Consider the following 288,358-nt stretch of genomic DNA (forward strand, 5'->3'; position numbering starts at 1 on the left):
GAATTATGCACAAGATCACAGGGTTTGTAAGGCACTGAGCTGGGATTTCAGCAGAAACAATCTGGGTCCAGATTGCTGTCTTCTGGTGCAGACGGCACTACTACTAACTAGAGTGTGCAGCGTGGCGGAAGCTGCTGTTCAATTCTCTGTTTCCTCTGTAGTAACAGATCTCAAAGTTTACTGCTCACATTGCAGCTCAGTTTTAGACTACATCTCCCGGCCTGCTTTGCAGCTACGGGTGGACTTGTGATAAGGTGCTGATAAGTGGAATGCAAGAGGACATGTTTAGTGGAAGATAGGAAGATAGCTGATCCTATTGGGAGGTACTATTTCTTTGGCCTTTCCTCTTCCCCCTTCTTGTTGGAGCAAGCACGTGATGACATGACCTTGAGATTTAAACCCTGTGCTGGGATATTGGAGCAGAAAGGTAAAAGCACTCATAATAATCCTAGTCTACCTCCAGACTTTTTATTTAATGTCCATGAGAGGACTTTTATGACCTTTTGGGGGGAATGTCACTTGACCATTGATTCCTTAATGCTTTCCTTAATTCTGTGTATACCAACTTTCTCTCTTAGTCTCTCTTCTATTTAAGTAGTCTTCCATTTTCATTCTCCTACATCCTTTTCCTACTCTCTCTTCCTCTTTCATCGCTGTGGCTCTCTCTATTTTTTCTTCTCTTTATTATCCAATCCAGCTCTCTTTCATGCTTGGTCTATGCATTTCTTTCTTTTCAAAAAAGCAAATACAAGAGGACATGTGAAAGGTGGGCATTGTGGTGTAGTGAGGTAAGCTGCCACTGGAACAGCTGTGTCTCATACCAGACAGCAGTGCTTGTTGGAGTCCCAGGCGGCATCGAGTCCCAGCTGCTCTTCTTCTGATACAGCTCTTAGCTAATGTGTCTGGGAAGCAGCGGATGATGGCTCAAGTACTGGAGTCCCTACCACCCATGTGGGAGATGTGGATGGAATTTCTGACTCTTAGCTTCAGCATGGCTGAGCCCTGCTGTTGCAGCCATTTGGGAAGTAAACCAGTGATGGAAGATCCCCTTACCGTGTGTGTGTGTGTGTGCACACGTGTGTGCGTGTGTGCGTGTGTGTCTTTGACTTTCAAATACATACATTTCAAACAAAAAATGCATATGAAAGGCAATCTGTAATTTTGAATGTAAATATAGTAATTATATTTACAACGAAGAATTGTGGATGATGTCATGATTAGTCTATATTAATAATGCATTCTAATGTTATATTTGCTTTCAATAAAAGTAATTGTAGGTTTTACACTTATAATTCTCTCTAAAAATCAGCATTATCTATTTTGTGTTTATTCATAACACTCGTCATTGCTTTTAATGCCAGGGAGCTTTCCCTCACCATTGAAATGTTCAGAGGTACCACTGATGTGTGGCCTGGAAAAACAGACCTGTTTTAGTATCAGGGAAGGGTAAATATAATTAAAAAGTTAAATCTATTTTTTAATCATATAATACATTTTAATCCCCCAAAACAAGGATTTGGGATTGTCTTTTAGGTCTGTATTATCCATGCTGGTGAACTCCTCCAGAGGGAGTTGTGCTAATTGAAAATTAGCAATTGGCTCATGTAATCCTAGGAGTACATTTCCTAAAATCACTTTTGGTTATAAGAAAACAAAATATAGGCTGAGAATGGGAACATGATATGCAGTAGAAGTACCTGCTCTCCTCGTTGTTGATGCCTGGTGGTTTGTGCAGAGTGAAGAGCCTTTGATGAGCTGATTAAGGTTTCCTAAGGAACCTTCTTCATTTCCTCATTGGATGCTTCCTTTCTCAGAGTCTCAAAGATTAGGAAAAAGAGATCACTTTCAAATTCTCCTGTTCTTCGCAATTGTTGACCAAGGAAACTTTCTGATAAAATATAACTGGGCAACTTGAAATGATGTTTTCTTTTTAAATATTTATTTATATATTTTGAAAATCATAGTTACAAAAAGAAGGGAGAGACAGAGAGAGAGAGATCTTCTATCTGCTGGTTCACTCTCCAGATGGCCATCATGGCCAGTGCTGGGCACAACACTGGGCCAGGCCAAAGCCAGGAGCTCCATCCTGGTCTCCCACATGGGTGGCAGGGACTCAAGTACTTGGATCATCCTCCACTGCTTTTCCCAAGCCATTAGCAGGGAGCTGGGTCAGAAGTGGAGCAGCAGGACATGAACTGGCACCCATATGGGATGCTGGCATCGCTTGTGGTGGTTTTACTAGCTATGCTGGCGCCTGAAATGGTCTTTCACAATTGCATATTTTTATTTTTTAAGGCAGCATTTATTTTCAAATGTAGAAGATATAATTTTTCTTTTAATGGTAATATAAAGGTCCCAGTAGAGACTTCTACTGAGGCAACTTGGAAAAAGAGAGTCTTATTTAAATTTCTTTAAAGGGAAACATTCCTGGCAACCAAAATAAAATGTAAATGTAAATTCATTACTAAAACTTCTGAATTTTGGGCAAATAGTGCTCCATCCTTAATTTCCTGGAGAAATTTGCATAAATTCTAATAGTGCTGTGCATCTGTATGTATTAAATCACTGTGCAAACACAAGCCTGTTAATTTAACAGGGAAATAAAGCATTTTCATGGGCTTTTAGCTTTCTTCAAGCTTTTAATGCTACCTGTGCTTTCAAGAGTAGCTTGTCAGGTATTACCCCTTTATTATTTTTGAAGACTTCAACTGCTCTTTTTTTAAAAAAAAATATGTATGTTACTTATTTTGAAAGGCAGAGTTACAGAGAGAGGAAGAGGGAGAGAGAAGGAGAGAAAGATACAGAGGTCTTTCATCCACTGATTCACTCCCCAAATGGCTGCAACAGCTGGGGCGGGGCCAGGCAGAAGCCAGACACTTCTGGATCTCCCACATTGGTGGCAGGGACCTAAGCACTTGGGTTATCTTCCTCTGCTTTTCTAGGCACGTTAGCCTGGAGCAGCCAATATGGAATGCTGGCCTGCATCCCGCCAAGACACACAGCGCCTGTCCCCAGCTATTCTCTTTTAACCCTTTCATACCACCTGAGTTTTCTCAGAGCAGCATGCTTTTCAATTAATGGTAAGGTAGACAGTTTTGATCTGGGAGAAAGAATAGCCTATAGTTTAAAGTGATGATTAAATTACAATCTGTGAATTATAATTATGTTGTCTCTTTTAGGTAGTTCAAATTTTTGTTGTCTGCTTCTACAGTAAATCTCTCTTTTCTTCCTTTCTCTTTCCTTTTTTCTTATGTTATTAAAAGCCAGTTCAATGATTTCCTTATCTAAAGAGACCAGCTGTTTCTTAGAGGCTGGATCTAGTCTTTCCTTTCTAAATCAATGTCTGTCAGAGAGAGACAGAAATATGTGTATGACTTACAGGATTTGTCTTCATAATGATGAATGTTTAGTTGCAGCATTGATTATAAAAAATGGAATCCAGACTTTGAACAGCAATTTAAAGCTACGGTATCTGTCTGTTATGATCATTAAAAGCTAATGAGTATATTTCTTTGGTATACTTAATCTTTTCACAGTCTAACAACAATGTTAATGTCAAAAAGATTACATTTAGTATATTACAACATTTTGCTTATTAGTCTTCTACTATTTAGTTCATTATTTACATGAAGTAAATGGTAGAATCTGCTTCTTAACCAACAAGCTTGTGGAAAATTACTCAAGTTCAGGAAGAATTGAAAGAACATTACATGTTCTGTACTTGAAGATACATTAAGTGTGATTAAAGTTTTAAATTGTTATAAGAACAGTTGTTTTCCTAAGAGATCAGAGTTTGGCTCCATGCACACATCTAACTGCAGTTGGTTCATAATTATTTATCAAATGTCTGACAAGGCTAATGAGCTTTGTCTTTACTTTCCATCCCTCTTCCTAGAAATATAATTTGTTCTATCTATGTTTGAAGGCTACAAACATACATAAAATCACACAACGGGCAGAAATTTTCTCTAAATTGGGGGAGTTCGTCATAAAGCAAGTAGTGCCATAAAACACCTAAAGGCTTGTTTGAAATATCTAAAGTCACAAATCTCATGCAATTATGGCTTGAATTTTCAGAGAAGCATCAATTTCTGAACCTGAGAAGTAGTTATAGAGATTATCTCATCCAGTTCCTATTTATTTTGTCAAAAGAAAATATTGTAAAAATATCATTCAATGGGGAAGTTATTCTTAATAAAATATTTACTTATAAGTTTGAAGTACTAGTAGAGGAGAGTCTCTCAATATATATCCACATATCTGACTCTATACCATAATAACATTATATAAACTGGCTTCAACAACAAGAGCTGTTAGCTCTGTACTTAAAAAGTCTAAAAGCATGTTGGGGTTGAGGATTGGATTGATTCAGCTGTTCACCCATGTCATAAAGGTCCTTAGTTCTTTATCATCTTTTCATCTTGTAAGCTTTGTCCTGGGGCTGACTTCTCCTATGGTGGAAGTACACATTGACCATTTTAAGATTTAAATCTTGGCCAGCGCTGTGGCTCAATAGGCTAATCCTCTGCCTACAGCACCGGCACCCCAGGTTCTAGTCCCGGTCGGGGCGCCAGATTCTGTCCCTGTTGCTCCTATTCCAGTCCAGCTCTCTGCTGTGGCCCGGGAAGGCAGTGGAGGATGGCCCAAGTGCTTGGGCCCTGCACCTGCCTGGGAGACCAGGAGAAGCACCTGGCTCCTGGCTTCAGATCAGCGCGGTGCACCGGCCACAGAGTGCCAGCCTCAGCAGTCATTGAGGGGTGAACCAACGGAAAAGGACTACATTTCTCTCTGTCTCTCTCTCACTGTCCACTCTGCCTGTCAAAAAAAAAAAAAAAAAAAAAAAAAAAAAGATTTAAATCTTCATATCATACTGACCTGATCCAAAGAGAAAATACCTCCTTTTTCAGAAGGACACATCATCTTCTTCCTAGAAGGTCCAGGACACTGCAACTCATTTTCAGCTTGGACCAGTTTCTCTGGCCAGAATAATTCCATCAGTTGAATTCTTTAGACCTAGATTTATTTAACACGTAACCAGAGAGGTGGGTTAAAACAGATTTTAACTGTGAGTTCCAATCAACTTGGTTAAACTATCAGGGCTGGGGCCGGTGCTGTGGAACAGTGAGTTAAGCCGCGGTTTCCAGTGCTGGCATCCCATATGGGCACTAGTTCAAGTCTCAGCTGCTCCACTTCCAGTTCAGTTCTCTGCTAATTTGCCTGGGAAAGCTTGGGCCCCTGCACACATGTGGGAGACCCGGAAGAAGCTCCTGGCTTCAGCCTAGTCCAGTCCTGGCTGGTGTGGCCATTTGAAGAGTGAACCAGTGATTGGAAGATCTCTCTCTCTCTCCTCCTCCTCTCTTTGTAATTCTGACTTTAAAATAGAATAAATAAATCTTTAAAACAAACAAACAAACAAAAAACCCATTAGGGCCAATGCCTAGAGGTAGGGAAGGATCTGTGCCCTGTACCTTCCTATGGTTACAGCTATTTCATAGTTACCATAGGGCCAACCACCACAACTCAAATTCCTATCTTTACTATTACTTTTAGTGACCATGAAAGTAAATTATGTTCACTGTATTAAATTTGAAAAATACCTTCAAGTGTGATCAGTAAAATCATTTATAATCTCACTTTCTAGAGATCATTACTAGTGGAATATTAAGTAATCATGAATGTGTGATATATCTTCTTTTAGTCACTATATATATATCTGTCAGCCTATCTATTTATGATTGACAGTTTTATGTCTTATGTTCCATTTGAACCTACCACTGTTGGATACCTTTCTCCATAACATTTAGAACCTTGAGTGTGCAGAGAGTTGTGGAGTAGAATTACCAGAGAGACTATAAACAGTGATAAGCAATGCCTTGTTTCTTAGAATGCTTTCTAAATCTTTTCAGCTAGTCTTTTAGTCTTGTGGAATTGAAAAGGTCACTGAGACTTCAGCTCATTTCTAAATGGCTCTAAAAATTCCCCAGGGTTCCAAGCACTGCAAACAGCACTGCGGTCACTGCAATCAGCAGCTGCCAGATGCGGGAGGAGGGCTTCCTTGTATGAAGGCAGATAAATGCTAAACCCAGAGAGCGCTGAGAACCGACCGGGCCTGAAGACACTGAGTTTTAGTTTAGTCTCTACCACTATTCAGCATATGAGTTGAGAAACCACTGTGAACGCTCTCTGCCTCGTGTTTCTCTGTCCCTCAAGTGGGGCAAGAGCTGTTTTCCATCTTGTCAGAGTGAAATAATATCCAATGTAACTATGGCAGTCATAATTAAATGTTTTCCAAAGAGATGCCTCAATGTCAAGCTCATTATTTTATTATGATATTTAGCATGATTATATTCTCTTACGAAGGATTGGTATTGGCAGAATAGATATTATTAACCCCATGTGACAAATGAGGGAATTGTGTGTCAAAATGATATGATTAATATGGGAATTGTCCTGCTTCTCTGAGGTGTCACTGATGGTGAAAGCATTCGGTATGGGGGCAATGACAATGATGGTGTTCTTGATCATGATGGTAATAGCTAGCAGCCAGGAGAGGTGAAGTAATTAAGAATTAAGTCACCATGAATAAGATTTGTAACATCTATTTTCAGAATTGGGCTTGATCATTCAATTTTCTCTTATCCAGTTAAATTAGGAAAAATTGTTTAAAAATAAATTATTGCCTTTTTATTCTGATTTTTAAAAGTTACACTTATTCAGCAAAGACAATTTAGGAAACATAAGACAGCAAAAAGCAAAAGAGACACACCACTCTAATTTTGCCAGCTATAAGAAAGCAATGGTCGGGGCTGGCACTGTGGCACAGCAGGTTAAAGCTCCAGCCTGCAGCACCAGCATCCCATGTGGGCTCCAGTTCAAGTCCCGGCTGCTCCTCTTCTGATCCAGCTCTCTGCTATGGCCTGGGAAAGCAGTAGAAGATGGCCCAAATTGTTGGGCCCCTGCACCCGCGTGGGAGACCTGGAAGAAGCTCCTGGCTCCTGGCTTTGGATCAGCTCAGCTCTGGCCATTGTGGTCATTTGGGTAGTGAACCAGTAGAATGGAAAACCTCTCTTTCTCTGTCTCTGCCTCTCTCTGTAACTCTTTCAAATAAAATAAAATAATTCTTAAAAAAAAAAAAAAAAGGCAACAGTCACTGACACTTTAAGAGTTCTTGCCCTTGTATTCTTTTAACTTCATTCTCTGGCAGTATTTTTTTTTAAAGATTTATTTATTTGAGAGGCAGAGTTACAGACAGAGGGAGAGACAGAAAGGTCTTCCATGTGGTGATTCACTCCCCAGATGGCTGAAATGGCCAGAGCTGGGCAAGGCTGAAGTGAGGAGCCAGGAGCTTCCTCCAGGGCTTCTATGCAGGTGCAGGAGCCCAAGCACTTGGACCATCTTCTACTGCCTTCTCAGGCCATAGCAGAGAGCTGGATTGAAAGAGGAACAGCTATGACTAGATGCCAGCACGGCAGGCAGAGGCTTAGCCCACTATGCTACAACTCTGGTCCCTCTGGCAGTATCTTGTGGTGTTCATCCTGAAACCAAGCAATAAATCTTAGAGGGACCTAAAAGTAATTATAATACAATAACCAATAATATTTAATATGTGCTAATTCTGACAACATTGTCTTAAGTGCTTTAAAAACATTAAATAATATACTGGCAATAACTACTAACAATTTATGTAGTGAGTCCTAACATTATCCCCATTTTATACACGAGGAAATCATCACATAAAGATTAAGTCATTTGTCTGAAGTCCTATGTCTTTGAACTTAAGCTTCTGGCTCTAGAGCCTGTGCTTTAAGCTCTCTTCTGGCTGGCTACCAGCAGAGCATCAGGACTCCAGGATGCCTTGGAGTCTGAGGACTAGGGACACTGATCTGTATCCCAAAAGATGTCTTTGGGCCATTATTTAGGCTTCTTGTACTTCCTGGGAAACATGAAAAGAAGCTTGCAGCCTCCAAGGGGAGTAGCTGAAAATCCATTTTTACTAAAGAAAGAGATCCCAGAACCCTGGCTCATTAATTGCTGGGAGCTAACTGATTTGCATGTACAGCTGGCCTTCTAGTCTCTCCCCAGGGAACGGTAAAGATGGCAGAAGACAGGGATATGCTTTAGTGCCTTCTTTTTCTAGAATGTCCTAATCAGACTCTTTCATGAGGATGACATTGCTTCTAATTTGTTTGTTGGTTTGATTTTTTTTTTTTTGCTTCCCAAATGGATCCAATGACAACAGATATTTTTGTTGCAAATTCCTGTAAAAAAAAAAAAACTAAAAAGTGTTATATTTGATTCTTATTTCTATATATAACATTCTAAACACGAAGTCCATCTTATGTTTTTATAACCAGAAGACAACATCTAGGATTTTGTCCCTTTGAGGCGGTGTAACAGACCCCATGGAGTCGGACTCACTGTCATTATGCCCAGGCATCTTGTAGCCTTGGATATGTTTCTCAACATATCTGTGCTGTGGTCTCCAAATTTATAAAGTGGGGTGAGAACTTTACATACCTTTCAAGTGGGGACATGAAAATTCTGTGAATGACACAGGACACATTAATAATTATGTCATCATATAGTAAATGCTTAACATCAGTAAATTATCTACAAAACTATGCATAGTTATAGGTGAACAAAAATATCACCAGGATCATTGATTGCAATAATAAGAACTGGAAACAACCAAAACATCCATCTGTGGAGGCATGGTAAAATAAATATCAATACATGACACCATGTAATATTATTCACACATTAAAATTAATCAGCTGCATCTAACCTCTGCCATTTGATGGTAAGATGGATGAAGACAGAGAAACTAAGAGTAATTTTGTCCTGAGAGCAAAACATGTAAACAAAGTTTTCTATATTTAAAAATTAATTAGTTAAAGAATAAATCTTTGTCAATTAATGGTCACATATCTGATTTACTTGTATATTAAATGGAAGTAAAAAAACAAGTCACGGAATTCTCCTCCCCATTGTACACTTGCTTTTTCACATCCTTGAGGTTTTGGCTTCTCTGATCCCTTGAGCCAATATAGGACTTCTGGATTCCAACTCTGAGCTTGTTTTCATTCTTGGACTGTTCACAACCCATTCTGCTTTCCTATATTTCTTTCCTTCTCTAAGATAGAAGGAAACAGCAGCAAACAAGTCTGTTTTGTTCATTCTATGGCTCCAGCAACCAAACACATAGTAGGTACACTGCCAGCACCTACTGAATGAAGGAATATTAAATTGATAGGGCTATTGAAGTATTCATAGTATGCCATTAATAATAATTTCTTCCAGGGATGGTGCCGTGGCTCACTTGGCTAATCCTCTGCCTGCGGTGCCAGCACACCGGGTTCTAGTGCCGGTTGGGGCACCAGATTCTGTCCTGGTTGCTCCTCTTCCAGTCCAGGTCTCTGCTGTGGCCCGGGAGTGCAGTGGAGGATGGCCCAAGTGCTTGGGCCCTGCACCCACAAGGGAGAGCAGGAGAAGCACCTGGCTCCTGGCTTCGGATCAATGCAGCGCGCTGGCTGTAGCGGCCATTTCGGGGGTGAACCAACAGAAGGAAGACCTTTCTCTCTGTCTCTCTCTCTCACTGTCTAACTCTGCCTGTCAAAAATAAAATAAAATAAAATAAAATAAAATAAAATAAAATAAAATAAAATAATGATTTCTTCCAAAGAAGGAAGAAATTTAGGAAAGAGAACTTTTTAAAAAATATTTCAAAGCATAAAAATAAAGATTAAATATGAGTTACATTTCTTGCTAAAATATAGAACTATGCAAAACACTCATATTAACTAGGAAATAAAATATTCATTAATATATCTTGCAATAACCATTTCTATCGATTGAATCTCAGCAAAGGATAGCAACAGAGAGAAGTTTCCCTGCTCCGACCCCCAAATTCTGGAGAAAGGACCTTCTGGGTTTGTAAGACAAGGTCAAAGTTTGGCTACTGGAACCACTCTTCTCTTAAGGGTTTCTATCCTTTAACCATGCTATTAAATTCTATTCATTTTGCTAATGAGTTTATTTACAATGCATTTTCTAAGAGCCTCTCAAGATGTGTTGAAGTGTGGCCAAGGTGATTTGGAAGATTACTTACCCATTCATGTTGATAAGTAGAGATATAATGTAGGAGGGAGACTGGCAGGCTTAGGAAATTAGTACATGGTGATGTCAGCTTAAAGAGAGTAATTTTCATCCTTGTTAGATGAACAGGTGCTAAAATTGAGGATAGGACAAAACACATCCCAAAGACGTGACACTACTTCCAAAGTAATGGGAACAGGTTGCCCTCAACTGCAGCAACCAAGAAGCCCACCTGGAATTATTTTAATGAGTAAGATTTGAGGCTAATCTTGTATATGCTTCTGAAACTATCTTTTCTATATAAACATCTGGTTTTCCTTCTATGAGGTCAGTCTAAAATTGCCAATGGGGTGATGATGACTTGATTAGCAAAATGTTGACCTCAGTCATACTGATGAGTTCAGTCTCAGCAAGTTGCCTAGCAGATGCAAATCCCACATCTTCTACACACACACACACACACACACACACACACACACACACAATGACATTATATCACTGTGGCAACACAGCACAAAACAAATGAGGCACTCCCTTGGGAGCAGCATTTTCGTTTAACATCTGGGCCAGAAACACATGTTGTGGGAGGTTGTCCTGTGCATTTCAACTTTGCATAAGGAGTGTTGCCTCTTTAATTACTAATCTTTTTTAAAACTTTTTTTTAATTTGTGAAGCAAAGAGAAACAGAGTTTCTATGTGCTAGTTCACTATCCCAAATGTCTACAATGACAGGGGCTGAGCCAGACAGAAGCTGGAAATTGGGAACTCATTCCAGCTGTCCCAGGTGGGTTGTAGGAACCCAACTACTTAGGCTCTTAAGTACTGTCTCCCAGGGTGCACATTAGCAGAAAGTTAGAATCAGGAGCAGAGCCTGGAGTCAAACCCTGGCATTCTGCTTTGTGATCCCAAGTGGTGTCTTAAGTGCTGAGCCAAATGCCTACCCCTACTTTTTAGGCTTTTCTCCTGTGTGATGTTGTTGTCCGACAGTCTCTTCCTCTACCTCTCTCTCTCAGTGAGGCTTTGACATCAAGGGTTGTTGAAAGAATGATCATCAAAGAACCAGATAATCTCAAATTCACACCCTGAATTCAACAATTCTAGGACAACTTCTCACAATTGCAACCTTGGTCTCTATTCACTAGATGAGAATATCACTCTCCCCACCTCCAAGTATGACAACCAAAGATATCTTCAGGTATCACTAATGTCCCTTAGGAGGCAAAATCACCTGTAGTTGACAATCATTGCTCTAAACCATGTTTCTGTAATAATGAAAGCAATTATTAGTATTATACTTTTCTTTTGCTAGCACTTCGTAGTGTACAAATCCCTGAGAACATGTTTCAGAAACTGAGTTCTGTTGCTACCATGGAAAACAGTATGAGAAAGTAGATGACTGTGTCTTATAGTGATCTTCCACAGGCTCTTATCACAAGAAATTGTTGGCCAGCGGGAAGCTGATGAATGGAACTTTCCTCTTGGTTTGAGTTTCTTTTATGCTACCTGCAGTTTGGAATCCTGGGGCAAGTTTTTTGTTCACTTTTTTTTTTCTTTTTAGAAAATGTCAAAAGAAATACTGGCTATAAAGAATAAGTCATAACTTAAATTATTAACTATATTTCATTAGTTTATCTCTTATGTTCCTATTCTTCAGGGGCTTGGGGAAAAGCAAGAAGGAAACAGTCGATGAAATACCACCCTTTCCAAAGTACTCTTTGTTCACATCCTGTAAGAGAAAAGGTGGATTAAATACATTCAGCAGTTAGAGTGCTGCTGGGTACAGGAAATAACCTATAGTTTTTTAACACTGCATGACTATTCCATTTAATAGTTGTATCAGCTTCATTCAGGATTTTTCCCCCCTTTGGCTATTGATCTCTCATGTGTGAAGCTGTTGTCCAACAATATATACTGTCACTTTATGTCTCTGGCTCTCAGTAGTGTCCAAGAACTCAATGTCAAGTTATTATAGAAGGAATAAGGGTTTTTGATATAGAGTATAAAAATTCAAAGTTGAACACTGAGTAAGACTTTTGATTTCTCAATATTTTGATGTTCTAGAGTTGAGTGGGCAGGAGAACAATAGCTACTACATCTGTCAAGGCTCTTCAGTTACGGATAACATAATCCTACCCAAGTAGGCCTAGGGACAAAGAACTTGTTTAAATTGATAGGAGTTGAATAGTCTGTGAGTAGAGCTGTCTTCCTTCAGATATAGTTTGATCTAGGGCTCAAATGTTGTCACAAAGGATCCTTTCTCAGCTGTGCTTTCTCTCATGGAATATATTCTCAGGTCCAAATAGTGATGCCTTCGTCTCCTTTGGACTTAACATGCAACACTTGACCAGAATAAGAGAGTATCTGCTTCTTCAGCAGATGAACCAAAAGTTGTAGGTTTAAATCTTACTGTCATTGATTGGCCCCAGTGGGTTATGGGTCATTTGAGAGGGTTGCAATGCACTAATTGGCTTACTTTGCATCATGTTCTCCGTCACTCAGCCTGAAGCACATGGTGAAAATACTGCGAAGGGTGATTCCTCAAAATCAGAGCCAAGGTTATATGGCAAGAAGGGGACTGGATGCTGAGCAGAGAAAGAAATAAAAGAAAAACAATATGAAACAGTATTAAAAATATAAAAATATAGAACAATATTTAAAAAACTCATAGTCCGGCTAAAGCTTTCCTGAAGGATTGTCTCAAAGATTGAAAGCTTCCTAGTTCATTGAAGCTATCCTGAAATAGTAAAATATATTTTAAATTATATAAATTATATCATATGTAAATGTCTTCTGGAGTAATTTTCTCATATTTCAGACTCTGGAAAAGAAAGATGTTATTTAAGTTCTTTAAATATATTTTTAAATATATATTCAGTCCTTTCAATATATTTATTTAAGTGTATATATATAGATATGTTTTGTGTGAGGGTCTAATTGATAGTCAACCATTTCTCTAAAGCTTTTCAATTTAATTTATTTTTTTTTTCTAAAACAGATAAATATTAGGTACTTATATGCCAGACCACCAGAGAATGAAACAGAGAGCAAAGTTAACACACAAGGATTTGACCTTCTGGAACTGACATTCTAATAGAAGTAGACAACTTAAAAATTAATAATTAAGAAAATTATGTACAGTGATAGAAGGTGACCAGCACAGTGCAGGAAAGCAAAGGGTGTATGGTGTAAGAGTTCAAGTGCTAAACAAAAAAATCAGAAACGGTCTCATAAAAGCGTCATTCAAAAACAGAAGATTGGAAGCTAGTGAGGGAGTGAGCCATGGAGCAATGCAGTCCACCTGTTTCCCAGGCAGAATGAAGGACCTGAAGCAGAGGAGGACCTGGGATAGCCCCCAGCTCCCGGGAACCAGAGGCCAGTGTGGACAGAGCAGTCAGCACCAGGGAGGGTGGAGGACCTGTTCCCAGTCACGTGGGGACTGAGCAGGGGTGGCTTGCAGGCAGCAATTGTAGTGACTTGCTTTTTACTCTGCATGAGAGGAAGAAACAGCGCAGAATCCTGAGCTGGGGGATACTGTGATTTTCTTTCCATGTAAGCACTATCGCTGTGTCTGACAAGTAGAAAGCAGCCTATCAGGGGAGGGGTGCAAAGGTGAAAGGAAGGCTGTCATATTCAGATGTTTGTCCACATGTGTCTGTTTTATTAAGAACATCTCTCAGTGGGTGTTAAACTTTATCCTACACTTACTTTGGGATGTTTGTTAATGACAGCAGTTTCTCTCCTTAGATCTTCCTAATACAGTACTCCTTGATGAGGCTGTGTCCTGATACATCTATCATACATGGAAAACGTGTGTAGGTTCTTTTCCTTATTCTCAAGGGTCTGACTGGAAGTTGGGTTCACTGCCGCTACCCAGCATGGTGAGAGAGGATTGTACAACACAAAGCTAGCTCCGGGGAAGTTCACAATTCAAAATGCAAAAGACAGTCGCTGCTGAATGTGGATTGCTTTCACACTATCATGGAGTCAGAAACTTGTGAGTCAAAGCATTGTGAATTGTGGGACCATCAATATGGTAATTACAGCATAGATTCCCAGGTAAAGAGCCAATCTTGCATTCTTGAAATAAAACTCACTTGGCTCTTTTGTTTTATCATGAGCAAGCCAGATAAAGAATGGCAAATCAGGTTTTTTGATGGGTTTTGTCCCCACCTTGTAACTGAATGTCAATCAAAATTATACTTAAAAACCCCAGTGCCACCGGGTCCTTCGGGCTTTTCTTCTCTTAGAAGCCCCCTTCATGCCACTCTGGCTAGAGGTCTTTGACTCTAATAAATCTTTTTTTTTTTTTTTTTTTTTTTTTTTTAGATTTAAAAAGAGAGAGAGAGAGAGAAATAAAACCCACTTGGTTATGATCTGTTTTTTTTTTTTTTTTTAATATGCCTCCTGGGATCTTATAATAGAATTTCTTTTTTAAATTGCAGAGGCAGAGAGGGAGAGAGAGAGATCTTGATCAATCTCACGCTCTGGTTCACTCCTCAAAATGTCTGCAATGCTTAGAGTGAACCATGCTGAGCCAGGAGCCAGGAACTCAATCCAGGTGACCTGTGTGCATGTCAGGACCCGAGGTCCCATCGCCTGCAGGGTGCACATTAGCAGGAAGCTGAAATGGAGCCTGGGCCCAGGCCTGTGCCCCAGGCACTCTGATATGGGAGGCTGGCATCTTATCCACTAGCACTACATCTGATTAGTTTGCAGTTCTCATTCATTTTTTTGATTTCTGTATCGATGTTTTCATTACTGCATGATAAAGGGAAGTTTTCTTCCTTTCTGTGTTCTGGAATAATTTAAACTGGCATGAGAATTAGGTGGTCTCTAAAAGCTTGTTAAAACTCCTGCCATTTAATCTTCCGCCTGCGGCGCCGGCACACCGGGTTCTAGTCCCGGTCGGGACACTGGATTCTGTCCCGGTTGCCCCTCTTCCAGGCCAGGTCTCTGCTGTGGCCTGGGAGGGCAGTGGAGGATGGCCCAAGTGCTTGGGCCCTGCACCCACAAGGGAGACCAGGAGAAGCACCTGGCTCCTGGGTACAGATGAGCGCGGTGCGCCAGCCACAGCGCACAGGCCGCAGCGGCCATTGAGGGGTGAACCAACGGAAAAAGGAAGACCTTTCTCTCTCTCTCTCACTGTCCACTCTGCCTGTCAACAACAACAACAACAACAACAACAACAACAACAAACCCTGCCATTTAAAAAAAGACCTAAATGAAAGATCTCTATGAGTGAGATCCCAGCAGAAAGAACGGGCCATCAAAGGAGGAGGTACCTTTCTCTGAAGGGAGGAGAGAACTTCCACTTTGACTATGGCCTTGTCTAAATAATAAGGTTGGAGTTGGTGAATTCAAGAGGCTTCCATAGCCTTGGCAGCTCATGACAAGAGCCTAGGGTGATTACTGACGTCATAAATAAGAGTGTCATTTGTTAAATCAACAACGGGAGTCACTGTGCACCTACTCCCCATGTAGGATCTCTGTCCTAATATGTTGTACTATGCAAATTAATGGAAAAACTAGGACTCAAACAGTACTTTATACTTTGTGTATCTGTGGGTGCAAACTGTTGAAATCTTTACTTAGTATATACTAAATTGATTTTCTGAATATAAAGATAATTGAAAATGAATCTTTTTTTTTTTTTTTTTGACAGGCAGAGTGGACAGTGAGAGAGAGAGACAGAGAGAGAAAGGTCTTCCTTTGCCGTTGGTTCACCCTCCAATGGCCGCCGCTGCAGCCGGCGCACCGCGCTGATCCGATGGCAGGAGCCAGGATCCAGGTGCTTTTCCTGGTCTCCCATGGGGTGCAGGGCCCAAGCACCTGGGCCATCCTCCACTGCACTCCCTGGCCATAGCAGAGAGCTGGCCTGGAAGAGGGGCAACCGGGACAGAATCCGGCGCCCCGACCGGGACTAGAACCCGGTGTGCCGGCGCCGCAAGGTGGAGGATTAGCCTATTGAGCCACGGCGCCGGCCCTTGAAAATGAATCTTGATGTGAATGGGATGGGAGAGGGAGTGGGAGATGGGATGGTTGTGGGTGGGAGGGAAGTTATGGGGGGGAAAGTCTCTATAATCCAGAAGTTGTGCTTTTGAAATGTCTATTTATTAAATAAAAGTTAAAAAAAAAAACTCCTGCCATGAAACTTGGGCTTTTTTTTTTTTTCTTGCAAGAGGTAAAAAGATGAAGCTATTTAACAAATTTATTTCTTTTAGAGTAATTGGTCAGTTTAGATTTTTCTCCCTTCTGAAATAAGTGTTAATGAAGTTATCCTTTCCCAGAATATCACACATCTCAACTTGATTTTCTTTCTTTTTTTTTTTTTTAGATTGATTTATTTATTTGAAAGGCAGAGTTACAGAGAGGCAGAGGCAGAGAGAGAGGGAGATAGAGAGAGAAAGGAGGGGAGGTCTTCCATCTGCTGTTCACTCCCCAAGTGGCTGCAATAGCCAGAGCTGGCCTATCCAAAGCCAGGAGCCAGGAGCTTCTTCTGGGTCTCCCATGCAGGTGCAGGGGCCCAAGGACTTGGCCCATCTTCTACTGCTTTCCCAGGCCATAGCAGAGAGCTGGATCAGAAGTGGAGCAGCTGGGACTCGAACCAGTGCCCATATGGGATGGTGGCATTGTGAGTGTGGTTTTACCTGCTATGCCACAGTGCTGGCCCCTCAACTTGACTTTCAAATTCTTTTGCAAAGTTGTCCATCAAAGACATCTGATATGATTACTTAAATTCCTTCTATTCATGATGACTGATTTTTCTTTTGTGTCCCTCCTTTGTTAACTGTATGAAATATTTCACTTTATATGGATCCATCGTGTATTTTAAAAACTTTTATATTTGTTAGAGTTCTGCCTGTTCTATATTTTCATTTCATAGCCTTGCTTTAATATTTATACCTCTATATGTTTCCTTTTGTTTATATTGTTGATCTAATTCTAATCTCACTGGCTGGATATTCAACTGATTTATTCTAATTTCTTGTTTAGTAATATAAGTATGACTTTACTAATTATTGCTGCTTTATAAAATGAGTCACAAAAGTTTTTATGAGGTTTTTGTTGTCAGTTTATATATTGTGCAGTCTTGATTTTTGAATATCCCTGTTGTTTCACAAAGAACTTTTAAAATTTCTTGGTAGTGTGTGATTTTACTTTTCTTGTTTTGTTTTTCTGCATTGTGACCAATTAATGTTTTCAGGACAATTTTTACTGTTAGTTTTTTAATGTTTTCTTTGTATCTAAAATATGCCCTTTCTGGGTGGTGATTAATTGAATATTTAGAGACATCTAAGTTTTAGCAGGTAGGATTTGGCATGTACCCATCAAAATCACCTGTGGATTTTTTCTTTAAGATTGATTTATTTATTTGAAAGGCAGTGTTACAGAGTGTCAGAGGCAGAGAGAGAGAGAAAGAGAGAGAGAGAGAGAGAGAGAGAGAGAGAGAGGTCTTCCATCTTCTGGTTCCCTTCCAGATGGCTGCAACAGCTAGAGCTGTGCCAATCCAAAGTCAGGAGCTTCTTCCGGGTCTCGCACGTGGGTGCAGGGGCCATCTTCTCCTGCTTTCCCAGGCCATAGCAGAGAGCTGGATTGGAAGTGGAGCAGCCGGGACTTGAACCAGTGCCCATATGGGATGTCAGCACTGCAGGCGGCAGCTTTACCCGCTATGCCACAGCGCCAGCCCTTGTTCATTATTTTTTAGGCCATAATACATTTCTATATTATAGGTATTATAGACTACCACCATATATAGATAGATAGATCTATATCTGTATCTATGTCTGTATCTCCTGCTAATGTGACTGTACCTATTTCTGATTGTATTATTTGTAGTTCTGTCATCAGGAATATTGATATATTACTTGGTAAATAGACATAGAGAACTTCTTTTCAGATTATACCTTTTAGTCCTATAAAGCTGCATAGTAAGTAAATAAGTACCCTTATTTATGTCAATTAATAGTTTATGTGCTGAGCTAACCTTTGAGATTATCATCCCAATCTCTGATTTCCTTTTGTTTATGCTTGCTATATATTTGCCCATCATTTTACTGTTAGCCATTCTTAGTTTTTTTGCTTTACCTCTCTAATACATCACACAATGGAGTCTTCTCTATGATACTATCTACAAATATTTTTCTTTGAGTAGATGAGTTTACATAATTTGCATTTAATGATATGATAGTATGTTTGGTTTGTTACTTTGTTTGACTTTTTAAAAATATTACTTTGAAATACTTTTACCATGTAACTTGTCTTGCTTTATGTGTGTATATGTTTCTTCTGATAAGTTTGAAGACTTAGAAATTTTTTACTTGCTTATCCTTAGAACAACTTTTTTTAAGGATTTATTTATTTACTTCAAAGGCAGAATTACAGAGAGGCAGAGGCAGAGGCAGTGAGAGAGAGAGAGAGAGAGAGAGAGAGGTCTTCCATCCACTGGTTCACTTCCCAGATGGCTGCAATGGCCAGAGCTATGCCAATCTGAAGCTGGAACCAGGAGCCTCTTCTGGGTTTCCTACAAAGGTGCAGGGGCCCAAGGACTTGGGCTATCTTCTGCTACCCTCCCAGGCCATAGCAGAGAGCTGGATCGGAAGTGGAGCAGCTGGGACTCGAACTGGCGCTGATATGGGATGCTGGTGCCACAGGCGGCTGTGGCACCCTACAACAACTTTATATAACTTCTTAATGCTACATTCCTTTGGCATTGTCTGTTAAGTCCCTATCATGAGTAACAGCAAAATGTTTTAATATTTCTTCTCCCTCTTCTTTCAACTTTCTCTCTACTATCCGGTTTTAGATGAGCATCTTTTTTTGACTACCTTTATAACATTAAATAAACTATTCTTTTCCATGATGTGTCAGTTTTTAACTGATTTTCTTTAATCTCTGTTAAATAGGAGAAAAAATACATCTAAATGTCTCATTTTTGAGCCTACCTTTTCCACACTTTGGTTAGTTGTAACATTTCAAATTTTCCATGTTTATCTCATTATCTTCCTTTTTGTAACACAGTCCCCATACTTGTGAAATCTTAATCCTCCAGTTAAATACATTCAGTGGGTCTTTTGCCATAGTTTTTGCAGTTATTTTTTATTTGGCGTAGATATTTTCTAGTAGATTGAGCATGAAATATACATATAAAATAGTCTGAATTCTCCCATGTTTAAAACTACTGATTTTCTTTAAACCTAAGTGGCATTTTGGTTAGTTTTAGATTAGGAGAAGAGTGAGCCAACCTAATGTTTTTCATTTTCACGATCATAAATGACTTCAACAGTGTATTCAGGTAACTTCCATAGAATTAAGCAGTAATATCTGTTTTTCTTCTTTCTGGGAATGGTGCACTTTTCCCAGAGAGATTTAAATATTTTGTTATTTTGGGAGGTTTTTCTTGACATGTTTTACTATGTAATGTATTTCATTGATTTGAGAGTCCAATTATGTGTATGTTGGATTTCTCATGCTTTTCCATACCATGCTTAAGTTCTTTCTTTTCTATCCTTCCTCCTTGTTTTCCTTCCCTCCTCCTTCTCTCTCACTCTTCCTGTCTTCCTTCTTTCCCTCTCCCTTGACTTTATTCAGTTTTTTTTCCTGTTTTTTTTTTTTTTGTATCTCTTTCTGTGTTTTCAGCAGTGTCATTATGACTTAATGACTCATGCTCCTTCTAATTCACATTCCTTTCTTGGTTTTAAAATTCTTCACTCTTTTACAGACTTCCAGAATCTCGTGTTTCATCTACTCTTTCCTATCCATCTCCTCCAGGTGGCTCTATATTCTAGGTTGTGTTCTTTATAGAGGCAATGGTCATGTTATTATTATTACTTAATTCATATTTAAATGCATTTTCACCTCCTCCATTGAAACTTTATAAAAATTACGTGAGTGTTCTTCATCTATCATATTTGTGATTACTTTTTCTTTATTGTGGCATCTATCTCTATGGAGTATGCCTATGTGTTCCTTTAAGATAGCTCATCTTGAAGTGGAAAATTCTTTTTCTGAACCCAGTCATTGCAGGAGGGTTCTGAGTTAGCAAAAGACCCACAACTATGCTGTGGTTGAGTAGGCATTTACTTTTTGACCTAAGAGATTGTGCAAGACTTCACTTAGCCTTTAAATATCTCCCCAGCTAATAGAGAGAGCCATGGCGTGATTCTTAATATAAAATCTCTCCCTACTACAGGCTGCTTTTTGCAAAATTTGACTTTTCTTTATTATTATATTATTGTTCTTTGGCTAGACTTTTACTTTTCAAAACCAAATCAAATCCAGGGAATCTCTTGTTTCCAGCTGCTGTATCTCTCTCCTGTGGTAATAAACCAAGTATTTGGGATTCTAACTATTTAACAAAGAAAAAAGAAAAGAGGAGAGGAGATGAGAAGAGAGGAGAGAAGAGAGAAAAAGAAAAAGGAAACAATAGTTTCCAAGGTCTTGAGGATTAAATGCCTATTTTTTAAACTTTTATTTAATAAATATAAATTTCAAAAGTACAACTTTTGGATTATAGCAGCTCCCTCCCCCCCATAACTTCCCTCCCACCCACAACCATCCCATCTCCCACTCCCTCTCCCATCCCATTCACATCAAGATTCATTTTCAATTATCTTTATATTCAGAAAATCAATTTAGTATATACTAAGTAAAGATTTCAACAGTTTGCACCCACAGATACACAAAGTATAAAGTACTGTTTGAGTCCTAGTTTTTCCATTAATTTGCATAGTACAACATATTAAGGACAGAGATCCTACATGGGGAGTAGGTGCACAGTGACTCCCGTTGTTCATTTAACAATTTGACACTCTTATTTATGACGTCAGTAATCACCTCAGGCTCTTGTCATGAGCTGCCAAGGCTATGGAAACCTCTTGAATTCACCAACTCCAACCTTATTATTTAGACAAGGCCATAGTCAAAGTGGAAGTTCTCTCCTCCCTTCAGAGAAAGGTACCTCCTCCTTTGATGGCCTGTTCTTTCTGCTGGGATCTCACTCACAGAGATCTCTCATTTAGATTTATTTATTTATTTATTTATTTATTTATTTTGCCACAGTGTCTTGGCTTTCCATGCCTGAAATACTCTCATGGGCTTTTAGCCAGATCTGAATGCCTTAAGGGCTGATTCTGAGGCCAGAGTGCTGTTTAGGACATCTGCCATTCTATGAGTCTGCTGTGTATCCCGCTTCTCATGTTGTCTTGTTTATGTGATCTCTTCAAACTGAAACTGATCACTTTGACTATTGAGATGGCATTGGTACATGCCACCTTGATGGGGTTGAACTGGAATCCCCTGTAAATGCCTAATTTTTAATTGCTTTTTTCTTTGTAAAAATAATAAAATGACCAGAATTCTGTCTTACAGCTGTTGATGTTTTTAACCGTATGTAGTTTATGAATGTACTAGTTTAAAAGTGTTTCTGGCTGTATAAAATGAGCATATGGTTAGATCTGTCCCAGCAATGTATGAAATGCAACCCAAGCCCGCCATAATGCTTCATTTTACTTTGATAGCCATGTCTAATTAGAAAGGCTGCAATAGAAAAATCCACCCAAATTATATAGGTGAGAAACAAGGAGAGAAAACTTGAAAAGGATTCTCAGAAATAGGATCAACATTATAGTAATAAATTCAGAAAGGATAATCTGTCCCACTCGATCTTCCACACACCCCATTTCATAAAACCCTTAAATGATTTCCCATCCCATTACTTGTTATCTGAAAACCAAAGCTTTTAACATAGCCAACCAAGATTTCTGTGGTTTGGTCTTACCTGCCTCTTCACCTCCACTTCATATTTCACCCCTGTGTAGTTTTAGCTGGGGTAGAAAGCTTTCCTTACATCCTTCATGCCTGGCATTTTCTCTCCTGAGAGAAAATGTATACACTTCCTCTTCTGTCTGGAGAATCTTGCTCCTTCCTCTTTGTCTGCTTAAATAATATTCTTCCCTCCGACTTCAGCTATGTGTCTCCTCTTCAAAGTAGCCCTCCTTGATAGCTGCCCTATTGTATCTTCTGACAAAATTTTATACCTTTCTATTGTAATTGTTGTGTCTCCTCCCCCAGCTGTGTGCTCCAAGAACATGTCTGTTCTTACAAGCATTTTAATCCATAGGCTTATCAGAGCATCTGGCACATAGTAAGTATATTATTGATAGCTTTGAATGAATAAGTGAATGAAAGAAATAATGATACCATTTGCCATTGAATGCTAACATATGAGATATCTATCTTATTTCAACACAAAGGCAGATCTTCCTTTCAGAAAATATGAAGTAAAGCAATGAAAAAAGAAAAAAAAATGAGTCTAATTAAGTGTCCTTGAGGAAGAATTTTTGATCTTGTAAAGTTTTGCATATTTACTTCTTATGTTGGTTGAATATGAAAGGTACCCAGGAGTCTTGAATTTACATCAAAACTATCTAAACTCTTAAGCTTACAAAAATGAGCAAGTAGTTTAATGACAGGTTTTTAGAAGATCTATTTGGCATTTTCTGCTTATAATTGGATTAGCATTACAAGAAGCAGATCAAATTTTCTTATACATTTCTTATTTCTACCCTTGATCCTATACTAAATCAGAAAGCCTGTGTGAGCAAGGGGGAATATGTATATTTATTTTAATATATTGTAATCTAGGCCTTTGTCCTCTAAATTCACATAAAAAGGTTACTTCAGGTTTTGAGTTCTCATTTCTCATTTTTCCACATTGCAGAAGGAATTATTCTAAAAACTGCAGAATGTTAGAGATAGGAGGGGACTCAGAAGTCATCTATCAGGGCTTTCATTTTATGGATGAAGGAACTTGGTACACACAGAACCCAAGAGATAAGAATTCCAGTTTCCACACCTCCTTCTCCAGATCTTTTTCTAACCAACCCTGCTCATGGAGAAAGACAAGGGTTGGAGGGAATGTTACATGCTATTAGCATATCAAAGCTAGTTTTCTTCTCCACTAGACTTAAAGATAGAATAACAAAAAAGTTTATCTTGAGAATACATGGCTTTTATGTAAATACCATGTTAATGACATAAACACCTGTCAACTTTAAAGTTCATTTTTTCTTAAACTTGACCTTTCATGCCATCTAAAAGGTACCACTTTTGAACCATGTGGTAATTATGCACAGCAGAAAGATACACAGAACTTTAGCATAGACAGATGAACAAGTGTGCTTTCACAAGCTCATGGAAAATGGAATTAAGGGATAAATTTTGGTACAAAATTCTGAAACACAGGCATACTAGAGGTCTTTAGAACATTCATGGAAAATTTGTGTGTGTTTTTTAAAGTTAAAGGCAGAGTGACAGAAAGGCACGACAGACGGGGTGGAGGATTCTCCATCCCCTGGTTCTCTACCCAGATGGCTGCAACTGTTGGGGCTGGGCCAGTCTGAAGTAAGGAGGCAGGAAGTACATTTTGGTCTCCCACATGGGTGGCAGGGGCCATCTTCTGCTGCCTTCCTTGAATGTGAACTGGAACTCCCATATGTATGTCTACATTTTAAGAGATATTTTTGTACCATAAATAAATTTATCCTTTAATTCTATTTTTCCATAGACTCTTTGAACTAGCCTCATCTGTTGTATTCCAGACCCCTTTACTTATGAGCTGAAACCTTGGACAAATTACTTAGATTTTGAACCATGGTTTCTTCTATCTGTACAACTAGAACTTTAGAATCTGCTTCACAAACAGGCTGAATGGATTATTCTTGGTAAACCAATAGGCAGGTAAATATATAGTCAGTAAATCAAATGCTCCATAGATTTTTTTTTTTTTTTTTTTTTGGACAGGCAGGGTTAGAAAGGTTTTCCTTTTTCCGTTGGTTCACCACCCCTCTCCCAAATGGCCGTTACGGCCAGCGCACTGCGCCAATCCAAAGCCAGGAGTCAGGTGCTTCCTCCTGGTCTCCCATGCGGGTGCAGGGCCCAAGGTCTTGGGCCATCCTCCACTGCCCTCCCGGGCCACAGCAGAGAGCTAGACTGGAAGAGGAGCAACTGGGACTAGAACCCAGTGCCTCAACCGGGACTAGAACCCTGTATGCCAGTGCAGCAGGCGGAGGATTAGCCAAGTGAGCCGCAGCACAGGCCTGCTCCATAGATTGTTAAGAGGAGTGGGTGGTATGATAATTCCTGACACATAAATGCTGTGTAGCTAACTCACACTTTCGCTTCCTTTGATGGAGCTGCTTAGCTCACCTTGGGTGAAGTTTTCCATTTAAACCTAATGCTAATGCAAGTCTTTTTAGGAAAGGCACATTGGAAATATCTCATGTCAGAGTTGCCGAATATAAAACAAGTAGTGAGTATTTTGTTTTGTATTAAGCATTTAAGTGGTTTTTAAAATGACCTCATGATGGTTGCTGTTGTAAATGACAGGAACATGTGCATGCTCTTGTGATTGAAAATTGCTACTTACTAAAACTCCAAACTTTTTTAATGTATTGATGGAGAGTATTTGCATACTTGGTTTGAAGTCCTGTCCACTTAATAGACTTGACTATCAACCAGAAAATAACAGATATTTTAGTACAAACAAGCAACTCAAATTCAGTCTGCCTCATGAAGCAGATTAAATTGTTTAGAAGGAGGCAATGGCTTTATGACACTTAAGGAAAATACCACTTTAGGCTGAAATATTGTTTCAAACCTGCAGATTCTGGCTTTTTCCACTAAGAACTCTACAGCTTTGGGGAAAGATAGTCAAGTATAATGGGATAATTAGTGTTATCTTCCTCCACTTCCAAGTACCACAAGGAAGGAGCCAATTAGCTTCCAGGTGCTGTAGAGTTGTTGAAAAAACATTAAACTAGGAACTTGGAATCTTGGGTTTTCTCTTGGCACTATATGGCATTGGACAAAATCACCTTTCTCTTTCAGTTGCTAGTTTCCTTATTAATGAAGTTACAGGACTGGATGAGAGTCTAACTAAAAGACTAGACCTTGAATCTACCTCACTTACCAGAAAGACATTTTCCCACTAAAAAGACATTTTCCCACCAGAAATGGGGGTCTAATACCTGAGACCTCGTTCTCTTACATGATAATCTATTACATGCATTTATACCCCTTGTTCTTCCTGTGTATAACACATCTTCAGTTCTTTAAAGAAAGCAATTTGTTCCTTCTTTCCTACTATTTTTCCAAGCCAAATATCCTTATTACTCTACGTAATGAGATAGTTTCACGTTACCTGGTTTTGTGCCAGAGCAGAGGAGCCCTCACTGTTCACTGGCCCCTTTTAATTTCTTTCTAGGACCTTGCCAGTGTGGAGGAAGGAGACCAAGATTTCATAGCTTCATATCCATCCTGGGCTTCCCCAACATATCCACAAGAGGTCCTATGACAATGATCGGTTAGCCCGGAAAGCTCTCATCAAAGGAGGAAATAAAGTTAGGTCAGGATAACTCATTTGTTAAGAATCCAAGGAGTCTTCTAGTTATTTTCTGCTTTCTTTGCTAATTGCTCATAACTAGTCAATCATCTCTACTAGAATTTTCTCCAGAAACTGGAAATGTAAGATGCTTTGGCTTATAGACTCAGGAATCTGACTGTCCTGGTTTTTCTTGTTGTGGATACAATGTTGATCCAAGTGCCATACTCTGAATTTTCCCCCAATCATCTATTTACATAAAGAGGCCCTAGCAACTCATAATTTTCCATGAGACTGACTTTTTTCCTCCAAAGCCCCTACATACTTTTGTTTTGCTTCCCTTTTTTTTTTTAATCATATCACCTGCAAATACCTCTAAAACAAAGGATGCAAAGCTGGTGATTGCTTCAGGAAGTCTGAATGTAGGTGCCAATGGGAAGGATATACCCTCTCCTGTTCTTACAGGCCTCACTAAGCTTTCTATTTTCTTCACCCAGCATTCTCACACATTTTTACTACTGGACAGCTCCATGAAATGGTTTGAGTTTGTAACCCCTGTTGGTTCTGCCCCTTTCAATTTGAAGATTATTTTTCTTGGAAATGGAATCACCATAGGAGTTGCTGCCAAAGTTTTCCACATCTTTGCTCACTCAGGGCTCTCTGTCTAGGAGCCCTTTCTCCAGTTCTCCTTCTAATTGTTGAGGATCTTACTGACATTATCTCATATAACAGCAACAATAACAACAACAATTTGTTGTGCAGCTGCTATGACCTGGGCACTGTGCAGAGAAAGAGACCTGCTCCCAGGTGCAGCTCCTAGGTGAAGAACTTAAAATAGCTTGTACTGTGATGATCTTGTACTTGAAGGCAGGAGTCAAATCCTGGTTCTGCCACCTAGTGACTATTTAGCTTGCAGCAAGTTTTTAAACTGCTCATTGCCTCAGTTTCTTCATCTGTGAACGGAGGTGAATGCAGATACCCCTTCGTGATGCTGTTGTAAAGGTTAAGGATCATTTTTGAAAATACAGAGTGTGGAGAATGTCCTTGACACATATGAGCTCTCAGTGTTAGCTATCTTTGTTATTAGAGAATAAGTGGAATAAAAAATTTCCCTGACTCCCTTCTTTCCTGCCCCAACTTTACATGTATATTAGCACTATGATGTTATAATATAATGATCTCTCTCCAAGATACTGGTTCATAAAAGATTGTAATATTTCCTATTGTTGTTTTTAAAATTATTTATTTATTTGGAAGGTAGAGAGATTTAGTAATTTTACAGGCTGTTACCTTGGATTCAACTCCTGTTGAATCCATTTGCTATACTTTTCACATAGCTCAACTTATTCTGTTCTTTTTCTTCCTGAAAGTCATTGCTATCTTGTCCTTTCCATCTTTGGAGATGTACTTTTCTGTCTACATTTTTATATGCCTTTATTCAATCAAGCTCTTTGAAAGTGCACCTTATGAAACAATACTACTTTCTTCAAATCTGCCTTGATTTTTCTTCTTTGTCATTTCTATTTTTTCCCAGAATTGAGATCCTAATGTGTTCTTATCTCCCTGGGGACTTCTTCCCTCTTGGTGTTCCCCTTGAGCAAAGATTCCTATCTGTGTTTCCTTGGAGCTGTCTGAAATCTGCATGCATGGATGACACATTTCCTGTTTGTGGCTACTACAAACCACAGGAGGCATGTGTTCTGTTTTCACAGTCATCACCCTGGCCTTGATGGGAACTGTATTACTTCTGGTATCTCAGTTTCAATGATTTCATCTTCAGGGCTCCATGTCCATCCTTCCATCTTCATCATCCAGATATGTCATCTTCTATCTCGTCCAGACCTACAATCAATGGATCGCAGGCATTCTCATTCTTAAGGACAGATGACTTCTCCCCCTCTTCCCAAGACAGGACCCATAGCCCATTAATATAACCATGGCCCGGCAAACACTCCTAACTCATTTTAACTAATCCTTTCTCGTTCATCCTGACAAAGCTGCAGCCTGGCACCTTCTCCAATCAGCAGTTAAACTTTATTGGAAAAAAATCAAATATGCATGCAGAATTTTGTTGCACTTTAAGTTCAAGAGCTTAAACTTCAAATAGTCCCTCAAACCTTCCTGATTATTCTATATTTATCCAGTCAGCTCATAGTCTACCCATAAATGACTCAATGTCTCTCTTGACCATACTCTATGCAGGCTCCTCTGAGCCCTTTTGTGTCTAGACCCTGACCTTGAACTCTGTCCTTGGTCAGTTTAGTACAGTTTTAACAGGGATGATGTGGAGTCCATTGAGCAGAAATCCTCTGCCCTTCTCATTTGGTCACCCTCAATATCTGATCAAATTCCTTATCCCCTACCCTTAATGTCTTACTGTCCTTGGTATCTTAGTCTTGCCTGCCTTGAGCAAGAATGCTGTCAAGTCAGGTTAGGTTCTCTGATCTTTCCTCTTAGTCATTTTCCATCCACTGACCCCTACCCTGCTCTGTGGCTGTAAAGTCCCACTTCTCCCAATTGCATCCAGTTGAGCTGCTCTCCCCTACTTCAAAACCCCCATTTGCAGTAGTAGCTCTTGAAGAAAATCTTCCTTACTGTCTTTGACAAGTGTCACAAGTATGTTTTCTTTAGCACAAAGTATCATGCCTCATGCTTTTCCTTTTCAACTTCCTGTATTCCCTCTCCCCTTGCTCTTTAGCTGATCACCTTGGCTCATGCCTCATTTAGAAAATAGAAGCCCTTGGTCAGGCAAGAATTCACTCTCTTTCTTTACTTGTTATGTTGGGGAAATGCCCCTTCTCCTAGCAAATGGCAGTCCTTCAACTTGTGCTCCAAATCACATCCCTTCATCCATTGTCAAGGACTTCAGTTCTACCTTCATCCTCTCTCTTCAAATGCTAAATCTTTTCCTATGGATGAATTGATCCCACCATTGCTAACATACTGTGGAACTTTCCATATTAAAAAAAGGGATGGTGATTGTGGCATATTGGGTTAATCCACTGCTTGGGACTACCACATCCTGTTTTAGAGTATTAGTTTCAGGCCCTGCTACTGGGCTTCTGATGTAGCTTCCTACTAATGGATCTTAGGAAAGCAGATGATGATGGTTCAAGTGCTTGGGCCTCTGTCCACCCACCTCCAGGCTCCTGGCTTTGGGATGGCCAGACCTGCAGGCATTTGGGGAGTGAACCAGTGGATGGAAGACATCTCTCTCTCTGCTGCTGCTGCTGCTCTTCCTTCTAAGTTAATAAACAAATAAACATTTTTAAAACACAAGAAAGAGAGGGAAATTCCTTTAGCTGATTCCTTCCAACAGCTACTGGACTACTGGCTTCCTTCCATGACAAAACTTCTCCATGATTTGTCTAACATGAAATCTCCCATTTCTTTACTTACTAGTCACCCCTCAATCTTCTCTGATATATCTTCTACTTCTAGCATTCCATAGTGTGACCGCAGAGAACTCTGTGTAACTGAATCCCTCCTTGTCCTCCTTGACCTCTTAGTAATCTTGTGCACCAATGACCATTTCCTGCTTTTAGAAGTAGCCCCTCCTCTGAGATTCTGAGGCTCCCTAGGCTCTTTGGTTTCCCTCTTTCTGAGTATTTCTCAATTCTTCCTTTGATCATACCTATAAATGTTGACATTTCTTTCAACTCCAGCTTAGGGCTCATTTTCTTTTTTCTTAGAAGGTTTTTCCTAGGTGATTTATTTTTTTCTAGAAAGGAAGGATATGCTTTTAAGTACTATCTATATGCTCACACCTCAGAAATCTGTCTCCATCACAGACTGTTATCACTGAGGCATCCATAGATGTCTAAGCTCTAGTATGTAACATCTAGACAATTGTGCTTAACACCCTTTCAGTTATTTCCTTGCCCTGTACTGGCTAATCTATAGCTCCCGAAACCTATTCACACAACCTACGTGTTGTTGGCTTCTCCTTCTGACTCCCCACCCTCAGCCTCTCCATCTCCACCTGCTGACAGTTCCACTTACACTGTGTCTTCTAATCCATCCATCTTCCTCATCCCCTCTTGACAACATTCCCCTAGTCCAGGTTGCCAGCATCTCTTTACTGAGCCCCTTACAGTAATCTCCTAATTTATCTCTCTGTTTCTACATTTATCTCATCTCATTTATTGTACACACAGTATTCACGGTGATCTTTACAGTGAAAATTTGATCATGGTGCTCCTCTGCCTAACATCCTTCAATGGCTGAAGGGCAGCCACAGTTTATGCTCTCTCTAATCAAGCCTGCACCTGCAGTCATCCTTACTCACCTTGCTGCATCCCTGCAGACCTTCTTTCACCTCCTCAGACACAGAATGAACTTGCTGTACGTGGAACACTCATCCCGCACAGCCTGTGTGTGGCACGTTCTTCAGGTCTGATACCAAAGGCAGATCTCAGATACTTGCTGTTTTTCCGAATACAGCTGGGTCTTTTATTTCCTTAATACTCTTGTCTTTCCCCTGCCTCCTCCCCAGACTGTCATCTTCATGAAGGCACGGATGCCTTTTGTTTGCATACACAAATCCACCAAACATCTACATCTCTGGCAAGTGTTGTGTTGAAGCAGAAGTTGGAGCTGACACAATCCCTAATGCTTTGGGGACTCCTGAATTCATCTCTGTGAAGCTCAGAAGTGTGATTCTGTAGAATGGATGCAGATTTTCATATTAATTACGGCTCCATGTTTCCCTGTATTTAACTATGGTATTTGCCAAAGTGGGTCAAATAAATCCTTTGACCTTCTGAGAATTTAACTAAAATTGTGCCCTTTTATCATGTCTGCCTGTCCTACTACCTTGGGTTTCTCAGCACTTACACTGATTCATATCTCTTTTTTCAAAATCTACTTATATCTTATCTTTCTTGCTAAAAGTAGGATGAAAAGAAGAAGTAGATATCTTACCACGGTGCTTAATTTTGTTGATACAGTAAAAATTCAGAAACTAACTAGGCTACTTAGATTACATGTTCTTTGGAAATTAGAAAAAATGAGAATATGAGTTAGAATAAAGTGTAGGTGGTAATGTCCATAGGCAGAACCCATAGATCTCTGTATCTTTATAGAAATGGAAAGTTTTAATGTTAGACATATAAGAATGTATTATAATATCTTTATAACTTTCACAGAAATTTTTTTTTCAAGAATGACAATTATTTTCCATGTATTGCCTGTTCAATAGTTTAATATTTGAGAGAACTCCATAAAGGTCATGGAAAATGGAACTAAAAGATCAGTTTATTTGAGGGCAAAAAATTTTGGAAATCTGTGTACAGATTTTTCATACTATGTGTTTTCCATGAACTTTGTGAAGACTTCCCTCATCCCTAAATCAAACAGGAACTGTGGTAGTAATCAACAAAGGTGTTATTTTCCCTCACAGTCTTACAAAAAGCATATTCAGAGCTAAAGTTTATTTTTAATACATCTACATCATTGTGACAAGAATTCAATATATTTAATAAGTAGTTAGAGAGTAGATATTTCTCTTAGGATTAGTAACCTATGACTAGGATTATTCAGGTGCCAACATTATTAAATAATATGAGTTGAAATAAAAATCAGTATAACATTTAAAATTCATTTATATGCTCAATTTTAATGGGGGAGAGAACCACATAAAACAAGGAAGACCTAAATTAAGAACAGAGCCCTCACTTTATTAAGTGCTAGTGAGAAATGAGTATGTTTCTTCCACAGGTATTGATGGTTTTGCTCTGAGTATTCTGGGTTGATTCGAACATAGAGAGTGTTTTTCCTCAGCAGGAACAATAAATAAATAAAATGGAACAAGTTGAGAGATAGAGAGGAATAAGCTCTGGAAAAAAACAGTGCAACTGAAACTAAAGTAACTGAATGGAAGATGTTTTCATAATGAACTTTTATGTTTAACAAGCCCAGACACTTGGAACAGTGTAAGCTATATTAAAGCCTTTTATGAAAGGATTATGTTTTGTATGATGAGTGTTTTAATATAAGTATGGTACACAGCGTAAAATAGAACTACATTTAACTCAAAGTAATTATGAGAATTCAGGCAAAATTATTTTTCTCCTGTACTATCACATTGATACAGAAAAAAAAATTTACTGCTAGAACCTTTCACCAACATGTCTCTGTTTCAATTATTTTTGGCAGTATATATTGCGTCTCTGCCTCAGCTACCTCTTATATCGACAGTTGGTAGCACAAGCCTTTTAACGTACAAAGGGTAGCAGCTCTTCAGCCAATCTGTGATAAAAGGGAAAAAATGAAATCACTATGGAAACTGCAGGAAGGATCTAAAAGCTCTCTTTATAAAGTAAACGTCTGATGTTTGTGACTGCAGGGGTAAAAAATTCATAAATCTCTATGATGCTATCACTTCTGATTTGTTATCACTGCAAATGCCAACTCGATGCAGCCTGACCTCCGCTTCATTAAGTGTTGTCTGCTCAGAAATAGTTACCATTCACCAGGAGGAAGACCCTAGTCTGCACTCAGGGCTGGGGGTTAAGGGACTGGTGTGGAACTCAGAGCAGAAACTAATTTGGTTAGAATGTTTCCTTTCTCTTCTCATTTGATTGTTTTTTTCTTTTAATGCACAGTGACTTGATGGAGTCAGGCACACTGAATTGTTCTGTGTTGCTTCGTTTTTCATTCAGAAATGGAGCAAATCTCAGACACAACTCAACTCAGAAAACTGTTTTGTCCCATGATGCGTCCGACTTTGATCTTGGATTGAAAAACACTAACTCCCTCCTTCCAATCAAAAGGCAAATAAATACCAAGCAGAAGCAGTTTCCACTTCACCACCTTGGGCCCCAGGACGAAAAACTGAAGGAGACCGTGACTGCGTGAGCTCCGGTTCATCTGTTCTGGGGACAGCAGCAGACACCTGTGTCCAGGAAGGAGCTCCAGAATAGCAGGCAGTTCTCAGAAGTTAAGTGACTTTCATAAGAGCATTGTCTTGTTGTTTAAGTAGAGTTCTTTTTATTTGATAACAGTTCACTGTGGAAGATAGACTGTAGGGTCAAGAGGACACTGAGAAGTTCTGTGAAATTCTGCAAATTCGAGAACCGAATTCAGAGGGAGATGCATATTCAAGTAAGTAGACTGATTTCAGCATCGCCTATACCTCTATGCTTATTTCCCCAGTGTTTATAATCAAATATTAGTTCTTTAGTTAGACTTTCAGGCAATAGAAACTGTTGCTTTTTAAAAAAGTTTGTGGCAACTTGACTACAGTTGTAATGCCTTGAATTGTCACACTGATGTGCATGGTAATTGATTTCATATTGTCATGCTGTATTTAGACAATTATGAATACCACTAATCTAATGTTTCAAGGTCCTCATGAACAATTAGCAATTCTGTACTAACATTTCAGACACACTTTTGATGACAATAGTGTAAGTTAAGTTCTATAAATCCTAAAATGGATGTTAGTTAAACGATAATTAGAAAAAAATCAGAAAATAAAACAAGTGTACTCTAGTAGTGAACATAAAAATCTCAGCAAAATTAACAAAGAAAATACATTGCTTTATATAAGGTATTTGATTAAAATAAAAGTATATGACATCTGCAATACTGACTTTATTGAACTCTACGAATAATAACTAACTTGACTTTTTGTGTGTAGCTTTAACAATTGCTTTCTCTTACATTATAAGAATGTTAATGATTAGTTATGCAGAATCAAATAGAAATGTGTATGTGGGCACCCAAACATAAATACAGGCATACTTTCATTTGAAAATATTTAAATGGCTCATGATACTGACTACACTGATGCTTTTTTGTGCATATAATGAAAGCCAATTATCTGTGGAGAAAACTTGACTGGGTGGAAGGAAATTAAATTGGTTTTTAAAGAATTCTTTAAACAGCAGTAGCTAGGAAAATGTCCAATAGTATGTTAGTTCAGGCTTGTAGTGACTTTGCTCTATTGATAAGTCATGCTTTGTCCTGACTTTAATCAAAGGTTTGGATTGGGAAGACTGTGCAGGATAGAGGAAAGGGAAAAGAGCACTTAATATGAAAACATTCTACAAATGACTGGAAGCTCTAGAAATAACAGTTGGAGAAGTCAGGTCAGTCCTACTTCACTGAAACCACAGGATGCAAAATATTGGTCTCCTGGAAAAATTCCAAAATTGCAATTCTTAAAGGAAAATTCATATTCTAAAATATTCTGTGATTAAAAAAAATTATACTGAGTAATGTAGTAGAATAAAATCCTTACCAAGTTTTCCACCTGATTTCCTTGTGAGAGTTCCCCAACTTCTATGGAATGTTTTTGTGATGAATATTGTCTCGTCAATCAGCTACAAGTTTTGTTTTATTTATTTTTTTTAATATTGTGCTCTAAGTGCAGACAATGTGAGAGCCTTTATAGAAACTGGAAAACACATTGTTTCGTTTGCACACACAACAATGCAGACGTTCCCTGTGTTACCATTCAAAATCCTAACATTCTGTTTTCTGTGTGTATGTTCTCAAGAGTTGCCTTCCAGCCACTGTGGTAGAATAAGGCAGGCAAAATACGTACCATTAACTCAAATTGTCACTTGCTTACTAACTGATGAGTAAAACATTTCATTCAACTTTTCTGAAACCAAGTAGTTATCTAATTTAAACTGCGTATCAGGAAAGTTGATCAGGTATACTCTGTAAACATACATTGATGTGTTATAGTGGCAGGCTTATTAGAGAAAGAAATAATGTTCCTTCTGTTAGACCAATTGCAGGTGCTTGGATGATGTGAATACCTTCTCGTGTTTTTCACTAAGTTTTCCATGACTTTTCAGAGTAGCACTCTCAGAAGTAGCTTTTCAATTAGTTGTGGATTAAATGAAAACGTAAGTAATGTTACTCCATTCTAGATCTTAAGTATTGGAAAGCCTTAGTTTATAATTCATAATATGTTTTCTAAGCAGTCAAGCTGCATGATCAGATTTTTTGCAGATTACAATTAGGAATATATTTGTGATAATACTTTCCTTTTACACCCTGCAGAAATTTCTCCAGTCTATCTTTCCCCAACTTAGAGTAAGTTCTGTGAATTACTAAGTAGTAAGTTCTGTGACTCCCTAAATATTATAGCCTCCAAAGGAGTCTTGGAAGTTGTTCCTAGTTTTGCATTGTATTTCTTCTGTTAGAAATTCTTTGTAATTCTGTCATTAATTTCCAGCTGGCAATCGTCAGACATTGAGATTCCTCATGAGCTTTCAGTCCAGACCAGAATTTACTCTGCAATCTTGAATCAGCCAACTGAGATAAGACAAGGGCCTTTAATTAGAATTTTAATATGTAATCTAAGCCATTTGTAGATTATGCTCAGAGGTGAGCATCTACGTATTTAATAACTGCTTGGAGAACTTAGATAATGTTGAATTTGGTGGAGAGATTGTTTGCAACTTTGCTGGAGTTGGGTTACTTTCAATATTTCCCAGAGAGGCCCTCAGAAGTTAGACCAGTGTGCGGTTTATTGTGTGAATGAATAACTCAATATGCCTAGCCTGTCCTAGGGGGAAGTTACAAAAATCGGAATATTCTGTAATATGAAGAAGCTGTTCTGTTTTCCTTTCACATTTCTTCTGGGAAGCCTAATTTTAAGCCTCTCAGATCAAACTCCGTGGATGAAAAGGTTTAACTACTCAGTGGAACACCAGGGGAATTCGCTCACCCCCCCCCCCCCCCGCGCTCCTGTTAATGAATGGGACCCCTAAATCTCTAGTGCTGACTCCTTAATAACTCAGCATAGGAAACAGCTCTGGGGGTTGTGTTCTTGCTTGCTTTTATTTACCTGTGTGTATATTTATTTATTTTTGTTTACGTCTCAGGAGAGGGTTGAGACTTCATGTTGGACTCTCGCTTGATGTGAATCATTCGGCAAATCGGGGTTTAAGTGTGAATTATAAGCTTAGACTATGATGGACCTCAGAGTTATTCTGAGAGCAGAGACATCCTAGTAGGGACTTCATAAACAATCTGTTGAGCACAGAAAGGACTTTTTCCTACTCATGAAGCACACACAGATGTGTATCTTGCACACACACTGATACCACACTCTCCCTGATGTGTCTCTGTTTTATTTACACATGCACATGACTCTCATTAATGCTGATAACTCTCTGCACATGCCTGCAGAAAATAATGCACCCCGACTGAGAACTGTCTGTATCCAAACACCTTAAGAGCTGAATATTTAAAATCTGTGTGGCGCACCAAGCTTGTGTTGCTGAAGACAACAGAAGTGGGGCAGAAAGATCAAAAGAAAAAAAAAACATAAAAGGTAATAACATCTGGATGAGGTCTGAGTAATGCCCTAATTAAATGTACTTACACCTGAGTCTTATCACATGCTCCGCAGTGAGAGCCTCCATGCCCCTTTTAAACTGTGGCATCAGAGAAGTCACTGGAGCCGGGCTCCGAAGCTGTCACCTGCACTGTGGCCCAGCTCGGCTCCATACATGTTCCTATCCTCTTTCATTGAACAGGTTTCTGTTATGTGGCTGCTAACAGTTGCGATGAATAAAGTTGCCCCTTGAACTTACAAAGATATACATGTTCTTTAAAATGGGTTCGAAATAAAACCCAGTTTATCCCACTTACAAGAAACAAGCTAACAGGTTCTCTTGTGTCATTCCTAGCTTGTAGGTAAAGATGAACTTAGTAAGAAGCCCTGTATACTTTTCCCCTTGTTCAGGTAGACACTTCTGGCATTTTTTTTTTTTTTTTTTTTTTTTTTGCTTTTGAGCATAACAGAAGCTCTTCCTGAGTACAAACCACAAGGCAGCCTTCTCAAAAGGCACCAAGTCAAGCAATTTCAACTTCTGAAAGTGTTTCCAAAACCTTTATTAATTGCTCAGAGTCCCACTTAAATTAACATGACTGGAAATGGCTTCAAAATGCTGGCATTTAGGACAACAAACTGTATGAATGGAGCTAACTGTCTTTTCTAGGTTTCTTTTTAAATGGAATTTTGCAACATCATGGTGCAATCTCTTATTAGCTTCTTTTTTTTTTAAATGAATAAAGAAATCCTAGACACTTATAAGAAGCTGTTCTGCAGTGCACAGATATGTTTTACATGTCTCATTATCATTAGCAGCTATGCATGGTTAAACCTTCCCCTGTTGCGTTGAGTATTTACCCCCTGGCTTTGTAAAGTGATGCCCGGGTATAGAGTTTGCAAAGGAATTTCATAACCATGTTACACACTGTTGTATCACACCTACTATATCAGAATATGCACAGTGTTTCCAGGGTAAAGAGTAACAATGAATTAGAGTTGATGCTCATTCCAGAAAATAATTGAGAAAGCTTATATTTCGAGTCTTTTGGTGGAGCCTAAGGCTAGCTCCTGTTTTAACTTGTGAGAGACTTCTTTTCTTTTTGTTTTTCTATTCCCTATCTTCAATTGTGAAGCAATAAAATGCAAGGCTTTTTTCACTCCTTAAGAGAAAATGATTCAATTAATGCACAAAGATGACAGTTGGACTCCGGTTGTAGTCTGTTAAGGTTCAGGAATTGAGAAACTCAAGTGTCCCCTCTGTATTTTGGGGTCCATCAGGAAGGATGTAGAACAAGTTGTTTTCTCGGAGCTTCTTTAATTTTGTTTTACTGCCTTAGGCATGATTTAGACACTGGTGAGGCGCCTGGGGTGGGGGATGTTTTGGAGGGGCTTGGGAAAGCAGGGGAGAGGGGTCAGACAAAAGGGAACCAGAGAAGCTTCTAGCCCCTCTGGAAACAGGTCTATTGGGGGTGACTTTTTTGTGCTGAATATTTTCAGTGTGCCACACCCCTATGCAAAAGGGGGGGACTCTTTGGTTTAGGTAACCCCATTTATGTTGGAGTATATGTAAATATTTACACTCAGTGTATTTTAAATAGTCCCCATTTTTCTCTTCCTTTTAAAATTGCCGTTTATGTTGGATGTCAGGTTTTCTTTCATTCACTAAGTCTTCTTCAAGTAACCTAATGCTTCATTTATTCCCAGAATAAAATAGCATATTGGTATCACATTCAGCATTTCAGGCATAGTGGCAGAAAAGTCTCTCTTTGTAAAAGATACAGGATTCGTTCCTGCCTTGAGTTCATCTGCATCTCCTCCATTTATTTCTTGTGGGTAATGAGAAGACCTTTGCATCAGACCAAAAAGCACTAGTAAATAAGGAGTTAAAATGAAGGCAAGCTCACTGGTTTGCTGAGATCTGTCAGAGTCTGACTGGCTGGCTACATATCTGTCTCTGGAACAATAGGTACCTGTATTCTGCACGGGCTGCTGGGCAGCACTAGCACTCTGGAGAAGGGCTGCCTCTGTCTGCGCTTTCCTGGTGAGAATCCCCAATGACAGTCAGTCCCACTTTTCAGAGGAGGAGAAAAAAATATCTGTCTACTCTCCTGATGAAGGACAGAGCTTTGATCATTTTTGTTCAGGCTTGACTTGGCCAGAGGTTTTAGATTCTTAGTCTCAAGTCAGCAGTCTCTCTCTCTCTCTCTCTCTCTCTCTCTCTCTCTCTCTTTCAGTCTCTCTCTCTCTTTCTTTCTGCCTTACACACACATACACACACACATAGGCACATCCTGCTGCTCGCTCGCTCGCTCGCTCTCCCTCCCTCCCTCTCCTCCTCTCCCCCTCTCCCCCCTCTCCCTCTCGCTTTCTCATTTCCCCCTCATAGGTTCTGTGCAGGCAGATGAGTGTCACAGCTGTAGCTGAAGCACAGAGCAATAAACATAGTGGAGCCAATTTCTACGATGGCGAGAGGGAGCACCGGAGATGACAACAATGACAAGACCGCGACAAGTTCTAGGTAAGAAAATATTTGTGCCCCGGTTCCTGTATTTCTGCATCCCGGTGGCTGATACACGGAGATATAAAGCGAGTCTCAGTAGGGAAATCCGTTCGGGAGGGTATCATCTGTGCTGTCACTCGCCTGCAAACCTGTGCTCTCGGGCTTTGTGTTACTAGAATCGCCGGAGGTGAGGTGTGAGTGGGGCTGATGGAAGGGTGAGCTGCTTTTTGTGTCTGTCTGGTGACATTCATCATGCTGTTGAAAATTATATCTGGAAAAATTTCTGTTTGATGATAGTTAGCAATGTTTTGTGCAACATAGAGCATATGGCCGTGCAGAATTCAAGTGATGCTCTTTCATTCTTAATTTGTAATTATTTTTATACTCAACTGTACTGAGGTCAGAGAGTTTTAAAAATTAATGAGATTCCCTGTGGAGTTCAAATAGTAGTATCTATGGGAGCTGCCACAAAAAAGATAAGACTAAGCTGATATATTTTTAACATCAGAGTTGACTATCTTATTTTGAATATAGTCTGTTTGAAATATATAAACTATGTAATAGTTTATGAGAGTCTATGTATGTTTAGAGATTAGTTCTTAATTTTTTTTTGGATGCTGAGGAGGAATTGAGTCAAAATTAGTCTGCATAGAATGAGCATTTTATGTGGAAATATTACTAAAACTTAATATTGTTATATCAGTGGAGAACGTCTTGTACTTTCGAGGAAATGGCAAATAATGAATGAACCACATGCTAAACAAATATGGAAATGTGTTTTCATTTAAGTCATACATAAAATCGCATAAGCAATTTAGGATGAGAAATTGCTGGCGTGAACAAAGAAGCAAGTATACACAGAGATGAGAATTCTTTGTCACAAAAATGAGTGGAGGCAACGACTTTAGGAGGTGAAGTGATTTTTACATTCTCAATGCCCCACAAAAGGGAGTCTACTGGGATGATTCCAGACATTAAAAATGTCCCCAAAACTTTCATTTCCCACAATTTAAAACACTGTTTATGTCCCCGCTACAACACATTGTTTAAATGAGGGGGACTGGAAAGCAGTCTGAATATACAGTAATCTGGGCTAAAGATGTTTTTTATCCCCAGTTTCCCATTTACAAGACCCGTTCGGAGCTTCCTGTGATATATTGTTATGGAAATTTTGTGGAGCCAGGCAAAGCTGTGCTATGGAGATTCAATTTACTTTGAAAGTTGTTCATTATAGCAAGGATGAATGTTATTTATTTGATGTGATTCAAAGGCTAGAAATGACTTTTTCATTGTGGCACCTTTTGTAATGGGTGCAGGGTGATCTAATCTTTTTAATTTTGGCTTTCACACCAGTGGAGATGAAAAGAGATCCGAACTCATTTATCGGTTGCTAGGTCCGTCTAGAGACCCAAGTTCTGTTCCTGGTTGCTATGGCCAATCTGACCTCAATCTCTGTGGTTTGGGGGACTTAAGCAGGCGTTTTTTTTTTTTTTTTTTTATTGGAGAGCATGTACCTTGATTTATGTCCAAAATTGTGACCCAATGTCTTTGTCTGCCAGTGATAAATGGTGCCGAACAATTCATCAGTTCTTACAAGTAAACACTGCTGTCCCACTAAAAATATGTTTTGTTCTGAGTTAATGGTATGGAACAAGGCAACCTCCACAAACAGCTATCTTTTATTGTGGAGGGCCCCGTGGAAGTTGGAGCAAAGTGGAGGAAATTGGCGTTCATTTTCTTGTATATTAGCAATTGTGATGCGGCTCTGGGTGGATTGATGGTGAAAGGGTAACCTTCTATTTCCTTACCTTCTTTGGCTGCTGCTGCCCCTGAAGTGGGCCCTCTCCAGACCCAGGGATTCGCTTGTGGCAGATAGAAGTCAGGAGTAGTTTCTCCCTTGGTGTTGGCCTCCCGCTGCGCCAAGTGCGAAGGCACAAAACGGGGAGATGTGCTGTGGCTCTGCTACGGGCGACTCTGTCGCCCTGGCTCCCAAGCTGGGCTTTTGAAGCAAAGTTGTATCTGATGTTGGTGACTTGCAGGAATGCTCTGCTTTTGTGCCACTTCATGGTCCCTGCACTTCCTCGCTTTCTAGAACCTTGTTAGAAAGGAGCCACAGTGATTAAGAGGCTGTGGAGTACCTAGCCCTGCTTAGCAGATGAGCCCTGGAACATTTCCTGTTCCCCTAAAAATTGCTAATTGACGAAGGCTGCAGGGAAAGCACACTCTGCTAATAAGATGATGATGACAGAGTAGGTAGCAGGAAAGGCATTTAGTGCTTATGCGCACCATCAGCTTCCTTCCGAGAGAGAGACTGCGGCTTTGTAGTGTAGTTTTTAAAAAAAGTAACCTGCTAATGGTTTTCATTCTAAATCGGCCAGCGCTGAGTATCCTCGAGAAAATGGGTTCCATAAGAAGTGACATCCTCCTCGAAGAGCAAGGTAAAAATTCAACATTTTTTAAACTGCAATATTTAAACCATTTCATGTATTTCTTGTTAGTAGCATGAGAAAAGTGCTCTATAAACCTTTAAAATTTGAGGTTTTTTTTTTTTGAAAGAAGTATAAAAGGGTTAAAGAGAACAGCATAGAGAATTTTATTGTTAGTCATTTCCTAAAGATTGGCCAGCTTTTGTTAACAAAATACAACCCAATGCTCCCATTATGTTTGCTTTCAACCTTGAAAATAAGCAGGTTTTTTATTTTTTAAGAGAAAATTATCATCTGAGTGTGTTCAATAAAAAAAGATATTTATTTTATGCAGATTTTATTCCTAGAATCAGTAAAATTATAAACCAGGATTAGGTGATGTCAAAGGTCTCTTCCGGCTTGAAAATTCTTCACTCAGTACCAGTTTTCTGAAAGAACGCAAAAGGATGCCTTTATTATTGTAATTGCACTCATTCAACTGATGTTTAGCTCTCTTTAGCTGAGCAGCAGTCAAATGACCTATGCTCCCTTGTACAAGTAATAACTATGGCTAGAATTAATTTCCAATTAATTGATTTTTTGAAAGTAGTTTTAAAAAACTGACACTTTTGTGTTTTATTAACTCTGGGGTTTTATAGAGCTCAACTTCTAGCTCCTTTACTTGGGCATTTTACTTGAGATCTTCTTGAAGGTAATATTCTCCACGAGTGGTTAATTTCACAAGAATATTTAATTCTAGGCATCCGAAGACATATCCTCCCTGGTATGTATCTATATGAGTATGTTTTAATATATAAAATGAATTTCAGAGTGTGTTTTGCTTTGCTGTTATTTCAGAGGATTTAAGTGAATGTTGGGTAGTGTTCAATTTCCTGAAATGATTAAATTCATTCTGAAGAATCTGGGGAAAAGGCCTGTAATGACATTTTGATGACTTTCATTGTAAGGTGTAATAGAAATTGAGTAAAATATTTTAATAGCTATTCTCTAATATCTCATTCCAAATACGATGTTTTTATTGCTCATTCTAGCTTACAATTTTCGGGTGATAATAATGTTAGCTGGTAATTGTTTCTTATATAGAAATCATTTTATCCTTATGCAAAAGTTATTTCAGAAAAGTCTTCCTGCGTTTATCTCAGCTGAAGCAGTCACACTGAACTCTTAAGATAAAAGAGTGAGTATTTCCAGATCGCTCCTGCTTTAATTTGGCACTTCCTCAGGGGAATTAGGTGTCTTAAAGGGAAGAATATTCAATATGATAGTTTGTGGTTTAAAGAGGAGAAACAAAAAGTCACACAAGTCGGGAAAAGGGAATAAAACAGATGGAATAAATACTGTGTGCTATCACAAAGCTAATTTTGCTTTGCTTTCCAAATGCCATGTGTTTTTTAAAAATTTAAATTTGGGCTAAGAAAGAAAAACTATGTATGTTATTATGCAAATGTTCTATTTCTGCTTACTGAATAGGTCAGTGCAGATAGATAAACTTGGTAAGACTGAAGCTAGCGTTTTGTCAATTCTTTGCCCCTCAATTCTTTCTCTTTCTCAGAAGATGAGCGCACAAGTAAAGTTAATCACATAGCTTTTAAAGAATCAAATCCTTTGGGAACTGGGAGTTGTGACACATTAGATCAATTTTCATGCAAGTCAAAATGAAATCTTGCATCAATTTTTCTGCACAAGTTACACAAAGCCAATAGCTTCCAAGCTGTGTTGTTCTAAATGCTAATTAGAAAAATTTTAAATACAATTTAACTTGATTACAGTGAATATTAAAAGTCAGAATATAATAGTGCTAAATTAACATGCCATTAGTGCAATTTTTTATAAAGGTAAAATTAAGCTCTTGTATCTGATTAAATTATTCTCATCTCCTGATATGTTTACAAAATTTTCCCCAAGTTTGCTTCCTTTTTGTAATTAATATTCCTTCCCAAGTAACACTGTTACTGAGCAACTGGTTACTCACCTTTTTTTTTTTTTTTCCTGCCTGGTATAATTTTGATCTTTCTCTTTTTGATGTGTCATTCATTGTTCTTTTCTATCACCCAGAATGTTGTGTTGACTTCTAAGTTGAGGGTGAGAAAAACTCAAAACTTATTTCATTAGAAACTGTGTATGAGGTGCTGAAAGATTTGAGCTGGCCTTGGGATGTTGTTCAAGGGGGTTATTAGGAAATGGATTTTCCCACTTGTAACAAGTTCCTTGTGAAATTCAATAAAACCTTTCCTTTAGGTATTCAATTTATTTTCCGCAAAACAAAGCATCCTCCAGAAAATTTATTACAGAGGAGGGGCCTGTTAAATAGCCAGTGACCATACCACCCTACAAATATAGTTCTAGAATGTTGGCAAGTATACATGATACAGTTTTATTGTTGACTCTTTGTATTTACTCATTTTTGTGATCCCACAGCAAATTTTAATTTGTATGACCGTCAGTTGGATACCTTTTGGTTGAACGATGCCAGAAAATTTTAAGAAAATGATAAGAATGCTAAAAATCTTAATTACACACTCTAGCACTCACTAATAATTTGCTCAGATTTAATAATGAATGTGCAAATTATATTTAATTTATGTTTATAATATTTTTCCAGAGAAGGCCTATATAGATTTGTTATGACCCTGAGTTTTTATAAAGTTGCTAGACTTAATGATTGTATAACACTATAATATATACTTTACAGTATGCTTTTGTATCCTTATTATCTCTAAGCTATACATTTTTGTCCTTAATGTTGCTGGACTGTTTCTAAGCACAGTCTATTCAGGATTTATAAATCCTTAAATTTCATGTATTTTTCTGACAGCTGAGTTCATAGTTCAAATGCAAATACCGAAATATACCATTAGACTAGACGTTTCCTTACAGAAAGAAAGACAGGGTCATATACACTGGTCAGGAACATATGGTATATGGTTAATTATCACAATCTTAAGAATCTTAATATAGCTTACTGCAGACATCTTTAAAGATATTTCCAGGAAATATTTGCAGAATTCTATTTGCTAGAAATTTGAAGCATAGAAATCAAATATAATTAAAATCCCCTTCCTTATGGATTTAGAAAATATTCATTCATTCATTCATTCTACAAATTATTTAGCACCTGAGGTATCCCAGACACTATTCTTGTATCTGTTAATAGTCACCATTAGTTCAATATTTAATGTTACTTGCCTCATTTTGAAGATTATAGTAATTCCACTAGTCATTCATATATCAGCTAATCACATCACCTCCCATATCCCTTTGGAACTTGTATTTCTCTTGTCTATTTGTTAAATGGCCTCAAATATTTTATAGCAATACAGACCAATCTAAAAGAAGTCGAGGGCACTTGAAAAAAGTGTGTAACAATGAAATTATAAAATAAGTTTATTTTGGTGCAGATTTTTTTGAAATCCACACGTAGTTTTCCCATAATATGCATCTTTCCATTATCCTTTGAGGACTTCTTATATACTGATAAAACAAAAGGTGTCTCAAGAAGTTATCTTATTGATATAAATTTAGAAATGTTTTCTAGCTGCTTCCATTTGTTTCCTTACTATTCAGAACAGTGACACAATAGACACTAAGTGGTTTTATTGTTTTTATACTTCCGTTGCTTCTTGTACTATTTAAATGAATTTCTAGTTCTAATTTTTAATGTCTACATTTATTTCCTATTAGCAGACAGCATGCTCAGCCCTTTACTTTCACTAATTTAATCTCTCAGTTATGAGACAGGAGCACCACTATCCTTGTTTGTAGACAAGGAAACAGATTTTGAGAAATTCGCCAACTTCCTCAGGATCACAGGACTAGCAAGCAGCTGAGACGACTTAAAACCTCTGTCCTTCAGGTTCCATTCATTTTTCTAGTCATTCAACAAATATTATTGCAGCTCTATGATGTTCTGTGATTGTTGAAGGCGCTCAAGATAAAACAGACTGTATACTAGGCTTTGAAGCCCTTAAATTTCATTGCCTAAGCCTCTGCTCTTAAAATAAAGGTACCTGAAAGGTACCTGCTCTTAAAATAAAGGTACCTCAGTACCTACCTTGGTACTTTTGTTATTTAATTCACCTCGGCATCCACAGGTTCCTCAGTGAGCAGGTAGGATCTGATTAGAAACTGTGGAACCTAATTTAGATCTCTTAGCATTTGCTAGTTTTTCCTTCTAGCTGCATCATTGCTTATTTCTGAATGTGAATTTTCTGCACTAGAAAAATGATCTGCTCATAGCCCCCACGAAGTTTGTTGTGTTTTTTCTCTGATCATTCCTGCACCTGAAACAGTTTTGCCACCACTTTCTCCAAGCCTTCCATCCTTCAATGTCTGAGTCAAAGCCCATGGCTCCCAGGAAGGCTGTCTTAGACATGAAATCCTAAAATTCTTTAATCTGTGTTGATCATTTGACACATGACAGTTGCAACAGCTAAAGTGATTTGAGGCTAGGTCACACTTCACATGTTTCCTGTGGTTGTGTTTGTGGATGTGCCCAACTGACATGTTGGCAAAGAATTCAGGGAAACAGTGAAATGAGAAGAACGTTGAAAAAGAAAAAGATAGGACTGGAAAACTCAACAGAGCTCTGCTGTCTAGCACAGTTTGTGGCACAAGGTGTGCGGTTAATTAAAGGGTCCTTTAGTTCTTGGAGGAAAAGAATTAAAAAGTAAGTTTATGTTGATTAAAAGCAATTCAAAATCATGCACAGTTTTTTCATGGTACGTGTTTTCCAGAAATGTTTTGAAAACTCCCTTATTCACATTTGAAGCTATAAAGAAGAGAGAAGGGGAGAGAAGGAAGGGAAGATTGATGATTAGAGGAAAGCTAGCAGGAAAAGAGGAAATAATACTGCCAAGTTCATAATACAGGGCCTTTAAAGATTTTTAAATATTTCTATTAAGTGTCAGAAATACTAATAAGGAATGTATATGTACACACACAATAATCTATATTTTCAGACACATGTTTGCTGCTTCTTGGAAGAAGTTGTCATTTTTATCAATTTTACTACATTTGGTATAGAATAAACTTTCTCAGGTTTCTAAGAGAAAATGCAATTCTGTTACACTTGTGTGTATTTCCCATCTCTATTCAGGTCACAATGCAATTGGTTCTATGTTGGTTTTATTGTTTTATGCTGTACATGATTAGTTCTCTATTCCGTGGGATATATTTGAGTTATCATAGCAATTGCTAACCATCCTCTTCCCCAAAAAGAATCCTCTCCTTAACCATAATAAGATTTTATTATTTAATACTTGTTGGGTTTTTACTTTGAATGAAAGTCAAATTCACACTGAAACACCTAATAAAAATCTCCTCTGTCAACCAGAAACTCCTGCAATTAATTCTATTTATGTTTTTGCTCAATTGTAACAAAAAATGTAGCCTTGAAATACCAAGAGAAATATCTATGTCTGTATTTTTATGGGCTATTAAACCAAGTTATTAAGGTAGGAATTTTACTTAGCAGGAAAATCCAGGTGCCTATGAGTATTACTTAAAGCACTACCACACCTGTCTTCTGCTATGGCGCTTTTCTACTGGCTGTAACAGCCAGACTTCTATGTGTAGATATATATACAAGGAGATATAAATTACTATTGCAACTTGTATGTAGCATGTACTAATTTTCCAGGGTGAAACAAGTTAGAAAATTAGTTTCTTCATCCAGTGAACAAGATAGGCAGTGTGTACTCTCTAATTTATATGCTGAAACTTACCTATTCTTTGGGAAACCCTACTTGCTCATTGAGATAAGTGAGAGCAGATCTTGGGCCATGAGGCTTTGAGCTGTTCTGCTGTTAAGAAACAAGGACTATTTCTACAGTGTGTATTGTCATAGTGGCAGCTGAAGAGTCTCCCCCAGTGAATTGTGCTCTAAATGCTCATCACACACTATGTTGATGTCAGTAAAGTGCAAGAGATGAGCTTGGCTCCCTTGTAACCCTAACTTCCTATGGCCCTTTCATTTTCACAGGCATTTCAGGCATGAACCTTGGCTCTTAGTGACAGTGTGTGATTGTTGGTGTCTCACTGCCACCTGGGTGTACAGTCAAGAGTAGCAAATGGAGAACAATATTTAACCCCTACCATTTGCCATAAGAACACACCACATGCAGTTGGAAAGGCAAATATTTAATCAGCCAGTTTTTTCACTGTAGCCCCAATCAGTTGAGTTGGTGAAAGATTTTCCCCCCTCTGAAACTGTTTCCTTGCTTTGAAGATAAAGCCTTTGACTAGCTCTCAAATTTGAGGGCATTGTGTATTAATGTAAATGTTCAAATATTTTTGTATATGCTAAGTTAATCATTTTTGTCAAAAGATCACATGAAAAGTCCTCTGTGTTGTTGGCTGGCTGTGACTTTAATAAGTAAGAGGCTACCAGTGACGCACAAATTAATACCATTCCATTTTTAGGCATGTTGTATGATGAGGCTGTTGATCTTTAAAAGAAATTCCATTTGGTGACATTTACAAAAATAGTTTCACATTAGCAACTTTTAATTATAAAAAATATCAAGAATGGTAAAACTTTCAAGTGGCAAGGAAGTCACCTAGGAGGTGTGAGCTTCAGGAAGGAAACGCGACTCTCATCATACGTTAGCTTTGACAAGCTGGAAACCAGAATGATAGAATAGACTTCTCTGTATAAACAAGCACATTATCTGAAAGATGACATTTTTTTAAGTCTAGTGCTTTCACATAGTGCTGGATTTGAAATATTTGAATCCAGAGTTTAGTGGTCCTTTCCTCTAATCCTACTGATTCAGTGCAATGTAGTCTAATCCCCTTGAGTTCACCCAAAGACACATTGAGTTTTTATATTTATGAATACTTCAAACTCCTCCTATCGCTTTGATGTATTATTTTTATTTTTTGTTTGTTTAAACAGTAAGATTTATGGATATGTATGGCAAAAAATTTCTGGTTCTTTCCCATAAAACAAAAATATTTTAAAGAGTTCATTTCTGTGTAATTTGGGGAATTTTATTTTCCCATTGAGTGAAAATTGGTATAGTATATGATATTTGTAACTAAAATGGTATCTCTTTGGCCCAATAACCATGAATATTATCATAAATTTTGGGAGATTTCTCGTCATTCATTTGCACAATCATTCAATTGGCTTTTATTTTGCTTTAGATATCTCCTCTGACTAGTGTTGCTAAAGGCACTTGGGAAGATTTTATAAAAGAGAAAATATGATCTTCCCTTCATCAACTATAGCATAATTGGAGAGAGAGAAAGAACCTTAAGGAACTAATTGGATAATATAATGAAATTACTCTTAGCAATCATGCTTTGGTATTATGAAGGGAAAAGCTATTTCCTCACAGGTGGAAAGCAATATTAACAATAAAATATAGCTTTTAGCCTCAGAATATTGGTTTAAATTATTTGTTGTGAGAATGATAATGAGAGAATCAGAATAAAGGCTAGTTCTTGAAAAAGAATTTTAGTGTTTTTCAGTTGATATTGGCAAAATACAAGGTTTTCGTTTCATGAGAATTTTTTAAAAATAAATATTTCCTACTATTAATAATTATCCCATCCACAGATTAAAAATAGCTTACTTTATTGAAGGTTTATAGTTAATGTGTGTGCACCCATGTATATGTGTTTGTGTATGTGTGTGTGTGATGTATATTGGGAAAGATGGGGCTTATGGATTTACTGTTACCCTAAATGTACTTCGCGATATTCTTCTAAAATTTGGTCCTAAGTGTAAAATGAAGGGTTTTACAATAGTTTAAATCATTGGTGTGTATCTATCTTTTGAAATACTTCAACGTCCTTGCTATCTCAAGAAGACAGGCTAACATATTCTTTGCGATTGAAATCTTTTCAAAATTGTAAAGTTCCTGTATGTGTCAAAACCCTATCCATAGTTTGATTCTTTGGCAGAAATATTGTGCCATTTCCCCACATAGATTAAAAACAGTATCCCAAATAACATCTCACATTGAACAAAGAGCTGTGGGAAAGTTTTGATCCTTCTATTCCACCTCAAATATAAAATTTTAGAATAAGAAAAAATGACACGTTTGCATGAATGTTGGCTATTGTTTTCTAGGGAAGCCGCAGATTAGCCTGCCCAAAATAAATCCTTAATTTCACTTTAAAAGCTATGAAATGTTTGCCCTTAATTACTGTGTGTTGAAAAGCAAAAGCCCAGTAATAACTTAATTATTCTCTTCTCTTGTGTTGTGGAGCTTGTATTTGTAGGCAGAGAAGAGAGCCTTGGCTATTTCTGCCTTTTCTGCTCAGGGAAGGGAAGCATGGAGTAGAAAAGTGCAAACCAGTCCCTCCCAGACACCTCCTGTGGACAGTGTTTGATGTTCTCTGTGCAGGGGAAGACAGATGCCCTTTCATGGAGGGGAAGGGATAGGTGTCGCCAAGGCCAGACTCTCCCAAGTGTCCTATTTTATGAAGGAACTTGCACTTGACACATCGTGGGGAGATCAGACAGAAGGAGACATAATGAGACTTACTTGGAGAACAGTCAGCAGCATCTTCTCCAGGATGTGGCAACTCTGGGTAACAGAGTTCACCATCCACCTGTCTAAACAGGTAGTGACAGCAAAGACACAGCACAATTCTCCTGACTTGTGAGTGCCTCTGGTGCTTCCCTGTAAGCAACTCCTCTCACAGCTGTCTGCTCTGAGCTGTATTTTATTTTGATAGTCATTTGCAGAAGGTGTCTTTGAACCCCATGCAAAACAAAAGGTATGGTTGAAAAATTCCCCCAATGAGACTTCTTTCCCTTGACCCCCTACTCCCCACAGAGTGATTTGGGACGTAAAGATTAGAAGCCTAGAGACACTATTCATACCAACATTTAAAAATATACAGTTGTCATTTGAAGAAAAAGGACATAAAATTTTAAAATCTGAAAAGCCCAAAGTCTTATACATTAGATAAAATATGGTATATGATTACGTTTTTGATTCAAAAGAAAGAAAATATTTTGGGGAAAACTCAAGTTTATATATAATTACAGCTTACCTATTATTTGACTTTCAGTTGTTAGATCGTGATATCTAATGTCTTCTTCAGAATTAATTTTACTGCTGCTCCTCCAAGGTAAATGTGGTTTGCAGTAGGCACTGTTGCCTCGTTTGCTCCCAGGAGGTGTTGCCGCTCTCCCGTGCGTGCTCACTGTGCCCGCTCCTAACAAAGTCACTTTAGCAGAAGTTGCTCGTGGTCATCTAGGTCTTTGCCACGATAATGTTGTCAAATTATTTTGTAATGGTGCCTATGATGGCAAATATAACTTTTTAAATTTAAATTTATTTTCATTTATTTGAAAGGTAGACAAGAGAGGGAGAGAGGGAGGCAGGGAGGGGAGATCAAGATCTTCCATCCCTGGTTCACTCCCAAAGTGCACGCAACAGCGAGGGCTCTCAGCCAGGCCGAAGCCAGGAGCCTGAAACGCAATCTGGGTCCCCCAAGTGAGAGAAGTGACCCAAGCACTTGAGACATCATCACATCATCACATCACATCATCAGGGAGTCGGAACTGGAAGAAGAGCTGAGGATTGAACTGAATTACTCTGATATGAGATGTAGGCATCTCAAGCAGTGTCTTTACCACTTCACCAAATGCTTACCCCCAAAAGCATCTTCTTAGGCTTTGTCTTGAAATATTCACGTGCATCTACATTATATCTACAATATATAGATATATCCACTGCTGATGTCAATATCCGGAAGTAAAACCTAATTCTCTTGTACCTCGGGTTAATCTATATATTGTCAATAATCAGTGTTTCTGATTCTTATGTGCGTGTTTATTTTTCTAGGCTGCATTGGTCATGGCTTTCGCCATTTTTACATTGGCATCTAGTGCCCTGTGATTTGAAGGTTTTAAATTAGTTTTGAAAATCTAACAGTCTAGTATTCGCATGTTGAAAAGATAATTGTAAGGATTTAGGCATCTTGATGTGGTGATCTCAGGATTTTTTTAAGCTTTTGTCTCATTTTCTTATTTCAGAGCTGTAAGACAGCTTTGTTGCAGGAAGGGGATGGAATCCCTGACCTACTGTTACCTGGGGCCAGTTCCTTATAATCTTGAAATACAGCTTCTTCCCCTACACAATAAGGATTATAAAAACCAGCTTAATTACATTTCTTGGCCACTTCCAATGTGTCAGGCATCATTCCTCCATGGGCTATAACACGAATATTAGTATTATCCACTGTTTACAAATTACTACCTGGAGGTTTGGACAAATAAAGAAAACCCACACTAAAAACCATGTAGTTGTTAATTAATTGATTTCCTGTTGGTTCTTTTATTTCAGTAGTATTTGTTTTTAAGAAAAGACAGAGTCAAAAGATGTATATATTACACATGCAGTTAGTTGCCAAAATGCCAAAATGATTGAAACCCTTGGATATGAGATCAGCATAATACCATAGTATTAATACTACAGCACAAGTCTATGATTTTTATTTCCCCCATGTTGCTACATTATACAGTGACACTACTTTAGAGCTGGTTTGTAAGTGGCCTTGAAGGGCTGTATGCTATGAGAGCTGCTTTGTGCTGTTCTGTTTGAAGATGTCCATGGTGCTCTCATCGTGATGAGCCAACTCCTTCTCTGTAATGATTCGGGATAAATATCTGTTGCATAGAATTGAATGCTAGTCTATGAGGCAGTTTTTATACCTTAGATGAAGAACAGATGCCATTTACAGAAGAACTTGACATTCTTGGGGAGTAGTTTTGTAGCCTTAAAAATTTTCATATTTCTGTTTTGTCTGGCTCTTGATAAAAAAAAAATCTAAGAATGATTTACTTGAAATTTAAGACTTTAATTCTATAGCGGCTTTATCTGCTGCCTTTCTCAGGACACTGCTAACTTCAGCTTCCTCTCCTACTTCATCTGCAGGCTCTTGAAGTCTGCGGGATGCCCAAGTGGGTATAGAAACTCAGAAATAGTACAGTCCCTTTGGTTAAGAATAATGTGTCAGTTTTCTTTTCTTGCTTTTGTGCTCTCTGGAGCTCACCCATGCATGTTGTTCCAGTTGACTTCAAAGGCAAGTCTATGGTTGGATTAGCTCCACAGGACAGAGAGCAAGGTGAGAAACAGACTTAGTGCTTTCAAGACCTCCTGGGGAGCTGATCCAGCCAGACTATGTGGTTACCAAGATGATTTGTCCATTAATGTCCTCATAGAAGAACAAGTTAATTTGTATAACACTTTATTTTTTATTGCCACCATTAAATTTCTACATCTTTAAAATAATGGCTGGCCAGTACTCAAAAAGACTGATTTATAGGTATGTAATCTCTGCACTTGAGGAATTTAAAATTTCATAAAGGAGATTCAGACATAACAAATTAAATTTGTAGTGGAAAGTACTACTGAAGTAATCAAGACATGAAATATTCAAATCGTAGGGTAATTTTAGGTATGAATACAGGGATGGAGTAAAGAATGGTGCATGCTGGAGAAATTGCAGTAAGGGGTATTTGCTTTACAGATACTGCCAGCAAAGTCAGTTCTTGTAGAAGACTAGAGACACGCATTGCCGAGAGAAGAAAGGGAGAAGACTGGGGAGGTTGAAGACATAGTCACAAACTTAGGGCATAGTTTGGGAGATGGTTTAGAAGTGAAGGTGGGTTAGTTGTATGATGTGGGCTTGTGATAATTTGCCTGAGAAGAACATGGAAGCCTGGGCAGGGTGAAGAGACAAAGCAGATGGGACAGAGAGAGGCACTCACATGCATTGTGAGGTTAGGAAAGCCAACAGTGTAAAATGCTGGTGTGGAAATCCAGGAGGAAACAACCACAGTGGTTCTGCTGTGTATTGATTATAGGCTTATGTGAAAACGGGGAACCATAGAAATGTGAGAGGGCCAGATAAGAGGCAACAAATAATTCAGGTGAGAGATCTGCAATTCCTGCACTGAGACTGTAGTTACAATGTGGGAAAGAGCGTCAGGGTCATTTTGGTGATTATAAAAGAAATAATCATACAAGGCAGAATTGACAACATGATGGAAGGGGGGCATAGAAACAGTAAAGAATAGAAAGGGTTTCAAATCGATTCACAGGTTTTACTTCTTTAATGGAAAAGTTACACACAGGGCAAGATGGAGTGAAGATACTCAGTACTACTGTAAGTCCTAGCAAAGGGACTAAACATAGTTGCATGTTTTTTTTTCGTCTGTTTCTGGACTGAAGAAGAAAGGGAATAAGGTTATTTATTTGCAACTTGATTTATTCTGTTTCATCTCTATGATCACAAGTATGTGTTACTGAAATTTATATAAAGCTAAAAGCACTTTCTAATTCTTAGCCCCCACATTCGTGGGTTCTTTGAGGTCATTTTATTCAACATCGTCTAGGGAGACACTACAGAGAGAAGCTGCTGTCTGTGTGGTAACCAAGTGCATAGACTTTGTATTACTGAGCCTCAGATTGAATCTCGACTGTGGTTATGTTCTTCTAGTGAATAGAGCAGGAACAGAAATGATTCATTTGTCTCCAGAAATTGTCATTCTGACGTTGCTTTTGGAGACATTGGCATGTGTACTGAAGCTGGAACAATCCCACTTTGATTTGTCATCAAACACTTGGTATTGGACTTTGAAAGGAAAGAAAAATGTTGTGTATTTCAAATGAGCTTTTCGTTGGAGAAAGAAAAGGCTATGTGTATAGCTATCCTTTATAATTATCTTCAGGAGATATTTCTCCCCTGAAAAACATGCCATAATTTTATGACCGTGGAATGGCTCGATATTTGCTTCAGTGTCCACAAGACACAATTTGATGTAATTTCTTAAGTCTTAGAATGTACAGTACTGGATTCTCTGTTGTGGTTTTCTCTTTTCTGCAAATTCTGGAAGAGGAAACCACCAAGTAGAATCACATCATGTCATAGTCATAATGAAGACTGAACTTGGAGAAGGGACTTCTTTAAGGTCATATGGCTAGATAGGAACATGACCAAGAAAGACTCCAAATCTGCAAATACCCAAATGAGCCCCTTTTAACAATGATGCACTTTCCCTTACCAGTGTAGGGAATTCTAAACTGGATGACAACGCTCGTGAATATAGTTGCCACTCACTAATAAATCACATCTCATGTTGGGTGTCTTAGAATGTACCTGCATGTCTAACCACAAAAATATTATTCTAAAATAAAATACAAGCACTGTGGTGATGACTGAAAGGGCTTACAAAGGAATGGATACAGAGATTTTTTTTCCATAATTGAGATTTTATTGGTGTTAAGAACCAGTGTACATACATTTTAATTTGTACACAATTTTTAACATACATACCAAAAATTTTAAAAGCTCTGAATTGTCATTCTCTTTTTAAAGTTATTCCAGTGATGTTGCAGTTTCAAATTTGGAAGCAACTCTTCTTTAAGAGGCTATCAACTACCATATCTTCAAAGATTTCTGTTACATAAATCCCACTGATTTGTAACTGAATGTCATACACCCAACATACTCAAAGTTTCGATCTTTCGCAGCACATTAACAAAATTATTCGGAAAGCTGGACTACCACAACCAAAAATGTTACAGAGGGCACATGGTTCTGACAGAACAACAAGTAGTGACTTTCTGTAGGCAACAATTCTGTTAAACAACATGAGAGAAGTAATTGAAAATATTCAAGACAGATTAAGTGCATAATTCTGACTCCAAATTGCCATTTAGTATGCCTTCTATTTCAGGATATAAAAACCACCCCCACCTATGGAATGTTAAGCTGACATCCAAGGCAGTCAAAGCCTCCCATAATTCAATATGCCACTGTTTTATGGTTGTTCCAAAAAAACAACCAGAAAATGATTCACCCCTTACAAAATCATTTACATTTAAAAATGGTATGAGATAGGCTTCCTTCTTTCTTAAACATGTTTCTAGAGCTAATGAAAAACTCGCAATTACCAAATAGTTGAAACTCCTCTGGATTATTCAAGAAGGGAAACAGGGACCACTGATAACGCATGGTGTACAATACCATTCAGATTTGGCTTCTTTCTCTTCTGCTTCACCAAAGGCTGGACTCTCCTCATTTTTAGTTTCTCCATTTTCTGCAGGCAAATCTTCAGTTTCTTGGTGAGCCATCTTGGCCTGTTTAACCTCTACTCCTCTCTATCCCTTTGCTTGCACTCTTCTGTCCCACAGCTTGTCTTTCCCAGCTGCCTTCTAGGGCTTCGTTTCCACTTTTTGCAGGAGCAAACTTAGCCAACAACCTTGCCAGTCTCCCCTGAGGTCTTCCTCCACCACCCCTTCGGCGGAGCTGATCTTCCTCTTGGGCATCTGGCGGTGGGGAGGGTGTGTCCGTGGTGCCATGGCACACCGAGCCCTCGTAAAGCTGGACTTCCTGAAGAAATTTTTTTTTTTTAAGATGTCAGTGGTTTAAGAAAGAAATCACCTTTTTCTCTGATTGCCTTAGGAGATTTAATAAGGAAACCATGACTCTGACTCCATCTCACTCTATTTTCTGCTTAGTAAAGAACCTACCATCATAGGGAAAACTGCCCAGAATTTTTCTCTGATGGGAATGTAGTCAGGACAGATGGGGAGGAATTGGAGTGGAGCAGCCACTGATGGAGCTGTGATCTGGGCTGGTTCTTGGCATGTTTGGCCATTGTCCTAAGTGCGTCGCTGTGTTTCTCCTGTTCTAACCTCCCTCTCTCTCCTGCTTGTCCCTCTGGATCTTCATTCAGATCTCTCTCTTCCTCATCTCATTCAAACCTTTTGAAATTTGGTGTATATGTACTTTGGCATTTCTTTGTCTCCATTTTATGATTTCCAGCAGCTGGCACCTGCTCTCATTTCACCATTGAACTCATGCTTCTTGAATTGTTCAATTCAGTGAGTTTTGGTTCTTTCCTACTTTCTGTGCATTTGGCCTCATTGATTGCTCCCTCCTCATTCTAAAAGTTTCCCAGTCTCCTGGTTTCCATGGTGCCCTATCCTCCAGTTGTCCTCTGCTTGCTCCTTCTCTCTCCCTCAAAAGAATTCTCTCTTCTTCTTCATTCCCTAAATTTACTCTCAGCCCATTGTTCTACTTGCCCCTCACTATCTCCCTCTGATGCACTGCCCTGTTTGCAACTATTTATACATATTATTTGTACTCAAGTCCCTTTGCTGAAATATCCTAATATCCAGTGTCCATCTTCTTGCCCTGTCCAGCAGGTGCCCTCCAATCCAACATGTGCAAACTAACTTTATCATTGTCCCACCTCATCTAGTTTCTCATTCTATGCTCTTTTTCTCCTTTTGTGGCACTATAGTTCACCCACACAAGAAAATTTAGAGTCATATTTGGCTCCTTTCTACCCACTTTTGTTGTTTTCCCCATCAAGCCCATTACCAGGACCTGCTGATTTTCCCTAAGTCTTTCTTGAATCCATCTCTGATATTCATCGTCATTCCCGCTATTGTGGTTCAGAACTCCTGCCACTTTCAATGGTTCATCTTTTGCCTGGACATTTGTACCATTGAAATGGCCTTTCTTCTATCAGCTGTCACCATGAAATCCACCTAACATGCAAACCAAAGTACATTTACCCTCTGGCAGGCTTAAAATCCCCTCATGTTTCTATCCCTTGTAGAAAAGAAAAATCCAAAGTTGTTCTAACTGAAATACTACCCTTAAATCTACTAGTTCCTGCCTCTCTGTACTCTCATTTCTAACAATTTCCTATTTTAATCTTTGCACTCCAATAATATACAAACCATATCATTTCTTTGCATTTGTTGTGTGCTTGGTTTCTAAATCACTTTTCACTCCTTCCCAGGCCTACTCCTAGTCCTCCTATGGTCAACACAAGTGTCACCTCCTCTAAAACCTTTCCTTTTTGAATCTTGTCCCCATCCACATCCCAGCTTAGCCTTATCAATGCCCTCTGTGTAGTCCAGTCATTACATTAAGTACCTATAACATTTTCTAATTTATGTTTATGTTAGCCAGAGAGCCCACTGCTTGTAGACAGCAGCTTATTTCCATTAACTAAATTCAGACTTCTTTGAATAAGAATTTGGCATTGAACTAGAAAGATCTTTTGGATGTTCCACTGCTACTGATTGAGTCCGGAAGCTGTTATATAAGAATGCTTTTATATACCAGGAGTCTTCAAAAAGTTCATAGAAAATGTATATTATGAAAAAACTACGTGGATTTCAAGCATTTTTGTATCAAAATAAACTTCTTTTGATTCTATCTCTCCATGTACTTTTTGAAATACCCTCATAAGTATATAACGTTTAATTTTGCTTTTCATTATTTTTGAGGAATAGTAGCTGAGTTACAAGCAAATATCTTTATCTTTCCTTCTCTCCCAACATACACAATTTCCCTTCATTTTATCCCATAAGAAGCCAAAATTAAGAAAAGGCAGACTTGTCGGCTTGCACAGAGCATCGCAATTAGAGTAAAAGTGTCATAAGAATCCATTTTTCTGTTTCCAGGCCAGTCTTCTTAGTGATTTATGACATTGCTGCTCTATGATTTTTAAACATTTGCAGGTATATTTCATGTCACCTTTCAGTCACATACCTAAAACAAGGATTTCCCAGGGTAGCCAGTTACCATGCCAGAGAAAGGCTTTTTAAACCTTTATTTATCCACATTTCAGATATAAATTATTTTCATATCAAGAAGTAGCACACTGAGCTGTGCTGTCCCAAAAATACTACACATGCTATTTTCTCAGGAAAAGTGAGGTTTATTTTTTGTTAATGAAATGCCAAATAAGCCCAGCCAACTTGCCAGGCAGAATTAAATTGGAGCATCTTTGGCAGTAGATTGTGTTGCTCCATCCTTGCAAATGTTTTGCGAAAATTTAGCTTAAGCAATTTTAAAATTTCTGGGGCCAGATTCTTTTCAAGCTGAGACATTCAAGAATTGGGACAGGACTCACAACACCGTGAATGTTTCCAAGGACTGGTTAAATGAGATCCACTATGATCCTCCTCCTTCAGCTCAGCTCTTGTTCAGCGCCTATCAGAAACATTTCAGTCCTTGGCCAGAGTGGGTATAAATGAAGTGGCAGAGTTCAGATTTTGAAACACTGCTTATAAAGTCACTCTGTTTTCCTTCTGTATTAGCATATGGTTGATTCACTGTCTCCTTTTGTTCCTCCTGATGTCTGAGAGGAAACACATAGTCCTTAAAGAATTACCCTTAGCGGTGCCTCCTGAAACAGGTTCTCAAGAGGAATGCGCCAGAATGGAAGATAGATAAACAGGTACATTCCATTTTTTAAGTATACTGCCCAATTTTTATTAACATTAGGAGTCTGTCAACCTGTTCTGCGCCAAGCCAGTTAGTAAATAAGTTAGCTTTTGTAGGGTATATGATCTCTGTTGTGACGAGTCACTTCCTCTATTGTAGTCCTATAGCAGCCAGAGACAGTGCATGAACAAATCAGCATGACTGTGTTTCAGTAAAACTTTATAATATATATTATATATTATAAATATATAAATTTATAATATATTTTATATTATAATATTTTATAAATAGACAGTGGCCCATTAGTTTGCCAGCAACTCCCATTAGGAACTCTTTGGCTTTGATTTTGATTTTAAATTTTAGGTTATATCAAAGATGAACACAAGGGTTCTATATCAAAGATAAACACGTGAGTTCTTCAAAGGTCAAGAAAGATTGATAGCTTTTTAAGATCTTTTCTTTATTTGAAGTTGATGCCTGCAAAATTGTAAGTTTCTTGAAGGGGGCAAGTAGACAATAATTCATCTTAGGAGATGAATGACCAAGTACCTGGCTTGAGGTAGAGCCATATTTCCAATCAAATGAATGACAATGGCTCTGTATGTTATCTATAGTCAATTTGATCATATTGTAAAAAACATTCCAGACCCCAAACTTTAGTTTCTTGGTTCATTGTGCTCTCTTGTTTCAAAGGATCCCAGGTTAGGTGCACTGATGAAGGGATGGTGAGGAAAACAATACATACGTGCTTTCACTTGAGCCCAATTTTTGGTGCCTATGAGCCGTTGAATGATATGCATTGTGGAGCGGATTTTTAGTAAGTAGGATATGATTTCTTATCTACAGTTCTTTAAACATGTCCAGTTAAAAACAAGAAGGAAAACACTCTTTGCTGTGAATGTGGGCTGAGAGCAAGATGGATTTGCTAGTATTTTCTGTTCCTTAGATTTAAGATTAACATGGGCATAATGTTCTGGATGAAGCTTTGGAAGTACTTTTGAAGGGTGAGTGGCCATATGCCAGAAAGGGTTCTATTTTCAACAACTGAAAAAAAATACTTATTTTTTCAGAACTATGTGACCAACATAGATAGTAGTAGGCTTGATTACCAAAGACTTCTGTTACATCCAATGATCCTAAGGATAGGTGCCAAAACTTTTATCTCTCGTTTCTTTAAACATTGATTATGAAAATAGTGATAGTTCTACTGAAATGTGAAAAACAAAAAGGAATCCCCCTGTTGCCTCCTGCTGCTCCTTCCCCAGTTCTAATTACCTTCCAAGATACAGCTTATTAGCAGATTTGTCTTGCACTTTTTCTGCATGTATACTTGTCTCTGTGTGTGTGCATGTAAACCTCAGACTGTATTGTACTTAATGTTTTACAGGTTGCTCTCTCAAGTCATATATGTAATGTAATCATTCTGTGCTAGCAGATACAAGCCTCCTTTATCCTATTTATTAATGCATTGTCCTTTATATAACCATTTTATTCATTTGTCCCCTTTCCCCTTAAGCATTATGGACTGGGCTGTGGTTATTGCTATTGTATTCTAAAGATACTTGTATTTGTTAATTAAGGAGATAAAATCAGCCCTCCTTCCCACAGCAGGAAAATGAATTTGACTTTTATTAGTCTAGTTTTACTTTTAAGTGGTTCATGATTATTGATGGCTCTGTATAGTTTTACAGCACTCTGGCAAATGAGCCCTCACTTCTTACAGTGATATATTTTGGTATAACTGTGTGTTTATCATTATAAACCATAAAAGCCCATGTGTGCACATGCAGGCACATGTACATATGCAGATTTATTTAGTTCAAGGAGACAATTCAGATGGCTAAGCTCAGAAGTGGAAATTGTTCTGACGTGTGTCTGGCCTTTGTGACAATGGCATCATATCAGATATGGTGTGCAGATGTTGCGCTTTGAGAGTATTCTACCTTCCTGTAATAACCCCTACAAGCTTTCAGCCACATTAACAAGGAGCAGCTTTAGCTTCCTAGATACAGAAACCTTTACCTTACAATGCCAAGACAACTATTTTTAAAAGTTTGAAATTCGCTTGCAGCCTTATTCTCTGCAAGATCTTCCTATCTATTTCAACAGTGTCAAACTCTGACAAAAAAGAGAAGAAAACAAGGAGAGACTATACATGTCACTCACACCGGCTGAGAGAGAAGCTGACAGCAGAGCAAGAATTGGATGACGAAGGAGTAAATGTACCCTCACTTGAAAAAGAACTTTTCTCTTTCCAGCTATATATAACATATCCATTGTAAACTGGGCAAGACTATTAATAGTAATAATTATAATAGCACCTTGCACTTGTCTAGTGCCATCTAACATACAAAGTCTTCCTCATTCATTTCATCTCTTTGACAGTTTCATCAAGCCGTGAGCAAGGAGCTTGTTACTGCCTCGTTATATCCCATCCCTGCTGTTGCTTGCACTCTTTCCAAATCTGGTGCAAGTCAGAGATGTAGAAGGGCTCTCAACCTGTGCACCACCCACATGTTTGGGCCACATGCTTGCTGATTTGTTAGAATGTGGGGATATGGCCGGCGCCGCGGCTCACTAGGCTAATCCTCCACCTAGCGGTGCTGGCAAACCGGGTTCTAGTCCCGGTCGGGGCGCCAGATTCTGTCTCGGTTGCCCTTCTTCCATGCCAGCTCTCTGCTGTGGCCAGGGAGTGCAGTGGAAGATGGCCCAAGTGCTTGGGCCCTGCACCCCATGGGAGACCAGGAGAAGCACCTGGCTCCTGCCTTCGGATCAGCGCGGTGCGCCGGCCGCTGGAGGGTGAACCAATGGCAAAGGAATACCTTTCTCTCTGTCTCTCTCTCACTGTCCACTCTGCCTGTTAAAAAAAAAAATGTGGGGATGTATGGTGAGATTAAGCTCTTCTAACAATACAAATTACTAAAAAGCTTAGGTTAGATGACTTTGCATTATTGAGATCATACGACTTTTTTGAAAAAGACACATGAAATAGTATTAAAATGGATAATGTAGATGAATTTTAAAAATTATTCTCATTTATATTATAGAGGCATTTGAATTCCATCTATTTCTCTAGTAATTTAGCCACTAATAATCATAATTACAACCCTTAGTTGCCGTAAGACAATGAACTGCCTCCTGTAATATTAAGGGGTATTAATTTATGTCAACTCTGTATGTAGTTTCAAGAATTTTACTACATTGCTGATCCATGAAATTTTGTCACCTGTAGGTATGATATGTATATAAGACTAAATTTCATTTATGGCAATATTTCTTTAGGAGAAAGTCCTATTCCTAGTGTTGAATAAATATGCTTGTATTACATATGAATTTTCCCCAAGATTTCTGGTTAATGGCAGTGGTCTTCACTTACTTGCTCATTAGCCATAGGTGCTTATTTAAGAAAAATGATACTGAGCCCCCGTTTCATGCTTTATCCTGAACCGGTATCTTCACTGTTATGTACAATGTCTGATTTATTATCTAAGCCCCAGAAAGTATTACTTCCAGCATTTTGTGAAATAAGCCTCTGGGAGTATATGCACTTTGCTCGAAGCCACATATCGGATAAGTGGCAGAGAAGACACACAATTTCCTCTGCTCAAGTCGAGAACGTTTCCCATCAAAGTCACAGTCATCTCAGAAACTAGTCTCTCAGAATTTGTGTCAGGGAGTTTCATTCAGCCCGGGCCTCTTCACTCATAGGCTCATGGAGGAGAGTTTCTTTCCTGAAGCTTGTCAGAGGAGGTAATATCAACCAGTAAATCAGAGATTCAGGGAACTTGTTAAAATCTTGATTATCAACGAAAGGTGTAATGCGTCCTGTATTACAATGCTTTCCTTGCACCCGGGAGAGAGGCCCACAGAATACATCATTTTGTAGAAAGATAGCTTTATTTATTCTGTGGTACAACCAAGATCATGATAGTTAGGACCCTTTGTGATAGCTTTTTACCATATGTGAGAGTGGTAAGCTTTGAAAAGAAAAACAGGTCCAGGCATTCTCCATTTACCTTGGATACAAAATAGATTTCCTGCCTTTGTTTGATGAAAAGAACAGGCAGTGCCCATTCTAAGGAGTGAATATGAAAAATCACCTCCTGTGGATTTTTTCTCCCCATTATTATCAGAAAGCTGTTTTTAAATAAGCAGCTTTGATATTAGCAAGTGACACAGGAAAGTCACTGTCTTAAACATGCTTATATGAAAAATGGCACAAGAAGGTGAGGGACATTTCTGAGGCAGACAGACTTTTGCCATTAGTCATATTCTGTAAGGAACAAACAGTTCCTGGGAGGTAGAGCTGATCCAGAGACTTCTGTAACATTAGTGTAGACTTCTACCTTCTCATGAGATAATGCTGATGTTGAATGCAAATTCCCAACTAGAATGAAGCTAACAAAGCAATTCTCTGCTCATCCATTCTGGAACAATAAAGAGAAAGGTCCCCTGTATTTATTAAGCCATTTATAATTATTTCTGACATGTCGAGTGTACTGGGGATAGAGAGAATAGGAGAAGATTGGGGTAAAAGAATTTTTAATGGGATGTCAGTGCGAAGAATTGAATGAATGGCCCCAGAAATGAGCATTTTTAAAAATATGACACTGCCACTCAATAAACCAACAGAGAAAATATTGAAAGGAATTTCTGTCAACATGCTGGGACGAGTGTAATTTTGAACAATCAAATATAATGGTGAGATCAAGCTTGGTGTCAGGCTGTATGACTTGTCATTCTGTGAAATTACGAAACTTGTGAACAAAAGGAGATGAGCGATGTATAGCAGTGGTGTGGATGTAGGAAGATGGGAAGTTTGCCATTCCAGCCAGCTCTGTCTCCTCTGACCTGCCTGACATGCAGATGGTTTCATTCTGTACAAAACAGCAGAAGTGACATGATCAAGAGTCCCCAAGAAAAGAATTTCCAGTTTCACCACAGAAAAAGGTGTAAGTTTCATATCTGGAACATCTGACAGCATCTGGAGTGTTGTCTCATTAAAATATATGATCAGAATTAATTCACATCATTGCAAGAAGAGTCAAGTCACCTGAGCCGAATTTACGTGTGGCATCACAAAATAAGGTTGACAAAAATGGCAGTGGTTTACAGACTGGCCAGTGAGGGTGCCTGGGCAGACCTCCTCCTCCTCCTCCTTTTTCTCCTTCTCTTCTTCCTTCTCTTTCTCTTTTCCCTTCCCCTCCCTTTTTTTCTTCCTCTCCCTCCCTCCCCCTAGCCTCTTATCCTATCCTCTTACTCCTCCCACTCTTTTTTTTTTTTTTAACATGCCATTTGGTGTTTGGAGCTTACTTGTAGGAATTTGTATATGCTGTGACATAGATAGGCTCCTTTCCAAAGTACCTTGGTTTAAAGGATTTGGAATGGCTTTCAATGAGACACAAGCCTACAGCAATAAAATAATAAAACTGTCACAAGACGATAAGGATTTTGTATTTTGGTGAGGAAAATCTGAAAAACCACATTGAATGGGCCCTGGGGGAACCAGGAGGAGGCGAGGATTAGTAGCAGCTGCTACTGATGTTTGTTGAGGCAAATGGAGAGAAGGTTGTGCCTGGTGCTGTGTTCAAGTGACTTACAGGTGCTCTTGGAGAGGAGGCCGGAGCATCAGGTAGCTCTCCCACATAGTTCCCGAAGCAGTCCATTTCCTTTGCTGGGAATGCAGCCAAAAGCCGGGTTGCAGTGTTGCAATCGCCCGGTCTGTGCTCTCCACATCCTCTTGGTTGCAGAAGGCCCGGTACTACCGCTTCTCTACCTGCCTCAGCTGTCTGCATAAATTTTGCAGTTGAGGACACTGACATCTCTTTCAGTAGTTGTTTGTGTCCTCCCTGCCCTTTCCATTTTCCTACTAATGCAATGGCGCTTCTAACAGCTTGTGGAAAGTGAAATTAAAAGATTATTTTGGTGCCAGAATTTTTTTGAAATCCATGCATATAAGGGGATCCTCAAAAAATTTGTGAAAATTTATATTATGAAAAAGCTATGCATGAGTTTCCAACATTTTTAGCACCAACATAAACTCATCTTTTAATTCCATTTTTTTCCATAAACTTTTTGAAGTACCCTGGTAGTTGAATTGCTATTAGGGAATTTATTTCTTTCATTATTTAAAAAAGATTTATTTATTTATTTATTTGAGAAGTAGAGTTACAGACAGAGAGAGGGAGAGACAGAAAGATCTTTCATCCGCTGGTTCACTCCCAAATGTCTGCAATGGCTGGAGCTGGGTCAATCTGAAGCCAGGAGCTTCTTCTGAGTCTCCCATATGATGCAGGGGACTAAGCACTTGGGCCATCTTCTACTGCTTTCCAAGGCAATAGCAGAGAGCTGATCAGAAGAGGAACAGCTGGGACTTGAACTGCTGCCCATATGGGATGCAGGCAGCACAGGTGGTGGCTTTACCCGCCACCTCAGCATTGGCCTCAGGAATTTCTTTCTTTTCTAACTCTTCAGCTACCTCCTTCTGTCTCCATGGGTTCTAATCTGCCTTTCTCTGGATGGGACTCTGGGCAGATGGCTGTCTCTGGGTCATGCTGGGTCCTCATTTAGGAAATTGGAGGCTAAGATATCATTTCAGAAGGGAGTCTTTGTCTCATGAGTCTGACTCCCTAGCAGCCTGAGGAGATACCTGAAGATTGATAGTAATGAGCTTGTCCAACTGTACAATCAAAATTGAGACCTTCGGGCCAGTGCTGTGGTGAGCAGGTTAAAGCCCCAGCCCGCAGCGCCGGCATCCCCTCTGGGTGCCCATTCGAATCCCGGCTGCTCCACTTCCCATCCAGCTCTCTGCTATGGCCTGGGAAAGCAGCAGAGAATGGCCTAAGTCCCTGGGCCCCTGCACCCACATGGGAGAATGGGAAGAAGCTCCTGGCTCCTGGCTTCCATTTGGCTCAGTCCTGGCTATTATGGCCATTTGGGGAGTGAACCAGTGGATGGAAGACCTCTCTCTGTGTCTCTACCTCTTTCTAACTCTTTCAAATAAATAAAATTAATCTCTAAAAAAAGTTGAGAGCTTGTGTGCTTGTTCTCACTGTTCATTTTTGTCTGTTCTTTATCCCAGAGAAGACTGCCCACTGACTCCTTTATTCAAAACTTTAATTCTTGATGCTGCTGCTATTTTCTACATCAAGACTTCCTTCCCCTCTAAATTGTCAAAGATGTTTGGTCTCCGAGGTGCTGGCAAATGAGGCAAAGGTTCTCTATCATCCCTGCCAACCCCTTGGGGACCAGGGATGCTTCTCCAGTCCCTGGTGTCCAGACCGTAAAAAGGCAGGCAGTGCCCCCCAGGAGATTCTCCTAGAATAGCCTCTCTGTGGTTCTGCTCCTGGGCCTCTGGGCTTTTCAGCCTTTCTGGTAACGCTGTCCATTTTAGAACTGAGAGAAAAAAGGTTTCAATCCGTTCTATTTTCTTTGAATAGCACTTACGGCATAGCTCTGTGCAAGTGGGCATCCAGCGGGCCATTTTCTCCTAGTACTTGTATTGCTCTCTCCTTGGGATGAAAATTTCTATTTTAGGTTCCTAAGTAGCCATGTCTGAGTTGCGTGTGTGGCCTTGGAGAGTTTGGACTTAAGCATAAACGTAAGCATTTAGAATATTGGGAAGGGAAGGGAGCAAATAAAGAAACAGGCCAGCTGAATGCATGGACACTTTCACCACTGTTCATTCACACAGTTGCTAGAATTCTATCACTGCTATGCAGGTTAATTTGACTTCAGTGAGATTGTATAGAAATCTGAATTGTGATACACACAAAGAAATTAAGCCAACTATCCTTTTATGTTACTTATAACCTTCCCATAAAGAAAAGGCTACTTCTGGCTGGCTAGGTGAGTGTCTGATGCCATAGGCTCTGAGACTTTTTAGGTGCTTCTGTCATATTCTGTGCTTTGCTTCTGTTCTTGGAAAATGAAAGGAATGGAAGCATTTGTGATGATACCTCACAGCGAATTTTTAGAGCCAAATTGTCTCTGTGCCAGAAGGATTTCCTGTGATCAAAACCAGTTGTTCTAAAATCTGTATTAACCCTTTAACTAAAATAGCAACTTTTAATTGTTAATGCTTAGTTATAGCTAGAGGCTAGTTTTTACAAATTCAATGTAATAATAAGAATAATATATATTTCTTGACTCTTACCATATTTGAGTATTTTCTTTGTGTCATGCACCAGATTAAGCATTTTGTGTAGATTAATTTATTTGATCATCACAACCCTTGGCAGTAGTACTAGTTTTATTTCCATATTATAAATAAAGAAATTAAGTCATAGATTAAATAACTTGTTCAACTTGTAAAACCTAGCATCAGGATTTGCTGTAGGGAGGCCTGATTTCATAAGGCTACATTTAGGTACCATGCTCTATTCAGAGTCCCTACTCAGTCATTTTTATTCTTATTTGAATCTTGCTATATTGATGAACATCTCAACATTTAAATTTTAAAGGTGTAAGGGGTAGGGTATTCAGTCCCGTGGATTAAACTGCTGCTTGTGGCACTTGCTTCCCCAATCAGAGTGCCAGTTCTAGTCCATGCTGCTCCTCTTCAATCCAGCTTCCTACTAATGCCTCCTGGAAGGCAGCAGATGATGGCCTACTGATTTGGTTCTTGTCACCCTTGTGGGATACTTGGAGTTCTCCCACTCTCTCTGTCTGTCGTTCTCTCTCTCTCTCTCTCTCTCTCTCTCATTCTACCTTTCAGTTAGATGAAAATAAACAGTTTTTAAATAGGTTTAAGTGGTATCTGAAATGGTGATTAGGGTTGATATTTTTGCTTCTGAATGCATCTAACTTATTCTCTCTTGTGTGTGTGGTTTTTTTTTTTTTTTTTTTGGCCAGGCAGAGTTAGACAGTGAGAGAAAGAGAGAGAGAGAGAGACAGAGACAGTTATAGACAGTGAGAGAGAGACAGAGAAAGGTCTTCCTTCCGTTGGTTCACTCCTCTGATAGCCATTATGGCCAGCACTGCGCTGATCCAAAGCCAGGAGCCGGGTACTTCCTCCCGGTCTCCCATGCGGGTGCAGGGACACAAGCACTTGGGCCATCCTCTTCTGCCCTCCCGGGCCACAGCAGAGGGCTGGACTGGAAGAGGAACAACTGGGACTAGAACCCGGTGCCCCAACCGGGACTAGAACCCGGGGTGCCAGCGCCGCAGGCAGAGGATTAGCCAAGTGAGCCACAGTGCCAGCCACATCTAACTTATTCTAACAGGAGATACTGGTTCTATACAGAAGAAAACATCCATGACCAAGAAACAGAAAAATGAACCTGATGACAACATAGAGTAAAGCTTTGGATCTAGGCACATTAATTCCACTCGTGTAGGAAGGGAAGAGCCACTGTAAAGAAGGCATCTTTTCATTTACATCTCAACACATCATGATACATCAGTTTGGTGACCCGTTGTTTGGCAAAGCACATTACTGTGCAACGTTGGAGTGTGGACACTGTAGTCAGACTGCCTTACATTTGAATATAGCCCTACCACTTACTGTGTGATACAGGTCAACTTCCTCGCTATCTCTGTTTTTTTCTGTTTCCTCATCTTTAAAGTGCGGCAGATGGTACCTATCTTACCAGTTATGGTGGTATTAAATTAGCTCATATATATAAAGTATTTAGAAGAGTGCTTGTCATATAATTAAGTGTTATATTGCCATCAACATCATTATTGTTATCACAGGATGATTAAAGCATGTGTGGCAAAGAAATTGTCAATAGACTTACATTAGGACATTCTCCAGGCTTTCATATAGGAGAAGAAGATACAAGATTCAATGTATGGTATATGTACTTTGCTAAGAAAGGCAAACTTAGATAACTCAGAATTTTTTCATTTTGCAATTTGAGTGGTAATTTAGAGTCTAATCAGTTAATATGTTGCTATGACTCAATTTGCACTCAGAGAAAGAGAATTTAACATGTAATTTGCATGATTACCAAACTGAAACAGAGACTGGACACTTACCTTGAAAAACTGAAGATGCGAGTGGCAGAAAACATGAAGTTTTCCTACCTGTAAAGTTCAAGTGATTTAGAGAAACCAGGGTTTGTGTTCTGATGTAGCATATTTATTTTGGGATGATATTGGTAAAGGTAAGCGTATCTCATTGATCACCATTATAATAAATTCCCACACGTGCACAGTTTCACTCCTGCTCTCTTCAGTGAATCAGAATGGATGATCTCCGAAGTCCTTGGCAGGCATTCACATGGGAGAGGCGGGCTTTATTTCTTTAAGGCAATTGGGTCCAACTGCCTGCTCACCAACAGGAAAAGCTGGCGAAATTCCAAAGGTGATTAGTGCTGTATATGTTATGTCACACAGTGGAGTGTGTTTGGGTGGATGGAAGGGAAACCCTATAATTTTGTAGTTATTAGTAGAACATTCTGCTAAACCTCTTTTTATTCTAAAAATTGGTGGAAATAACTCTTACTGCTCAAGATGATTCGAGGGTACTGTGCTGCCATCAGAATCCACCCACAATGATTTCTAAACCTGGAAGTTGCAAGTTACCAGAATGCAAATATTTCCTCCAAAATATTGGGTTCCTTTGATCTTTTTTTTTTTTTTTTTTGGTTACTGAGTCAATCTTTTTAATTATTTGAATTCTGAGGATTTTTCTCCAAATAGAATTGTCAGCTTAACCTAGTCTAGTTTGAAAAAAGTATTGCATTGTAAAATGCTCTTTCCACTGTCCTGTTTAGGAAAAATGACTTGGGCTAAACCAAATATTGAGTTACCAACTATTTCAATTGCCATATTCATTATCTCCTATGAAGTATAAGCATTCTTCTTGTGTTTGTAGGACCTTGGAATTACATTCTAAATGACTACCATGGAAACATGTAGAACATCATGTCCTGTTTTTGTCTTTGTGGGTCATTTTCATCAAATGTTTAGTAATTTCATTGCCCTTGCATAATTAGGTGAAGAAGCTCCACCCGAGCGTCCATGGGTCAGCTATGTGGACTCTAGCTGCCAAAGGCGCTTCTCCTTCTGAACAGAGCGCTTTGCTCAGCCAGTGTAGACATGGCCTGATAAACAATGGAACTTCTCCCTTGAGAACTGGAGTTTGGATTGATCTAATTCTTTAACTCAGAAGTGTGCACAGGTTTGATAAGTGGTTAAAATGTGTGTATTTTAGTGAAATGGGAGCTTAAATTAACAGTCGTGTGAAGAATAACAATGTATAGCAAACGTAAAAGACAGTAGTACTCACTGTTGCAAAAACTAATCAAGGGACTATCAAATCCAATTTTAATGTGCATTTAAATATCTGTGCCAGGGAGGTTGTTCTTGCAGGTTTCTATCTGTCAAGCCTTAACACTAAACCTGTCAGAGTGCAACATGGGAGTGTCACTTTTAACCAGGATGTCACATACACTGTGAGAAACAACCTGCTTTGTGTTTTCTTTCTTACCAGGAAAAGCAAATGTAAAAAGGATTTTTCTTTTAACACTGCATTTTTCTTTTGCAGATTCTCGGGCTGATGCTGTTAAGTGATGGAGTGGGTTGCCAACTGTAGTTGCTGCACTCAGCGCCTAATGGCTCTGGGGAACATACTCAGACATGCCCAGAGAAGTCTGCCTGGGGTGAAACAAGTACCCTTGAGGTTTATATCAGGTGTGTGAAGAATGATGGAAACATGACTTCTTGGATTTTTTTGCATTTACATTTGTCAAGAAAGTGGGAAAGGTCATGATTCTTGCCTATTCTTCCAACTCTTATAATACTATGAAATACACCCCAAAATGTAACCCCCTACTTAGGATTTAATCTCTCCTATGCTACTCCCTTGAAAGTCCTCTATCTCATCAAAGCTTTAGATGTTAAAGGCATGATTGTGTGTTTTAATATCAAAAAGGGTTAACTTTTAGAGTTGTTTTAAAACTATAAATTGGATTTGGTAGGTTTTATGATTTGTCTATATTTTCATAGAGCAGTAAATGCAATTTGTTGTATACGAGTTAAGTGTAAGAAGCCTAAAAACCTATGTTCAAATTTTCTTTTAAAATAGATGTTTGCATTGCTTTACGCATTTGTTAAATGGTCCCCAAATCAGGCAAAGTTAATACTTTTACAAAATACATAAACCACATTTCCTTACAGGATGAAGTTGGGCTTAATAGCCTAGGCTTACTTCACTAAGAAACTACACAATTTCTGTTGCTATGTTTTGTTAGAAAGGAAGGAGAGGCTGTTTCTACAGGTGTCATAGAAAAATCAATACCAAGCTACGGATTATTGGATCCCATAGAACCATGGAGACTTGGCAGTGAAATTCTTCCAAAGGTGAGTAGGTGCATTGATTTTCCTTCTTGTGCCTGGAGAATTATGACACTAGGAACAGAAGCTAAATTTAGATTGGAAGCAAGTTTGATTTGAAATTGTATCTTTTGGACATTAATGATCAGTTTTTCAAACAAATTTAATTAGAATTTGAGCTTATAAATTGTTATGTACTTTTCTCAGATTCATTTCTTGATTACTTTTGGATACTTTTGAAGAAAATAAACAACTTGGCTCTTTGCTAACACTTTCATTTGTAATTCAGACCTAGTGATTTTCTTGTGAAATAATTGTAAAATACAATCTAAACTGTAACAATGCTATCACCAATAATATAATAACACTTCAGCTTCTAAGAAAAAGCATATTATTTTCACAACTACATTTAAAAACATGTACCCATCACTAATCTGCCTTCTTTAAACCTTCCTTATTTAAAGCGTGCTTGTCCAGCTAATTTGTGCTAACATTTTTAGACACAAATTTGCCTGTTTACTTATTATTCTTCTAGATTTCTCAGAGTTGAAAAACCATATATAACACATTGGTTGTTTTACTGCGTCGGTTAGCATTCCATCCGTGCAGGCAAATGGTGTTCCCAGGCTGGAAGTATCAATCCCAGGGGAAGTCAACTGAAGAACATTTTATGCATCACTCATCCTATTATGAGCCTTGTGCTACTCTCTCTCTACAAGGTAAGAGATTTATTGTGTCTTGGCTTCTAGCAGTAGAAAATGTTGTATGCTAATGTATCTTGCTTCAAAGTATATTTTTTGGAATCTATAATGGGCAATATAGAAATTGTTTTATAAGCAAAAGAATAATTGGAACAATTTGAGCTACTCACACACGCTATTGCATGCTCATCTGTCCCTAGGTAGCACTTGGCTGTTCTACCCTGGGACCTGCATTCTGTAGTACTGTCTTCCTCATGTGAAGTGAGGTGGTAAATTGGTCATTTTTATAATGAATTTGAGCAATGTAGATGATTAAGGAAGAAAATTCAAGCCTCAATGTAGAAAATTGCCAGATAGTATACTACCTTGTTTTGTCTGTAGAAAGATACAATTTGAGTTTTAGTAATTTGTGGGATCAAAAATTGATCATGAGAAAGTTGAGACATGGAAGTACTAGCAAATTCATGATAATGCATATAATGGCCTCAATGTAATATATTGATTTTTGTCTTTTTACTGGCCAGTGGAAAATTCTTACTGTTTTTTCCTTATCCTGAATTTTCAGACTGGCTGGAAGAACAACCGAAGTTTCTTTTATAATTTGTACTCCAATACTGAATCACCCTAGTTAATACTCTAACTGTGGTAATACCCAAATGAGAGTGTTCTATCAAAAAGATCATCTTTTAGAAGGATGCTACTGCATTATTAATAAACTAACAGAAGATGCATCACTTTCGATATCCCATCTGATGAGGTAAGATCTATCCTTTCCCAGGTTGCATTTGATTTTATTTATCATTATCCTAGCCCCAAGAAAGTTTATCAGTTTGATACAGAAATCTGCAATACGTTTGAGATAGTTAACATATTTGTTTATATATATATATCTCACATATTTTTTAGTATTTTTCCATTCTTTGCAACTTAGAAAATTAGCTAAAAATCTTATCACTCAGCATATCATGCAACATATTTAAATAAAATAGAAATTATGTACAATATTAAATGGGGGCATGCTATTTTCTAACCCTTGATGAAGTTTAATTTTTGTGTGTGAGTACTTAAATGTGAAAAAAATCAAAGGCAATGGCATACTTGGAAGTATTTCAAAATTAAAAGGGGTAAATAAAGCTTTTTTGGTAAGTTGTAGCTTTGCGTTTACTCTTATAATAATATAATGTCCGTGTGTAAAGAAAAAAAGAATGGTGAGATGATGGAGGAGCTGGATGTAAGTCAAGTCCCAGGTGCTGGGGGATACAAGGTGAGAATACAACAATCTCCAACTCTCTTCATTTGGTACGCTCTGCATTTGGTTATTACCTATTCCACCAAAATGGAGGTTCTCTCATTATGGTTCAAAATTACTTGTGTTTTGGATACCACTACTTTGTATTTTTGTGCCCAAGTCTCAGACTTCTGAACAATGTAGCCCCTTCTCCCTTTGGGTTAATCATTTCATATGATGTTTCTTACAATGTTGCAAAGATGAGTGTCTACCGGATAATTCATGATTTGTACAATATTGTGATATTCCCTCGGAAAGTGACAATGAGTTGAAACATAATTACTTAAATATGAAAATAGGATGCCAGCTTTTTTTTTTTTTTTTTTTTTGACAGGCAGAGTGGACAGTGAGAGAGAGAGAGACAGAGAGAAGGGTCTTCCTTTTTTTGCCGTTGGTTCACCCTCCAGTGGCCACTGCGGCCGGCGCGCTGCGGCCAGAGCACCGCGCTGATCCGATGGCAGGAGCCAGGTACTTCTCCTGGTCTCCCATGGGGTGCAGGGCCCAAGCACTTGGGCCATCCTCCACAGCACTCCCTGGCCACAGCAGAGAGCTGGCCTGGAAGAGGGGCAACTGGGACAGAATCCGACGCCCCGACCGGGACTAGAACCCGGTGTGCCAGTGCTGCAAGGTGGAGGATTAGCCTAGTGACCGCAGCGCCGGCCAGGATGCCAGCTTTGCTGAGTACAAAATCTTTGGCTCATTATCATTTATTTGCTTGCTTTGTTGTCATCCTTCTGGTTCTCTCTGGATCCATCTCTCTCTCTCTCTCTCTCTCTCTCTCTCTCTCTCTCTCTCTCTTTTTTCCCTTGACTCCTCTATTATATTCCAGTTGGCAGTTAAAGAACAGAAACAGAGCAATGAGACTGCCTGGCTACATTTTCCCAGTGCCACCAACTGGGAGTTAAGCAGACAAACATTTTGAAAGCCCAGCCCATTTTGTTCCCAGCAGGATGGCAGGTAAAAGCATTTCTGTAGGAAAATACACACGTAGTTTCTTTAGGTCCTTGGTTTCATTTCTCTTGTTTGTTGGTTGCTGGGGAGAAATGAAAGTAAGTTGGGGATTAAATCCTACGGTCCTTAATCAGATGCCCAGCAACTCCTCATTATAGGATGTAGAAATTTCACTTTTGAGGATTAACTGTGGTGGTTTTTGGCACTCAAATGGGTGTCTCCATCTATCCAGCATGTTGTTAGGCTTTCTACCACTGCCTAGTGGTGAAAGAATTCCAAATCGTTTTAATAATAATCCTGGTTTATTAGAAACTAACTATATGAGGTAAAAATTCTTGTCAAATAAACATACGTGGGAACAAGTTCTTCAGACAGTACATTTTATGTGAGAACTGATTTAATTGTGTGTAGTTTTGGTGACTGTTTCCTATGTGGTAAGTATAAGCCTTAAACTGTAATGAAGCTCCCTTAACCAAGTAGAGGAAAGCACTATATTAATGCTTGACCTTTTGACCTGTCAGTCTACCACGTGGGCTGCCTTTCCCTCACATTTATGCAAATGAGAGCTTAGGGAGCAGACCGGATGAGGAAAGGCATGGGCTGTTCTCCTAAACCAGCGCTGGGCTGTGGAACTGTCTCCTCAGACGATATTGCCCCTGCTGATGGTTGAATTGGGATGAGTAAGTTCAGTGTGTGTAACTACTGAATGCATTTGTACAGGAGCTTAGATCACCACGCAACATGCATTCAGGATGGATGGATGTGATCTACATTTCCAATGGGGAAACTTCAGGGACATGCCAGTTACCGTGACAATATCGTAACTCAGGATGTTCATCAGCTGGTGCCCACATGCATAATTATATATTAAAACAATTTTTACAAAGCATTTTCCTTCACTGGAGTTAGAGCCTTCATGTGCCCATGTTACCACGGTGTATAACCCTGGGTTGTTTTGTTTTACGTTCTGTGGTCATCCTATGGGCATTTCTTATCAGACTGCATGGAAAAGTTTGCAGTGGAAAATAAATTTTGCTTTGAAGTTAGCAAGAAAAATAGGAATGATTAAAGAACAATGGATGCCCATACCATAAGTAGATGAAGTCTTTTCAAGAGCATGAGGTTCCTTCTGTTTTAGCAGTTAGACAAATTCTTCAGCCAAGTTGGCCTCAAGCTGACCAAGATTTTCTATTTATAACTGTCCCTTGGGGTCCATGAGGCATCTTGGATACTCATTTGTTTTCTAAGGAAAGGTGCAGAATCAATAAGTTAAAAATATTCCCATCACCGCTTACTTCTCTAGTTGACTATGGCAACACGAGTGTGGATTTAACTCAGTTCATTCAGACGCAGGTCAATCTCCACCCTCCACTGCACTGTTGTAAACTACAGGGGCTCCTTGTTGCCTAGTGACACCTTTGTTTAGCTGGTGTCCTCTGGTTTTCAGAACCTTCACCAGGATAGCCACAGATGAGAGCAAGGATTGCAGGGTAGGATAAAAGGATGATATGATGATTTTTTGGTATTTATTTTTCTAATTTTTAAATGAAGCATTCTGCAGAATAAAATACTTCTCTTGATTTTGGAACAAATAATTGCATAAAATGTAAATTACAGTATATTTGTTTTGATGACGGGTCTGGGAAGGATGAGACAGTAACCCTTCAAAACCTGTGGTTCTTGGGGGCATATCTATTCCTAAGCTTTCCAAGGATGTGGCATTTCTTTATAGCATGGAATAAATATTAGTCCTCCTGAATAGATTCATTATTACATATTAAATGCTTGTGGTCCATGATCCAGGTCAAATATTTGTGCATTCTTTTTTTTTTAAAGATCTTTTTACTTTATTTTTTCAAAGTCAAAATGACTGAGAGAGGAAGACACAGAGGCAGAAACAAAGAGAGATCTTCCATCCATTGCTTTATTTCCCAAATGGCTGCAACATCTAGGAGTAGGCCAGGCACAAGCCAGGAGCCTGATACTCTGTTTAGATCTCTGAAGTGAGTGGCAGAGGCACAAACACTTGGATCATCTCCTGCTGTTTTCCCAGACACGTTAGCAGGGAGCTAGATCAGAAGTGGAGCAGCTGGGATTAGATGCTGGCATTTCAAACAGTGGCCTATCCCACTGCATAGTCATATGCACAAATTTGTGCAAATTTTTTAGCCAAGTAATAAAAATGGTTGAGGGGAGAGAACAAAGATTCCTAAGTACCTGAGTATGTTTTCCTAAGCATATATATATATGCTTATATATATATATATAAGCTTAACTATGCTATATATATATTATATATAAAATTATAAAGCAATCATTATATATAATGCTTTATAATTTGCTTTATAATTTTAAAAAAGGTTTGATTTGCCTACATTTGAGTGAAGCTGCTGTTTGAGATGAGTGTGCTATGTTTATTTTTTCAAGTCTCTTTGAGAGAACGTTTGTTCAGCTTCTACTGTGTTCCAGACACAAGTCCTCCTCCCCTGACTCTATCACATATCTCAGACACGCCTGTTCAAATTTTAAAAACATAGGGCTGGGGCCGTGGCTCACTTGGTTAATCCTCCGCCTGTGGTACTGGTATCCCATATAGACTCCTGGACTCCGGGTTCTAGTCCCAGTTGCTCCTCTTCCAGTCCAGCTCTCTGCTGTGGCCTAGGAGGGCAGTGGAGGATGGCCTAAGTGCTTGGGCTCTGCACCCACATGGGAGACCAGGAGGAAGCACCTGGCTCCTGGCTTTTGATCGGCGCAGTGCCAATGGTAGTGGCCATTTGGGGAGTGAACAAATGGAAGGAAGACCTCTCTCTTTCTCTCTCTCCCTCTCTCTCTCTCTCACTGTCTATAACTCTACCTGTCAAATAAATAAAAAAAAATTTTTAAAAACATAGAATCAAAAAACACAAGGTTATGAGACAGATGAATTGGCGGTAGGTGAATTATAAATGGCCATAATTTCTTGATTCTATGCTCATTCTTAACCTAGAGAGTTTAGATAACATTCAAATGTAAATGAAAGCTCTATTACAATTTGTAAATTTTTGTTGAACTTAAAGCTTAAGAAGTTGTTTTCATCATCTGTGTTTCAGATATATGGAAAGTTCTTGTTCTCCATTTGCAGCTTTGACAAATACACTACACTTTATGATTTTACTGTTTTCACTTTTTCCACCTTGTTTCCCATTGTTTTTGAACATGAGCTACTGAATTTTTTTTTCATTCTTATTCCGGTTTTTGTGTACTTCTTGTGTATTAAACCAAGAGATTAAAAACTCGCTGGAAAAGGGACTCCGGCTTCCTTGCGGTGAGATCTGGAGTGTGTGTGTGTGATGGGATGAAGGCAGTACAGCTTGGGTTTCATACGCACTTGTAGTGGTTTACCTGAAGTTGGATTCAGTGCTTTGAGTTCTGGCTTTATCACTTGCTGCCTATATAAACAGTATCTAAACCTGCTTCTTCATCTATAAAATAAGTAAAGTAATCATATCCACCCCTGTAGGGTGGCTGTGAAGATTTAACAGGATAATGAATTTAAAACACTCTGCTTGTCATTTGGTAAGAGGTCAATAACATTAGCAATAATCTTAGGACCGCCCTTATTTTGTGTCCGTGCACATATATGCATGTACTCCATATAGACCTTTTTCTGTAGGATGCATTACTCTGAAAATGTTTTCTAATCAGAGAAAATGATGAAAAGGCAATAAATATCTGCCTTCAGTATTGCCAACTTTTACTGAGAAAGCACATGTCCCCTCATTCCTTTTGAATGCCCTGCCTGGCTGCTTCCCTTTATTGGTGAACCCTCCTTTCAAATAAACACCTGAAATTCATCCACACAAAGGTCTAGATGGTAGAGAACATTGGAGAGGTTGCCCTTATAAAGGCCAGTGACCTCTTATCAAGGATCAAATACCAAGCTTATGAGATGGCAAGCACCTGGTCGCAGCCGGAGACATTTGTCTAACAGGGTGATCTACCCTTTGCCTCCCGGAGATCTCCCCAGAGTAGGACCGGTTAACTGGGCCAAGGGGGTAATGTTAGCTCTGCCTGCTGGAGCTCTCTGTGGGGTTTACTGACATCCTCAAAGGCTGCCTCTGTCTCTAAGCCTGGGGCCATTTAGGAATGTCTGTCAGCTTCTCCATTTTTTCCCCATTTGTGTCTCGTGGGTCTTGAATCTAGTTATGCCTTAGACACAAACTGTAATACTTTGAACATTTTCTGCCTAATATGCCTCTTTATTTTTGGATATACATCCATTTTTTTTTTCTACCAACATCCTATCCTGGGTTGTCCATTGTATTGCTTGCACAAAGATCTGTATTCATGATTTAAAGTTTTCAGACATCAAACTATGTTACGGCTGAAATAGTCTTCCTTTCTTATGTAACTTGTTTCACCTTTATCACAGATTTTAGAATTCGAAGGACTGCATTCACATTTAAGGTATGCCCTCTCTAATAAGATATGCTCTGTAATCGTTTACTTTTTCAGCCTTAGTTTATCGATGGCATGAGAATAGAAGGGTTGCCCATGGCTTGCAAGGCTCAAATCGGATTGAAATGTTTTGAAAACTTATAAGTGGTATAGAAGCTTTTTTGTCTTCCTTTTACTCATTATAACTCCCTCCTCAAGCAATTTTTTAAGATTTATTTTATTTATTTGAAACAGAATTACAGGGAGCGGGGGTGGGAGAGCAGGTCTTTTAACCACTGGTTCACTCCCCAGATGGCTGCAACGGGCATGGCTGGGCCAGATGAAAAAACAGGAGCCTGGAACTCCAGCCATGTCTTCCACATGAATGGCAGGGGCCCACCTTTTGCTGCTTTCCCAGCTACATTTGGGTGTTTGATCGAAAGTGGAGCAGCTGAGACTCAAAGTAGTGCTCATGCAACTCATTGCTGTTGTAGCTGGCAGCTTAACTCGCTGTGTCACATGGCCAGACCCAGCAACTTTTTACAGAGAGGGGCATGAAGAGGCACATTAGCCTTAATAACTTGTGAGATTTAGGATTATCTGTCTTTGCTGTTTTCCCTATTACATAAAGTAGCTTTTCTGTGTATTCCTAAGTCTGTCCATGGCCTTCTGTCAGCATTATCACTCATGCAGAAACAGCCCAAAGGAGAAAATTCTCAAATGAAAATATCAGAGGGAAACATGCACTGGGAACCCGAAGGGCCCACACTGATGGGCTGCATCCATGTGCCGGTTCTCCCGGGATCAGATCATTCGTCAGAGCCTGTTTATGTGGTGCTGTGGTCAGGCTGATATTCCCATGTCACTCAGAAGTTTGGACGCAGACCATGAACTGTGATATTTTCAGGGTGCTTTATACAGGGAGAAAAGATGACAGTCACAGTTTATTGAGTACCTACTGTGTATCAGGCACTTCCAATAGTAAGTACTCACTTTGTTTTTTGCTTGACACTATGTGGGCAATGAGCTACAGACTTTACCCAAGTTATCTAGTCCTTAAAGCACCCTGTGACACTAGGAAATTAGCTTACTGAAACAACCCACTACATATAATCTTGCAGAATATCTTACTTTCTAGACTTATCTGATAACCTTCCTTGTTTCTTTTTTTTTTAAGATTTATTTATTTGAAAGGCATAATTACAGAGAAAGGGAGAGAAAGACAGAGAGAGGGACAGAGAGAGAAAGGGAAAGATGGAGGGAGCGAGAGAGAGAGAGAATGAATCTTCCACCCCTGGTTCACTCATGGCATGTCCATTTTTGGGCTGAAGAAACTGAGGACTCTCTGAATCCAAAGCTAGTGCCTATTGGGTTTTTCCAAGGATCCCAAAAGGCATCTCTCATATGAGTGTACTGTAGCTGAAGTCACGGGGATACGGAGCATTGAAACAGCTTGTCTACGTAGCTCCATGTGCAAGAGCTGGGATCCTCTCCAGCTTGTCCTAGCACTGTACATTATACCTACACACTGCCTTTTCAAGGCACTTAATTCTTGGGAAAGGCTTTATTTCTTTATAATTTATAGTTTATTGTGGATTAATAGTTTTGTAAAAGAGAATGAAGTTGAATTATCAGAAAAACATAAAACACAGACATATACAACAGAAACTCATTTTTTTTTTTTTAAATTATTTATTTGCAAGGCAAAGAGTGAGTGAGTGCTCCCACCCATTAGTTTACCTTGCAAATGTCTGTAACAGCCAGGTCTGGGCCCAGAACCCGAGCTGGGTCTCCCATGTGGTACCCAGTACTTGAGCCATCACTTGCTACACTTCAGGGTGCACTTCAGCAGGAAGCGGAAATTGGAGCCAGGACTGAAACCTAGGCACTCTGTGACACACACTAACCTCTACAAACTCAGCTTTTTGTTTTTGGGTTTAACAAACATAAAATTACTATGTCATATAGTGTTTTTATCTTGTGATGGACTGCTACAATTGTTTGACCCAGAACCCACTTATGAACAAAGCATTGAGGAACTCTGCTCTAGGCCTTTGATTTACTTATTTATTTGAAAGAGTTATAGAGAAAGGAGAGAGAGGGAGTGAGGTCTTCCATCTACTGGTTCACTCTCCAAATGACTTCAGTGACCAGGGTTGGACCAGACCAAAGCCAGGATTTTTTTCCAGATCTCCTAAATGGGTGGCAGGGGTCCAGGGGCTTGGGCCATCTTCCACTACTTTACCAGGTGCATTAGCAGAGAGCTGGATAGGAAGTAGAACAGCTGGGACTTGAACCAGCAACCCTGTGGGATGTAGGCACTGCCGGTGGTGGCTTAACCTGCTGCACCACCTGGCAGTGGTGCTGGCCCTGCTCTAGACCTTTGGGAACTAACCTACTGGAGATAAGGCAGTTTCCTCACATATTAGCAGAGGTCTTGTCGCTATGGGTTTAATTTCAATATTTACCAGGGAAACCTTGGATAATACCCAGGTAGGAAATATATTAAAACACAGAGTTAAAAACTATTTCTCCTACTTTTTGTTTGTGTTTTTCATCTAATTAAAGGTAAATAGTAGGCATTAATGGTATACCACAGGAATGAAAAATTATATGGAATGCATCTATTATTTAAAGGCCTACTGTCTCATAACTTAGATGACCACTGTAAATTAGTGTATTTGATATAATAGAGATTACACTGTATTGCAGGTATATTACTTTCTCTCCAGAGGATGCACTTTTGGTTGTGTTGATTAATTAATATTCTTTTCCACTGTATCCAAGAAAATTAAAGAAATTGGAAGAAGTATGATAAAGCCAGCAAAGCAAATATTTCTCATTAGTTCCCACTGTGACTATAGAAATGCTTGTCACCTACTTCTTCTTGCTGGCTGAGCATGTTAACTTAGCACCAGTCCCTTTTTCAGCATTCCTTAAAAAATATTAAAATAGCATGGCCACGAGAAACAGCAAACACATGTTTCCCAGGGGAGAACAGGGACTTCACAGGTACCTATCGCCACATCCATCTACAGAAAAATCTGCTGAAAATAAATAAGAGAAAGGGCTTAATAAAAAATGTAAGTTAATATATATTTTTAAGATTTGTTTGTTTGAAAGGCAGAGCTACAGAGAGACAGGGAGAATAGAGACCATGAGATCTCTTTTCATCTGTTGGTTTAAACATCAAATGGCTGCAAAAGCCAGGTCAGGGCCTAACTGAGGCCCCGATCCAGGAACTCCATCCTGTTATCCCACATGGGTGGCAGAGGCCCAAGAACTTGAGGCGTCTTCCACTAGTTTCCTAGGAGCATTAGCAGGAAGCTCTGAATCAGCTGTGATTGACTGGCACTCTGGGATGCTGGTGTCACAAACAGTGGCTTAACCTACTGTACCACAACACTGGCCACATCCATCCTTATTCTTAAGTAGTGCTTTGTCTTGAGATGTAATGTGCTTTTCAAATTTAAGAGTAATCCATACATTGGTCCCTCACTGATGGAGTACCCACTATGCACCATGTCCTATAGATTTCTGGATTTTGGATATACAAATATGCGGTTCTACCCTCAAGGAGTTTCCTGATTGGTTGAGGAGGCCACAGATCCAGATAGATTCAAGACATCATAGCACTTGATACAATCTCAAAGGGACTGACCTTCCTGTGAATGTAGACGAAGTTACAAATTCAGGCTCTGGAGTCAGTAAGTGCTTTACAAAATACTTGACACTTAGCCTAGATTTGGAAAAATAACCATGGGCTCTTTTCATTCATGACCTATTTTACTGGGGACTCAGTCAGTCTCCCAGTTGAGTATTGTTTTTATGAAATCTTTCATGTTGTTTCTCTGCTTTACATCACATCCCTGTGCTAGACAATAGCAGAAAGTTAGAGTGGCTAAAAGTAAAATTTTATTTATACTTTCAATATCACTCTACTTCTGTCTTTGCCTTCTTGAATGCCAGCAGCTTTCTTCTCATTTCAGAAACTCATGATTTGCTATTTTTATTTCTTTCTTCCCCTTTGACAAAATTCATCAGTAGTTAATGAACTCCTAACTATTAAGTGGGACTTCAGCTTTGTCCTCAAAGGAGCTATAAGACAAGGCACACCTAGGATAACATTTAATTTAAAATAATCAGCTTATGCATATTCAATTTTAGCTATAGGAACCTTGATAAAATAGGGGCTTTTGTTTATAAAAAAATGAGAAATGAATAAGTAACCCATAGGGAGATTAGAGGATGTTTTAAAACATTCTCCCTCTTTTTAAAAGAATTCGAGGGAAGAAGAATGGTGCTTATAAAAATAAATAAAGACTGTAACCATTCATTGCTAACTGGCAAACTGTATTGACAAGGTTAACAAAGAAAAAATAGAATGCTTAACAATAGGGAAAAATGTCCAAGTGAGCCAAATAGGTCACTTCAAAGTGTTTGCCCACAAATTAGACACTGGACGATTCACACAGAATTTAAAAGTCCCTAATCAGTGCCCAAACTACAGTAGATGTTGGCAGAAGTGTGAAGGTGGCAAAACCTTATGTATGTTAATAAAATGGCAAGAGTAAATCTCACTTTCTTATTTTTGTACAGACACATACTCTGTCCCTACCTAGAATACTGCACTTCTGACTTGAATAAAGATTACTGATGGTTGGGGTTTGGTAAGTGTCAGTTGCTTTGCACTTAGTGAAAGAGACTGATACAGTGAAAACACTGTTTTTAAAAACAGAAACTTACCATGTGTCTATCCATGTGCCAGAAACAGTTCTCCTAGGCACTGAGGACACTGGAGCACATGAGAGACACTTGCTCCCGACCCTCTAGCATTGATGGCCCTGAACAGAAGACAGAGATTCATTATTAAGCATAGGACAAGGTAACTAGAAGAAACAATCTGTGAGTATTGGTGTTTGTGTCTGAGAACAGTTCCTCAGGAAGAGAGGTTTCAGGTGAGAGCTGAAAGACTGATAGGAGCTGGCCAGGTGTGAAGAGAGCACGAGCCCATGCAGAGTTTGGGGCCCAAGGATAGAATGGAGTTCAAGATAGAGAGGAGTGTGTGTGTGTGTGTGTGAGAGAGAGAGAGAGAGAGAGAGTGAGGGAGTGAGAGGGAGTGAGAGAGAGAGAGAGTCTTCTATCTGCTGATTCACTTGAGGTGAGGCTGAGCCAAAGCCAGGAGCCAGGAATATCTGAGTTCCTAATGTGGACAAGGCACACGTAGGCCCATCACTCTTGCTTGGCCCATCACTGCTGCCTCTCTGGCACATTAGCAGGAAACTGGATCTGAAGTGGAGTGGCCAGGACTGGAACCAGGCACTCAAAAATGGGATGGGAGAGTCCCAGCCAGTAGCTTTAGCTCCTGTACCACAACACCAGCCCCTGTCTTGGACTTTCACAGTTTCTTGTTGCATATCTGTACAATAGGGGAAATGATAGCTACCTTGCCCAATTTATAGGGTGACTGCAGATTGTATGAATATATAAAAGTACTTTGCAAGCAATAAAATGTTATGAACAGCTTTTTTTAGTACTGCTTTACATGACTAGACAAAACTATTTGGGGAAGGGGCTGGCATTGTGGCATACCAGGTTAAGTTCCACCTGTGATACCTGCATCCCATATGGACACTGGTTTGAGTCCCAGCTGCTCCACTTCTGATCCAGCTCCCTGCTAATGCACTTGGGAAAGCAGTGGAAGATGGCCCAGGTCCTTGGACCCCTGAACCCATGTAGGATACCGGGCTCCTGGCTTCAGCCTGGCCCAACCCTGGCCAGTATGGCCATTTGGGGAGTATACCAGTGGATTGAAGATCTCTCTCTTTCTACCTCTCCTCCTCTCTCTGCAACTCTGCCTTTCAAATGAATAAAAAGTAAATCTTAAAAAACTATTTGGTGAAAATTGTCTCAAAATAGAGATATTTCTGGAAAGAATAGATGAGAAATGGTGAGCTCAAATAAGTCAAGAGGGTGACATTAATATGCAGGGTGTTCCATCGGAACAGTGAATATGGGATAGTGGGGACTGTGGCAAACCAGAGAAACCTTGACCTGCCTGAAAAGTAAGACAATATGTTGTCATGGGGGAGTACAAATGTTAACAATACCACGCATAATTTAAATTCTATATTATTAAAGATCCTATCTGAAAGCTGGAAATAAAGATGTTTATGTGAACTTCGTTTGTGATTAGTTCAGATATTCAGCAACAATAGTGTGGGCCATGTGAAATAGGCCCATGGATACAAACACACACATACACACACACACCTGTGAATTTTGGCCTGTGGATTTGGTGTCAGATGCAAATGAATGAAAAAGAACAAGCAGAGCCTAATCATTTGAAAATCATGTTAGTGTCATATAAGTGGACCATGTTTTTTTGTGCAAAGACTGAACACTGGACTGGAATACGAGAGTGCAAATGGCAGGCTTTATGTTCTTTGTCAGCAGTCTGCAAAGACATTTTGCTTACTCTTTCATCTCTTTTCCCCTTCTATAAAACCTGATGCTACCCTCAGAGTCATATTTGTCAACTTCACTATTGAATGTGGTGCTCTCTTGTTCAGAGATCTAAGGTGGCTCCCATCACATACTGCATCAACTCAGAATCTGACCTCAGTCCCCCTTTCTCTTGCCTTGCCTTCCTCCTCATTCATTCCACTGAAACCATTCTTTCAATTTTACTATTTATTCTCCACATCTCACTCATTCAGTGTCATTCAGTGTGCATTTTCCCATGTCCATTGAAGTTACTAAAATTATTTTTGTTGGTTCTCAGCTCTGAGCTTTTTTAAAATCACAAATACACAATTGCAGCATTTATTGTTAATGTACTCCTAGAAATTTTCTTAAGATGAACAAGAAATTTGAACCTTGTTAATTGTTTATTATTATGGCTCTATCTTATTAAACTATATTAAATCTCAAGCCACCTAAAAGTAGAAGTAAATACTTGGGTAGGCATGCACAGACATATATAGTATAATGACTGGGTTAAATCTAAATTTTAAAGACTAACTTTCCTAGAATATGCTTTTATTTTGTTTTAGCCTTTTCATACTATTAAAGTGTCCCCAAAGTGTTGTTAGCCCAATAACTTTCATATGTATTTGCATGATGTCATGAAAACTTCCCTTTTATTTTTAGCTTTTTTTTCCCAATAATGAAAGATCTGAATATTATATTTCTTTTTGTGAATACAAAGAAAAAATTCTCAGGAAATTGGATTTGCTGAAAGGAGTCACATATTTATTTTTGTATTTGTTTTCCTTGTATCTTGGATATCCTAATATAATTATAGACTTCCAGTTTGTTTTATTCTCAGGATACGAGAAGAGGGGGGAATGAGTGATCTCTTTTCACTTTTTGTTATTCTGAGTTCTGCCCTTTGGATATATGGCAGATAACTCAGACTGATTAGAGAAAAGTCGGTAAAGGAAGTAATTTAAGGAGGATTACCTTCCTGGGAAACTTTGTGACCCCATTAGAGAATTTTTCATTTTAATCTTTATATTATGTTCAATTTTATTTCACTTTGCTAGTAATGGTTCATGAAATATTTTAACTGAAAAATATGGTAGTCTCCTCTTACATGTGGGGATACTGAATGCTGCACCTATATATTCTATATTTCCCTATATATATGTAGCATATATTGATGAAATTTAATTTATAAATTAGGCACAGTAAGAAATTAACAATTAAAAATATTAAAATCAAGCAGTTATATACTTAATAAAAATTATGTAAAACATATGATTTGTTCACTTCTGGAATTTTCCATTTAATATTTTCAGACTGTTTTTGACCATGGGTAGCTGAAATCAGATAAAGTGAAACACTGGATAAGGGGAAACTGCTGTACTTAGTTCCCATTTCTTCTCTCGGACTTATACTTTGAAATAAGTTAATAAAACTTAGTTATGTGTACAAGTTGTTTAGAGGTGGCTCAGGTAAAATCACTGGACTGGTTTTCCATAACACACTCACAAAGTAGTTAGAAAAATGTTAATACTTGACTCTTATGTTTACAGAGTCACAAATGAACGGCCCTGATTTATGCATAATAAGATAACTGTGGTGATTGAGTCTTCTTGAAAGAGTGGCTGCTTGCAATGAATTTGGGTTTTGACAGATGTTTAAGGAGAAACCCACAGCTGTATAGAGTGCTGTTTAGACTTCTTCTATAGGAGTACACAGGCAGATAATTGGTTCTGACAACAAAAACCGAGAAGTTTTGCAAGGAAAACTAAGAGTAGCAGGTCTTCTGTAATAGTGAGTACTTCTAGCTTATCACTGTGGTTACAAATGGTTTCCTTCATACAAACCATAAATATAAATGGTGACAATACTATTCCTTACTAACGTCTGTCATGTATACCTACTGACTAATAAAATGTGCATAGTTGCTGTTGCATATTGGAAGTGGGATGAATGAAATATAGGTACCTTCTTTTTTAGTAAGAAAACTTTAATTTTTATTCTTCTCGAGTTTCTAATAAAATCCAAAATAAAACTTTAGAACTGGATTTAAGTTTTGATATCATTGCTATGACAGAGTGTTTAAAATGAATTTAAGATAACATGCTTGTAAAGTTCTTACTGAACAAAGAGAAAACTTTATTTGTACATTTTCAAATAGGATAGAAAAAAATGGTCAAATCTCAGTATCTGAAAGGCAGTTTATATTTTTATAATTGACAAAAAGAATAAGTACATAATAAATTTAATACATACAGGTGTGAGCTATTCATAATATATGAAATCTGTATAGAAGAAGTCATTGTTTCAAAATGTGTTTTACTAGAAATACCATTATAACTATTAAGATGCATTTAATGGTTCATTATATCCTTAATTTATCCACCAGATATGCAGAATGAAAAATCTAAGTATACACAAATGCGACATTAGATTTTCTACTATAATTAAAACACATTTGTAAACTATCAAGCTATCTTGTTAACTGTCCAAATTTATACCATAAATACAACTTTGCATAAGTTGGCTTGAAAACCTATTTCCTTCATGATCAATTTATTTAATTCATAGAAGTAGTCTATTATAGATATATATAAAGGAAAATAATGTTAAATTTCTCACTAATGAATTTCTATCCTTAATTTTCAATAATTATTGTAAATATTTTTCATAAATATTTATCAATATGATGTTTACTGATTACATCCTATAATCCAAGCATGGTGCTAGGCTCTCAAGATTGAGAAATGAGTGAGCTAAATTCTCTGTCTTAAAGGACTACAGCATCAGTTGGGCAGACCAAGTACCACACCACTACCTAGAGAGAATTCAGTGTCAGTAAATCTGTACATGACATTGAAGTTAGTTGCTGAAGTAGGCAGAACGAGGATATAAGGGGGAATCATTGTAGGCAGAGAAGAACATCTGCAAAGGTACATTATATCTCTGTTTGGGATCTCAATATGGTGGATCTCAATATGGTGTTAATGTGTGGGGAGTGTCAATGAATTAGAAAGATGGGATGAGACCAAAGGATGATGATTTCTGAATACAAAGAAAAGGAATCTCAATTTTTACTCTTGTAGGAAACACCCATGCAAGGTACATTTAAAAAAACAACAACAACAACAACAACAGCCTTTTGATTTGAAATGCTGTGTTATGTCTTTGTTGTTACTGCTTTTCAAAGATGCCTCACTCCTCCAGTCATGAGAATATATACATAGCATTGGGAGACACAAGAAGGGGAAGATTAGGAAGGCTCCAACATTTTCAGGTCCCTGGTGATGGGAAATAGGGAGAGAGTCTGTATTCAGCACACATTTCTGAGTTAGCATCAGTACATGTTAGTGCTCAGTTGAATGTGGTGTGACCGAGAGGGGAAGGGATTTTGATGAAACTGAGCCTTCTTTATTTATTTATTTATTTTTTACAGGCAGAGTGGACAGTGAGAGAGAGAGAGACAGAGAGAAAGGTCTTCCTTTGCTGTTGGTTCACCCTCCAATGGCCGCCACGGCCGGTGCACTGCACTGATCCGATGGCAGGACCCAGGTGCTTCCTCCTGGTCTCCCATGCGGGTGCAGGGCCCAAGGACTTGGGCCATCCTCCACTGCCTTCCTGGCCACAGCAGAGAGCTGGCCTGGAAGAGGGGCAACCGGGACAGAATCTGGCGCCTCGACCGGGACTAGAACCCGGTGTGCCGGCGCCGCAAGGCAGAGGATTAGCCTAGTGAGCCGCAGCGCAGGCCGAAACTGAGCCTTCTTTAGATGAGTAGTGCTGGAATGTTCAGTACTGTAGGGAGGCAAACTTAATGGGGGTGCGAGGGGAGATGAATATTAAGTTTGAAATACCTGTAAGAAAGCTCTAAAAGTTAATTATATGGACTTGGAATTAAAAACATTGTGAGTGTTGCCTGGAAAATGTAGAACAAGTATTTACATGACGGTAGACATCTTTCCTCTCAACCCCTAGTCTAGAAGAGTGAATGAAAGGATGGAAGGGTGCCGCAAATGGACATTTGGCAAAGCAGCTCACATTTAAAGGATAAGTAGAGAGAAGAGTCTCTCAGGGATCCAAAAGAAGCAAGAGTGATACCATGGAAACCAAAGCAAAAATGGATTTTGAGCAGAAAGATGTCCCATGGGTGTCAGATTTCACTAAGCTGCCAAGAAATACGTAGACAGACTGTAGTAGCATGAACCTTTGATTGGAGATAAGGAAGGGTGGTCACCTCAGTGTAAGTTAGTGGGGATGGGATTTCATAATGTGTAAAGCAATGAAGTTAAGAGTAGGCAGTGGTAGGCAGCCTGCATTTTCTTCACATTTGTGTCTATAAGCAGTAGTAGATAAAAGGAAGTATTTTTAGAGAGTTGAGCACATTTGTAAGGGAAGATATTGTAATAAGGAAGAAAACCAGACAAGAAATCATTATCTTATGGAAGTGCAGTGCCCAGGAAGGGAGGCCTTGGAGAGAAAATGTATACATTCCAGCTGCCCCCTGCCCACCGCCTTGATGGGGCAAAGGGGTTGTCAACTGGTAAAAGGAAGAGTTTCTTCCTCTTTAGCTCCTTCGTTGTTCAGGAAGTAGGAAGCAAGTGATCAGCTGAGGGCTGGTAAGAGGAGAGTAGGAAAAATCTGTAACAGCTGCTTTGAGGATTAGGCCAGGGAGCTGGGTAGGTGCCAGAAGGACTTTGTGAGAAGCAGTGACGTGCCATCTGTTTGCAGGGGCGTGGGTCTGCCCAGTGACATAGTAACACTTTCCATCATCATTGCATGGCTAGGAATAGGAGAAGAAAAGATACACTGATTAATACACCAGAGGATAAGATCAATCCTTGGACAGGACAGAGGGGAGTAGGGTATACAGTGATGTCTGAATGTAGCAATGTGTGCTGGCAGAGACACAATAGTCAAGACTTACTGTACCACTTTTACTTTTTACTACAATATTTGAGGTGTAGGCAGAAAAGCTTAATTTATTCCAAGACAGCTTTACAAGAAGACAAATATTTAGACAGGAATCAGCTTCTCTTTAGTAGATTCGTCATTGTGTAAGGCAGTTTAAATGGAGAAAAGCTAGACTCATTGGCTTAATTTCCTTGAATTTTTGTAGTAAAATGAATTCTCAGAAGGCTCACCCTTTGAATAGGATTTTAACCAGGAGACTATCATTATTTTGTCCAACAACTCTCTCTGTAATGGCTTGAGTTCTCCCTTGCATTCTAGTTAGTACAGGGCAATAAAGATTAACCTTTGGGCTGGGATCATTATAAATTTATTTATAAAGATTCCATTGTAGGCATACAGCTGATACTCAAGTTCCTCTGTTCTGTTGGCATCTTAAGTCAAACCTTTAATTTACTGCCAGTGAAATGCTGAAGTCTGCCTTCAAGTATAAAAAGCTTTTTCATTAATTCGTCCTAGGGGGTGTGACATAGAGGACTGTATACTGAACTTGCAGGTCTGCTTCTGCCCTCAACCACTTAAATCCAAATATGTCACTTTGTATTTCAGGGTTTCAGTGTAATCAGCATAAAAATAACTGTGCTTTCCTCCAAGGTTCAGACTGAGAGCCTGCCAGGGAGGAGAGATCACCTTCCAATGAAACTCCCTGAAATGGACATGAGGGCTCTATTTTCTCTCCTTCCTCTCCTCCTCTTTCTCTTCCTCATCCTGCTTACCTTTATCCCCCTCCTTATCCTCTTCCTCTCCTTCCCTGTCTCACCCTCCCTCCTCTTCTCTCTATCTTTACTTTTCCCTCCTCTGTCTCTATCTCTGTCTTCTACCTTCTCTTTTCCTCACACCCCTTTCCCTTTCATACTGAATGAAGTAAAAATATTCTGGAGACAGTTATAGGTAAGGTAAACATCACCTCCTTATCCATTACTCCCGTCGCCAGCACAAGTGCGGTAACTTGTTCAGGATACCTCTCTTCAGTGTTCCTAGTGCAACTGTGATTCATTCAGTCATTCAACCATTGAGCCATCATTTATTGAGTGCCTACTGTATTACAGACCCATTTGTAGTGCTAGTGACATCTGTGATCTTAAATGGTTTTCTAATGCTGTTTTCAGCCCAATGTGTTGAGATATTAGGTTCGTGTTTTGATCTACCCACTAGACTGTAGCAACCCGAAGAAAAGGATCATGCCTCATTTCTTTAAAGCTTTACTATGTAGCAGAGTGTCTGACACATAGTAGGTGCTCAATAAAGAACATGTTGGAAAAGTTAATAGCCAATTGATTAGTTAATATCTGTGCGTTCATTTATATGCTGAGATCTAAACCATGGGAAACATATTTATTGGATAGATAGCACAACTATCTGGCCTGTTAAATACAAAGAAATATACTTAATTAAATTGATTTTTCTGTGATCCCAGAAATAAAAGCAACTGAAAGTTGCAGTAAAACTTTTAAAAAGAAGGATTTTTGGAGAATGACAACAATAAACTCAGGCATTTAAGAAACATCCTTTAAAAATCTGGGAGGGGGCTGGCGCCGCGGTTCACTAGGCTAATCCTCCGCCTGTGGCGACAGCACCCCGGGTTCTAGTCCCGGTCTGGGCGCCTGTTCTGTCCCAGTTGCTCCTTCCAGTCCAGCTCTCTGCTGTGGCCTGGGAAGGCAGTGGAGGATGGCCCAAGTGCTTGGGCCCTGCACCCGCATGGGAGACCAGGAGGAAGCACCTGGCTCCTGGCTTCGGAGCAGTGCAGCGCGCAGGCTGTAGCAGGTGAACCATTGGAAAAGGAAGACCTTTCTCTCTGTCTCTCTCTCTAACTCTGCCTGTCAAAAATAAAATAAAATAAAAATCCGAGAGGGACAGATTAAGCACGTAGAAAAAACAAGATCTTTAGTTTTCATCGTTGTCATCAAATAAATTATCTTCATGAGTTATTTCTTTAATTTGTAACTGAGCAAATCATAAAATGAAATGAATATCAACAGCTTTGTTAAAAATGAAGGCTGGCCAGCATATGCTGTTATTTAAGAGGAAAGTGAATTTTTAAGATACCTAAAAAGTTGGTGCATTGTGTGGGTAACATCGCATTATCCTAAGAAGTTTTTATCTAACTTCTCTCAGTAGAATATTTGACACAGATGTTTTTCATCTAACTTCTCTCAGTAGCCTATTTGACATAGATGTTTTTCAATAAATTGGTAGTTGCTTGAGTTTATTGGATAAAGTTGCCTTAGTATTTTATATCAAAGGAATTACTTTCTGAAACCTGGTAGGCAAAAAGAACATTTGTCATACAGGTTCACTCTGCAGGACACCTTCCAAAATGGTCAAAACTTTTTAAAAATTCAATTCTTTACCAGTCATCTTTGGCTCATTTCCCCCAGTGAAGGAAATGGGTTGATTTTTTTTATGCATAATGTTTCTAGGCTGGTTTTTGAGAAATTGTACTTTTCTTCATAAGGGCAGATATAAATTATTCCAAAAGGTAAATTTCCTTTTTTAAATCATTCTTTAATATTGTCTTTCCATTTTTTAAGAAAAAAGGAATGCATAGGAATAATGAAAAAAAGCATAGGATTTGGATTCTGAGGTACTTAAATTGTTTTCTTTTAAGATTTATCTTATCTGGGGCCGGTGCTGTGGCGTAGTAGGTAAAGCCACCGCCTGCAGTGCTGGCATCCCATATGGGCACTGGTTCGAGTCCCGGCTGCTCCACTTCCAATCCAGCTCTCTGCTGTGGCCTGGGAAAGCAGTAGAAGATGGACCAGGTCCTTAAGCCCCTGCACCCATGTGGGAGACCTGGAGAAGGCTCCTGGCTCCTGGCTTTGGATCAGCACAGCTCCAGCCGTTGTAGCCAACTGGGGAGTGAACCAGCGGATGGAAGACTTCTCTCTCTCTCTCTCTCTGCCTCTCCTCTTCTCTGTGTGTAACTCTGACTTTCAAGTAAATACATCTTTAAAAAAAAGATTTATCTTATCTGAAAGGCAGATGGGCAGAGACAGGGAGAGATCTTCCATCTATTGGATCACTCCCTAAATGCCTGCAATGGCCAATGCTGGGCCAAGCAAAAACAAGGAGCCTGGAACTCTGTGTAGGGCTGCCATGTGGGTTGCAGAGGTCCAAATGCTTGGGCCGTTTTTCATTGCTTTCCTAGGTGCATTATCGGGGAGCTGGATTGGAAATGGAGCAGCTAGGACTTGAACCACTGTCTCACATGGGATGCCAGTGTTGCAGGCTGTGGCCACAATTCTGGCTCCTTATTTTTGAACATGGACCTTAGAATTGACTTATAATGTGTTACAGGGCAAATTCTTAATCTTCCTGTGTTTCAGCTGCATCTTGTAGGAAATGTAAATACTATTTTGAAAAGTAAATGAAATAACCTATTACAACAAGATTAAAAGTGGAATGAATTCACCTATAGAGAGATGTTTGCTCTGTAGTTGAACACTGTGGTTGTACCTGTAGTTGAAACACCTATACAAAATACAAATATATACTATATATATAACAAAATATACAAAAATAATTGTAACTGAAACAAAATGATTGAGCCCATCTGGTCCCATAGATGTAACTGAAGTTATGACTTTATGGTCTCTGTCTTACGTGTACTTTCAGGTATATGCATTTGGGTTCAGTTTTAGCCACTAAAAACACTAAACCAACAAATCAATATTCAGCAGATAGAAATTCCATGTTTAGATTTAAAAAAAATCAATTTTAATGAGTTCAGAGTGCAAGGGACCTGATTGTTGAAAATACTAATAAGCAAAGATCCAGCAGCTTTAGTTTATCGATTCATTCCTACTTTCACCCATAAAATATTTATTGAATGTCTACTATGTGCTCAACGTTGAAGATGGAAAGTAGTCAAAACAAACAAGAATGCATTTGTAGATTTTCTGCGATCCCCACAAATTTGATGAAGTTGTTATGAAAGACAACAGGGTTGATTAATTACCATTTATATTAAACATGTGGATGCCGTTTCAAACTAGTGTCAGCCAGGGCTCTAATAATTTTATTCTTATTAAACATTCTTGTTGACTTATGTTTATTTTTTTGGTGTTGCAAATCAAAAGAGATATTGATAAACTGCAGAATCATTGGAAGACCATGCCACAAATTTTCTGAAAATCATCTGCTATGATTATAATAAATGGGTGGAAATGTTAGGTTATGTCCAGAAAACAATAAGATCAGGAAAAATGATGGGTGACCTTTAGCAATTGAGTGATTGGTTCAAAAGAAAAGCTACAGATCGAGTTTTTTATTGTTTAATGTAAGACAAGAACTAAAGAATGGTGGTTTTCAAAAGGTAAATGTTAGCTCAAGACAGAAAATCTTCTAACTCTAAGAGTTATTCTGTAAACAAAAGATTGTGCTGTCAAGATCCGGTAGGTCATCAGCTTCCTCTTTGCTGCTAGAAGGACAGGGCCCAGGGTGTGTCTGAGTAGGAAACTGGAAGAAGTGCTTTGGATTCTGTAGGTAACTATTAAAATAATTTATAACTCTAAAAGCTCAGAGCCCACATATTTCCAGAAGACAACGTCCCTGTAGGTTTACAGTCTTTAAGGTTTCTTACAATTTGCTACTCTAAAATTATCTCCCTACCTGTTCGATTTTATGGAAAAAGAGAATGAAGCTTTTCTTATTTGTCAGCCATGTTCAAGAATTGTTTTCTTGGTCGATAGATTTCATTTTTGTCTTTCAAAATGGTGACCCATGGGAGATTGCCCGTCTAAATCCATTTTCTTGTCAGGATTGGAAATGACAGGTTATTTTAATGCCCAGATATTAATTTCCATGGCATATCCATATATTTCATCAGCCTCCCTTCTATGAATTTTCTGTATTTCGATTAGTTTGTCCTAAACTCTTGGCAAGCTAAATTTCTCTAACAGTCGTCAATTCATTGCATTAAGTGCCTGTTCAGCCTTGGAAGATATATTGATTTTTTTTCCTCAGCAAAGTGACAAATAGCATTTTCATGACCATAATAGAGATTGATTACATTTTCCAGAATACACACACACACACACACACACACATTCAGAGAGAGCTAGCGAGCGAGCGTGAGTGCACTGATCTTAGTGACACAACTTTGGGGCTTACGAAAATGAAAAAAAAAAATCATTCAAATTAGTAATGAAGTTAATGAATTCATCTGTTGCTGAAGTATTCAAGTACTGAAGTAGAAGTATTTCAAGATGAAAAGTTCTGTAGCTATACAAATGCTGTCAAGAATTAACACAAATGTCAGTACTGTGGTGGTGCAGATTTTGGGAAATGCTTTAAAAAGTTAGTGGTTGCTGTATTCAACACTAAAGCCATGTCAGTGACCCTCAGCACACCACAGCAGGCTGCATGATAGCAATTCTGTTGAACGACATTTTTCAATTAAGTTAGGCCAAAAGTAAATCACAATCAATGGAGACTAAATTTAAAATATTAAGAACTCTATGGGGAGCAGTCTATGTTTAGCATTTTACTGGTTTCCTTTTCATTGTAAGTTTTTTTTTTTCCAGTTAGGCCTAAAGTAGACCAAACATTAATGTTTTTCTGATTCTGCCTTGCTGTCTGGTACCCTTCACCTTATAACCTAAAAGGAATTTGTAAAGACGCACATCTGTTGCAGGCTTGATGGGTATAGTGGGTACATCCTACGCTTTTGGAGAATGAAGAGAAATAAGAAACAAAGAGTCCATATTTCATATGTTTACATAATCCATGGCAGGTATAGAACATTGCCAGGGGATATTATAGAATTAACTTCTCTGAAAAACACCTTAAAACAAGAAAACCAGCTCTTGTCTGTTTAGAAGCCTTACCCATCATCCTCTATCCTCATCACCTAATGTTGTACCTAAGGAGTATGTAGCACATAATAGGAGCTCAAAAATATTCATTAAATAAATAAACATTTGTCCTAGTATGGGGAGAAATAAAACTCATCGGAGCAGCCAATGTTTGCTGAGCTGCTAGTTTATGCCCTGGCACTTCACATACTTGTATTTTACCTTTATATTTCTTCATGGCTACAGAGTAAATCCCAGGGGCAGGGTGAGAGGAAGAGCACAGAACATTGATGCAGCTGAAGAATGTTTAAACATTATCTGGGGCTGGCACTGTGGTGCGGCAAGTTAAGCTGCTGCTTGAGACACCGTCATAGCATCTTGGAGTCCTGGTGTGAGTCCTTGCTGCTCTGCTTCTGATTGTAGTCCTCCTGGGAAGGCAACAGAAGATGGCCCAGATGTTTGGGGCCCTGCCACCCGGTGGGAGACCCAGGAAGCAATTTCTGTCATTGGCTTTGACATGGCTCTGCAGACCTGGCCATTGCACTCTGCCTTTTGAATAAATAAATCTTAAAAAATAGAAACAGTGAAGAAAATGATGTGTATGTACTTGGTATAGTTATGAGGGAAAATGGCCATTCTTAAGTATTTGGGCAACATCATAGGAATTATGCTGAGTATTTTTGTGACGCGCCCTTCTATTCTATGATTGTACGGACTTAGGATACTCTATTTAAAAATATTTTCTAATTATTTTTCAGGTGAACATATTATCTCTTCTTTTTTTTTTTTTGGACAGGCAGAGTGGACAGTCAGAGAGAGACAGAGAGAAAGGTCTTCCTTTGCCGTTGGTTCACCCTCCAATGGCCGCCATGGCCAGTGTGCTGCGGCCGGCGCACCTCGCTGATCCGATGGCAGGAGCCAGGTGCTTCTCCTGGTCTCCCATGGGGTGCAGGGCCCAAGCACTTGGGCCATCCTCCACTGCACTCCCGGGCCACAGCAGAGAGCTGGCCTGGAAGAGGGGCAACCGGGACAGAATTCGGTGCCCCGACCAGGACTAGAACCTGCTGTGCCAGCACCGCAAGGTGGAGGATTAGGCTAGTGAGACGCGGCGCCGGCCCATATTATCTCTTCTATAACAAGAGATTTTTTCTCCTAGTATTACATTTTAGTCCATCTTAGATGTTTTCTGTATCAACCAAACTATAACTTTGGTTTCAAAGCCTTTCTCAGATTTCTAGGTGATGGAAGAACAGTTAGACTCTCCAGGATGTAGAGATTTATGGTGAAATGATGCAGATATGGTTTCAAGAACAGTAGATTCTTTTATATTGTTCTTCATTTTCTTGAACTTCCTAATTTTAAATTTATAAATATTTTTGCTCAGAACTTGATGTTTGCTCAAGTAGTCTCACAGTTTTTGAAAAACATGGCTTTCAAAGTAACTTAATGAAACAGGTAGAGAGGTTGCTAATTGTTAGCAAATTCTGTGGAGCCCTGCAGCCTATCTGAACAGGCTTGGCAAAGCGTTTATGCTCCTTGTAACCTATGTGCAGGCTTAAAAAAGTACGTAGAAAGGCAGAATTTAAAAGATAAGTTTATTTTGGTGCAAAAAAAATCTTAAAAGTCATGCACAGATTTTTCATAATATGTTTTTTATGAACAGTCTGAAGACACCTTGGACATAGCTAGCAAGGGATATGTGTGTGTCAGTAGAGCTCTTATGTATTTGAAAACTTGATTGAATTTACAACATAATTTTTCATGATGTATTAGGGAAGCTAATCTCAGTTTAAAACAAACTCCTGAGAAATTCAAAAGTGAGACATGGAAAATACGTAACTCTAATAATAAATGATTTCATGATAGTCTTTCGTTCTTTTTAATGCTTTAAAGTTCAAAGATATTTCCTGACTATTAAAAAGACATAAGCTGGGTTTCTGTTAATTATTTTAAAAATTACTATGTCAAGTATAGAAAAACAAAACAATTGACATAGAATGAAGTTATTGATTTAAATGGTATCTTTAGGGTGTCATTTTGAAAATGAATTGCTATTATGCTGTTTCCCGCTATATTATGTTACAATGTTCTTGAGAACTGAATACCTAATAGTGTTAAATCAAAGAATGGATGAAGTGGTCTTATGAAAAGTGTCTCATGAAAGATCAAGTAGTATAATTGCAAGATTTAATTTAATAAATTTGAGTATTATATATTTATTTCTGACTCTAGTCTTTCAAGATGTAAATATAAAGTCTCTTCTGTAAGACAGAAAGATTGACAGATTAATTAAAATGGAAAGCTTTTATAACGTGCGTCATTAACTTTTCCGAATGATTTTTAAAGGCTGCAATCTCATTAAATGTTGAGAATTAATCACAAGGAAAGGAAGCCAGCCTTTCTGCCATACCGTCCTCAAATGGCACTCTTTCCTGAAGCTCCTTGAAATCCTTGGCAAACATTTAATAGATTTTTCAAGTACTATGAAAAATTTTTAGGTGATACAAAATTAGTATTTTTTAATTACAGAAGCATTTTGCTCATTGGTGAAAAATTTAAGTAATACAGTCATGTGTAAATTAAAATAGGAAATTAAAATAGGAAATACTTCTTGTCCAATTCTGCAGACTTGTTGCTAATTGTAGTTTTCCTATAAAGAAACATAAATACACAAATGAACACATTGCTTTTTTCATTAGATTGGATTATCCTATAAATACTTTTATAAATTTGTTTTTCAAAGAAATTATTCCACAGTAACATTGACTTTTCAGAATTTGAGATTATGGTTGTATAGTTTTCCATAATATGTGTGTACCTAGATATAGCTATTCCCATACTGATGTTCTTATAAATTGTCTCCCACATTTTCCTATAAATTAATGATTATGTGAGCATTTGTGCATCTGCCTACCTACCTGCCTACCTGCTGTGTAGTTGTGCCTCTAGTTACTTTTCCAAAGTAGTCTACCTGGGGTCTTCAAGAGATTTGCAGAAAATGGAACTAAAAAGTAAGTTTATTTGGGTTTTAAAAAATATGCAATGCATTCTTACAAGAGATCTTCAAAAAGATCATAGAATACAAATATTATGGGAAAAACTGCATGTATTTCACATGTTTTGCACCAAAGCAAGTATCTTTTTTTAAAAAAAGATTTATTTATTTGAAAGGCAGAGTTATGCAGAGGCAAAGAGAGAGAGAGGTCTTCCATCTGCTGGTTCACTCCCCAGATGGCTGCAATGGCCGAGCTATGCCATCCAAATCCAGGAGCCAGGAGCTTCTTCCAGGTCTTCCACACAAGTGCAGGCCATAGCAGAGAGCTGGACCATCTTCTACTGCTTTCCCAGGCCATAGCAGAGAGCTGGATCAGAAGAAGAACAGCCAGGACTTGAACTGGCACCCATATGGGAGGCCAGCACTGCAGGCGGCAGCCTCACCAGCTATGCCACAGCGCTAGCCTCTAGCAAATATCTTTAAATTCCCGTTTCCACAGTCTCGTGGAAGCACCATCATATTACCACTATTTTAAAAATTAGAGTATGAGTATTAAATTTTTTCTTAGGTATTGCTACATATCCCTTGAAATGATGTGTCAGTTTAAACCCCCATGATAAGTCTCAATTGTGTTCTTCCTGGTACCTTCACTATCACCAAATATTACTTCTCTGAATTTTTGACCAATAGGGTCATCTTGTAGATGACTTCCTAATTTCTCTACAATTACCTGAATTAATTGTTATTTATCTGAATGGAGAGAATTGAGTGAGTCCTTCTGAAAAGTGTCGGTAGGAGTAGAGTTATCAGAACCAGAACCCTATGCCTTCATATGCTTTTTCTCAAGATTCTAAAACTGGCTGACTGAAACCAACTGAACTTCCGTCATTTTTTATTAACATTGTAAAGCATTTTTATTAATAGAGGACAGATTTGATGTCTTTCACAGGTGTAATTCTAAGAAGATAACCATTTATCCCTCCCTCTTCTTCTACCTCCCTCAATCCCCCTCCTTCCTTCCCTTCTTCTTTTTCTTTAATTGTTGCAAAGACATATTTTCAATCCACTCTATTATCACAGGCTTGATTTACCACTAACAATAATATTAAACAAGTAAAAAGTAGGAAGACCACAATTCCACAGGAATATAAGCCAGTTCCAAAAAAGACAAATGTCATAGGTTTTCTCAGATATGTGGCTGTTAATATAGATAACAAAAAAATGTATAGGAAAGAAAGAGACATCTTGTGATATGATGGAACTTCAGACAATCTTAAAAATAAACTGGAACACTGAAATATAAGACAATCTGATAAAATTTTGGATTAAGGGCTTCTGCTTTTGAGAGAACTGAAACTATTGATGTTTATTTGGGGCAAAGATGAGTATTATTACCACACACCTGTATTAAAATAAAGAATTCTAATGTGCATTTCTCATACAGTGTTTCTTCCTATTATCTCTGAAACTTCCTTTCCCAAAGTCTTTCTGAGATATCCTTTAGTTGAAATTTCCCAAAACACTTCAAAGTTTTCCTGCTGCCTCATAGAAATGAAAAATATCCTAACTCATGAGCTGTTCACTGTCTCATCCCTGAAGCTTCTGATCGTGATGCCTGTGGTGAGTCTAACAACCTGAATTTTCAATAAGGATGTCAGTTGATTTTCAACACCACATCTTCAGACAGACTGGGGAGAAAACATTTAATGTTTATGCAGTAGAAAGACTCCTAATAATGACCTTTGTTACCATGTTAACTCAGACACATCATCTCTTCCTGTTCCTCTCCCAAGTGGAATCATGTTTCTCTGTCTCTGTCTCTCTGTCACTGAATTCTAGGCTTTTCTGTTTCCGTTCTGTTCTCCCACCCCTGGAAAGCCAATCCCCTTCTCTCCACCCCTGTCTTTACCTCATCCAGTCCTAAGTCAAACCACACCTCTTGCTTGTAGACTTCTGTTTGGTACTCAAGATTTAGTGCTGTTACTCATGGTTCACGTGTGATTCTTCTTTACCTCATTGTGCCTTATGCGCAATCCACACTGTAAAAGTGTGTTGGTTGCGTGAGGAAGGGATAATGATATCATTAGACTACAAAGATGCAGGTCCAAGTCTGTACTTCAGCCCCATGAAGTCATCTGATATTCTGTGGCTTGTTCCACTCTAGGGAGATTTTGTTGCTCTCATTTCAAATTAAGTGTTGTAATTTTGATAGAAAAACAGGACAAAAGCTGGTTCTTATCACTTAGTTGAGTCTGTTAATTGCATATTTAGATCTGCCAACATCATCCCAATCACACTGCAGTGCTTGGAAAAATCAATCCATACCGAAGTTACAGTTTTAAAATTTTGTTTGTGAACTCACATTAGAATACCATACAACCCTTCTATGCAATAGGTCTACGTTATTAAAGGCCCTTCTTGCTTAACTTGTTTAAAGTAATTTAAATTTCTTAGAAAATTGTCGTTATGTTCAGAATAATGTATCAGTAGCTACAACATAATCTCATGGTGAGGTCATTGGAATACATTAACATTAATCACAGGCATAGCATCCTAAGTGCATTTGGTTCCTGTACCAAACTCTGAAAAATCTCTATAATTTGTAAGTGAAACTATGAGTATAAGCTGGCAACATGTGCAGAAAAATTGGGATATACTTCATGCTACTAAAGATGATACCATTGCTATTGAAGATGGCTTCAGGAAAAGTATATGCATTTGGAGGAAAGATGATCATGATGTAGGCGTCTTCCTGATAGCATTTCATGGCACAGGAAAGTTTTCCCTAATTTTTCTCTTACTCTGAAAGTCAAGCACTTGGAAGTCACCTTGGAAAAATGAAAGTGATCTATTAATTTGTCATTTGTCTCAACTGAAAAATGTCTTGACAAATAAAAGGTGTTCATCAGACATAGATTCGTATCTCTTAAAGCTGGCAATTTCGTGCATTAGCGACATGTCTTTGGCCATGTTGGTCTCCTGGAGTTTGACTGTGGAGGAGCAGGTGCGTGCTTCCAAAGTGTCTTTACAAGTGTCTCAGCGGGGTGTCCTTCCCATGCCTCCGCAGGAAACAGCTCATCTGTTTAATCCTTATGTTTTAGTCAACCTTTCTCGTTATGCAGACAGGGCTCTGAGGCTCAGTGGGATTTGGATGCTGGGAATGAATTGATGGGCCTCTTTGATCTTAACTGTGTATTGCATCTGTTTCATCTTTCTTCTTAACGCAGTCTTCCAAACTCCAATTCTAGCTGATGCTCCAAAGAAAAACTAATAATTATGCAAATTCATAAAAATAAAAATTATAATTTGAAAACTCAATCACAGGCCCCACTCTTTATTTTGAACTTCCCCCTTACTCTGTGGGGCATGGTAAACTTTTGGGAAATATCCCCAAAGCAGTTTAAGTATAAGGGACTACTGGACTTGAGAATATATAACTATGTGCCTATGATTGTGTGTTTTATAGGGTCAGATGTGCACACACACAGAAAGAATGCCCAATCTTTTTCACTTAATAGGTTGTATGATAGCATAATATCTTATTAATAGATCATACTGGAGCAAAACGTGTTCGTTCTGCTTAGAAAATATACCTACAAAAATCTAACAATCCTGCTGGGTGGTATTTCTCATGTGATGGGAGTGAAGAAGGCAGAGGAAAACAGAATCAAAGCAAACACATATGGAGAAATAAGTCCAGGTCATAGGATGCTAAAATATCATCTTTTAAAAAAGAATCTCTCGTGGCCTGAGCTCTGGCCCAGCAGGTTAAGCCGCTGTCTGCAATGCTGGCATCCTACATAGGCCTGATTCAAGTCCCAGCTGCTCCACTTCTGCTCTGGCTCCCTGCTTAATGACCTGGGAGAGCAGTGGGAGATGACCCAAATGCTTGGGACCCTGCAGTCACGTGGGAAACCCAGATGAAGCTCCTGGCTCCTGGCTTGAGCCTGGCCCAGCCACGGTCATTACGGCCATTTGAGGAGTAAACCAGCAGATGAATGATTTCTCTCTCTCTCTCTATCTCTAATTTTTTCAAATAAATTTTTTTTTAAAAAGAATCTCTTTTAAAGCAAAGGTTTAAAATGAAATCTGCAAATTCCTGGGTAGAAGTGGAAGGATATTGAAGAAACAGAGCATATTATTTGCTTACTCACCTTAAGGCATATGTAGAGTTATGATTAATTGAACTGGAAAACATCAATATTTTATCTGAACAAACTTTGCTAATCTAAACTTAGTATTTTATCATTTTGAAGATTTATATTAATTTTTTATTTTTAATTGTTGACCAATATTCCTTAATCTTTAAATATACCTTGATTTTGTGATGCTAATATAATTTTAGATGTCAGAATATTTTAGCTGAGCCAAAAAATAAAAAAAGATGCCTCACAAGACCTAGAAGCTCTTCAGAGACTATGCAAAAGTCTCGGTTTAGGAGGAAGGATATTGTGATATGACCTTCTATCTATTCAACATGTACTTTGTCCCAGCATCTATATATTAACCATACTCATTACTATTAGTGAATTGTCAGAATGTACATTTTACTTAGGCATACTTAGTGATAAAATAAACTGTATAGAGAATTTTCCTCCTAATCATAACTCTATAATATTTCTGGTTTTAAAATTATCCAGCTAACTTCCTTTCACTCAAAAGTATCTTGCAAGCCCCCACATGGTACCCAACTCTGAACTAGGGAGTTTTCATCACTATTTTTATGCTTTCCATATGGAATCTGAGAATAACTGTGCAGAAAGGAAATGCAAAAGGTTACCCAGTTCTTCTTCAGGCAGAAGAACTACTGTGAGAACCACTAAAGATAGTTTTACTTCCCTATATCTATTTTGTATATCTTGCTACCAACTGGGATATGGTTTTATTTATTTACTTACCTATTTTTCAGTTCATGCTTCAATTTGGAAGGAAGGATCTAGTAACTAGCCATGCAGAGTTACATGGTTTCCGGGTACTTCATTTAGTGATTATTTGCTTTAGTTTGTTGTAGCACACACCTTGTTACCGTGTTTCTTGTATGATAGTAAACCAGAAAGGCCTACACTCTCAATAGCGAATGGTTCTGTAGTGCTGAAACTTCTGAAAGCTATGATCTGGCCTTTCTCTCATGAAACTGATTAATGCAAGCCAGAATCTCTTATTTCATTTCCCTGCTTTCTTATGATTTACAACTTCTAGGTTCCAATTTCCTTAGATTAACATCCATTTTGTCCACTGATATAACTCCCTGGAAGATATAGTTTGCCCTTTTAGAACTGATTTAACAGATGCTAAATTACTTCCTGCATATCTCCTTGTGTTCAACAATTCTGATCCATATTTGTTCTTAGTTTGCTTTCTTATTATTTCCTAATGGTAATTGGGTTGTTAAAGTCATTTCCATTATTCTAGCTAGATGTGAATAGTAACTTTCTTACATTATTCTCCAGGGAAGATGGAAGAGAAAACATTTATATTGGGTGTATTGGGAGAGACTCAAATTCTAACCATAACTGCCGCTAAAATGCCCTCATTTGGGCTCTCTAGCCAGGACGTTTGGTCTCTGGCTTCACATTTTGGCCTCACTTCTTGAACATCTCTTGTACCCATGAACTTGTAGAGAATCACCCCTGGGTTCCACATGTTGCCTAAAGCCTTGTGATTTTCAAATCAGGTCAGAGTGACCCATTAGTGGGTCATCCAATCAACGTGGTAGATCTTAAGCTTTTTTAAAAAATCTGAGAAGGATTAGAAGAGTGCATTGTATGTAGTAAAGGTACGTATGAATACATTTCTTTCAAGTGTTATTTTGAGAATCATGTGATATGTTAATGTGGTATAAATATTTTCTGACCATGGATTTCAGTCAAAAAGGACTGGAAAACAAAACGAAAATAAAAGCACTGAACTAGAACATACAGCCCCTGGGAAGTTTGTGCCTAGATGCAAGACTTCAGAATTTAGAATATTATTTTAACATATTCAAAGTCTATTCTGTTTTTCACCAATTATCCCCCAGCAAATTGAGAGAATTAGCTTGTGGCAATAGAAAATAATAATGGAAGCTTAGCAAATGCTTCCAAAATTGTTTATGAGGTAGGCTGGATCAGCTTACTGAAGAAGATACAACGTTCTTACTGATTAAACCATTTAGCTTTAGGTAGTTATATAAGAAACAGACATGAATATTTAGTTGTACAAGGGAAGCATCTAGTTCAAAGAGAATGGATTTTCTTAATACCTTATTTTGTTGTTGGGCCAAATAGAATGAATGTAATCCATGATGATATCCTAATGTTATGACAAGACAGGAATTAATAGTTGCCACTCTAAAATATCTCAAGGTTAAAATCATTGCCTTTTCACTGAAAAATAAAGCTTTGTAAATGTGACCCTTCCTTTCATTAGGAAGAAAATATTTTTTTTCTCTTGCCTTTGTGTCCACTGAGAATTAACATAAAGAAGAAACTAATTGTACTTTTATTGCACACTTGCATTTTATCTCAGGACTAAAAAATGTAAGTGAAGTTCAGCAAGGTAAGCATGAGTTAGAAGATGAATTATAATTTGGCCATGCACGTAAGTATGTGGTTTAATATTCATCGTGTTCATTATCAAGCATGTCATTCTCATTCTCTTTAATGTGCATGGTGGAATATAACCTTGGTACTCCACAACCAGCAGCGACAGGAACAGCAGCACTTTGAGAGCTTGACAGAAATGTAGAATGTCAGGCTCCACCCCAGACCAACTGAATCAAAGTCTGCATTTTAACAAGCTCCCTGGGTGATTTACATGGTCATTAAAGTTTGAGAAGTGCTGTATATAGGGTAACTATTTCCAGTTGCTGGATGGATCTGTGTTCATTTCATGGCTAACATGAAATGGAAAAGAAAAATTAACAAGTGGAAAGAACTAGAAGATTTCATACCCTGGAGCTCTGATTGACTATCTAATGGTGTTTAAAATTAACAGTGATGACAAGGACACTACTGCTAATGACAGTACCTCTTATCAAGTGCTTCCATGCATGGCCATGTTGTCTAGGATCTTAACTAACCCATTGAACCAGCAGCTTTCCCCTGTGAGTTTTATGTTCTTTTACAGATGAGGCAATGGAAGCATTGAGTCACATGGAATCACCACCTGTTTGTAAATCCAAACCTTCCAATAGCTAGCATCAGACCTGCCCAGGGAAGAATCTGGGCCTGGTAGTTGCACCTTTAAAAATAAGAAATACTACTTTCCAAGAAAGACAATATGTGATACTTAAAAGAGTACTATGATGGTATCAATTGACATTTGTTTAGGGAATGTTGGTAATGAGCAACAAATTCTCAAATTTGTTATGAAAAGACAAAGGAAGTCACATCAAGTCTGCAGGTTACCAGTGGTGATTTACTATGTACTAGGAATGTGTAATATGGCATCTTGTGCCCCATTGGAATCCTTTAACCCTGAGTATTCTGCTGGCATCCAGAGGACTCACCCAGGAGAGTGAGCTGATTCTCTGAGGACAAGCATGTACATTTGTAATATAAGGAAAGAACTCCCTACATGAAATGACTCTAGAAATGCACAGAATGTAGGAATGTAGTTTGTTTCTCCAGGGCTAACTTAAATCCTCTTTCAAAGAAGACATCCCTAGAGAAAGGAGATGCTGTGTGGAATACCAACATTTTGACAAGTATTGGATGAGGAAATCAACTCATGCAACAAAGGGCATTAAAAGGAGCCCTGAAATGAGAGTTGGAAGCAGAAGGCGTCAAAGTCATGTTTTGGTGCAGAAAAGCAATGTGGTGTGCCCTGCTGATCAGTGAGACAGACCTGAGCCAACTAGCATGGGAAATGGAGCATTTCTTAGGTTGTAGAAATCAACTTTACTTGACTGCACATGCAAGTAGAGATAACGGAATTTTTAAAAAGTTTGTTAATGTTTTAAATTGAGAACCACATGTATAGCATACATTTCTACAATTCCCAAGGGTAGTCAGTAAAGAGTGCTTCTTTCTCCGCTCCTGTCCCCAGCCTCAAGTTTTCCTACAGAGGTGATGATCATGAGTAGTTCCTTATATGCATTTTTCAGAGATATTATTCTCTAAATAAACATATACTGAATCCTTAGTAAACAAAAGGATAATACATAATACACATTCTTCTGTATCATTCTTCGTTCCCTTACGACGTATCATTAAAATAATTTCCTATCGTCTACATGTACACCTACTTCATTCATTTTAATGTCTGGCATTCCACAATGTGGATGTTAAATGCCTTGCTACACAGTTACCTTTGTTTTCATAGGTAAGTCTCAGTCTTTTACTATTCTAAGAAGTATTAAGTAGGCTCTTTAACCTTATTTATCAAGCAGATCTTCACAGTATAATTTCTGATTTATTTTTACTCAGAAGAGTCAACAGGCAAGAAATAACCAATCATCATAGAAGGCAGGGTAATACTAATTGGAAACATTATTTACTGTGTAGGAAGTACTTTATAGGTAGCCATTCTTCTTATAAAGACATAATTTCTATTATTACTGTTGAGGTTTCTGTTATTTGAGAAAGCCAGGATTTGAAACTTGACATTGGAACCTTTACTTCTCTGTGATTACATTGATACTTTGGTGATGATACTGCATTTGTTGGATACCTGCTATGTGCTAAGCAGCTGACTGTGTATTATCCACCATGTTCATTACAGCATTTCAAGATGTTGTGGAGCAGTCTTTATGAGGTCTAATAACTTGCCCCAAATCTCAGAGCTAACAAGTGAGCTAGGAATGGAACCGAAGCAGAATGTTTGAGTCCCGAGACCATGGCAAAATAGAGAAGGGGATTTCAAGGGCTTGACTCTCTGGCTAGCAGGCTGAAAGGCAGAACTGAAATTAATATACATGTGAGATGTAATTAAACACATTCAAGTAAAGTCAGAGGGCTGGGAAGGATTGACACTTGGGCTGATGGCGGTCCGTTTGTTACACAGCAACAAAAGCTTTTGAGGTGGGGATTAGTGCTTAGTTGACTGTATAGATCCCAGATATTTCTCCTTGGGGAGTGTTTCCAAATCTAGATTTCTTTGTCCTCACTGAATGTTTCAACCTTTAAAAAATTCCACACCTGCGCATTGTATTTATATAATCAACAATCCATTGTGATGGGTGGCACTGGGATGCCCTGTAGAAAGAGTAGCCTTAGGTGACTCTGAGTTGGGTTTTGTGGCTACAGGGAACATAAATCTGCCAGTGTTCACAGTGGAAAATGAGAGTGCCAAGAAAAATAAGAGCACTGAGATTTCTCAAGGTGTTGTCAATTTCTGCTATTTTAATCTCAGTGTTTCCGGAAGTTTTGCACCTTTAGGCAGCAAGAGAGAAGTCAAAATTGGAGTCCTCTTTAGAAGACCAATAGTGCCTATGAAATTATAGAAGTTGTATAGGTCTTGTGCAGATTATCATCAAATCTCCTGTATCTGTTGATTATTATTATTGCTGCTATTATTTTTAAAATCAGGTTTTTTTTTGTTTTTTTTTTTTTTTGACAGGCAGTTAGAGAGAAAGAGAGACAGAGACAGAAAGAAAGGTCTTCCTTTTCATTGGTTCACCCCCAAAATGGCCGCAACGGCCGGCGCTGCGCTGATCCGAAGCCAGGAGCCAGGTGCTTCCTCCTGGTCTCCCATGCAGGTGCAGGGCCCAAGCACTTGGGCCATCCTCCACTGCCTTTCCGGGCCACAGCAGAGGGCTGGACTGGAAGGAGCAACCGGGACAGAATCCGGCGCCCCAACTGGGACTAGAACCCCAGCGTGCCGGCGCCGCAAGCAGAGGATTAGCCAAGTGAGCCGCAGCTCCGGCCTAAAATCAGTTTTACCATATCAGCTGTGTTTCTCCCCGTGAACTCCTGAATTTAAAATGTCAAATTTTCCTTTTACCAAAATACTTCATTTAATTCAGTGAATTTTTGGTCATGTTTCATGGGAAAAAAAGATGTAGCAGAAGCAGACATGTCAGGATTATTTGTGTGCTATATAATAAAAATAATAACTAAACTATATAATGAGTGTTTACCTGCAGGTCAGGAAATATACAAAGAATTTTATAAGCGTTATTTGGTTTAACCATCTCATGTCAGATGGGTCTTATTGTTTCCATTTTATAGTTGGAGTCTCTGAATCTACTTTTGAGATTAACAATTACAGTGCTGTTAAAGCAAGCTTTTGAACAAGAAAAAAGTTATCTAAACTCACATAATATACAGTCATTCCTCTGTCTTCAGCTTCCTCATCACTGTACACAACCCACAACGGATGAAAAATCTAGGAAAAATATTTGTTCTGAACACGTCTCGATTTATTTTTCTTGTTATTCTTCCATAAATGTCCAATATAGCATCTTTTGCATAGTACTTACCTTTTGTACATATTATAGGTAATCTAACAAAAATGTTTTAAAGTAGAGGATTTGCACATGTTATTTGAAAATACTACGTCATTTTACAGAAGGGACCTGAACATCTGTGGATTTTAGTATTCACGGAGAATCTTGAAACCCTGGATACCAAGAGACGACAATAGTTCCTATTTTGGCATTTTTCCTTCCAGACTTTGTCCAAATTTATTCAGAAATCAATATCTGGATAATTTTGTATTCTGATTTTTCATTCCAAGGAGTCATAAAAAGTTGGTTCCTCATTCTTCCACATTAACATATACTGACCAATAAAGGAGTCATTGCCAAATTTTCCTTATTAATTTGGTTCTTTGGAGACCTTGTTTCCATTTTCTCATAGATTCTACTGCAAAGAAATACTGTGTGTGTTGTATATTTAATTCTCTTTGAATTTCCTAAGAAAAAGTTCCTGTTTTAGTCAAAGAGTTAATACCTTTTAGACTCATTCTAACTGAGTTAGAATTACTTTCACAGGAGCAAATCATGAGCATTGTGTAAAACTGATAACCTTTAGAGAAATGTCTGTTAACTCTTTAGGAATGCTCTCTTGGCAGTATTGTAAAGGTATAATTTTGAATGAATATATGAGTAATTAATATGTGTTAATATGAGTAATTAATATGTGTGATAAGGCCTATCTAGAGAACATTTTTTCTTTGTTTAATTTTAAAAATAGGTGAATTAGACTTTGAGGAGGATGATGTGTGCACTGTCAGCGTTCATTCTTCAGCAATATTGTTTTTTGAGGAACTACTGTTTTAGGCCCATGGCAGTGGCCAAGGCTACAATATTGAGTGTGATAGAAACAGCTAATTTCTGAACAGAGCCTTAGGAAAAGTCATATCAAAAATCTTTGGTCCTTGACATTGTGCCACAATGCACTCCTGTCCTCTTGACATTTCCAACTTCTTTGTTCTCTTGCTTTTATGAAATCTGACTCATGTTTTATATCAGCCAAAGACACGAAGGATAAAGAGTAGCTTACGCTCAGAAAATTATCTAGATCAATATAGATACAGCCACAGATATATAATTTCTAAGAATTCCTGTAACCCTGTTTTTCCCCTCCCATCCCGCTTCTAGTAGGGTTTTACAAACCTTTTTATCTTCCCAGGAGGAAAGTGTCTTGCTGTGTGATTTTTAAGGATTCCTAAATCATCTTATCCCCATTGCACGTAGCTTAGGGGTCACCTTTAAACACATTTGTACATTTATCTTCTCAGCACTTTAACAAAATAAACTGAGTGCAGGGACTTTCGACCCTTTATTTCAGAAATGTCCTCATGTGAAAACAAAAATATGAATTTAGGGTATGTACCGTGATTTATTAATACAGTGTTCTAGAACTGCACATTTCATGGATAGAAATTAGTATTTTCATTCCTTTTGGGAGGCAAATATACAGAATCTTTATTGAAAATGAATTTCAGAATTGCGTTTTCACCTTTCACGGAATTTCTCTATTCCAGAAAGACCCACTAGTTTGTTGATGAATTTAACTTCATTATCATATTAGATGGTATTCCTTTTCAAATTCAGTAGTTGAACCTTTAGATTTTTCTGATGTTTAAACATTTCAATGAGGAAAGTAATCCTTTTGTAAACACTGCAATAAACCTACACAAAGATCAAATTCTTTGCTCATTGATTAAATGCTTTCCTTTCAAGAATATTATATCATTTCGTAAGACTGTTACTACACGTGTGTTACTGAGTTTACATTTAAATTTCAGCAAATTCATTATACACATACATGTGTATCTCTGTTAATCAGTTGATCAACAAGTAGATACACACATATATGACTTTGGTAGACTGATATTTTGAGAGGAAATTTTGGACTAGGACATACAGATGACTGTTCCCCAAACCAAAATTGCATAAATTATTTTTAGTCGATTAATCTAAATTCATTTATTTTTTTCTAAATCTTTTTGTTATACTATTCCATGCATATATGATTTGAACATTTTTGCAAAGTATGAGTTCCAGGAATTAGAGTTTATAGAGTACTCTTCAAGAAGGAGTAGGGATGGATGGAGAGAACTTTATATCAAAATGTGTTTCTACAAGTCGACTTAAGGCTACCTAGCTGAGAAGATGGCTCTGCCAGGTATCAGTCTGCTTGTAGACATTGCCAACATAGCCCAGTAGTGGAAAAGAAAACACCAGGATGCCTAAACAAGGAACACTGATAAATTCTTTTGAGCTCTCCTTACAATGTTAGTGGCCCATATCCTTAATTGAGGTTGCGGTCTTTCCTAGTGCAACTCTGGGCATATCCTACTGTCGGAACTCAAAACCTTGCAAACTCCATGTCTGAGATCTCAATGTATTCTTGGTCCCAAATCAATCTTGTCACTCCTCGGAAAGCACTGCAAGATAATAAGTAGTATTCACCCGATTGCCTTCCTGCTCCGAGACAGCTAGTGACGTGCGTCTTCCTGATAACCAGGAGTTTCAGATCTAAGGCAGGGATAAAGGGAAGCTGGGAGCTTGCAGAATCTAAATGTGACAGTCGATGGCTGAGGAGAGGGTCAGAAAGGATAGAATCGTGACATGTATGAGAAAGGAACAAAATTTATCTGTTCTGGCTGCAATGATTAGATGTCTCTTTGTCTGGCTTTCTTACAGTGGTGACTGATCATACCCGCCAGCTGGCTAATATCATAATTAACGAAGTTGGTGCGACGTCTGCAAAGTTTAATCGGAACATTTACCAGCGATGTGATGGCATCGTTACGAAGATCACAAGGGACCTGGCCGTGACTTTTGCCCAAGGAGGAATGGCAAAGCTGTGCAGGCGAAATGAGAAATTGCAAACTTGTTCAGCCAAAGGTATGTCTCTTTCATAATTCCACATCCTGGGTTTTCTTAATAAGATTTTTATTTGATGGTTGGTGGGTTCTTTTTCGTTTCACAACTGAAATGATCGTTAAAAACCTTTTGGAACATTTATAGAATGTTTTCTGAAGGCTTTTTTTTTGTTTGTTTTGTTTTTGTTTTTGTTTTTTTTTTTCAAAATCTGAAAATTCAGAAATGCAACTACATAGTTTTTGATGCTGAGAAGGGACTACGAAGCAGTATTTTGCTGTTATATCTAGCAATCTCTATCAGCTTTGTGAATAACTGGCCGGTAACAACTGTTAGTTGAACATTTACATTGGGTGGCTTTTGGTCAACAATGTAGAAACCATTGCTCGGCTTTATTCTTGCACCAACCTAGTTACAGAAGAAGAAAGAAGGCAAGTACAGTTTTGGATATGTAGACGCTGTATTTTAATTTCATGAAATGCTCAAATTAAGGTGACTGGGGGCTGAGATATTAAGTCCCAACATTTCTAAAGACCGATAATCATTGAAATTATATGATCTTCTCTAATGCTGGTCCAGCCATTGGCTGTTCCACCTGCATTTTCTGTTTACTCTGATTTACTTTGCTTGATTGAATATTTGAGCAGATTATTGCCTTTACATGTAGCTAATTAATAAGTGTGAATCTTGATGAAAAGAGGCATGTGGCTCTGTGTGTATCTGTCCACTATATCTGCACCGAAAAAAGAGGACAGGTCTCTGAAAATATGCAGGAAGCAAGTTTGAGTTATTTTGTGCTGTGTCATACCACTACTAGAATATACAGGCTGTCAATTTGCAATTATAATTGGGCATGTGCATTATGGTTCTTTCCCTCTGGGGTCACCTAGACCACTACATCCTGACAAAAAGCAGTAATTTATTTTTTGCCCGTTATTGTTTTCTTCTGTGTTATTAACAATTTTAAACCATCATGAAATAACATTTTGGGAACAAATTAATGCATGGCACATTAAATTAAGCTATTTAAATATTCTCATAGTTTTATTCTTAACTGTAGGTGACTAGATATTTTCAATACATTGCTTTTAAAATTTGACAATCAAGTTTCATATTATTAAATATGAAATGAATCATTTTATGGTATTATGAATTTGAAAGCATTTAAGGATCCAGATAATTTTAAGTACTGTTTACCAACATTTTGGTAAAAATTTGACTTAACGCATTTCCAATCTCACTATAGTTTAATGACATTGATGAGGAAAACTGGAAGTGATGATTTAAATCATTATTATATTCTGAGCATCATTTTTACAACAGAATCTTACTCATATAAAGACAGTTTTTTTCTTTGATTCCCCTGCTACACTCTATGTGGCGCATAATATGTATTTAATAAATGAATGAATGACTGAATTTAAGTATCTGCTCTTATTAAAAAAAATGTTTACCATTAGCTTTCTCCAAATCATAATGCTTGTTATACAGTAAACATAAACAGAACAAGAAGATAAATAGCATTATCACAGACAATAAGGAAGATTAGGTTCTGAAAATATATTCATGCTTTAACCTAAACCTTCATAATATTTTGTGTAATAGAGACTTGTACTGTAAGGACTTGCTGGCGTATCATGGGTCTGTGGGATTAGGAACAGCCAGGGAAGTGGTTCACAGCTGATGTCCCTTTTTTTCCTCTAAACAGGATTATCTCCTGAAATGTGTAGAAATGAACTCTGTCAGAGTTTCAAAGGAATTAATATTTTTGGTACAATGTGCTAATGTAAGGAGTTAGAAGATTAGTGATTCATAATGAAGAAAATGCATTCTTTCACGTGGTAATAGGAATTTAATAAATGTCCTGCAGGTGATGGGGGCTGTAGCAATTTTATTGAGAATTACAGTTTGATTGACCTTTGTTAGGGTGATTAACCCTTCTGAAATTAAAAGCCATAGCTGAATTATGCTGTCTCATTTAAATGCAAACATTGCACAAGTCTATGTCATTCAAATAATAATAATAATAAAATGCCCTCCCATTTTAATTTTCATTCTTGCATGTCTGAATGGTATGCTGCTCTGTCCCAGTGACAGAGAATATAGAATAATGTGTAGATGATTGGGAGCGTGTGGAAAGAGAATCTCAGGCAATAGCCGCCCCTCCCCCGCCATACAACACTTGCTGACCACCACTGCAATGAAAGCAGGGAGCGCAAAGTCAATCAATCTCTGCACGCTGAAAAAATACTGACCTCAGTAGGAAAACAACCTAGAAAGGTCCTGAAGAGTTTAGGAACAAATAGCAATGGCATCTTTATTCTAATCCAATGCTATCCACCTAAACTGCACACCATGTCTATGTCAAGTCCGCATGATAATTCCTGAAAATGTGCATGTTTTTCCTTACAGTTCTTACAGACCAGCTTTGAAAAGCTGATTGTTCATAGTATCTGGAATCTCATTCCCCATGATCTCTGATAGTCTCTGGATATATTCAGTATTTGCATTCAGTACCAAAACGTTACATGAGATGCAAACTCTATTTGTCATGCCACTTAATAGTTTAACTTTTCTTTGCTAAATGTTCTTGGAGGCTTAGTGAAAATTCACATATTCACCTTGCATCAAAAATCTTTCCATTTTTCATATCGTTTTAATTTTTTTACGACTAAGTCTGTGAATATTTTAGTTTTAGGTCCTACCACACAGTGAATGTGTCTTCCTTTTATGTGTCTGTGGACTATTAAAATGATAATAAAGGTTCTCTTCATTCCATACGTAATTTATTTTCTCCCTTTTCATCAAAGAATTCTCAGAATGCGTCAAGGTACAAAAGTCAAAGGCATTATAGTGCAAAAATTAAGAAGCCTGAGGTGCTATAGTTTATTTTTCACTCAAGCTTTTCATGTACTCTTTTAATACCCTTCTGAACAGTGGATTTTTTTACTCGAGGCTTATGAAGAAAAGCAAAGATAAAAAACTTGGGGTAGAGAGCCTGAGATTACTCACTTGGAAAGTGACTCTGGCATCCTCCAGAGAGCTGGATAATACCTTGAAGCATAGATTAATCATATGTTTAAATAAGATCTGTTTGCTCTAAGGATAACTTCCCAATTCTTAATTGTGCGACCAGTACTCAACCTTAAATTGTAAACACATACAGTGTTCTGTCCTTTGTCTGATAAAGCCTAGATTATCTTCTTTAGCTCTGGCACAGCAAATGGTCAAAGTTTTTAAAACTGCCCCATGCTAATACTTGTTCCCTTATTAAAGATAATTTTTTACCAAAAAATAAACATAACTGCTAAATTAAATCCCTAGAACGTGCCCATTTAATTCTTCAGAGATAATTCGTTAATCTTCTCTCATTTACATTAATCTAGTTTTACTTTTCACCAGAACTGATGAAAATAATTTTCAGGGTTAGCACTTGTTGTAAGTACAACAACAATTCTGAAGCTAAAAATCGAATGTGCCAAACTACTGACTGTATCTTTATCCATATTATTAATTATCAACATTCCTTTTCATAAAAGAAAATTGCAGTATGGCAAGATGAAATTCATAGTGCCTTCGTGTAGAAAAAAGTGTTGTTGAAAAAACAAAGGAAAAGAAGATCATATTTTACTAAATCCCAAATCCAATCATTTGTTTTGCTTTGCTGTGCTTCAGCACACACCAGAATGTTTATTTCTTTATGTGGCTTTTGTTTTCTAGCAATCCGTCTCCCTCTAACCCACCCCATCCCAGACATGACATTTTCCCTGTGAAATGACATTCTTTGTTGTGAAATAATATTCTTTGCCAAAAATAAGCCAAGATGAATTCATTTGATATTTTCGAGGACTACATGTTCTAGTTGGAGTCCTTGTGCTTAAAAAGCAGACAGTTTAAAAAGTGACCAGTGCTGTCATTTTATTCACTACATATTGTTTTTGGGTCAGCAGTTTGATATCATTTTACAAAGATTTAGAGTAGACCTACCCCAAGCAATTTTATTTTTCTGGACTAAAGATAAATGTGGCAAACTTTTTCAGAGTTTGTAAATATTATGTAGTAAAGAAGTAATCACATGTAAGGTTTTCAAGATGTAACCCTTTAACAGGCAAAGATTATAGAATTAAGTGATTTGATTCATCTTGGTCAGGTGAATTTTTTATATTCTGTTTAAAAACATAAAAATGCTGTAGAATTAATAAATAACCCAATGTTGACTTTCAGCTTAATTGGTAAAGTTAGTTTCCTATAACTACTTCTCAAATGAATTGGAAGAAATCTAATGTATTGTAGTAGTAACTGACCTATTGGATACATTCTTTGAGGTCTGTGTTAAAATGATCACACAAACTCTACATGTTACATTTCTTGGTTCCAGGACCTCTGTAGATACAAAATTTCCTACATAAAATGGCATAGCATTTGTATTTTAACCCACTTGTATCTTCTCACATACTTTATTTATTTACAAGTCGCTTGAGGTTTGTGGTATATGGTTTAACAGGTGATCACACAGAAGAAGGGGTAGGGGAAGAGTAGTGAGGGTATGTGAAGCAAAGCTGAGTGACGGAACTCATTCAGTCGGGCAGATGTTTGTACAGAGGGCATAATGGAACTGCAGGGAAAGCTCTGGATAGATTCCCCTGCACACATCTGGAGCACCAGACCCCTCCAGGGCAGATCCAAGAACAGGGGTCTAAGGAAGGAGCCCATTTCTGTCATTCCAGTTTTAGAAGCTCCACAAGACGAGAGTGGCAGGTGGTGGGATGATGCCCGGGGACCTGGTGGCACATAGCATAGTCTATGGGGAGATGATCAGTTTGGCTTTCTAGTCAACCCCCTTCTTCCCAGCCTGGATCACCTCCTGCTGGCTCACCATGAACTTCAGGGGCTTGTTTCTGTCCCAGGAGGAGTGGAATTTCTTTCCATCTTCAAGCGTCTCGGTGTGGCGCACCACGCAGGTCTGGCCACGCTTGGTAAAGGTGCGCCCGCTGCGGGAGAGGCGGTCTTCACCTACACTCCCGTAGCTGTAGCAGGCGCTAGGTGGGCAGCGAGACCGGCAGCGTGGACCGTGAGCAGGCCTGGCAGCGGCTCCGTAGTTCTGCCCTCTTGTATACTTACTTTGTCATCTCTCTATTGCTTATTATTCCTAATACAATATAAAGACTCTCCGAATACTTGTCACCCTGTGTTGTTTAGGGGATAATGACAAGAAAAAAAGTCTATGCATAGTCAGTATGGACATAGGGTTTTGGTTTTTGTTTCTTTCTTCGAATGTGCAATCCTCGGTTGGGTCCATGGATATGAAGCTCAGTGATTCAAAACCCAGAGATGGGAAGGGCTGACTGTACTTGGGAATCTGGAGAATTGCTGAAGAAAGGTACCTCAACCTCAGGGGTCTTCTGGAGCTCTCTGCTGAACACCTGCTCTGGCCAGGTGGTCCCCTCTGCCAGTGAGGTGGGTCTAGGAGTCATGTTTTATGAGTCAGAAACTGAACCTCAGGCTTGCAGGATGATGTCAGATGGGTAGGATGCGGTGACATCTTAAGCCCTCCCTTCGCTGAAACACTGCGTAGTCTGTAGCATTCCACTTTGCTAAAACATGGTGATAAGATTTGCAGGATATGGATTTAAGCCCTTTCCCTAAAAGGAATGTACTAAAATCGTACAGTGAACGAATTAGTCCTTTCCTGATTGACTCCAGGGAAAGTGAGAGGATAGATGTTTTTGGGTACTCTGGATTATTTACTGGTCCACTCTGGCAGTGAGCTTCACTTGTTTGATTCATTTCATGAAGAACAGGAATTCTCCTCCCCAAAGGTAATTCTTTCGTTCATTGAAAAGCAGTCATCAGGCTCTTTTAAAAGTTGTCTTGAAAATGTTTGTCTTACCTGTATGTCATTGTGTTTAGTAGATTCTTAAATTCAGAGGTGTCTTTATCCTACTTCCTACAGTTTTGGTAGAATGAGTAGTTTCGCAAGCATGATAAATGTGCCTGTGTATTTTATAATTCCTGCTCATGAAAATGGGTGTAAGTACAAGACAGACTCTGTTAGGTTCCTGTGCCATAGGAAATTGTCCATTTGTTTATGTCAAATGCATTTAAAGGAATATGTGGTGAGTTTTTTTTTTTTCTTTTTTGGAAAAGTACTGAAAAACAGACCTAGATGTTGCATGGAATTCGTTCTCAGTGAGAGAAAGACATCATGCTGCTGGGCAAGACAACTGCTGTTCTCATTTCCTGACTTATTGTGAGAACAAAATAATTACTGTGAGTTAGACAAAAAGTAAACCTCTGCAAAAAGTTCTGAAATTTCAAATCGACAGATAAGTTTCCACTGGGTGTCTTTCTCTACCTTTGAAAAGTTGATATTGTTGGTTCTGTAAAGGCTCTGAAATTGGCTTATTAGAATGTGATGAATCCAAATCCACCTTTGCCTCTACCCACAGGCCTGGGAAGGGTTCACATCACATAGTAGCCATTGAAGAAGTGTTTGTTAAATTGGGTTGGAGGTGAAATTACCATTAAAATAAAGCTGAGAACACTGAACCCAGTACTTTACTATGAAGGCCTGGTGTTAACAATAAGAACTGGTATCGGCTTCCAAGCCTGAGGAGGGAATGGAGCAGTTAACATTTATACATGTAAAAAGACTTCAAGAAGTTCATGGGAAATGCATGTTATAAAAAACGATGCAGTTAACTAGTTTTTCTGAACTGATTAGAATACTAAATCAAAATTATCAGTTTAATTTCTGTTTGTGGATAAAAGTAATTCAGTGTTTGTCTTGCAAATGAATGAAAAAGCAACTAAGGGGATTGTGTAGAATCAGGGATATCTGACAGTGTTTGTGGGGTAGTAAGAAATGACGATTGTGATTCTAACTGCGGAAGAATGTTCTTTGTACCAGAGAAAATGAAAGTGTGTAAATAAAACCAGGCACACTGAGAGAATCTTCCCTGGGAGGTGGGAGGCGGGACAGAAGAGCAAGTCTGACCAACTTCCCTTATAATTGTAGAAATACTTGTGAGTCATTAACCATTTGAATCCTGCTTGATGGTGATTAAACCCTTAAGCAGATGTGAATCAACTTTACTATATGGAAACATTGAGGAAAACATTTATGAAAAATATGATCCAATTTCTAAAATACATGCCAATTAAAGATTGAGATTTAATTTAGGAATTTTACTCTGTATGATATATATATTCGTGATGATTTCTCTCCCATCATTCTTCACATGCAAAAGGAGATTTTTTACTTATTGACATATTACTGAAGAATCTAGCTTTTCTCCAAAATTACACATTTTTTGCATAAATGTGCCTAATTACCTGAATTCAGTTTTGATTAGCAGTGTTAATTGATGCAGCTGTGGATGGTATCTGTTTACCTAAATTACCATGTGCAAACAGCAATATGTCTGGAAGTGAATATGCTAAACTGAAAATACTAATTAGCTAAGACAGATTGTTATTCAAGTCACATTGTGGAGCTTTCTAATGAAAGCCTGGATGTGTCAGGGTTTTATGATATTCAGACAGAAATGTCTATATTACATATGATTTCTAAATTTAATTCATAAGAACAGATGGGGCATCAGCCAGGGTTCTTCTGCTTTACTCCGTTATTAATGTGAATATTTTACTCAACTGGAGGTATATTCATATGTTTTTTTGGTAAGAAACCCCTTGTGTGTTTTGACAAGGTGCCAGCTCTGCACATCCACACTCATCTATTTCTTGACCAATATATTCATGGATTATATCCACCTCCTGTCCCAAAGATGAAGAGAAATCAACCATCTTGCAAATCTAATCACATCAGCTGGTTGATTGAATCAGATTGAATAACTGAAAGGTTAGTTAAACAGCTTACATTGAGTAGTATTTTATGGGTGTTTTCTACATCCCGAATAAATAAATTAATAATAATAAAGATGATCCAAGTAGTCTCAAGAATCAGTCTTAAGCAATGTGCAGGGCTGAAAGCTGAGTTCTCATTGCCCTCAGATTGTCTCGAATCTCTAATTATTTTTGAATGGATAGCAAGCCAGCGGTTGTTTTCAAGTGCCTGGTTTTAACATGTCACAGCCTTTTTTTTGTGTCTTTGCCTCCCATTCCCTTTGTCCTGAAGCATGACCTGCTTTGCTTAAGGTTTCTCTGCAAAGAAAGCATTAATCTTTTACCGTCTGCTGTGGTACTGACCACTTATTAATGCCACTGTGACTTGGAGGTTTCTGAAGATTAGAGTACAAATCCTACACTTCAGGTAGTGAGGAAATAATGGACCCATCTTCCATTTCCCAAGAGGCTGAACAACTGTGCTTAATGCGTAAGTCTCCTTGTCCCAAAGGCTGTGAAAATAAGGCCTCTTTACTCAATCTTAAGAGTTTAAGATCCCCTATTAGATGTTTTAAGATGCCATGAGCAAAATGGGGATAATTTTCATGATGCAAATTTGAACATAATTATAGTTTGGCATATTTAATTTAGGTTGAAGTGAGAATTATAATTACCAAAAATTGCATTATTTCAATTATGCTAATTTCTTTCCCCAAAGTTTTGTGTAATTTGGGTTCTCTAAGATAATTTGAGATCCGACAAAATTACAATGGAGTTTAATACTAAAACTAAGGAATTTGTGAAAATGACTCTATTCTTCTTACATTTTCACTACACAAATGTGAAAGTACTGTTAACTGGTCCAGGAAAACATGAAGCACTTGAAACAGCTTCAATCGTATGTCGAAAAAAATAGACATTCTGTGTTTTCCGGTTGAGCCATTTGTGTTCCGCTTTCTGTGTCAATTCTAATTGTAACATATTGCTGTTTGCTGTCTAATCAATAAAGGTAATCCAAGTATTTAAAAATTAAGTTGGTGTGCTTTGTAGTTCTGATTATTTAATAGTATACTTTCAGGAAACAAAACCACCAAAGTCGCCTTTAAAATCGTCTTGCTTTTGATTATTGTTTCAGCATTACTTATCTGAAAGGTGCTTCGTATAAACTTTCTTCTTTTTTTGGAGGTGAACACTTGAAAGATTTTATTTTCCAATGGCAGAAATAACTGTTCTGTGGGTGGCCTAAAGGAGGTCGATGTTAAAGAACCAAAGTGTGTACGTGTATGTTGTGTGTGAGCATGTGCACATATGTTCATAAAATCACATGAGCAGTGAGCTGGAGTTAGACACAAGAGTCAATCAACCAGTTTGTCCGGTGTGGTTACTTTCTGTATTGCTGGGTTCACCAGGGCAACTGCTGATTAAATCTAAGTCTGTTTTTAGAGCATAAACTAGACAAAGGGGAAAAAAATCTTTACTAGAAGAGCTATTTTATACAAAACACCCTTTGCTCATCTTCAAATCCTCTATTTTAGTAACAGTTGGTTTTGATTTGTTTTGTTTTGGTTTTTTGTCTCCATGTGTGAGCCTGTTCTGTGTTGGTAAGTTTAAAGTGAAAAGTCAGGTCAGGGATGTCAAATTAGAAATGGAGTGATGGAATTTTATCAGATTCCAATGAATTCTATTTAGGCAAATCAGTTAACCTTACTGTGCAAATTAGCCAATTTTAAGAATAAATATAGCTATCTTTCTGACTTATTAAGGATTTATCACTTGTGCCCAAGGTTCAATGGATCTCCAAATGAGGTGTATGAATCTTTTCTTTGAACTCTAATTGGCATGGGAGGGAGGCAGGTCTGGCTGAGTTAAAGGCAAAAGGACTAGTCCTTTGAAGAAATTTTGAGTTAGTTTTATTACTTCTAAGTATTGCTAATGTATTTTAAGGTTAATTTGACTCTGACTGTTTCACATATTCTGGTCTCCTTTGCAGGGGATAGATTGTAGGCTCCCTGAGGGAAATTTACTGCTTTGTAAAGTCCTCCCCACTCCTTTGACACAATGTTAACCTTGACTAGTGGTAGAGGCACACAGTAGGGCCACCCAGGATGTTCCTGGAGTGAACAGGTTACCAAAGAATAGAAAATATGGATGCTAATCCCACTGGTAACTGTTAGTAACCCATAAGTCCTCTGGAGCCATTTCTATTTTTTAAAGCTTTTAGTTGTTTGGAGAAAGCTATATGTTTTTTATATTCTGTCATAGGAACCCTAGTATTTCACAAATAATGGAACTCATTTGGACTTGTTCTCTGAAAGCTATAGTACATTCTGTACTTGGATCAATGTAAATTCTAAATGAATGGGATTTGTATTGGTAAGCAAAGCTTTGCAGAGAGGCAGACCTATGTTCAGATTTTCCTGTTGTTTGCCAGATATTATTAACCTTGAGATATTTTCTTAACTCTTTTGGGTCTTAGTTTCCCCAGCTGCAAAAGTGCTGTTATGATAAGTAAATTACATAATACCTTAACCCAACACCTAGTATCCAGTTGGTACTCAGTAAATTATAATTACTGTGCAAAATACAGGAGCTCTGTGTCAGAAACCAACATAGATAATTAGAAGAAATTTAAAATGCCATTCATTAATGTAAACTTTTATGTAGTAAAGTTTCATTCATATATATTATATATGTATACATATATATATGTATATATATGAGAATACATATATATATACACACACAAGTCCATTTTGTCCCAGGTATATATGTGTAAACGTGTATGTGTGTATACATATACATATATCACTTACATGCAAATAACGTTAAACACCACACTTCCTGAAAATATACCATACATGCAGTTCTGAGTTCCCCCTTTTCTAATTTTCTGACAACTGTATAACACTCATAGCCCCAAAATAATTCTGTGTACATTATATGTGATATTCACAGCAACACGACAGGACAAATGGCGTTATGTTCTTCATAATAGGGTACATGGAAATGTGAAGTGACTTCCCTAATGTCTCCTGCCACAGTGAGGAGCAGGAATCAAATGAAAGAAGGAGAATACACTAGGAGTCCTTTCTGGGCTGTTTGGAACCAGAAGCTAATAATGCTGTTTCTCCATGAAATATTGGCAAACAGAGTCACATCTCAAGTGAATAATGCTACGTTTTAGTGTGGGGAGCAGGACTGAGTATGTTATGGAATCCAAGATATTGTCCAAGTCTGGCGGGGTGATGGAATCACTTAATTCTCAATAAGCATGTGTTAAGATATTCCGACTCGTGCATTGCTTGCACAAGTGAAACATTATCGTTTCCACTGCTCTTACTAGGATTTGTGTGGGAAAGAGTGGGCCAGAGTTAGGAAAGTTGAGACTAGGAACTTAAGTCATCCTTAGGCCCGAAAAAGTCCAAGAGATCTAAATGTGGGCAAATGTTGAGGGATTTCTTAAGGAATTAGCACATGGAGCAAGATCCCAGAAAAAAAAAATGTCCATCTCTCTTTACATTTAATCCCTGGGGAGGGAAAATGTGTCAAGGAATCCTTTTTATATATTTATAATTTGCTGTGTTGAGTTAAAACATTTCATTGATTCAAAAAAAGTCTTACTAATATCTCCTGTTTGTGAGGTATTGAAATAGACTCTGCAGGGGCACAGAAAGTAGAAGGTACAATATATTCAAGGGTTCTAAATACCTATCCTATCATTACATATCAATACAGTTCAAGTGATTAAGGTATATTAATTTTAATTTAATGTATATTAAGAAATGCATGCAAATGTTCATTCATTCAACGAGTGTTTCTATCTCCTGATACTTGATAGTAAAATATGAATGTGGGCTTGAATTCAGGGAGCCTGGGTTTAGATCCTTGGTTCTGCGCTAATTAGTGCCTCTTCTGCTTCCATTTCTATAAAATTGAGTTGATTTTAATAAGATTGGTATGGGTTTTTTTTGTTGTTGTTGAGTATTTTCCACAGTGCCTGACACACACAAGTGCTATCATTGTTTTGTGAACATGAATGCTTCTCCTCTCAAGGAGTGTAAAAGTAGTTGCAGAGAGGAAATACATGTACCTAGAGTATTTTCCAGAGCAACTGGAGAATTTTAATATGATGTGTACATGAAAGTGATCGAACATGGTCTAGATTCCATAAGTGCGGGCTGAATTTAGAGAAAGAGGATAGAGCCTTTAGAGAAAGGGAAAAAAAATTGCAAAACTATTTCCTGTACAATGTGGTGTCTAGATCTAGCTAACCTTTGTTCAGTATATGCAGTCTAATGCACATTTCCTTGGAAACCACTGTTCATTTGTGAACCTACAACATCTGTGCAGTTTAAATAGGACCAAACCTAAAACACACAGAACATGATTTCCTATTCAGATAGTTGAATAGGACTACATCATTCTTGGGCTTTGATACGTGAACTCCGCGGGCCTAATTGACACTGGGTCATTGCTTTTTCAGATAGCACGCATGGTAGAGTTTTGGTATATTTGGACATGTTCAGGGTTCTTATGTCCAGAAAGTCCAAATGAGATTTTTGTCATTAACTTGTCAAGCTTGTCTTAAGCCCACTTAATGAGGTCTGCGGTGGAATGCCTTTTATGTTCTGTGGCCTTTATGCATTGCCTGAGCTACGCTCAACTGTGGCTGAGAAGTTAATGAAGTTAACCACAGTGCTTACTTGAGGTCTGCTGCTTTTGAAAACATACCTCGTGTGTGTTTGGGTATTTAGATTCTGTTTTCTAGCTTTTAGGGTTTATATCCTCGTGGTGCATTCAAGTGCTATGGAAATAAGACCAGATGGATGTGACAACCAGCCATTCGGGAAATTCCATACACATTACATTTGAGCAAACCAGGGTACATATGTCTGTCTGGATGTGTTCATATGTTGGATTATTTTTGTTGCATCCAAATGGTTGGGGTTTCAGTGAAGCAGTTACCTAGAATGTCAGCAAGAGAATTCCTTTCAGTGGAAAAGCAGGGGCTGTACCAAACCATTTTGCCTAACTTGGCCAAATGTGGGGATAGAAGAAAGATCACTCTGCACGACTTTGCCCTCCTTCGGTTTTCTCTCCACAGTACTCACCACTTACACAACATTGCACTGCAAATCTGTTTATTGTCTACTGTTCTCCTAGAATGTAAACTCTATTAGGACAGGACATTTTTCTGGTTAATGCTGTTGTGTTTGTTTGGCATATAGTGAGCATTCTGTATGTGATAATGAATAAATTTACTATCACTGAGATAATGAAATAGCATTTAATTCCCTCTTGTGCTGAAATCTTTTGTCTCTTAGATGATGAACATTGATTGCAATAATGATGATGATGCCTAACATTTATATAATGTCTATTATGTGCCAGGCACTATTCTGAGTACTTTGCATTTAATCCCAATAAAAACCCTGTGCTATGAAGGGTATTATTCTCCTTATTTTGTGAATGGGGAAACTGAAATGCAAATGCTACGTGACAGCAAGGGTTCAAGCCAGCCAGCTTGTTTTGTTTTTAAAGATTTATTTGAAAGACGAGTCAGAGAGAGACAGAGGGAAAGAAAGCGCACAAGATCTTCCATCCACTGGTTCACATCTCAAATAGCTACAATGGCCAGTGCTGGGGCAATCTGAGGCCAGGAGCCAGGACTTCTTTTGGGTCTCTCTTGTTAGGTCAGGGGCCCAAGCACTTGAGGCAGCTTCATTGCTTTCCCAGGTGCATTAGCAGGGAGATAGATTAAAAGTGGAGCATCTGGGACTCAAACAAGTACCCATATGGAATGCTGACCTTGCAGGCAGTGGCTTTACCTGTTATGCCACAGCTCTGGCCCCCAGCCTGGTATTTTACACTTCATACTGTTAAATCGTAGCTTTGGATTTGGAAATAAGTCATCTCAGAAATTTATCCACCCGTTCTTTTTTCATGTCATACGTTTAGTCACTTACAAATATATCTAGTGCTCTAAAAGTTCAAGAGTTTGATCCATTTTTCAGATTGTACCTCTTGAAATGCTCTTGGTTACCTGTTAAATAGATAAACACATCCTTATTCCTTAAGCAGTTGCTGTTGCACTATGAAGAAAGGTGAAGCAAACCCAGACCCGAAACTCAAAGTCACCGTCATTAGTAACGGCCACTTGTTTTCCACTGAAAATGGCGAATTCTTCCCTGGGCCCCCCTCACAGTAGCTCCTAAGGACCATGAAAGTCATGAACCTTTAGATGCTGTGTCCCAGCACAGCACTGTTGGAAGCTCTGTGAGAGACACAGAGAATGACATGGTGGCACCACACTAAGTCCCTCCTCTTTTCTCAATTTTGTGCCCCTATGGCAAAGCTTGATATCCATCCTTCCAATTAGCAAGATAACCACATAGCCATGATCTGTTTAGTTCTGGGCTGTTCTTAGATTAGGCTCGTAAATTCAGCCCAGTGGTGTGAGAAGGAGAGCCTCCATTTTACTCTAAGTAGGCATCTGTAGAGGCAACCAGTTTTCCTCTTCTATATGTTTCTCTTCATCCATTTGACTATCTACTTGCCCTTCCATGGCAAAGGGAAAAGAAAAAGAGACTAGATGATCAGTTCTATAAATAAATGCTCTGGATTTCTGTGCTACTTAAAGTATTTTGTTAGTAAGCTCAAAGCATGTTGTCAAGCTAAATGGAAAAATTGATTTTAGGAATTTTATCTTGGCTCATTCGAGTTCATTCTTACTGACACAAATTGTAATAGAGTAATGAGATTTAGATTTGAAATTAAAACCCATGACTGTGTCTGCCCAGTTGGATTTGGCAAAGCAAATAGTAAAGACCAGTTTGTATACCTCAGCACAGAGATCGCTTGATGGTATAGGCTCTGTTCTGGGTGAGTGCCTGAAGAAACAGCTGAAACATATTGTAAATCCCCTAATAAAGAGGTGAAAATAACATCCGGATACATAGAATGGACAGTGTGTAGAATGAATGGATGAGAAATCTTCAGAACAGTTGGGTTTTCAGGGGCACCTTTGTGTAGCGGAGGAGCAGGCTTCCATAGCCAGAGCCACCACATCTTATAGAATTGTGCAGCATGCTCATAAGCTGTACATTTCCTTGAAATTTTTGCAGTCACCCACCCAAACAGCAGTATTATTTTACCAGTTTATTTCCCTGCCACCTCCTCTGATTAGTCCAGATAGCTAAATCAATTTTCTTACAATCCTTCCTCACCTGAAGAAATCAGTTCTATGAAATCCCACTGAAAAATGAAATAGTTTTATTTTAGGTTTACATAATCCTATTGGTTACTTTTATGTAATGTGCATTTATATGTTACACAATTTCAATACTCTCTCATATAGCGGGCTATCAATTCTTCTATCTTAATGAAATAATTCTTACAAAATGCTTATTAATACTAAATACATGATAGCAAGTCCCAATAAGTGACTTCCATTATTGGGCATCCATTATCTATAAAGAATTCCAAATACATTGGAAAATAATCAAGAAATCCATTTTACAATAAGACTATGATTTTACCATTCCGGATTAGCTCAACAAAATCATGATTGTATTAAGTGACACTTGTGGACTCTATCACCATATTCTGTCTAATCTATGTGTTTATACCTTTCCCTTCATATATTATGAAACCAACGGATCCTCATCTAACAGTCATCATCATCACCATAATAACTGCATCTCCAAAAACACTACCAGTGTTTACAGAGTGGCTTACAATTTGGAGAGCTTTCTAAGACATTGGGTCCCAGCTTCCCTCGAGCTCTTTGAGCAGGCAGAAAGGGAGGTGAGTACTCAGAGTCTAGAAAAGGAATATTTGCTCTTTCATCAGGGTTTTAACATAACAAGAGCAGAAATATGGTAGGTCAGAGATTTGATGAGAAAAAAAACCTTGCGGGTAGGAAAGTTCTACTCATGGTGTTTCAAATACTGCACATTACCCATGAGCTCCCATAAATATGTCAAACAGCTTTAGAATGGAAGAAGAGATGGATATGTGGGGAGCAACTCGGACTAGACTAAGTTACTGGAATTAAGACTTATTCTATGCATCTGCTCTCCCACAATATGGCGCTGGGAGAGGAGTAAACAGCTTCTACACAGCTACCTCTCACCAACTTGACAAGCTGCAGGAGCTGCTCCTGATTGGAGGAGAGCAGCGTGCTCAGCGTGTGGGTAGCAGAGTTGGGATTGGTGGAAGAGGACTATAAAGGAGGAGAGAGACAACATGTACCAGGAACACCTGAGGAACATCTGAGCAGCCCCTGAGAGAGCCGGCTGGCGGTGTGCCGCTCCCCCGCGGAAGTGGGGAAAGTGGCAGGGGGCCCGCCCCTCCACGGAGGTGGAGGGACAGCAGCCAACCCGGGAAGAACCAGCAGCAAACCCGGGGAGGGCCGAGCAGACAAAAGAACAGCGCAGGGTCCTGTGTCGTTCCTCCGTGAAGAGGGGGAGCGATAGGATAGACCATGCTTTTTAAAAATTACTTATGTCATTAGGTAGGATGAGAAAGGGGAATATGCCAGTATCTTATTTAAACAATAGCTCACCAAGTGACATAACATTCCAGCTAACAGGTAGGATTTATCTGTCAGTATAATTTTGAGTGCTTATTCACGAGAGGTGCAAGAGCAAAGTAAGAACCCTAAGAGGATGATTTAAATAGAATTGAAGGAGATGTGCCCCAATCATGGTCTTCAACCAACTGTTGCTATTGTCCCCATCATGTTCCCCCATTCAGATCTGACCTTCAGCCTTACAGGTTTATATCTGAGGATGATGAACATTACAATTTCATTGGCTTTTTATTTTCCCAGTTATTGAGACTAATTGGTGAAGAGATTTAATCTTTCACACCTTTGATTAAAAGAAGTGTTAATGCCAATATAAGTTTTTGTGGTTTTGATAATTTTGTAATGGAGGAAGGAAAGAAAAAAATATTTTGCTTGAGATAAAAACTATATATCTTTATGACATGATGAGGGCATGATTTACAACATGATGTTTTAGAAAATATATGCATCATGAAATGACTCAAACTAATTCACATATGCATTATTTTTTTTAAAGATTTTATTTATTTATTTATTTGAGAGGTAGAGTTATAGACAGAGAGACAGACAGAAAGGTCTTCCTTCTGTTGGTTCACTCCCCAAATGGCCACAACAGCTGGAGCTGCGCCTATCCGAAGCCAGGAGCCAGGTGCTTCTTCCTGGTCTCCCATGCAGGTGCAGGGGCTCGAGCACTTGGCCATTTTCCACTGCTTTCCCAGGCCACAGCAGAGAGCTGGATTGGAAGAGGAGAAGCTGGGACTAGAACCGGAGCCCATATTGGATGCCAGCACCACAGGTGGAGGATTAACCTACTGCGCCATGGCGCTGACCCCCTCACATATGCATTATTAAACATAGATATGTTTTATTTTTTGTGGTAAGAATATATTAATTCTTCTTTCCCAGCAGTTTTCAAGAATATAATGCATTTGTTATTAATACAACAGTCACCATGTTATACAATAAATCTCTTGGACTTAATATTCCTATCAAATTTTGCATCCTGTGAACAATATCTCTCCAATTTCCTATCCCACCCACCCCAACTCATGGTAATCATTATTTTATTCTTTTGAGTGAAGTGGTTTTAGATTCCATATATAATAAAGAAGATCTTTCTGTGCCTAACTTCCTTCACTTAATATAATGTCCTCAGAGTTCATCCATATTGTTGTAAATGATGAATTTCTTTCTTCTTAAAGGGTAGAGAGTATTCCATTGTGCATATATGGTGTACTATATTTCTTTATCCATCCATCTGCCAGTAGAAACTTAGGTTGATTTCATATCCTGGTCATTGTGAATAATGCTTCAATAAACATGAGTGTGCAAATACCTCTTCTACACACTGGTTTCATTTCCCTTTATTATATATCAAGTAGTGGAATAATTAGATTATGTTATTCTATTTAAAAATTTTGAGGAATCTCCATACTGTTTTTCATGATGATTATTCTAATTTACATTCCCACTAGCATTGTTCAGGGTTCTCTTTTCTTCACATCTTTGCCTGTGTTTTATCTTTCATCTTTTTGATAATATCCATTCCGATAGGTGTGATAAATCATGTGGTTTTAATTTGCATGTCTCTGGTAATTACTGATTTTGAGAATTTTTTCATATACCTGCTGACCATTTTAATGGCTTTTTTTTTTTGAGAGAAATCTAATCAGATTATTTTCTCATTTGTTAATGAGGCTATTTATTTTCTTGCTGTTGAGTTGTTTGAGTTTTTATATATTTTTGATATTAACCACTGATCCAATGTATGCTTTGTAAGCACTCTGTGCCATTTTGTAGGTTGTCTCTTCACTGTTGATGGTTTCCATTGCTGTGCAGAAGTTTTCTAGTTTGATGTAGTGCTACTTGTTCTTTTTTTGCTTTTGTTGCCTGTGCTTTTGGGGACATGCAGAAAAAAGTCATTGCCCAGACCAATGTCATGAAACTTTCCCCCTATGCTTCTAGTCATTTTACAGTTTCAAGTTTTACAGTTATATCTTTAGTTCATTTTGAGTTTATTTTTGTATATGGTGTAGATAGCAGTTTTGTTTCATTCTCTGCATATGCATGTTCAGCTTTCCTAACTCCATTTATTAACAGTGCTGACCTTTCCTCTTTGTGTTTTCCTGGCATCTTTGTTGAAATAACTGACTGTATCTAGGTGGGTTTTGCTTCTAGGTTATTTATTCTGCTACAGTAACCTCTGAGACTATTTTTGTGCCAGTACTATGCTGTTTTGATTACTATAGTTTTGTAGTATATTTTGAAGTCAGATAATGTGATCCCTTTACCTTTGTTCTTTTTAGTAAATACTTCTTTGGTTATTTGTGATTCTCTGTGGCTATATATGAATTCTAGGATTGCTCTTATCTTTTTGGTATAAAAGTCAGTTAATTTTTTTTTGCTTTCAAACTTTTATTTAATGAATATAAATTTCCAAAGTACAGCTTATGGATTACAATGGCTTCCCCCCCATAACGTCCCTCCCACCCGCAACCCTCCCCTTATCTACTCCCTCTCCCCTTCCATTCACATCAAGATTCATTTTCGTTTCTCTTTATATACAGAAGATCAGTTTAGCACACATTAAGTAAAGATTTTTTATAGGGATGATTGTTGAATATTTTGGGTGTGTGAACATTTTAAAAATATTAATTCTTCAAATCCATAAACAAAGTATACCTTTCCATTCATTTGTATCTTCTTCAGTTTCTTTATCAATGTTTTATAGTTTTGTTGTATACACCTTTCACAACCTTGGTTAAATTTAATCCTAAATATTCTTTTCATCTATTATAAATTAGAATATTTTCTTGATTTCTTTTTCAGATGATTTGCTGATACTATTTAAAATAATATTGATTTTCACATGATGATTTAGTATCCTGCAGCTTTACTGAATGCATTTATTAGTTGTAAAAGATTTTTTTGGTGGAAACTTCAGGGACTTCTATATAAAAGATTATATTGTCTACAATTGGGGATAATTTAACTTCTTTAATATAAAAAATACGTATTTGACCACATTTTAAAAACAGATAAAAGTCTACCAATGGAATATTAAAAATAAGTGGTGGTGATTGACTTTAAATATTTACTTTTATTTTATTATTTGTATTATTTAGATATTTTGTTAAGCACTAACATATTCTAAGTTTTGACAGGAGAAATTCTTGCAAGAATGATTTGGAAACATCAACTAAACAAAACACAAGAAGATTTTAACATTAGTAAGAAGACAGGGTTGCCCATTTCCAACTACTGTCTTTGGATGATTGTAAAGTAAACTCTGAAGATGACTATAAAATACATGTACACTTTCTTAGCACTAAAACAACCTTCTGTCAGAAGTTGAAATATCCTTAAGGGAACAAATTTGTGAGGCTCAAACCCTTTTGGATTGCAGAACAGAGCATGTTTTACCTTACCTTATGAGTGGCAGAGCATTGAGAGTCTCTCCAGTATACATATGTATTTATTGGATTGGTGTAACAAGCCATTTCCCTTTCATAAGCCAGAGGAGCCATTCTCAGAAGGCATGCAGGCAATCAAAATATTTGTAAATCCTGGAAACCAAAGAAACACTAGCTTTTGGTTTATTTACTCGGAGTGCCTTTCTAAATATTTTCTTGTTAAAACTAGCCACAAAGGGCAATAAACTGGGCCTCTATCAGGTCCAAATAGATAAAGATGAGGACTAAATGGCTTCCAGCAGGAATGCCCTGCACATACATCTCAAGATGTAGGCTCAACTAGTCAAATTTAAATCCAAAAAGGTAAATGTAGAACAAGCACTGTGTGTTCATGTGGAGCTGTCAAAATATTCTCAGCCATGTGCTTATCACAGTCTACTTGGCAGCACATTTTTCAAAACAAAAACTCAACAGCAACAACCAAACCTACACACCTATGAAGATTTTTCTTTCTTAACATTTTCCATATCCATGTCTGATTACCACGTGTCATCCAAGTGCAAAGTATTGATTAGAAAATATAAACATTAAAGGATATGTTAAGTAGATTCTGAAGGAAATGGGATTGTTGACATGCAAGTATAAAAAGGTGGTAGGTAATGAAAGATAGTTTCAAAACCTCTACTCGCAGAAAGAGGACAAAGTGACCTAAACCAAGATTGACTTTTAAATATTATAGATTTCAGTATTTCATAATGAATCTCTCCTTGTTCATTTTATATATGAAGAGACTAAAACATACATTTGTTAAGTAATTAGCATCAATCAAAAGTTCAAGTTTGAAAACAAATTGAGAAAATCAGATTGTACTATTGGGAAGTATCCATTTTTAATTCCAATTGCTATATTGACAGCCATTAAAATATCTATTAAAAGGACTGAAATCATGTGTATGGGATCTAGCTTTGGGGATGTTTTATTCTGAAAGTCCAACATGAGGATCACTCAAGAAGTTCACATGCATCTGATAATTTGAATTGTGATGAGCATACCCTACTTCTTTTGAGTCACATAAAATATTTGTGGTTTCCTATCAGTTGTTGCAAAGTTATCCAGAAAACTTCACTCTTGGCTCAATGAGATGAAGACCACAAGGGGTCTTCAAAAAGTTCATGATTAATGAATGCATTATTATGAGAAAACAATGCATGGATTTTAATGTTTCTTGCACCATAATAAGCTTATCATTTAGTTACACCTTTTCCCATGAATTTTGTGAAGTTTTCTCTGTAGGATCTTTACTTTCTTGACCTTATTATTTCTAGAAAAATTTTTACTATCCCTCCGGGATCCCATGCCATCAGGAACCCACATCAAAGTATATTAAGATTACTCAGGTTAGATTTTTAAATGAGAGCTAACTCCAACGACCACATTTTTCCTATCACCCAATATCTCACTATCTTGAGAGACTGTATCCATGATTTTTAAAACATAAAGACATGAAGTGGGCCTTTAACCCAGTAGTTAAGATGCCTGCATGTGAAATTGGAGTAGGCTGCCTGGGTTTGATACCCAGCTCTGCCTCCTCACTCCAGCTTCCTGCTAATGCAGACCCTGGGAGGCAGCAGCTAATGGCTCAAGTAACTCATTTCCTACTACACACAAGGGAGATCTGGGTTGTGTTACCAGCTCCTGGATTTGGCCCAGGCTGCTGTGGGCATTTAGGGAGTAAACCAGTGAAGCTCTCTCAGTGTGTCCATCTGATTCTCAAATAAATGTTTTTAAAAATGATATATAACAGAAATCAGTGACATTCATGGTCCATTGTTAAATCCACTAAGTCCTGTCTCACTTTTCAAGTGAGGCTCCTCAGTGGTCTTGGCAACTGAATCACCAAGGGTGGCATTTCCTATCCCATTTAGAGAAAGAGAGAGAAAAACAAACAAACAAAAAACAAGAAAATGAGAATATTGCATCTAACGGGTGTTGGCTTTTAAAGACAGTAAAACAAAGATATTTGTTTTCCTGCCCATAATTTTTTCTGCTTAAGAGGAATGGGGTGGCATGGGTGGCATGGGACAAAGGACACATAGAGAATATTCATGTGACCATAAAAAGCAAAGCAGAGCGAAGTCGCGTGGGTTGGGGAATTGGGAATTGTTTCTCTATCTCTGTGGTCATTGCACCCTTCACAGAATGAGAATATTCTGTTTGGCTTTCAAGCTAGGGTTGTCATGCGAGAAGTGTTTGTTAATTTCATATATTCTCATAACTTTCTTTTGGGGATAAGCATTTTGGTTCTCTGCTGTTTATTATTTCAGAGGCATCTATATGCTAATGTGTTTTATGCTAATTATTTTCCTGTTGTCCCCTTAGGTTATGCTTCATATCACCCACCAGGGAGGATCATCTCTCATGAAAACTTTCAAATTTGATTTGGAAAATTATTCAGAAAAATGTAAGCCATCCGATCTCCCCACGCAGACAAGAGGAAGCTCTGGAGAATCCTATGATACACAGGAAATGGACTGAGCTGACACTCTGGTTCTCATGCTGCCAACATCCTCTTGAGAAGGACAGCCAGGTACACAAAGCGTTTAACACTGTGACATTGAAATGTTGGAAGAACGATGAAGATAAAAATCTAATAATAGGCTTTCAGAAATTGCCAAATTACTATGTTTGATCCAGGGAGGAGGACGAAAAGGTTGCTTTTCATTTTCCCCAGTATTTGAGATGTGTTAACTCCTTCTGTTGCTATAAATACCTCATTTTAATTGTGTGTCATCATCCCTTAGCATCATTTCTTGAAATTTATTTCTAATGATATTAATGCCTGGAGCTGAGTGTGTGCTTACAGGAAGACCAAGGTGAAATAAAATCTCATAAAGTGTTTTACCTTGATGTTTTCAGTTTTATTACAGAGATTTCTTAATGACATTGTAATTTGTTTTAAGAGCAGATTTTTATTAAAAATAGTTCTAGCCAATTAACCTGTCTGAAAAATATTTTTCCAGCATCTTCTTTTGAAGGTAACCAAGGTTTAACAACTAATTCATTACCATGAGATATGAGAAACATGGGTGCTATTTGATTACTTTGAAGGGTATTTTATATTCTCCCTTGGTTGGGAATAGGACTCCCTTTGTTCCCAAGCTCTTCAGTGGTGCCACAAAAAGACCCCAGATCACACCCTCTGGTATTGTTTTTCCCCTGTACTGTGTTTAAGAAAAGAGCGAAGAGCCAGAAACACAGGGGGCTTCCTACTCCAGGCTGACATTCATTTTCTGTCCTGAACTCCTCTTTACCTCTTCCGCTCCCCATCTTTCAGGAGCTGTACCCCATTTCCTTTCTGTGTTTTAAAATGCTTTCACTTTTAGACTTCAGCTGTGACTTCATTCTGCAAGTAGTGCAGCCCAGCTGCTGGCTTTTCTCCCTCCTCTGCACTCATGTTAACTAACGCCTCTTGAGCTCTAAGCCAGCCCTGACAGTAGAAGAGTTTTCCTTCAGGGCTGGTGGTAAGGTCTCCTTCTGCTAGAGGGGCTAGCGAATACACTAGGCTGTCCTCCAGACAGCTGATGAGGAAGGGGAGCCAACGAAAGACAGGTGAAGACAGGTACCTGGACAGCATGTGCTAAAACTGCCAACCAGCACTTCCGTACAGCACAGTCCTCATCTCTCTATAAATAGGAAGAACCATTGCTGGGCACATGTTTGGGGAATTGTTTAGAATAAATAGTAAAATGCCATCATGTTAAAACCTGGCTATGTTTTGTACATGCTGTTACAGTGAAAGACCTGCAATAGTCTATGTGATAAACTCTTGTAACCCATCATTGTTTTATTTTTATTCTACTTCTTTGGCTGTGATAATATCAAAAACTGCTACACATTTTCCCTTTTAATGTTGTGTTTGGAAGATTCCTTGAACTAACACCATTTTGCCTTAATGTAATCCCAGCTAAGAAGAAACCGTCTTTTCTTGCTCATCTTTGAGAATAACCCAAAGATAATTCAAATAGAACATGAATTTTTGTAGAATTAGGCTGCAGAATGTATTAGGTGCCATTAAATCATGCACCCCAGTTAGGCAGCTGCTACAGGTATATTTTTCTCTTCATGAACTAAGTTCCATAGAGAGGGGAAAGATGCCTGTCAACGTCTGTTACCTGGTGGCTCTAGGTGGTGATGGTCTGTGGACTTTCATCAGACAGCTGATGGGCATGGCTCAGTTCTTACGAGCAGTGAAATTCGTCCCAAGACAGCTCCTGAAATGAAATACTGCGTGATCTGGGAGGATTGGCACTCTGGTTCTGTGATGTCCATGGAGCAAGATTAAAAGCTGATTCTAGTATCTGAAATAACAGTTACTAGAATTAGCTAAGCCTGGATTTTAGTCCCAGCATGACTTCACCTGCTACTGTTCTGACCTACATGAGTCTCTTGGCCTCCCTGAGCTTTGCTCTCCTTGTGGATAATATTGCGAAGAGAACATCGTATTCATTTTACTTAAATCAGCTGTGAAGATGAAATGGAATGATGGGTTTGTAGGGCGCCCACACACAGTAAACGCTCAACTAATGTCCAATACTTGTATTAACATTGTTATTTTTAAAGGAGGTGATGCTTTTAGAATTGTTATAATTAGTATTGGTATTTGTGCAAAAAGTTCAGCAATTTTCCTCATGGATAGCTTTGGTAGTGGAAATCAAGAGATATACACATTAAATGCTTTTATAGTATTTTGTAAGTATATTATAGTATAGTATTTTTTTCTTTTTTTAAAGATTTTTATTTATTTATTTGACAGGTAGAGTTACAGACAGTGAGAGGGAAAGACAGAGAGAAAGGTCTTCCTTCCATTGGTTCACTCCCCAAATGGCCGCAATGGCCAGAGCTGCGCCGATCCGAAGCCAGGAGCCAGGAGCCTCTTCCCAGTCTCCCATGCTGGTGTAGGAGCCCAAGGACTTGGGCCATCCTCCACTGCTATCCCAAGCCACAGCAGAGAGCTGGACTGGAAGAGGAGCAACCAGGACTAGAACTGGTGCCCACATGTGATGCTGGCGCCACAGGCGGAGGATTAACCTAGTGCGCCACGGCACCGGCCCCTTATAGTATAGTTTTATATAGGTCTGCTAAAACAGGACCTACAAAGATAAAGATGTGGAATACCTCAGATTTTAAATAGGATTTGCATGAGGCCTATACATCATAACAAAGTTACCAAACACCTTTCCTTTTTTTAAAAAAAGAAAAGTGTTAAGATTCTGTACTAGGTAACAATTTTAAAAAGTCACCAAATTTTGTTCCTTGTACCTAACCAATGCCATATATTCAGCTGAGATAGGAAGACAAACAGCAGTTAGAAGCTGCATATTTCTGTTCACGCTACTAAGAAGCCAGATGTCTAGCCAATAAGCTTGCTTTGTCACTTTTCTTTGGGTACCCAATGCTATGAAAGCCATTTCATAATAGACTTCTTGTGTTGCTAGTCATGGTGGCCTTGTTGACTACAGGGTACAGTTTGAAATCTCTGAGTATTACGAGGTGTGGAATTGATCAGAATGCAGGCTGTTTGTAGAAAAAGACATCCTGCACATGGAAAACCTCTGGTGAGCTGCCAGCACATCTGCATGGGGCAAGAACATCATATGAAATCATGCAACCAAGTTGCAAGTCCGTGGAACAGTTTTAGCCTTGCTAAGAAGCAATTGAAGAGCAAATTGGCGTGTGCTTGCCTCTCAAACGCATGATTCCTCACAGAAAGAGAAGTCACATGTTAATTGACCCTATGCAGGATTGGAATGGCTTGTACCATCCTATATAAAAAAGTCAGCTTTGCCTTCTAATTGCATTCCAGAGAGAGAGAGAGAGAGAGAGACAGAGAGAGAGAGAGAAAGTGTTTGCTATCAAAGCTCTTATTGCATCCAAATATCATTTTAAGTGAAAAGAGAAACTTCTTTGTATTTGCGAGGACTTTAATGACAATAGAACCTAGTACACATTTATGTGTTTCTTTGACTTTTCATCCTTTCCTGTCAATTTCCCTTTTTCACAGAGCCATGTCTCAAAGAAAATGCTGACAGTAAATCAATGTCCGTGCATTTGATGGTGTATTTTACGGTGTTTCATTAAACACTCACACTTGGATTAAAGTGCAACATCATTCACCTTTCACAGTGCTTAGCATAGAGTAAATAACAATAAAATCCATAAAAATAAAATCAATAGCAATTAAAAGAAAATAACCTCCGTTACATTTTAGTGATACTTTCCTAGATTTCATTTCCATTCTGTCTTGGTGACGTTGGTGTAATTTCTCCTCAAATGGGCAAGATTCAGAACAGAACTGTTCCCAGTCATAAGCGTGAGAACAAAACAAGCGAGCTTTTCATGTATAAGATTGCCTTTCTATCTTTTGGTCTTGCCTCCCAGACTGTCTGTCTGTCTCTGGAAAGCAAAGTCAATAAAAATGATTAGAGTTGGCATCTCACAAATGTACACCCTTAAACCATGAAGCAGTAATGCTGTGCAGGAAATATTTTTCTGACCTTTTCAAATTGCATCCAACTGTCTCGGGAATTTCTCAGTGACTAGAGGTAATAAGGTTCAATCCGTTTTACCGTCTGGCTTCAAATTTAGTTCCTCCGAAGCTCTAACTTATCTGTTCTTTGCATCTTCGCTCTGGCATCCATTCAGCACAGAAATCCATGCATCTCATCTCTTTTCACTATTTCAGGTTTTTGCTAAAGAATCACACTGTGGGATCTACAGCCATGACAACCATTCACATGTTGCCCCTTTTAAAACAAAGTATTAGCGCAAGAAGATTGTGGGCATGTTGTCTTATGAGAAGCTCTGGTTGAATTTAATTAGCTTTTAGGTTTCACCCCCATCTGACATCTGAGTTGTTAACCTACATGACTTAGGCCGCAGTAATCTTCCTTATAGAAAACGTTCTCAACTTATGCCACCCATACTTTCTAGGAAATGAAAGAGGCATAAATATGCAAATTCTTTTGTGTTAAATTGATTTTAGTTTTTCTTCTGAGTCCCAATGCAATGGACTACCAGAAGGCAGTCATCCAAGTGTGACAAGCTAACAGGCAGCTGGGTGGCCCCATTCATCACTGTGTTCCCTGAAGGGGAACGGAAGACAGAGGCTGGGGATATCTCTTGACCTCATGAAAGTGTTGAATGTCAGAAAACCGTAACAAGGAGTTAAAACACTTGTCTTCCTTTTCCTGTTCTGAGCATCTCCATGCTGAAAGTGATTCTGGGAAGATATCTGTGGTTCATCATTTGTAGGACTCTCCAGATTCAATGGCATATTCTGTTCTGTGGCTCCCATCCATGCCTCTGTACAGCCTTCTGCAGAAGAGATTAGAATCTTGGCTGGAATTTGCTGTGGTCAGTGGAGCTTGGAGGTTCTTTCTGGCTCAGAGGGTGTGTTCGTGGGCAAACAGCTGCTGGGAGGAGAAGGTCTTTTTGAAGTTGCTCTTCTAAGAGTCTGTATTTTTTTATACACTAATTGTTTGGTCATCATATGATATTTTGCTTTATAAAAATGAGATCATTTCAGACGATGAATTAGTAAACAGACTTGAAGGAAAGGAGGTGAAGACCAAACTTCCTTTTTAGTTCACACTTACGTATTTTTTTCTTTCTTAAAAACTTAGAGACACAGAGAGAGGGAGGGAGGGAAGGAGGGAGATCCCATCCATTGGTTTACTTACTGAGTACGTGCAATGGCTGGGGTTAGGCTGAGGCAAAACCCAAATCCAGGACTCTGGAATCCGATCCAGGTCTCCCACATGGCGGCAGAGGCCTTAATTACTTGAGATGTCCTCACTGCCTCCCAGGGTCCATATGAGCACCAAACCAGAGTCAGAAGCTAGAGCCAGGAATTGAACCTAAGTACTCTGATGAGGGACATGGGTGCCTTAACTTTTAGCCAAAGCACCCACCCCTATATTTTTTTAAATGAAATTGGATATATTCATGACAAAATTCACTTTTGTAGATATTTATATTGTCCATTAAATTTTTAAAATTTTTTGATTCAAGTTTACATGAAATGCGCAAAGTGTGCTTAAGAATGAATCATTGTTTTTGTCTGAAATTTAATCTGTCCTGTCGTTTCTTGGCCTTTTGGCAAAGATCAAGTGAAATTTAATCTGCCCAGACAGTAGAGGCACAGTCCTAATGTCCTTTTATAACTTGAGTATTGTTATCTGACATTTTGTTTAATAGAGATGAGATGTTTTGGCAGATTTGCAAAAATCAGACTTACCCAATATTTGCAATGCAGCCTAGTGATTTTTATCACCAGCTGGGGAAGAATGAGGATTTTCAGGTGCAGTAATTAAAGCTGTCTGTTTCTTGGGTGGAGCTGCAGTACCGAGAGGCTGCAGATGCAGGTGTGTGTGTTTGTCTGCATGTGAGTGTGCAGCCATGTGTGAGATGTGCATGCTAACTTGAATTTGGGTTTGGAAGGCAATCACGCTAAAACCAAATGGATTCTAGTTTCTCCCTGTGGATTTCATCTCTTAGTAAATTGGAAACTTGGCCATACCTATTAATCCTTTTCAGAACAGACACTGGCTCTAACAATTGCACCTCTACTGTCCCCTCTTTCTCCTTTCTATCATCTTCCCTAACTTCGGGAGGTAAAACAGAATCAGTATTCAGACTTTGCTTTGCAAATGTAAAAGGATTTGAATCTGATGGAAGAAAGGAATGAGGAGTTCCCAGGATCTGTTTGTATTGGGTCATTTTGCTTTGCTGAAGGTTCTTCGAGTATAGGGGATGGCTTGGGAATTAATCAGGAATTTTCAAGTAGAGAGGCACAAGGGGAATAAAAGCCTAATGAACAATGCAAGAATAATAATAGCTGCTTCTTATTGGATAATGACTGTTTACAGGGTGTATCACACATAATTCATGTAACCATACTGAATCTTCATAGGAGCCCATTAAGACAGGCACAACGGTTCTGTACTTACATGGGCAGAAGGTGAGGCTTACAGAGGTTAAAAGCTGCATTTGCTTTGAAGTGGCAGAGGTATTGTGTGATGAGAATTATTTTTCCATGCAAAGGAAGAAAATAATCCATTTGTTGTACTCAAAAGGGCTTTTGACTTTTCCTCATCCTCCTTCTTGCTTTGCTTCTCCTGCATTTTCTTTTCTCAAAGAGAGAATGAGGCCAGCCCATTAAAGCACTGTCCCATGGGGTGTTCTTGGTAGGAAAGCCATTCTTTCTCTTTGTCCTAAAGTTGCTTTCAGTAGACTTACTTACTTCCTTCTTTTGAAAGTGTAATAAGAGTCCTGGCTGGTGGCTTATATTATCACATTTATTTTATTACTTTAAGTTAGTAGTATAGATGGCAGAATATGACGGTTGTATGCTGTACTCACAAGTTCACATTCAACCTTGCCTGATTTCTCTTTTGTCTGTTATTGATTATCCAGGGTTCAAAGGGGGAAGGTATTGATGGAGGAGAGTGGATGCTCAAAATAATTTTTGTGGATAGCCCAAGAAAACCTGTTTCTATAAAAATGATGTGTTTCTCTATCAGGATTCTTAGAAAATTAAATTCCTTCAAATATTCAACTTTGAATCTCTTTTTCTTCTCCTAGTGGCCTTAGATATAAATATTACAAGAAGAAGCAATCCTGATTGCCAAGGCAGGCTTGTTATTGTGCTGTTAGCTCAATGGAGATAAAGATGCACAAGATTCAATTTCACTCTTACAGGGATGCCTAGCATACTTCAATTTGTTTCTCAGTGAAGGGGCTTGGTTATTTATCTGGGGAAAGCTGAGCTCCTTGAGTTGCCACAGCACCGCTTAGGCTTCCGTTGCCGAAGCCAGCGACCTTAGGAGGCTTCTTTTATTCCCAGACAAATCAAAAGACAGGAAATTGATTCACATCGAAGCAGAGTAGTAGAAACTCAAAAACTTTGTCACCATCATTCATTGTAAATATATTCTAATTAGGGTGGGCATCCTGAAAATTAGGTCCTCATCTTACTTGTGAGAAACATCATCCTTTGGAGAATTTCAAATTGAAATGCACGGGAAAGGTAGTATGGTGGTGTATGAAATGATGATATCAAGATTTCTCTGGCTCCCCGCCCCCCTCTCCCAGATATACTTTGGGTTTAGGGTGTACAGAATGTGCTTATGATCTGAGAGCAGGGATCACATTGTGTTTTTACACAAGGCTCGCTTGATTTTCACTATCACCCTTATTGGAAATAAACTTGAAATAATATAAGCAAATAAGAATAAATCATTCTGAAACTATCTGCCACACACAGTTCATTTCAACATTTGGTTGAAGGAAGGGAAGTGACAGCATCAGCTTTCAATCTGTAAATTTAGGAGTGGGGCACCTGCCTGCGCTTCTGTGTTATATGGGTAATCTCCACTTACTGTCAGGGCTTGAACAGTATTTATTTTTCCTTAATTGGAGCCCCACAGATACCCTGTGAGATTCTTCCCCCAGCAAGGCCATATATCCATATAGATCTAGAGTGTAGCCACGTGAGCTACTGTAATATGATAGTCAGAAATATCAACACTGGGATCAAAGTTAAACCAGCACCTAGACTAATGGAGAACAGAGTGTCTTTTGATATTATTAGGAATTCATGTTTTTTCTTAATGTTTGTATTGAGTTAAAGCAATGTCAATAGCAGATTAGCTTGAATACACTTTTGTTTCCATCCTTCATTTCAATGGTTTGAAGAATATGGAGATGACTGATAAAATTACCAACTACTATCTATAATATATAAATAAACAACAAAGATAAGACATTCGGGTGCCCTATATAGAAATGTTACCTATGTGTATGTATGTATATATATGTTAGATTTATTCATATAAATATTACATATATATACACACATGTAGTTTTATATATTTGTGTGATTGTGTGGTTACAATAATCTTCCCTCTTTTTCAGTGAAAAAAATTAGTAAGATGGGTTTAAAAGCCTTAGTTCATTAAAATTAAGTTAATTAAAATTAACAAGTAAGTCTCCTGTATCTAAATTTTGGGTATCAACACAAGATTCATTATTTTGGACATCAGAGGGCCACTTCATTGTCTATTTAAAATTTGCATTTGCATGTGCTTTTCCCTTGTGCTATTTTTATTTTTGTCATTGAAGTTCATGAAGACTTAATCATTAGTCCTATAATTTTCCAGGAAAAAAATGTTGATTTATTGAACTGGCTGCAGAAAAAGAAGAAGAAGAAGATCAATCTGACATTGTAGGTTAATAGTAGGGAACAAAACACATTCATAATTAGAAGAGAAAAGGACTTTCCTTGTTCATTCCAGTTTATAATAAAAAGCCCCTCACCAAAGTGTCTAAGAAAATAATGCATTCAGACTGAGTCGAATTACCGCCTAGCAGATTCTATTTATCTGTAGCTTAAAAAGCAGCTGCGTTTTTGTAAAAAGCAATGAATGTGGCAGTCCTACTTAAAGGTAGAAGAAAAAGAACACCCCTTGTTTTGTAATAAGGGGATTTTCAATTTAAAAGAGAGAGCGAGACTGTTGTGTGAAGTAGGGTTATTACATTCACTGTATTCTATCTCACCCACCAGGAGGCTAATAATGGAGGGGCCGGCAAAGGAGGCCAGTGCCACGAGGGTTATCTCACAACCTCAGATGCTGGATAAGTTGAAGGATGCAGAATCGCTTCTGGATGACATTCAGAAAGGCCGGAGTGCTAATTTGGAAGAGAAAAGCCTGCCTGTTCTTTCCAAGGTAAATAGTTCATTTCATCTGACAGTGGTATGTTTGGCATGTATAAAAAAGATGCTTATATAAAGATATCTATAAAGTTTGCCTTTAAAAAAATCATTTTAGGTACATGACTATTGCCTTGACCTGCCCGTCCAATGGTTCAATGATGAATTATTAGAAACCTGCCTTAGACAAAGGATGTACTCGGCGCCCCCACCACACCTAAAGCCATGCTTTGAAGGATCTGCCAAGCTCACTTTTAATCATGAGAAAGAAATTACCCACATGGAGTCAGCAGAAAATGAGAAAGTAGAGCTCGTGCTGCGAATAATTCCAGCAAGTGCCAAGGGGCTAGTTGAGGAATGGCTTCATGAGGTGAATATCTTTAGCTTGTACTTAGGGTTTGGTTAGCGTATAATCATTTTCTCTTTTAGGAGCAATGACTATCATAAATGTATTTCCTAACCAAAGAGTGCTCGGAGCATTTGACAGGATGTTGAAAGATTTAATATCAGTCTTGCCCTTGTTGTTATTTACTATGACTAATTCTACAGTTGCAAATACACAACCATCAATTTGGTTGAAAGGCTCTCTGAGCCAGTGCCTGTCCCTTGCTGTTGCATGTGTGTGTATTGCAGTGAGTGTATGTCTGGTACTTTATGTCTCTGTGTGTGTGTGTGTGTGTGTGTGCACGTGCGCATGCCCTTGTTCATGTCTTCTCTCTGTCATGATAGTGGATTGGGAGATTTAGACAACCAGTGGGTTCTCAGATGTGGTCCGAAGCTTTCATTTGGTTTTTGGAACAGAAAGAAAAGAAAGTGTCACATCATGATTAATGGTCAATCTGAATTTTCAATTCCTATGAAAGGAGGAAGGGGAAGGGATATGACTCAAGTGACAAGACTAACCTTTTCCCTTTGGGAAGAGCAGGATTCAAATTAAACATCACTTTCAGTGTGAAATTAGTTTGAAGGCCCTTTTTTGGGGGGGGGGAGGGGTGGCCTGGTTTAACTCCTTAATGGCCGTTCTTTCAGAGAGAATCCCTTCATCTGAGCCCCATGGTGAGACTATTCCCAAGAGCCTCCTCGTCCTTTGTTTTATTTTTCTAAAGATCAGGTCCATGGAAAGAATATTTTCCTATTTCAAAAGCTTCAGTCCTCACGAGATCAGATTTTTATGAAAACATGGTGTTTCTTTGTGTCTCAAGTGAATGTCCCAATAAATTAATAAGCAAGTAAATAACATTCTTCTTCTTTTAAGAATAATTTTGTCAAGGAGGAGGGAGAGGGAAAGCAAGGGGTCTTTGTGCCAGTTGCTGCTGGCTGAGTGAGCCACAGAAGAGCAGAAACAAAAACTAATAGTCTCTCCTGAGTCCCTAGTTTCCCACATAATGGAGTCACAGAATTGCCATGCCAACCTTGAGCAATTTTGGCTTCAAGCAAGCATGTGCCCGGGTACTTAGAAACTACCCTTCAATCCTGGTCCAAGGGACTCAGGCCCAAACTTTTAGAAAGAACCCACTGTCTGAGAAAATGCTAGGCTGCTTTCCCATTTGTACACATTGCTAATGCCACGGTTACACATCCTCAAGTTTTGATAGATGGTTGAATCTCTTACTGGAGTTTGGTGAAGTGGGAGGCAGGGGGTGGGTTGGTGGGGGGAAGTACTGAGTTGTCTTAGAAGCAGGGTATTCTTCCAATGTATTTTTCAAAAGAAAACTCTTAGGGCTCTTTGATACTTTCACTAAAGGAAGGAGAGGTGTGGTAGGGGAAGGGGCTTGACAGGGGGTGGCTTGTGGTGGGGGCGGTGAGCCAGCTGAGGGTGGATTGATGTGGGGGATGTAAAAGGTGGGAGCAGATGAGCAGCTGTGTTTATTTTAATACATATCATTTAACCCTCACCTAAAAACAAATTGGAGAGGTTTGGGAGTGCATTAATCTGGACCCAATTAGCATGCCTTTCTCCTTCAAAAGTGCAACCTGAGATTAATGAATATAAACTAGAGTTTCAGATGCAGTGCTTAAATCATTTGCATGTTTCATGCATGATAATTGAATTTATGTATGCACTTCCTTTCATTTAACTATTTCCAGTCCCCTTCTTGTGACTCTTAAACCAAGATTTCATGATAATAACCTCTAGGTAGAAATAGCTTGCCTAGACTTTACTTCTAATGAGAAATCAAGTTCTTGTTTCTTTTATTTGAATTTAAATAAGACAATATTTTTAAAAAAACGGAAGGCAGTGCTCAATAGTCAGGAGTGCTGTTTCTGGAGTTGGTAAATAGACACCTCAAGTTTATTTTCAAAAGAATAGAAAAAACATGGTAAGTTATGGTAGTGAGTTTCAGTGGTCCAGGAGAACTGGGTTTCAGTGCAGCCTCTTCTAAGTGTATTAATAATAGAACAATGTCACTTTAAGTCAGCATTGAGAATGTTCTTGGACTTTGGACCTGAGTTATTTACATCACTGAGTTTCCATGCACATATTGTTTCTGGTATTGTTAGGTATTTGCTCCCACAGATGGGGTGGGGATGGTGTTAACCTCTGTGAAAGGCTAGAGATGAACAGTTAGCACTTGTAGTCCCCTGGTATGCTATAGGTTTGATCCCCTTCTCTTTCCTTTTTGTTATTTGGGTGAAGATGCCTTAATGCTTATATAGTACAAGCAGGTGCTAAGGTTTTCTCCTTCTCACCTTCCCCCAAACAACAACTCTAAAAGCCAGCAGTAGGTATATAAGAAAGCTTCCTGGAGAGGAAGTGCAACAGAGCTTCCTGGGAAAGACAGTGAAGCAAGGGGCTTAAAATAATTCCCCTGTTTCAGTTTGTATTAGTGACTTGTCTGTCCTCTGTCCTTCCTTGTGTGTTTCCAAGTTCAATGTCAAAGTGATGAGCTTTTCTCCAGGAATTCTCCCCAGTGTCCTTTGTTTTTGGTGGAATCAATGGCTGAATGTTGCTGAGTGTCTCCTAGTCTTGTTTCCTGGTCCTTGTAGCTGAGAATGTCATTGAAGGATAAAATCTTGTTAATTTGTGATGTCACAATTTAAGTGTACTTCCTGTCACTTATGTGTGGTTTAAAATGTTCCCTAATGTAGCATGAAATGATTGGTTAGCTTTGAAATAGTTGTGAAGTCATGTGAAGAAAATAAGTTTTGCATCCGACCAAGATAAATTCACTCTAGTGCTTTATGGCTTTTTATTCCTATGTGATAGTAATAAAGTCTCATGTAGGGATGGAAGCCATGAAATACATTGTGAAAAATCATCAACTGAGAAGGGGCCATCAGTATAGAGAACGTTAGCCTGTGGAGCTGTGAACGTGCTGGAGAAATGACTTAGTGCATAGCTCTGCTACGTGTGTGGTGTTCCTGTGAGTTTCTTTATCTTTGGATTTTTGACAGCTAAGGAATCTAGGTTACAAGAGTTGGTTCATCTTCGTAATCATTGATTAACATGCACGTCTGAGTTTGCACATTTCTGTTTATCATACATTTTTCTCCGTTTTCTATTAATGAACATGCTCTGGGGGAACTGTTGATAGCCCACCAGTCTGGTAGGCAGCACTTAATCCTTCTATGCCTTCTTCCGCCAACTGTTGAGGTCTTTCTTCTGAAACGAAGAAATAGACAATCAGACTTGTCCTCTTGGAAATGTGGTCCAGATTTCTCTACTCCCAAGCTCCAAAAAAGGTATACATTGCATGGGCTAGATCAACATCTCCTGAGATCCATAAAACCAAGAGTTGTTTTCCACTGAAGGGTGTGGCATAGTGGAGAAACATCGGACATAGAGGGAAAAAGGGGGTCTTTGGAGTACAGTTGGGTTCCAATTTCTCTGCCACTTCAACTGTGTGACCTGGGGCAAGGGACTTAAACTTTGTGGGCCTCTTTCCTTATCTTTGGAGTGGGGATCCATGCCTGTCCTGCAGGGCTGCTGTGAATATTAAATGAAGTGATGCATACAATGCCTAACAAACCATTTAACATTATATATTTTTAAAAAGCTCATGAAATATCAGTTTTTCTTCTTTCCCTTTTCTCTGCTCTTTCCTCCTCTTTCTTTCTCTCTCCCTCCCATACCCTCCTCTTTCTTCAGATACTAGTCTAAAACAGCACCTATGGATCTAAGCAGCTCCTTTGAGAAAGAAAAGACATCTTCAAGAATGTCTAATTGCACATCCTTTCCATATGTGGATTGGATCAAGAGTTTATGTATATTTTTCTTCAACTGTTTAATTTTGATACTGACCTATATTCATTTTGACTGTTTTCTGTGTATTTATGTGTGCTTGAACTGTTTTAACATTGACTATTGACCTATATTCATCTTTGCTGGTTTTCTGTATTTTTTAAAATGAGACTTCTAATAAAAATATTTTTCTTATCTTTTGCTTCTTCATTTCCTACACACAATGGGTCCCTCGCCTGTGCTCTGAAAATATCTAGGATGCCCCCAAAGGGCAAATGATGCCTTTTCCTTAGAAAGCACCAGTGTCTTCCTCCCACCTTCCACCCCACTTTTTATTTACACGTCAATGTATTTCAGAAACTTTGTGATATAATTCTTAGGTTTAATACTCATTTATCTTTTAAATCTATAAAAATTAGCACCTGACATTATCACAAAGTCTGTAGAATAATTGTGGAGCAAAAGGACTGTCCAGGTGCAGAAATACTGAAACTTTTAATAATTACAGAAATATCTAAGTATATTGCCAGAGAAGTAGAATATATTGAAAATCAGTGATACCACACTGATATACAGAGTTCTTTTACCATAATTGAATTTGTTTCTTAGACTCCAAATTCCTGTATCTCCAGCTCCTAGGAATGTTCTTGATAGTTGGTAGTTATTAAAATATTTATAAATGAGTAAGAAAGGAAGACAAGAGGAGGATGGTGTAGGGAGAAAGGAAGGGAGAAAAATGAGGGGAATAAAGAAATAAAAGGCTGTATCACCATGGGAAATTTGTGTTTTATTTAGGGAAGCAGAGCGCGCACATGTGTGCGCACACACACACACATGCACACACTTACACAAAGGCCTAATACAAGTATGAGGAGAGTTAAGATATACAATAGTATATTTAATAATAAGCCAAGATAAAATGTAATGAGTGGCATAGAATCAAGGAAAGGTTCATGTCAGGATATAGGAACTCAGTCAGATTTCCATAGATAAGAGTCAAGGATGAGAGAACTAATTTGTCAAATTCATGAAAAGCTTGAGTGGTTCTTGGATATTTTTCCAACACACAGAGTATTCTATGCTGGAGAACATGTTTACTTCTATATATCTTCACAAGCACCATTAGGAGCAGAAAGAGGGTTTTAATGGACACACATGGATTAATTAATTACTGCTGAGTCTCAGTGGGCTGTAATTAGCTATTACTCATCTGAGATAAGACACATCTAAGTTGCCAGCATGACCACACTTCAAAGATGGCCATGCTTTTGCACAGTGTCCCCTGCCTTCACTCTTGAATGGTTGTATTTAAATTCCAATACCTGTTATAAGTCTGAGGCAACTTGTGGAAAAACAGTTGTCTTCAAAAAGGGTTCTACATCTCACAACAGCCCTGAATATTAAATTTGTTGCCAAACTTTGGCATTTTCAGCATTACTGGTTGGCAATAAATCCACAGGGCTTTCCTGTATAAAGTTGGCCAGTGGAGCAGAATGCACAATGAGAAAATGATCTCATGCATTAGGTGAGTGGGTAAATTTCCCAGTCCTGCCAGTGGTCTTGGCACAAGTAGGAGGGTCAAGCATTGGAGAAAGTGAGAAGAGTGTAAAAATGGGACAGAACCACTCTTTTCACTTTGTTTTGCTCCACACCACAACAGAAGTTTCTCTTCATCAGATGTTTCACCAACAACATATTTGCCAATGGAAAATAGTGCTAGCATCCATGGGACCTGGATTTGGGCAGCTTAAAAAGCACCTGCACACTGACCTACACATTCAATTCCTGTAATGGGAGTTTTGAGGCCAGCTAAGGGGTGAAATTATGAATCGATGATTCTAATAGGAAAACCTAACATTTTTAAGTCAAAATTTACATCTACTAAGTTGTTATGTACTCTGTACTTCTTTTGTGCAAGAGGGATAGGCTCATACTGGCCCATATACTCTTGCCTACTTTTATCACCAAAGTTACCTACATCAGCCTGGGAGACATGACTGAAGAGAAGATTCATCCGGCATCTCTGGATCAGAGTGGGGTCCGCACAAGAAAGCAGAGTCCAGAACCTCAGTGAGCACCAAGTAATGTGACCCTTTCAGTCATGAGCTTTAGGTTTCCCATTTCTAAACTAGTTCTTCAAATCAGATCTCCCAAGAGTAGCTACTCCCAAAAGGTCTGTCCCAGACCCAGTTCTAATAGGTTAGACAGTCCTTGGACCTTAAACACTGATGATCAAAGGATGAAATGGGATGACTTGGGGGAAGCCTCCCAGGATTCTACTGGATGGCTTTTCTATTCACAGTCTTCCATAAAAGAGACTTTTAGACTTAGGACAACCTGGAAATGGGGGTTAGCAATGTCAAACCTTGCTATGTTTCTCTTTCCATCAATCCTTATCACTATAAAAGCAAAATACATGTGTTTAATAATATTTTCCCCATGGTTTACTGTTGTATTCTGTTGGTATTTCCTCTTTTATATAGTTAATTGGGTATCAACAAGAACCAAAAACCTGTTCTAGCCAAGAGATAAAAATATTCTCAGAAGATGATTTTAAAAAAATCTACTTATTTATTTGAACAGCACAGTGACACTGAGAAAGGATGAAACAGAGAGAGATCATCCATCCTCCAGTTCACTCTCCAAATGCCCACAACAGTCAGGGTTGGGCCAGGCTAAAGTCAGGAGCCAGGAATTTTATCCAGGTCTCCCATACAAGTGTCAGGGACCCTAACAGTTGAGCCATCATCTGCCATCTGCCAAGTGCATTAGTAGGAAGCTGGATTAGAATCAGTGTAGCAAAGACTCGGGCACTCTGATACGGGGATGTGGGCATCCAAGTGACAGTTTAACTCACTGCACCTGATGTCCTCCCCCAGGAGTGTATTTTAGCAGAAAATATGTAAGCAACCTTTTGGAAGTCCACAATTAGGTTATACTACTGGGGCTCAGTAATTCTGATGCCTTCATTGCTTGCTTAGTTAAGTTCGAAGTCCTTACCATGACACAAAAGGTACATCTGGTCTGTCCTCACCCATGGTTCAGACCTAATTTCTTGCCACTTTGCATTGCTGGCTTTGGCTATTCAATGAAAATACCAATTGTACTTCTGGTTCTAGCATTTGAATTTGCTATTCCGTCTACCTAGAATTCTTGGTCGATATCTACCTGTCTTATTCTCATTGCCTGGGGTCTCAGCTTACAAACCTATTGTCAATAACACCCACCCTGACCATCCTTAGTGTCATGATAAGTCTCCTCCTCTGACAGACTCTACCTTTGGGCCCTGATTAGTTTTTCCCTATGGAGCACACTTTTTATCATCTGATAGACTACAGCTTTATCTGTTGGTTTATTGATTGTCTTACTTCCCTAGAACATAAACTCCAGGAGACTGGGGGATGAACCTGTCTCTTGTGGACTATATGATCCCTGAGCCTAGAATCCTGTATGCAAGTAGTAGACACTCAAGTCTTGTTAAATGAAGTAATATATATCTGGCACTGCTTACCATTCGTGTGTCAAGATACTGATATTATATATCATACGAACAATGAATCACATATAGTTTTCAGCATTTAAACTAATCATGTGTTAACCATTATCTTCTTTTAAGACACATAGCTTTGATTTTTCTACTTTTCCTTCTAAATAATGCCATGCTACATTTTACCCCTTAACTTTTGTCCCTAATCCACCTTAAAATAATTCTTCATGAAGTCAATGTGCATTTCTGCAGCTCTTCACACATAATACAAAATTACATTTTTCCAGGCATGGTGTCCAAATCCACATTTTTAACAGAAGCCAAGTGTCCACATACTTTTGTTTGTGTGGTTGTATGTGTGTGTGTGTGTCCGTGTGTACATGTTGGCACATCTATTTCAGGGATGAAAATTCATTTTAAAAGCAGAGTCATGTTCTTTTATACAAAGAAAAGAAGATTCTCTTGTCATCTCTGTCTTTTCCTTTATTCCTGAAGAGTGTCAGATTTTACCATTTCAATTATGGTTCTGGATTTTCAGAATGAGAGATTATTTTAGGAATTGAAGAAAGCCATACGTTAAAATCTCCAATTCTCCTGTTCTACAAATGAAGAAATGTAGTATGTAACCATACTGTACAACACTAGCAAGGTTAGAAATGAAGGATTCAAAATGTCTAACTCATCAGGAACTGAAAATGTATGAAAACCATGACTCACCTAATCAAAGCCAAAGGACACCATGCTATCTCTTGAATCGTAGTATCTGCTTGTTCCTTATTAATATAAATGTCAGGATATCTGCAGAATGTCTCCTGTTGTTGAGATTATATATACTGATGAAATGTAGAATGTAGCTTTCAAGTTGTAGTACCTGTTCTACCTTCTATGCTAGTTCATTCTAGAATCCTTTGCTTATCTTGCCCAATCTGGCTTCTTCACATTTGTGTTCTTTCTAAATGTCATAAAATTGTAAGGCAATCAGGAAACTAATAGTTTTTGTTGAATTTCTTTAATACAGGCAAACAACTAGAGAGTTAGTCTTCTTACTAAAACAGAAAATCATGTGCTTCTATGAAGCTGACACAAAATTTTCAGTTGGAGACTTTTGTGGGAATGATAATTCAAAGAAGCATGTACATTTATATACACCTTTGAAGACATATCAACATCTGTCTTCACTGATAAACACATATAAGCTCCCAGTTTGTGTTGAGAAATATACACTAATGAAATATTAGAAATCATATTTTGTCTTTTCTTTGAAATATTAAGACTGGCCCCACTTTTTTTGCCTTCTTAATGTTTCATTTCTGATAAGATGTTCTTACCCTACTCATGAATTGAATTGTTATAAGCATAACATAACTGAAGTTCAAGTGTTGGCTAACATCCTTGGTAAACCAATACAATTAAGTGAGCTCTATTTATTTCCAGAAGTTTTGAGGATGAATCCATTGACAGTTAAATAGGACACTGCATCCTGACAAAAGCCATTAGTATATGCATATGTGTCTGGGAACCCACTTTAAATACAGGAAGTCTGAAATCCCAAGCAAGTTATGGAAAATAAAATATTATTTACTGATTGACATTAATCCCACTGGAGAAAATATGAGGTGTAAAATAAACAAATGGCCTACGTTGAGAGGAGACCTCCAAAAAGAATGAATTCCAGTTCACATGGTTGTGTGTTTGGATGTGTACACGTGAGTGTATCTGTTTCAGGGACAGAAAGTTACTTTAAATTCAAAGACAGAAAGCATGAGGCTCACCTAAAAGAAACCAGGCTTTGCACCAACCCTGTGCATGAGTTAGCACATTTTATATTCCTGGTCATGGCCCATTCTTATTCACATCATAGAAAGTGATTTTTGTAATTTTTCCCTTCAGTTTTATCAACCAAAATCGTCAATGTCACGTGAGCCTCCAATATCTGTCAGCAGTTATAGCCTCTCAAGCCTAGAAAATAACTTTCCCTGAAGATGTTTATGATCGCAAGCCCTCTCTCTTCAGCTGCATACCATCTACCCCACCAAGGTGCATAAAAATGAAGAAAACAATAATGAGCCAACAGCCTGTTAGAAGCCATGTATTTTATAGACAGTATATTGATTAATCCTCTCAATAGGAATTCCATGTCCTCATTTCTGTTTTCCAGTCTTGGAAACTGAGATGGAGAGATTTTCATTGACAAGGCTGCTTTTTACAGTGTTTTTATCAGATCCCTAATGCTAGTCCTTAAACCCAAGGCATGATTGGTCCTAGGTGTACCAGTTATTATATTGTCTCATCTACATTTTGTACATGGTGTTCAAATAGGATCTCTTATCTCCTGCTTCTCAGAGGTGTGAGATCAAAGAGTAAGTGAACCCCACTACCCCTTCCCATACAAGTTCCTGTCCTCCTTTCTTCTAATGGTTGATCCTGTCCAGGCATGGGAAGCCCAGTAACCTCTCAGAAACCCCATGCTTCTTTCTGTCTGTGCAGCCAAGCTTTTCTCCTGATTCTTGCTAAAGATCCAAAGGATGCTAGAAAAGGTAGGGATGGATCTATTGGGGACAAAATGTCCTGTGGGTCATGGAGCAGTTGTTACCTGCCTCCCAGGAGAGGAGCACAGTGTCAAGGGTCACTCCATCCTGGTGGGGAGCATTTTCAAACTTTCCCACCTGCTTGTGTGGACAGTTCAGTTTAGGAAGGCTTCTTTCTTCATTCTACAGGGGTATATAACAATAAAAATAAAGGGGAATGAAAAAGTCGAATTTCAGAGACTCTGCATCTTTTGCAATCCATAGAACCTTTCAATAATAGAACACATTACATTGTGCAGTGGCACCTGGACAAGACAATGAAATTTCGGTGACAGTCCAACTCTTGCCCCCTGGCTAAAAGGCCATTTACTCCCAGGACATTTACGTTCTTCATCTACAATCTGAGGATAATTCCTATCTGTCTTAGGCTGTTTTGCATTGCTATCACAAAATACCTGACACTGGGTAATATTATAAAGCAAAGAGGTTATGTAGTTCACAGTTTGGGAAGTTCAAGAATTTGGTGCTGGCATCTCCTTGGTTTTTATGAGGGCCTCCTGATGGTAGATAACATCATGGTGAAAATACAAGTGAGAACCATGCAGAGCCAGGAAGCAAGAGAATGAGGAAGAGCAGGCTTACTCTTTTCACAACAAACCCCTCTCATACATTCTTTTTATAACAGACCTCTCTCATAGGAACTAATCTACTCCTAGTAGACTTCACTCACTCCTCTGAGACAGCATTAATCCATTCATGAGGATGGAGGCTTCATTAACTAGTTACTGCCTCCTAGAGAGCCCCCATTAAAGGTTAGACCACATCAACACCCACACTGGAGACTAAGCCTGGAGCATGTGAATCTCTGGGGAACAAATAACAATTGAGTCATTGCACGGTCCAGCTCTGCCCCTCTAAATGTGAGACCATGAGAAAAACTACTTCCTTGAAGCCCAAGTTCCTCATTTGTTATAAAGGGATAATTTCCATCCTTCCTACTTCAGGTTTTGAGACTCAACTCAAGTGTTTCATAATCAGAAATGCTTTGGTAGACTTGAACAGCACTATGGAGCTGTAAAATCTACAGGCTTAGAGCTTGAAAGTTGACATCAAAGGGCAAAAATGGTATACATGTGAAACTTAGTGTGGACGTTTTAAGTTTATTCACTTATTCATGTTCTGAGGCCTGATCCAGGGCCTGGGAATGTAGTCAAAACAAGAAAGTGCAGTCCCTAGTGGGGAACAAATGGCTGGGTCAGGGGGACCCACAATGAACACAGGTAAAGTGGAGTGAGTGTTGGGAACAGGGATGATGCCCAGGGTTCAATGGATGTAGTATAAAGGGGTTCCTTTGGGACATCAGGGAAGTCCTCATGGAGAATTGACATTTAACCCTAATGGCAAAGGTTCGAGGTCACAACTTCCTACCATAAAACTAGCGTCCAAAAAGCTGAAATTCTTCCTGTCTCCATATCCACCCCTTAGATTCAGATAAGAATTCAAAGGGGTATCTTTTAATGTTGTATAGATATAAAAATAAAAAAATTCTTATATTGAGGGTTATAACTTTTACAGGAAGCATGTTCCATTCTGAATCCTTTGGCTAGCTGAACAGAGCTCAGTCTCACCCAAGCCATGATTGAGGACAACCCCATTTCTCCCATATTTCCATTTCTTCAAGAGGATAAAAACATATTTCCTATCCCTATGTAAGCCAAAGGCTTCCCTCTAGAGGTTAACTACAAGTCAGTCCCACAACATTCTGGCTCCTTTCTTCAGCGTCCAGCTACTTGCCTAATTATATCACTCCTCCTCTTCATGTACAAGATTTCTTCAGAGAATTGTTATTGTGTGTGACCTTGGACAAGTTATTAAATCCTTCAATGGAAGAATAGTAAAAGGATAGGGTAATTCTTGCAGGATTATTATAAGGATTAGATGAGATGCAATTTAGAATGGTAAATATATACCAGTATAACTAATATTCTTAAAATGAAAACTATCATCTCCGTTTTCTTATCACCTATGTGCTCTCTGTTCACTCCAATTTCTCTCCTAACGCCCATGACTCATGTCCGTAAATAGCTCTTGCTAAGGTCACCAATGATCTTGATGTAACTAAATTTAATTAACTATTAAAGATTTCATTTTGCTTAATGCTTCTCCTAGCAATATATCTTGTTAATTAGAGACTTTTAAAAAATATATATCTATATACCCATAGATATTTATTTTCTTCTGTGTTATTCTGGTTTCTCTGCCTCAGAAATTTCTTGTTTTATCTTTATCTCTCTGGATACAGCTCCATTTCAAAATAAATGCAAAGGCAGGCTTTTTGATCTTTGCCCAAACATTTAATCTGAAGTTACTCAACATTTTAGGTCTTTTCCTCTTGTCTTCCTAGGAAATCCCCTCGAGTCCTTAATAACTTCTTACCTGTCGTCTTCTCTGAATTGCAAATCCATGTACCAACTGCTTTTTGGACCCCGCCACTAGGATGTTTTAAAGGTATGTCCCTTGCAAGACATTCAATATGAATTTAGTATCTTCTGCCCTAAACCTGGATCACTTGCCTGGTTTCCTATCCCAATAGACAACACCATTTGAATTTAGTAGAAATCTAAGAATAACCATTGATACAGTGGGACCCATTTTTAATCTACTTGTCAAATTACATCGATTTCTGTCTCATGTATCTCTTAAATTTATCTACATCTCTTTTTTACCACTGCTGGTACTACCCAAGGTCAACATGGCAGAACAGCCTACAGTCTCAACCTGGTTTATATCCTGTCTGGGCTTCCAGTCTCACATTGCAGCCAAATATAGCTCTTCAAATTCAAATTTGTCATACCAAATTCCTCTCTTTCCTACCTTCTAGTAGTAGGAAATGACATCTAAGGAATTGTGTGATCTGGAGCTTGTCTACTTCTCTAGCCTTAACCACACTCTTCTGGATACTCTGTTTGCCCTAATAACCTCCACTATGTCAAACGTGCACGTTCTTTCCCACCTCTTTACACTCAAGGCTGCCTGTATCTGGAAGCCTCTCCAAGCTCCCCACACCACCTCCCTCTGTCTAATTAACATTTATCCAAACTTCAGAAATCTCCTCCTCCCATTTGCTACCTCCATAGCTTTTCTGGCCCAGATCAGGTTCTCTGCTACATATTCCCACCAAGATGTTCTTTCTCTGGGGGCAATGGACTTGGTTTTCAACATTATTCATTTGTGTGAATAATTCATGTTTTCTTGCCAATTATAATTTATACTTCATGAAAGCAAGGGCTTCTGGTTCTGTACCTATTTTCCTCTTGCACTTGCCAGAGGGCCTGGTACATAGAAGGAATTTAACATTTGTTGAATGATTGAATGAGTGCTTCATCCTTGGCTAAATTATCAGAATATTTTTTTTTTCAAAAACCTCATATCACCTCTAAATCTTGATCTCAACACATAATTGCTTCAAGGAGTATATTTGAATATTATAATTTAACTTTCAGCTAGAACAGAGCAAGACTTCCTTTTTGTAGATATGGTCTCCCTATAAGAGTAAGATACATTAAAATAGAAGTTGAAAGAATTTGTGACAGCATCCACAAATAAAGTACACAATAGTCAAATGAGAGTGCAGGTGCAATTAATTTGAAACCTAAATTGTATTTTTCATCAAAATTATAGAAAAATTAGTCATTAAATAATTGATATTGTGACATACTTTTGTGCAATAATTGAAGTGCTTTGCACAGCTGTAATCTCAACCTACCTTGAGGATTGCCACATTCTTTAATTTTCTGATTGATTAAGTGGATTATTTGACATTTTGGCAGATAATAGAAATCACTGAACAACAAAGACTCCTTTCATTTCTCATTATTTGCTCTCTCTGAGCTCATTGTAAATTTTCTAGAAACAAAGGTGTGATAATTCCTTTTCTATAATTTTATTTCAATGTTGCATTTTTACTGATAGTGGTAGCAGTTTTTACATGAAAATTCACATCACTGACATCCATATCAGTCTCTCTAATTAAAATGTAATGCATAATAAGATATGAATTTCATATCACATTCAGACCTCTATATTCTTGTCATTTGTACAAGTATTACATACTTTTATATTCTTGCATTGAAACAGAGATTGGTTTTGCTTCAGTTTTGGCTGCCAATATATCCTTTGGGATACCCAGTATTTCCAGGTGGCCAGTTAAATGATAATTTGGACAGTTTATGCTGACTAGAGTGGCCAAGGAAGAGTCTTTTGGTTCCAAACTCATTTTCTCTGGTCTATTCAGTTAACACAGATTGTATAAATATTGCACACTTGTCTTTCATTCATTAAGATACCCACAGAGCTCTCTTGACAACATCCATCCAACCTTTAACTTCCAAATGGTTCGGTAGAGATAACCTCTATGACCAGGTTCTCACGCCTTCTCCAAGGAGAACAGTTATTCCAGGGCTGATCAGCAGGAAGGGCTCCCCCACATTCCAGCTACATGATAGGGTCTGTGCCAGGCATTAGAAATAGCCAGAGATACTCAGACTAAAGTGGGGAAAAGAACTGTGACGGGATATAACTGCTCTATTCACTTTAACCATTTCTTACCCACGCTTGACAAGAAGGGGAAAGTTTGTCAAGGACATCACAACTCAGCTGAGATTTGAAGGGGAAGTAGGAGGAAACCAGCATAGACGTGTGAGGGACAATGCAGAGCATTCAGCATGAAGCAGCAGCGTCTGCTCACTTAGACGCATCATCCACCAGGACAAGATTCAGGATACATGATCTGTCCTGAGCGTAGGCTAGCTAAGAGGAGGTTCAAGTAGAGACCTGAAGGCATTGTCAATGAGAAGCTGTATTTACCAGCATGCACTGGAGAGACACTTCAGAGTCAGAGGCAGGGAGCTCTGTGATCTGCTTTGCTACTCGGGGAGATCTCTTTGACTGTAGGGTGGAAGGAAAAGATAACATGGAAGCAGAAAGGCCCCTGAGGAGGCCTGTGGAGTAATCCAGGACAGAATTTATCAGGGCCCAAACTACAGTAATAGCAACGGAGATGGAGACAACAAGGGACAGATTAGGAAGCTCAGAGAAATAATTAGGCAGGAATTTGCAACCGATTGAACATAGGCAGGGAAGGAGGAGGTGGCATTGAGGGCAATGCTTAAGCTTCTGTGGGCTCCTGTGTGGATGGTATTACATTACTTGAGATAACACATGCTTCCTATTGGCAGTGCTAATTAAAAATATCTGGCACCCTGCTTGCTCCTGGATATTTTAAGTGGAAGACATCCATAGCATTCCATGGTTGGAAACTTTCCTCTCCATGCAAGAGATTCGAGATTGTGGCCTTTTCCTCCCAGGGTGTCTTCAGTTAGGTGGTCCTTAACGTTCTTATGCCCACCATCCCCTCTGGGTTTAGCTGTTTTATAACACAGAACAGACTAGGCTATAATTGTCTGTTTCCCTACCAGATTCTTGGCACTTTTAAAGAAGGAACTGTGTCTTGTGAATCATTACTTAGGCATTGATGAACTCAACGATATACTCAACACTCAGGGTATCTGCTATGGGTCAGTTAATTCATTCCATGTTCAGGATCTTACATGGTGCCTGGCACATAGGAGAAGCTCAACAAATGTTTGATGAATTAAATTCAGTGAGCTGAATTCAGCATGCAGTTTTGATGGTCACTATTCAAAGATTTTCACTATAATGAGAAAACCTCAGAGGTTTTTGCAAGCATATTGTCTGGACCAGGCTCTTGATGTGATCGGAGCACTCATATAACATTAGCATCAGTTGGAAGCTTCTTAGTAATTCAGAATCCCAAGTCCTATCTCCGCCTACTGAACCAGAATTTGTGTTGTAGTAAGGGCTCATGGAATTTTGTGTGCATGGTAAGATTTGAGAAGCCCAGCTCTGGAGAGTCAATTGGAATTGCTTTAGCCAACAGGTATGTAGTTTATAAAGGTATATATTCTTGATTAGACCTCAGTGGCCCCTATATCCAGTTCAAGCCAAACTTTCTTCCTTACTGTGGTCAATGCTAGTAATGGAGGGACAAGTTTTCCCCTGCTTTGTTTTATCAATCTCTTACCATTCTGATAAGGTAATGGTCAACCTGTGTTGAATCCTGATGCTGTCACTGACTATTAGGAAGTCACATCCACATTATTTCATTTTCAGAGCACCCATTTTCTCATCATCGCAAAATGGGTGTCATAAGAGAACCCATATCACAGAGTAGTAAGGAATAAATGAATTCTTAAGAGCCTAACTCAGCATTGACACACAGAACTCATTAGATTTATCTAGTGATTGCATTCTGGCTTTCTAGCTTTTTAGCAGGTATGTAATAACACTTATGAAGTAAAGGGTATTTATGATCTATGAAGACTTGCTGTATGGAGGATGTAAAGATGCATACATTACATCTAGAACATGCATACCTTAAGTCTAGTAATGGCAATAAAACAGCAAATAGACAAACTGCCATGTTAAGAGGGAGCTTTTCCAAAGTGCCCAAAGTATGGTCTATTGCTGTTTCTTACTGTGGCTTTTGTAAAATATTGATGCTGAACATTACTCCCAGAAATTTTCATCAATTCGCCTGAGAATGTTTTAGGTATACTCTGAATGGTTCTGTATAGAGCAGGTTTCAGAACCATAAATAAGAAGAAATCCAATCAGGAAGAAATTATTTCTGGCTGAGATTCCTGAAGGAAGCTTCATATACAAAGAGTTATTTTAAGGGAGGGGTCTAAGTTTTTAAACTTAATTAAGCATAATGCTTTTTATTATCAATGCTTAAAATAATAAAGACTATTTTGAAAAATAAACATAAAATCCATCCCATCATTCTTTTAAAACACTGTCTTTATTTCTAGATAATTTTATCCATTTTTTAAAATTTTTTATTTAATGAATATAAATTTCCAAAGTACAGCTTATGGATTACAATGGCTTTCCCCCCGATAACTTCCCTCCCACCCGCAACCCTCCCCTTTCCCGCTCCCTCTCCCCTTCCATTCACATCAAGATTCATTTTCAATTCTCTTTATATACAGAAGATCAGTTTAGCATATATTAAGTAAAGGTTTCAACAGTTTGCACCCACATAGAAACACAAAGTGTAACATACTGTTTCAGTACTAGTTATATCATTACTTCACATTGGACAACACACTAAGGACAGATCCCACATGAGAAGTAAATGCACAGTGACTCCTGTTGTTGACTTAACAATTTGACATTCTTGTTTATGGCATCAGTAATCTCCCTAGGCTCTAGTCATGACTTGCCAAGGCTATGGAAGCCTTTTAAGTTCGCCAACTTTGATCTTATTCCGACAGGGTCATAGTCAAAGTGGAAGTTCTCTCCTCCCTTCAGAGAAAGGTACCTTCTTCTTTGATGGCCCCGTTCTTTCCACTGGGATCTCACTCACAGAGATCTTTCATTTAGGTCTTCTTTTTTATTTTTCCCAGAGTGTCTTGGCTTTCCATGCCTAAAATACTCTCATGGGCTTTTCAGCCAGATCCGAATGTCTTCAGGGCTGATTCTGAGGCCAGAGTGCTGTTTAGGACATCTGCCATTCTATGCGTCTGCTGTGTATCCCACTTCCCATGTTGGATCGTTCTCTCCCTTTTTGATTCTATCAGTTAGTATTAGCAGACACTAGTCTTGTTTGTGTGATCCCTTTGACTCTTAGACCTATCAGTGTGATCTATTGTGACCTGAAATTGATCACTTGGACTAGTGAGATGGCATTGGTACATGCCACCTTGATGGGATTATATTGGGATCCCCTGGCACGATTCTAACTCCACCATTTGGGGCATGTCTGATTGGGCATGTCCCAAATTGTACATCTCCTCCCTCTTTTATTCCCACTGTTATATTTAACAGGGATCGCTTTTCAGTTAAAATTTAAACACCTAAGAATAATTGTGTGTTAATTACAGAGTTTTTATCCATTTTTTAAAACAGAGATACTTATTTGCCATACTAAGGCAGAACTATTCAATAGAAATATCTGAGCCACAAATGCAAGCCACCCAATTAATTTTATATTTCCCAAGATCCACATTACAAAATTTTTAAAGACACAGGTAAAAGTAATTCTAATGTTTTATTTAACCTGATGAGTAGGAACTTCAAAAATTCAAGGAAAAATGGAATTAGAAGGTAATTTATTTAGGTGCAAAAAAATTGAAATCCTTGTGTAGTTTTTGTCATAATATGTATCTTCTATGAACATTTTGAAGTGCCCTCATATATCCAAATATTATTTTAGTGTGTAATGAATATAAAACTAGTGAGATACAATACATTAGTTTTTCATTCGAAGTCTTCAAAATCCAACAGGTATTTTACATTTACCAAACAACTCATCCCACCTCATTTCAAGACTTCAGTAGTCACATGTGTCTGGTGGCTACTCTGTTGGACAACATAATTTTAGAAGTCATGATATATACAGAACATCGTAGGGATTCAGAAGTAGTCAGTACCTTCGAATTATTACTGTTATTCTTGTCTGATGCAGAGATCTGGCACAGGACAAATCCCACAGAGTGAGACCACAGCATGGATTAACATGAAAATGGGGTTGAGGAGTTTGGATCTTATTTAATGGCCATGAGAAAGCAGTGACTATTTTGAGTTAGAATGTTGATTTAGCTGGGATATGTTAATTAAATCGGAAGAAAGGACAGTTGGAGGTGAGAAGACCAATTAGAAGTCCAAGGGAGAGGTAATTACAGCATGGATACCAGCCAAGGCAGGGGAAATGGAAGGAAGAAATAAATGGGATGAGATTCACAGAGACAGGGTGACTTATTTGAGATTGTAGTAGAGAAACAAAAGAGTCAGTGTTGACTCCTTGACAGTTTGTGAAAATCAGGGGTATGGGAGTGATTCTGTTTAGTTTTAGTCTCACTGAGTTTGAGTTTTAAGCAAGATGGCTTCCTAATCAAAATCTCTAGCCAAGAATTGGAATGTGAGACTGGAGTTAACCCACAGAGAGAGCTGAAACCAGAGAGTAGAGAATCTAACAGAGAAAATCTGCAGGGAAATATGAGATACATTGATTGCCATCCATATTTAGAATAGGTGGCCTCAAAAGACAAAGTTGCCTGGACTTGTCTAGAGCAAACATTTAGAAACAGCAATACATGTAAAATTCAGATCAGACAACTTTCTTCCTTTTAGAACTGGACTTTGCATCATTTTTTGAGAGCTTATTTAGAGCCTAATTTTTTTAATAAAGATTTGTTTATTTATTTTGAAAGTCAGAGTTACACAGAGAGAGAAGGAGAGGCACAGAGAGAGAGAGAGAGAGAGAGAGACATCCTCCCATCTGCTGGTTCACTCCTGGAAAGGCCGACGCAAAGCCAGGAGCCAAGAGCCTCTTCCAGGTCTCCCACATGGTGCAGGGGCCCAAGGACTTGGGCCATCTACTATTGCTTCCCAGGCTACAGCAGAGAGCTGGATTGGAAGTGGAGCAGCTGGGAATCAAACCGGTGCCTACATGGGATGCTGGCATTGCAGGCAGCGGCTTTACCCACTATGCCACAGCACTGGCCCTGAGTCTAATATTAAAAATATAACCAGAGTATAGGCTGTTAATGTTTTTTTTTTTCTTTCTTTATTTTTTTTTTGACAGGCAGAGTTAGTGAGAGAGAGACAGAGAGAAAGGTCTTCCTTCAGTTGGTTCACTCCCCTAATGGCCCCTACGGCCAGTGTACTGTGCCGATTCAAAGCCAGGAGCCAGGTGCTTCCTCCTGGTCTCCCACGTGGGTGCAGGGCCCAAGGACTTGGGCCATCCTCCACTGCACTCCCAGGCCACAGCAGAGAGCTGGACTGCAAGAGGAGCAACTAGGACAGAACCGGCACCCCAACCGGGACTAGAACCTTGGGTGCCGGCGCCACAGGCGGAGGATTAGCCAAGTGAGCTGTGATGCCGGCCAGGCTGTTAATGTTTTTTTAAGTTCATTTATTCATAATTTCAATTTAAAGAAATCTTTTAAATTTCTTTATCAATAATGGGCATGGATTTCATACTCAGTTTAACTATTGGTAGGTATGTTCCATTGACTTCTCGGATGAATCCCCTCTTTGCTTGCTCTGAGTGAGTCTGAGACAAATGTCTGCTCATCCATGGCTCCTGTAGAGGTTCTCTAACCAGAGCGCCACATTCCTTTGGCTTTCTTCTCTCTTGCCATGGGAATTATTAAGAAGGTGTATGTGTGTTTATGGCTTCTGAGGAGAGTTCAGAACTCCCTTTACACCTTCTCTCTCTCTCTCTTTGGATTGTATCACAATAGGGAAAAGGATACTCAATTACAGGGTTACGTTTTGGCATGGTCTATGTATGCTGTGAACAAAATAAAGTCTGAACCTGCATGAGGCTACGCACCCCCTTACTCCTTCCTTTCAATCATCCCCGCTCTCTTTTACCCACTCCCTCCATCCTTCCTGCCTTTCCTTAATCCTCTTCTCTTGGATCTTTTTTTTTTTTTTATTTTTGCTTGACATTGGAAGCACTAATGGCAAGAAAGATGCCTCATCTTGTTCCCAATAGGGAGAAAGAGTCTTTCTTTTCACCCTCAGTTTTTCAGAAAACAAGTAGGATTTGGGGAGGGTTTAAGGCATGCCAGATGACAGAATGTTTTCTTTTTTGGCTTAGGTCCAACTTCTGTAGTTTTGTGGGTCCGTGTGGCTGAGGTTAATAATTAAATCCTCTTTCTCTAGCAGAGAGTACAATGAAGTAGGAGGTAAGAGCACAGACTCTGGAGTCAAGCTCCCAGGCTCACTGGTAGCTCTTCCACTCACTGGCTGTGTCCTCAATAAAACTGCTGAAGCTCTTCAATTCTTCCATTCGTAACCTGTAAAATGGGGATGGTACATTTTTTTCTTCATTGTGTGGCTGATACTAAGGAAACAGATCATGTTTCTGCTCTTATAGACCTTATAGTCCAGCAAAGAAGGTCAAATAAATACATAATTTGTTGAGTAGTGAGAGAACACTGAAAAAAAAAAAAAAAAAGGATAGAGAGTGATTTTAAAAAAAGTACAGACTTTTGTGGAATAATTGGGTAAAAGCTTTTGTGAGATGTGATATTTCAGCAAAGAAATATATATATATTATATATGTCATATATATAATATACATATATATATAAATCAGATCTGTAAGACTTATTTGAGCTGAAGGAGTTGGTATCATATGATCCTGATGAGGGAAGCTGCTTTGTTCAGGAAGCAACAAGAAGACCAGCATGAGTGGAGTACAGTGAGAAGACAAGGGTGTGGGAAATGAAGTCAGAAAGGAGAAGGAAAAGAGATTATTTATGGACTGGAGTTTATGGCATAAAGGTTGGATTGTGTTCTGAACAAAATAGAAAGTCATTGGAGAGGAGTCAGTTGTGGCTACAAACTATTTTGCTTGGGCATTTGGAATTCTATATGAAGTTGTCATTTATGGAAGTAATAGAATATTGAAGGAAAAGCAGAAAGATAGATCAAGAATTTATAAACAGATGCATTAAATTTGACATGCCAACTAAATTTTTAATTGGAAAAATCAGGTCGGGAGTTGAATACATACACTGGCGTTCCAATGCTGCTGTGAGTTCATATTCGATGAGAACTGATCATTGAATGTAATAACAGAGGTCATTAGTGACCTTGACTAGAATAGGTCACTATTCCACATTTTCATGGGAGGCTGAAAACCTGATAGCAGAAAGCTATAGAGAGAACGATAAGACTGCTCTAGCTAAGATGGTTTCATTTGTACCAAACCAACCCCTCTCTGAAGTAACTAAAAAAGCAGGGTTTTACAAAATCTGTTTGAAGATATCTGAGAGATGCTAAGACTGACAGCACTAATTGGTCAAGACCTACAGAGAAAAGAAATACATTGCGGTAAGCTCAACATTTGTTGCTCTTTTTTGTTTTTAATTTAAGACATTTACTTATGCACAAGAGGCACCTGGAGAAGAGACTGAGAGGATAAGCAGAAAGTAAACGTCAAGGAATTAAGAAACTGATGAGACCTTTGGGCAGTCTAACAGAGCTACAGAGACAAAATTTTATAGGGCAGGGAACTGGCAAATAATATGATTTCACATGGGAACCCTGAAAAAGAAAAAAGAAATAGACGAATCTTTACAATGAATAAGACTCAGCTTCTGCTTACCTCGATAACAGACTAAGTAATCATTTTTTTAAAGCAAAAAAATCTGGAATAAAGCTGTTGAAGAGAACTTTCTACAGTGATGAAAACATCTTGGATATGTACTGTTTAATGAGGTCGTCACTAACCACATGTGGCTAATGAGCTCTTGAATGTGATGTGTAGGACCAAGAAATAACTTTTTATTTTATTTAACTTTAATTAAGTTAAATAGTCACACATGCCTGATGGCTATTATATTGAATAATGTAGAAATCATGATCCAGAGCCTTAAATCCACTGTATGCTTTTTCATACAGCATGTCTGCTTTCATTAAAAAGTTACCAGGATTGTCGGAATGCAGTAGTGAAAAGTAGGCAAAAAGGTAAAAGTTATTAAGAAATAGAATGAGAGAGAGAGAATGCTGTTTAATATATTCAAAAAATGTAATGAAATGTTGGAGAATTTCAGCAGAAAACTGGTACTAGGAAAATAGGAATAGTGGAAATTCTAGAAAAGAAAGTTTAGAAACCCTACAGATGAGCTTCATCATAGATTAGAAATAACTGATGAGAGGATTGGTGCACTGGAAGACAGGCCAAAAGAAAATGTCTAGACTGAAGTTACAAAGAAATAAATGAAAATAATAGGAATCTATAAGATATATGAAGCACAATGAAAAGTGTGCAGTTAAAGTTCCAGAAAGAGAGGAGGGACAATAGAGTAGAACAAGACATAGAAGTTTCCAGAACTGATGAAAGTCGTCAAACCAGATTCAAGAAAACTCAAAACATACCAAGGAGGATAAATACAAGAAAACAACATTTGCACACATTACAGAGACTACTTAAAGTAAAAAACAGAAATATTTTAAAATAACAAGAGCATGGAAAAATGCATTATCTTCAAAGGTACGAGTAAGACATCTTCTGACTTCTAAATGAAAAGGATGGAAGTACACAGACAAAGGAGCATCTTTAAAGGATGAAACCAAAGAACTGGCACCTGGAATTCTATACCCAAGTGAAGATATCCATTAAAATAAGGCAAAAGAAGACTGTTGCCCAAAGATAGAACTGCCTTACAAACATATAAATACTAAAGGGAGCATTTTAAGCAGAAAGACTTTTACAGAAGGATTTAGGCTGATCATTTTGATCCCAGATAAAAGTAAAAATGAGACAGAGGAAAATCACTACAAAAAGTAAAATATGGACAAACTACATAAAACAATTCAATGTCTCAATGACAAGGAAGGATGGGCTATGATGATGGCACACATTTCAGGGTTCTGGATTCAATCAACTCTTATAATTGCCTTTTATATATCTAATATTAGTTTCTAGTTTAATTGAATTATAGCACTATACCTCTTACCACCCCAATAAGAAGCGAGGAGAAATCTACACACAGTGCTGGATTTGTTATCAGGTGACCACTATAAATCTAAGTAACCGACCTTCTTACAGCAACCACAGTTAGAAAAATTATATACAACCGCATGATGCATTGATGAAAACATAAGTGAAAGCAAACAATTATTTTGTGTTGAACATCTGACTCTGTTCCTTCTTCATCATACTAGAAACTGCTACATGTAGTAAAATAAAATAATATTTTATTCCCCACCATTTTGTTTGAACACAAAAGACTGGATTATATACTTAAGAGAAATCTGGATCCATGAATTGTATCCAGGTTCTCTTTTCCACATTAATCCAAAGCACTAACTTACTGAAACTTATTTGAGGGGAAACTTGCAAGGAATAAAAATATGGGTTTTTAAAAAAGATTTTTATTCATTTATTTGACAGGCAGAGTCACAGTGTGTGAGAGAGAGACAGAGAGAAAAATCTTCCTTCCGTTGGTTCACTCCCCAAGTGGCCACAATGGCCGGAGCTGGGCCGATACGAAGCCAGGAACCAGGTGCTTACTCCTGGTCTCCCATGTGGGTGCAGAGGCCCAAGTGCCTGGGCCATCCTCCAGTGCCCTCCTGGACCACAGCAGAGAGCTGGCCTGGAAGAGGAGCAACCGGGACTAGAACCAGTGCCCATATGGGATGCCAGCTCTGCAGGTGGAGGATTAACCTAGTGTGCCACGGTGCCAGTCCCAGAATAAAAATATGTTAATGAACTTTAAATGGAAACCTTAGTTACAAATAAAATAATAAAATTAGAAGGACCTGTGATTTAGTCCAGGGAGTTCTAGAGGCTTCCAGAGGAGTGAGTCTGGGTAGGGGTGGGCCTTCTGATTTCCTCCTTTAGACAGAGCTGTCTTGGTTTTTCCATTATGATTGTATTAGCATGAATGATGCCCCTTATTACATGGAGGAAAATGTAATGTTTTGCAAATTAAATAGCAGCCACTGGTTTAATCCAGTGAGGAGACTAGTACAGGGTAGAGGGGATAACCAGCGAAGCTTTATAATACAATCTTGTGCAACTTTAAAGCAGTTTAATTTTCCTTTCTTTTTTCTTTCTCCCCAGCTGCATCTGCACCCCCACCCCCAACCACCACCACTTTTCTTTCTGCTGCCAAGAAAGCCTAAGCTTTATCCAGTGGAAGTGCTCATGTGTGAAACCCTACATTAGTCAGGTTGAGAAAATTACCTGGATAATTTCACTGGCAAATAAATCAGTAATCTGAAATGATTTAGCACGGGACTAATGACACTTTATATCATTTTAAGTACGGTTAAACTTCTTAATTACAGACACTCTAGAGACTTAGAAAAATTGCTATAATAATGGCATGTCATTAATTTTAAGGAAACACAGCTTCCTGGGTGACACCTGCTAGGTACATACTGTTGCCAGGTTAATATGGAATCTTAGAAATTAATAGTTTCCTTGCTGTTAAGCTACAGTGAGCTCCTAAAATTTCTATCCAGCTACCCTGGAATCCACAGTGGTTCATTTCAGTGTTTTATATTTATATGCTTATATTTTGTAACTTTAAGATATTGAGAAATTTCAGTACAAATACCACATGTTGGTCTCTGAACTGACGAAAGTTGACTTCAGAACTGCACATTCTAAAAACGAATCTTTTAAAAGAACTGACATGTGCCCAGTGCAAGATCATAAAATAAGAAATAAAAGAAGGCACTCCCCATAAAAGTTTTTCACTAAGTACAAAAGTTGGGTAAGAAATAACAATCTTTATCACTTCATATATGTCTGAGGGGCTAAGAACACTTTATCATCATTTTATTCAATTTTGATCAAATTATCCCTCAACTTTAACGAGGAAAACTCTCAGATCTTCTGGCTTTTAGAAATCACCCAGAATTTTGCCTTCATAAGTCACAAGTGCCACGTGACAGTAAGCAGATAATTGCAGCCATAAAATGCCTTTTTGTTCCTTAAGACCAATGTGGTGATAAGAACAGTTAAAAGTAATTAATTCTCAACTGCATGCCTGGTCATATACTTTACATGCATTAGTCTAATATCATCCAACCAACAACCCTACACATACTGTAGCTGTTCATGTTTTATTGATTCAGAAACAGGTGTAGGGAAAAGAATTGCCAATTTTAAATTCATAGGGACTATGCAAGGCCTGGATCCCTGCTTCTTACTCCAAATTTGTGCTTGGGAGACTATGATACTTAAATCTGCTTGCAATATGGTAGTCAGGAAAATACCATCTCACAGCTGAATAATGATGCTGTCTAGTTTACAAAAGTCCTTCGTATCATTTTGTCACATGGATCCATAAAACTTTCTAGTGATGTAGGAAGGTGAGGGACCTAAGACATAAAGAGGTGGTAACATAACTGTTATGATTTGGATATGATGTGTGTGTGGCCCAGAGGTTCATGTGTTGGAAGTTTGGTCCCTGTATGTGCAATGTGGAGTGATGGTGGAACCTTTAAGAGGTAGAGCCTAGTGGAAGTGCCCTCAAAAGACATTACATAGTTATTATGGGACTCCAGTTAGTTCCCATGAGAATGAGTTCATATGAAAGACAGAGCTTGATCCCTCTGCATTCTCTGGCTTCCTGTCTTACCATGTGACCTCTCCCCCTCTCACCAGCTCCCATCATGACACCATCCACTATGCTGTCATGCAGTTGAGTCAGTATCATGTTTGGACTTTCACTGTCCAAAAGTGTTAATTAAATAAACCTCTTTCGGAGTGGCCCTTGGTGCAGCAGTTAAGATGCCACTTGGAACACCTACCTCTCATATCAGGATGCATGGATGTCCTAGTTGGTTTCTGATTCCAGGCTCCTGGTAATGAGCACCCTGGGAGGCAGCAAGTGTTGGCTCGAGTACTTAGGTCCCTTTAAGCACACAGAGACCTTGGTTGACTTCTGGGCTTCTGGCTTCAGTCTGGCTCAGTCTCGGCTATAGTAGACATTTGGAGAGTGAACCAGCATATGGTTTCTTTATAAGTTGTTTAACCTCAAGTGTTTTGGTATAGCAGTGAAGAATGGACTAATATGGTGCTCATTTGCATGCATATATATTTTCTCCAAAGATCAAATTCTTTCCATTAAGCAACACTTCTCCTGCAAGCAGTACCATAATTATAATGAAATAATATACACAGATGTTGAGTGCCAACTATGTGCCAAGATGCTTCTCTCCTCTCTGCCATTATTCTATGCTTGAAAATCTTAATATTTCCTTAGCATACTTACGTGTACATTAGTGTTAGTGGCCCCACAATTGTCTCAGCTCTCAATTTGGAGTTATCTTTGCTACTTTCTATCCTGTACTCCTGAAAACATTCATTCAGAAGTCCTGCAGGTCACCGTTTACCTTTTCTTGTCCTTCCAAGTATTACTAACCTAGTTCAAGATCTCTTCATGACACATCTGAATTGCTACAGCTTCCTGACTGCTTACTTCTATACAATACTCTCCTTCAACTGTACTTGAGCAAATTAACTTAGCTCAGAAATTCTGTTTTATTCCCTGGAATGAAACCATATGTTCTGGGGGAAAAAAAAAACAACTAAAGTTTCTTTTTCTTAAAATTCTGTTATTTTCTGATTCCTAAAGCCTTCTTTTTACTAGGTCACCTCCCTTTTTAGCATTGCATGCCTGACTCCTTATTGTCTATAGTACACATTCTAATATTTTCAAACTTAAGGAAGTGTTCTTCAGTTGTGTCCCAACTTACCATTCCAGTCTTTCATCCCTTTTTTAAAATATGATTTATTCCATAACTGGTCAGTTGGTGCCAGACTGCATGCCAAATTCTTGCCACTGCCATAATTTTTCCTATTAAGCTTTGTAACCTTCACTACCCTCCCTCTACAGAGGCTCCAGGAGACCACTGCAAACAGAACAGTACAATCTGAGACAATAAAATATGCATATTTAAAATATTTGAAAGGATAAAAGAGAAACAAATGCAAAATAACAAAATGCAAAATGCAAAAAAAAAAAAATGCAAAAATAAGACCCTATTGTCGCTCCCCATCTTCATGGAGGAACGACACAGGACCCTGCGTTGTTCTTTTGTCTGCTCGGCCCTCCCAGGTTTGCTGCTGGTCCTTCCCGGGGTTGGCTGCCGATCCTTCCACCTCCGTGGAGGGGCGGGCCCCCCTGCCACTTTCCCCACTTCCGCGGGGGAGCGGCACACCGCCAGCCGGCTCTCTCGGGGGCTGCTCAGATGTTCCTTCAGATAGATGTTCCTGGTGCATATTGTCCCTCTCCTCCTTTATAGTCCTCTTCCACCAATCCCAACTCTGCTACCCACACGCCGAGTACGCTGCTCTCCTCCAATCAGGAGCAGGATCAGCTCCTGCAGGTCATCACTCAAGTTGGCTAGAGGCAGCTGCGTAGAAGTTGTTTACTCCCTTCTCAGCGCCATATTGTGGGAGAGCAGATGCATAGAATAAGTCTTAATTCCAGTAACTTAGTCTAGTCCGAGTTGCTCCCCACACCCTATGAAACATAATATGAAAGATTGGAAAAAGAATCAAATAACATTTCTAAATTGAAAAGTTAAATGGACAGATTAAAGCATGCTCTAAATATGGCTGATAAGAGAATCCATAAATTGGAAGGATGATTTGGGGAATATTGCATAGAAGGAAAAATAGAGAGTTGAAAAGGCAAGAAATTTGAAACAGCATTTTAAAATGTGAAAGCCACAACAGGAAATTTCATTAATACTTCTAATCACAGTTGTAAGGAGGGAAGGAGATGAGGAGTTGATTTCAAAGAAATAATGACTAGAAGATTTTCTTAAACAATACATAGGCCCGCAGACTGAACAAGTGCTGGTTAGAGAAAATAAAAATAAATCTACTCTTACATAGATCTCAGTTAAATTGCAGAATTGGAACAAGATAAAAAGATAGATTTCTCTCACAAGAAAGAAATAGAGTGACAACAGGCTGGTTTATAACAACAGATGTTGTCATACAAAGGAATAAGATCTTCAAAGTTCTATACTTTACTAAATTCTCCTGTACAAATAAGAGTGAAATAAATACATGTTTAGGAAATCAGAAAATTTTATGAAATTATGGTTGTCTCTCCAAAAGAAAAAAAAAATCTATAAATGTATTTCATACCTTTAAGGAATTTATGCATTGCCAGAGATGATACGTTAATTTTCTTATTATTTATTTTAAAAAATGTATTATCTCACTCTATGGCTACCTATTTCCTCCACAGTTCTATCCAAATGATTATTTTTTCACATTGTTTACTAATTATACTTTATAAAAAAACCTCAATCATACTACTTCTTACTCAATATTTTTCAAAGGTTGTTTGACTAATAGTATCAAAATCAGTAGCCAGCAAGCTTTCTCTCTAAATATCTTAAATATTTTTGCAAACATTTTAAGCTTTGCAGGTCCTCTATGGTCTGCTGCATATTCCTTATTATTTTCTACATGCCTCCAAAAATGTCAAAACCATCACGTTCAGCTCATGCACTATACAAATACAGGTCACAGGCAGGATCATTTGCTTACTGCTAATCTAAACCCTCAGCTTGTCCTTCTGTGTCCTCTGCCCTCTTTGCAGACACTTCTCTAAACACTGTACTATGGAGACACACTCTTCTGATGCAGTGAACAGAATGAAATATGTTCAGCATGAACAATGGCAGAGGAATATATACAGTCTTTCTGTACTGTCCTGAATGCTATAGGTTGACTGGGGCACAGGCCAGAGGGATTCAGAGACATCTCCTCTTTAACTGTACTGTGATTTAAAAATAAAGCAGTCAAATGAGGCTTTGTCAGTTCATATTTATCCTTTGAATTACACTCATATATATGGACCACCAAAATCAATAGGCTTTCTCTCCTAAAGGTGAACAATTTAGTTTAACATTCACATTGTATGAATACTCCGAGCAGATCAAACATTGATTTAATTACTGGGGTTGCAAAGATGAATAAAACTCTTGCTTCCTTGGAGGACCTTGGAATCAACAAAGACAGAATTTAGAGGAATTAGTCAATTAATAACATTGTAAGTCCATGATCATCATCTGCAAAGCATTGTCTATGAAGAGAAGATAACAGGCAAAGTCAGAAATTAATCCTGAACACTCACCATAAGCCACTTAAATCAAGACATTTCTGCCATGTATAAAAATACTTGGTTATTTAATCGTTTGGTTTTCTTTTGACTACAATTTATGAGTTACACAAAAAATTAAAACGTATCTATTGGGATGGGCACTGTGGCTCAGTGGGTTGATGAGCTGCTTGGGTTACCCATATACTGTATCAGAGTGCTAGTTTGAGTTCCAAGCTCTTCTGCTTCCAGTCCAGCTTCCTGCTAATGTGCCTTAGAGATAGTGGATGATGGCCCAAGTGCTTGGGTTCCCAGCTCCCCTGTGGGAAACCCTAGAGTTCCTGGCTCCTCGCTTTGGCTTGGCTCCAGGCCTGTTGCAAGCATCTGGGGAGTAAATCAGCAGATGGGAAATCTGTCTTTCCCTCTCTGTCACTCTGCCAATCAAAGAAATAATATTTTAGAAAAATAAAATATATCTGTAATTTCCTCCCATTTTAGTTTGTTCAGATACATCCTGTCCCCATCCATCAATCACTGTGTTTAGGGAGAATTATAATAAAGACTGTTCTAAGCCATCTCTCCTTTCTACAGAGTGGCTGGCGGTAGTTTGGGATGTGTGTGAATATGTTTGTGTGTGATGTGTGTGTGGAGGGGGTGAGGGTGCATATTGGTGTTGGTGGAGAATGAAAAAATCTTCTGTAATAAACAAGGAAACCACTTGGCTTTTTTGATCCTTTAAACAACCAAGAAAGCCCTGTGAATTCTGTTCCGCTCCCAATCATCAATTACATCACTCAATCAAAACCCAATGCAGTCACCTTCCAGCTCCCCACATAGCCAATGCTGCACAACATAACTCCAGCCATCTCAGCACTGAAGCCGTGGCATTAACAGAATGTATCGAATTGCTTGTGATGCTTCATTCACCGTAATCAGAAAAAGAAGTCAAGTGGGCACATTTATCATGGTGACCGCAGAGTTTGTAGGTGAGATGCACCGAAGGGAGAAGATCCCTTTGATTAAGTTAAGACAAACTATAATGGATGAGAGTTCTACTCAGGTCCAATAAATCACCAAAGCCTTTCTAGGCTAGCAGAAATGGGAATCATTGGTAAATTAAAACTTGCTGCAATGGCTATGCCGATGCCTGTAATGTGGATTCACTTCTGCAGAGGAAAACTGGAGAAGGAAGTCTAAATAGTCTTAAGAGGATATTCGTGATTGACGACTACAAAATTTATTGCCTGTTGGACTTGTTCAGGGCTATGCTTTAATAAACCGAAGCCCCTTTTAACTGTGGCATCTGGGGCAAGGTGTTGAGCTCAATGTTAACTGTCAGACTGGCCAACTGACACAGCAATGGTGTGAGACCATTGTGTATGTGCACTGGCATCTCCTTAAAGGACTAGGAGTCAGAAGGTATACTTTGAAAATGGAAACACTTTTTCTTTTGGTTTCTTCATGCCTATAATTTTTTGGGGATTTTTTCCCTGGGATTCTGAAGCCATGAATAAAATATGAGTATGTTCTATTTCTTTCCCCTTAATGAGAGATTGCCCTGGATGGTAGGACATTCCCTGCACAAAGAAAGCCACACACTGGATTTATTAACTCTTAGCAAATGTTTGTTGGATGCTGAGTAATGAGGAGGTTTGCCGGTGCGGCAAGATAAAAGGCTCCCCCTCTTTGTGTTTATCCTTTGGGTAATGAAAAAACAAATTGGCGATTTTGTATTTTTCCTGTTGGAAATTCATAAGGTCACCTGGGGAAAACAGAGAAGGTTAACTGGCATGAACACTTGCCTGTAAGCAGGGTGTCAGGACAGAAAGGTCACAAGTGGATGAAATTTCCCAAACCATAACCAGTGCCCCTGTAAACGCAAGGCCCAAGGAAAATAAATTGCATTTAATGAAAGCAGAGCCTTGGGGATTGCACTGACTGGCGTGCAACGAATCCTGTGTTTTCCACACACGTTTGTTGAGAATCTTTGTGGAAAGCTGGTGGAATCGTATCTCCTTTGTGGGAGCCCTTTCCTCTTGCCACTGCCAACTTTCTCCCACTCTTGCATTTTTCCCTTTTGCTTCTTGCATCCCGTTCCTCCATCGTTTTCCCCTTTCATCTCTAACTGCGTGGAAAAGCTACTTATCAAGAGCCAAGGGGTAGCAGTAGGAGAGGGCAGGGGCACCTGAAGCTGTAGCCTTCCAGTGATTGACAGTCCACGCTGAGTTCAGAGAATCCAGACCTGCCTCCAGCTCTGGTTACTCACTTTTCTCAACATGGAGCAAGACTGTTCCTTTCTATCTTTTGTTGGACACTGACTCACCAGGAACCAGGGAAACAGGATTTACTGCATGTTTGTAGAGGACGTCAGTTGAATATTTTGCTGCAGAATTATGCTGGACGTTCCCTCTGAAAGAATAAAACGCTTTGATTAAGGATTCTGTTAACTTAGAGGGCAAAGGACAGGATTGTTTCCCACCAACAGTCTTATTCTCTGCACTGGGAAAAATTGTCTTTCTCTATCCCTTTAGGCATTCCCCTTCTGCTCGCCATCACCTAGGTTGGTTTAATCTTTAAAGAAAACTTTTCTATTGACAGATGATGTTTGTCATCAAAATAGGAAAATGGAAAGAACAGTGAGAGAAACAAAGTAAGAAAGGGGGAGGAGAAATGGAAAGAAGGTGGCGGCAGTAAAAGACCACTCTGTGAGAAGGTGGGAAACTGTAGAAAAGAGGAAGAGGCAGGGAGAAATCAGGCTGGAAAGCAAACTTCATTCAAGATGGAGAGATGAGGGTTGCTGGAACTAAGTTCAATCAGAAGAGGAAAATGTCAGATATCAATTATTTCACTGGTTTTGATGTCCTTCGCAAGTGGAAAATTGCACTGTTCTGACAGGGAAAATACAGCCTCTTCTTTCTGAATCTGGAAGAAGAGAAGGTCAGAAAATGCTCAGAGGAAAAGGCCTTGTGTCCACGCTACCCTCCATTTTGGAGCTTTGAAGAACCCTACAGGTCATGGAGATCTCCGTGGCTCCCTCCATTGGTGGGAGGGAACCAGTGAGAGCTATCTAATTACCTTGCACGCTTCGCAGATGAGCAAATCATGACCGTTGGAAGGGCTTATCCAACGATCAAGACAGCTTGTGGTGGCAATGCCACTGGGAGTTGAACCCAAATTATCCGCCTCTTTGTCATGTGATTTCTACAGCTGCTGCTGGAGCTGACCATTTATTTCTCATTGCAGGTGCCTGTTTCTTGACAGAGCACTGGGCTTCTGCCAGCCACTCACTGCTCACAGCTCTGACACCAGAAGCAACAGGGGCCACAAAAGGTTTCCAGGCAGGGGAGTGATGTAACAAAACCGGTTGGCAAAGAAGCCTTCTAGCAGCTGAGTGTGGTGAGCAGGTGGAATATAAAGAAACCACAACACCATAAAGCCCTGATAAAGTACCTGTGTGACCTTGAGCAACCCTGTTAATCCCTGAACCCAATTCTCTCATATATAAATGATGGCACTGGGTGTTCCCGCATACCTCTAATGTTTTATGATTCTGAACCTCCCCGTTCTGCAGTCGTGGCCGTTAACATTACTTAATTGCAGCAGCTGACAAGCTATGCCGTGCCTGTCTGATTTTTTCTTTCTTTTTTTTTTTTTTCACTCAGTGTTTGCCACAGAGGCCCAGAGGTAAATTGGCCACTCCACAAACAAATCCCTGAAAAATGGCAACCGTAGCAGTTTGCCAGGGCCTGGACCGTGAGATACACACGGGGAAAAGACAGAGAAGCATGCAAATGTCTGCTTAACTCTGCTGTCTTTGATTAATGAATATTATTCAAGGTAACAGCCATAAAACAGAAAGAATTTACGCAGTTGGAGACAACACAGTTTCCAGAGCCCAAGCTAATGGGAATAGGATCCCAGGGATTCTGGCTAAAGTAGTTCAGTATCTAATTGAAGGCAAAGAAATTACAGCCAGTGAATTCTGTCAGTGATGCCATTGTCATTAGAAAGAAAATCTTAACTCCTTAATTGTTTCAAATCAGTTGCTCTCTTGCTTTATGTTTTAAAAGGTGTCATTTCAAAGAAAAGGCCAGCTCTTGGCAGAATTTACCCTTTAAAATCAGGTTGATAATAACCCATTACATGGAGAAAGGGGTCAATAATGACTATTGGGAAAATAGTTAACTTTTGTCATATAGGAAGAGAGGAGTCCTCCGAAAGAGAAAAATGTTATCTAGAGAACATCGTTCTAATATTTTCAGAAATATTATGCTGGCTCATGTTCATAAAGCAGTCTCAGGTCTGAGAAAAAATGGCAAAGCTAAATTAAGAAAATTAACAAAAACTTTGTGATATTGATGAAACCAAACCAAGATTTATTGTTGATAAACAAACATTGTAACCATAACTGATGGAAGGAGGAACAGAAAAGATACCAAGGGAAACTGATGTGGAATGAATAACAAGGCAAGTACTGACCATGTATCCACGCAGAAGCACAATAGTGTGTGTCTTTGACTAACTGACCAATGCAGAATGGCAGGATTAGAGCCACCATCTTTTCTTCACCTCATTTTTTTTCTTAAGAGGAATTCACAAGTGAAACCAGGGAATTAGCCATTTTGCAAATAGGCCTCTAATTGTTCGGGAAACCATATGCGATTTCCATATAGCTTGAGGTTACTTCTATTTGATTTTGGGATAAGAGTTTTGGCTTAGGTGCTATGTCTAAAAATTTAAACACTGATAGTGTGAGTTGCAACTCTGTAAAAAAAAAAAAAAAAAAAAGCAATCTAAGATAGGAAACAAAAGAACAAAAAGAGAGGCCAGCACTTTGACATAAAGGGTAAAGCCACCATCTGCAGTGCCGGCCCCCAAATGGGTACTGGTTTGAGTCCCTGCTGCTCCATTTCTGATCCAGCTCTCTGCTATGGCCTGGGAAGCAGTAGAAGATGGCCCAAGTCCTTAGCCCCCTGTACCCATGTGGGAGACCCAGAAGAAGCTCCAGGCTCCTGGCTTCTAGTTTCATATCAGCCTAGCTCTGGCTTTTGTGTCCATTTGGGAAGTGAACCAGCAGATGGAAGACCTCTCTCTCTCTGTCTCTGCCTCTGTGTCACTGTAACTCTGCCTTTCAAATAAATAAATAAATAAATCGTTCAAAAAACAGAACAAAAAGAAGTATTAGCTCTCTCAACAAACGTTTAATTGGGACTTCTATATCCTAGGCACTATGTTATAAACATACAGATTACGGTTTGATATTTCCTTTGAATGTTGTGGTGAATAATGTTATCTAACAAATATTTTATTCATAACTTATTGGCAAGTGGATATTTGATTAGCAGAGAGAAAAGTTATATGCTTTGTCTCTCTCTTCTTTTTTTTTTTATTTGACAGAGTTAGACAGTGAGAGAGAGAGAGACAGAGAGAAAGGTCTTCCTTCCGTTGGTTCACCCCCAAATGGCCGCTTATGGCCGGCGCGCTGAGTCAATCCGAAGCCAGGAGCCAGGTGCTTCCTCCTGGTCTCCCATGCAGGTGCAGGGCCCAAGCACTGGGGCCATCCTCCACTGCCTTCCCAGGCCACAGCAGGGAGCTGGACTGGAAGAGGAGCAGCTGGGACTAGAACCCAGTGCCCATATCGGGTGCCAGTGCTGCAGGCGGAGGACTAGCCAAGTGAGCCACAGCACCAGCCCCCACTTTGTCTCTTTTCCATTTTCTGATAGTTTTATCACCATAGATGAATTTATATATCTATTCTTGGCACATTTTTTTTAAGAATTGAGTGGCTAATTTTTTTTCAGATGCAAGATATGAAAGTACTTTCACTTTCATGTTGATATTGTCAAGGTTGATAGCTTTACATGTTGTTCCCTAACTATAATAAAGTCTTTGCAAGTTTGCCTACATGTGGAAAGCATCTGAAAGCATGCACTTTATTCTGACTATGTAAATGTTTTACTACAGAGCCCACATTGTGCTCTGGCTCCTCTTTATGTTCTGAGCCACTCCAAACTGGAATGCTTTTAGGGCCAAGGTCAAAGGATATTTTATTCTAACACTTCACCAAAATCTAGTTGTTCTGTTTGGGACGCAATATTCTTATTTTCGTTCTGGAGTTTTTAGTTGTCATTTGCCTTCAGAGAGGGAAAGTAGGACTGATACTCTCTAGCCGTCAGTCTCTCTAACTGTCTTTGGGATCTATTGCCTTCTCCTCATCAACTTCTGTTTAGCCAATTATTTTCTTTTGTTTGTTTTTTTTTTACCTGTTCTGCACGTTCATCCTGTGCACTCCTTTTATTGGGCTCTTGGTTTGTTATATGTTCATCTCCTACATTTAAAAAAATGCTAACCTCTGTTTTGCTGGAGATATCTTCAAATAACCAATTTGAAATAAGGAGACAAACTTTCAGAGTGCTCACAATTGAAAAAGACACGACTCTACTCATATCCGCCTACTAGTTTGATTACCTATAGAATTCTAATGTCAGAAAATTTTACCAAAATTTTAAAAGCTGTTTTATTGCTTTCTAGGATGAATAATTAGTGTTCAGATTTGATAATGATCTACTGTTATTCTGTAGATTACTTTTTCCCTGCTCTTGAGTAACTTTTGAGATCTCTCTACCTTTTGTGTTATAAAACTTAAGAAATTATAGAATGATATTTCTTGTTGGAGATAACTTGTTTTTAAGATTTATTAATTTATTTGTTATTCCAAGTTATAGAAAGAGAAGAGAGAGAAAGGAGAGGGAGAGGGAGAGGGAGAGAGAGAGAGAGAGAGAATATCTTCCATCTGCTGGTTCAGTCCCCAAATGGCCAGAACTGGAATGGGCTGAAGCCAAGAGTCAAGGGCTTCTTCCAGGTCTCCCACATAGGTGCAGGAGTCCAAGCACTTGGGCCATCCTCCACTGTTTCCCCGAAGCAATTAGCAAGGAGTTGAATTGGGAGTGGAGCAGCTGGAACTCAAACCTCTGCCCATATGGAATGCTGGTGTTGCAGGCTACACTGCAACGCGGGCCCCACAGAACACTTTTTAATACCAGATAAGCCTTATCAAAGTGAAGATTCATCTCTCTTCATTTATGGAAATTTTGTTCATATTTCTTCATTTTGTTGTTTTTAAAAATTTTATTTACATATAAGCTATTTAGAAAGAAAGACTTAAGTCATAAGAGTTGTTTAATATTATTTTTCACAGGCCGGCGCCATGGCTCACTTGGCTAATCCTCCGCCTGTGGCGCTGGCACCCCGGGTTCTAGTTCCAGTTGGGGCACAGATTGTGTCCTGGTTGCTCCTCTTCCAGTCCAGCTCTCTGCTGTGGCCTGTTAAGGCAGTGGAGGATGGCCCAAGTCCTTGGGCCCTGCACCCACGTGGGAGACCGGGGAGACGCACCTGACTCATGGCTTCGGATCAGCACAGCGCTGGCCATAGCAGCCATCTGGGGAGTGAACCAATGGAAGGAAGACCTTTCTCTCTGTCTATCTCTCACTGTCTATAACTCTCTATCTCTGTCTGTCTCTCTCACTGTCTAACTCTGCCTGGAAAAAAAATTAATATTATTTTTTACAAGCTGCAAAAATCCTTATAACCAGCACTATAGATAAAAAACAGAATGATACAGGACCTGAAAACCTTCTTCATCCTCTCTTCTAATCACCCTGCCAAGGTAACCATTAACCTAGTGTCTAACAAGAAAGTTTATTTTTTTAAAATTTTTGCCTTAGACTCATAGAATGGCGGATGTCCTAAACAGCACTCTGGCCTCAAAATCAGCCCTTAGGGCATTCGGATCTGGCTGAAGAGCCATGAGAGTATTTTAGGCATGGAAAGCCAAGACACTCTGGCCAAAAAAAAAAAAAAAAAAAAAAAAAAAAAAAAAACCAACCTAAATGAAAGATCTCCGCGAGTGAGATCCCAGTGGAAAGAACGGGGCCATCAAAGAAGGAGGTACCTTTCTCTGAAGGGAGGAGGGAACTTCCACTTTGACTATGACCTTGTCTAAATATGATCAGAGTCAGTGAACTCAAAAGGCTTCCATAGCCTTAGCAACTCATGACAAGATCCTATGGTGATTACTGACGCCATAAACAAAAGTGTCAATTTTTTAAGTCAACAACAGGAGTCACTGTGCACTTACTCCTCATGTAGGATCTCTGTCCTTAATGTGTTGTACATTGTGATTTAATGCTATAACTAGTACTCAAACAGTATTTTTCACTTTGTGGTTCTATGTGGGTGCAAACTGTTGAAATTTTTACTTAATGTGTGCTAAACTGATCTTCTGTATATAAAGAGAATTGAAAATGAATCTTGATGTGAATGGAAGGGGAGAGGGAGTGGGAAAGGGGAGGGTTGCAGGTGGGAGGGAAGTTATGGGGGGGAAGCCATTGTAATCCATATTCTGTACTTTGGAAATTTATATTCATTAAATAAAAGTTAAAAAAAATTTTTGCCTTACACACAGCTAGAATCAGATAGTATTTCACTATTCACTTTCTCTTACTCACATTTTTTTTAATTCTTTCTCCTGACCTCCCAGTATTCAGATGTTAGACCTTCTGGACTGATACTTTATTATCTACTCTTTTTTTTTCTTCTATCACTTTTAGAGGTGTGTGTACTGAGACATACCTTCAGTTTATGCTTCCTTAGATTGGGGGTGTCATTTTCTTTTTAAGTTTCTGTGTACTTGTTCTTTGTTACTTTCTCATATCATTTATGTTACCTTCTGGGTGTGGTCGCCATAGGTCTGAAAACAGCATGATTTAAACAATAGAAAACATCATTTCACACTCGTTAACTAGCATGCACTGAATGATGACAGTGCTACTTGAAGCCACTAAGAAACTCAGGTTCCCACCCTCTTGCCTCTGTGCTACCCCTTAAAGTGCTGTTCTCTTTGCTGGGTCACAGCCACACGCACGTGTTTCCTTGACATGAAAGACAGCAGGACTTCTTCACCAGGCATGACTAGCTGTGAAGGAACAGGCACACTGCTTAGCTGGGTGCCATCCAGAACAGTACAGTAGATTGTGTGAGATAAACCAGGGGTTGGTCACACCACCTTGTGTTTGCATTAGTGACAAAATATCTTCTCAAGTTTCTTGGGGAATAAAAATATCTTTTATTTTATCTTTCAGTTTTTTTCTTCCTTTCTTCCTTCCTTCCTTTCCATCTTTGATTATTTTCAGAATTCTTTGTCTCCTTTGAAATCATCCTTTTTGGATGATGTGATGCGCCCACTTCGGACTGCAGCTTTCCCTAAAGGTATGGTCATACGCGCTTCTTTGTTCACAGCATTAGGAATGAAGGAAGATGAATTTTGGTGTGCCGCCCTGTGTATGCCCCTGGAATATGGGTAGGAAGGCTTTCCCTCAGCGAGTGCACAAGCACCGGCAACACTGTGGGGGCCTGGCTCCCCACATTCAAAAATTATGTGAATGGAGAGGGTCTCCACTCTGGAGCAGCAGCATCCAAAGAGCCATTTCATTCTGTCCAGTTTGTTCTTTAAGCAATCTTAGGGATGTGTGTGTGTGTGTGTGTACAAATAAAGCTCCAAACCCCCAAACTAGCAATAACAAGCTCTATCATATCTACGGTACATCAAATCTGTTTTGTTCCATGTCATTTTTTTACTTGAGAAGGAAGCTCTCATCACCTATTACCTAAGTTTATATGGCCTGCTTTAGAAAAAAAAAATATTATCAACCAGAAACTTGGCTAAAAGACTAATTTCTCTCTCTCTGTCTCGCTCATCCACTCACTAATATTCCAAGTGTATATACAGCTTGTGGCAAAGGGAACGGGGATGTGGTGAACCACGAGCTCCTATGTGGAAGTGAAGCTCATCACCTCTACTAACATTTGTTGGGAAAGAAAACAAATGACCTTGAGCAGGTTTAACAGGGCACAGTTGTACTCATCTAATTCTTGAGTAGGCGCAATCTGAAGATAGAGAAAGAAACCTGACCCTAACTCAGACTCGCCTGCTGTAGTCTCACAGAACAGATCATATCTGAGATTAGATGTGTGTGTTTTCAACACACACCAGGCACACACTCATTCACCTGGGTGTCTTCTAATCCAATTCCATTTGGCCATATCTTTTTATTTTTTTATTTTTTTGACAGGCAGAGTGGACAGTGAGAGAGAGAGAGAGAGAGAAAGGTCTTCCTTTGCCATTGGTTCACCCTCCAATGGCTGCCGCAGCCGGTGCACCACACTGATCCGAAGTCAGGAGCCAGGTGCTTCTCCTTATCTCCCATGTGGGTGCAGGGCCCAAGGACCTGGGCCATCCTCCACGGCACTCCCTGGCCACAGCAGAGAGCTGGCCTAGAAGAGGGGCAACCGGGACAGAATCTGGCACCCCGACCGGGACTAGAATCTGGTGTGCCGGCGCTGCAAGGCGGAGGATTAGCCTAGTGAGCTGCGGTGCCGGCCCTAAAATATACCTTTTCCATAACATTAACATCTGAAATATTTAGAGAAACATTTAAAGAAGAGGTACAAGACTTAGGCAATGTAAACTACAATGTTCCTGAGAGAAATTAAAGAAAACCTACAAAATTGAGAAATGCATTGTAATTCATGAGTTAGAAAATTCAATATTGTTAATATGTCAATTCTTTCCAAATTGTTTTATAAATTCAATATAATTCTAATAAAAATCCCAGAAGCCTTTTAAAAAAGATTCATTTCTTTTTTAAAAAATTATTTATTTATTTGAGAGGCAGAGAGAGAGAGAGAGAGAGAGAGAGGTCTTGCATCTGCTGGTTCATTCCCCAAATGGCTTCAACAGCCGGAGCTGTGCTCATCTGAAACCAGAAGTGAGGACCTTCTTCCAGGTCTCCTACATGAGTGCAGGGGCCCAAGCACTTGAGCCATCTTCTATAGTTTTCCCAGGCCATAGCAGAGAACTGGACCAGAAGAGGAGCAGCTGGGAATAGAACCACTGCCCATATGGGATGCTGGAGCCCCAGGCAGAGAATTAACCTACTGTGCCACAGATTTATTTCTATATTTGAAAGACAGATTTGCACAAGAATATGCATGTGCGCACGCACACACACACACACACACACACACACAGGGTGGGAGATCTTCCATTTTCTGGTTTGCTCCTCAAATGACTGACAAAGACAGGAGCTATGAATTCCCTGCAGGTCTCTCATGTGTGTGGCAGGAACTGAAGTATTTGAGCCATAATCTGGTGTTCCCCAAGTGCATCAGCAAGGACCTAGATTGGAAACCAAGTAGCTGGGACTTGAAACAGCCCTCTGATATTGAATATGGGCATCCCAAGTGGCAGCTTAGCCCACTGTGCCCTAACACCTGACCCCTGACCCCCGCAGGTTTTTTTTTTTAAATAAAACTTGGTAAATTGTATCATATTCATTTTAAAATATTAATGGTCCAAGGAGTCAAAAAAAAGCTTTGAAAAAGAAAAATAAATGTATAGGATTTGTACTACCTGATTTCAAGCTTATTGTAAACTATAGAAATCAAGACAGTGATATTGGCATAAATATAGACAAATAGATCAATGGAACTTACATAAAAGAATTCAGAAACGGACCCAATTATATGGTTAATTGCTCTTGGACGAAAGGTTAAAGACAACTTAGTAGACAGAAAAGTCTTTTCAACGAATGGTGTTGGAAATTGGATGTGCAGATGTGAAAAGTGAACCTGAATCCATTCCTTGCATCAAATGTAAGAACAAATTATAAAGCTAAATTGAAAAGCTAAAATCATAAAACTCCTAGAAAAAGACATAGGAACAAATCATTGTGACCTTGGTTAGGTAGAGATTTCTCAGCTGTAACACCAAAAGCATGATCCCAAAAAGAGAAAAATTCATATAAGACATCATCAAAATTAAGCACCTCATTTTGCATGGCCCTAATAAGAAAATGAAAAGATAAGCCACTGACTGGGAAAGAATACTTGCAAGTCACATATTTGATAGGAGAGTTGTATCCAGAATGTATTAAAAATGCTCAGAACTCAATAATAAGAGTGAACTACCCAATTTAAAGTGGTCAAGATTTTAATAGACACTTCACCTAGAAATATAAATGCATGAAAAATACATGAAAGATGCTCAACATAAATTGTCATTAGGGAAATACAAGTTAAAACTGTAGTTGATACCACTGCATACCCACAAAATAGCTAAACTTTAAAACCCTACCCTTGGGGCCAGCACTGTGGTACAGTGTGTTAAAGCCCCAGCCTGCAGCACAGGCATCCCATATGGGAGCAAGTTCGAGTCTCGGCTGCTCCACTTCTGATCCAGCTCTCTGCTATTGCCAGGGAAAACAGTAGAAGACGGCCCAACTCCTTGGGCCCCTGTACCCACGTGGGAGACCCACAAGAAGCTCCTGGCTCCTGGTTTCAGTTAAGCTCACTTCTGGCCATTATGGTCATTTGGGGAGTGAACCAGCGGAATGGAAGTCCTCTCTCTCTCTGGCTCTACCTCTCTCTATAACTCTTTCAAATAAATAAAATAATTCTTCAGAAAAAAACCCTACCCTCACCATATGTTGGAAAGGATATGAATCAACTGGATTTCTTATAAACTGCTGATGGAAATGAAAAATTATACAAACTTTTGGGAAAAAGGCTTGGTAGTTTCATAAAAAGTTAAGCATACACCTGCTATTTGACCCAGTCATTCTACTCCTATGTTGGTACCCAAGAAACACATAAGTATGTGTAGATGCACACAGACTTATACGGGAATATATATAACAGGGTTTGGAAAATAATAAGATTTGGAAAGCAATCAAATGTTTATTACTAGGTGAATGAATCAACCAATTAGAGTATTTACAAACCATATAAAAAAAGAATAAACTATATACACAATTTATTGGGTGACTGTCAAGGCAATTGTGCTAAGTAAAAGAAGTGAGACTAAAAATGAGTACATACTGTAAAATTCCACTCAAACTCTAGAATTCTAGAACTTGCAAAGTCATCTACAGTGATAGAAGCAAGTCAGTTGTTGCCCAGTAATGGGAGGTGGGAAGGGATGGGAAGAAAGCACTACAGAGGAGCGCATGGAAACTTGATCTGAGGCTGTGTTCAAGGTCCTGATCCTTGTAGTGTTTTCCAGGTTTATCCAGATGAGCGTGCTTCAGAAAATCTGTGGAAAATGGAATTAAATGATAAGGTTTTTTGTATGTAAAAAATTAAAAACCAATGAATATAAAAAGTCTTCAAGAAATTCATATAAAATATATACAATGAAAAAACTATGCATGAGTTTCTGAATTTCACATGTTAGAACTCACTAAATTAGATATTGAACTGTCTTTCCCTCAGAATTCTGTTAATCTCTTATATTTCCTTTAATCATTCAGGTCTTTAGAAAACTGTTATTTTAGGAAAATCTTTCTTCTACAAGAGGCCTGAGAGTTTTATTTTTTGCTGTTGATTCCTTCCATATATATATTTAATATTCTAAAATATTTAACAAATGTTATTTATGGGTTTTTGAAGCCATGTTCATTTTTTTCTCTCAAATATGATTTTTTCATTATTTTTGTGCTTTTGTTGGAATGTATTGATTTAATGAGATTCACGAGAGAAAGTAAAGTAAAATGATCATACATCCAGCACCTTAAAGCTTTTTTTCTCGAAGATATATGTGTAGGACAGATTTGTGCCTGAAGGAATGATGTGATTCATACTGGGTTAGAATTACCAAGGTCAAATAACCTAGATCTGTCGAACAGCATAACCAGAATACTGTAGACAAGCTGAGGCAAATCTCTATATTTCACATCTATTTGCAAAAGAAAGAAAAAAGCTCACCATCCACGCCCGTATGTTTTTAATAATTTCAATTAGTTATTTATTCACCTCACAGACAAAACATCTGTCTGGTTAGCCACAAGTTTGTCAAGAGTTGCGACTAGCCATAGCCTTGATGTGAATCAGCAATGTTATGCTATTGTGAAAAAGCTACCATTATTCTGAGTCATATTAAATAAATGTAAGGTGGAAAAAAATCAGAATTGATACTGTATTTCTTCTAGCAGTTTCTGTCAGCTTCGACTAAAATAAAGCATTTCATTTCATTCATAAAAAACTTACTGTGCATCTGTGCTGGGTGCTGATGATACATAATAGAGAATAATTGTATGCTTCCACCCTCACACTTCAAAGTGCCAAGTCCCTCCTGTAAGCTGTGCTGTGTGAGTCCCATCGTTAGAAATACCTTCCTCAAATCTGCATTCCCATTTCTCTGCTGCAGGGGGTGCTGTCCAAACTAGTACTGGGGTCATAATATGACACAAGGAATTCTGGGACTCATACTTAAGAAGCTGTCTCAGCCCCCCAGGAGACAGGACTGACAAGCAAACCTGACTGCTGGTTAGTCTGATATTCCTTTCTGTGATCATGCACATTGCCAAGATGGTGCTGACTCCTATTGGTTGTGTATACAGAGATCCTCTGGAATTTGCCTGAGGTTCTGCCTGTCTCAGAAGCAAACCTCAGGTAAGGAAATACTTTCTCCTAGTGGAAGGGTATACAACAGAGGCCCCAGGGCAGTAGAGCACAATGGGACCAGGCAAGTCATCCAGATGCTAAAGAATGAGGTGCTCTGATCCTGTGTGTTATGGCTTGAATATGATCTGTTCCCTCTGAAACTCTTATTGAAAATTGTTTGCCATTGTGGTGATATTGGGAAGTAGGCCTTGTAAGAAGTCCTTATGAGGAATTAATGCCTTTTTGTAGTACTGTACTAGTTTCTGCGAGAGCCAGTTGTGATAAAGCAAGGCTGCCCTTCCTATTTTGTCTCTTCCACACGCACTCTTTCATCCTCCTCTTTCCACCATGATTTGCAACAGTACCAGGCTCTCATCTAAAGTTAAACATATGCTGGCACTATACTCTTGGACTTCCCAGTCTACAGAATCGTGGACCAAAATATACATTATTATATATATTATTAATATATTATGTTATTATTATACATTACCAACTATCAGGTATTTTGTTGTATTTCCATGGTCTTAGATTCCATGGAAGAAGGTGGACTTTGTATTTAGCTCAATGTAGAATCAATGAAGAAATTTAAGTGGGGAAGCTATCTGATCAGATTAGTGTCACCCCACTTTATTTTGTTTTCAAATTTTACAAAAAAATAATTTATCATTTTATTTGAAAGGCAGAGAGAGAGATGATGGAGAAAGAGAGAGATGGACAGAGATCTTTCATCTGCTAGTTCACTCTCCAAACAGTAGCCAAAGATGGGCTGGACTGAAGCCAGGAGCCCAGAACTCAATCCGGTCTCCTATGGGTAGCAGGTACCCAAGTACTTGAGTCCTTCATCTGCTACCTTCCAGGGTGTGCATCAGTAGGAGATCGAAATCAGGAGCACAATTAGGGATATGGGAAGAAGACATCCCAAGCAGCATTGTGACTGATTCACCAAACATCTGCCCTGTATTTTTCCAAGTTATTAGAAAAATTCATTGATTTTGTTTATCTGAGAGGCGGAGAGAGAGAAAACTCCCAACCATGCACTGGTTCACTCCTCAAATGCCTGCAATGGCTGAACTTTGGCCAAGCCCTAACAAGGAGCCAGGAACTTAATTTGGACCTTCCACATGACTGACAGGGACCCAAGAACTTGAGTCATCACTTGCTGACTCCCATGGTGCACATTATCAGGAAACTGGATTTGGAGTGGAGTTGGCGGTGGGACCCAGGCACTCCAAAGTGGGATGTGGGCAACCCATGTGTCTTCTTAACTGCTAGGTCAAATGTCTATCCCAACTTTTAAAAGTAACGAGGACAATAGGTAAAAGAGTAGAAAAAAAAACCTGCAAAGATAACCAAAGAATAGAAGTCAATCTTAAAGGAAAGATTGAAAGGATAACTTGAATTTTATCTTCCCCCATATGTAGATAGATTTTTGAGAAGGAAGACATGGAATTAATCTATGATTCTTTGAGAGGACATGAGCTTAATTTATATTAGGAGAAAACTTGTTTGACTATTTTTTTTTTTTTTTTTTGGACAGGCAGAGTGGACAGTGTGAGAAAGAGACAGAGAGAAAGGTCTTCCTTTTGCTGTTGGTTCACCCTCCAATGGCCGGCGCGGCCGGCGCGCTGTGCCTGGCGCACCGCGCTGATCCGATGGCAGGAGCCAGGTGCTTCCCCTGGTCTCTCATGGGGTGCAGGGTCCAAGCACTTGGGCCATCCTCCACTGCACTCCCTGGCCACAGCAGAGAGCTGGCCTGGAAGAGGGGCAACCGGGACACAATCCGGCGCCCCGACTGGGACTAGAACCCAGTGTGCCAGCGCCGCAAGGCGGAGGATTAGCCTAGTGAGCCGTGGCGCCGGCCCAACTTGTTTGACTATGAAGGCATTCATCCCTATAATGAGGAAGTAAATACATGATTGACCTAATTTGTTGCCAGTCTCTATCTCTGCAGACTTATTAGATAATGTATCTCCTCTAGTGGCTTCCATCTAGTAGGCAATCTTAGGAATTAATGAGGGCATTTTCTGTTTCAAGTAACAAGATGATTTTCAAACTACTTTAAGTAAAAGTGGGGACTTGCTGGTTTGCATAATAGAAACGTCAAGGAATAGTGTTGGCTTTAGGCATGGCTGGATCCAGGGATTCAAATATGACATCTGGAATCATCATCCCTTCACCATCTTCCTCTGCTTATACTTTTTGTTGATAACATTGCTTCAAGCAGCAGTTCTAACTTAGAGTCTTCTTCCTTAGCAAACCCAGTGAAATGCTAATATCCTTCTCCCAAGAGTATGAGCAAGACCCTAGATATGACTCTGACTTTGTTTGTGTCAAGGGCTCACTTAGGAAATAATGAGTGGCTGAGACTAGGTCCTTTGAATAGTCTAATTGGTTATTCTTGAGTCATATGCCTAACTTAGGGCTTGGGGAATTGAGTCAGCCTCACCTAGATTAAGAATCTCCCTGTGATGAAGATTTGGTAATGGATCATTCACAACGTACTTTGGGAGTGTTCTTAGAAATGAAGGAAGATATGGTAACAAAGCAAAACAACCAAAAAAAAAAAAAAACCAAAAAAACACACCACCACTACCAACACACACACACACACACACACACACACGGAGAGAGAGAGAGCAAGAGAGAGAGATGAATACTCTACCTTTTAGATTCTTTCAAGTCTATATTTACAGACCTTTAGATCTCAGAATGAGGAACCCAGCCAAGAGCATGCCTAGATTTACTGAAAAATTTTACTCTGTGATTATATCTGTTATCCTCCACACACTTGTATTAAGTCTCCAGTCTACACATTTAACAGTGAAATGCCAAGGCATGAAGAAAGCAACCACTTGGCTGTGGGGCACTCGACGAAATGTGTTCCTGTATATGAACTGGCCTGGAAACTCCCTCTTGGCAACAAAATAGTGGAGATAACTGCCTTCATCGTAAGGAAGAAGAGCCATGTGTAGCTTATGTCTGAAATAAAAAACCCAGTGGACAACTTTCAAACAACAGATTGTCCCCAGCACGGGTGAGCCATCAGCAGTGATAAATGAAGACTTCTCTGGCTGGCCTTGTACCTTAGTTGTGTTCTGAACCGAGCAGAGCTGCAGCTGAGAATCGCTGAGGCACAGTGCCCAGTTAATCCGTGGTGCTTGTGTCCAGACTGTCCACAAAGGTTCCCATTGTCATGGCGCAGTGGGACTACGGGTACCAGTAAGCTAGGAACTGGATAGAGACGACCAGCTCACTGACCGACATGTTTCCTCCCACCCCCTCCCACATACAGAAATCAATGTACAGCATTTAGCATTCATGAGCAGTCCAACAATACCAATCTCAATGTGCACATGTTTGTGGGGAAAAAGAAATGGATAAGCTAAGCAGACTTCACTTAAAAACCTCAGAGAGGTTGCAAATATCACTGAGAAAAATCAATTTAGCAAAATGATGCCTGGTCCTGACTACCCTTTTAATTGCATCCTGAGTGTGGTGATGATGTGTCTGATTTTCCTCATATATTAAAAAAGTAAAAGAAGTAGAAAGAAAAAGGATGGGAATCAAGAGTCCCTGAAATTCCCTTTTAAATTTTTAGCCTCAGCAGTACTGGGCTGGCTCTTTCTCTTTATTCTTTGCTAAATGATCTCACTTTCAGTGTTGCAGGTTATTCTCTTGAACCGTTTCAGACAGTTTTCTGTTATTACTTTAATTCTCGGTAAGATGTTGGCAATTGCTATCAAATTACTTCACGGATCATGGCCGGCGCCGTGGCTCAATAGGCTAATCCTCCACCTTGCGGCGCCGGCACACCGGGTTCTAGTCCCGGTTGGGGCGCCGGATTCTGTCCCGGTTGCCCCTCTTCCAGGCCAGCTCTCTGCTATGGCCAGGGAGTGCAGTGGAGGATGGCCCAGGTGCTTGGGCCCTGCACCCCATGGGAGACCAGGAAAAGCACCTGGCTCCTGGCTCCTGCCAGGATCAGCGCGGTGCGCCGGCTGCAGCGGCGGCCATTGGAGGGTGAACCAGCGGCAAAGGAAGACCTTTCTCTCTCTCACTGTCCACTCTGCCTGTCAAAAAAAAAAAAAAAAAAAAAAAAAAAAAATTATAAAAAAAAAAAAAAATTACTTCACGGATCAATTCTTCTCTCATAGCCCATTAAATTTTGCTTTTTTGTCCTGAGTAAGAAGTCACAAACACATTTGGTTACATTTGGCCAGTGGGCCATAAGCCCTTTACTTCTCTGCAGCTTACTGCAGTCGGCTCATGTGAGGTTGTCTGAAGCCCCCGCGTTGGTGGCACGTTCCTATATTCAGCACATCCGCCATTATAGAAAGGTCTGTTGGGATTCATTCTTGTTATTTCATTGAATTTGTATGTGTAACAACATTTGTTTCATCATAATAGTCTTTTTGTACTGAAAAAAAAAACAGTCATATATTAATTCTCTTTTCTGGATAAATTTGCTTGACTTTATCCAGGTGGCTTTACAATGTGATTTTGCAGTCTCTCTTGCCAAAAGTTGGTCTCTTTCTCCATCCCTTAAATGAAGGCCGATACTGTTACTTGCTCTGATTAGCACCGAAAGACAGGCATGTGTGCTAGGGCCAACCTGAACTTCAAGCAGCCACTTTGTACACTGCCAGGCACTCTTACTCTCTGAGAACACTGCCCTCCCCCTGCCCCAGGCTGAGCAAGTCCAGCCTAGCCTGGGTGCCCTGACCTGCAGTGAACACTACTGATAGGGTAGCTGCTTTCAGACACCACCCAACCCCTTCGAGCTAAGTAAATGGTATTGCAAGCCATTGTTTTGGGATAGTCTGTGGTACTACAAATATGAGTAGATAGAATCTTTACCTTACTGGTTCTAATGGTCTTTGCCATTCTTGCCCTATCAATATAGTCTGCTAGTTTCTATTCTAAACTTAAAAATCCTTGTTGTATGCTGAGTTAGAAAATTCATGAAAATAAAAATTTATTATTATAGCATTTATGTCTGTGGTGGTGTCCACCTTTAAAAGGGCTACAGACGGCTCCCCATTGCTCTCCAAGTAGTGCTCAAACTTATTCACATCCATTTAAGGCCCTCCACACTTTGATTTTAGTCTACTCTTTCAACCTTGTGTTTATTTCCTTCTACCCCAAACTCTTACTGTTGGAGTATCTGAACTATTCTACAAATTGTGATCTTTTTCCATCTTCTTACCTTTACTCACATGGTTTCCAATGTCTAGAACGACCTTTGCCTCATTGAAAACTCCTGTACAACTGTGGAAGTTCTTTTCAAATGCTGCTGGTTACTAAATTACGCTCCTCTGAAGGGATGACTTCTTCTTCCTTTGGAGTGCTGAAGGCTTTGGCATCTAGCCTGTGGGGTTCACCAGGGCGTTCCTCTTGGATCCTCCTTTCTTTATCTCCTGTGATGTTCTGGTGTAGGGCATCACTTCTACAGTCCTATCATAGAACTTCTGAGTGCTCACCATGGGCCAGACCCTTTGCCAGGCATTTAGTTGCATTGACTCCTGCGGTCCTCTCTATGACCCCTCTTATTATCTTAATTACTTTCATTTTAAAACTGATAAAAGCACAACTCAAAACCCTAAAAAATTGCTCAAAGTCCCTCAAATCCTGGATGGCAGACATTGTATTGAACGTGAGCCATTTTGGTTTGTGTTGTGCAAGGACAAACAGCAGTTGGCTGAAGGTATCATCAGAACTTTGACCTCATGCAGTGGCTCGAAGGGGAGTCCTGACCTAGGAAAGTCAGTTGAAGGGAAGGTAAATGAGAGTCGATGGGAGAGGACCCCTTGGGGTAGATGGGTAATAACACTAGGGCTAGACTGGGACTTGTTTCTTTAATTCCCTTTGCCTAATCAAGAATATTCTGAAATAGTTTATGAATTATTATTGCCAGACAGTGACTCACCACAACAGACAGCTTCCTGCCAGTTTGCTGATAATTGTCTGGAAACTAATAACTTCCCCCTTTCTAGTCATAATGAATTCCTATTGGCTTAGTCTAGCTTGTCCATAAGATTGATTATGCAACATCCAGGCAGTTGGTACTAATACATCAGATTTCAGTATGGCCACTGTCACTGGGCCCAGGTGCTGCTGAGCAGGTCAGCAGCAGAGGTCCTCAGGTGAGAGGGGAAAAGTGTGTCTTCAGCTCAGGAGGTACAGACAAGCCTCTCTCCTTTGCCAAAAGGATACCTGGGGCCTAGTTTGTTTGTTCTGAAAGTCATGGATTGTTTTCTCATGAAAACCAGGAATGGGAGAAAATTTCTCTATATTTGTGAATGATTTCCATCTTAAAATAGTGAAAAAAAGACATCACGATTTGGTGTGATAGAAAGATGCCCTTCTAGACAGAAATATGTGGATCTAGTCTGGACTGATAGGAACAATAATGCTGATGGCATGGTCCCCTGGCCTGCTGGGCCCTCGTCTCAGGCACAGTGAGCCTGCCGTCAGTCATTCCAGGTGAGGTGGCGTCAGCAGGACAGGCAGTGTTCCCCTCTGGGAGCTTGTGTTGGGAGGAGGCGGTGAGTGGTTTGTCCTGAAACTCAGGCTCTTTTGGATGCAGCCTTCCTGACCAAACACATTTGTTTCCTGGGTCTCTATCTCTAATGGAGGTTCCATCTTGCCAGGAACATGGATGGGACTGTCTCAGCACATGGCATGTTTGTCTTGAGGACTGCCAACAGGCCCCATTTCACCTAAAGGAATAGCTGTCTTCTGAAGAGGGCTCTGCGCTGTAGACTTTTTTTGCAATCAAAGCAAGAAGCTAAATTGGAACGTGATGACAAGTACCACGTTTCTGTCCTGTTTGTGGAATGAGTTGACCCCGGAAGACTTGCAGCATGCTGATGGCAAACATGTTCGATTTGATGTAGGAAATCTTGGGGGCTCCCTGGAGGCCTGGCAGTGCATTTGGCCCAGAGGAGAACTGAACCTGATTTCTAGTCTCCAAACTCGCTTCGAGGAGTTGATACAAATGCACGACAGTGGAGAGAAAAAGACAGCGCAAGTTCGTGGTGCAAACTGCTGCTGTCTCGTTTCCATGCTGTCACTCGTTCCAGTTTCATTCGTTTCCTCCTTCCTCACTTCACTTTCCAATTTTTAGTTCTGGAAACAGCAAAGACAAGAGTTGACTCCTGTTTCTTTAGCATCTTCTTGCCAATTTCTGAGCTTCACATTGACCGAATAAGCTGTCTTCCGAAAAAACATTGTCCTTGAGGGTTCATGGTTTACCTCTTGCAGTGCTTTTCACTTGCTAGTAGCACAGTAAATACTTACTGAGTGAAAAAAAATAGGTAAAATAGTATAGTTCATGTATGTTAACCTACAGAATAATATATTAGTTATATTCTGTAGGTTCACATATACTAATTCTATGTAGAGAAGAACTGTAGCAGAAAGTTACAGTTTAGAAGCTATGTGCTATGACAGGCCATAGGCATATTTGGAAAGTCAAAACAAGACAAGGGTTTTAAAGGTAAAGTTAGGAAGGTTACATAAGTTATTTTTGAATAATTATCCTTGGCTCCAAAGATCAAAAACAACAGTGGTAGCATTCCAAGACTGAATAGCAATTGGTGGGCTAATGTCCTCACAGAAGTATCTTTTGTGTAAGATTATAGTAACATTTATGCAAGGTTTTGGCTTTTGCAATAATGTGGATCACAGGCATGTGTGCATGAGAACCCCTTCTCTTGACTGCATTTTCTCAGGGTTGGCTTAGGTGACTCTATTTTATTTCTGACAGTTTTCACTGGCACGTGTTCTTTAACACCAGGACACCTGAGTTTGAAGCCAGGCTTTGCCACTTACTTGCTGTGATATTTTGAGCATTGCCTTTACCTCTCAATGTCCCAGTGTCCTCATTTGTCAAATTGGATACTAATAATAATTATAGTACTTAATCTGAGGATTGTTATGGGATTAAGCAGGAGTCACAGTATGTAGGACATAATAAACACTTAATAAATATTATTATCATCACTACGATTGTTATTGCCAAGTGTTATACAAAGTAATTTATCTTCATTTTTGCAATTAATTTTCACAATACAATTTGAAGCATACATCTATTATTCTACAATGGGAAATCAAAACTCAAAGAGATAATGAAATTGTTCAAAGTCACAGAAAGCATTGAATTGGAAGCATTGAAGATGGAGGGATGAGAAGGGAAAGGATTTTTTTTCCAACTTAATCAAAAAACATACACTATAAAGCTTACAGGAAGCTGATTGTTCCAGAACTGGCAAGGGCTATTCTGCACAGCTCAGGTGGTCGATGTGACAGGTGTTTGGATGTGACCGCAGCGGAATAATTCAGTTTGGAGCTGAGTTCTCTCTGGAATGTTCTAGAATACCAGTGTTGCTGCCCATCAAATATGATGCAAGTTATCTTGTTTCCGTTGTTAATGAAACTCTCCCTTTAAAAATTTTTATTTACAGAAGGTGAACAAATTTCATGTATTTCATATATACAAATTTAGGAGCACGGTGTTAACTTCCCACTCTACCCTCCCTTCTCCTTCCTTTCTTCTTCTTTAGTTTTTACAGTGAGCTACTTTCAGTTTATTTTATAATCATAAGTGTAATGCTCTACTAAGTAAAGAACCCTCCCTTTCTTCAGTCATTCAGCATCCCAGGAACCTGGAGCCAGGGTATAATTTAGGATCTCTTTAGCAGTCTTAGGCTCTTCAGCACCATCAGGTCTCCCAGTGGAATCAGGACCATGGACACTAAAATACTTCCTCTTTCTGATCAGCTGTCTACCAACCCACAACTCAGAGCTACTCTCTCTCTCTCTCTCTCTCTCTCTCTCTCTCTCACACACACACACACACACACACACTCACCCCAGCAAGAGTGTCTTTGGGAGAATGGAGTGGGCGGAGCTTCTGAGAAATTGTATTTCCTATGGCACTTGGGAATTGGTCACCGCTGTTCTCAATGGCCTTGGGCTTTTCTGCAATTGCTTCTCGTACAGAGTTTCCAAAGAAGCCCCACTCTGGGTACATCTCCCAGCAGTGTCTATAGCTGCTTCCAACAGCCGGGGCTCTCCAGAGCTACTCCGTGTGCACGGACCTACTGTGTGCAGGGTGTTTCAGGCACTAATACTACATCTGTCCTTTGGGAGCCCCGTCTAGTGTAGGATTCTTCTTGGTAGCATCCTTCAGTGACAGTGGCTTCTGGTTCCTTCCGGTAGTGGCAGTGGACCACTCCCCACTCAACTGCATTAACCTCCAAACTTCTTTAATGGGCTGAGCTCTTCTAAGTAGCATCAGTGAGACATTCAGTCTCTTCAGGAACTCCACTGTGACTTTCATGAGCACTCAGAGAGGGGTGACTACTAGCAAAAGTAGTGATAAGAAGTTAGTTTTTTTAAATTTACCATTTTTACATGCCTCCCATATAAAAGTATTTTACAATTTTTTATCTTCATTGAAATTATGTAAGTATCTGAATACCCATTTAAGACACAAGGAAATTGTGGGCCAGAGAGGCTGAATGATTTGCATAAGGGTACTGTTTGGAAGGCATTTGGGCTAAAGAAAATTTGCCTGCTAAAAAGCCCTTATGGAGTTGGGTGGTGTGGTGCATCACGTTTAGCTGGTACTTGGGATGCCTGCATCCCGTATCAGAGTGGTTGTTCAAGTTCTAGCTCCTCTGCTTCTGATCCAGCTTCCTGCTAATTCATCTGGGAAGGAAGCAGATGACGGCCCAAGTAATTGGGTCCCTGCCACTCACGTGAGAGACCCAGATGGAGCTCTGGGTTCCTAGATTTGGTCTGGTTCAGACCCAGCTGTTATGAGCATTTGGGGGAGTGAACCAGCAGACGGAAGGTCTCCTTTTTCTGTCTGTCTGTCTGTCTCTCTCTTTCTTTCTGTAGCTACATCACCCCACCTTTCAAATAAATGAATAAATCTTTTTGTAAAAAAAATCTTTGCTGTTATCTTCAAACTGGTATTAATTGAATGATAGTTGCTATGCTGAGAGTCTGTATACATTATTTGTATTTTTTTAAGATTTATTCATGATTTATTTGAAAGGCAAAGTTACAGGGTTTGGGCTAGGGAGAGGTCATCCATCCACTGGCTTGCTCTCCAAATGACTTCCAACAGCTGGGACTAAGCCAGGCTGAAGTCAAGAGCCAGGACTTCCATCCAGGTCTCTCATGTGGATACAAAGTCTTAAGGACGTGGGTCATCTTCTGTTGCTTTCCTGGGCACATTAACAGGGAGCTGGATCAGAAACGGAGCTGCCAGGACTTGAACTAGTTGCCCATATGGGCTGCTGGCATTGCAAGTAGTGGCTTTACTACTGTGCCACAATGCTGGCCCTATACATTGTCTTACTTAAAGAAAGAACAGATCATGGAGAAGAGCCAGGCTGAGGTATCCCCTGACCCTGTATGAACTCGGGCTTTTTGGAAAGCATCCCTGCTTCCTGGAAGTACCTGGCAGGACACTGGCAAGAGCTAAAATTGCACATCACATTCCTAGCCCCTTTTCTGCTTCCTCCCCTCCCCTCTACCTCAACAAAGCAAATCCAAATCTTGGTTGACCTAAATTCCCTGAAAATTGGTGATGATGAATATGTTTACACTAAACAAACTGATTTGTGGGTCTCTCAGAGAGCAAGCTGAAGTCCAATCTAATAACTGGCATAAAATCCCAACTTTGTTTATCTGTGAGTAGAGTGTTCATGGCAAATGTCTTACATGAGGGAACATATGCAAAGGAGCTTTGAAAAGTAGAAAATATTCCACACATACCAAGTACAATTATTCTTGTCAATGCCATACTTTCCCTCCCAGCAGATACGTGCTCAGGGAATACTAATAACTTCAGCCCCAGTCTCAGCCAAACATGGTGGGGAACATAAATTGTGTGATGGTGAGGCAGTGATGTCAGGGTAAAGACTCTCAAACAACAGTTAGGAAACATGAGTCTAAGCCCCAACCTTGCTATTCACAACCTTGGGAGTTTTAGGCAGGCCACTGGCCACCTCTGATCTTTAATTCAAAACATGTTTTTTTCAGTAATGATAATTGATTATAAAATGCAACAATACAATGTCACCTGCTATATTGTATACTAAACGCCATATGCTTTTCTAGGAACTTTATATGTTGCATCTCATTTAATTCTCACACCAGTCCTCATTATCATCCCCATTTTACAGGTGCATAAGAAAGGATCCAGAGAAGTTAGATGCCTTGGCCCTAGCCTCACAGCAAGTCTTTGGATCTAGGGCAAATTCTATTTTTCTATTCATCTCAAAATCAGTTGGAAATGATTTGGGGCTTATTTATTTCCAGTTTCCATTTCACTTACAGGAGAGTTCATTATCGTTAGTTTTAGAATTCCCAGCGAAGGAGGAAGAATCTTGTTGGAATCCCAGAGAGAACAAACAGACTCCTAATGAGTGTCATAGGCACATGATTGATTGTGATGTTTTCCTGATACATGAGCAGTGCTTGCCTTCTTTTTAGAAAATGCTTTTCAGACAGGGGGCATTGCTATCAGGAAAGGCCACCTTTGGAGAAAATGGAATATTGCACTCAGCTCCTTGTGTTGCAGCTATTGATTGGGACTTCTTTCTCTCTCCTTCTAGGTTGGAAATTCTTTAAGAAAAGTGCAGGGTCTCATCTATATCCCCAGAACCCATGACAGTGCTTGACACACAGTAGATCCATGTCTACTGGAAGAATTAATGAACATGTTTGTGGAATGAATGAATGAATGAATGCATAAATGAATGAATGCCCAACTCCTTGGCATTGCAACTTGTCATTTCTTTCCAGTAAAGCTATGTGACTCAGCTTGTCCATTGTCACTTGGAGTTTAAGTAACCAGTTTAGCAGCACAGGTGTGGAGGTCAACCTTCCATTCACGTTTCTCAGCTGTTGCGAGTCTCTGTCTTACTTCTGTTAAGGGCTGGCAGACAGGAATATCCGGCATCCACTATACTGTCTTTCAGAGCGTCTGTTCCTTTCTGTCAGTTCATGTGGTTCTAATAAGGCTGACACTCTGTTCTTTCCCAGCTCTGCGATCCCCAGGATCCAAATGTGAACATCAATATACTCCCTCCCCTGTCCGGAGTGATTGCTTAGTTCACGGAATAACACATCGCTCACACGGTCCTAGTCAGTCATAGGACTTTTGTTGAACCAATAAAGGAAAAGAAGCATTTTTTCCACTAGGCATATTATTTTAGTTCAATGTAAGCCTGTAGCTACCAGTCCATAGTCTTTGTACTCCAAGTGTGATCCTGTTCCATCACCGGGTCCTGGAGTTGCTGCTTTGACACATCTTATTGAAGACAATTGGTGGTTTTCACAGAAACATACGTTAAGTATGACAATATGTAAGAGCTTTTGGAATCAGAGCAGGGTTCAAATCCCATTTTCACTATTCAGAAGATACAAAATTTAAGGCAAATTGCCTTATCTCCATAAAACTCATCTCTCTTGGATAAAAATGTTCACATTACAAGGTTCTTACAGGAATTAGATGAGATAAATATGTAAAGTAGGTAAAACTTTGTAATACAAGGCAAATGTTCCATTTGATTACATTTTCTGTTTTAATGGCAATCTTCTCACAAAATATGGATTCTCCTCAATTTACAATGGGGTTATATTCTGATAAACACATCGTAAGTTGACAATTCCCTTAGTACACTTAATCTACCCAGCATCACAGCTTAGTGACACAGCACAGCACACTTAAGAAGCCTGGTTGCTTCCTGTCGTGATCTTCTGGCTGACTGGGGGCTGTGGTTCACAGCCACTGCCTAGTATCACGAGAGAGAAACAAGCTCCCTATCACCAATACAGGAAATGATCAAAATTCAAAAAAGTACAATTTCTACTCAATGCACATCAAATTTGCACTATCATGAAGTAAAAAAAAAAAAAGTAAGTCAAGTCATTTTAAGTTAGGAACTGTCTGAATATACTCAAATACTTATGTATATTTCCTCTCTAGTCTACGTCAAAGCACTATACCAATTCTTGTTCAAAAAACAGATACCAAGTACACTTTTAAGAGCACGATTGTAAAGAATGACCCTTATGACACATTGTGTGATTGCTAACAGCTTCAGAAATTGGATAAGCTCAGGCACATGTTGTTGTAGGATGTTGACTTCAGAAAGAAAACATAGTACTCTGAGATTTTTTTCTTCTTTTTTAATTGAGAGCATTTGGGCAGAACAGTAAAGATCTTTTTGTAAGCATCAAATAATTTACATGAGTACAAAGAAATAAGAGAAACCACTTTAGATTTCATTAAAAAGGATTAGAGAATATGAATAAGATTTCTTGACAGGAAACCAACAAAATAGAATATCACAAGTAAACAAATGTTTGTTTTTATTACAATAATTTATTTATACATAGCCATATAGTACTGTGCATGTTTTTAGAGGCAAGCATATAGTGTTAAAGGAATTAAAAATAGTCTGTGGTACATCTTTGGAATGTAAAAAGTAAAAATAGAGAGTTGATGAGGAGCAGGGATTTGGCCTAGAGGTTAACATGCCAGTGTCCTAAACTGGAGTGCCCAGGTTCAAGTCCTGGCTCTGACTCCTGACTCCAGCTTCCAGCTAATGCACGCTCTAGAAGGCAGCAGGTAGTGTCTCAAGTAGTTAGGTCCCTGCTACCCCTGTGGGAGACCTGGATTGAGTTCCTGGCTCCCAGGTATTTGGAGAGTGATTTTTATTTAGATATTCATTTTTATTTGAAAGCCAGAGAGACACACAGAGAAACACAGAGACATACAGAGAGAGCTCTTCCATGTACTCGTTCACTCCCCAAATGTCCCTAACAGCTGAATCTGGGCCAGGCTAAAACCAGGAGCCTAGAACAAAATCCAAGTCTGTCCCATGGGTGCCAGGGACCCAAGTACTTGAACTGTCACATGACAACCTTCCCAGGGTGTACATTCGTTGGAAGATGGAATTGCAAATGGAGTGAGGACTCAAACCAGGCACCTCAGTATAGGATGCAGGTATCCCAAGTGACATCTTAACTGCTATACTAAACTGCTCCTCTCTGTCCATATATTTCTGGTAAACACCTTATTTATTAAATTAGGGCTTTATCATCTAATGCTACTGACAGAAATCTTTCTTCTAGTGTCTCAGACTTAGATTTTTCCTAGGTTTTTTGATCACCTTCAGCGGAAAAAAGAAATAAAAAGTGGGCACCTTTTTAGGATCCTCACTGATTAAGAGCCGAAGAATTTGCAATGGAAACCAGTCTTCTTTTTTCAATGAAGCTGGAATCCATCTCCACTGCCTTTGGCCTTCTCCATCTTGCTGTTAAATGTCACATCTGCCTGCATCACTCAATATGTTTTGCATAGGTCACAACGTGTCCCCAGTTAAGCTGAGGAGAGATGAAGTCTTGGGCGTTAAGGATTCATCAACTTTATAGATATTGAATGCTGGAAAGAAAAGCCACCAAGAAAAGTCTTTAGAGAAGGGTTATGAGAAATGATTTAATCTCAGATGTTTTGTCCTAAGAAATATTTTGAATGTTATCCTAGGTGTCCTTTGATGGCATCAGAAAAGGGTGACTTTTAACTGGTTTGTAAAAATTGCTTGTTAACAGTTGTGTGGCTGCTGTGTAACGTTCATGAGGTGTGCGTCACTTGTGCCAATGCTGATCGGAGATGAATCTAGAATATTGGGTGAGAGCTTGAGGAGCAAGCCTTCTGTTCAGCCATCAGATGTGTATTGCCGAATTCAAATAATACTTCATGTCTGGTGCACATTTCAGTGGGAAAGTTATCCTTGGGTCCTTTCCCACCCCTCTTGAAAACTTGTAATTGGTGTGTTGTGTTTAAGGCATAGTCTAAGTTTTGTTTGTGCAGTTAACTCTCCTAGGATATCTATTTTGAACAGAAATAGCAAGAATAGGAGGCGGATGTTTTGCCTAGAGAATTAATCTAAGAACCCAAACAGAATCCTTTCCAGAGGCAAGAAAATTGACAGAAAATGATGGGTGAGACACAGCTGCTGTCAGAGTAATCATCTTTAGTTGTGGGAAGGGGGAGTAGAGGGTGAGAATGATCACCATTAAATGAAACAGGTATCATGGTGAACACATTTCTGGGAGCACATTTTGATGGAGATGCCTCATCAACCGCCAAATCTCTCAGCAGCTTTGCAGGGATCATTCTGAAAATGGCCATTGCGATCTGGATTTCATCATTTCACATTTGCACCTTGCAGCTTTTAAGGGCCATTAGAACCTAAATGCTGCCCCATCAAAGCTCAACCTAAAAGGGGTGATTCCCAGCAGCCAGATAACTCATGAAAATCTCAGCCTTCGACGGTTCCTAATAGGTAAATACTATTGCTTATGCGAGAAAATGATGATCTGGGAATGCTGATGCGCTAAAACTCTGACTGCGGCCCCGAGCACTTGGAGATTTGACATTGACTCCTTTAACAGTCCTATGATAGCACAGCTGCCCTGAGGGGTGGTCTTGAGTATCAGAGACCTTGTCTTTTGAAAATTTTGCATAATGTGAGACATTAAAATTAAGGCTGGTGTTTACTGTTCAGTTTTTACAGATATTCCCAGATTCAGAGCGAGATATTATTTTCCTCGGAAATGCTTTCTGTCTCTGACAGTTAGTGAATGCAATCAGATAGCTTTGTGTGGGCTGGCATACCAATTAGAGGTCTTGTCTGGGTTACGTGTGATGTATTCTCCCCTAAACTCAATGGCTTGTCTACAGATAAACACATACAGAGAGAAGAAAGCCCAGTTCCCGTAAAAACCTTGAGATGATTTTTTTTCTTAAAAATCAAATATATACACTCAAAGCAGAAAGCAAAATAACCATAAAGCACAGCAAATAAAAGAAGATTAATGAGGAAAAGAATCTGACAAAAATATTTAATTAGAATGCAATGGCCTGGCCCTATTATCTTGTATTATTATACATCTTGTCATTAACCAAATCTGTAGCTAAACTGTGGGCATTTGTCTTCATTATGTACTAAAATGGTATAATGAGCAGTTTCCAAACAATAAAACGATCACAAACCTGGAGAATGGGAAGCATTTCCATTTTGGTTCAATGAGGTCTGGTAGCCAGAGCTTAACCTTTGAAAGGTGAAGCAGGAGAATTCTGTGTTTAATATTGTGAATAGATACATAAAATCAAGGTGCCTTAGTGACATTCCATGAATGTGGCACCCACGGAGCTAGTGTCAGCTGTGAAATCCCTGTGAGATCTTTTTGGACTGTAGTTTCCTCATCTGTCAGACATGATGAATCTCTGTTATCTCAAAGGTCCCTTCTGGTGCTAATATTTTGTGTTCAAGAAAATGATCTGAATTGTTCATTCCTGTTTGAGGTTTAGATTAACTGAAGTATAGGAACCAATTATTCATTCATTCATTCACTTGAATATTGGTAAGCATTTATTGAGTGTCAACATAATGCAAGTGTTAACAGTGCAGAGATTAAAATTCTGTCTTTTGGCTGTGCTGCGGCTCACTAGGCTAATCCTCCACCTGCAGCGCTGGCACCCCGGGTTCTAGTCCTGGTTGGGGCACCGGTTCTGTCCCAGTTGCTCCTCTTCTAGTCTAGGTCTCTGCTGTGGCCCGGGAAGGCAGTGGAGGATGGCCCAGGTGCTTGGGCCCTGCACCCGCAAGGGAGACCAGGAGGAAGCACCTGGTTCCTGGCTTAAGATCGGCGCAGCGTGCTAGCCGTGGCAGCCATTTGGGGGGTGAACCAACAGAGGAAGACCTTTCTCTCTGTCTCTCTCTCTCACTGTCTAACTCTGCCTGTCAAAAAAAAAAAAAAAAAAAATTGTCTTTAATTTAATTTACTGCTCTGGCTCTTCCTCCTAGCTATGCATAAGACCATCTATCATTCATTTTTTCTTTATTTTTATTTTAAGATTTATTTATTTGGAAGGCAGTGTGCCAGAGACAGAAGGAGAGACAGACAGAAGAATCAGTCTTGCAGAATTAACTGGAAGCTGGATCAGAAGCAGAGTAGCTGGTACTTGAACAGGAGCTCTAATTTGGGATGCCAGTGTTACAAGTGACAACGTAACTTGCTGAACCACAATGCGATCCCCCATGGAATATTTTTAAAACTCTGATGCTTGGGCCCTGGCCCTCGAGGCTTTTGGTTTGCAAAAGGGCTCCATTCTATAGAGCGACCTGGCCTGGGAAATTTCTGATCTAGTGGCTGTTGGAAAACATCATACCATTGTGTTACGTGCGCTTTCTCTTAGAGGAACACCTTGCACTCAATGAGAGAACAACAGGGTACGCGAGAAGCTCTTCCGCAGGAAGTATCCTGTGAGATCAATCTTAGTGGATGTGCAAGAGTTACATTGGCTGAGAGGGAGAACAAAGGTGTTCCAGGAAGGTTGGGTAGCACACACAAAATGCACAGATGTGAGAAAGCATGGAATGGTCCAGAATCTCAAGAGTTCCACTATGGTCAGAGCACAGAGAAAAAGGTTCCCGAGATCAAGGTTAGGAATGAAACAAACTGCTTGCTGATTGTCCCCCATTATCCCTGAGCTTCAGAAAAGAGAACATCCACCCAGCCAGCAACCGCCCCCAACTCCCTAGCTTCTAGGTATTTCAAATGGCTCAGTCATGGCCTAAAGGGATGTGAGTAGAAATGACGTGAACACTTTCTAGAACTTACCCCGAGAGAACACTTCTTGCCTCCCTCCTCCTTCTCCCCTCCTGTGACCTAAAGCACCACAACGATGCTGGTGCCTCAACTACAGCTACACTGGTGAACGATGCCAGAGGAAGTAAGATAACAGAGCAGGAGCCATTTCTTTTCAGAATGATAACGGGATCCTCCCCTAGCATGGACGTCAACAACTGTGCGTTACTGCCTGTCTTAGCAGTGTGGGCTGCTTCCTAACTGAAAACACCACTAGGTTTCCTACATGGGGAAAAAAAATCTCTGCATTTGGAGGGGTGGCTTTTAAGAATATGCTGTTTTAGCTGGTGCCACAGCTCACTTGGCTTATCCTCCACCTGCGGCGCCAGCACCCTGGGTTCTAGTCCTGGTCGGGGCACCGGATTCTGTCCCGGTTGCCCCTCTTCCAGGCCAGCTCTCTGCTGTGGCCCAGGAGTGCAGTGGCTCTGCACCTGCATGGGAGACCAGGAGAAGCACCTGGCTTCTGGCTTCGGATTAGCACGGTGTGCTGGCCACAGCGCACCAGCCACAGTGGCCACTGGAGGGTGAACCAACGGCAAAGGAAGACCTTTCTCTCTGTCTCTCTCTCACTGTCCACTCTTCCTGTCAAAAAAAAAAAAAAAAAGAATATGCTGCTTTGGGGGCTGGCACTGTGGCATAGTGGGTGAAGCTACTAGCTCCTAGCTTCAGATCGGCTCAGCTCTGGCCGTCTGGGGAATGAACTAGCAGATGGAAGACCTCTCTCTCTCTCTCTCTCCCTCTCTCTCTTTCTCAACCTTGCCTTTCAAATAAATAAATAAAAATCTTTGGGAAAAAAAAGGAATATGTTGTTTTGTAAAGATCAGTTGTAGAACATTTAACATGGGATATTGTAGAAAAGGAATAAATCCTCTGAATGATATTTTCTCACAAACAACTGCTTGCACTCAATAAAGTTTTAGTGTAGCCAACATGTGCTAGAATTTCCAAAGGTCTCAATATTATTGATACATATTCTCAAATAAAAAAATCTGCCTTTACCCAGCTATAATTCCAAAGATCTATATTGTTGGAAGGGAACTGGAATTGATCTTTTGTTTAATATGCTAGGATACGATTTTAGTGTGCAATTCCCAGCCTCCAGGGTAGTACAAATTCTTAGACATTTTATTGGGTTTTGATTGAGAATATTTGCAGGAGCAATTTCCAAGGGGAACATTTAGGTGATATGCCTCAGGAGGCCACAGAGCTAGCAGCAATCTCGGGTCCTGAGGGGATAGAAATCGCTAGTGGAAACAGAACTATTACTGGGGAAATAGATCTTCCTGACAGGACATAAATCAGAAGCTCTGACCAGATGTGGCAGTGAAAATACCCTTGGTTGTCCTAGGAGATCAGAGGTGTTAACCCTAACATTGTCAGGGCAAGGTAGCAAAGAAAACTGGTTTGTGTGCCAGAAAGCTCTCTCTTGCCTCACTCTGTGTTGTACATAGCCCCACTTGCAAATACTGGGGGATCAGAGAAGTCAGTCAAGTGTGTTATGGGGCCTGCATTCCCAAATGAAGGTTTCTACCTTCACTTCTCTGAGACAGTGACCTCATTCAGTCTTGCTCCTAAGACTTGGTCTCAGCTGGAAACTCCTCTCTGTAATCTCTGAGGCTCCTATTCTCCAAGGCTCCCTTGTTCTTGCCTTGGTTCAAGTTCCCCACCATATTTTACCTGGGCTGCTACAGCAGCTGACTGCTACCTGGTCTTCCATCTTCTCTTGGTTCTCTCCACTCTGATCTCAAATTTGATCATTCTCCTTCCCTGTTCCAGCCCAATCTTTCTTCCCTTTGCCTGCAGGATTCTTACTGGACCAGATCTGCTGAATTCTTTATCGTGCCTTTGGCTTCACTTATTCTTCTTCCCTTAGCTTGGCAGATGCATTGCTTCCCACTGGCTTTGGGAGTGGGTGGTACCAGTTTCATTGGTAGTGATGGAGGAGACATCTAGCCCCTGCGCAGAACTCCTCTACCTGGTTTTCTTACCCTTCTTCCATTTTCCCCACATCCTGGGGAGCAGTAGTGCCCCGTGGTGGATGTGCCCAGTCTATTCACTATTGGTATCCTTGTAACTGCTTTCTCACCATTCGAGGTGCTTCTGCTCTGAGGATGAGAGATCAGATTGCATGTGGATGGTTGTTAGAACATATCCTATATTTAACAATGGCAGTGGGTGTTACTTTCATAATTCATAAAATTCTAAGAAGCATTAAGTCCCCCTCCAATCCAACACACACTCATTCTCTCTCTCTCATTCTCTCTCTTGCACACACACACACATCTTTCATTTCTAAGAATAAAACTATTATATGAAACACCAAAAAAAGCTGTAGAGAATGAAAGAGCATTAGGTGGGGAGGCACAGAGGAAAAACAGAAAGATGACAATGATTCTGAAAGATAATAGAAGTGGCCAAGAGAAACTTTGAAACTTCAAATAGTTCTCAGTTTTGTCAAGAGTTGGCCTGAACCCAAACGTCTGTGGCAGAGGTGGCTGGGTTTTTGTGCCCTGTGGATTGATGACTTCCAAGGCTCCTAACATTTGGTAGTAATAGTCCATGTGAAAATTCTATGATGAGATGCTTGGTTGCTAGTCTTTTTCCTCTGACTCCCTTCAGGACTGGAGAAGAAGGGTAATGAATGCAAAAAGCATTGCACTGATGATAAAAAAAAAAAAAAAAAAAAAAAAACTGGCTTTCAATCCCAGCTTTCCTATTTACTTCCTTGGTGCCCCTGGATAAGTCATTTACTACACTTTACTTAGCAACAAACAAGCCTCTTTGTATTAGGAATCTCAGTTAGATAAGGATGTTTACTTACCAGCACTAAACCAGCAAGTCTAAGTGATCACCAGATACTTTCTCTTCTCTCTCCTGAACATTAATCTTATTTATAGCAAACAGTTGAAGGACCATTTGCTTTGTCTCTCACTGGGCTGTTAGAATCTATCATAAACTAGTATGCATTGACATATCATTGTACGACATAAAGCACTGTGTAATGCTAAATGTAAGCAAGATAATTTTGTTGTTGCTCTTGCTTTGTTCATTATTGTTATGAATGTTGTAATGATGATTGATGAGACCCGAAACTTAACACTCTACTTCTAAATGGTAATGATCCCTACTTTAAGAAATGGAGATACCAGGTTCATGGTCAATTCATGTCACTCCTGGGGGCTGGCCTGCCCACTTGGGAAAGAGGGAGAAAGGCCAGAGAGAAGCTTAGCAGTACCTTGGAGAAGAGAGTTAATGAATAGTAATCAGGTCAGAACTTGGTCTTTGCTCTATAATCTCTGGTTCTCTGGGTGATGCCAGAAAGCTCAGAACGCTTTGTTGGAGCACAGTGATAGTGAAAGAAAAATATGGAGTCCATATCTTAATGATGGCTGTCACTACCTAACATATTCCTGCCCCTACCTCAACACTGAACTCAAGCATTGCCTATTCTTTTTAAAAAGGTTTATTTTATTCATTTGAAAGAGTTACAGAGAGAGGTACACACACACACACTCACGCACACACACACACATCCAGAGAGAGAGAGAGAGAGAGAGAGAGAGAGAAAGTCTTCCATCTGCTAGTTCACTCCCTAAATGGCCGAAATAGCGGGAGCTGAACAGATCAGAAGCCAGGATCCAGGAGCTTCTTCCCAGTCTCCCACGTGGGTGCAGAGGCCCAAGGACTCGGGCCATCCTCTGCTGCTTTTCCAGGTGCATCAGCAGGAAGCTGGATCAGAAGTGGAGCAGATGGGACTCAAATTTGCACCCATATGTGATGCTGATGCTGCAGACTGGGGCCTTAAGCTGCTGTGCCATAGCGCCGGCCCCAAACATCGCCTGTTTTACATGGGTTTGATTTCTTCCCCATGCTCCCACAGAATCCCTTCCTTACCTCTACTAATGTAGCTCTCATATGGTATTCATCCGTCTGTCCATCTGCTCTTCAGTAAATATCTACTGAATGTCTCTCACAGGACCAACAGTGTCCTAAATGCTGAAGGTATAGCAGCTGTTTCATTCACCTATTCCTTACACTAGTCCTGTGATCATTTTTTTTATTCATGCCTACATCCTTGGGGCTTAGCCTGGGGCCTGGTACATAATGGACACTCAGGAGACAGTATAGCATGGTGATTAAGAGCATATCAAGTTCTGCACAGCTGCTGAAGCCCTAAACAAAAGTTTCCTCAATTGTTGTAACAGTACCTACCTCCTACTGTTTACTTGTAAGGATAGAAATGCGATACTCTCATAAAGCACTTAGCAAGGTACCTGAAATCTAGTAAGTACTATGTAAATGGTAGCAATAATCATAATGAATAAATTACTCAGGCTTCACCCCTAGGCACAGGAGACTGGCATGTCACAATGGAGGGAGGGAGCTCATTTTCCCTTTCCCTCCTTTTTTTTTTTATTTTATTTTTTGACAGGCAGAGTGGACAGTGAGAAAGAGAAACAGAGAGAAAGGTCTTCCTTTTCCGTTGGTTTGCCCCACAATGGCCGCTGTGGCCGGCATACTGCAGGCGGCACACCGCGCTGATCCGAAGCCAGGAGCCAGGTACTTCTCCTGGTCTCCCATGGGGTGCAGGGCCCAAGCACTTGGGCCATCCTCCACTGCACTCCCGGGCCACAGCAGAGAGCTGGCCTGGAAGAGGGGCAACCGGGACAGAATCCGGCGCCCCAACCAGGACTAGAACCCGGTGTGCTGGTGCTGCAGGCGGAGGATTAGCCTATTGAGCTGCGGCGCCAGCCACTTTTTCTCCTTTTGTACCTGTACAACCACATGCATGGACTGCAGTCTCTTGCATGACTTCTTGTCCTGGAGCTTAGCTGGGGTGCAGAATTTACTGCTACCTCTGGCAGGGCTTCCCTGTACCAGGTGTCACATGTCCAGTTCTGAGCAACTTCATCTTCCTTTCTGTTCCCACATCAAGGAGTTAGTGTCCCTAGGGGCAAAATTCATACCCAAGCACAAAACATTCCACTTTAGAAGCAATACTGAAACTGTCTGGCCACGAACAATGTCCTTTCCCCAGGATTAATGTTTCCTTTTCATAACTGCTGATCAAATTAAGACTACAATGTGAGAAAGCCAAGGATGGCAGAAACGAGTCCACAGAATGCAGAGAATTCTCTTTCACTCTCCACAGAGCCAACCCCATAGGGCTAGAAGCTGAAGCAAAATTAAAAGGAAAGAGAAAAAGGGAGAGACCAAATGGATTAGGTGCTGCTGTATGGTTTAGAAAATCAGTTTAACTAAAAATTTTTTTTTCCAAATTCTGTAGTTTCTGTTATAGAATTTAAAAATGCATCTCCTCAGATAAAATCCACTTTGCCCTCTCTTGCTGCCAACTCATGCTGATGCTGGATCGGTGGCAGTGTGTCTCCCGCCTCCATGAACAGAGCCCTTGTGCTGCTCAGCAGGTGACGGCCACAATTCCAGGGAGACCAGGAAGAATCCTAACCAAAGATGTGGGCTTGGGACCAGTTAAATCTGAGTCCCATTCCACATCCATGCCTTTTAAGTAACGTGGCTTTGGACGAGTTGTTGAAATTCTCTGAGCATGCCCCGACCCTCTGTAGCATGGGCATAACAGTGCCTTACAGTATAACTATGTGGATTACATAAGACAGGTGTTTTAATCCATTTTGTGTTGCCATGACAAAGTACCTGAGACAGAGAAATTATAAGGAAAGGAGATTTAATGTAGCCCATGATTTAGAGGTTGGTAAGTCCACAATTGAGCAGCTGTGTTGGGTCAGCTTCTGGTGAGGGTCCCATGCTACATCATAAGATGGAGAAGAAGTGGAAAGGGGAAGTGAGTGTGTGTGAAGAAGGAGCATGCATGCCAGAGTGAGGGGGAGGTGCCAGCCACTGCATGATGACACATTCTCATAGTAACTAAGCCATTCTCCTAAGAATAACCCAGTCTCATGAGAAAGACATCATCCATTCCTGAAAGTGGAACCCCTATGCCCTAATCACCCCCCCTTTTTTTTTTTTTTTGACAGGCAGAGTGGACAGTGAGAGAGAGAGAGAGAGAGAGAGAAAGGTCTTCCTTTTCCATTGGTTCACCTCCCAATGGCTGCCACGGCTGGCACGCTGTGGCCAGTGCACCTCACTGATCTGAAGCCAGGAGCCAGGTGCCTCTCCCGATCTCCCATGGGGTGCAGGACCCAAGGACTTGGGCCATCCTCCACTGCACTCCCGGGCCACAGCAGAGAGCTGGACTGGAAGAGGAACAACCGGGACTAGAACCCAGTGTGCTGGCGCCGCAGGTGGAGGATTAGCCTATTGAGCCGCAGGGCCAGCCCCTAATCACCTTTTAAAGGCCTTCACCACATAGCTCCTTTATACTGGCAATCAAACTTAAACGTGATGACAAACCAACCCGAACCACAGCAGTGCGTCAATTGTCCAGCATATAGTATATGCCCTACAATAATTGTTTTATCTTTGATACCTGAAGCCTCTTCCTTTTGGTTTTGTTTTGATCTCCCTGAAAATGCAAATACCCATGAAACGGGTAACTCTTTAAGCTAGTATAAATTATTTACTCTTGAATGGGTCTCAGATTCTTTTTTTCTGAAGAAATACAATTTGTTATAGAGAAGGTGGAGAGGCAAATGCAATCTGATGGTTACGCAGTGGTCAGAGGATCCTTGGGAGAAGGTATCCACAGAATGTGGAAGAATTACAGAATCAGGTGACCAGGAGTCTGATGACCTAGCACCTCCTTTCTGTCTTTATTTTTTTTTAAAGATTTATCCATTTATTTGCAAGTCAGAGTTACACAGAGAGAGGAGAGGCAGAGAGAGAGAGAGAGAGAGAGAGAGAGAGAGAGAAAGTCTTCTATCTGATGGTTCACTCCCCAACCAGCTGCAAACAGCCGGAGCTATGCCGATCTGAAGCCAGGAGCCAAGAGCTTTTTTCCAGGTCTTCCACACGGGTGCAAGGACCTGGGCCATTCTCCACTGCTTTCCCAGGCCACAGCAGAGAGCCTGATCAGAAGTGGAGCACCTGGGTCGAACCGGCACCCATATTGGATGCCAGCGCTCCAGGCCAGGGTGTAAACCTGCTGTGCCACAGCACCGGCCCCGTAGCGCCTCATTTCTAAGCCTAGCACTAGCTAATCCCTTCCTCCCATCTTTCTTCCCTCCCTCTCTCCCTCCCTTCTTTTTTCCTTTCCTTCCTCCCTCTTTTCATTCCTTCTTTCCTTCCTCCCTTCTTCCCCCTGTTTTAAATTTTGATATTTCAAAATGATAGAGATCATAGTGTCAAAAGAAATAATTGAAAAACCCAAAGAAGTGATCTACTACTCAAACGCAGAATTAAAAGTGTCTTGGGGTGACTGGGTATAGGAGCCTTAGGAAGAGACATGGCTTTCAGCCTTGGCTGTTTTTCTGCTTCTTGACTCTTTGGGCAACTTTTAAGTGCTAAAGGAAGAAACACACACACATGTGCGCGCACGCATACACCGCAATGTATACTCCATTACAGATGGCCCTTGGTTTAATGGTTGAATGTGTGATTTTCCCACTTCATGATGTTGTAAAAGCAGGGCACATTCGGCAGAAGCTGTATTTAACGTTTTGAATTTTGATCTTTTCCTGGACTAGTGATATGCTGTATGAGGTTCTTCTCTACAACTGTATGCTTTGTCAGGGGAAAGTGTGTGCCTTCAAAGACAATTAAGTTGTTTCCAAAACAGTGAAAATGGACACCCAAATGGGTGAGAACAAGAAATATCTCCTACAGCACTCTCAGAGATGGGTATCATTGTCCTTGTCACACAGATGAACAAATTTAGGGTCAAAGGGGTTACGTGACCTGCACACAGAGCTATTGAAGACAGAGTCAGGACTTGGGCTGACATTTGCTGATTTCAGAGCATCCGTTTTTATCTAGTGCTATGCCGCTTAAACTAGAATTTAAAGTGAACACCTGGTTAACTTTGACATGTTTTCTAGATTGAGGTAATTATAAAGGCCATACAGGATAAAAGTTCCCCTCCCCTCATTTCTTAGATCCAGCTTTCTCTTCCTTCTGAATAGAGAATGGCTCTTCCTAAAGCATGTTTGTAAATTAGTTCTTATTTAGTAAATTCCAGGCAATAATGTTTAACTGCTTGCAGCTTTTTGAAGACAAAACAGAAAATGAAGCAAGAATTTCTTCTCCGCAATGTCAGCCTTGTCAAACTGAAAAGTATAGAAATCTAAGTGTGGCAGCCACGGTCCATGGTGGAAATAGATTTTTTTTATTTATTTCTACATTTGTGTTAAGGTCAGTGTATTCATTTCACAGTAGGGAAGGATGAATTTTGACATTTTTATAAGGGTGATTGATTGGTTTGTGTCCATTTGTGAGACTCTACATGGCAAGAGGCCACGGCTAATGGAAAGGGGAGGAAAAAAATGACTATTTTTGTTGGAAGCCTGCCTATCACCATGTTGGAATGGACCCAGAAATATTGGCTATGGGCACAGATCTGAGCAGAAGATAGAAAAGTGTTTGACACACATTAATTAAAGTGCAAATAGGGAGGTTATTGACAGGAATCACATTTGAATTATGTGTTCCAGAAAGAGTTATGCATACCCCTTATGTTCCCTACCCCTGGCTCATGAACCTTCTGTATTACTGGTTAGAACAATTCACTAAGGAACAAAACCTCACAAAAGGAAACAGGCTGCACCTTTGCATGGAACTCGCTCATCCCTACTTCATAGTCTCCATTCAAAGCTCAAGTGAAATGAGCTTCAATCTTCAACCCCTCATTGAGGAGTCAGAGCCTGAGTGAGCCACGCAACAGCAATTTCTGGCCTGATCCTTTGACCTCCACATGATGATAATCAGCACACTTTTAATTGCTTACTTTACAACTTCTCTGTTAGACTCTAAGTTTGCGGAGGCTAATGAGCATTTGCATCTGCTCATTACTATATATCATGTGTTGAGCATAGGGCATAATGATAGTAGGCACTATCAAATGCTTGTTACATGACTGAATGAATGGCTTTTTATTCATTTCACTGTCTGCCTTTTGAATTATGGAATAAACACTGACACCTTTTCTTCATTCCAAAGATGAGAGCAAACTTCATTTAAATTGCTATGCTTATAGATTATTGATTAAGAAACCACAAACATTTATCTGGGAAGCAATTTCTCCTAAACACAGAATGCTATCAGTGATTTTCCATCTTTTTCCCTGATGACATGGACTTCTGTGAATTCGTGTGTGTTAGGCTTTGCTTAAGAGCATTTGAAGTCAGAAGACTTCTGTGTGAACACTGGTGCTTATCACCCCACCTCATCAAGCTACCCATTGTGAAGGCAGTAATCCCAGGTTTGAGCATTTCATGAATGCACTGGTCTTGCGGAAGGCCCTGGAATCAGAAATCACATGGTTTGGGTTAAGGAAGAATGAGTGTGTTGTGTAGCGAGTGCATGCTTCCTTTTGTACACACCTGTCAACTTTCCACAGTGTCCCCAAGAAGTGGGCATCCCCACAGCTTGTTTGAGGGCCCTTCTTAAAGCTCTTCTTTGTATCCCATCACTCTCCTTTCCAAGTTCTTTCTTCCAGCTTCTCACATTTGAACCAGCGTTGGAATTCACCTCTAGACTAAGACGACTATGGGATCTCCATCGACAGTGTGCATCTGCACCTGGTGAGCGTCATCACTGACTTCAAGTTCAGTCTTATCCATGGAGTCTGACAGTTGCTGCTAGCCAAGGGATCTGCAACTGACTCAGGTTCTCACTCTTAAAAGAGGGCTTCAAAGGAATCTCAGGGGTTTGTTTCAATAACCTTTTACAATGCTGCCATGTCTAATGTAAGTCTTAACTTCTCTGTGTTTTACTACTGTACCCTAAATCATTACAGCACAAAATCTGTTCTCAGTCCAGTGCACAACATACCTTGTGCCCTCTTCAAAATTCAGGGGATCATTAATGGCTTATGTATTTCTCAAATGCCTAACTCCACTCCTGTGTTTTTGTTAGTGACTCAATTTTATTTATTTATTCATTCAAGTTTACAAATAAAAATTGTGTGTATGTGTGGTATACAAAAATGTTTGGATATATGTGAACTTTGCAAAAGGGCTACATCAAGCTAACATTGGGTTACCTCATATATCTTTTTTTCTAACTGAGAACACTAAAATAATTTTTAGTCATTTCCAAGGCTATTGTACATTAACTATAGACACAATGTTGTACAAGAGATCTCTTGAATTTAGTCCTCTCTCCTAACTGAAATTTTGTGTTCTTTGATCAACATCTCCCAAAGCCCCCTAGCTCTCTGGTCTGTGGTAACCACTATTCTACTCTCTCTTCCTTCGCATTCAACTTTTTGTAATATTCCACACATAAGAGATATCACGCAGTATTTGTCTCTCTTTATTTGGCTTATTTCTCTTTACATAATGTCCTCCAGATTCCTCCATGTTGCTGCAAATGACAAGATTTCCTTTTGAAGAGCTGAGTAATATTCCCTTGTATATAGATGCTGCATTTTCTTAATCCTTTTATCTACTGATGAACACTTAGGTTGATTCCATATCTTGGCTATTGTGACAAAGCTGCAGTGAACATGGGATTCCCACTCCTGACTTCATCAAAGGCATAGTTCTTCTTCCTTCCCCAAATCTGCTTATTTCTTCCTTCCTTTTACACCTATAAGCATGAACTCTACCCTTCCTTCTCCTTCCTAAAGGCCCTGCCTTTGGCAATGGGAAAGAGAAAACTGGCAAAGCAGCTTCTTTTTCCAAAGTTCAGCAATAAACACAGTATTTGACCTTCTGCAGGAGCCCAGTAAATATTTACTGAATGAATGGTCTGCTTCAAATAGTCCGGGGACCCTATTCTCACGGTGTCAGGTGGAATGAAGAACTAAGTTATCAAGTTAACTCACATACAGATTTCTCAGCCATATTACGTAAATAGGGATTTAATTATTCGACATATGAATTCTGCCAGGGCTTAAGAGCAGGATCTGGGACCCTGGAATCACGTTTCTGTCTTTTTCAGATGAACGAAGTGTGGCATTCAGCCTCGCAGTTAGGACACAGTTAAGCTGCTCTCAGTCCCACGTCAGGGTACCTGGGTTTCATGCCTGGCTCTGGCTCCTGACTCCAGCTTGCTGCTTGCAGACCCTGTAAGACAGCAGAGATGACTCTGGTAACTTGCCTCTTGCCACCAAAATGGAGAACCTGGGACATGGGTTAAGTTCCTTAGGCCTGGCCTAATGCTGGCCAGTTTGATCATTTGGTGAGTGAACCATTAGATGACAGTTTCTCTCTCTCTCTCTCTCTCTCCCCCCCATCCCTCCCTCCCCTCTCCCTCCCTTACCCTTTAATAACTATTTTTGAAAAGAACTTGGGTTTGGATGAGGCGAAGGCTTATGCTTAAATCCTGACTCAATCACATTTTTACTTATGTGACTTTAGGGAAATAGTTAACCTCATTGACCCTTAGCTCCACCATCTGACAAATGAGGATAACAGCGCCTTCACAGAGTTATGAGAATGAAATGAGATAAGAAAGAATAGGATGTGGCACATGGTGAATATTTAATAAATGGTCACTGCTGGTTGATTCCATGAAGATTTTACCCTAGGACATTAGAAGTTTTAAGTAAAGTCACCATGGATTCTTTATAAAGAAAATATAATTTTTTTAAAAAAACTTGTTATCACAAGAATTTTCCTTCAGCCTCCTCTGTAACTCATCTATTTTGTATTGAAATAGTCTCGCTGTTGGACAATTCGGGTTAACCTTAACTAGGCAGGGGCTAATTTTCTCTGTGGAAAATAACTTCTCATAATCCTCTGCATAATAACTCCTCATATGCTTAGAGGCCACTAGTCTACATGAAATTCCACAAAGTGAAATTTTCATTTCATTTAACGTGCTTGTTGTTTTCCTAGGCATAATGGAAATAGGTTTATGGTCACAAGTCCTAACATCCTGAGCCATTGCCCATAGAGCAAAACCATCGCTAATTAGCACCTTTGTGTGGGCCTGTGGAAGGGCTGCTGTGGTTTTTGTTTTGTTTTGTTGCTGCTTTCATCCCTTTGGCAAACATCCCTGGAAGGCTAGTCGTAAATGCTAATGAAATTGCAATTTCTGCTGGAAGATGTGTTCCCAGAATATTTGAAAGCCCAAAAAACCTCTTGCTCTGTGGTACGTTGCCGTGGATAGTAATACTCTTTTGCAACCTACTTTGTTATATAAGTTGATATCAGTGCAAATAAGACAAAGTCTGACTTTCCTCACTTTTTTCATCGTCAGCTGGGGCAACCCATCTGGCTCGCTTGGTGTGGGTATAGTGTACGTTATCTGTATCCTTTGACTCTCAATGTACTCCATAAATTGTTGGATAGATGTGAACTGTCAATCTCTCAAGAAAGATATAAATATGATTACCTAAAAGGATACGATAAAATGATTACACTTGGACTGCTTTCTTAGAACTATGGTTTTGGGTCCGGTGTTGTGGTGTAGTGGGGAAAGCCGCTGCTTGTGACTCATCCCATATGGGCACTGATTTGAGTCCTGGCTGCTCCGTTTCCAATCTAGCTCTCTGCTAATGTGCTGGGAAAGTAGCAGAGGATGGCTCAAGTCCTTGGGCCCCTGCACCCTTGTGGGAGACCCAGAAGAAGCTCCTGGCTCCTGGCTTTGGAATGGCCCAGCTCTGGCCATTGCGGCCATTTGGGAAGTGAACAAGTGGAATGGAAGATCTTGGCACTCTCTCTCTCTCTGTGTCTCTCCCTCTTACTCTCTGTCTCTGTAACTCTGCCTTTCAAATAGATAAAGAAATCTTAAAAAAAAAAATCATGGCTTTGTTAGGATGTGGGGTCCACTAAAATCAGAAAACCAAACCCCAGAAACAAGCAATACCAGAACTCCAACGTTGCATACTAATCTTCCGAATTGGTAAGCCAATCTACTTTCTGAACCCTAGCAAAAATGCCAAGGGTCTCAGCAGCCTGATTTACGTGCTTATTCTAAGGCCCATTCAAGGACGTATGGAGGGGAAGAAATATATACCAGAGTCAGTAAGTAAGAATATTGGCTGTGCACTTTCTGAAGAGTGAATTGATCTTGGATGTGTCTTCCTTGTAATAATTCCAGTTCACCCATCTATTTTAATTTTTTTGTTGCTGTTTCTTGCCCACAGCCCTATTTCCTCCCCTTATCTGTGACTGCACACTGGTGTCTGATGCTTCACTATAGAGTTTCAGGTCTTGACAGTGTTTCCCATCACACTGTGAAAATTTTCTATTTTCCCGGGCCCTTGAGATCAGCTCGGTCTTTTGTGAGAAGGAGGCTTTTAAAAGACAGCTGAAGTGGATAAGAGTGGCGGCTGAGCTCGCCAAGGAGGAGGCCGCGCATGAGCTGCCAACCGCGGCATTAGCCTTCCTCCGGCTCAGCTCTGGAATAGCTTGTTTGGAGGGGTTTGGCTTAAGCCTATGGAAATACAGAGACTTTTCAATTCTACCTGTCCCTGGGATGGGCCAGAGTTATCATTCAGAGAGCATAGGGGGCTCCAGCCAAGAGCAAAACCAACAAGACTCATTTTAATTTCAGCAGCAGAGTCCCAGAGCACAACAATTTTAACAAGGTCAGACAAATGCAGCCCTTCCTTTCCTGGCCCTCTGCTATGTTCTTGGTTTATTTATATATCCAATAACACCACCAACAGCAAGCAATTTGAACTCTTCTCTCCTTGAGACATCGATGCCATGGTAGACTTCTGAACAAGAGTTTCTACGTGTCAGTCAGCCAGATTGGTGTCCAGGTTAAGTAAGGAGAATGTTGTCATGTGTGTAATACAAGAAAAATCCATTATGCAAAATCAATATCTCCTTAAACACAAATTACTCTAATTAGGTTGGGAGAGTAGTAACTGATCTGTGAAGAAGTGAACTAACTTATTGAAATATTTATTTTTAAAAATAATCTTTCATGAGACAGGTCAAGATTTTTTCGAAAATTCTTCCTTGTAGCCTGGAGCTGATTCCCTTTTATTCCTCTGGTTTTTGGGGGCTGAAGCATAAGGACTAATGTATCATAAGGAGATATTAGTGGTGGACTATGAATTGGAGGCTGGCATTAATAGGAGCTCAGACTGGCCCTTAAAGTCTGCTATGAGATAGCAGGGAGGATGTGCAAACTGGGGGCTTTAATTGCATAGTTTTGTGGGAAGCGGTGCATGGAAGGAACATTGGTATTATTTTTGGCTTAGGCTGCAGAAAAATTAATCTTCATTTCATCCTGCTGAAGACAGCAAGCAAACACAAATGCTTCTACCAGAAGCATTGCTTTCTACATGCTATCTCTTTTGAATAAAATCTTTGTTGTGATGCAGACGTATTTCTACACAGATAGATATTTGGGTTTTTGCTATGGGTAAGAACTAATCCAATATATGCAACACAAAATACAAAAGATGCACATAAGGAATCCTATTACCTCCTAATATTACTCACAAAGAAAAATCTAATGAAAGTGATAGAAGCTTTAAAGCATGTGTTTTAGCAGTGTTTGTAGCTCTGTTCCATGAATATGCTTTGAGTTGGGGTTACAGCTTACTTAAATATATCAAGTTGTCTCAAATTCAAAGGGAAATAATGCACGATAGCTCCTTGGCACGATGGTTCAGTTGATGGAGTGAAATGCTAGCCTAACTGTAACCTATAAAAGTAGAAAAGGTTTTAGTGTGGATGTTAGAAGTGCCAGGAATTTGATCTTGGCTCTGAATAGTGTAGGAAGAGCAAGCAAGAATTAGGGGACTGGAGGAAGGCTAAGGCTAGGCACACATATTCATGAAAGATGACTGTGGCAGGCAGCTTCTGAAAGGCCCCTGACTACCCCTGCCTCCTTGTTTTCTCACCCTTGTGTAATCTCCTGTCTTTGAGTACAGTGACTCAATTTTAATGAACAGAATGTGGAATAAAGGACAGGGTGTTACTTCCAAGATTAGTCCATGAAGAGGTGGTGACTTCTGTTCTGTGGCACCATCTCTGGTATTTCCTGCTTGCTTGCTTGCTTTGATGAAGTCAGCTGCCCTACTGGAAGCTGGAGTCCGTGAAGAGCCTCAAGTGGCAAAGAGCTGAGGGTGGCCTGCAGCCAAGAGCCAAGGAGGAACTGAATCCTGCCAACAGCCATGCGAGTGAGCTTGGAAGTGGCTCTACCCCCAGTAGAGAGGCTCGAGATGCCTACAGCTCAGACCTAGGCTTTGATTGCTGCCTGGGAGTGATCCTGAGCCAGGTGACCCAGCTAAGCTGCACCTGGAGTCCTGACTCAGACACTGTGAAATAATACATGTTGTTATTCAAAGCCAATGAGTTTTGGCATATTTTTTCACACAGCTATAGATAATGAATATAGTGGAGAACTGAAAGTTCTATCAAATCATGTATCACCTCTGGAATGCTCAAGCTGCATTTTAACAGATAAAATCAACCACAAAAATCTTATCTATGGCTGAACACATAAATGAGACAAGAGCAAGAGTTTCTGCACATCACTCAACCAGAGTGTTGTCCAGTTAGGTATGGAGAATGTTGTCATAAGTGAGAAAGTAGGAGTAAAGTGGGAAGTGGGGAAAAACCAAAATTTGCAGGAAAAATTTAGGCTGGAGGAACACAGAGGAAGCAATAGCCGAGATGCCCCTCCTCTTGGAATCATAATCTTGAAAGAAAAGCCAGCATAGATGTTAATAACCAGCCTGTGTTCTTGGGTAATCAGTAATGACATAAGTAGGAGTTGTCATCTCAGGAAAGGGTATAGGCCAGCAGATACGGAGGGCATTGGCTAGATGCCTAGGACAGAGCAAGTAGCAATAAAAGCCAAATACTACACCTGAGGCTTCTTTTAGTCTAGAGCAGTGTTCAGCAGGTTTTCTTTAGTGGACCAGATATTAAATATTTTTATTTTTACAAGACATATGGTCCCTGCAGTGCAAACACACATAGTCATTATACAAATGAATGAACAAGTTACATACCAAGGGGACTTCATTTACAAAAACAGATTAGACGCTAGTTTTTGTCCAGTGGTTAGTCAACCCCTGGTATAGGACAAAGTATCCTGATGGCAAAATACTTCAAAAAAAAAAAAAAAAAAAAGGAAAGGAAAGGAAGGAAGGAAGAGAGAGAAAGGGAAAGAAAAGAAACCAAGGGCCAGCTTGACTTATCCAGGCCAACACATAGGTATAGCTCAGATGAAGAATGCAAAATCAGGATCAGGTAGGATGACTCAGCAACTACTTTGTCTGACATTTGTTAGAATTCTCTTGCCATAGTTCAGGTTGGCCAAGGAAAGGTGGGTGAGGCTGTAGGATAAGGATGACCTTAAGATGAACATGTGAACAAAGACTAGGAAGGAGAAAGAACTAACTTGGTTCAAAGGGAAAATAGCATATGACCAAGGACACTATATTGGGTTAGTGTTAAATATTCTTCTTTATGGAGAGAGAGGAACTGGATACTGGCTAGCTGCCTCAAAGCAAAATGACGTTCACATAGGAATGTGTGTGTTGCCCATTCTACGTCATATCACATAGTTTAGTATTATGTCTCCAACCACCCCAATCCTGGAATTCAGTCCTCTCACCAGAAGTATATTTATTGACATTCCACATGGTTGATTTGTTTATAACTTTATTCACAGAATTCAAAAGAGCAGTTTGATTTTGGACATTCTTTTGTATAGTCTTATTCAGAGAATAAGACTAATTCATCTTTTATGCCTTTCTCCTTGCATGACAAATGAAACTCAATTGTCATTCTTTGTTCAGAACCAAACACCATCTTGAAATTGTTTATTCTTATTGTTTAAAATAATTCTGATTCTAGAAGGCTCTTCTATCTTTGGAAGACAATACACATTTAAGAAATTAAAAGTGATAATATTTTCCCCTTGAAATAATTTTCTTTTAAACAGAACATCATTTTGTCGAAAGTTAGGATGTCTCAATAATTTCTGTATATATTTTTTGGATAATGCCAGATGGAATATTAGGTAATTGTTCAAAATCAGGGTCCTAGTTCCAAGTTGGGTACTTATTAATCTGTTTAATCATGAGAAATTATCCAATTTCATTTTGCTTTATTTTATTTTATTGCTTCTCTCTCACCTTCAGGGAAAAATGAGATATTAATTCCTTCTCTGGCTCTCTAATAAGATTTTGTAAAAATATGATGAGTTACTGTGTGCAAATAGTGGCACTGAATTTAAAACTCTCTAAGTAGTAGATATTATTTCTCATCAAGCAGTTATTTTGTTCTATTTTATAATAGGTACTATTAAATGAATGAGGACACAAAAATGAATAAAATAAATTTCTTCTCTCTGCTTTAGTCCAATTTCCATCACTATAGCAAAATGCCTGAAGCTGAGCATTTTATAAAGAAAAGAGGTTCATTTAGCTCACAGTTCTGGAGGTTCAAGAACATGGTTCTGCTCTCTGCTCAGCTCTGATGAGGGTCCCATGGCAGACGGCATCACAGTGGTGGGAGCATGTGCAGGAATGGCAAGCCATACGGCAGAAGAAGGATTCAGGAAAGGTACCAGGTACCTTAGCATGACCACTCTCCCAGGAACTAATCCAGTTCCTGAGATCAGTATTAATGCCAGTAAAGACTGAGCCCCCCATAAACCAATTACCTTCCACCAGTCCCTTCCTCTTAAAATTCCATCACCTCAACATTGCCACATTGTAGACCAAACTTCCAGTACATAGACCTCTAATGAAAACACACAAACCACATTCAAGAGCTATAGCATCTCCCAAAGTTCGTTATAGCAGATAATTATAAGTAACACGTTTATAGCACTCACGATGTTCCTAGTCCTCTAAATTTCATTTGATCTTAACAGTATAAATTCAATGCAACCATTATTCACATTTCAGATGAGAATATTAACACAAAGATGGGTTAAATACCAAAGTCAAATGGCTAGAAGGTTAATGAGCCAAGATTCCAACCCAGGTGTTTGATTCCACCATCCATCTACTTCACCATTATGCTGTATTGAATGTTTAGGGTACAAATGCCTAAAGGGGTTGGGTAAGAAAGTCATTATTGATTTTAGAGAGCAAATAATCAGGGATAAATAAAAGCTGAGATGTCCAGGGGGGCGGCCCCATAGCGCAGTAGGTTGATCCTCCACCTAAGGTGCTGGCATCCCATATGGGCCCCGGTTCTAGTCCAGGCTGCTATTCTTCCAATCCAGCTTTCTGCTATGGCCTGGGAAAGCAGTAGAAGATGGCCCAAGTGCTTGGGCCCCTGCACCCATGTGGGAGACTGGGAAGAAGCATCTGGCTCCTGGCTTCGGATCCGTGCAGCTCGGGCCATTGCGGCCATCTGGGGAGTGAACCAACGGAAGGAAGGCCTTTCTTTCTGTTTCTCCTTCTCAATGTCTATAACTTTACCTCTCAAAAACATAAAATAAAAATCTAAAAAAAAAAAAAAAAAGCTGAGATGTCCAGAAGAAACAAATATTTCCTTTAGTGTAGTCCATGGAAATGAGCTCCATAGTTGCTCATTGAATAAAGATTCATGTGGTCAAATTCTTGTGAAATATTCTGACTCACCTGGTTAGCTTCATCAGGCTTACCAATGTACGTTAGCCTGGCAAAGACCTGTCTAGAGATTCTGCAAAAAAGAAATTGCTCTCCCTTTGTTTGACCCAATGTTGCCCAAAAGTATTGTCTTCGGTATCTTTTTTTTTTTCACCAACACAGTTAGCTGAGGTCCGTTGAACATAACGACTCCCTAAAATACTGGTATAGAACTTATTTTTAAAGAAACTTGCCATGAAGGAGAAGGATAGTGACTTGACATAGTTAAAGAAAAAATATAAAGGGATGTGGGCAGGGCCAAGGCAAGGAATTGCTGAAGATCTGTGACTGCTGCTGGCTTTGTAAACCATCTATCCACTGATGATCAGGATTATGGGGTTATCTGTAACTGATCTCAATAGTTATAGAGAAAGTAGAAGTTTTGATTGAGCTAGGACTGGGGATCAGCAAAGCAGAAGCAATAGACAATGAGAAAGGAGAAGGTTAATGTACTATAAATGTTTAAGAAATAAAAGACAAAGTAATTTTTTTCTTTCACATTCTATATTCTTTAATATATCAAATAACATGTATTGGATTCAGGCATGTCATTGTGTAAGTAACTTGAAAAGAATGTAGAGAAACTTGTGTTCTCAATTTTGAGGAAAAGGTGGCTTTCCCTAAGCTAATTAGGTGCCCCTTGTAAATTCCATTTAGGGACATGGCCCAGACTTCCAAAGCACCAGTGTGCGGACACTCTGCCCTGGTTCCCAGTACTTACAGTGAATTCAGAAGTCCCCTCTATGTGCTTATTCTGATGCAGGTTGCTTGTTGTTATCTCAGCTTCTGCTGAGTAATGCGCAGAAGCTAAGACAACACAAAGTGACTGTGCAGTGCAAAGTATGGATTTTTTGAAAAAAAAAAAAAAAAGAGGAAGAGATAGGGCTCAGGAAGTAATGCTGGGGACTGCATTCTCCCATTTGCTATTCCAAATGCACAACATCCTTTATAGCAGGTGCTGGTGCAGTTAGTGAGCACACCACTTCTTGGGGCAGAAGTCCTTAAACTTTGTAGTCCCAGGATTCCTTTACAATCTTAAAAAGTATTAAGGTACCCATGAGCTTTAGCTTTTGTTTTGTTTATAATTCAGTATTTATCATATTTTACACGAGAAAAATTTTAAGTAGTTGTCAAGTTACTTAAAATTAGAAGAAACCCATTCCATGTTAACATAAATAATGTGTTTCTGAAAATATGTACGTTTTCCAAAGTAAAATAAAACTCAGTGAAAAAAAAAAAATCCTGTTTTCCCATTTTTGCAAGACTTTTCATCCATTGACTTGAAAAGAGTTGGATTCTCATATCTGTTCCTGTGTTCATTTTTTTCATGACATGTTATAATCATTAGGTAATTGTGGGCATTCTTTGATACTATACCAAAACTCAGCAAGTGGTAGCTCCCTAATGGTTAGTTGCAATGTATAAATTGAGACCATGTCAATAAGCTCTTTGTGCTGTTTCATTCAAATTCATTGGTCCATCTTATATTTTAAACCAATCTTTTATCGAAGTAAACATTCTTTTTTAAATATTTGTTGATTTATTTGAAAGGCAGAGTTACAGAGAGGCGGAGGCAGAAAGAGACAGGTCTTCCATCTGCTGGTTCACTCCCCCAGATGGCCACAACAGTCAGAGATGCACTGATCCGAAGCCAGGAGCCAGGAGCTTCTTCCTGGTCTCCCACATGAGTGCAGGGGCCCAAGAACTCGGGCCATCTTCCCCTGCTTTCCCATAGCAGAGAGCTGGATCGGAAGTGAGGCAGCCGGCATTTGAACTGGCACCCATAAGGGATGACAGCACTACAGGTGGTGGCTTTATCCACTATGTCACAGTGCCAGCCCCTCAAGTAAACCTTCTAGCATCACACAATGGGCAGGTGGAGAGGTTCCTTGAAATGTGCAGGCTTTCCAGATCTGGCTATATTTCATTATGTGATATAAAACACACTACTTATGACTAACTTTATCTTGTCAAAAAAGTCTTTTAGGTTTAGGAAGCTATCAATCTCATGATGGCCAATACAAGCATTCCAAAATTTCAAGTTCTTCTTGCTGGAAACCTCAAATATTGTCAGTCACAACAGATACTGCCAGCTTTTCCTTGCAGTGATTGGTAGGGTGACCAGTCTTCTCTATTTGCCCAAGAATGAGGGGAAATTCGTAGAGTTTCAGTGCAACACCAAGGAAATCCTTAGAATCATCCATTTCTGAGAAATTATTCATCAAATACCCAATTTAGAATAATCAGTTTGTCAATTATCCCTTTAAGTAAAAAGGGTGTTTCACAACACAAGTAACTAGCTCCATTGGCAGCTCAGATAATCACAGGAGTGCTATAACTCAGATAACCCTGATTTGTGGTTGGCAGCAGTCCTGTGTGTGGATATTTTCCACTTAATCTGACAGAATATTAAAGAGATTTCTCATCAAGGATCAATGTTTATTTATTTATTTTTGAAGATTTATTTAATTGAAAAGCAGAATTAGAGAGAGGAGATTTTCCATCTGTTGATTCACTCCCCAGATTTCTGCAGCAGCTGGGCCTGGGCCAGGCCGAAGCTAGGAGCCCAGAGCCCCATCTTGGTTTCCCATGTGGATGACAGGGTCACCAGCACTTGGGCCATCTCCTGCTGCTTTCCTAGGCACATTAGAAGGGAACTGGATCTGAAGTGGAGTAGCTGAGACTCCATATTGCTCATGGGGAATGCTGGCATTACAGGCGGCAGCTTAACCCACTGCAGCACAACAGCGTTAAGGGTCAGTGTCTACTAAAAATACTAATTTTTGCTTTTTCATTAAAAAATCTCAAACCAGCTTTAAATAAAGATAGATGATAGATAGAGAGATGATAGATAATGTATGACTTTAAAGAATAGTATCACTATCAATAGTTTGGTGTCACTCTGCTGATTCATGCCATGTTTTACCCACGAATACTTTTGCGCTATTGGAGCAAACGTCAACACAGTAAAATAAAAAGTATGAATAATGCCTCCCTATATTATGAAGATGGTTTTGCCCTCATGCACCTACTACCCCTAAGGGTCCATAAGTCGTACTTGAAGAAGCCCTGTTCTGGGATATAAGTCTTCCCTGAGGATCTCTCTGCATCAGAATTGATTCTGACATCTGTGCCTTTGTGAACCCAGAATTACTATACTCTCTTCCTCCTCTCCAAAGATCACTCTAGAATTTAGGAAGTTTTTTTGTTTTATATTCTCAAAGCACAAAGCTTTGAATAAATTCTTTTTGGCAACGATCAATGGCCCTGTGCTACGCAACTAAGTCAAGTTACTTTCAATGATCTGAGAGCTCTTGATCCTTTAAGATTATGCACCCTCTATGATTACAAATGGTGTTCTGACGCATTCTTTTTAAAGGAGAGTGAACATATAATTCAGATTAGATCTCTGTTGGGTCATAATCCTGCTCCATATATTAATACACTTTAAATTCCCAATAGTTCTAATCAAGGTAGAAAACTGGCATTGATTAAAAGAGGAATGATGGATTTATAAATCAATGGAAGTACTTATTTTCATTATTGTACTACAGATATTAACAGATTTAATGTTTTTTGGCAGAAGTTGTATTGAGATTGATATAGCCAGTAAGAACTTCAGTTGGAGTTATAAAAACAAAGATAGGTCTTGTAACCTGGAGGACTCTGAATGAAAATAAGGCTGTGTAATAGAAAGTAGGCTCTGGAGTTTTCCTCAAGTCTTGGAACTTAAAGTCTTAGAGATTAGGCTTCTCTGTATCTGCCAGAACATCTTCCGTAGACTGATGAAGAATGAAATAAATGTAGTACACTCATGACATTTTGCTACATTTAGGGTTTGAAGTAGCTTTATTTTTTTTTAACTACAAGAAAGAATAGATGAAAAGAAGTCCGAGATGAGATTGACAGGCAGACATATTCCCTGGAGACATACATTGCTGTTCTTTGGAGTCAGAAACATAAGCCAGAATTAATTTGCCAGCAGAGTTGTGTTTTCCATTTATGTGGCATTTTATAGTTTATTAAACATTTAACATGCATCATCTTACTCTCTTCATGGTATTCATAAAGTAGATTTCTGGGGTTCTGCGTCCATTCCTTTCCTTTCCCTCCACCCTTCCCTCCTCACCCCCCTCCCTCCCTCCTCCCCCTTCCCTCCCTCCCTTCCTCTCTCCTGCCTCCTACCTCCCACCTCCCTTCTTCTCTCCCTCCCCCTTCCCCTTTCCTTTCCTTTTTTCCTTCTCCTTTCCTCTCCATTTGATCAAGGGAGGCCAAAGCCAAATTATTTGCCCAAGGCCACATTACAGCAAATATCCAGCTCACATCTGTGGACCCAGAACAGAAAGTTCCATCTGGTGGGCAACAGTAGCTTCACTTCAACCTTGATGGTACAGAGGAAAAAGTTGGAGTTGAAAAGTTCAATATGGCAGACTGAAATCTCTTGTTCATTTCTACTTGCTCCGTGTGCTAAACAGCTGGCAATGTAGCACCAATCACCTTCTGTGGCCATACCCTGCACCCCAACCACTGCAAACCTGGGAACCCATTTCCCAGAATAACTTGCCAGGATGTTGCTTGGTTAGGCAGAAGGTGGAAGAGAAGCAGGCATGATTTTATTGTTCCTCTGCCATGATGTGCAGAGGGGTCACCTCAGTGGGTCTGTCCCCATGTAGTCCGAAGTTTTGTGCCTGGCTAATTGTCCTCAGAATTACTGACCATTGCTAGGAGTTTCATGTGATTTCTGCAATTTTCTTTTTTGTGTGTTTTATTTGATTTTATTCATTTGAAGGACAGAATTGCAGAGCAAGGAGTGGGGGGAGTTTTCCATCCACTGGTTCACTCCCCAAATGACTACAATATCCAGGGCAAGGCCAGGCCAAAATCAGGAGTCAAGAACTTCATCTGGGTCTCCCACGTGGGTATAGGAGCCCAAGGTCTTGAGCCATCTTCCGCTGCTTTCCCAGGCATGTTAGCAGGGAGCTGGATCAGAAGTGGAGCATCTGGGACTCAAATGGGCATTTATATGGGATGCTAGCATTGCAGATGGCGGCTCAACCCATTATGCCACAAGGCCAATCCCGATTTCTGCAACCTTCTCATTCTCTGAGAGCTAATGGTAAACCCACAAGCAAGTTCTTTGAGATTCCAGCTCTTACTACGGAGTCTCAAACATCTATATTCCCTAAATTCTTTCCTGCTTGAAATACCTTGAATGGCTTGTCATTTCCTGAAAAGAACTAATCAATTTCCCCACCACACTAAAATGACGCTAACGTAAGAAAAGAAGCATAAATCTTCAAGGGCAAGAATGTGAGTTAGAACTACAGCAGAGAGAACATTTTTGGGGGGAGATACCATTCAGATGAGTAAGTGATAACTGACAGAAAACTGAAACTCACCTTCATGTAGAGGGAAACGTTGATAAGAAGTGAATTGATTTGTGCTGTCCCACAGATCCCTAGAAGGTTTCAGGAATACAAAGTGCCAGGAAATTTTGAAGGTGGTAGTGTGGAATGGGTTACAAAAGGGTGAAATGATTGAAAGCATGTAAGCATAGTTTAAGGGCTGACACACTGTCACTGTAAAGGTCGTGTCCTAGTCTGTTCAGACTGTGATAACAAAATACCACTGCCTGGGAGACTCAGAAACCACAGAAAGCTGTTTCCTACAGCTCCAGAGCCTGCAAGTCCACAGTTAAGGCAGTGGCAGACTTGGTGTCTGCTGAGGGCTATCGACTCAGTATTGGCTTTTTTTTTTTTTTTCCTAACAGGCAGAGTTAGAGTTAGACAGAGAGAGAGAGAGAGATACAGAGAGAAAGGTCTTCCTTTTTTCTGTTGGTTCACCCCCCAAATGGCCGCCACAGCCAGCGTGCTGTGCCAATCCGAAGCCAGGAGCCAGGTACTTCTCCTGGTCTCCCATGCGGGTGCAGAGCCCAAGGACTTGGGCCATCCTCCACTGCACTCCCTGGCCACAGCAGAGAGCTGGACTGGAAGAGGGGCAATCGGGACAGAATCCAGCGCCCTGACTGGGACTAGAACCTAGGGTACCAGCGCCGCAGGTGGAGGATTAGCCTAGTGAGCCACGGCGCCAGCCCAGTATTGGCTTTTTTAAAAATGATTTTTATTAACATAAAGAGAAAATATTTCATATATACAATTCTAAAAAGATAATGATACCACCCCCCCATCCCCTCCTTTCTTCCCTTCTTATTTTCTCAGTGTAAACTTAAGTGGAGGAAAAGAGGTGGGGCCCCTTTAATAAGGGTGCTAATCCCAGTCATGAAGGTTTTGCCTTCCAGATGGACTCACCTTCAAAGGCCTTGCCTCCTTAAATCAATACATTGGTGATTCGGTTTTCAATCTTTGAGATTTGGGGAGACACAAACATTTAAACCGTGGCTTTATGCGTTATACATTCTCTGTCACAACTATTCAAATCTGCTGTTGCAGTGTGAAAGCAGCCAAGAACAGTATATACTTAAATGCATATCGTGGTGCAGTAAAAAATCTTTTTTTTTTTTTTTTTGGTTTGACAGGCAGAGTTAGACAGTGAGAGAGAGAGAGAGAGAGAAAGACAGACAGAAAGGTCTTCCTTCCGTTGGTTCACCCTCCAAATGGCCGCTACGGCCGGCGCGCTGCGCTGATCCAAAGCCAGGAGCCAGGCACTTCCTCCTGGTCTCCCATGCGGGTGCAGGGCCCAAGGTCTCGGGCCATCCTCCACTGCCCTCCTGGGCCACAGCAGAGAGCTGGACTGGAAGAGGAGCAACTGGGACAGAATCCGGCACCCCGACCGGGACTAGAACCACGGGGTATCAGCACTGCAGGCGGAGGATTAGCCTAGTGAGCCGCGGCGCTGGCCGCTCAAAATCTTTATCTACAAAGTAAGCAGCAGCTCAGTTTTGGACTAAAGATCATAGTTTACTGACTCCTGTTTGGATCATTAAAATCTTTCATCATGAGCATATAGGTTGGGGCTGGTGCTGTGGCATAGCAGGTTTAACTGCTGCCTGCAGCACCGGTATCCCATATGGGCTCAGGTTCAAGTACCAGCTGCTCCACTTACCACCCAACTCCCTGCTAATGTGCCTGGAAAACCAGCAGAGTATGGCCCAAGTCCTTGGCCACTGTAACCCACATAGAAGACCTGCATGAAGCTCCTGGCTCATGGCTTTGGCCTGGCACAGCTCTGGCTGGTGCAGTCCCTTGGGGAGTGAACCAGTAGAAGAAAGCTCTCTCTGTCTCCATCTCTCCCCCTCTCTCTGTAACTCTACCTTTCGAACAAAGTAAATAAATCTTAATAAAAAGCACAAACTCTTAAAAAAAGAGTATGTAGGTCTTTCCATAGAGGATAAGATAAGATGCTTACTATCTGGAAAGGAATAAAAAGAGATTCTTTTTTTTTTAACTTTTATTTAATGAATATAAATTTCCAAAGTACAGCTTATAGATTACAATGGCTTTAACTCCCATAACTTCCCTCACACCCGCAACCCTCCCCTCTCCTGCTCTCTCGCCCCTTCCATTCACATCAAGATTCATTTTCAATTCTCTTTATATACAGAAGATCAGTTTAGCATATATTAAGTAAATATTTCAGCAGTTTGCACCCACACAGAAACACAAAGTGAAAAATACTGTTTGAGTACTAGTTATAGCATTAAATCTCAATGTACAGCACACTAAGGACAGAGATCCTACATGAGGAGTAAGTGCACAGTGACTCCTGTTGTTGACTTAACAAATTGCCACTCTTGTTTATGGCCTCAGTAATCACCCTAGGCTCTAGTCATGAGCTGCCAAGGCTATGGAAGCCTTTTGAGTTCATCAAATCTGATCATATTTAGACAAGGCCATGGTCAAAGTGGAAGTTCTCTCCTCCCTTCAGAGAAAGGTACCTCCTTCTTTGATGACCTGTTCTTTTCACTGGAATCTCACTCGCGGAGATCTTTCATGCCAAAACACTCTGGCAAAAAAAAAAAAAAAAAAAAAAAAAAAGAGAGCTTCTATAGTTGAGGATGCTGAACGTATTGGGGAATAGACATGGCATGAAAAATCCTTCAACATGTAGAGGAACTCTGTGCAAGCCTAAAACTGAGCTATGGCTTGCATAGAAATGACTCCTAAAAAGGATACTTTCGAGAACTATGAAGGTAAGTACAAGAAATACTAGATGATAATTGAAAGCAATTGCTTAAGAGAAATGACCACCACGAGTGCAATGTTCTTTCGCGGTATAGGTATTATAGCACTTATTTGACCTTTAAAAATATTACATGCGTTACTTGGATGAAATTAAAATTAAAAATAAAAAATAATAGGGAAGAAATTCAAGGTATTACATTCTGGTTTTCTGAACCCATGGAGTCGGCAAGGCAGGTGTTACCAACCTGCTTTTCCAGATGAAGAGACAGAAGGAGTAAACTCTGAAACCAAATAATATTGAGGAAAAGCTACAGCTTTAGAGAAGGGAAATATATTGAGTTTAGTTGGTAAAAGTAGAAGGAGTTGTCAATAAATTAGTGGGAGGTACTGGTAGAAAACCGTAAACACAGAAAGTGCTCTGGAGTGTTTAAACTTTTATGACCACAAATGTGAGCCAAGAACATTGCTGGGGACCCACAGCCCCAGCTGAGTTGAAGATCTGAGCAATAGGGCCTGGCACTGTGGCGCAGTAGGTTAATCCTCTGCCTGTGGTGTCGGCATCCTATATGAGCACGGGTTCTAGGCCCGGCTGCTCCTCTTCCGATCCAGCTCTCTACTGAGGCCTGGGAAAGCAGTAGAAGATGGCCCAAGTGCTTGGGCCCCTGCACCCATGTGGGAGACCCAGAAGAAGCTCCTGGCTCCTGGCTTCAGATCAGCCCAACTCTGGCCATTGCAGCCATCTAGGAAGCAAACCAGCAAATGGAAGACCTTTCTCTCTGTCTCTCCCTCTCTCTGTAACTCTACCTATCAAATAAATAAATAAAATCTTAAAAAAAAATCTGAGCCATGCTGGCATCACTGCTATGTGGCGCCTCCTTGTATCAATGAGATAATGGAGGAAATGCAAAGAAGTAAAAAGTCAGCAGAGTTGCATGTTGCCTGATCAAGTCCACCTTAGAGAAGTAGTGAGAAGGAATTTGTAGAGTTAAGGTGAATGTGCCATAGACAAAGGATGAGATCATGGAGGAGTCTGAACTATAAGTAAGTGTGAACTGGAGACTCTTGGTCAGTGCAGACCTGTTCCATCTCTTTCTGCTATCATTTCGATAGATACACCTTGGTGATTCTTTAACGCCTCACCTGTTCTTCTGGGAAGGAAACTGAAAGGCAGGTAGGTGATAATGCTCATAATTCACATCATATAGCTTTGGGAATTTACTTGAATTAATAGGAATGATCGCAGCTGCCTTCCCCAATTACCCTCTCCATTTTTCATCACTATCAAAAGGGATAAAACCTACTCACACATAAATACAGAGGAGGAAGGAGGAGCTAACAAGAAACTAGGCTTTTGCAATGTAAAATCAATTTTTAGATATCACATCTGCTTCTCATCAACTGATGACATTGGACAATTTCCTTAGAGTCTTTACTTCCTCTTTTGTTAAAAGATATTTGAAAGACTATGATGGCTAATTTAACGTGTCAATTTGATTGTGGTATGGGTACCTTGGTATTTGGCCAAACATTATTCTGGTTTTTTATTTGAGGGTATTTATAAATGAGATTAATATTCAAATTAGCAAAAAGTGAAGTAGATTCCCCTCATCAGTGTGGGTGGGCTTCATCAAATTGATTGAGGGCTTAGATAGAACAAAAAGGCTGAATCAGGGAGAATTCATTATCTCTTGCCTGATTGTATTCATGCTGGGACATTGATCTCCTCCTGCTTTGCTTTTGGTTTTACTTGAACTTACAACATCAGCTTCCCTGGGTCTCCAGCTTCCAGCTACAAATCTTGGGACTTCACTTCCAAAATTAGGGGTACGAACTTACTATAATAAGTATCTATATCTATGTATTTCTTATTGGTTCTGTTTCTCTGGAGGACCTTGACCAACACAGGATAATACTGTCCTCATTTGGGTTTCTGAGATAAGACCTTATTTAGTTCAGTACCAATTGTAAGCAAATGCACAAACAAAAAAGATAGATTTTATTATTATAATCATCTGCTTAAAAAAAGCCGCAGGAGTGTAAATATTGATTTTCCTTTGGGGAGAAGCAGTAAAGGGTAGTAGATTAAGATATGAACTTTGAGATTGCATAGAAATTCTACTTCTCACATATTAGATGAAGGATTTGGCTCAATTATATAACCTCAGATCATCTCACTTTTGTCTTCTGTAGAATGGAGTCAATAACATCTTTTTCATATGCCTAGTTCAAGGTCAAAATATGATAACATGGATAATCCCTTACTTAGCAAACGGTAGTGTTATTATTAGGGACCAGTAGATTACCAAATTCCATTTAGTGATCAGTGGGGATAGGGTCTCCAAATCAAATCCCCAGGCAGCTCATCCTAGAATCTCCTATTTTATCAGCACCTTGTGTTTAAAGAATCATCCTCTGATTTCAGTGGGTAAGAGTGGATTTGTGTGGTAATGATTGAAAGTGTATGCCTACTTTTCTACATGATGTTGCTTACCCACACACTTTTACTGAGGGAGAGGAAACATCATTTGGTGTGAACAGTTCCTTTCTTTGTTCTGCTAACTGATGAAATAAAGCCCTCCCATAAATGACAGCCTGAAAGTTTGTGTACTGGGCTCCTTTTTAAATAAAACTGATGACCAGTCAGGGGTGAGGGTGGGAGAGAGGCATAGTACTTGGATGTCTCTATGCAAGAAGATGCCAGTGACTATAGAGACCATCAGATGTCAGCCATCCAAGATCAGTATTCATACTCACTCAAAATGATTTCTCAGACAGGTGCATATGCGTTGGGCACACACTCAATGTCCTCATTTTCCTCACCTGTTTAAGGCAATCATGGGGTATTTTTTTAAAAATAGCAAATACCTTCCAGTGCTTTATTACCCAAGAAATTTGAACTTCCACATATCAGTGACAAAAATAATTTGTTTCTTGATAAAACCCCACATCTGTCACTTTGTCCAGAGGATTCCACATTTTCTGGGCCGTAAGCACAGCTTATTATTATTCTGTGCAGTTATCTGGAGTACAGATTCGGATTCCTATATAGGGAAGGGTGGTTCAGGTCACTCTTCCTCTGCCGTTTCCATAAGTCTTCTTTGCTTCACCTATGGGCACATAAGCACTTTGAAGATGGTGGAAGCATTTTAAAACAGTTCTTGTATTTTTTATGTCTTCATATTTACTTCATAAAAAATCAATTCACCTTTCATATTATAATAAAATTAAGCATCTAGATCTGTGATTTTGAACATCTTTAGGCACTTAGTGGAGGCAGGGCTCATGAATTCCACTGGACCTTCTCGTCAATTGGTAAACATAGACACACACGCATGCACACACACATGCACACACACATACGAAAACATTCACATGTGCACACATTCACATCATTTTGCATTAGATTTTATGTTTTGTAGCTAATGACCATTGATTTTGGTGAAGAGATGGAAATAGAATAAGGAGAAAGATGTTTGAAATAACAGAGGATTCCTGGGAGTATGAACAAATTGTGGTTTGCATTTCATGACTGGGTCATTCAAGAGTCCATTAGTGGTTTTGGATTTAGGTCACAAAAGAAGAGAAAGAAGGAAGAAAGGAAGATCAAGTGGAAAGAAGAGAGGGAGGGAAGGGAGGGAGGGAGGGCAAAGGAGGCAGGTAGATAGAAAGAATCAGAGAAGTTCAGTAATTTTGTGTTGGTTTTCTCCTCTACACCAGACAGAATGCTAGGAACAGGGAGGGCATACAGGCAGAGGGAAAGATTGTTTTGGTCCTGGAGGGGCTCACAGAATAGAAAGTGTGCCAATATGCAATCATTTAGCTCTGTAGAAGGGTGCTCAGATGGCTCCGAAGGGACGGTGGACCACTCAGGAAAGCTTCAAAGCAAGGATCTTTGGGTCGAGGCTTAAAATAGAACAATGATTACAGCAAGCCAAGGGGGCTTCCATAACTTCAGACTTTTTGAATGCTGATGGATTTGTGTTGGCAGCATGATTAATTCATTGTTTGGAACTCCTTTTTTTCAATTCTTGAATTTTTTGGACAGACACATATTGAGCATCTCCTTGAGGGGAGAATTGAGAGAGAAAAAGAAGGAACACAAACATGGCCTTGCAGGACGCAGAATGTAAGGTGCAGGGCAAGGGAACACCACTGCTGATCACACACCAGAGAGGCGGGGAGGTGAGAAGCAGGAGGCTGGATTAGGAAGGCCACTTCGGTTCAGATAGCACCAAGAGCAGGAACTGGCGGCTGAACCTAATAAAGTGGGTACACCTGGCTCAACATCTGTGTAGCTGGGCTTACCTAACAAAAAGAACCTCCAGAAAATAAGAGGGGAAGGGTTTCCTTTTTGATCTGTTCTTCTCATTTACTCAGTGATACCATTCTGTGTGTAAAAAAATGTATTTTAGGAGCCAGCGCTGTGGTGCAGCGGGTTAAAGCCCTGGCCTGAAGCGCCTGCATCCCATATGGATGTTGGTTCGAGACCCGGCTGCTCCACTTCTGATCCAGCTCTCTGCTATGGCCTGGGAAAGCAATAGAAGATGGCCCAAGTCCTTGGGCCCCTGCACCCGCGTGGGAGACCTGGAAGAAGCTCCTGGCTCCTGGCTTCAGATCGGTGCAGCTCTGGCCCTTGCAGCCAACTGGGGAGTGAACCATCAGATGGAAGACCTTTCTCTCTATCTCTCTGCCTCTCCTCTCTCTGTGTAACTCTGACTTTCAAATAAATAAATAAATCTTTAAAAAAAAAACTGTTCTTTTTGTTTTTGCTTAGTTCCTGGGAATAATGCAGACATGGTCACAGGAGACTGTAAGAGGCCAGTCTGCTTCTTGTTAGGGTTCACAGAGGACACACAAATATTTAAAGATACAACAATGGCATTTTTGTATCTTAAAGTCTGCTTCAGTTGCTCTCCCATTGTCTGATGTGTTTTATTTTAAGCATGTTCTCACTTTGTGACTTTCCTTACTCTACCAGTCTTCGATTTGCTTCTTCATAAGACAAGGGAAAGAACCCTTGTCTCTAGAAGCACAGTTAAGAAAGAAGGGATAAGAAATACTTGTCTTGGGGTCAGCGCTGTGGCACAGCAGGATAAAGCCACAGCCTGTAGCACCAGCATCCCATATGTCTTGGCTGCTCCGCTTCCAATTAGCTCCCTGCTAATGCGTCTGGAAAACCAGCAGAAGATGGCCCAAGTACTCGGACCCCTGCACCCATGTGAGAGACCCAGAAGAAGCTCCTGGCTCCTGGCTTTGGCCTGGCCCAGCCCCAGCTGTTACAGCCATTTGGGATGTAAACCAGCAGATGGAAGATTCTCTCTCTCTCTGTCTCTCCTTCTCTCTCTTGGTGACTGTGCCTTTCAAATAAATAAATATTTTTTTTTTTTTTAAAAAAGAAATACTTGTTCTGAGAACAGTGTTGTGCCACAGTGGGTTAAGCTGTGGCCTGCTCTGCTCTCATCCCCTGTGTGTTCAGATTTGAGTCCCAGCAGCTCCACTTCTGATCGAGCTCCCTGCTAACGCACCTGGGAAAGCAGTGGAAGCTGCTCAGGTCCGTGGGCCCTTGTATTCTGTGTGAGAGACTGGGACGGTGTTCAGGCTTCTGGCTTTAGCATGGCCCAGCCACAGATGTTGTGTCCATTTGGGGAGTGAACTAGCAGATAGAAGATCTCTCTCTCTCTCTTCCCCCCTCTCTCTCTGTAACTCTGCCTTTCAAATAAATAAGCAAATCTTTTAAAAGAAAATACTCATCTCACTCAAGGACTATCTGGTGCTCTAACGATGTAGTCATTGATATGTCATTCCACTTACTGAGACACATTTCCAGGCACTGGGGATAGAACAGAAGGGGGAACATCCAGGTTAACACGACTCTCTTCCTTCAGCCTACATTCTGTATGGCAAGGCTACACCAGAAAGCAGATCCCTGATTAAAGCAGTGCATGACAACGTTTCCGTCACCAGTGCACCACATACCACCAGTATGATGGTGTTCTCATGAGATCACCTAGTGATGTCATAGCCATATTTGATTAAAATAGTCTTTGGTGAGTCTACAAAGCCCTATCCTAGGTTTTTCATGTCAGTGGGATCATATAATCCTCATAGCTGTTACTTTGTGTTCTATCTGTATTCTAGCATGTGTCAATACATCATCTTTTTTAATGATTAATGTAGAAGTGGAAAAGAGTGTGATCCCTTTCCCATTATAAAGGATTATGGCTGATACCGCTGAAATAAAAGACAGGTTGAAAAGAGAAAAAAAAATCATAACTAATTCATTTGATTGTAGTTTTATGTTCCACAGGAGACTTAAGACCAAAGGCTCAAAAACCTCTAGTGTGGCCAGCGCCGCGGTTCACTTGGCTAATCCTCCACCTGCGGTACCGGCACCCAGGGTTCTAGTCCCTGTTGGGGCACCGGGTTCTAGTCTCAGTTGCTCCTCTTCCAGGCCAGTTCTCTGCTGTGGCCAGGGAGTGCAGTGGAGGATGGCCCAAGTGCTTGGGCCCTGCACCCCATGGGAGACCAGGATAAGTACCTGGCTCCTGGCTTCGGATTGGCACAGCACACCCTTCACAGCGCTCTGGCTGTGGCGGCCATTTGGAGGGTGAACCAATGGAAAAGGAAGGCCTTTCTCTCTCTCTCTCTCACTGTCCACTCTGCCTGTCAAAAAAAACAAAACAAAACAAAAAACCCTCTAGTGTACTATCTATTTCTATGCTTAGGTTCAACAAAGTATAGATAGTTGTGTAGAAATATTATTGGGCAATAAGGGCATGATATAGTATTGAGGGGGAAACCCAGTAAGACTTGTCTAATTCAGATTCTTCCTGCTGTTTCTGTGTAGCATTCCTTCCCTCTGGCTTTGGGACAAGACCCCCCTGGAATGGGGATCTCATGTCCTACTGTCAAGCAAGGTAGGGCACAAAATTTCTTGATGGCCAACCTTACCCCAAAAGACAGGGAAAGGGTAGAGGAATATTTTTAGGCTTCATGGCAGCATCTGGGGAAAAGGCACTGTTGTTTCCCTGACCTGCTTTGGGAAGGGGAATTCTCTGGCTTGCCTCAGAGGAGACTGAGGGATGAAACACAGGCGTGCAGGAAAAGTCAGAGAGGAACTTTTCTCCTGAGCCCTTCATTTGAAAGGTACTGTTTTCTGAAATCCAACTTATACATACCTTTTGTTTATATGTTCACCTGTTATTGGGCAGTGTAGTTTTCCTACCCTTTAACCACTGTGAATAATGTTGAAATGAACATTTTGTATAAGTAACTCTCTCTCCGAGTTGGTTTTCAATGCTTTTGGTGTATACCTGGGAGTGGTATTTTCGGATCGTGTGATAATTTGATCGTCAGCTTTTAAGGGCTCGCCAACTGTTTTTTGTTTTTTGTTTTTTGTTTTTTTTTTTACTTTTTTTTTTATCTAAAAGTACCCTGATCTTTGAATTCAGATCTTACTTCTGTAACTTATTAGTGGTACAGCATTTTTTTTTTATGATATATTTATTTATTGAAAGGAAGAGTTGCAGACAGACAGAGGGAGAGACAGAGCGAGAGAGATCCTCCATCTGCTGGTTCATTCCCCAGATGGCTACCAAGGTGGGAGCCCAGCCGATGCAATGCCAAGAGCCAGGAGCTTCTTCTGGGTCTCCCGCATATACACAAGGGCCCAAGTGCTGGGGCCGTCTTCTGCTGCTCTCTCAGGCCATTAGCAGAGAGCTGGATCAGAAGAGGAGTAGCCAGGACATGAACCAGAGCCCATCTGGGATGCCAGCACCTCAGGCAGAGGCTTAGCCTAATAAGCCACAGCACTGGCCCCATCCAACTGTATGTTCACAACAACAATGTAGCAATATATAAGGGTTCCAGTTTTTTCCCTATCCTCCTTGATATTTGTTATTTTCCTTCTTTTGCAATATCCATATTTGTAGGTATGAAGTCATATCTCACCGTGGCTTTGATTTGCATTTCCTTAATGAATAATGATGCTGAACATATTTTCATGGGTTTATTGGCCATTTGTGTATTTTAATTGGAAAAATGTCCATTCAAATCTTTTGACTATTAAAATTTTTTTGTCTTGTTATTGACTTTTGGGAGATCTTTATATGTTATAGAGAGTAAGCCCTTTACCTGATATATGATTTAAAAAAATTTTTTAAATTATTTATTGAGATAAAGCACTCCTATGTGCTGCTTTACTCCCCAAGTACCTGCATCGACCAGAGTTGGATCAGGGCTGGCTTGGACCAAAGCCAAAAGCCAAGAACACAATCCAGGCCTCCCACATGGGTAGCAGAGACCCACTTCCTATCTCCTGGCATCTCCACTGGCAGGAAGCTAAAGTTAGGTGCTGGAACTAACCATCCAATTCAGGCACTCCAATGTGGAACATAGGCGTCTTAACCATTAGGAGAAACACTGTCTCCCCAGATATATGATTTGAAAGCCTTTTCCATTTAAAGAGGTATTTTTAACAAAAACAGGAACTGCAAAAATCAGGGATGAGTCAAAATAAAGAAGTAAGAGAAGCAGAGGGCAGACTATTTTCTGAGATTAGGTGGAAAAGGGAAGGAGATATGTGGGGAGGTTATTTTAGAAAGCTGAGAGATAGTTAAGTGTATTCAAAGGTAGAAAGACAGGAAGGATACAATGCAAAATTATGGATTCAAGGAGGGGATAATAGATAGGAGGAGGTTCCAGACAAGGGAGTGGATGCAAGGTTATGTAAGAATTTAGCTGGGAATGTGAGGCATGAAAAGCAGTGATCACTTTGTCCAGGTTGAAGGAAGAAAGTGGCAAGGCAGAGCTGGTTGTCCTCTTGGCCATCCTTGTAAAAGTGCAAAGACATTCTCAAATAAATCAGGTCAGTATCTTGAATTTATAATTTCTCCCTCATAAATTCAACATGCTTAGTGAATGATTATTTATCTTCAAAACAGCCTCAAAGGAAGCTATAAATTCTTTGCCTGGTACATTTCAACCACGAAATCAAATGTTTCCTAGAAGCTCCTAGGTTTCCTGCGCCTCCCAATTTCCAGGCCAAAACGTTTTGCAAAGATCCGCTTCCTCGTGCTCATGATAATAGGGGTGTGATGGAACTTTTACTTTGGTAAACCTATCCCCACAACCGAATGTGTTTGTTTATACTCTGTTCATGCTTGTACTGTGAATATCCATGTTTCAAGACCTACAGTAGAAAGGCTTTTACCAGTGACTTCTTCCTGCAAAATCAGCCTTATATTATATCTGTAAAGAAGATTCTTTGATCAAGGAAATTGAGAAGGGACCCATCTTCTTGCCTGTTCTTGGGAATCTAATGCTCATTATCTTAAAAGACCTATGAGGAGGGAAGAAGGGAGAAAGGAATCCTTGTATTCTTGGACACATACCTATGCAATTAATGAGATCTGTTCTCTCTATATTAATAAATTAAAAAAATAAATACTCAAAGAAGAAAAGAAACTAGTTTTATTTGGTTTATTCAATTTTTAAAAAAACTCATTTTTGAGCTTAGAATTCATATTTTATTCCATGTTAATACCTATTAACTTCACAAGGTGTGATATTCCAGAAAATGGGTGTGTTTATTTATTTGAAAGGTAGAGCAAAGGAGAGAGAAAGAGAGAGAAGCAGCACTCTAGCACTCTCATCCACTGGTTCATTTCCAAAATGCCAGGGCTGGGCCAGTTTGAAGCCAGGGACAGGGAACTCAAACCAGGTCTCCAAGTGGGTAGCAGGGACCCAACTGCTTGAGCCATCACCTACTGCCTCAGAGGGTGGGCATTATTAGTAGGAAGCTGGGACCCAAAGCTGAGCCAGGACCTAAACCCAGACACTCCGATATGGGATGCAGGTTTCGAAGCAGTGTCATAGACACCAGACCAAATGCCCACTTACCCAGAAAGTGTATTTTAGAAAATGTTGACCTGAATGGACAGTTCCGTCTCTGGAGTGCTCCTCATCTCATTAGCTTTATTTTACAAATCTCAGAATAAAACCCATCCATCTTCACCATTTTTCTTGCCTCCCTACAGTTTGTTTACTCTTTGCTTTTCTCTAGGAAATGTTCACAGTGGCATTTCCATGAATGAAATTTTTCCAAATCAAGTCTCCCCATAAAAGCTCATGAAATGCACATATACACACACTTATGCACATATGTACAAACATATGCATATGGATTGTGCACTCATTCTCTTGGATGTACATAAGCTATTGTTACTGGTTCAATTTCTTTCTACTGCTTCAGTTTCCGACACAGCTATGACAGTTCTATGGGCACCTTTCCATTTCATGGAATTTCCTAGCAGAGATGGCTCAGTGGGGATGTGAAAATGTGCTTCCAGGGGTGTGGAGAAGGCTGCAAATTGAACCCCATATAGACACACACAGGTTAACAGCAAGATTGTACTGTAGCCAGTGTCCAGCCTGCTCCTATGTACCTAAAGAGAAAGGGGCAGTTGGTTTGTAATTAGTTGGTTTGACCAAGCTGTAGTATCTTCCCTGCTGTTGTGATCATGAGTCCCCTACTGCAATTATAACACAGAAATTCCATAAACATTATTACCATGTATTAAACATGTGATAGCATTAGATAGCAGATACCAAAATAACAACAATGTTAACAAGCACAAATGCTTTTGTGTTTGACAAACTGTATCACAAAACTTCGCTAAGCAGTGCCTTTCTTTTAAAAATATGCCAGTGAGTCTGGAACATGATTCCTATCAGATAAACAACCAAACAAGGAACAATACTCACTGAAAAAGAAACCCTACAAAACAGGAGTTTGAATTCCAATTTCAAGGGAATATATCGAGTTTCTTTTCCTTACTCTAGAATCAGAATGGCGGTATTAGTGTAGAATTCAAAATTTGGTACAAAGGTACTTAAGAAGTTCATAGATATTGGGGCATGACAGGTTTAGATGCTGGCATCCCGTATCAGAGTGCCTGGGATCCAGTTCCCCCTTCATTTCCAATGCAGCTTCCTGCTATGCACACCCTGGAAAGCAGCAGATGATGGCTCAAGTACTTGAGACCCTGCCATTCACAAGGAAAATAAGGATGGAGTTCCTAATCTCTGACTTCTGCTTGTCCCAGGCCTACTCGCTTTTTTACCCTCCACCCCCATACAGAAATTTAAAAAATTGTAAATCAAAACTACTTATACAAAAATCATTATACCACTCTTTCCAAAAAAAAATTCATGGAAAAATGGAAAATGTGCATTATCTTCATTCCATTTGTCCATGAACACTTTGATCCTTTGTATAAGATGAAAGGTATCTGATTGCATAAGTGTGGGGAGCAACTCAGACTAGACTAAGTTACTGGAATTAAGACTTATTCTATGCATCTGCTCTCCCACAATATGGCGCTGGGAGAGGAGAAAACAGCTTCTACACAGCTGCCTCCAGTTCAACCAATAAACAGCAGGACCTGCTCCTGATTGGAGGAGAGCAGCGTACTTGGCGTGTGGGTAGCAGAGTTGGGATTGGTGGAAGAGGACTATAAAGGAGGAGAGAGACAACATGCACCAGGAACATCTATCTGAAGGAACACCTGTGCAGCCCCCGAGAGAGCCGGCCGGCGGTGTGCCGCTCCCCCACGGAAGTGGGGAGAGTGGCAGGGGGAACCGCCCTTCCACGGAGGTGGAAGGGATGGTAGTCAACCCGGGAAGAACCAGCAGCAAACCCGGGAAGGGCCAAGCAGACGAAAGAACAGCGCAGGGTCCTGTGTCGTTCCTCCACGAAGAGGGAGAGCGACATAATGGTGCTGTGACTTGGATAGGGATAGGAAACCTAGGCAGGGTTCAGTGTCACTCCTCCACGAAGAGGGGGAGCGACACATAAGGAATTATTGTATAGATGTACTTAAGTAATGGGGATAAATTGGATCAAAAGTCAGGTCTTGATAAAATGGCACATATCTAATTAGATGAAATGGTTCCCAAAGTTTCCATGAGAGCAGATGTTATTACAGGTTAAGATAAATGAAAACTGAGGAAAGGTGTAATCTCATCAAAGCAGCAAATGTAGAAAACATGTGCATCTGTGATGAAATGTAGAACTGACGGGAAATCGCATGATCCAGACTTGAGACTTTCAGAGAATACATTGTGACTCTTTATATTGGGCAGTGGAAAAAAATCCAGATTGGACTTGAGGACAGCAGAGTCGCTAACCACTCCTGCGACAGACAACCCCCCAGGATGGATGGTTAGCATTTATAAAACTGGATTGCCCACGTGTATCACAGACCCACAAGTCTGCTTTGCATCTCAAAAGGGTTCAGGGACCTGAGGTCCTTCCCTTTACAGGATCCAAAATTTCAAGGGCCCATTTCTCACTCCTTCCTGATCAGGAGAGGAAGCAATACTTGGAAGGACTGCGTGAGTTTTTATGGGCCTGGAATCTGCAAGTTGCCCATGTTATTTCCAGCCACACTCCACTGGCTGGTATTCAATGGTACAACTACATCTGTTCGCAAAGGATGCTGCGGGATGTGGTCTTCCCATCTGTCTAGGAGGGACGTGAAATAGGCTTATCTCTGTCACGTAAACTTGCAAGTGACACTTTTTTATTTTTGTCATTACTGGTCAAGTATCAAATCAGACAGAACTGGGATCATACGCTTTCTGATTATATGCCATTGGGCAAAGTACATCAACATTTTGAGCCTCATTTTGTTATGCTTTCAAAGTGGATAATAATTATATATATATATATTATAGATTGTCTTTAGGGATTAAGTAATACAAATTATAAAAGAACTTAGCATGATTTCTGCCACAAAATAAGCACTCAGTAAATGTTCATTATTCTGTATGATTTATTTCAGGTCAGAAAGTTTGCAATTTTATTTTTCTTAAATTAGTTATTGAGATTTGGCCTGTAGCTGATATCAGAAATGACCCCCTAAAATATATACAAAAATGTGGCCCCTTGAAGTTCCCCAGAAGTGCCATCTGGGGTGCCACATATGTTATCGAAATTTGGGGTGCCATGTGATATCACCATATGCTTATTAATAAATCCCCAATATTACTAAGCCCGAGAGGGTTCTTGCCTAATATTTAGAGAAGAATTCTAAATACTGGCATAAATAAACGAGGCAGCATGGTACATTTTAGGCTTTTTATTAAGAAAAATGCATAGGAGAGTGAGAGCTTTATTTAAGAGAGAGGTAAATCTGGGTTCATACTGAGCACCAGAAACAAGCCACGTGGAGGAGCATCTAGGCCAGGAAGCCTAGGGCAGGTGGCCTGAAGGCCACGCGCCCCAGGGCTACAGCCCACCCCCGCCTGGCAAGAGGCCAGGGCAAAGAAGAAGAGGGGCGGACACACCGTGTCCCAGGCTTTTAACCCACTTCCAAAGGGGAGTGGTTAATTAACCTGATTGGCTGGTGGGCACCCAGGTGTGGCCAGGTAGGGCATGAGGTCACACAGGGGCGTGGTGAAGACATGGTCTGCCAGCTCACAAACCTAATTGATTTTAACCTGTATGCCTGCCTACTTCATAGCCATTATTATGAGGGGAGGAAAAGTTTCCATGATTGGATAACGCTTGCCATCTGTGTCACCCCTCCCCCCTTCCATAAACGTGGTAGGCATTGCAAATTAAGAGATGCCCATTCTCCCCTTGAGCTTAACAAGTCCTCTTACTCCTCCTCACCTTGGCATTATTGTAGCCATCCTGAGTCCAGTAGAATTGGTACACATGATATAGTTTCTTGAACCAGAATTTTTATTTCAGAAAAGTGAGATGAGGTCTGCAATGAGTTGTTTCATACAAGTAACAAACAGGTTTGGATGCAAAATAAATCTTGATTTCTAAACTGAATTGAGCACCACCTAGAGAGGAGAAGAATATGAAGTAATAACCAGTTGTACAAAGTCCAGCTGGGGTGCGGAGGAAGTCTGAAAAAAGAAAACGGGGATAACTTCAGTTGATAAAGGGTTTTAATGACCAATTGAATCCCCAAATCAGAAGCTAAATTAAATAAAAGCAGGGCTGATGAAAATCTATTTGATTTGAGTACTGAAAGGTTTTCAAGTAGCCCTCTCAATGTTGTTTGTGTGGTGCGACGCGCTCGGCGTGCAGGTGGGAGAGATGTTGTAATTGTATGTGTGCAGAAAAGGCGGATTGAGTTCTAGTCTCAGGAAACGTGGGCCAGAAATGCAAGTGAGGAAATTGGCTTATGCTTAGGCAGAAGCTGATGATCAAGGAAAGATTTTTTAATAATAGGAATCATAAAACTATGCTTACAGCTCTGTGGAGAGAACTCCAGAGACCAAAGGTCTATTTCATAATAGCAATAGAAAGAGTTGGAAGGATTGAAAAGAGAAAACCTGCAGGGGCAGAGTGAAGTGACAAGAAGTCAGAGGAAATGAGTGAAAGCCCCGCTCCAGCCTTCAGGAACCAGACTCCCAGTGGCGGGAGGAAAAACTGTGAATCTTCCCTAAGTTGAGTGTGCAGAGGACCTGTGAAAATTAGGGCCAGTGAATTTACACGAAGTTTTTAAGGTGAGAGACATACACGCCCTTTTAGATTCAGGAGTCTGTGAGTCACTCCTATGTCATGGTGTTGCCAGGCCATGTTTCTCCTTTAGAATGAAAATCCTGGTTTCCACTGTATAAATTCCTCATGTGCTGTCACCAGCTCGGTCCTTCTGTGCAACTCGGATGGAGGACGAGGATGGAGTAGAATGAGCCAGGGCACTGACTATACACAACCCCTACTTCCTTACTTGTGAGAGGGGAATAATAACTCCCACTGATTCATCTTTTTAAATACCATCATGAGAGACAAAAAAAAAAAAAAAAAAAGTCAAGACATAAAGTGTGCAGCCCTGTGCTTCACACAGATAGGTTTTCAATAGTAACTGGCTACTGTTATCAAAAAGCAAAAGGATTCCACAGGCAGTTCTTTCACAGATTGATGCCTTAAATATTTTATTCGGGTGCTTTGCCCAGCATGGAAAAAATAAAATTGGACAACTTCTCCTCTGGCCATGAGAGTAACAGACTCACCCTCCTACCATCAATAATTAGAAAAGTGGACAAAGTATATAAACAGTTGTTTTCAGACATTAGACCACAGGCGGTACAAGACTGTGATCCGTAATAAAGAAAAACAGCAGAGGTGATCCTAAGAGTGCCCCGGCTTTTTCCCTCATAGAAATTTCTGAATTAATGTACAGAGATGGAGAACTTGAGCAGAGTCCCCCAGAGACTCAGAATTGAGACAACAAAGATAAAAGTTTAGGAGGTTAATCATGAGCTGGCTCGAGTGGCTAAACTTACTTAATAATATTAAAAGGAAATTTTATCAGAGCCAGGCCATGGCGCAATAGGTGAATCCTCCGCCTGCGGCTCTGGCATCCCATATGGGTGCTGGTTCTAGTCCCGGCTGCTCCTCTTCCAATCCAGCTCTCTGCTGTGGCCTGAGAAAACAATAGAAGATGGCACAAGTGCTTGGGTGCCTGCACCTGCGTTGGAGACCTGGAAGAAGCACCTGGCTCCTGGTTTCAGATCGGCGCAGCTCTGGCTGTTTTGGCCATTTGGGGAGTGAACCAGTGGAAGGAAGACCTCTCTCTCTGTCTTTCTCTCTGCTTCACTGTCTGTAACTCTACCTGTCAAATGAATAAATAAAATCTTAGAAAAAAAGAAACTTTATCAGAATAAAGAGAATATATATTTGTATTTTGAAAACCTGCAAGTATTTGGAAGCTAAATAACTTTTAATAACAAAAACTAGATACTAGCTTCTTCGAAATAACTAATTGGATAAGAATAAATCATGTGGAAAAATTGAAAATATTTTGACCTAAAGGAAATTATAAACAGATCAAGCTTTTTGGAGGCAACTGAAACAAGATTAAAGGAATGTATAGCTTTAAGTGCTTATGTTAGAAAAGAATAAGAGCCCAAGATGGATTATCTAAACTTACATCTTAAATTGCAAATTGAAAAAAAAAGCAGGAGCAAAACAGTGGATGAAAGGAAATTACTAAAGTAAAATGGAAATAAAAGAAAAAATGAATAAATAGCTAAGAAAATTCAATAAAGTCAAACGTTTGTTGAAAAATTTAATAAAATTAATAAACCTTGCTAGAATGATTTAACTAGAGAGAGGGATAAAGGGAGATGAGAGAGAGAAAGAGAGAGAACACAAATTAACATTATTAGGAGCAAAAGGAGGAATATCACTATTGATCCTACCAACATTAAAAGAATAGGGAATGGTTTTTAAAAAATTTATGCTAATAAAATTATTATTCTAGATAAAATGAATGAGTTATTTGGAAGGCCCAAATTGAAGATAAAGTTTAAGACAAAATAGAAAACTCTAGGTCCAGATGGTTTTCCATACAGGAAGATATAAAGGCCGCACTACACAAAGACCTTACAAGGCAGGAAAAAAATCTATCATTAGTCCTTAAGAACATAGGTATAAAAATACTTCAATAGATATTAGCAAATTAGGGCAGGTGTTTGCCTTTGCAATTAAGACGCCCATAAAGATGCCTGCATCCCACATCAGAATGCCTGGGTTTGAATCCGGGTTCTGCTCCTGATTCCAGCTTCCAGTTAATGTGTTCTCTGGGAGGCAGCAGGCGCTGGCTTAAGATTTGGATTCCATGGGGCCAGCACCATGGCTCACTGGGTCAATCCTCCGCCTGTGGCGCCGGCATCCCATATGGGTGCCTGGTTCTAGTCCCGGCTGCTCCTCTTCCAGTCCAGCTCTCTGCTATGGCCCGGGAAGGCAGTGGAGGATGGCCCAAGTGCTTGGGCCCCTGCACCTGCATGGGAGACCAGGAGGAAGCACCTGGCTCCTGGCTTCGGATCAGCGCAGCTCTGGCAGTTGCGGCCATTTGGGGAGTGAGCCAACAGAAGGAAGACCTTTCTCTCTGTCTCTCTCTCTCACTGTCTAACTCTACCTGTCTGTCAAAAAAAAAAAAAAAAAAAAAAAAAAGATTTGGATTCTTGCCATCATATGGCAGACTTAGACTGAGCTCCCAGATCCTGGCTTTGGCCTGGCCCAGGCCTAGTCCCAGTTGTTGCATACTGGGGAGAGAACCAGTGGATAGCTGCTTGCTCTCTGTGAAAATTTCTAGAGAAATTTTAAAAGTAGGAAGTGAAAACTGTTTATACAAAAATCATAATAGTTCATAATCAAGTCAGAAGACAATGTTTGTTTAACATTCAAAATAGAACCATGCCCATATGGGATGCCAGCACTGCTGGTGGCGGCTTTACCCTCCCCCCCCTCCCCCTAGGCTGGCATTAGTGGCTATATAAGAAGAGGAAGGGAGACCCAGTCTAGCAAGCTTTCTGCCTCACTGTACGAAGCCCTCCGCCACCTTGTGATGCAGCAACAAGGCCTTCACCATACTCTTGGACTTCCAAGTCAATAGAACATGAGACTGGGAGGTTATTTATAAAAGCCTATTCTTTATAAATTACCTTGTGTGTAGTATTCAGTTATAGCAATAGAAAATGGACTAAGAGGAGCCAGCGCTGTGGCATAAAGGGTGCAGCCATCGCCTGCAATGCTGAAATGCCATATGGGCACTGGTTCAGGTCCTGGCTGCTCTGCTTCTGATCCAGCTCTCTGCTATGGCCTGGGAAAGCAGTAGGAGATGGCTCAAGTCCTTGGACCCCTGCACCCATGTGGGAGACCCAGAAGAGGCTCCTGGCTCCTGGCTTCAGATCGGCACAGCTCTGGCCGCTGCGGCCATTTGGGGAGTGAACCAGCAGATGGAAGACCTCTCTCTCTCTTTCGGCATCTGCCCTTCTGTGGCTCTGCCTTTCAAATAAATAAATAAAACTTAAAAATTTAACTTAAAAAGAAAATGGACTAAGACATCTATGCAGCCTAAAAGTCCAAATCAGGGGGCTGGCAATGTTGGATAATGGGTTAAGCCGCCACCTGCAACACTGGCATCCCACAGGGGCACCCGTTCATCCTGGCTGCTCTACTTCCAATCCAGCTCCCTGCTAATGAGCCTGGGAAAGCAGTATAAGATGGCCCAAGTGTTTGGACTTCTGAACCCATGTGGGAAACCAGGATGAAGTTCCTGGCTCGTGGCTTTGGTCTGGACCAGCCCAGCCCAGGCATTGCAGCCATTTGGGGAGTGAACCAGTGGATGAAAGCCCTCTCTCTCTTTCCCTCTCTTTCTCTGTAACTTTGCCCTTGAAATAAATAAAATAAATCTTTTTTTATAAAATCCATATCAGATGTTACTTCTGTCTTGAAGTTTTTCCATATGGGCAAAACAGGTAGGCTTACCCCCTAGTTTGAGCCCCTGTAACATTTGGTTTGTACATTTGTCAGTGTAAAAATCATATTCATGATTCATTACAGTTACTAGTAAGCTTTTCTTCTCTTTTGTCATATATTGTAAATTCTCTGCAGACAGACCATTTATTCTTTTTATTATTATAACTCCCATGACCACTAGCATCATTCTGGCACAAATAAACATTGTGGCTGAATGTGGCCTGGATTGGTCTCCCTTCACGAAAGAACTTCAGAAGCCCAGAAAGTCCTTCTCACCTCCTATGCCTTCATTTCCTGACCTACTTCATTAGTTCATTTACAGCATTGATTCTACATCAAGGTCAACATTTTGTCAAGTGAAGTAATATTGTAGACTTTTAGAATAGACTTTAATTGGGAGAAAATATAAGGAATATTGGGAGTTGCAGCAGGGAAGAGGTGAAGGACTATAGTAGGATATAGACATATAGAACTTACCACAGGATAGGTCTCTCAGTTGTAAGTGGTGCTGATCAGGTGGGAGACACTGTTCTTAGTGCCTTACATGCAGTAATTGATTTCATCTTAACACCAACTCAGTGAGGTAGGGATTATATTATTATCACTGTTTTATATATGAGGACACTGAGGCACAGAGATATTAAGTAATTGGCACAAGGTTCAAGTGTTAATACATAAAAGGTCCAGAATTTGACCCACATAGACTAGAATTGTACCATCAACCCTTCTACTGTATTTCCTTTCTTCACAAATTTCCAATTTCATGAGTAGCCCTGCTCAGCACTGCCACTTGGCTTTCTACTCAGCAGCCACTCCAGAGGCAAGCTGGACATGCGGGCACGAGTCAGCTACAACTTTCCCTGTTTCTTTCTCAAACTTTTTGTAGTTCAGGAAACTACTAAAATAACAGACATTCAACTCCAGTTTTCACCCTTTGGAAAATGTATTTCCCAGTCCACATGCCAGCACACATTCCGTCTCAGTCCAAGCGGGGACGACAACTGGGTTTTATTTCTCTCAGGGAAGGTGGATTTCACACATCTAGTTGATCTCCATGGGTTGCTCTTTGGTTTTGTTTTTATTCTTCCTTTTTTAAAGGAGAAACTATGAATTGGGAAGTTGTCTAAAACGGTCTATCAATTATTTACACTGCTTTCCCCAGCTGTTGCTATGAGGCAAGGAGACATTTTAGCGAACGCGTTACCTGTGGCAACTCCTGTCTGCCTGTTACCTTTGAAGAAGCCAGTTACATTTTGCCAAGAAGCAGTATGAAGTGTGTTCCGAGAGCCGCCGCCTGTGCCGGCTCCCACGGGTGGAATGCAAACCCTCTTTCCAAGGGAGGAAGGTCCTTTTTTCAAAGACTCCTTTTACTCTGTCCCTGTGGAGATGAAATAATTGTCTCTAATTGGTCAATTTGGGAAGAATTCTGGGTCAAATTCTGTTCCTCTTTCATATTGTCTTGAACTGCCTTCGGGGATAAGAAAGGGGACTCACTTCACATTTGTGTGGCTGGTTCCTCACTCAAAAGACACTTTCCCCACAGGATTTCCAGCTGACTTTGGATTTAAAAATTATGTAAGAAGCAGAGATTTTCTTGAGGGGAAGCTCTTGTAGTCTAAGCAGTTTCATCACTGCCATCAGCAGCAGTGGGCTCTGCATCATCAAGCTAAAAATCTCCGCCCACAAGATTGTGCAGCATGGTGGAGTAGGGAGAGGCCAACCCTCCACAAATGCATCTCTGAAATTCTAGCAACGCAAGACCCAAAGGGCAAAAGGGAATTGAGAGATCCTAAAGATAATTGTCAAAAAGGCAAAGAACTCAAGAAAAAACAGTCTGGAGCTGCCATCACTGAAGTTTCTAGACATTCCTGGAAAGTAGAAAGAGCTCAAGGGACCTTCTCTGAGGAGGAAGCCAGGATGCAGACAAATGCGTTTTTTCCCAAGACTCCCTTTACTTACTCTGTCCCTTTACATACATGGTAAATGCCAAAAGCCAAAAGCCAAAATTAATCTCCTGTGGCAACTATTCTGCCAACCATGTTCAAATTCATGGATTATGACTTCAGGACAAATGACATCTATTAATTGGCCTGCATGTGAAACAAAATTTCTCTTTTTAGATACCATTATCTCCTGGGACCATCTTTGCCAACACTAATTTTGATAATGTGTAAGGCCTGTCAAATGTTGGGGTTTATTTTCTGTTCAAATATGAGAGACAGAGTGAATAAATTGGAGTGACTAGCTGAATCTGAAGCCAAGATGATTTAGGACTACTGAACTCCAGAATGAGGAATTAGGAATTAGGGCTCATGCTGGGGCCTATAGGACTCCTCTATGCCCATGCCTACAGAAGCAGCTGAGAAGCCAAGGTGAAGGTGTGTTACTTGTAGGCAGCTTACCTCAAGAGGAAGAAGGGTGAGCCAGGCTGAACAAACCTTGCTATAATTCTTATCCAGTATGAGAGGTGAATAAGCCAGAGAAGAATTCTCTTCAAGGGAATCCAAGAGAAGGAGAATAATATCTTTATTTTCCTACTTGTCATTTTAGATCAGTCTTTAAAGTATTTGACCATAACTTATGCCAACAAACACAATTCATAGGCTTTGCCTTTTTAAAATTTAGCCATTTATGTGGCTGTATGGTGCATTGAGTAAAAAAAGCATTATTCCTTTTCAGGTTTACAGCAGTAACAAAAAGACTGTAGTAAAAGGTGGTCTTGCTTTTCCTGTTCATGGTTTATATCAAATGACATGTATACTGTTTTCTGTTAACATTTCAGAGTAGGTCCTGACAGCTCGTTATATCAGAAAAACCTTTCTCCTATTAATTGCTTGGGTAACCAAAATTTTTAACTGATCTTCAACTCCACGGGTGTGATCAAGGAAACTAGCATACCACTTTTGTTGTCCGTCACCACCTAGGAGAAGGGTTTCCAAGTTCTCCTGTTCCCCAATTTGTTCATCTGTATCCCCTGGACTGTTTCATATAAACCAATACCTTTTTTAATCATCATACATTACATTAGCTTCTGAACTCCACAAGGTCTCTTCTAGAACACTAAATATGTCTATTATATTTTTAATTTTTAAACTCAATTTTCATTAGTGGGTTAATAAGACAAAATAAGCTATAACTTTAAAAAAACTGCAATTGACAGGAAGGCCTTAAACTCAGTGAAGTGTGTCTGTAGAGGTAAAACAATGACCCTTGTTCCTCTCTATCACAATGATGGGCCCGTGACAGAACCATTAAGTGATGTTCCATCTGGACACCTCAACCATCACATATGATAGCTGCCATAGTATTTGCTAACCTGATTTGCCACCGTTAAGAAGGTTAGCTAATTTAATTGCTAAAATTTGACTCCTAAGTTAATTTTTTTCAGGTGTGCCATGTCAGTGGCACTTGGGAAGGATTAATACCTGAAAGACTGAGTTACAGGAAGCGTGCCAATTTTTCTCAAGTACAGAACACTTTGAAAGCATTTTTTGAGAACTTTTTTTTTGCATGATATCAACTCTCAGTAAATGTTTACTTTTAATTTTAACCTGAAACTAAGTTTGAAAAATTCCAGTCCACATGGATTTTGTTTTCACAAAACTAATCAAAAAGGCTTACAGGAGACTGCTGCTGATTGAAAACAAAGATGATGATGATGAAGAAGTTGCTACTTCAACTTCAAGGAAGTCTGGAGTGCTTTATTATCATGACCCCGTAAGTGACAAATCTCCAGTTGGTTGCAACCCAGTTTAAATAGATGAAGAAATTTCTACACTTTCCAAACAAGAGAGAGAGAAGAAAGATGGGAAGTAGTGAAGAAGGCAGGGATAGAGGAATGGAGAAAAGAAGATGTTGTGGAATTTAGACTGATTTTCTGAATATCCACTACAGTCATACTATGAGTATTACATAGGGATAAGGCACATTCTTTGATAAATGCCTAAGAGCAACCTGTCCAGTGGGTGGACTCTCAACAATAATTTCCCCTAAATGCTACACCTCAATGCTCTCCTCTCCATTTCTTTCCATTCTCTCCTGAACCTGTGCTTACAGCAAGCACAGGGAGCTCAACTATGGCCTTCCAACTCCCATCCCTGTTTCATCCTGGAAGAACCTAAGCCCTGCAGGCAAGAACAAAAACAGATCCTGACACCGGGCCTCCACTTGCCTCCTTGCTACTGCTCTTCAAGTCTTGACTTCTCTCTCGCTGAATCCCAGTTCATTCCACAATTCCTTCTCACCAGGCCAGGGCATCAGATTGGATAATTGGACTCAGTTTTCAAGCAGAACCTGAGCTTGTCTCACTTTACCTGACCGCCTTTACACAAAGGATGCCTCTGGCACGTGCTTCCCCTGCAGACATTGACCTGGAGCAATGGAGACAGCATAGACTTTCGTTTGGTAGCAAATCATAGAGAGCTACATGGGTACAGCGGTGTTGCAGAAAGTTCATGGAAAAATATTTATTTTGGTGCAAGAAATTGAAATTTCTGCATTTGAGGCTCTTCAAAAAGTTTATGGAAAATCCATATTATGTAAACTCTGTATTTCAAAACTTTTTGCACCAAAAAACTGATATTTAAATTCCATTTCCTGTAAGGTTTTGAAGTTCCCTCAGAGATCTCTTGTTGATGCTGTTTCTCTGGAGAACTCTGATTGGTGCAAAGACCATAACCCTGCATTGTGGCCTGTAGGCTGTTCAGTTTCTGTGTAGTACTTCTCTCCATGACACTCTCTGTTGACACTCAGAATTCCAGCCTATTGTATCTCCAAATCTTCTGCATGGCCCTAGATCATGGGCAAACAAACTCTTCTTGTAAATGGACAGATGTTCTTGGGTTTTCCAGGCCAACTACACCTCTCTGCTTTTGTGGTGCCAAAGCAACCATGCAACACAGAAATGAATGGGTATGGCTGTGTTACAATAAAACCCACACATGGGAGGTGGGAGGCAATTGATGGAAATGAAGATTCAGGTGGGCTGTAGTTTGTCAAACTCTACTGTTTGCTTTCACCCATGCTATTTATTCTGTCTTCTTGGGACTCCTTTAACCTGACTTCACCTGGGAAGTCCATTTTTAGCTGGGTTTTTATTTTCCTTGTTCTAGCTCAGGTGCCCTTTCCTCTACAGATCTCCCCTGTGCCAACTCTGGGTCAAGTACCCAGTCCCCACGAGCTTTCAACATATTCTGTACTTTCCCCACGGTTAGCACATTACTGAATATTATAATTGCCCATTTGCATGTTTATATCCCAGCCCAGCCTGTCAGTTTCATTGGGCAGGGACCAAGTTGGCCTTAGTATCCTTTTATAACCACTACTTGCACCTAGTAGGCTCTCAGTAAGTATAGTAGCTCTTATTGCTTTTGCCATTGCAGTATGATTATATTAAGTGAGCAATTATGGAAAAATAATGCTGACAAGGATACACAAAGGCAGCTTTTCCCAAGTCAAGACTGCTTCAGAGTCTTGATGGAAGTGATTTTAATTAATAAGCAGGTTCAATAGCCTGAACTCCAAATCAGTGTTTCTCAACTCTCATGTACATTGGAATCACCTGGGAGAGATTTAAAACTTACTGAAACCTAGACTCAGGGTCCACCTACAGAAAATCTTATTTAATTGCTCTGGAGTAAGGCCAGGATATGGGAACTTTATATCCCCTGGGTGTTTTAGTTTCCTAGGGCTGCTGCAGCAGATTATTACAAACCAGGCAGCTTGAAACAACAGAAAACATTCTCTCAGTGTTGTGGAGGCAGACCAGAGGTCCGAAATCAAGCTGTTCACAGTACTGTACTCCCTCTAGAGGATCTAGGGGAGAACTCTCCCCCTCCCCCCTTTTATTGGCCTCTGCCATGCTCCTACCAACAATCCTCGGTGTTCCATGGTTTGTGGCCACATCACTCCACTCCACCTCTACTTTTTTATTTTATTTTATTTTATTTTTTTGGCAGACAGAGAGGACAGTGAGAGAGACAGAGAAATGTCTTCCTTTGCCATTGGTTCACCCTCCAATGGCCGCCACGGCTGGCGCGCTGTGCCCGGCGCACTGCGTCTATCCGAAGGCAGGAGCCAGGTGCTTCTCCTGGTCTCCCATGGGGTGCAGGGCCCAAGCACTTGGGCCATCCTCCACTGCACTCCCTGGCCACAGCAGAGAGCTGGACTAGAAGAGGGGCAACCGGGACACAATCCGGCACCCCAACCGGGACTAGAACCCGGTATGCTGGCGCTGCAAGGCGGAGGATTAGCCTAGTGAGCCGTGCACTGGCCCACCTCTACTTTTTATCACCTCCTCTTCTGTCTCTTCTCCTCATGTGTCTCTTGAAAAGATACTCATCACTAGATCTGGCAGCCACTTGAAGAATTCAGACGACTGTATCTCATGATCTTAACTTATTGGCATCCGCAAAGACATGTTTTCCCAAATAAGTTAACATTCACAGGTTCCAGGAATTAGTACATGGAACTGTCTTTTACCCGAAACAGGCAGGTATTTCTGATTCACAACTACTCCCTGAAGGATGTGGGTGGGCCTGATGCACCTGTTCTGAGGCTCACGTGGGAATTGACCCCGTCTTTCTCCAGGTGGGAACAATCATTTTGGATCGTTCCTTGCTTCTGTGAAAGAACAAAGGGTTGTAGAGCATGAGGAGAAAACGCCAGGCAAGCACGGCAAAGGAGAGGGACAGTATGGATTTGCTAACCGATAGCCCCTGTTTTCTGTCCTCCACTCTCTATTTCAGAATTATTTTTTTTCTTTCAAGGCAATCTGTAGTATATACCTTTTGCCCTGTGTTTTTCCAGTATCTTTTCTTGACTGAAGCATTTGTAGACCCAGGACTATAGTTTAAATTCAATGTAGCCCCCAAACACACGCAGAAGTTTAAACCCCAAGTTGTGTTAGTGGTACTAGGAAGGTGGAAACTTAATGCAGTATGGTGTTTGGGAGGTGGAACCTTCTGGGCGGTCCTTGGGCCCCTGGGGTCCTGCCCTCTTTAGATAGCTCTTGAGGAAGGGTAGGTAATAAAGCCTGCATTGGGTGCAGCCACCCTCTCTGCTTCCTGGCTTGCCTGTGATCCTTCTTTCGTGTGTGTCCTGCCATTACCATCAACCATCCTCATCAGAGACCGAATCATGGACGTCACCCAGTCTTCAACTTGAACCTCCAAAATGGTGAGTAAATAAACTTTTTCTTGTTATGAAGTTGGTTGCCTATTGTACTGTCGAAAAGCTCACTTATATATTAAACATCTATATTCCTTGTCGTTTCATATTATTCCACAAACAACCATGTCCTTCATTTGGGTCTGACATTTAGGCAAAACTACAGAAAGGTTTTTGGTATTGGGGTGGGGTGGAGGGGGGATATGAGACATTCATAATCTGTCATTCAGTAAAGCCTACTCTTCCAGACTGAGTGTGGGAAGCAACAGTGATCCTTACGCTAGTGAAACCAGATCTGCCTTATTCTGAGTTTGAATCCTTTGAAAGCTAGAAAGGGAAAGAAATGAGATGTATAATTCTGAAATAAGGGTTCCTTTGCGCTTCTCTGCTTGCTCTTTAATTTTCAAAGTCATGCTACTTTGGCTTTTAGTCGAAGTAAGTTAGAAAATCTTACAGTGATGATTGTGTTCTCCAAGGCGGTCACGAGGTTGGGGATAGAATGCTCAGCTACCTTTTGATTTTTTTCCTCGCTGCCCTCTTTTGGGAACCAAACATCATTTGAGGTTCCAATAACTGCAGTACAAACAGTACTTTCAAGGCAATCCTTCGGCAGCCTCCTTGAAGAGAAATATCTAGTCCTTATTTATAATAACATAATAATGTGATTTTGAAAGAGGCAGCATGATTGTGGATTTTGTTTTGGCTAAAAAACCAAAAAAATAAAAAATAAAAAGGACCTTGCATTTAAAAAATAGAACGAAGGCTGCTGGACGCTCTTAAGATCAGAAGTAGGAGGGAGAGTATACTCTGTAATGCATCCCGCCTTCTGGGATGTGCGCTAATACCCCCTGCCTGCCTGCTGGCACCAGTTCACCTCTGTTGTTGTGTTAGGGAAATAAAAAGACACTCACTTTTCTCCTTTTAACTTTATTGTCTCTTATTCTAATCCCCAAATAAAAAGGACAGAGTTCTTTCTGCTGAGTCAGTTGTTGTAATTTGGAGATGAAAACTCCATCTTGCCCCCTGCCATTCTGGAGTAATCCTGGTAGACTAATTTAAGTAACTTTCAGGTGTTCTCACAGAAATGAGAATTGCCAAAGAAATGCAGAAAATTCCAGAGCTTATCAGAAATGCAAATGTGGCATTTGTTCAGCTTCATGTGAATAGCCTTGCCCAGGCAACAGCAGAAGAGACAATTAGAATGCAGTCATGGCTCCAAAAATTCACCCTTTCTTCCAACTAATATGGTATTCTTTAACAGAAAGAAAAAGAGGAAATATATGTGGTTTTGCTTCAGTTACCAACACAAAAATACCAATTTGGTATGAGTTTTTATTTTAACTAAAAAATCCTGTTATTGTGCAAGTATTGTCAGAACAAAGTAGCAATAAAAGAATTTTATGCCCGCACTGCCTTCATTACAGCTGGGTCTTAACAGCAGTGGAACACAGGTCAAGCAGTGTTAGAAGGAACGGTGGGTGTTGTTCTCCACTGAGGATTGCGGCAGAATAGCCCTGTTTATTACCCATCATTTTTCAATGATTTTATGTCATCATTTGGGAGATGAATAAAATCACTCTGTAGCAGGCATGCATGTAAATAAATTAAGCATTAAGAACCAGCAAGTTGCAATCATCTTTCTTTGAGAATGTCCTAAATAGTTGCAATCAGTGAAATGGACGGGAAATTGTGTTAAATTGCAGTTCCAGTGAGGATAGCAGACCAGCTCAAACATGGCTCTGAGGGGAGAGAAGAATGCAGTTGGCTTTACTCTACAGAATCACGCTGGGCAAACACGGCATGTGTCACTGTACTTCCGGTGGAAATATCTGTTACTGATGGACAAGCCACAATGAGGGAACTCTTTAGCGATATATTGCTGTTTTGCTCATTTAAGCATTCAATCTCCTTAGGCATGGGGACCATGGTGAATATAAAGCCATCATATCATATGCCTTCTTCCCCATGATCATGCTCATTATTGAGAAGCTTCTTTTAAAAATTCAGATTAATTGGGTATAATGGGGAGGTTTCATAATGAAATACAGGTACTTTTCCCTCTCTTCTTTTAATAAAAAAAGCAGGAATTGTGTATAGGGAAGCATTTTCTTCACTTCTACTGAATCATGGTAGGACCTGAGTCCTACCAAATGTAGAGTTTCAGAAATCTTCTCCAAAGTAAAAATAATAATAGTAATAATATTTTAAAAATGCCCTCCAGTTGTTCCTGATTATCAGTTAAATGGGGGTAAACTTGGCTTCCCTGAATAGGTGGTTTAGCCAGGAGATGTTTTTAGCATATGAGCAGTTTATCTGTGAGGCAACTGCAAGACAGAGGAAGCAGTTTGGGCTTCAATTATCCCTAGACTCTGATTTAAATCTTGTATCTGCCACTTACAAGCTGTTTGCCTTTAGGTTAAGTTTCTCTGACTCTCAGAGACCTTTTCCCTCTTAGATGAAATGGATACATTATGGGGCCATCAGGTAAACCTCCTGATACAATGACCAGCACCTAATATTTGCGTAATTAATAGTTGCTGAAATAGGCTTACAGTTCAGAAAACCATTTGATTAATATGCTTTTCTTGGCACAATTCAGGGTGGCATACAGCTGCTTATGGAGTGCTTGCTATAGGCTAGGTACTTTGGTAGGTACTTCCATGTAGGTCATCCTTTATTTCTTACAATATTCAAGACATTTCACATAATTTCCATTTTGCAGTGGATTGAAATAAAGCTCAAGGACTGGGTAACCTGCTCAGAGACTACCTAACGACTCACTGTTAGGAAGACTTGGATCCAAGTCTTCTAATTCTAGGAAGCAGCTTCTCTGTCTCCAATGTGCCTTCAACCACATATAACAGCAGAGTTAGGAGGTCTGCACTTCCGAGTTGGAGCAGGAAGCTTTATCTGTGACTGTGTTACTAGAATTTGCTCAGTAATTGTATTAGTCAGAATTTCTTTGAAACAAGTAGGAGTAACAGACTGGCTTATAAAAAAAAAAAAAAAAAAAAAAAAAAGGAGGGTAATCAGGTTGACTGCAATAATGGAAAAGTGCAGAAGAAGCTGGTTTGTGGCAGAGGTGGATTCAGGGCCCAGACTTGGCTGTGCTTCCTTCTCTCTTGATGGTTGGCTTCTTTTCAGTAAGATTCTCCCTTCCCTCCAGTGGGTGGCAACGTGGCAGCCGGCATTTCCATGCAAATAGCTTCACAGCAGAAAGAAAGATCCCCTCCTCCCAAAGGGACGGAGCATGTAATCCAGCTGATATCCCACAGGGGTGTGCGTTAAAAATTCTGATATTGCTATACATGTGTGCTGGAATTGAACAATTAAGTAAATGGAGGGCAGAGGGTAGGAGCTAGATGTCTCACTGCTGGAGTGGGAGTTTGCTTACAGAAAAGCAAGGGCATGAGAGTAGAATGATCTGTAGTGTAATGGACTGGAATTGGAGACATCAGTGAGCATACACGTTTTGCCTAAAATATATAAAGGTGGTTACATACAGAAGTATCCATAGGCAAATGTGTGCATGTATCTGTATATACATAGTATTTCCTTGTTTTTTTTCAGCTGAAAAGAAATTTACACCAAAACTCCAGTCACCATTAGCATACCTAGTACTAAGATGTTGGTTTTAAAAATTTTTAAAGATTTATTTATATTGTTGATCTGCTGGTTTTCTCCCCAAATGACAGCAAATGCCAGAGCTGGGCCAGCCCTAAATCAGGAGCCTGGAACTCTATCCAGGTCTCCCATGTGGGTGGCAGGGCCCTAAGAACTGAGTCCATCTTCTGCTGCTTTCCCGGGCACATTAGCAGGGAGCTAGATCAAAATCAGAGCAGCTGGGACTGGAACTGGTGCTCTGTTATTGGAAGCCAGCTTTGCAGGTGGCAGCTTAACCCACTGCGCAATGCTGGCTCCTTACTAGCATTTAATAAAAGGAACAAGAACTCTGCCTTAGTTAATGTACACTGCTATTACAGACTGGGTAATTTATAAACAACAGAAATTATGTTCTTCCTGTTCTGGAGGTTAGGAAGTCCAAGATCAAGGCACCAATATTTGTGTCCTGTGAGATCTGTTCTCTACTTCCAAGATGGTACCTTGTTACTGTATCCTCACCCAGTGGAGGGTGGAAAAGCAAGAGAGCACTCTATTAACCTCTAGTCCTTTTTTTTTTTAAAGATTTATTTATTTATTTCATGGCAGAGTTACACAGCGAGAGAAGGGAAAAAAGTGAAAGAGAGAGAGAGAGAGATCTTCCATCTGCTGGTTCATTCCCCAAATGGCTACAATGACTGGGGCTGTACCAGGCTGAAGCCAGGAGCCTGGAGTTTCCTCCTGTTTCCCACGTGGGTGCAGGGCCCAAGGACTTGGACCATCTTCCACTGCTTTCCCAGGCACATTAGCAAGGAGTCAGATCAGAAGTGGAGCAGTTGGGACTAGAACCAGTGCTCATATGAGATGCTTGAGCTGCAGGTCATGGCTTAACCAACTGCACCACAGTACAAGCCTCTTTCTAGTCTTTTTTAGGGCACTAATCTCATACATGAGGCCAGAGCTCTCCTGACTCGATCGACTTCCAAAGTTACATCTGTTTTTCTTTTCATTTAATTTCTTTTTTAAATTTTCTCTCTCCTCCCTTCCTTCCTTCCCCCCTCCCTCCCTTCCTTCCTTTCCTCCTCCCTCCCTCCCTCCTTCTTTTCTTCCCTCCTTCCCTCCCTCCTTCTTTCTTCAATTTATTTATTTGAAAATCAGAGTTGCAGAGAGACAGAGAGAAATCTTACATCTGCTAGTTCACCACCCAAGGGGCCTCAGTAGCCAGTGTTGAGCCAAGCAAAGCCTGAAGACAGGAGCTTCATCAGGGTCTCCCACAGGGGTGGCAGGGGCCCAAACACATGAGTCATCTGCTGCTGCTTTTCCCAGGCCAGTAGCAGGGAGCTGGATTGGAAGTGGAGCAGCCCAGACAGGAACTGGCACCCGTATGGGATGCTAGTAGTGCAACAGCTTTACCTGAGTATTATACCACAATGCCGGCCCCAGGCCACACCTCTTACTACTTTACACTTGGGATTATGTATCAATGTGCATTTTGAAGAGGACACCATCATGCAAACTATAGCAGGCTCCTTCAAGAAGTGGTTGAAATGTTTGATTCCAGGTCTCATGTCAGAAATATACAGGAGAAAATATGCAGGAATAGCCTTTAACACCTTGTAGTGTGATAAAGTAAACAAATGCTCAAAAAAAATCACAACGATGGGAATATATCAGAGAGACCCAGAAGACAACTGAAAGAGTTCATATGGCCAAATCTGGAACAATTTGAGCAAAAAAAAATTTATTAGATTAGATTATATACTATTAGATACTATATAGATATATATACTATTAGATTATAAACTTAAATATGAAATAAATATTTGTGAGACCCAATAATATAAAGAATCAAATAAATAAATGAAGAAGAAGAGCTAAATATCCCAGATAGAAGAATTCCAAATAATGATGAGACCTTCCACTCTCAACAATGTGGACAACTGCCCATTCCTTAAATGTTGCCACACAAGGTAGTGCAATCTGAGAAACACTACCTGAGCCAGGTGATCAAGGTCAATACCAAGAGTGATGGCGTGCTGATAGCATGAATACAATCCAGTGAGAATAGTTTTTCTGCTGTGATCCCCCCCCCCCAAAAAATCCCATAACCCTAATCTAATCATGGGAAAGACTACAGATCAATCTGAGTAAAGGAACATTAAGTGAAATATCTGGCCAGTTTTCCTCAAAACTATTTTTCATGAGAATGAAAAATAAGGACAGTCTGAAAGATTGTTACAGCTAAGAGGAGCCTAAGGAGACATGGTGATTAAATGTGATGTGATATCTTTGTTAGGATCTCAAAATAGAAAGATGATATTAGGGTAAAAACAGGAAGCCTGAATAAAATACATCTTTAGTTAATGATAATAATGTGCCAATATTGGTTCATTAATTGTAACAGCCTAGAGTAAGATGTTAATAATGGGCAAAACTTGGTTCACAGTGTGTTATATTAGCAAAATTTTCTGTAAATATAAAACCATCCTAAAAATGAAATTTACCTATATAAGGAGAAGTTACTTAAGACAGACACCTTGGGTAGAGAGATCGTAGAATAAGAAGAGTGTGGTGAACAGAAATAAGAGTTGGAGGATGGGCACTTGGTGTAGCAATTAGGATGCCCACATCCCGTATCAAAATAACTGGATCTGAGTCTCAGCTCTACTTCCAGTTTCATCTTTCTGCTGATAGCGCTCCAGAAGACACAAGTAATAGTTAAAGTCCTTTAGTCCCTGTCACCTACCTGGATTGTGTTCCCGGTTCCTGGCTTCAGACAGGCCCAGCCCTTGCTGTTGTGAGCACGGAGGAGTGAACCAGCACCTGGAAGAAATTTCTCTTGGGGTCAGCATTGTGGCATAGCAGATACAGTCACTGTCTGCGACACCAGCATCATATATGGGCACCGGTTCGTGTCCTGGCTATTCCACTTTCAAAGCAACTCTCCACTAATGGCTTGGGCAAGGCAGCAGAAGATGACCCAAGTGCTTGGGCCCCTGTTACTCACATGAGAGTAACTCATGAACTGATGAAGGTTCCTGGCTCAGGCCTGGCTCAGCTCTAGCCGTTGCAGCCACTTGGGGAGTGAGCCAGCAGATGGAAGACCTTGTGTTCTCTGTCTCTCTCTCTCTCTCTCTGTAACTCTGACTTTCAAATAAATAAATCTTTAAAAAAGATTTTCTCTATTTCTGTGTGTCTCTCTCTTTCAAGTAAATAATTGTAAAAAAATTAAGAATAAAATTAATAAAGAATTAAGAGTTGGTAAGGGAGTATATGTAGTCTTGGTCCCAGACTTTGACTAATTAATACTTTTATCTACCTTCATGAATGAATTCATAATGATTGAATGTCTGCCATGCACCAGAACCTGTGCTCAAAGATGAGGACACCATGGTAAACCAATAAGTGGCACGTCCCCTGTCCCCAGGGAAGCAAGTGAATAGAGAAGACATTACTAAAATAATCATCTGAGTCAATGTGGAATTCTAGTGGTCGTTAGTGTTACAAAGGAGAGGTGTATGTGACCACAGGGACACAAAAGAGTCAGTTGAGTCTATCATGGAAGCTGAGACACAGATTCCTGACCCAGTATTAAAACCACAGTAGTAATCTCTGTACCACTGTGAAAAGGTGGGGGAATACTGGAGCTATTCACCTCACAAAATAGAACTGTTTGAGGTTTCCCAGCTTCGTTTTGTCTGTTGTAGTCAGCCTGAACAGATTGATTGTTGTACAAACAGCTCCCATTTTGTGTAGGTTTTGATAAATGTCATTTTGTTATCGGCAACTGCTTCTTATTTGAAGGGGAAGCCCAGGCAAGAAAGGATTCAAAAGATTCTAAGACGACCTGGCAGAGCTGCTTCATGGTAACAAACAAAGCCATCCTAAAGAAGACTCGACTTCCTTAGGGTTTATGGAACATTTCTTCTTCTTTGTTTTGTTTCTGCTGTGTGCTTCTCCCCGACCCCTAATGATTTCTCCCATAGATAAGAAATAATTGCTTGTTTCTGGAGGAATAAAAGGAAAGGATATCCCACGGCTGCTCCCCTTATATTTGGTATGAACATGACTAATGTCTATCTTAATCCTTAAGGCATTCTAAGGAAGAGCAAGCATAGGAATAAAAAAAGCCTTGAACCTTTTTTCCTTTGCTCATTATGTAAATTCTATTTTTTCAGCTTCTTTTATTTTTCCCCCTCCAGCCTCAATGCTCGGTCCTCTCCCCTTTTATTTTTTCTGAATGAGTCTTCTTCTCTTTTGTCTTTTTCCGGGAGGCATGTTATTATGCAGATTCTTTTTGAGCAGAAGGGCACATATTAAGTGTATTAGTATATTTACCTTTTTACCTATTGAAGGACAAGGAAAATAAAACGAGTCAGTGGTGCCTTTTGCATAATTCTGTGGAGCTCACTGTACTAGCAAAGTCTTTTCTGAGCATTAAGTGGCAATCTGGGTGCATCGGAAACTAAGTAGAATATTCAGCATTCTAGTCTTCTCTATGGAACAACAGCCCAAGTATATGAATTAAAATATGAGAAATCAGTCCAAGCGTCTAGCACATAGGCACCGCTTTCCTATAGACAGGATAAAACAGTGTTAGCATAGACACATCATAATCCTCATAGTCACTGCCAACCTTTGCCCTCATTTTCATTCGTGGTTTTATGCAGGAGTAACTAAGCAGGTTAATGTCACAGAGCTGGTTGTGATTATTTTTGAACAACAGTGTCTGCCCAATATAAATGCATATGCGTGCAGGGTTTCACGGCTGAGGGCAGTTCCTCCTCCGTGCTGCACGCCACTTTCCCTGTGCTGCCCCTCAGATGGATTCTGAACATGTAGATTACATTATCACATTAAATGAGGATGGGTAAACTTCAAAGGGTTCAGAGTTAAGACGCACCTGGACTTGTGGATTTGGACTTGAAAGTGAGCTCACATTGAGTGATCCATGAAGCCGTGATAGAGATGCCTAATGTCATTGTCAAATTCCTTTGAATCGCTTCTAAATGAGGCAAACCAAATGCAGAACTTCAGGGCTTTTGAGTTATCCTTTCTAAACCGATGCTGCAAAAGAAAAGAATGATTATGGGACCGGCACTATGGCTAAGGGGGTTAAAGCCCAGGTCTACAGCGCCAGCATCGTATATGGGCACTGGTTGGAGTCCCTACTGCTCCACTTCCAATGCAGCTCCCTGCTAATGTTCTTGGGATGGCAGTGGAGGATGACCTAAGTGCTTCAACCACTACCTCCACCCTACATTGGGGAGACGTAGAAGAAGCTCCTGACTCCTGGATTCATCCTGGCCCAGCCCCAGCCATTACAGCCATTTGGGGAGTGAACCAGAGGATGGAAGATCTCTGCATTTCAAATAATGATTTTAAATTTTACTGAAATTATATATTATAAAAGTGTGTTTGTATCAGTACTCATAGCCAACTATATACCTAGTTGTGTCCAGTTAGGAACTAAATAAAAAAAAGTGTGTAAAATACAGTTTTGAGCATAGAAACGATTCTATGTATAAGTTATTATTTTTAATTATTAGCTTATTACTTCATTTATTCACTCAGCAAACATGCATTGGGCTTCCACTAATGCAGGCACTATGCAACCATGTGCCTCCATGAGGATAACTGTAGCCTACCAGGCTGGGCGCTGAAATGACATGTGTCATTTTTGGGCCAAAGCTTTTAATTGCTAATGCTAGACTCCCCAGGCTCCCTTCTTCTGCTGGGGTGACTGAGAGCCGTGGGTCTCAGATGGTTCGGTTGTAATGTAGGGGAACTGGTTATCCCGGGTTACTTAATGTGACTTCCCTTGATTTCCAAAGCTGTCCAGTAGCCCCGCCCTCTATAATTTTCAACAGTTATCTGTTGCTTCTTAATTTCAATATAGAGCTAATTTGAAAAGCCAATTTGTAATATTTAATAAATATTAATAGTAGTGCATCACCCCACCAAAATGGCATTTCTATTTGAAAGCCTTCAAAAGTATAATGCAGAGGCACATGTTTCATCTAGTGGTTAAGACATCCGTGAAGAGGCCTGTGTCTCATATGGGGGTGCCTGGGTTCAACACTTGGCTCTAGCTCCTGACTCCAGCTTTCTGCTAATGCAAACGTGCCGAGAGTGGGCTGGGGGACAGGAGTGATTGCTCAAGTAATTGGGTTTCTGTCACCTAAGTGGGAGGCCTGGACTGAGTATTGAGGTGCCTGGCCCCCAACTTTGGCCCCAGCCAGGGTGTTTGCATTTGGAGGAGCAAACCAGTAGTTGGGAGTCGTTTCTCTCTCTCTCTCTCTCTCTCCAATAAATTAATTAAAAATTTAAAGTGTAATACAAATTAATGGGTCTTGGGACCTTTCAACTACAGTAGTAAAATGACAGAGGAAGAAATGTTGAGCAAGAGAGGCTGTTGTTTCTCACATCCGTCATCGGCTCTACCTGAAGGAGACCAGTTCTTCAGTCATATCAGTGTCTTCCAGGAACGTACCTGTTCTCCCTAGTACTTGTATATAGATTCCTACTGGAGGGTGCAGTGGAAACTCTGGAGACAAGGCAGGACCCTAAGGGTGTGGCAGGACTAAAATGTTCAGCGGGCAAGGATAAAATGCTGGTGCTACTGCCTGCACACTCATGTTTTTCTGAGTAATAGGGGTTCCCAAAAATGAAACAGTAATTCTGTAGATGAAGTGGTAGTGTTCCCTCAGATGACCTAGACTTCAACCCTGGTTGTGCTGTTTGCTCGATAGATAACTCTGGAGAAACAGTCCCATCTACATCTCAGTTCCTTCCTTTGTCTAACAGACAGCAGCCACTCTGCAATAGAATCGAGTTATCACCAGTTTTAATATAAACATGATTCGTGCATTATTTGTATAATCTTAGACAAGTCATTCAAACTTTCTGGATCCCATTGTCCTTGTGTCACGTCTGTATTAGAGACCTGGTCTGGATATTTGCCAATATTCTTCTAGCTCTGATGTTCTAGATCTATTCATGCAGAGGTATTAATTCAGAGTGTGAGATTAATGCATATCTGCTTATCCTTACAATTCATCGTATTTGCACTAGTATTACTATTTTGAGCTAATTTTCTCTATGAAAGGAACACATGTGTTCCCTGACACTGTCCTTGTGGAGCTGTTGTTGGTGCCACAGATTTCTCTTAAAGACCATTACTCAGAAGTATGGAGACTCTTTGCTCCTCCTGCTTGAAATTGATGGCCTCTCCTGCTCTAACCACCAGAGGGGAGACATCATCTGTTTCATATTCTGATTTACACACAGGAGCTAAACGTGGCAGGGTTGAAATTTATAAACCCATGCCCTCCAGAAGTTAGAAGTAGCAGAATGATCCATTTCTCATTGATTTTAAGGAAGAGGAATGAAGGCTCTGCCCTCTCTCCTCCTCTGTTCTCCTTGGAGGATGATGGGGCAGTACAAAGGAAATCTGGTTTCTAAAGGTCAGGAAGATGCTCTTGGAAGTCAACATGTTATTGTTCCATTACATTACAAGGAGGATAAACCACTGGAGAGCTGATAATATACTTTGCACTGAACTCTGTTCTTTGCTGGATTTTCATATTTAATCCTCACCAGTACTTCCTGAGGTAAACATCACTCTTTTGCCCAGCACATGTAGGCTTAGAAAAAGTAAAAAGTCAGTGAAGTGTGGATTTTTAATCTGGGTCTCCAAAATCTGAGTTTCAAGCCAGTACTCAATTTATTTGGTCTCAGAAATGTTTGACATTCTTGAAGTTATTTAACCCTTTATTTGTGTGTGTTATATCTGCAAATATCAAATATGTAAGAAAAAAATCAGTCTGTCTGGAAAGCACGGGTGTCACTGTTGTAAACTTTCACATCCTCCTGTGTCCTTTTGCATGGTATGCTACCCCATCTTGCATGTCTAATATAATACTCAAAATGACATACATTTATTTTACAAATCAGAAAGAACATCCATAATTCTCAAATGTTTTATCCCCGTTGGAAGGAATTTAGTACCTTTGTACCTTTGCAATAGGACAGTTAAAAGTCTTTATTTTGTTTTCTTTGATGGTAATTATGAAAGAGCTATACAAATGAAAAGTAGTGTTTTTATTACAAACTTCTCTAACTCTCTGTCTCTTCTCTTGCAGGGTCCTGATATCAAAGTATTACCTGATAACTTTTCACCTTTGGTTCATTTTTACCTTAAAGAAATATTTATCTCATGCTTTTTATATGCCAGTCCCTGAACCAGGCCCAAGATTTATACCCATGAATGTAACCTGATCACTGTACCCAAAAATCTTACAGACTGTTGGAGAGACAAATCAAATGGTCATTTATAAAAATGATATAACAAATTAAGGGTATGAAAGCATATAGGAAGGACATTAATTCAACTTTCACAGACTGAAAAAAAATAAGAAATAGACTAGTAAATTCACCGGTCTATTTCTAAGCACTCATTTATAAAGTTAACTTCATTATCCAGCTTGATGTCACTTTCAGTATTGACTTCCAGTTTTCTACCCTCTATTTAAAGGTTGAAGATTTCTTTTTACATTCAGACACGTGGCTTTGCATTTTCAAAGTCAAGACTCATTGTTATTCCTTCTCTAGGTCCTTTTGTATCATTTTCCTGATATCCCTGGTATTCATACTATCTCCCAAATGAGTACCATCTGTGAATTTCATCACAGAGCTGTCTGTTCCCTATTCTGCCTTATGAATGAAGATGTTAAATAAGAACAGACATTGTAGGGCAGCTGCTTCATAGAGCACCCACCAGGAGTCCTCACAATGTTATGACACTTCCTCACCAGCATTCATTACATTTGTTTACAGTCCTTCAGGTAGCTTTGAATCCCAAGTGATGAAAATGATATTCAAGTGAATTTAAAGTTTTATGATTAAAATTTAAGATATGGTATACTTCTTGTTAGCTCTGAGTTCTGGAAAACCTCCCTACTACTGGCTCAAAATGATTCTAATATTTGCTGATAAATTTACAGTCTGCATATGGGGACTACTTCACCTCAGAATAAAGTCTATGATGATAAAATGGAAATAGGTTTCAGATTCCTATGTGAAGTAGGAAACCATGATGTGGGATTTGGAAGGGTTGTGATAATTAAAGTCAGTTAAAATTATTAACCCAGCACCCCAAGAAAGTTGTGGAGGATTGAATTATTGGAGATTGTACAGAGATTTTTGGAGGCAGTTAGTAAGCTGGGGGTGAAACCTATCCACTAAGGTGGAGGAAGAATATTCCTCCTCTACCTTAAACCAACAGAGAGGAAATTTAAGGTTAATTAGAGTTTGATAACTATTCTCTAAAGTTTGTAGGGTTATTTTACAAGAGATCTTCAAAAAATTCATGGTAATGTGTTTTAATAAAGAAGCTATACGTAGGTTTCATTTTTTGCACCAAAATAAGCCAATTTTGCTTTTATTTTCCATGAACACAATTAAGTTTTTTATTTGGAAAGCAAAGAGACAGAGAGATAGACAGAAAGAGCTCTCATCCATTGGTTCACATCCCAAATGTCTACAACAACTTAGGTTGGATCAGGCCAAAAATGGGAGGCAGGGACACAACCCAGGTCTCCCTTGTGGGTGACATGGACCCAATTCCTTGAGCTATCACTTGCTGCCTCCTAGAGTGTGCATGAGCAATGGCAAGTGGGACCAGGACTCAAACTCAGACACTCTGATGTGGGATGTAGGCATCCCGGGTGGTGTCTTAACCACTGTGTCAAATGCCTGCCCCTCCATGAATTTTTTGATGTATCCTTGTACATTGAGATCTTTCATTTACAACAACTAAAGGCAAGAAAGAGAACTGTGCCAGGTGGGCTGCTCCCCTAAAATTAACCTGAGCCAAAAATGTGGGACATGAACAACAAAAAACTACTTCAGTTCATTGTTGTCTTGATAAAAGCACATTTACAGGAAGAACTTAATGGCACTGTTCACATTCTGCTGGTGAAGAATGATATATCAGCATTCAGCCAGAATAGAAATGCATTCATCTGGATCAGGATAACTAAGGGTAGTGAAGGGTGGTCATGGTGAGAGTCTGAAGAACTCGCATGTGTTAGTAACTTTTGCTATACAAAAGCACACCCTTAGTGGCTTAAAACAACCATTTATGATGATATTTCAAAAAGTTCATGGAAAAACCAAAACCACCCACATGGGAGACCTGAATTGTGTTCCTGGTTCCCATTTTTGGTCTGACCCAACCTAGGTTGTTTTAAGCAACCAATGAATGGAATCTCTCTCTGTTTGTCTCTCTGTTTCTCTTTGCCCAAACTTTTTTTAAAGTTCATGCTTTTGAAAATTTAAAAATAAATCTATATTGTCTTTTCCATAATACACATTTCCTATGAACTTTGTAAAGATTCTTTGCATTAAATTCATGATTTCTTAGGTCATCAGTTTATGTAGTATTCAACTGGCATCCTTCTAAGTTTTGGTTGGCTCACACATGTGTCTGCTGTTAGATCTGGGTCATTGAGAGCTCACTATTCCAATGTGGCCTGAGCTGGGACAGCTAATCTCTGCTCTACTTGGCTTTTCATCACCTAGCAGGCTCTTCTGCTGGTGTTAAAACAGGTTTCTATAGCATGAATGGCTTCTGGAGGCTGGAATACCTTCAATTCCTTCACATTCTATTGGTATCAGCAAGTCTTATGGTCAACCCAGATTCGATGAATAAGAAGATAGATTCCATTTCTTGATGAGTGGATTTTCATCCTTTTGTGCATCTTGTTTTTAGTGATTTATTTATTTGTTTGAAATATTTGAAAGGTAGAATTATAGAGAGAGGGAAAGACAGCGAGCAAAAAAGAGACAGAGATCTTCTATCTGCTGGTTCACTGCCCAAATGGCCACAATGGCCAGGGTTGGGCTAGGCTGAAGCCAGGAGTCAGAACTCTATCCAGTCTTCCATGTGGGTGGCAAAGGCCCAAGTACTTGGTTCCATTTTCTATTGCTTTCCCAAGTGCGTTAGCAGGGATCTGGATCAGAAGTGGAACATCTGGGACTCTACCCACCCTTATGGGATGCTGGCTTCACAGGCAGTGACTTAACCTGATGCACCACAACACCAGACCTCTTTTACTGCATCTTTCTGTATTTAATATGGATATAATTGTGAAGGTATAGCAGCTATTTCATTAACAGGAATTAAAAGCATGCTGGCGAAGGGCTTCATGCTAAGGATAAGCAGACGGGGAATATGGAGGTTGGCATGGATCCTAGTGACACCATTGAGCCATTAACCTGCCCTTTATTACTTAGCATTGTATTTTTATTCCATGACAGAAGCGAACCCCTTTCTTGTTTAAGATACTGTTTGTTGAGGAATTCCATTACTTGAAGTCAAACACACTACTGACTGATACAATAAATTTTTATATAAGATGAGCTAAACTGAACTGCACTACTAAAATGGGATAAAATTAAGAGAAGAGTCATAAAAAATGGATTAAGAGTTATATGGGAAAAACATCAAAGCAAATATAATTTTTCTGGTCAGAAAGGAAAATGCAGAACTTGGAGATAGAGTTCAGAAAATTGTGTGAATGGTTAGTGTGCAAAAGATTATGCACAAGCTGCTCTTTACTTTTTATAGAAAGAACATAATAAGAACCAAGATCACTCATAATATAGTTAGATGGATGAATTTATCTTTAATGTGAACATTTACACATTGGAACTCATACTAAGCATAGCTCTGAATGTGATTTTCTAGAAATCTTGAAGAAAAGAGATACCTCTTCTGTCTAGGATTGGATACGTTTTTATCTTGAAGACAAACAGCTTAAGTAACCTCTTTTCATTGTTTGTCAGTCTTATATTTCTTCAATAAGTTCTTAATTATACACATAAGAAATAGATACATATATAAAGCAAATATGTTTCCTTCAATAACTTGAGGCAGACATATGAGAAACAATGGGTAAGTCCTAAAATGCTGTCCCGGAGATTTATACTTCTTTTTCTGTATTCAGAATCAGGATCTTGACTTCGTGACTGTTCAAATTTCATAGATTTGGTTTTCTTAAGATTTGTTTATCTATCTGAAAAGCAGAGTGACAGAGAGACAGAGAGGGAATCTTCCATCCACTGGTTCACTTCCCAAATGGCTACAACAGCCTTATCTAGGACAGGCTGCAGCAAGGATCCAGGAACTCCATCCTGGTGTCCCACATGGGTGGCAGGAGCCCATATACTTGGGCCATCATCTGTTATCTTCCCAGGCACATTATAAGGAAGCTAGATTGGAAGCAAAGCACCTAGGACTCAAACCGGCATTCCGATATGGGATGCTGGTGTCACAAGTGATATCCACTGTACCATAATGTCAGCCCCACTCATTTAGTTTTATTCAGTGAGGCAATCTCATTTTTCATAGCAAATTACAATGTTTGTATGTATCTCTTTAATAATAGAAAATGATTTATTTTACAACAATTGGTCATCCCTCTTATGTACATTTTAACTCTTGTTTAATTTTTGTCATATAGCATATTGATTGGTTTCTGGGGTCTATTGTCATCATTTGTTCCAATTTCTATGTTTCATTGAAGAACTACCATTAGAGTTAAGCTTTCAGCTCAGGATATCCAGCTTTAGTTATTGTAATAGTGCATTCATAGTACAGTGATTGTTTCGATCTTTGAGATACTGTCTCCTGCGATTTGTGGCCTACCCAGCAAATAAGGTTTACTGAGACAGAGTTCTTCAAAGGGCTATTTATCCTGGTTTAGCCCACCTGGACACTGAAATCAGGGCTATACCAGTCTTGCAGTACCCAGGGTGTTCACAGACAACAGCAACATTCAAAAGTATTTCAGAGGCCAGCAATACATGGGCTGGCATTGTGGCACAGTGGATCAAGCCACTGCCTCTGATGCTGGCATCCCATACGGGCTCCAGTTCAACATCTTGCTGCTCCACTTCCAATCCAGTTCACTGCTGATGCATCTTGGAAAGCAATAGAAAATGGCCCAAGCCCTTGGATCACTGCGCCCACATGCAAGACCCAGATGAGGCTCTTGGCTTTGGCCTAGCCCAGCCGTGGTTGTTACAGCCATTTGGGGAAGTGAATCAGAAGATCTCTCTCTCTCTCTTCCTTTCAAAGAAATAAATATATCTTTAAAAAGAGTGATTATCTGATAGTGATCAATACTATCAGATAAAAAATACATGTCTTACACCACATTCTTATATTTAGAAGAAAATTGTTTCTTTGCTCATAAAACTCCTGACACCAAGCATGTGGGGATTTTTTTCCCCATGTCAACAGATTTTCCAACTTGCTGGGCATCAGTGAGTATCCTACAATTTAATTCAGTTCTGACACTAACTACCTGGAGTTCGTGTAAACCTCATGAGTTAACAGCTCACTTCTAATGCCAGCCACAAGGGCTGTTGTTTGTGCCCAGGGTATTCACACTTTTTAAAAAAAGGTTTATTTTATCTATTGAAAGGCAGAGTTACAGAGAGAGGTGGAGACAGAGAGAGAATTCTTCCATCCACTGGTTCACTCTCCAAATGGTTGCAATGACCGCGGCTGAGCCAAGCTGAAGCCAGGAGCCAGGAGCTTCTTCCGGGTTTCCCAGGCACTTGAGCCATCCTCTGCAGCTTTCCCAGGGGCATTAGAAAGGAACTGGATCAGAAGTGGAGTAGCTGACTTGACAGGTGGACTTGAACCAGCCCTCATCTGGGATGCTGGTGCTGCAGGCCAGGTCTTCAACCCACTGCGCCACAGTGCCGGCCCAATACTTCCTTCCAACTTGATCTACTATGGCTTGAATATGTTTGGCCTCTCTGAATCTCACATTGGAGTTTAATCCCCATTGTGAGTTATTAAGAGAATGGAGTCTTAATTTGACCATGATGCCTAGATGTGGGGGCTTTGGGAGGTAATTAGGATTAGATAAAGTCTTTAGGATAGAGTCCCCGCATGACTGAATACCGGTAACATTTTAAGAAGAGGAGGAGAAATGAGAAGACAAACATGAGTGCTTCCCATCTCTGATTACATGATGTCCAGCATAGCCTGAGCTGGGACAGGTAATCTATGCTCCATTTGGCTTCTCACCATCAGTAGGCTCTTTTGCTGATGTTAAAAAAGGTTTCAAAAGCATGAATCACTTCCTTTTTTGGGAGGTAGAGTTAGAGAGAGAGAAGGAGAGACAAAGAGGTCTCCCATCCACTGGTTCACTCCCCTAATGGCTGCAGTGGCCCAAGCGGGACCAATCCTAAGGCAGGAGCCAGGAGTTTCTTCTGGGTCTCCCATGTGGGTACAGGGGCCCAAGCACTTGGGCATCTTCTACTGCTTTCCAAGGCCATAGCAGAGAGCTGGATTGAAAGAGGAACATATGGGATTCTGGCACCACAGGCGGAGGCGTTAGCCCACTACGCCACAGCACCTGCCCCATGAATCACTTCCTGAGGCTGGGATATTTTTGGGAGACTTGGCCAAAAAGGCTATCACCACCACCTCTTAACCTTGGATCAGAACTGTGGGCCAAAGAAAACCTCTTTATAGCTTATCCAGTCTGTGGCATTGTGTTATTATCAACAGAAACATGGCCACATATCAGGAGTTCTCATAGCCCTCTCCTCAGATTCAATAACTTACGAGGACAGCTTAGAGAATGCAGGGAAACATTTTACTTACCTTTACCAGTTTACTGTAGTATGGACATATATATTCACAAGTGTTCTGAACATTTACATTTTGATGGCAATAGTAAGAAATAAAATTAATCAGAATTCTTTTGAGTTTGTAGGGCCCAAAATCTACATCAGAATTAGAAATAGTGGATGCATCTGTAGTAGCTTATATGCAAGCGAATCTTGAAAGTGACATCCTCGGATTTGGAAGACACTACCAGTAAGTAGTGTTAGAGGTTAAAGAAAAGATTAAATGATTGGTAATAAAAAGATATTAATAAGGCTGGAAGATTGATTAGATTCTATTTTTTATAGAAATATTACATTTCAAAATTATTGTCATGACAAAAAAAATCAGAAAAAGTGCAACCAAAAGTATTTTAAAGATTCTCCAGGTAGTTGATTAATATAAACATTTATTTTCTGTGATGTAGGTGGTATTCAACAGTTTTTAAAAATGTAATATAGGCCGGCGCCGCGGCTCACTTGGCTAATCCTCTGCCTGCAGCACTGGCACACCAGGTTCTAGTCCTGGTTGGGGCGCCGGATTCTGTCCCCGCTGCTCCTCTTCCAGTCCAGCTCTCTGCTGTGGCCCGGGAAGGCAGTCGAGGATGGCCCAAGTGCTTGGGCCCTGCACCCCCATGGGAGACCAGGAGGAAGCACCTGGCTCCTGGCTTCGGATCAGCACAGCGCGCTGGCCATAGCGGCCATTTAGGGAGTTAACCAACGGAAAAACAGAGACCTTTCTCTCTGTTTCTCTCACTGTCTAACTCTGCCTGTCAAAAAAAAAAAAAAAAAAAAAAAGTATAATTTATCGTGATTTCTATTCTCATTCTAAATGAATATTCATTCCTAAAATAAGCTCTCATTTATCATTTGTGTGTGTGTTTTCTTCAAAAGAGCTCACTAAATTGCAAGAGTTTCAGGCTTCTTCTAGAAATTTAAATCTGTCCTGTCAGTCTATCTTCATCCCCGCTAGCTTCTCTCTCTCTCACACAGACACCAGGTACACACACACATAATTTAGTGCACTTGACCTTTTTTTAAAATAAATTTTTAATTTCATCCTACTGTTAATATATTAATGTGATATATTTGTCACTGCTTTATAGTCTTTATAATATTATATTTGAGGGTCCTTCAAAAAGTTCATGGAAAATGGAATTAAAAGGATAAATTTGGTGCAAAAACTTTTAAAGTACATGCATAGTTTTCTCTTACTACACATTTCCATAGATTTTTTTTGAAGACCTCCAACATAGTTTTGTCATTTCAGGCTTCTTGATATTGTAGTGTAAAGGTGGAAATTTTAAAACTCTGGGGCTGGCACTGTGGCGCAGCAGGTTAAAGCCCTGGCCTGAGGTGCCGGCATCCCATATGGGTGCTGGTTCTAGTCCTGGTTTCTCCTCTTCTGACCCAGCTCTCTGCTGTGGCCTGGGATAGCAGTAGAAGATGGCCCAAGTCCTTTGGCCCCTGTACCTACGTGGGAAACCTGGAAGAAGCTCCTTGCTCCTGGCTTCGGATCGGCGCAACTCTGGCCATTGCAGCCATCTGGGGAGTGAACCAGCAGATGGAAGACCTCTCTCTCTCTCTACCTCTCTCTGTAACTCTTTCAAATAAATAAAATAAATCTTTATACTTCTCCTTGAGCTTCCTTTTTAGCAAGAGGTAGGTGTTTAACCACTTCACATGCATGGCAATGACATTTGAAGCAATCTCCACCCATACTCCTTTACCTCCTACTCCTTTTTCTTTTCTTCTCCTTTTTTTCCTCTTCTTCCCCATCCTTTTCTCTTTTAATGAATTCTACATATTTAGCTTTCATTTGTGGAAGAGAAATAAATAAGGAAGAGAAACATACCAGGGAAAGTGATTTTCAACCCTAACAGGTCAAGCTGCATTCCTGGTAGGACTCCTCTTCCTGTGATACTGGAGGGTAGCACAGGGCAAATAGCTGGTGCAGAACCTCTGTTTAAGATTGGGAGACTGTTGAAGCCAAATTACAAGTGGTTGGGTAGGAGTGAGAGGAAGTTCTTTTACCAGGAAAGAATTTACATGCAGGTTCAAGTTCAGAAAGTCCAAGGACAGATAGAGTCTACCTTAGAGATCACAGGGGCGTTCAGGATGAGTCTAGTGAAAACAATGAGACTTGGGTTCAATAAATCATATATCAAAGCCAGAAACTGATGCACTGTCAGGGATTCAGAGCCAAAGTCAGAGTTTCTGAGCCATGAATGGCTTCCAAGCCAAGTACCAGTACTCTGGAAATGGTAATGGAACTACTCGACACCCAGGGTTCTCTATCCTGAAGGACTGGGACTCAAGAGTATCTGGACTTGGGTGGTTCCAAAACTAGATGTGAATGACCTCTTCATCAGGCAGTGGTTCCAGTTTAAATAGGTATAACTTTACCCTTTTCTGCATGCTGAGACAAGTGGCATATTTGGAAAGAGATGAAAGATTAGGTGTCTCAGTTACCGTGATAAGTTCTTTAACCAATTTCTTTCTCAATTAACTAATAGCAAAATATTCTCTTTGTTTTCCAAGTAGTTGTTAAAGGCATTCATTGATTTTAGTGGTGTGAATATTTTCAAAAAGTAATTGGTTTATTAATAGTACTTGCCTGTGTTAGAGGTTTTCACATTTTGTTCCATTAAAGGAACATAACATGTATCCTAGATATTAAAGTTGCTATTATTAGGAATAATACCAGAGCCATCATTTAATTTTACTTACACATTTTATTATGTTTGTCCAACTGAGCGCTATTATGTCCCAGAATAATGGAAGATATTCATAACCATCACCAATCTCAAAATAAACTGAAGACTTAAAGTTTTCCCCAGGCACCTCTAGTCTCAAATTCAGGTATTATTCCTCCTTCCACATGCCTCCATTTTGTTCTATCAGACCTTCCAACTTTAAATATTGCTACAAATCCCTGAAGGTTTTATAAGCTTAACTGCAGACTGCATTTAAGCAAGATTGCACTCATAGTTAATGAGTAGAATGTGTTTAACTGTTACTCATTGTCCAAATAGATGCAAATAAAGTATCTTTATTAAAACGTACAAAATAGGAACCTAAAAAGTCATAAGCAATAAAGTTATATGGTTGGATTTTTTCCATTTCCTTAGCTATGATAAAAATAGAATGTTAACCTCTTGATAACATTTTCTTATACTAAAGGAAGATATAGTAGTTTTGATTGCCTATCAACTTTAATAGTTGCTGATATGGAAAAGCACTAGTTTCTGCTAAATACAGAGAAGGCTTGACCTACTTTATTTGATTTTCGCATCTTGCATTTTAAAATTCAGGATCAAGGATTGTAGATTTTTATCATCTCTCCTTAGCCTTCTCTATAATGAAGGAATACAAGAAAATTTTGGAAGGAGAAATGGTGCAGGACTCTTGAGGCCAATTTTATAGAAAACATTATTTTAAGTGAATTCTAAAATGAGACACATTGAGACTTGTGCACAGAAGACATGGAATTTTCTTCAAATAGTGTAAAAATCGGGCATATTCACAATGAATGCTCAGCTTGGAAAGATTTTATAAGCCAGTGCCTCTCATTTGCCTGTCTCTCATGAATCTGTCAGAAACCAAGGGGCCTGAGATATTGGGAATCGCCCTTTGGAATTAATTGGAGAAAGAATTGTGTTGTCTAGAGGGAAAAGCTTACTGTTATATATCAAATTTGAGAGCTGTTGATAGAGTACTCAACAGATATGGTTACCTGAGCAGATCAACCAAACCCAAATCATAGAGGAGAAAGACAATGACATTACCTTTAACAGACACAGATGGGGAAAAGCGATTTTGCACGTATCAGCATCTTGAGCAAGAGATAGCATGAGAAAATTTGAGTAGACACTGTTACAGAAAGACAGAACAAGACACAGGGAGAGCAACAGGAAGGAAGCAGGTGTCTAGGGCAAGTTGTGAGCATATGTGATCCCTGGTGTGCTTATATAAATAGATATCTGAGAAAGAGGGTTTGATTAAGAAGGAATTGGGAGTTCCTGCAATCATGGATAGCTATAAAACTCTAGAAATATGGTTTAATAAGTGGTATTACCTATTTCTACCACTCATCATAGCATAAACTGTTACAACATGATCCCAAACAGAATTTTGGAAGAAATACTGAAATTCCAAACATTATTCCCTATAATTTACAATATCTGGCATACTGAGCACTAATGTTAGTCAATTATTAAGAAGTTGGATTTTTTTCTGGATTTAGATCTAAATTATTATGACATTCAAATAAAAATATTTTATACCCACTTTTCTTAGTTTGACTTTCTCCCAAAGCAGATCCTGACTGCTTTCCAAGTACGTATGTCTTCAATCCCACAACTCATGATAAATATTTTAAATGGATTGTTGGAGAGATGCTGTATTGTAATTATTATTGTCAACCACTCAAATCAAACTATAGTTTTGGGTTTATAGTTTGACATTGTCATTTACTAGTTACAGGGTCTTTGAGAAGTTGCTTGTCTGTGCCTTGACACTCTTAAAAAATATTGATATTAACTCAATTCCTAGAGTTGTTGCAAATATAAAATCAATTAATATATTTAATGTGTTTGGAATAGGGCCTAATGTATTGCAAGTGCCCAATAATTATTAGCTCTTTCTCTAATGAACTGTTCCCCTATAGAGTCAAAGGTACTTCTCAGAACAGAGTCACAGGCAATCATTGCCTATTAATCATAGTTAACCTAAGAAATGAAACTCAACCATTGGGCCTTCATCCTTCATAAAGTGAGAAGATATTGATATAAGCAGTCTGGCTTTAAAGACTTGTGAATGACAGACTCTCAGAGAATAAGGAGGTACTAAAAGTCACTGCTCCAAATTCCAACTTTCTCTGGAGGTGCATATGTGCATCTGGGCCTCTCCTTTGAGCTTTGTGAACATTGAACTATTTAATTTTAGTTTTTAGATATTGACTTAGGTGGCTCAGCCTGTGTTAACAAAATATCACAAACTTGATGTTTCAAACAGTAGATATATATGGCACAGTGTATTTATTCATCTGTTGATGGGCACTTCAATTTTTTTCTATATCTCAGCTATTGCAAATATCGCTATAATTAATGTGAGAGTACAGATATCTCTACAAGCTGTTGGTTCTATTTGCTTTGCATATAGATCCAGAAGATGGATTGCTGAGAGCAGAAGAGAGACTCCCAAATAAATCCAAGCAGGTATGGTCAACTAATTTTCATGAGGGCACTTTAAAGAGGAAAGGAGGGAAGCTGGAAACCCACATGCAAGAGTGAAGCTAGACCCTCATCTTACACTATACACAAAAGTCAACTCAAGACGATTAAAGACCTACACATATGACCTGAAACCATTAAACTTCTAGAAGAAAATGGGAAAAAACTCCTTGATATTGACCTGGCAATAATTTTTGAATATCACAACAAAAGCAAAATAAGTGGGACTAGATCACGCTAAAAGGGTCCAATATAGCAAAAGACAACTAACAAAATGAAAACACAGCCTACTTATTGGGAGAAATATTTGTGGACTATCTACATGATAAAAGTATACTAGGAACTCATACAACCAATGACAGAAATAAATAAATAACCTGATCAAAAATTGGCAAAAGACCTGTGTGGACATCTCTCCAAAGATGACATATAAATGGCCTTCAGGTATATGAAAATGTGCTCACTGTCACTAACCATCAGGAAAATACATATCAGATTCACAACAAGATGTCACCCAACAGCAGTTAGACATGAGATAAGCGTTGACAAGGCTGTTGAGCAAAGGGAAACCTCACACACTGTCAGTGGAATTATGATATAATATTAAAAAAGCATGGAAGTTCCTTTAAAATATTCAAAATAGAAAAATCATATGACCCAGCAGTCAAGTACCTAGAAATTCTATAATTCAAAACATATCAGAGAATGCTTCCTCAGTCATAAATAGCCATTCATCCTTTTATTTTTTTTTTATTTGACAGAGTTATAGACAGTGAGAGTTAGAGACAGAGAGAAAGGTCTTCCTTCTGTTGGCTCACTCCCCAAATGGCCCCTACGGCTGGAGCTACACCGATCTGAAGCCAGGATCCAGGTGCTTCTTCCTGGTCTCCCTTATGGGTGCAGGGGCCCAAGCACTTGGGCCATCCTCCACTGCCCTCCCGGGCCACAGCAGAAAGCTGGACTGGAAAAGGAGCAGCCATATGTGATGCGGGCGCCTCAGGCGGATGATTAACCAAGTGAGCCACAGCGCTGGCCCATCATTCGTTCTTTTCTTCTAACGGATAGAGTGGAGAAAAAGTCTTTGAAACCCTTTCTGCTGCCATGTATTTGCTGTTCATGCTTGGCAGATTTCTAAGATACCTTCTAATGATCCCCATTTGCCCTAGAAAGACCGCTGATGAATATAGGATGGATCTAGTGATTCATTGTTAACAAATAGAATTTGAGAAAAAAGAGTGGAGTCGAATTTTTTATATTAGACTATACAAATCTATGACTTCCGTTTCGCTGGTTCTTTCTTTCTGACTCTTTTCACCTACTTACTGTGACGAAGCAAGTCACCATGGTTTGAACTACTCTATAAATAGGCCCATGTTTCAAGGAACTTATGGCAGCTCTGGTCTTCAGCTTTCAAGGAACAGAGGCCTCTCAGTGCAACAGCTAACAACTGCGTAAGTAGGCTTAAAAGAAAATCCTTTCCCAAGCAGATATTTTCTTTTCAAACTGGGGGATGACTTGATGGCAGCCTCTGAGAGACCCTGCTGCAGGAGGCCCAAAGCTGTGCCCAGATTCCCAACTTACAGAAACTATGAGAAAATAAGCATCGCTGTTCTAAGTTCCTATGTTTTGGGGTAACTTGTTATGCAGCAATAGGTAACTAACACATCTTTGTGAAAGTGAAGGTTGTTGTGGCAGTAGATGGAAACATTATGAACCAGCTGACAAACAACGTTCATAGGGGCACAGCAAAAGGACCCTAAGTATAGGGAGCCAGAAGGCAGTTTTACTGCTCAAGCAGTTTTTCCCCATCAGCATGTCTGGAAGCAACCTTTAATTAGCTAGCTTGTAATACTCTTGCTTTGCACTAGTTGCATTTCAAAGTATTTAAATTGTTCAACTTGCTTCAATACATTTACTCCCACTGTTTTCATCATTAATGAGGCATTCAGCTTTTATAATGTGGGAGATGACCTAAAGATCAAAGGTAATTTAATTTAAAACCAATGTACTAGAAAATAAAGCCCCTGCCTCCAGTATCAACATCAGGATGTGGGCTTCTGCAGACTCAGGAGTGAGAATCCAGAACAGCATATGCCATGGTATTAATTCCAACCAGGTTACTATTGTCACCCTGTCACAGAGTTCTACCAAAGGAGATTCAGAACATCGGTCCCCTACTTGAGTTAATACTACTTATTAGAGGCTTTTGTTTGACCAAACTACTTTCTAGATTTACTATTGAATTTTAAATCCCACTGAGCAGCTAAGATCAATATCAATGAGTCCTACATCCCTGATATTTTGGGAAAAGTCAATCATAGCTGAAATGACCAAAGTGCTTAGATTTATGAATAATAATTCTTATAAAATACATTTTTTAACTGAGTTCTATTGGCAAAATTACTTCTGCAGAAAGTAAGACAGCTTTGTGATGCAGGGCCTAGAGGCATCTATTTCACATGTCTTTTTTTAAATCTTCAAACACAATTTTCTGATTTGTAAGAGTCTGCAGTAAAATGGCTTCCTAGTGAGTTATTTTCAATTCATTAACTCATTTGTTTATTTATTCAGAAAATACTTATTGCATATTTTCTCTATGCCAAGTGTCATACTAGGTCTTAGAGATTAAGTGAATAATAAACAGTACTTTAGTTAAAATAGACTCAGTTTCGCTATTGTAACAAACAAGGCCAAACTCGTCTCAGCGGTGCATACCAACAGTTTATTTCTTGCTCCCATAGTCTGTGAGATCCACATGATATCTCTCCATGGTGGTCAGGTGTCTATATTTACTGAGACAGAAGACCACATGGGAAAGCCTGATCAACTAAATGCTCGCATCAGAGAGACACACAAGTTCTTCTGTCAGCAAGCCCATATCTGCCCTCAAGTAGAAGTGAAATCTCTCAACAGTTCCATTAGAAGGAGAAACAGATACAAAACACACTTAAGTCTACCATGCACAGACTTTGCTTTCTGCCTCCAGCCCCTTCTTGTTGTGTTTGTGTAGTCTTGTCATGGGCATTTGTATGATTTCTATAAGACCTTTGTAATATCAAACATATCTTGGTGGCTCCTATTAATGTTTCCATGACAGTTCAAGGAACAGGAACTTCATGCTCGAAGTGATTCACCTTACTCTCTCTAAAGGCATTTCAACCCTCACTTCCATCTCTTCTCCCCTGTCCCAGGCAGGAAGACTGGTCCTTCCTTATAAAATGAAGAAATGAGCAAAGAAGCACATGGCTAAAACCAAGTGAGACTATGAGAATGAATGTGAAACTGCCCTTTATTTAGTTATACAGTTTGACCATTTGATAGATATAGACTAAGCAGCCCTTGCATGGGATGTGTGTTGTGATATATGGATCAAAATAGATACAGTTCAAGGGGTATAATGAAGGGAAATGTGAAGTGAATGAGAACTTACAATGCAGTATGATAAAAGCTATGCTACAGAGGTGCAAAGTACTCTGGGAGCACATTAATGATGAGAATTCAGAGAAAAGGGAAAGTCTCTGGAGGAAACAATGTCCAGGCAAAGACCTAATATATACACAGTAATAAACTAGGTGAAAAGAACCTGAAAAAGAGTGGTTGTTCTATGAAAAGAGCAAAGGCCTAGGGGAGAGAAAGGAAGAGGGATACAGGAAAAAGAGGCAGTTGGAGTTTGGGCATGATAAGGGAGCTGTAAGGAGCCAGAGCACAGCCCAGGTAGGAAGTGTTGAGAGATGAGATTAGAAAGGCGAGCAGGAGCCAGATGTCAAAGGACCTTGTAAGTCATGACCACAAGTTTCTGCTTTTTCCTAAGAGCGGTAGGAAGTGATTGAAAGATTTCAAACAGGAGAGTGATAGGATAGACACTTCAGATTTGAAGTAACAACTGCCCTTTACAAAAGTCTCGCAGTTACTAGGCAGACAAAGAAACCAACCCATTCCCTGTTCGCAGCAGTCCTGGTCTTTGGTTGGTTTCCCTTTTAGGACAATTTATGAGAAAGTGGGTTGGAGATTTGTGTGTTTGGCATGATTAGGAACACCAGCAGAGCCCCTAACAGAACACTATTTTTTTCTGCTCTCTGCCATAGACACTAAAGCCCTATTCTTTATTCCTGCTTTTTAAAAATGTATCCATTCATCAAATATGCACAGAACACCTGCTATGTAAATGGGATAGAGCTTGTGCACCAAAGAAAAAGAGATAAGGACAGGGTTTCTTGCTTTCAAAGGCTAAAGGTCTCATAGGGGAGATAAGATGAGCTTAATAGTATCCTGTGTGGGAGGGGGCAGCGATACAGGAATCCAGAGGAAGAAGCGAGTCCTTCATTCTGGGGAGCTTTATGCAGAAAATACCACCATGACACTTGAAAGATAAATCGGATTTTCTCAGTGCTGTGCCGTGTTTTTATCAGAAGTCTTTCTGCTATCTGTGATAGAAACTTAACTCAAATGAGCTTAAACAAAAACAAGGCATTTACTAGATCACACACTGGGAAGTCCAGCGGTATAGCTCACTTCAAGCCTAGCTGGTTCCAGGAAGGGACACAATGTTATCATCAAAGATCACTCTCCATTCTTATTACAGAGACTCTAGTAGGCAAGATGGATTCTCAGCAAACCCAGAGTATTCGTTTCTGCCCTAAGATATCACTGCAAGTGGGGTTGCTTAAGTCAGCAAAAATTGATTGCCTTCCAGTTCAGAAGGCCAGAGGTCCAACAGCAAGGTGTCGGTCTGCTTGGTTCCTGCTGGATGTTCTGAGACAGAATCCTTCGCATGACTCTCAGCTTGGAGTTCTTTGCATTTCAATGCACCCTTCTGGTCTCTGCCTCCAATTTTGCATTGACCTCTTTTCTGCATTTCTCCTCTCTGACCCAGTGTCCAAATTCCCCCTCTCATTTCTGTTATAGAGATACCAGTCACTGTGTTTAGGGCACACCTTAAAGCCAAGGTGATCTTTTTTGAGACCCTTAACTCCCTTATTTCTGCAAAGACTTTTCCAAACCAGGTCACATTGTGAGACTGCAGGTAGCCATGAACATTCAGGGGGATAGTCTTCAACCTACTGTAGCCAACAAAGTCATCTTTTTTCTTCTGAAAATTTATTTACTTATTTTGAATGTCAGAGTAACAGAGAGAGAGGGAGAGACAGAGAAAGAAGAGAAGTGGGGGATAAATTGCATCTGCTCATTCATCCCCCAAATTGTTGAAACAGCCAGGGCTGAGTCAGGCTAAAGCCAGAAGCCAAAAGCTTCATCCAGGTCTTCTATGTGGGTAGCAGGAGTCCAAACACTTCGGCCATCTTCTACTGCTTTCCTCACGCCATAAGCAGAGAGCTGGATCAGAAGTGGAGCAGCTAGTACAAGAACTGGAGCCCATATAAGATGCTGGCATGAAAGGCAACAGCTTTACCTACTACACCCCATGCAGGCTCCTAAAGTCATCTTTAACACTGTCTATGGCCCCCAAATCCTGTTGTAATCAGTCCATCATGGGTCATGTGCCAGCTCCGTGGCAGAGGGGTGAGCTATGTTCAGCTCCCACTGAACCACAGGACTTGGGTTCTCTGAGAAAAACTTTGTGCCATCAGAAGAACAGAAAACAGTATGCTACAGAAATAACAATTATAGGTTCCTGGGACAAATTGGAAGAATGCTCTTGGTGGCAGGGATGTGGCTGATAGGGCAAGGCCTTTGTGATCCTGAAGCTGAATGGGTTCTGGAGGTTATTCAATGGGCTTTCATTCCTTTCTGTGGCTAAAGAAGCAGGAGCCCAGGGAAGGAGGTTGTTAAGAGTCCCTGATGGTAGTTGAAAAGTTGTCAGTTGAAGGACAGGAGCCACCTGACCTGCAGTGGTGTGCAGGAGATCCACAGAGAGCTGGACAAACCAAACACAGGGTCTCAGTACCAGGGTAGTGGACAGATCCTCAAAACTAATTTCACATTAATTGCTACAGCTATCCTTGCCTTAGTTTACATTTGATCTGTAGAGCTACAAGTTAGACCTTTGGTTTTTCAGAGGCTACACTGATGACCTATACAGGTGTTATACTTGTACTCATCTTCTGTGAAATTAGAAATCAAAAAGAACACAGAGCTTTTCAAAAAGCCAAATTAATTCAATTTAATAACTGGATTTTGTTCCTGAAATTATAGCCTTTCTACTTTTGGTATTTGTTAAGCTGTTATTTTATTAAATCATAGTCACAGTAGTAATTTTTTTTGTTTCACTTCATTTTATGGCCTCTATTTGGCAAGATAAAATGGTGGTGACCCCATATTGGTTTTCCATACTTTTGGACAGAGAAGGATTTTTACAGAGTCATAACATATGAAAATATGGGATCCTTAATATCAACTAAATACTGCATCTCATTAGGTAGTCTCAGTGCTGAACAATTGTGTTGAGAAATTGCAAAGGACTTACTGAACAAGCATTTTCTTGAGAAGATGACCTTGATTTTGAATTGACTTTTCCTGTGTTCAGCTATTTTAAGAAAGCTGTTGTTTTGCTGAGGATGATCTGGGTTTGTGAAAAGCATTATTGGTTGCTAAGGGACTTGGCATTCTGAAGTGAAACATGATGTGGTAGCTCCTTAACATCTGTGACTTAGAGGCATTACCACCATTATCCCAAGTGTTCAAAAACACAAGACCCACTTGTTTGTGAAAGCAGCTGATCTAGTTGAAGACCTCTAATTCATTTGAAAACCTTTACAGTGTTTTTTTTTTTTAATTTTATTAAAACAGGAAAATTAACTGGGCTTTCTTCAGAGTAATTGACCTGTGGATTTGAGTATGATTTGTTTATCCACAGCAGCCAATCCCCTAAGTTAGCAGTAAGTATGCTTCAGCCAAATGTCACAGTTGGTGATATCTGAGATTCATGTCATGTATCACACTCTAAGAGCTCAAGCCCTCCTCCATTCAAGCCATTCCTGTTAGAGTAACTGCTTAGAGGTCAGGATACCTTGGTAAAGGCTTGTTTAAGGAACAGTCATATAGAAAAAATTCTTTTCTGGGACTGAAAATAAATTATCTTTGCCCAAACACAAAATAAAGAGAAATTCAAAGAGACAAATTGGCCATCCATTGGTTTCCTGGAGAGACGGAATTTGTGTGAGCTGATATTACTCAGTTATTCTCTCCACATTCCAAAGGATCCGAAGATTTTGGTTACTAAAGAATGAAGCAGATGAAAATGTTTTAAATTCATCAAGGATATGAAGATAAGCTAGTAGATCAATGTCTTCAGTTTCCTGGCCTTAGAACAGAGACGGTCTCTGCCCTTTTCTCATGCATTCATTGGTTCAGCCATTAATTGACTGACCCATTCATTTATTGACCCTTCAACATTCAAAATTTTCATAGTAACCGTTCAGTGTAAGTAATTCTTGTCCTGGGACCTTGAGGGAGAGATACAATCAAAATGGACTTGAAGGCAAGAGGCTTTTAGGCAATTCATATTATCCCAGTGTTAAGGAGGTTGTTGATATCCTTAAGGCTCTTGGGTATCTTATTGGCCTCAAAGGAGTTATGCAGGTTCTGGACTCCTATTTCAGAAGATAGGAAGGAATTCAACTGGCTGATGGTGGCTCGCTTAATTCTTAATATTTTAAGACAGGGAAACGAATATGATATTTGTGTTTCCTCCCAGAGTCTATTAGTGCCCAAAGGAAGAAAAAAGCCAAGGGTTTAGCATGTAAGTCTATCCAGGAGAGTGGGTGTGTTCTCTGGAACTTGAACCAGAAGAAAGCTCAATGGGAAAGGGGGAAGTCAACCCCTGACCTCCATGATTTACCATTAATCATCTGTGTACTTATTGATATT

At 39.7% G+C, this 288,358-nt stretch overlaps 1 long non-coding RNA gene, 2 other non-coding genes and 1 pseudogene across 14 annotated transcripts; 3 read left to right on the forward strand and 1 right to left on the reverse strand.

Moving 5' to 3' along the window:
• Positions 1 to 37,800: 37,800 nt before the first annotated feature.
• LOC103348351 (uncharacterized) lies at positions 37,801 to 155,368 on the forward strand. Of its 12 annotated transcripts, XR_011380212.1 has the most exons (11): positions 37,801 to 37,815; positions 38,161 to 38,292; positions 40,653 to 40,712; positions 69,415 to 69,560; positions 70,047 to 70,229; positions 70,738 to 70,921; positions 71,469 to 71,660; positions 110,875 to 111,078; positions 133,261 to 133,468; positions 142,505 to 142,667; positions 142,770 to 144,236. It is a non-coding gene; the product is annotated as an uncharacterized lncRNA (long non-coding RNA). The 12 variants fall into 12 exon arrangements; XR_011380210.1 differs by lacking the exon at positions 37,801 to 37,815 and having other exon boundaries at positions 38,060 to 38,292; positions 142,770 to 144,235; XR_011380208.1 differs by lacking the exons at positions 37,801 to 37,815; positions 38,161 to 38,292; positions 40,653 to 40,712 and adding exons at positions 73,021 to 73,148; positions 111,278 to 111,485 and having other exon boundaries at positions 68,546 to 69,560; positions 142,770 to 144,245.
• MIR1251 (microRNA mir-1251) lies at positions 68,906 to 68,964 on the forward strand. The gene has a single exon (NR_162712.1). It is a non-coding gene; the product is annotated as a microRNA mir-1251 (primary transcript).
• On the reverse strand, positions 124,966 to 128,289 carry LOC127490929 (cytochrome c oxidase subunit 7C, mitochondrial pseudogene; annotated as a pseudogene).
• On the forward strand, positions 145,834 to 145,893 carry MIR135A-2 (microRNA mir-135a-2). The gene has a single exon (NR_162527.1). It is a non-coding gene; the product is annotated as a microRNA mir-135a-2 (primary transcript).
• Positions 155,369 to 288,358: the final 132,990 nt, after the last annotated feature.

Source organism: Oryctolagus cuniculus, chromosome 11 (genome assembly GCF_964237555.1).
Source record: "Oryctolagus cuniculus chromosome 11, mOryCun1.1, whole genome shotgun sequence".
In the NCBI taxonomy this organism is placed as follows: Eukaryota; Metazoa; Chordata; class Mammalia; order Lagomorpha; family Leporidae; genus Oryctolagus; species Oryctolagus cuniculus.